Source organism: Passer montanus, unplaced genomic scaffold (genome assembly GCF_014805655.1).
Source record: "Passer montanus isolate IOZ18808 unplaced genomic scaffold, ASM1480565v1 scaffold28, whole genome shotgun sequence".
Taxonomy (NCBI): Eukaryota; Metazoa; Chordata; class Aves; order Passeriformes; family Passeridae; genus Passer; species Passer montanus.
In genome coordinates this window covers 3,820,052-4,108,409 of record NW_024367483.1, presented here as the reverse complement: position 1 = coordinate 4,108,409, position 288,358 = coordinate 3,820,052, and positions in this window count along the sequence as shown.

The following is a 288,358-nucleotide window of genomic DNA, read 5'->3' as shown; positions in this document are numbered from 1 at the left end:
GTTTATTTTTCAAGTTGAGCTCATAAACAGGCACAGCTGCACAGAAATGGGCACATACACAAGCACAACAGTTCCTATATTTTTCTATGCCTTTTTCTTGTCCTAGTAAACAATTTCTACATTCTCTGCTCCTCCAAGTTCATGATTTTGTAACTACCATAGTCTCTTAGGACACATCTTCCTCTTTTTCCTATTTGTTTTATACCTGCTTGGCTGCTAGTGATGCCTTGTGTGGTACAGGCAAACTAAGTTGATCAACAGGTTTGGCTGTAAGTTTTTCAGCAGGATGCATACTGAGCCTTTCTAAGGGAAGCCATAATATATGAAGAGAGGGTGATGATGATACTATTTGGATTTTGTGTTTTTTCTTTTGCATGTTCTCTGTATTCTTCACACATATATTTGTAACTCTGTCACCTATTGTGTTAGTAGCTAGTTTTCCCAGTAATTTTCCATGGCTTTTCCCTAGGCAGAAAGACAAGACAAATTCCAGAGCCCCAAACCCCAGGAGGTGCAAGGTTCCAATGTTATCTTGATTCTTCCTGGGAGACAAGGCTGAGAACAACTCTATGGGATACATTCTCATGGACAAAGCACAGCCAGTGCTGAAGGGGGTCTCCAGAAAAGGGGCTTCACCTGAGGGGGAATTTCATCACCACTTGTCCTCCTAATTGGTGCTTTTTATCAATTATGCTGATTTCCTAAAACCTATAAAAATGTCTTTACTAAAATTATCTCGAGTATCATTTCCAGGTTGGGAAAAAGGCAACAGTGGAAAATATTATGGATTTTCCCACTATACTCAGTACAGCTAGGCAGTATCCACTGAAGTGAGAGGGAGATTCAGCATCAGCTCTTGAAGGTGCTGGTAGCTAAACCAAGGATGGGAAGGAAGCTGGTGTGTGGCTGTTTTGGCTGTGCTGCAGTTTGGCAGAATGTGTGTGTCAGCAGAAGCACCAGATCAGGGCATTATATGACCACCAAATCACACATTTTTCTCTGCCAACACCACTCTCTATTTCCTTCAAAGTGGGAGGGAAATAGCAAAGCTTTTTTCAATGCCCCTGTGGCATTGAATCTACATTTTCATTCAGGAAAAAAAATCTTGATCATCGTGCCTTTTTGTAGGGCAAAACCAGACAAAGTGGTATTTCCCTTTAATGCTCAAAGATAACAAATATAGAACTTGTAAGGAACTAGGAACGGGGAAGAAAATTATATAGGTGTGGGGTGAAGAGAAATGAGAAATACAACTAAAGTGAGAAAAAGAAAGGTGTTGGCAGGAGGAAATGCTGCAATAGCTCTCCCAGCACTGAAAGTCTCACAGTTAAATTGTGAATGTGAGGTTCACAGTTAAAGGAGGGGGGCATAGCTAAAGATTCAGATACAACAGCAAAAACTGTTAAGGGTTCAGGGAAGGAATGAAGGAAATTTCAAAGTGAAGCCCAAGAGAGAAAAAGACCTCTGGAAAAGGACGATGGCAGACTGAGAGTGTCACTTTGACACTGCTGAGATGCCCTGAAGTCCCCAGAGCTGGGACTGAGGAGGCATCACATTCCCAACAGAAAGGACTTCCACTGTCACTCACAGGCAGCCTTGGAGCTGATCAAAGGGTACTGCTAAAAACCCACACTGAACTCAGGAGCCCAAGAGAGAGCAGATTGCCTACAGGCAACACCTTGAGAATAAAATCTGTTCGAGACAATAAGGTGAAAGGGAATAGCTTGAGGTTCCTGTAGCCACCAGAAGCCCTCTCCCCATAACTAATGGGAAATGATGATGTGGTCTAAAGCATTCCCTACTCTTTTGGGGTAAAAGTATACCAGCAGCTTCAACTGGAACAGGGTTATTTTATATAAATATTTACATCTTCATAACTTCTCTCTCAAAGCTCTACTGAAGACACAAGAAAGTCAGCAGCAACTGCTTCAGGCCAAAGCTCTGCTCCAGCTATCACAGGAAAATGGCAAGTGCAGTCACAGCCTTTGTCACCAGCTGCCACCCACTTACTCGGGTGCTTGCAAAAAAGAATGACAGACAGTTACTCCCTGACAATGGCAATGACATTCTCACTCCTCAGCAGCTAAAAGGAGCTCTAAAACCCCTCTGTTAAATTCATACTGAAAGAGGTTAAACCTTGATGCACTATTAATAAGCTCAAGAGGCAAAACTTGGAAATCTCTCACCTCCTTATATACCTCAGGCAGGAATTTCCTTCCCAGAAATAATCTCCTTTATAACCAGCCAATGAAATTTGTTACAATTAACCAAAAGAAAGGAGTGAAGACCATTGTCAAGGTTTCATGAGCTGCCGAGTTCATTGTACAAGCCATGAAATTCTCTTGCAAATGGAAATTAAGTACTCTGTAGAAGCAGGGATCATTATATAAGAATATAAAGGAAAGCCCTTGCTGCCCTATATCCCTAACGAGCCAGCTAATTTATGGGTTTAGTTTTTCTAATGACCAACAGTGATTTGGCAGACATCACCTATGTATGAAACAAGGTGAAACTGAGAACCATAGAAATAAGGCTGAGTTATACCAAAGCTATTTCAGTTTAAAATCAGCCTAACTCCCCCAGACCTCAGTGAAATTACTCCTGATTCATTTGGATGTACTTCAGCATAGAACCCAATTATTGTTTTTGCAAAGTGTTGAATGTAGTGTCATGCTGGGGCAAGGACTGAAGAAAGGCTTGTTTCAGCCTTTTTTAAAAATTTCTTTCCTAATTGTTTTTTTCTCTTTTTTCCCCCCCTTTGAATGACTTTTTATGCCAAAGTTCTCATTAGGCAGCATCAGAGATGTCAAAAAAAACTGCATGAAGTGTTACAGTACCGACTCAAACCTCGTCTAGCCTCTGTAAAAATGCATGCTAATGCACTGACCTCTCCCAAGAAGCAGGGACAAGTCTACAGCTTGTTTCTGAGCTAATGCATAGAAATTGGAGTGGGAGGATATTGGGAAGGATCAGTGTCTGGCACAGCCATATACTGGTAGTGAAATGCCCATGTATCAAGTTAGAAAATGCGCAATTACAGCTGGACAGAAAAAAAAATCTCAAAATAATGGAGGGACTCAGTATATCCTTTTTCTTTGTTTTCTCTGAAGGCCTATATATTTACTAGTAGTCATGGGAATGCAGGGTGCTTTTTGGGTTTTTTTTTTTTTGGTGAAAGGCTACAGGAGGATTTGTCAAACATGATAAGGGAAAACCATGAGCAGATATTCCTAAGAAGTTGTTATGTGAGTGAAATGTGGGCCTGCAGGGAAAGGCCTGGGAATTAAATGTCCTCATAAAATCCACTGGGCACAGCTGCTTTCAGTGGCTGTGCTAAGCTGCAAGAAATGCAAATGACTGATTTCTAAAGAATCAGAGCCCTTGGTAGAGTGTGACTAACCCACATCCCCTTGCTCCTTGCTGGCCAAACACTCACTCTAGTGCTCAGCTTGCTGTGAAAAACCAACCCCTCTGCTGGTACAGAGCTGGCACCAAGAACCAGCTAAAATTTTGTTTTGGTTTGGTTTGTTTTTTTTATGGGGCTGATCCAGCAGTTTCATCTGGCTGGTACAGGATTACAGCAGCATTTCCTCAGTGGAGAACTGGGCTTTAAACCAAAAGCAGAAGTGTCTCTGTAAGACAGCTGTGTGAAAAGTCCCTTTGCAAATAATTTCTCACCAGAAGATTTGCCTTTTCCCATGAATTGATAAAAACATACTAATAAAAATTTTCAAAACATTATTGAGGTGATGCCTTAGTTTCTTGAACTTGCCTATTGCTTCCTAAATTTATTTGTACCAGGTAACATTCTTTAGCAATGTTCTGATAATCAAAAGGGGGGAGGAAAAAGAAACTAAGAAAGAGTGGTAAGAAAGAAAGGTTTAAATAGTATTCAAAGTTCTGCTTTATTTGTTTGTTTTTTAAACACAGTCTGGAAGCACCTGGGTTTCTTCCTGCTTCCTACTGTAATGAATTAGAAAGTTGAAACACATCTTGCAAACCAGCATTTCAGATGGTACTTGATCTGTGATGAGTGAGGCCAAGGATTGCCTCTCTTACAGTGTGCCTGTGCCTCTTTTTAACCAAAAGTCTCATAAACAATGTGGCTAAAGAGTACAGATCTGCACCTGATCTGATCTCTAAATAGATTTGTGATATATATATGCTGATATCTCTATATTTATTCATATCCCTAGGCACCTTTGTCCCTGACTCTCTCCATGTCAGTACAAATCTATTATGTTGTCAACATGTTTGGGTCAGGAGGAGTTACTTTAAGGAGTTTTCTCTTCCCCAAATCTCTTTAGCTGATAGGAGCAAAATCAATATCAGGTTACCTAGGCTGTACTGCCTTTTGAGCAAGTTTCGTATCCATTGCATGTCTTCCATGTGTGAAATGATGTTAATATTTAAGGCACATTTTTAAAACCCTTTAAAGATTGTGATGTTAAAAATTAGCCTTTGCCTCTCACTAATATGTTAGTTTAACATGTATTAGAAATCCCATTAGATTAGCACTTAGGTGGTCTCAGGGGAGCAAATGTCTGTGCCAGCCACCGATGTAGAAAGAAACCGAATTCAGCAGCATCCACTGAATTTGCTAATAAACCCAGCTCAGATGCCTGTCAGAGCTGGAATGGCAGCCCCGAGTCTGGAAATGAGCAGGCATCCCTGAATGCTGACACTGGAGAAGAGTGTTCTCCCCAGGACAGCTTGGCTCCCGCTGCCGCGCCTTCCGCGTCTGCAGCAGCACGGAGCAAAACAACTTTGGAAACAGATGGGCTGTGTGACAGTCAGATGTGTCAGTAATCGACTCAAGAGAATAGGAGGTTGTAATTAAGGTTTTGCCTTAGTGCAGGAGTTTTAATAGCATAGATATTTTCCCTGGTATTTGTTTCAAACAGAAATCAGTAACTTACAGGGAACTGACAGTAGTGACAGGAATTGAAGAGACAAAACCTACTGGAGACCTCCCTCTGACTTTTGTTCCTTCTATAAAATGTTTGCATAGCCTGTGTATGGGGTAATGCAACCTCCTTTGTCCATTCAAGAAAGATAAATTATTGTTTGAGTTAATTGATAATAATAATATTAATTATTTAAAGATATTATCTAAGATAGAACCTGATTGTGTAAAGTTCCTGTACAGAATAATTTCTCTGGTTTTTGACTTTAGCTCTAGAGCATTGTTCTGTGCTTTATTTAAAAATCACAAAATCGTTGTTTTCTACTCTGCCTGTACTGTACTCTGTCAGTACTCTCACTGATATGGACTAAACAACTTATTAGAAAACATGGGATTATAACAATACATCCTTATTTGAGCTATTGCCAAGTTAGAAATCCTGCATCAACACTTCTATCACACTCTTAAAACTTGAAAAGTAGTGTTTCAGCCTGTGTGGTTAGTTCAAAAGATTGCAAATGCAAAGTTTACAGAAGTGTGTGACAATGATATATTTGCCAGCAGCAAATTAGTCCAAGTGAGTTGTAAAGCTTGCTCTGACATATATAATTCTTAGCAGGTTTCAAACTGTCTCCTCCAGGCTGTGATTAATTTCATTAGATATTCTTAAAGTTAAGAAAAAAAGGAAGAGTAATAAGGTAGTCTGTCAATCACAAGTTCTAAAACAAGAAAATATATCTCAGATTAAGTAATCTTTCCATTCTGCAGAATTGATTCTCATCTCACTGACATGTAAATGGTTCTGCTGCACTCATAACCCACACATTTAAGCAGATGAAGATTTAATTTTAGCACCAAGCACTGATGTCTGATGTGTTTATCTCAAAAGATCTCCTCCAAAATGGAGATTATGCAACAAAGTGTTTCAAATTTACCTGTCCCCAAATGAAATGCCATATAAGTGATGAAATTATGTGCCCGTAGAAAAAGCCATTACATAATCAATGTGGAAAATTATTTATATTGTGCATAAAGGGTATTTATGCCATAAGTGAGAGATGTAAACAGTAATTTAAAGCTAGAAATATGCTTTATTATGGTCAAGTTATGAAGCAAATTTTTACATTCATCACAAAGATATCACAATGACAGAAGTTATGTGGGAAGGCAATTTACAACCTGGGTACCTAACAATAGGAATTATCATTAAGGTGGCTCATGGCTAATGACAACATGGCTTTTGTTAATCCTTGATGATTAAATATTACTTTATTTTCCTCTGGTGATTCCACCACTGATTTGAATTCCCAAAAGAAGCTTGATCTTATGACAGCAGTGCTATTTTTTAAAGAAGAGAGACACGATTTCTATTCTCTGGTAAGGTCCAGCTCGCTGTCTCCTGCACACAAGTTTTGCTCATCACTTTCTGACAGGGCTGATTTTCCTCTCTGCTCAGGACACACAGTTTTGGTTTTGCCCTGGTGATGTCTGGCACCTGGCTATCATTGGCCTCAGCTGTGGCCATTTTACTAGATGTGGCCATTTAATGGGTATGGGAGGAGAAAGAAAATCAGATTGCCTATTTCTTACCTGTGCCTACATCCCACTCTTGCTCAAATGCTGTTCCCTACAGATTTCAGCTCTTCTTTCTGAAGGCAGACAACAACAGCATGGCAGTGAGTACCAATAACCTTTATTCCGTACAGCATCCAAATTTTCTTTGCAATTACTGCTTTTATTCTGCCAAGACGCCTGTGATAAAGGGTGGGTAGTGGTTTCATGTCACAGAGAGGAATCTGAGAACAAAGAGGTGGCTTGGTAAAGGGGTTTAAGATTGAAATAGTGTGTTTTGATATCTAACCTTTAGTGTCTCTCTGCCACAGCAGAGTCCAGAGCTCTGTTTTAAACCTGTGGGGATGCCTAGGGCATGGATCTGGGTGTCTAAGATGCAGTGCTTACCCCACTGAAAAGGGATGCATTTAAAATAGTTTTGGAGAGTTAGCTGGCATGAGATGCTTGCAAAAGGGATGTTTCTGAACTTTCACCTTTTTCTGAGGCTTTGCCAAGTTAGCTGAATGTATCATAAATCAGATATTCTTTTGGGCTCAGTGCTGGAAGCTGTTGCCTAAACTTCTTCCAGAAACCAGGTCGAACAGCAGACTTACCAGGAGGGGTAATGGGGCTGTTTGGTCCCTGGTGTCAATGTTTTCAGCTCTGGCATGAGTGCTCTTCTGTGAAGTGATAGGGCTGCAGAGATGCCCATGTTTGCTTCAGGGTTTGTTTGTCGCCACTCTCAGAAGAATTACATCTTTACTGGGTCAATGATGATGAGAATCACTCTTAAGGTTAACAGCTAGGGACCTAAACCATTCTTTTGCAGTCACATGACCCAAGAAATAAGGGGAAGATGACATTCCTACACTTTGTCAGCACAGCTTTGTTTCAGCTCTGTGGTAGTGGTGCAGGAGCTTGAAGATGCAGGCTGGAATTACCCCAGGCAGGGGGGCCTTCTCCCAAATCTTTTCTAAAGCAAAATGAGACCTTTTTCACAGCAGGTGACTTCTTTACACACTTAGACCTACGTAAGGTGTGAAGGCACTGTTGCTTTCTGTCTGATTTCTGAGACCTAATGAGACCTGACAATTTTTCTCCCCCACATTAAAATGTGCAAAGGACAAGGCCATCATTCTCTTGCCATCTGTCTCAATTGTGAATAGTTTAAGGATGACCAGAGTTTTTCTCATGTGGGAAACACATCAGCCAGCCCAGGAGGGAGGTTTATACACTCAGCTGAGGCAAGCTGCAATTTTCCACTTGGCACTGCCCTCTTGGGATTTGCCATGAGTGCCAGCATCAACGTGGGGACTGGCTCAGGAAAGGGGTTCTACTTTGTGCATCCCTTTGCACCCTCACTCAGGTCCTTCTCATCACAGCAGAGGCTTTTCAGTCACCCTTGGATGCTGTCACAGGGGTAACAGCACAAACTAATTCTTTTGATTTCTGTGTGGGCCTACAGTACAGTGGAAAAATAAGAGCTAATAGAAATGCTTGAGCAGACAAATGGGAGCTGGGCTTTTTGCCACTTTCTCACTCTAGCTCCTCCCATGCCTCTCACTCCTGCTTTGCAATAACCCCTGCTACTCCCATCACGTGTGTCTTGGTCAGACTCTGTCAGTCATGGTTTCAGGGTGCCAGATGTGATGTTATGTTATACCAAGTGTAGCCTGAACTGACTCACCATCAAACCATTTTCTCCTGTGAGACAAACAAGATTTAATAAATATGTAAAAAAACCCAAACAGACAAACAAAAAGAACCTCAAGAAAAATGCAAAGAGGGAGGGGAATGGTGGTTTTAGGCATGACATGTATGTTGGTTGGCTTAGTTCTTATGTAAGTTAAAAAGAAATATATTTACTAGCCTTTGTTTTTTACATAAGTTAACAATGAGAGGCCCAAAATAATATGGGAGGAATATAGCCTGAAATGATAAATTTTTTTAATTGTAAAAGCACATGGTTTTTTGGGGTTTTCTGGAGCAATTTCACAGAAACAAGAGCAGATTAAAGGAGGTAATGACATGTTTGTAATTTCATTCCTAAGGCTCATGGTGTCCTTCCCTCTGTCTAGTTTTCAGCCTGGAGATAAATAGTTTTATTTAGGGCTTCAATTTCCAAATCTGTCATAGAAGCTTCACAAATAAAAATGCTGACAAAAAATATCTGCTTTTAAATGGCTACTTGCAAGCACTGACAACTAGCACTTTATAGATCTTTCACCTTACAGGGAAGAGAAGCACTGTGCATTGCCAGGAAAAATGAAGAGCAGAAATGCACTGCTCCTAAAGTTAAAGTAATCTAAAAGTATGACAATAATAAACCATTTACAGTCATGTTTTGAATGCTAGATGAAAATAGATTTTAGGTGCTATATTAACAAAGTCTCACACTGCCTGGTGTGGAAAAAGAATGGATGTGGCATTGGAATAAGAAGTAGAGAGGCCATGTGCACAAGAAAAATTCCTTCCCATCTGCTATGGCTGTTCCACATGTGCTCCTCTGTACCCACAGAGTGACTGGGGAGGAGTTGGAAAGAGCATGAAAACCAGTGCAGATGATGCTGGTTAATGCTGAATAATTTGCTGTGTCTGTTAGCTGCAGGATCTAGCTTTTGCAGGATATGAATTCCAATTATAAGTGAGAGCTGGAGCAGTTGATAGTAAGAGGCAAACTAGGTTGTTTTGCTGAAACTCAGGGTGATGGAGCAGAGGAGTGCTTCTCCTGGAGCACTGCAGAGTCCCTGACCCCACAAAAAGTCCCCATACGGGGATTAGTGTTTGATGTTCACACCTATAGTCTCCTTGGTCTGTGGGACTCAATTCTGTAAACAACATTGCACAGCCATGTTGTGCTTTTGAATACCCCCCCAAACTCTTGCTGATTTTAGAGGCAGAATAGGATGAGTCAGCCCCTCCATGCTGTGGCTTCCTGATGTGTTGGACCAGAGAATAACTTGGCATGCAGACTGTGTGGGGCTCTGGTCTGGGTGCAAGATCTGAGCTCCTGTGGCAGAATAATTGCACCCACCTGCCCATCTAGGTGAGTGCTGATTCTTCACCCTCTGCCAACATGCACCAGTGTGTCTTTGCTGCCTTTCAGTCAACTCATCTCTTTAAGGCTTCAGCCTGGTAAATTCTGAAAAGAGATGTCCAGCAGTTCTCATATCCAGGGGATGGAATGAATGAAACATGCTTTAGGCAGTTGAAGCGCCTTATGTAAATTTATTTCATGCATAAGCATGCCATCCTTGTGCTGTGTGGCCCCCAGGATTTGCTGTGGGCAGCCTCTGTGGTAGCTGCACTCCCTGCTCCAGCAGGAGCAGTGCTTGTGTCTTGCCTAAGAGGCAAATGGCCACAGCTGGCCTGAAGGTGATTTGTAAGGCAGAAAAAGAGAACATGCCAAGGGAAACTTGTCTAGTGTAGCCCTACAAGTGAGAAAGGATAAGACATGAAAGATAGAGGATCATGTTGTCTAGCTAGAATATGGATTTTTTTGAAATGCATGAAACTGCCTGTGGGACATAATAGCTTTCTAGGGCAGGGAACTCTACACTTGCCTCTGCCATCCATCTGCTCAAGACAGTGATTATCTTCATCACTGCAGCCTTTGTCAGCTGGTTGGATTCAGAATGAGTCTGGAGAAGGTGCATGCTCTCATTTTGCTCTTCACAATTTATGCTTTGAGGTCAACTGAGCACTGTGAACCCAACTGCTCTAATTTTGCTTCTGGTTTTATCGCAGTTGTAACAGGAAGGGTTAGAAAAAGTTTTTACTTCAAGTGGAGGACTTGCCACCTCAGAGGCACAGAGAGACGAGGCTCAGTAAGCAGCTACCACTGAGGTTTTTATTTCAGGGAAAGTTTTGGAAAAGGAATACTTTAATCTGCTGGTCTGGAAAGTCATCTGTGAATAAGGGCAAAAAGGGTTAGTATTTTTAGGACATATTGTATGTTCAAAGAGCTGGGCACAGTGCTAATGCACAGCCATTAACAAATTGATCTTCAGCCCCTGTGCACAGTTAAGTAGGAATATTTTACAGCTGGGGAGACTGAGACAAAGCATCTTGCTTCAGGCTGCCCAGCAACAGAACTGGCTTTAGAAGTCAGCATCTCCTGTCTCCCTGTGTCATTCCCCCAGACAGCACTGCCAAGCAGCAAAAAGCTGAATCAGAGGCACCTTTCTGTGAGGCTTAAAGAGCATGACTGTGAAATAAATATTTAACAGTTAAAGCAGAAGGCAGCCCAAACATTGCTGCTGCATTTTGAGTGCTGGGGTCTGCAGAGCAAAGCCATTGATAGTTTGGTAAAACTGACACCAAAGACATTAAGTTTTATTATCAATATCAGATCATTGTCCATCTTGGTAATCACTGGACTATGTGTTTGATAAAAGAATGTTTGAGAACAGCTAGGGTGTTATTATATATAATTGCTCTTTACAATGACTGGATATCTCTGGTGAAAATGAATCGGTGATCTCCACTGTAGCAGAATCTATTAAATAATTGGAGAGCATGACTGGTATCTTTGATGTTGAAAGGAAGAAATTCAATAAGCAGTCTCATCAGGCTTTCTAACACAGCAGAAAAAAAGGGCTGCAGGCAGGAACATACTGACACTACAGGTCAGTGAAGGTTTATGGATTTGTGTGCCTTAGAAAGGAGGCAGAACCTACTGTACAGGACTGTTGAACCCTTAGATACCTCAGGGTGTCAGAGTATTTTTGTATAGCCTTCTAAAAATATAAATGGTAGGGCCAGACATCAAAAGTCTCTCCCCTGCCCACGTTTTATGGGAATATCATGTGTCCTGAGGAGATGTCGGAACAGAGCTTCAGCTGTTTTGCTATTTGACAGTGGCACATTATCCTTAGAGGATTCATTTTCACATTTATTAACCCATCTCTGCCTCACAGACTCACATCTCTCCATCAAAGAACTGCCTGTTTGTCTTTGAATTAATAGCTTACATGTATGTAATGGCCTTCATTGCAAAGGAAAAAAAAAAAAAGGCATTCAGCTCCCTCTGCCAAATGTAAAACAGCTGGCAGGTACTTAGTACATCACCCTGGGAGGAGAGCTGGCTGAAGAAAGCACAAAAAAGTCCTTATTCTTTTGTAACAAGAGGTACCCAGGGACATTTAATGTGACCATGGGACCAGCTTTTACTGCCTCCTCTGATAAAACTGCACACAATGCACCTCATGATGCACTCTTTATCTGCAAGGCTGAAGGAGGGAAAGGGATCAAGGGGCTTTGAGGATTAAATTATACCTCTGTAGTGTTCATAGCAGCATTTGTGCTGGCATTAGGCCATAGAAGGGATATTTGGTGAAACAGTTGACAAGATGGGGGTTGGTTGGTCATTTCCTCTGTACAGATGTGCAGTAAAAGAGAGCTGAGCACCCCAAGTGCAGTCAGTCAATGTTTCTCCCATGCCCTGAGGGTAGATGGTGCAGGATGCTGGGACAGTGTCGTGGCCTGCCCCACTGTGGGCAGCCCATTCCTCACCACACCTCAATGCCCCCACCTGAGAGAAATTTCTTTCAGCCAAGTTGAAGAAAGCTGGGCAGCAGGAAGCACCAACACTCAGTGGTGACTTCTCAGTCTCTAGAGCAGAAGGCCAACCTCCCTTGTGTTGCTGACTGTGTCCAGGGCCAGTGGTGACACAGAGAGGAATGTGGTGTTGTCAGGGTGTGTGAGAGAGCTGGAGGGACCTTATCACTTTTAAATCCCTTTATCAATCCCAAAGCTGTGTGGCACAGGCTTGGGTGCAGGTAATAAAATGGGGTCACCCCAGTGGCTTTCTAGGCAGACATCCACATCCTCTGACCTGCAGGCTGTTTGTGGAGCTGCTGTCTCAATGTGGCATTGAAAATCCTCTGGACAGCATTACGCACTGTCCAGACCTATTATACAGCATTTTTCAGTATCTCTCAAGGAGTCCTCATTATTATTGTTTCATATCTCGCGTCCATTGCCTGCTTGTTTCAAAAATCATGTAAACATAGAAAATGTTGAATGTAAATTTTTCAGTAATAAGGTCTAAATTTTTTATTCAAAAGGTTTCTGCCTTTAGTGAGACAATCTCCTGTACAATGTGATTATTTAAATTTAATTTTTAACTTTATGTTGAACGGTGGGAAAGGTCTGAAATATGGATTTATAATACATAAGTTAATGCATTTTCAGAAGTTTCAAATGAAGCTGGTTTGCTGTGAAACCGTTTTTCTCATAAAAAATTCTTCTCTTCCTTGTCCACCTTTTTCAAGCTTAAGCAAATTAAATGAAGAATTCATACACAGATCAAAGAGAATGTTAAAGAGTAACTCCTGGCTTACTTTCTCTTTTAGGAGAAACTAGTAACTTTTAGGAGAAAGCAGTAACTTTTCATCTCAGATGTTGTGTCTTGATTAGCTTTCTTTTTTGCATCTGTGCTGTGCTACAGTAATTCCTATTAAAATGTCTTAGCAGCTTCATAACTCCCCAATAATGCAAGTAGCTGAAGGCTCTGTGCTGTAGAAGTGAAGCTTTTCTTGGAATATGTGATTAAAAAGAGCAGATGAGTGCAGGAAAGCAAGATAATCACAAAGCCCTACCAAGCTTTAGACAATTCATGCTTTGGACACTTTATAAGGCATCCTTTACAGCTGCTGGATTCTTCAGGAAAAGTGTAGTAGGTTTGTATTTTTGGGCCAGCTTCCAAGATCCCCCAGTATTCTCACACTTGAGGTTTTCCAGCGCACGCTCAGCCACAACAGGGCTGATAATCTGTGTCAGAGTGTGGCTGTAGATAAATTTGGGATTCAGAGCTTGTACTTCTTGGAGGGTCAGGGCTTTAAATCTCCTGTGAGTCTGAGCTTAACACAGAGCCAGAACTGGCCTGTGCATGCTCAGCTTGTCCTGCAATGGGCTGCTGGGACTCTGTAGTGCCCAGTTGCTTTGAGACATCAGTGCTCACTGCACAGCATTCCAGGTATTCTGTCTCTCTCAAACAGCATGCTCCTGTTATATTGCTATTTTTTATCACCTCTGCTGTGTCTTTCAACTGAAAGAAATGGTGGCCTGCATTTTTTAATTTGTATTAGACATGTATTTTTCCTTTGATGCCAAACAATGGAGTCTTGCTGTCGGTTCAAATTTATGAAAACTAAAAACCCTATTTTGATTCCTGTTTGACCTGTGCCACCTCATTGTCCTGCCATCCTCACCTCTCTGGCCTGGGTTAGACACCAACCCCCAGCAGCACTGAGGAGGCTTTGGTCTCCTTTCTCTGTGGGAGGCACTGGGTTAGGAACAGGACAAAAGAAAGGAGCTCCATCCCTGCATCACAGGGCTCTGCCATTTCCCCAGCAGGATATTTTGGGAGCCACATTGCTCTTGCCACTTGCAATGAGCCTCAGTGTCCCACATTGTAATGATGATATGACTGCAGTGTTCAAAAGCTGCTTTGCTCCTGTGCCCCAGCTCCAAAAGCAGACCAAGGCCCTTGTGATACCTTGGCTGATGGAGGAAATAAGCTTGTGTAAAATGGCTTTTCTTTCCTTGGCTTAGAAAATCACTAAGCAAAAATTATTTTAATAATTTCTTAGAGGTACTTTTGTAAAAGCCTGTGCTTTCTGTAATTCAGATGTGCTTTTTATCTCATCAGCACTTCAGTACAAAGACCATCAATGTTTTAAGTTGGCTCATTTTATGTTTATGAAGGCTTTCTATATTTTAAAAAAAGTCAATTAGAAAGCTCACTGGTTTATGCTACTACTTCAAAAGGAGTAGAGAAAGATGTATGTTTTAGATGGTCAGGACTCCTGGGGTGAGTTTGGTTTAATATTTTGACAGGGAGAGTTTCCATTAAATCTATATAATTATTATGAAAAAAGGGTTTTCTCCTTTATTAAAAAGATTAACAATCTATCACCTGTAACAAGAAGGTGGATTTTTTTTTTCTGATGATATCCACATTATATTTAGACTATTGAATGTGTAGTCCTTGCAATACTCTGTTGCTGTAATATTAATGTGCACCTGCAGTTTGTCAGGGAATATCTTGTTTTCCACAATCTCTTGCCTCAGATTATTTGGGGATGGGATTTCATGATTACCATATATAGTTTTTACCTCATTGTATAATTTTAAGGACATAATAATGTGGAAAATCATAATTAAAAATAATCTGATTTTTAATGTTATCTTATAAAAATTGAAATGAATTAAAATAGATTCACAGCTCTGTCAAGACATTCCTGAAAATGAGCAGCACCAGCTGACCTCCATGTATATTCCAAATGCCTGTTTTTTATGTCAGTGATACTGTGCATTGATGTGGAAAACATGGAGCTGCAATAGTATGTGCTCAGCTGGTGCCTAGTTCATGGGCAGAGTAATGTTGGCTCTACTTCTGGCTGCCACAAAGCTCCTGCAAATTAACCAGTCAGGGTGGGAAGAGCTTGGCCCTTTGGAATGATTTAAGATAAAGAAAAGTAGAAAGGCGACTTTAAGCCCCAAGCAATTTAGAATCTGATTTTAGAAGAATATGATACACAGGATAAGAGTGAAATTGTAAGATAGGGTGTGATACTGACAGCATTTAGAGCACTACTGTCAATCTCAGTGAAATGTAGGTTATATGGAGGGATTTGAAAGAAGAAAATGAGTGTGCTTTGCTGGCAAGGGAGAAGGGTGTTTTTTTAAGTAAAAGAACTTTGCTTTGAAGAGGACAGCAAGTTTAGAAGAGGAATAGACAGAAAAAAGGAAGATGTATGAATGGTAGCATTATGATGATGTTAATATCTGTAATGTTTAAGAAATAATGAGCTTAATGGCATATTTGAAAATTCTTTTGAAAAGTATTGCAAGGAAACTTAAAAATATGTTTTTAATGGTTAGCACTTGCTAAATCCAACTCTCTGCCTCAGAGTTTCCTTTAATAGGTTACAGAATCAGCTATTGCCCTGAATGTATCAGGAGTTTAAATAGCATTTGTTCATTACTTTCCATTTTTTTAAGAAGGGAATGACAAAGGAAAAAGTCAAAGCATTTTGGAAATTATTTTAGATTTGTATTTCCAAAGTAGTTAAACACAGGACTGCATAAAACTGTCATGTGCTTACTCATCTACTTCATCAAGTCACTATATTTGCTTGGTTTTCTGCTTACATTTAAATTCTCTCAGGGTTGATCCCTATACTGAGTAATGAGAGAGAAAAATAGATTGTTTTTCTATCAGAACACTGAGCAATTCTTTGCTTCTTTACTTAAAAAGACCCTTCCTCAGCTGTACTCCTTGGCCACAATGATGCAGAAAAGAGAAATAGGTGAGCTAGAAGTGTTTTTAACCTGGTTACTCTGAAGAGTGAGAGAAGGGTGGGATTCTGGAGAGTCAGCTTTAGAAGCCACAGTCAGTCCTAGGCAACTGTGCAGACACTTTGTCTCATTCTGCCTTTGTAATATGTGATGCCTGGCCCTGCCTCCATTTGTTCAGAGAGGAACTTCTATTCTCTGATGCTTTGTCTCCTCCAGCTGAAGTTTTATGCATTTGGGTACAAATTCATGCTATAAAACCATAATGAAATGTTTTCAGCTGGGAGGCAGTTCAGAAAGCCAAAAGTGAGTCAGGCAGGAACAGCAGACACAGGTCACCTGTGGGAGTTTAGGATTCAAAATCATGTTAAGGATTTCTGATGGTGCACCAGATCTGTCCCTGAAAACCTGCTTGGCTCTTTCTGGTGTAGTGAAAAGAGCAGCAAAACTTTGGCTTCACCAGTTAAATGTGTGCTGGTGAGACAGGCATTATGTCTTAATGGCATAAACCAGCCAGAACTATTGTCACTTGTTCAGATGTTCCTGATCAGGGTTAAAGGACTGCAGAGTGAGCCCAGGCAGCAGGAAACCTCTTAGGAATACAAATAACTTAATCAAAGCTGCTTCCTGCCTGGCAAATGAAGTGGCCAGTGTGGAACAAATGGCTGGCACAAAAGCCCTCAATTCTGCCCAGGCAGTTGCCCTTTTAGGGGAAAATAGGATGTAAACATGGGACAAGGAGAGGATCCTGTTAATTCTGCAGGGAAAAGAAAGTTCCTCTCTCAAAATACTATCAAGCCAAAAAGCAGGAGCTCAGCTAGTTTTGAAGACATGCATTTCACAGAGTTGAAAGCAGAAAACACATTGCAGCTTTCTTAGTGATTTCTGTGAATGTGTCTCACTGATTACTCTGATTTAATAGCAGCCTGGTGCTCAGTGCTTCAATCCACCTGTGCACAGGTGTGCAAATGCTGAGCTTTTACTCAGTCTTCAGCTGTTTATTTCTTATTTATTTCTCCTCATGGTTTGACACTGAAAAGATCAATCTGCTTCATTCATTTCTGCATTTCAGAAGGTCTCCATTTCTGAGCAGAGCTGTTTCAGATATGGGTGAAGTTTTATGAAAGAATAAGCTTGAAGAGCAGTCAGAAGGTTTAAAGCAGGAGTGTTCTCTTGCCTCCTGGATTGAATGTAACAACACAGCAGAGGAAAAAAAATATGTGTAGAACTTCCCCCTTTTTTACATTTTAAAAGGGAGCAGGACAATTAATCTAGATCACCAGTTTTGTGGTGTGCATGTGTGGCAATTTAACTAGAATAAACATTTTGAAAACTTTTACTAGAAACACACAGATTTTTTAATAGTTAATATTTTGTTGATTTTGGTTGACAAGTTTCTAAGTGAGTTGATGTTAATGGCTTTAAACATGTCATCCTAGCTTTGCCTCTGAATGTGATGGAAAATCTACTCTGATCTTGAAACCAGCAAAAACATTGCCTTTAAAAGTTTATTTTTATTTCTATGTATCAGCTATTTATTTGTATATATATGCATATAATGCCTTCCTGTATGTTGCCATTCTAATCTGTAAATCTTCCCCTTTTCTTTTTCTTTTGATACAAATTAATTTTATTCTTCTGAGTTGTCCATGCCTTCCTGTATGTTGCCATTCTAATCTGTAAATCTTCCCCTTTTCTTTTGATACAAATTAATTTTATCCTTCTGAGTTGTCCTCTTGGAGAATGCTGACTGAGTTTGCAATTCCCTCCTAATGAATTTGCCTTGCTACCTAAGTTCTCTTCACTTTCTCTGCAATGGATGCTGTGTCCCAGCGATGACTCTAATTTTTAATATTCCTTTTTACTCAAAAGAAAATGAGGGCTAAACCAAACAAACAACTGATATACCTGAGAATTAAACATATTCTCTGCTCAGCTCTGAATTTATAATCCAGAATGTTGTGATGGCTGCACAGGCAGGGTTGCCTTCTTACAAGAAGGTGTGAAAGAGCAAGGTGTGCATTTTATAGCCACTTAAAATTGTCATGCTGGATATCCAGCTGCCTTGCTAGCAAATAGAAACCTCAGAAAGGATGTGATCAGCTCTCCTATGACACATGGAGCAAAAGTGATGATTTCAATGCAAACCACCAAGTCCCATTTCCTAAAACCTTTAGTTCACAGCTCTGGACTAAGGCTGCTCTTTAATGGGCATCTACTGGAAGAGGTGTGGAGGAAGGTGGAGGGTATCACTTCCTATTATCTAGTAATTTAGAATGTACTATCATCCTCTGCCTGAGGGAATGAAAATGGATGCTTACCTTTTACATGAATGCTGCTTTAGTAACTGCTCTCCTTTTCTAATTCATTTTCACACACCTCCAAAATCCTTAGGGACAGGGAAAGAAAAAGAAAAAAAACTTTGTCACTCTGTGTGAAAATGTTTCCTGGAAGTGGAAGAACTGAGGCTTGTGGTCAGCAGCTGCTTGCTCTTTGAGGTGTATTATGTGATGTATGGAACTCTTGTGAGAAATTATTGAAAGAGACAAATCATTCATCACCTTCCTCTCCCTCTGTTAAGGAGCACAGATGGGCTTCCCTTTGCTCACACGTGTGAGATCATCCTTGAACTTACAGAAGACTGGTCATTTGTAGCTTCTTCCCCTTGACTCCAAGTTTTGGGGGTTGTTTGGGTTTTGGAAAAGATGCGGGATCCTTTAAATGTTTTAACTGGCTTAATGTCTCTCTCCCTCCACCTCTTTTTTACTGAAGAAAATGAAGACTAATGCTTTAGATGATTTCTCAAAGCTGAATTTCATACCTACAGTTTGAGGTTGGGTTTTTTTTTTTAATGTTCAGTTGGTGCAGCGTCGGGGCTTTCTCTTTCCTAGTAATTACTTTACGTATGTGTTTATTTCGTACTTTGAAAGATATATCTGACCTCAAACTGGGGTTTTTTTCTGCCTTATAAAGATTGTTTCTCTGTGTAATACAACTTTTTTTAAAATTCTTGAACCTTCATATATTGATGATGTTTTGAGGATTGCATTTTAAGTGCACAAAAAATGTACAATAAGCCAAATGTGAAATCTTAATTAAAAAAATATTCCCTTTCAAACTTCTTTGTGAAGTTTAGATAGTTTTAGTTTATAGGAATGAAAGGAAGAGCAGGGATTTATTGAGTAAATGTGCTGTTAAGCTCCTACAGCTTAAGAATACATCTGATGTTTACTGTGTTGACCAATTTGTTCTGGCAGCTCTAATTCCCTGGTCATAAGGTATTTTGGCTTTACCCTTTGGAGAAAAAGCTAGGGCATAAAGGCTTACTTCTTGTGTATGGTCAGTAAATATCAATTAAAATTATTCTTGAAGATTTTTGACATTTGTTTTACACCCTTGGCAATCAGACTGACATGAAAGACTATAATAGCTCCTGAGCAGCTGTTAAATTCCATTGCACTGATGATCTGTGAACTAAACAGAAGCTGACTGATAGGCTGGGGCTGGATTTGAAGGAGATCATGGGCCATTGGGTCAAAAATGGTCTGTTAAGAAGGAACCTAAGTATAAATTCATAACTCCTTGAAAGGAAAATTAGGCTGCCTCAGGCCTATTTGGATTGTGTTTCAAAACTTTAAATGCTTTTCAGTGTGTAAAGCCTTAGAAATGGTATCTGTAAGGCACTGAGCACATCTGCAGTGAACAATTATCATCCACTCTGGTGGTGTATGAGCATCTACATCTCTGAGAGGGATTGGTCCCTTATCCCAGGGCTGTGTGGTATCCCTTTGTTCATGTCCAGACTGCATGAGCAGATTAGAAAAATCTGTACTTAGGCGGTCCATGGACCTGGGATCCCTTTGGGTCCCCAGGACTGCTTTGTTACAAAATAGTTTGTCTGGCTTTTTCAGTCTGAAACATTTCCTATCACATCCAATTGTAGCTGTCTGGAAAATTGGTCTTCTTTGTCATGAGCTTTCTCACTAATAAATAACTGTGTAAAGAATCCAAGTTCTGTGGAATGCCATCTTTGTCACCTCTGGAGTGAGCTCCCTCCCTGGATGTATTTGGGCAGTGTGGTGGATGTGTATAGTTGAAATACCCAAACCAGATAGAAAAGAGCCACTTTGCATGATCAGGATCCTGTGCCCAAACTGGTTTCCTTGTCCTTTTTTATGGAATGACAGCCACAGCTGTGTGTCTCTTTGTGCCACCCCCCTGCCTGTGCAGTAACAGCAATAAAGTTCTATTCAGAAGTCTGCATTATTGTAGGATTTTTATTTGTTTCTCTGCATTACTGAGTAAAGCACTTAGTGAGTGTCTGCTGTCATACTCTCTCCACACCTGGCCTATTGCATTTGGAGCCAGCTAATGAAATTCCCATTCAGGGCTGTCTTGGGAAGGTGTAGAAAGGAAACAGCTGGCTGTGACAGACAGTGCTTTGTGTGCTTCTGAAAGGTGCTAAGCATCACAGAAGAGCAAGGATTATATGGGGGAAAAAATATCACAAATATCTGATGTTTTGCTAAATGAAGATGGCAAAAATGAGTTTTGCATTTGGCTGTTGCAATATTCCTTTAGATACATAAACCAAGCCAGTGGTAAGCCTCTTGGAAAATTGGTAGCAGGGCTCTGTGGCAATCACTGCCATAACACCAGGAATCCCTGCCTGTGCAGCTGTTGCAGACCTAAAGGATAGAAAGATAGTATAGTGTGCTTATGTGCCAGATTATTCCCTACCCCAACAAAATTAGGGAATTCCTCTTTTTGCCCTGTTACCTGTCATTTTTGTCTAGCCTGGGATCAGAGAAATGTGTATGTGAGGGCAGTGAGGAGGTTCTGCTGACCTGTGGAAGGCGCAGTTAAATGAACTCAGCTTTCTTCGCAAATTTTCAAATTGGGCTTTGTTCTCCTCTGCTACTTGTGGTTTGTAGTGGTTGTAGAAAATGCACTTTCCATGCTTAGCTGTCCTTCTGAAAAGAATAATTTGTTTGAGGCTGGAAGAATTGTCCAAAAGATCAGTTATTTATTCCTAACTAAATTGCTGTGAATTAGAAAGAAAAAAGTCAGTAAGATTAATAGTCTTAATTACCCACTTTAATTAATAACCACAGGGAAGTTTTCCCTAGCTACTTGCACAAAAATTTATTTCAAAGTACAGATCTCCCCATAATGCTAATTGGTTATGAGTTTATGCATCTAGAGTTGCTCATCCTTGGACCTATAATGAGGTTGCATCTGTGTGTTGAAAAGTGGAGCAAGAACTTCCTTTTTTTAGTAGAACCACATAAAGCTGATGAATGGTGAGTGATTTGCTTATGAAAAATATCCTGAAGTATGACAACTGACAAACAAAACTCTCTTCTCGAGTCCTGTAGAGAAATCTGAGAAGCAATGAATGCATGCTTTTGTTCATGACAATGTATTAAAAAAGGAAGCTGCTGAATACAAAGAACGATTTTCTCCTGAAGATGTACAGCGAAAGCTGACAAATGCCAAATGGATTCTTCTGTTATAATGAGATGAGGAGAAAGCTAACAGCTACAGCTTAGATGGTTTGCCCTATGCTTATTAAAATTTATAGAGAAGAAACTAATTGTTCACTTGCAGAGGCTCAGTCAATGGGGCAAAAATATTTGCATTATTATGAATATTCTTGAGCACGTGATGTTAGTGTACACTCCTTGGTTAGGCTAAGGAGCTTGCCTGGTTGCTTGTTTGCCAAAAGGGATGAAACTGTTTTTGCTCTTGGTTATGCAGAGATGTTCCAGGAGCACCTCACAAATAAAGTCTTTTTACTAGCGGATACTACTTGCTGCTTGACTGAATTAGAGCAGTATGAAAGCACAATGATGTTAAAGAGTTACAGGCCTGAATTAGAGCAAACCAGCTGATTTATACTGGGTTTATGCAGCTTTACTTAACCAATACTGTTAAGATAGTTTGACAGGCGTGGAGGGGGAATGGAAAAAGGCTTTCCAGAAATGGTTAGAATTGTTCATTGCTGTGGGTTTGACAATGAAAAATCCTCCATGAATCTCTGGTATTAAAGTCACTGCAGTCTATAGCACAGATGTGTCAGATGAGAAACAAGGATTGCTGAAGATGAAAGGGCAGGATAGGAAGTTGAGTCCTGCCTGTAGTGCCCCTTCATCCCTTGGAGCAGACAAGATTTGACTTCTCTGGTCCACAGTAGATCTGTGACTTCAGGGAAGGCATTAAGTGGTTTAAGAGTTCAGACTTATCTCTTTCTGAGTAGCATTTACTTCTTTACTCTGGGGTTTCTGCTAGAAGTCTTTTATTTTTTGGATACTTGTGACTTATTTGGGACTGTGACGGAGGATATGGTTTTTACTTTGCTCACTCTATTTTTTTTTTGTTCTGGGAAAGGGCTCATTGTCAGCAGTGTGGGTTTTGGAGGGAGGGTGGGAGGCTGGTTTCACTGCAGTGAGCAGCAGATGGACCATGGAGGGGGCAGAGCAAGAGGTGGCCAGAGGAAGAAAGCAGAATAAAGACAAGGATATTAGTTAGGGAAGCAGAAACACAGTTGTGCCAGCAGCCTAGCCCAGGAGGATGTAGAGTGCAGGAGAAGTCAGAAATGAATTTTTTTTTGCTAAGCAGTCTCTCACTGGCAGATCTGAGCTGTTAGAGGTAGTTCTGGCTCTGATAAGACATTCTGTTAGCGCTTGCTGTTGAGGAGAATCTTTCATACCTCAAAACTCTTAACTGAGGATAGCAGCACTGTATCATTTAAGCTCCTTCAGGGAGAGAAAAGACTATTTTTTTTTCTTAATTTATCTCTTGACACATTTATGGTACTGTATTAATTTTTGTTTGAGTTAAAGCAAATAGAGAACACTGGGAGCACTCCATAGCTAAGGTACATTTTCCAGGTAATTTCCAAATTATTCAAGATATGCGTAAGACTTAAGGAGTGAAAAGGAGAGTGGGAAATGCTATAAAATTTTCTTCCAAAAGCAAAGGTAAATTTTACCTCTTGGTCCCCATTCTTGGCTTGTTAACTCAGAATTATAATATTCAAGAATAAAGGATCCTCACCATTATCTTTTATCCAGGACTTGTATGCTCCTTGTTTCAGATAGCCACTCATGCTGTGCAGCCAGGAAAGAGATGTGTCAGATGTCTAATGATACAGCAGTGTCTACTATTCAGATGTAAAATCTGCAAGAACAATAGCTATAACACTGTTTGATCACAATTTGGTCATAAAATATGGATTGCATAACTGAAACAAGTAGATCACAGCTCTGCTGTTCAGACTGAGACTCAGCTACTCTTAAATGCACAGTGGCTTGACATAAGCATCTGCATTTCCTTTTCTTTCTTGATAGAAATGAGATCACTTTTATAAGGCACAGCCCATCCCTTCCTCCACCATCTTAACGCCAACTTTTAAGTTCTCCCAATATGGATTCTGGGGAGGTCCCAAAATGTGACTGTGTCTTCTCCAGTCAGCAGTCTGCCCTCCTAATGACATCTTTTGGCTGTGCCATAGGGAAACTTGTGAAGGGGCTTGTTACTGGTGCCAGCTCCTTCTGATGAAGGGATGAGATCTTCTGATGAGAAGAGGGATCTGTGTCCTTCATGGGGGAGGAAGGTGGCCTGGTGTCCCTGCACTGCCCTGGCCTGTTTAAGGCAGCCTTTGGAGGCTCCAAAATCATGTTTGCCATGTGCAAGAGCCATATTCAAACAGACATTTCTCCTGGCATGTTCTGGACAGTTCTTTCAGCCTTTTCTGTCCTGCCACATTTTGGCTGCAGCATGACAGCCCTGAGTCACAAGCCTAAGAATGTACACTGGGGTGACTTCTTGTAAGAAGGAAATCAGCAGGCAGCCTCCCATCCTGCAAAATCATGTGCCTCCCTAACAGTCCCCAGGGGCATCATCTTTTCCTAAAAGCATCCTTTTGACTTCTTGTTTCACTTTCATAGATACTGAAAAGGGTATTTCTGTGCAGAGTTCTTATGCATAATTCAATTTACAGAGTTAGTTAAGAAGCTGCCTTTAAATCTGAAGGCAAAAGGATTGCTTTTTCTTTGCTCCACCTACAAGGAGAATTTAAATTTCCTCTAGAAAAAAACTGCATCCACTGGATTGGGGTCACTCCTGCCTTATTATTCTCCCATCCATGTCTCTGCAAAAGCATGTAAGGAGAGCTGCATTAGGAGAAGCCTGTAATCCAAGTCCCATCACGGAAATCTTCAGTGAGTCTGTCTCATTCTAGGCAGCTCCTGGTATTTGGCCATTTATTTCCTTTATTCTTCCTCCTGAAATAACACATAATGGATGCACCTGTCCAGTCATGCAGAGAAAATGAGGCCACTGCTTGTAAGTTAAGTAATGATTCTCTCACCCTAAATGCATCTCCCAGTGCTTTGGTCCCCCGCATGCAGTGGCTTTTTTTTGGTTTTTTTGTCTCTCTCTTTTAAAGCAAGACTCATTTTAATTCCCTCTGAAGTGTCAACTGCTGTGATTGCTTTATTACACAATCCTATGCCACTCATAGCTTATCAGATTTTAAATTACCATATAAATCTACATAGTTTGACAATACAAGAAACATCTAATCTCATTTTCAAAGTTAGATAAGAAACAATCAACACTTTAGAATGAAAGTGATACCCCTAAGCTAGAAAACAGTAACCTAACAAAATTATCTACACTAATCATCATTAACTATAATAATACTTGCAAAACAAAAAGCAGTGGTATAATTAATTGCAACACCTAGAGGGCAAAAAGGACCAGACAAAACCCAAAAAATCCTTAGTTTACATGTTGTTTGCTGATTCTACAACATGGTAATATGAGGGTTTCCTAATTATATATGTTAATGGTGCTGAAGTTTCAGCAGAATATTTGTAGTGTACTGCATGTATTATAATGTAGTAGGCACAGCACAACCTCTGTGAATTTGAACTCCCTAAGTGGAGGAAAAAAACTAAGCCAGCAACGAGGCTTGGCTGGAAATCTGTCTACAATTACCTTGTGGTCAGCGAAAAGCAAGCCTGCTGCAAGACCTGGGAGTAATGCTTAATTAATATGTGGGAGGAAGATGGTTTGGAAGAAACTTTTGCCTGCCTTGGGAGGGGAGCTTTGGCAGGAGCTGAACAGGGAATACTGTACCAAAGAAACAAATCAGGAAGCCTTGTTTTGAATTTTATTAGTTGTTTGAAAGCAAGCTCTCCAAAGTCCCATTACTGAGAAAAGGAATCTGAATGCTTCGGTGAGAAAAGGAGCAGAGATAAACAGGCCTGAGGCAAGAGCAGCCAAGGTGTCTTACAGTAAACATGACTTGGGCCATGTAGACCTGGGCCTTAGAAGCAGGGTCTCTTCTCAGGTTCCCTGCATTCAGGATGACCTCAAGAGTCTCTTTTTCTCAGTTTGATGGTCGAAGAAAGAGTTGGAATTCTTCGACTCTGGTTTACAAGGTGTATTGTTGATTATTTAAAACATTCTTTTTCAGACCCGCAGAGTTCTGTCTTGCAGGTCTGTCAAAGGCAGACTGCCTGCCCCTGGGCTGGTGTCTACATTTTATACTATGAATTATGTGTACTTTATCATTATTTTCCAATACCTATCACTTATGTTAGACTGCATTTCTGTTCTAAACCAGTCCAAATGTGCCAACATTACTAAGAAGGTGGAGGCTAGGATAAAGAAAGAAGAATAAGACAATGACCAAATCCCTCCATTGTCTTCTAGACTCTCATACTAAAAACCCCCAAAATTCCAGTTTTCACCCTGTGATTAATTTATTATCACTGTACTTAAACTTTTGTGACTTGTGATTCTTCATACAAGGTTGGTAATTTGTTCCATGGGTTAAGATAGAAATCCTAAGTGTCTTTGGCTTCCTGCCAGGACTCCCCAGCCCCCTGCCAGGGGCACCCAGAGGGGTGTCTTGGCTTCTGACAGTCTCTGAGGACTGGGAGGTACACAGACCAAAGAAGTGGTTGCCTAGTGAAGCTTGACCTCCTGTGGTCCCAGCAGGGCTGCACAGGTGGCATCAGTTCCCCGCTGCCTTAAATGCTCGCTCATGGCCGCGGTGCTTGGGGAGCACTTCTGGCTGCTGTTCTATAAAGTCCTGTTCTGGCCACACAGCGAGGGGATTGCTCTTCTCCCCCAAGTGCTTTCAGGGGTTTGCCCACCCCCGTTCTGATTCCTAAACATTCAGCGTGTGTCCAGGCATGCAAAGCTTTCTTTTGTTAAAAGGACTGTTCAGCTGTGAGAATAAGGATTGACACGGGTGATTGAAGCTTAAAGTAATGTGGCTTGGCCCAACACGTGTGAAATGAAATAGAAGTAAGCTGAAAGGGATGGGACTTCTGAGGAGAGCTGGTAGTGCTACCCATCAACATTGTGCTACAAAAGCCTGTCTTCACCTGCATATAACTTCTGTTTTTAGGAGTCATACAAAAGGTTTCTATAGACCTCTATCTGCTTTAGCATGATAAATGCGTATGACTGCATTTAAAAGTTTCAGATGGTCTCTGTTTTGCCAAAAAAGGAAAAACATATTGTTGTTCTCTACCTAAGCTAAAGACGAGAGCCTGACTGAGAAGCTGCAAAGCCCTATGATAAAAGGAATAAACCTGCTGGGTTTACTCAGGGGAAATTTCTGAATTCTGTGGCTGATGCTCCAGACAAGAGCAGCTTATGGTCAGATGTCTGCCTCTTGAGCCCTGGGAGCTGAATCTGCAGCAGGTTGCACTGGGGGCTGATTGCTCCCAGTTAACTGCATGGGAGGGGAACTGGAAATGGGAATGCCAGGTTCCCATTCTTCATGCTTGGTTGATTAGAGCAACTGTGCCACACAAAACCAACTTGTTCTTTCCCTCCTTTCCCACCTCTGCCTCCTGGAGCTGCACAAGGGGCATGAAAGGCCAGACAGCCCCTGCCCACAGGAGAGGGAGGGAAGGAAGGAAGGGAATGGCCAGTCATGCCTGACAGAAGCCGTCAGCTCTCGCTTCTCTGCTCTCCTCCACTGGCACCTGCAGAGCCTGTGGGCAAACAGAGCTCCCTGCCCTGCTGGCTGCTGTCAGGGAAGCTGGGAAACATCCCTCTGCCATCCCCACTGGCCAAAGCTTCTCTGGGGCCAGGGGTTTGCCAGGCCCTGTTGCAGCCTCTACCCGAACGAAAAAGGTCACCAAGCAGTTCTGGAAAAATATTCATAAGGGTGGTATGGTCAAGCCTCCAAAGGCAATTGGGGAAAAAACCACATTTTTCCCTGATTGTCACAGCATGAAGCAAAGTCCCCAGTGGCTCTAAACTGATTTGGCTCTACTACTTTATTAGAGCTGTGCTGGTTCATCCAGGCAGATGAACTCATTCAGATGTAGACAATGTCCAAGTTTCAAATTACTAGGCTTGGAAACAACTGGAAAGCACAGGTACTTACCATGGGGAACACCTAAAATGAGTTTTAATTGCAAGAACCTCTGCTCTGCGTTTTAGCCATTTGTTTTGTCTGTCGTTTCCCAGCACTTCCAAATCTGTTTATTTTTGATAGGATGTATTTTGTAAAGATAACCATAGTTACCCTAAAATCTCACAGAGATGCATTTTAAGAAGTCTTCTGCTGTGGTTTTTTTTGGTTTTTTTATATTTTTCAAAAATAAGGAGACCCTCTCCTTCCCCCCCCACCCAGCTTACTGTTCCCTTTTTCCCTCTCTCCTTATAGTGGAAATTCTGTGTGTAAATTGCTGTTTTACAAAAGTAATTCTGGCTGACTCCATCCATTTTTTCACTTCTGATTATGCACTGTGTTTGAAAATGCAAACCTACTACAAAGTGAACAGGAAACTGGGCACTTTTTACTTTGATGTTAGTTCTGCTTTTTGGAAAACTTGCAGAACATGAGCTCAATCTGTCTAGCATGCAAAATTGAGTGTGATATGTGTATAAATTTGTATAATGTTTCTACTGAAACCTAGTAGAACTTATGAGCTGCAAAGTGGTCAGCCCAGTCTTATCTACAAATATCAATGTTGATTAAATATTGAAATGAGAAGTAAAAGGCAAGTATAGAAGGATGTGTAATAAAAATAATAAGTTATTAGAGTGATGGTTTCAAGAGAATAAAGTGGGGTAAGGTGCTGTTTTGAAGTAAGTATATGGCATGTCTGCTACTTGGCATCTGATGAATGTTTCATTCGCATCTTGTTCACCATCTCTCTGGTCATCATGAATCATTGGATTTCTTTTTGGGTTGTTTTTCTTCTTGGGTTGTTGCTTTTTGTTCCCCTTTCTGACTAGCTCAGATGACCAGGCCTGGAATTCAAGAGACACAAAAAAAATCAAGGATACATATTGTTCTAGTTGCTGCTATTCTGTATTGTGACAGATTTTCTTTCTGATATTCATTTTCTTTCTGACACCTTATGAGATTACTGCAACTTATTTTTAGCCTGGGAAATTGAATGAAAAGTTGAGGCCACTGTGTGAAGTAGCCCTGCTTTTTAACTGATAGTAGGTGGAAGAGGCACTTGCTATGATGTAAATAATGTAAGTTACCTCTACTGCTCAACCACTTTTCACTTGTCGGTCCCCAGGCTTTGCTGCTGCCTGAAGTTATTTTCTTCCAGGAGCAGAAGTTTCCTTATGTCCTTGTTAAACTCCCTGAGTTTTCCTGTAGGTCAGTCCCCCTGTCATCCAGCTCAAGGGTGGGAATATTTAACACTGTCACCCCAGAAGTCAGCAAAGATCAAAGGATGACAGAAGGGTCCTTGCCAGCTGGCTCTGAAAGCAAGCCTGCGAAGAACTTCCTAGAAAAAAAACCAGCTATTCAGATTGGTAATACCTGAGCAAAGGACCTGTCCCATTACTTGGATCTATTTTACTGCTTAGGCAGGGAAACTTTGTGTCTTATACTTAAAACCCCAAAGCAATCAAGCCCCAATTTCAACAAGCATTTTTTTTTTTCTCCTCAAGTTCCTTCCTGGACTTCATGGGTCTGATTGAGTAATTCCTTAATTTTCTTTATTTTCTTTCCCCTCTTTCCCCATTATCCTTCTGTACTTTCTTTCCCTCCTAGTTTGTTTTTTTTTGTTTTGGTTTTTTGGGGTTTTTTTTGTATGTGGTTGTTTTGGGGTTTTTTGTTTGTTTGAGGGTTTTTTTGGGGTTTTTTTTATTGTTGTTTCTGCTTTTTGTTTGAGATCAATGCATGGAGTAAGTTGTTCTGTGCTGCTCAGGTGAAGTGGCACCAAAGTATTTTTATATCAGCATTCCTCTGCATACCCAGCAGGGAAGATGCCTGGTTTGCTCTGTTAATGTATTTTTGCTGTTCTCAGTTATCAAAGGATCTGTTTGGGGTCATTGACATTTTGGACACAAACCAGGACTGTTCCCACCACCCCTCAAAAAGGAAGGCAGAGCAAATGAAAGTAACATCTCAGGTTAGACTGATAAAGAGATGCTCATCACTCTCTTGTTGTTTTTTTCTCCCCTTAGCAGTAGTTCCTTCTGTTTTAGAAAGATCTCTTAAATACCTAAAATGACTGTAACTGTGATGTAATTCATACTCAGGCAGTTAGAGAAAAATATTACTTTAGGTAATAACAAATAGTGTGACTTTTGGTATTGTATGTTTCTCTGAGGATTCTTTTCTTTAGATTTTTTGCTGGATTTTCTGGTTTGCATTTCTTCATTTGCTGTGCTTTTGGAACTGCTTCCCACAACTTGTGCAGTGAAGGATCTCCACGCACCCAGCCCCTGCTCCCCCCCCCAAGTTCTAGAACTTGATTTCATCTCTTTTAAACCTAAAAAATTAACTTTTGGAATTGTAACAATACACTTAATTGCAGATTCTTTTTCACAAACTGAGGTTACCAACCTGAATCGTAATTACAAGAGTAGTGAACCTCCAGAATGTCTATGTAATCAAAAATAAATTTTAAACTACAGATGACTTTTATCCACCTTGCCAAAGAAATTTTTATTTGAGTTGGGTTTGGGTATTTTTCCTTTTAGTGTGTAACATAATATATAGGATGGAAAAATATATTTTGATATTTTGACAGGTTTATTTTTTTGGTGGAATTATGGGTTAGGGAACTTCTGCTTCTAGGCTTTTCATCCAACTGCAATTAGTACCATATTTTTTTTTTTTGGTACCATATATTTTTTTCCTGCAATATATATTGCTTTAACTATAATTCATTTCCAGATTGACTTTTATGCTACAGTTTTTTCTAATTGTGCAGAGGTGTTTCAGATTAGTGTGTGCATGCTCACATTTAACCAAGGTCTGACTATCTCCAATATGGTCAAAGCAGGTGGGATTTTGCTTGTTGAATTCTGTGCCCGATTTCATTAAAAGTTTCACAGAAAACAATGCAAATAACCCTTCTACTGTTGTTGCATAGGTTTACTTTTTTTCCTTTTTGCTTTCATAGGGTATTCTGATTATTGATATTTATACTGTTAAAAGAGATACAATTTCATTTCAATGTTTCAAAAAAAAAATTGGTCTCTTGTAGTCAGTTTATCTTTTTTTTTCTTTATCAACTCTTAGCAATATGGTCAGTCTTTCAGCACATCTCTTTTCTCTCTGACTTCATGGAATCATAGAAGGGCTTGGCTTGGAAGGGACCTCCAAGCAAAGTGCCAGCAATGGAGGTCTGACATTGACTTCAGCCAACTGTGACTTATTGATTGTTTTTAAAGATTATATGCCATGTCTGTGTAAAAAACAAGAGTGTTTTTGTTTCTACCCTAACCTCTCTTTCCAGAGGTTGAGGGACAAACCTTTTCTATCATTAGCCTGGCTGCAAGATCAGATTTAGCTTGTTGTTTTGGGGGCAGAATGCAACTGGCTAAGGGGGAATTATTCCTCTGCAAAAGAAAATGCCTGACTGATATTTTGTAGCTTGTAGGTCTTTCAGGTGAGATACTGCCAGGCTTTTCTGGCAGCATTAGTGTAACTGGAGCATTCTTTCCCAGCATGGAAAGATGAATAGAAACTCAAGCATGTATTTCTACTGATTAGGAAGGTATGCCAAACATACCAATTTTTCTCTTTTTTGCCTGGCGAGATGACATCTGCCATGTTTGCTCCTGGAGCTGATTTTGAATAATAAGACTTCATGCTTTTTTTTTTTTACCTGAAGGTTAAATGTTAACGTGCTCTGTATGGGACTGTACCTTGAAGTCATTTGTAAGCTGGATACAAGCTCCAAACCTGTTGCTTATTATGAATTGCTCTGCCCACATCTAAAGCCTTATCAAGAATTATGTCAGCTATTCTGATGTTAAGGTTTAGGCTAAGCCTCTAAGATTTGACTTAATGCAATGTTAGGCCTCCCTTTGTATTAAAAGTAACACAAAAGAGGAAGATCTCAGAGGAACCTGTGACATGACAAACAATATCAGTTTTTCCAAATCCATTATCATTTCTCATGTCACTGCAAACAAATAAGAAACCTTTAATCCAAGGGCAAACATCATGTAACGCTTTTATCTGTCATCTCAATATACATTTTCATATTTAAAAGTATCACTCAATGTTAGCAAGCTATTGTAGTGCATACTGAAAAGATTGTCAAAAAGTCATCAGGGCACGCATTAACTGTCTGTGAAGACTCATTGCTTTAAATTTAGTTAATATTTCTAATTGTAGTTGATTGTTGATTTCTCTTGTTTTGTTGTTTTAAAGGACATCTACCTGTAGAGGTGACTTACAATGGTATATGTTATGTAATACAACAGAAACTTATTCAAGACAAAATAGCAAGAATTTGAGACAGAATCACAGACAGAACAAATGAGGAAAAAAGTGATTTTTTTTTTTTTAGCAGGGATAAAACTTGCTATTATATTTGACATTTGTTTCCCCTTATTGTGCAAATAATTGTAAGAAAATTGTTTACTTTTTCAAAAATAAGGCAAAGATACATGTTCAATAATCTCTGAAATTCCTTTTGGCAGCTCAGTAATGACCTCAGATTCACAGCTTAGGGATATAGTGTTTCCTTATACAAAATAATAGCCCAGGTCAAGAAATGAAAGAAATTATTGTATTCCCTATAATAATAGCCTGGGTCAAGAAATCAAAGAACATATCTGTCCATCTCTGCTTGAGAGAGCAGCAATGGAATTGATCTTGATGCTGAGCAAAAAATAGCAGCATTTTAGGGGTAGCTTAAAATACTGTATGACTCAGAAAGTCCAGCAGTCACTGTGATCTAGACAACTCTCTGAATCATTGCTCATCCTGCTTGTTTGGAGAGGGTAAGAATTTACTTTTACCCTAGTGAGATAAATTGCAAACTTTTTTTCCAACTCTTCTTTGCTCAGCTGCTTTCATCAGCGAGTTGGAGGAGATGCAAGGGGGACAGTCAGCAAGTACTCTTTTTCTCTTCTAAAACATGCTGATAAGCCAGGTAGCTTGAGGTTGATTTCCCTTGTGTGACTGCACAACCTGAGACAGAATTGAATCTGACTAAAGCTGTTCTCAAGAACAGAAATTATTTACTCTGCTTTTTCCAAAAACAAGCAGAGCTGAAAATGCACAGTGGATTATCTTTTTCCTACTGATTTTGTTTGTTGGGTTCTGGGTTTTTTTTTCCTCAGTTAAAGAAAAAATTCCCTTCTGCATCTATACACTGCTGCTTAGCCTCTAGGAAATGGAGTATAAAGATATCCATCACAGTGCTTTCAACATTTTCAAGTCACTGCTTGAACCATGCAAATTCCTCTCCATTGCATGATTGCAGCTGGGAGCTGGTGTTGGTGTTCTTGGACCTGAGTGTGCAGATAGCATCTGCTGTCTCACAAACCACTTCATAGCAGTGAAGTCATTCTGAGCCTAAATGCTAATAGTTACTGAAAAGGAAGGTTACAAAGAGTCCTGGGCCACAAGTACACTCCACCAGTTTATTTTTCACTATCTGCTTTAAAAAAAGGTGTATTTTATCCCTTCCTATTTTTTTTTAATTTAACATGTCGTGTTGTTCAGTTTGCTCCCACTCAGTCTCCCAAATGTTGTCTTTTTCCTGCAGTAATAATTTTGTTAGAATGAGAAAAAAAGGGGGGAATAAGGAGCAATCCTTGACACTCTGAAACATTTTCATGATCTGTTGGCATTCTCCATTTTCTTCTTCCAAGTCTCCCCCTTTTTTCTTCAAAAGCTTTATTACCACACATATTTTCCTCTTATTCTTACTCAGTCTATCCTTTGCTCCTTATCTCACAAGTCTCAGTGTTCTTTCCACTCACAGTCCTTCCCCTGCCATCAATTTCTTTCACCTTTTCTTTCCCTTGGGGTTTTCCTCTTGCTCGTTGCAGATTGGCTCCCCCATTTCCCACGTGGATGATGGCCTGAGGTGTGGATCTGCAGGCCTCAGCCCCCACAAGGAGTTGTGTGAGAGCTCAGAGGTGAAGGGAGAGGGGGAGCAGGGACCTGCAGGGCTCTCTGTGACTCCCTCACATCTCTTGAGTCTAGCATCATTTCAGTAGCTCAAGAGGGAAGAGAGTTGCTTGATTCATCCCACAGCTTCTCTTTCCTTCCCACAGCCCTTCTTTTCTCTCCCCAGCCAGCAGGAGTAGGTATTCATGCCCCTGAAGCAGAAAAGGATGTGTGGGCAAAGGAAAGAATTTTTTTCCTCCGCTTGACTCCCTGTTGTAATATTTAGGTTCTTAATACATTTCTCTGTAATAATCAGTGTGCAATTCCTGGGGAGAGGGTGAAAAACAGTGAAAACATTTTTTTTTACTTCCCTGGGGTTTGGTTTGTCCTCTATTGGTCTTATACAGTAACATGAATATAAGATGCAACATGGGGAATAACACTTCAGACAAACACCAAAATTATTTCCCTTTGTTAGATTCTTGGCTGAGAACTGGCTGGCTGAGGGGAATGAGCCACTCTTTCACTTACAAGTGGGTGCCTCCAGCTGCACAGGAAAGGAACCTGTGCTATATTAATTCTGTGCAAAGACAAAGGACCTCACTGTTCAAGAGCCTTTATGATTGTTTTAAAGTGGTTTGGCATTTGGAAAAAAAAGAAAAAAAAGGCAACAAAAAACAAGCCCAACCCCCAAAGCAGCAAAAGATTAAATACATTTCAAAAGAATGATGGAATGTAAAATGAAGGAAAATAGGACTTGCTTGTTGCCAAACTGTGCAGTACGTAGATAGTGTAAGTATCTGTAACATGGAGTTTTATGCTCCCTAGTCTCCCTATCCCTGGAGAATTAGAGTGCTACTCTCCACTAAAAAAGTTAAACTAAGTGCCAATTCTAATTAACCACTGAGAGTTTTGCTGTTGACTTTCATGGTAGCAGAATGTCACTCCATGTGCTTCCTCACAGGAGCAGACCTTCCAGAGCTCTGGAGCGAAATAGGGGGGAGAGATTTTATGGAAGAGAGAAAAAGACCCCCTAGATTCTAGTTAAGGTCAGGAACCATTCTTAGGGGGCTCGCCCAGCGCAGAATGACACCCAGGTATTCCCAGCTCCATCACTTTGGGAAGTTCCCTGCTGGCAATAGGATCAGGAGGATTTAGTCTCTTCCAGGTGACTTTTTTCAGCTTCCTCATAGATAAAGTAACATCTTCCTCATAGATAGAGTAACATAGAGTAACATCCATATGCTGGGCAAGGCAGACACAGAGTTCTAACAAAAAACAAGTTTACCCTGGGAGTGGTTTGCCAAGGGAGGTGTTTTGCAGAAACAGTGATGAGTTGGGTCATGATGGTGGAGGATCAGGAATCTCACCTGTGGGACCAAGATCCTTGGTGTGAGACAGCGAGAGGTGATGGATCTGAATTCTGAGTGGGGTCGTTTAAACTGAAAACCCATTTTAAAAAAAAAGTGTAATTTGCCACAGCTGTATTCATTACTTCAAACACTGTGCAGTGAAAGAGAGACAACAGCAGAGCCAAGCAGCATATCTGTTAAAGTACAGCCTGCTGCAGAAATCTGTGCCCTGTGGTTGACTCAGGGTGCACTCCAATAAATCAAATCTGGCCCTTTTTTGTAAGGGCTGAATTTTGCTTTGGGAAGGATGAGTTTTTCACCTCTTTTAAAATATTCTGTAGTGTGTGATCCTTTCAGGGAAGGAGGAGGCGAGAGTAAGGGCATCATGCAAACCTCAGTCCTGAGGCTGAGAGTAATGACATTGAATAAATCCTGGGCTCCTTAAAACGATAAATGGATATAAGAAGGCTTGGAAATTACATGCCTAAATGTATGATCCCACCTCTGTGAAAATGGAGGTAGCTAGCTGAATGAAATGTTCTGTCTCATACCATTTATTTTTCCTGCCTCAAAAATATACTGAAATAGAACAACTGCACAGGTGGTGTCCGTTTCTTTTATTTCTGTAACAAAAGACCTGATGAAATACAGAAAGAAACAAGATGAAGCAAAGATGAGCATGGTCTTTGTGTTCCACAAATTGCATCTCTTCTGTTCAATAACTGGACCTAGAACCATCTGCCTTCTGTATTTGAGCAGTTTTAACACTTTTAGCCACACTCACTAACAAAAAGTGAAATAAAGAAACCCGTTGAAGGCTGAGTAAGCCAAACCCTGTTCTCACCACCTTAAAGCATTCACCAAGGTTTTTCTTGAATTATATTGGGAAAACTTCATGTACAACCTTGCCAATTTTCTATTTCCCGAGTTTCCATGTTGAAGTTCTCAAAATGGTTGTAAGAAAGGTTTGCCCTTGTATGAATTTAGCATAGAACACCTCTAAACTCTGGGGAAAAAATGCTGTCAGAAAGCACCCTCTTGCCTTTCATTTTTAGTTTTTCCTTTGTGTTTGTTCGGCATGGTTTGCAGCACTTGTTGAATGAAAAGGGGCTGCAATTTGAATTGTTCCCAGTAGCACCTGTGAAAGCTGCTGGCATCAGAAGTAAGAGCACAAAGCTTGAATGAAGTCTTCTCACTGTTAGATCCTGACTTGTCAATAACTGGTGAAGTGAGAGAGAAAATAACATTTACATTTTCTCTCTAATAAATGAAAAGACAAGATGAGGGAGAGTTTGGTTAATTTTCCATTCAGCATTGACTTCAATGCTTCTACAAGGACAAGCTAAGAAAGGCAGGAAGCTGTAAGAGGGTAATAAATTTAGAGCTGTTTGGGTAGCTGGGAGAGGATTCTGTGGTGCTGAGTTCTGGGGTATAATCCTGTAATTCAGTGGCTCCAGCCCAGTGTGTGCCACATTGCTTTCCAAGAAGCTAATTTATGATCCCAAACAGCTCTTTGCTGTCAGTTCCTATTTGCATCTTCTCCTCGCCTCTTTTTTTCCTTTTTCTGATATCTCCCCTGTCACATTTCATCTTAATTCTGGTTTCTTGTCATCTTTTCTTGACCTGTTTCAACTTTTTTTTTTTTTTTCCTGCTATCACCTACCATTTCCATCACAGAGGGACTAACAAAGCAAACCACCTTTATCACCAGCACAGGCACAGGTTCTTTGAGTACTTGTTATTTCTCATATGCCTGATTTTTTTTTCAGCTAAACCAGGACCTCTTCTTCCTTCTCACACCAAGCTTCCAACAGGAGATTCTCAGTGATGGAATCCTTACAGGAGTCAGTGGAGCCCCACAGCCAGTAAATGTTCTGGGACTGGCACAACTGGTAGTGGTTTGTGCTAAATATGGTTGTAGGCTATTTCAGTCTGATATTTCTTGATCTCCCTTTTCTGTTTAATACTTTTACTTTCTTGAAGCAGTCAGATTAATCTTCATCTCCTTGTCGTCTACAGTTTCTTGAGACTAGACACGCATTGCAAATTGATTTTAATCTGAGTGTCTCTGGGTTATTATTTGGCTTCATCTTCTAAATAAACAAGTAGCAAATGGTTGGTGTTTTTCTGAGCCTGCAACTTGAACAGGTGTGTGCCATTGCTGTTTTCCATAATTTCCTGCTAGTTCCTCTGGAGCAAATTCCATTCCTATCCCCACATTAGTCATGTGTAATCTTATCACCATGAAACTTTCCCTTGGCTTGGTCAGTGACCCAGCCATCTAATTCTGCTTGGCAATCCTGTCACTCACTGTTTCAACAAGCACACTCTTTCAGATAATATATTCTTCTGTCAGGATTTTCCAGTGTTTTTCCACCACATCTCACTCAGTGGTTTCACAAATTTTCACATTATCTCATTCCAGTCCAGCTGTCAGCACCTTTTTGCAGTCCTGCTGCTCTTCCTGGTCTTTGCATTCTGTGCCATAAGATACAATGAGGTACAGCAATAGCAGAAGAGTAGAGTTGGGTTTTTGTTTTTATTTTTATGGAGACATCCCCAGTGCAGTACTTCTGTGGGAGCTGATGGGCAGGAGGCACAGTCTCTGAATCCTGATGGTCCTTTTGCTCTGGTAGGCATGACCAGCTGAAGAGTAAGTTACAAAGAATGGAGATATTAGGAGTGCACCATTTTCAGGATTTCTTCCCCAAAATCATGTATTTTAGTAGTGGGAGTGTAAGAAATTTCCTAGTAGTTAGCACCATCATGGAGTCATCTTGTATAGCTGACGTGTAACTGGCAGCATCATCAGAATACATTTTATTTCCATTGGACAAAATATTTTGTTATAGTTAAATGGGATTTTTTTGTTTTGTTCAAGTACTTCTGAAGGGGTTTGGAATGATACTTTTTCAAGTAAATTATGTGCACAGATCAGTACAATGTGTTTTTAGGAATATTGTGTATTTGTAGGCAAACCGGAAGGATCATCTTTCTATAACATTTAGGGAAATAGGTACTTGAGAAGAGTTTCATGCTGATGTTACTGATTCTATATTTAAATGTGAGAAATTTGTCCCAAACCTTTAAATTCAGGAATTCTTTAAAAGCATGAACACGGGATGTGCTCTTGTATGGAAGTTACTCCTTGTGTAGAGAGCCAACTCTTTAGGTTATTTTTCTTTCAGGTAAAAATTATTTTGTATATATGTTTTAAGATGTTTACAAAGTGTGTAATGAGACAACCTCCAGGGGAGGGTGGAGGAAATTTAGAATATTTAGAAGCTATGAATGAAGCATTTCAAACAAGAAAATGTGGTGATTTAGTAAACTCTGACATGGTGCTTCTCTTTTTTTTTTTCCACTCCTTTTAAGTTTTATTTAGTTTTGTTTTCCAGATGTCTTGATAGCCAGTAGTGGTATGTTCTGTGTGGCCCTGTCTTAGAATTTTGTGTGTAAATGGCTTTAAAAAACCAACCAAACAAAATCAAAACCCAGCACTTTGGTATTGCTTTAACCTAAAGGACAGGAAAGAGAAAATATGTTCCCATTTAGGCAATATCTCTGCGACTGCATGAAATATTCAGGACTGTGTGGTGATTACCTCAAGGTAGGATACAGGCGATTTTAATCACCTAAATAATAAGAAAAATAAAGGATTTCATTGATTATAAGCTATTTCCTGCAACAGATGACTTTATCTTTTGCTTTTGCTAGAAACAGAAATCATTCAGAGGCCAATATTGTCAATGTTTGAAAAATGCTACTTTTTTAAGCTTTTCTTTCTATTAGTATTATTTTTATCAAGTTTTTTTTTCTCAGCTGGGAAATGTCACAGTAGAAGTGGAAACAGACCATGACCCAAATCACTTCAGCAAATCCTGTCTTACTCATATCTGACAATCATACTAATTGGAGCAGTTACCAAAAAATATAGCCTTTTAAAAAATATTTCTATGACATTTTTTTCAGGGTAGCAAAAGGAAATATTGTGACTTAGTAAATTCTTTGAATGGGCAGGGAACTGACTTCAAATAATAGATTATAGGTTTTAAAGGGATTTTAGAATGCCCTGAGGGAAGACAGTGCAGAAAATTACGAGACAGAGTTTGTCTGTACTTCCTGAAAAATGCTTCTCTTGCCTGTTCTTAAAAAATATGGTGATGGAAAGTGGATTTCAACCTGTTAGTTTCTGGTTTTTTCCTTGATGGACACAGAGGATAAATTTTTCTTTCTGTCTCTGCAACAGCCTGTAATTTACTTGAAGACTTTTTCAGTAGCAACCCCGATTTGTTTGGCCTTTCCTTGTAGGTTTTATGTCTTAGACCTCTGATCCTCAGGGATCTCTGCAAGCAACCCACACTTTTATGGTTGGGTGATACCTAAAGCTGAACCCACTGCTCCAGCAAAACTGTGAAAGCTGGGGAAGACAGGAGCAGTGCAGTTTATGCTGTTGTCCCTAATCCTGCTTCTATGTCCACTTTTTTTTTGCTAGTGAAGGCCATTGTTGACTCATGTTCCTTCTGTGATCCACTGTAATACCATGTATTTGTCAGGCTTTTAGCAGGTTGCTCTCCAGGCTGAGCTTGTGCAGTCTTTTTACTTTACTTTTTTTGAACTGTAGCTGTCTGTGTAAAAAGCCATTCTCTAGGGGGACAAAGCAGGCCCTCGTATATATGTGTGTATATATATATATATGCAAAATATCTTCTTGGGGTTTCCTGTGACTTCGCCATAAGCAGCACAGACTCAGTGCATGATTTACCAGTCTCTCTGTCACAGAAGTCTTAAGGTCAAAAGATCTTTTACATCACCAGATAAAGATACTGGATAGATTTTTATGAGAATTGTTCTTCCCAATTTCTCTTTTCCTTGTTTCCTTGCTAGATCTTAAAAGTTGTTTGACTGTACTGAAAGGTTTTCAGGTAGTAGGTTAAGGTGACTGATGTATAATTTCTACCATTTTTCTTTTCCATCTCAGAAATACGTTTTATATTTGATCTCCTCTAGCTTTCTAGAGTTGTGCCATTTCCCAGAGCTCCTGAAAGAACAGCTATTAATGGGAAAGTTCTTCCAAATTCAGATGTTTTAAATTCCCCAAAATGAAGTTTATTAGGCTTATGAAATCTGAAAACAAATCATAAGTCTCTCTGAGTTGTTTATTCCCTTTTCTAGCTTTTTGCTGCCTACTTCAATTGTGCATCATTTTTCTAGTGAAGATTGACAGCCAAGAAAGCAGGCAGTACTTCAGCTCTGTGGGCATTCTCTCACTATGAAAAGGGCAATATTTTTATTGTTTTTAACCTTACATTAGTGCATTCTAGGACGAATTCTTGTTATCTTTTACATTCTTTGCCTAGTAATCTCTGCTTCACATTCCCCCTATGTATTAAAACTCTTCTTTTACCACCATCTTTAGTAATCTTGTGTAGCTTCCTCTAAAATGAAGTCAGTGAAGAACTTTTGATTTACACAACAGGGGTCTAATTAAATTTTCCATCCTTCCTTTATACTGGGTTAGTTTGGTTTTGTGCTTTTGTTATTTCTTTTAGGAATTTTTAGCTCTCCAGAATTTCTTGAGGCTTATCTCATCCCTGTGAATGTATGATCTACTAGTTCTCTGAGTATTTTACCCTTCTTTATCAAATTTACAATGCTATTTTTTTTGTCCTTCTCAAAACCTATGATTCTAATAACAGTTAATTTTTCAATTTTCAATCCCAAATTATTTATCTGGGTTTCTTTTCTTGCTGGATAGAGTTGTATTTAAATCACTCAACTTTTCTGTAAAGAAAATCAAGAATTCTCAAAAGTAACTTTAAGGAGTGTACTGATCTCCCTTAATACTCAGCAGCTCACAGGATTCAGTGTCAAGCTGCTTATACAGTTTCTGCAGGCTTTGATAAATTCCCTGTGTCTGGAAGAATACCAAAGCAAAATATGGTCTGTGGCCTTAAGGGTTTGACATCATGTTGCCAAGCAGAGATCCTATGAGATACTTTAAACAATTATACTTTTTTTTTAATTTTTTTTTTTTTTCATTTTAGCACAGCCATGAAATATGCTGTTCTTGTTTCTCCTCTGTGTGTTTTGGTTTGGTTTTTTTTTTTTTTTCATATCATGAAATCCCGGAATGGTTTGGGTTTGAAAAGACCCTAAAGGTTATTTACTTCCAACTCTCCTGCTGTGGGCACAGGCAGCTCCCACTGGAGCAGTGTTTTCAAAGCTCCATCCAGCCTGGCCTAGAAACATTTCCAGGGATGGGGCATCCACAGCTTCTCTGGGCAAACTCCTTTGCCTCACCACCCTTATGGGAAAGAATTTTTTCCTATTATGTAATCTAAATCTACTCTCTTTTAGCTTAAGGCCATCCCTCCCTTGTCCAATCCCTACCTGCCCTTGGGAAAAGCTCCTCTCCAGCTTTGCTGTAAATCCTCGTTAGGCACTGAAAGGCTGCAGTGAAGTGTCCGTGGAGCCTTCTCTTCTCCAGGCTGAGCAGCCCCAACTCTCTCAGCCTGTTTTCAGAGCAGAGATGCTCCAGTCCTCAGATCACTTCTGTGTCCTCCGCAGCAGCTCCACTTTTCTGTGGTGAGGATCCCAGAGCTGGATGCAGCACTGCAGGGGTGGACTCATGGAAGAGCAGGAGGGCAGGATCCCCTCCCTCAAGTGCTGTCCATGCTGCTTTGGATGCAGCCCAGGATGTTTTTGGCTTTCTGAGCTGTGAGCACACACTGCCCATGTGAGGTCCTCACCAACCAACACCCCCAGTCAGGGCTGCTCTCAATCAGTTCTCCCTCAGCCTGTGGAAAAACTTTGTATTACTGATTAATTTTAAAAACAGTAAGTAACACAGTAGAATCTCTAAATCTAGGCAATCACAAAGACAATTTCCAAATGCATTTCCCACCTATATTTTTCTAAGACAAGATCTTTTTCTTTGTTCTCATGTACACATGTACCATCATAAGAGGTCTTCAGTAGAATCGGGTCAGTGATGAGGACAGAAGTAATAAATTCTTTATCTCGGAATTCATGGAAGCAACACCTTTTAAAATACGTTTTTTCTCTTGACTTCTTTCATGCCATGTTGCTGACTGATTTAGGCAATGGAGCACAGTGGTCAATTGAATTTCCTAAAATCTAATATTAAAAAATGGAAGGGAAGGACCTTTGTGTCAGCAGAATAAACTGATGAGTGTTCAGGAAGCACCAGTAATCCTCTCTGAGAAAAGCAGAAAAATTTATTTGTTATAAATTGTTTGTTTATTTATTTATTTTCTTCCAATGCTTGTTATTGACTTTGATTCATTAATGCTACAGCTTTTTTTTTTCCTAATGAAGATGGTGTCTGTTCTAGATACTTTTGTTTTGAATGGTAGAAATGTATAGTAGAGCCACATTTCTATATAGATAAAAATCTCCTATTAAATAATATTTTTTTGCCTTGTAAAAGAGAGAGAACCTAACATTTCTCAAGTAAAAATAAATTTGAGACAAGAATGAAAATGAGAAACAATTTTGTAGTAACTAGAAAAAGTTAATTTTTACTTTATTCACAGTTTCAATCTATTACTGACATTTTCCCACAATGCTTCACTTCTAAATGCACTGATAGTGTAATGCAGTTATAAGGGTCTGATGTGCTCCTCCCATTTTGTAGGCAGAATTTTTCTAGTTACACTTTTAAGATGAATCTGTTACAGCCAGCGGAGGTATTAGAACATATTATGAGAAATTGAGTTGGATGGGACCCATCAAGGTCATCAAGTCCAAGCCCTGGCCCCGCACAAGACACCCCAAGGGTCACACCATGTACCTGATAGCATTGTCCAAACATTTCTTGAACTCTGAGTCTTGGTGCTGTGACCACTTCCCTGGGGAGCCTCTTCCAGTGCCCAAACACCCTCTGGGTGCCAGTCTTGCTTGATACTTATTTTGGCAGTGAGGAAGCTTCTTATTTTAATATTGAATTACTAAAGGTGTTTCTATGCAGACAAAACAATTCCAGGAAACTCGACACAAAAAAGCCTCCAATTTCTCTGATTCGCCTCACATCAAAAGCAGTGTTTCATCTCCATTTATCCATTTCAGGCTGAAGAGTTTTCATATTCATTTCCTCGTGTGTCATTGTGCATAGATAAGTGCCTACATTTGTTTATTTGTTTTTACTGTAAAGATATTAGCAGAACAGCATGGTGCACTTTTGCATTTTTCACAGAATTTACTCAGAGGACTACTCTTTTTTGGTTGTTGTTGTTGGCCTTGTCTTCAGGGTTAGTTATGTCAGCATATAACTTGGTATTGTGGAATGAATGGCTTCATTTGTCCCTTACTGTCTTGAAAAGCAGAGACCAGGTTTGGTTCCTATTTAGTGTTGATGTTTAAAATGTGATGCTATTTTAAAATAATAGCAAAGATTGCTATAAGTGTTTCTTCTTTGATGAAAAGAGACATGTAATAGGCTAGGGCATGCATTTCCTGCAGGCACTGAAGCACATATTTTCTGACACATCAGGGCTGCAACATTAGAGAAGCTTCATACTAACAAAAAGCTTCCAGCAGATAATTTCTGCCTGTGACCCTGGTGCAGAGTGCAGGCACATTCTGTGTCACTTTTTCAAACCCATGTACAACAGCTGGGAATAAGGGAGCATTTGATGACTTTCCTGGAGACTCCATCCTGATGGAGTTCATCTTCCACTTTATAAGCCTGATATATTGGATGAGTTTTTAGACAGGCTTTCTAAGTCCTTTAAAACAGAGAGCTGTATTGGAAGGATGACATCTACATTCCTCCAATGCTAAAACCAAGAAAACATCATATTTGGTGTATGAGTACTCTTGGTCCCTGCAGTCAGTAACTGCATGAATGAGAAGTATCCCTTTCCAAACAAATATGAACAGAAGATTTGTTTTAATTCTTAATATGCACTTTGCTTATGCTAGTATTATTTTTGGTGCAAAGACATCCTATTTATACACATCTGTGCAGTGGCAACAAGGAATGCCTGGCAGTGGGATCCCTTGGAAAGGTTGTGCCTTGGGGAATACTAATTCATACCAAACCTCTCTGAGATGCCCCCTGGCAGGATGAGGCTCCACAGTGTCCCACAAACAATTAATTCTGGGTGACCCTGGGCTGTGGAAGGAAGGTTTCTTTTCCGTACATTCCTCAGCAGAGCCCTACTTCCCTTTTGGAAGTTGGCCTTGCTCTTGGAAGGGATAGGTGGCAGTTCCAAGGGCTTTGCTGCTATGTTTCTGTGAGTGCAGAGCCTGGCCTTGTGGCTCTTTTGCAGGAAGGGAATGCAGCAGGGTCTGGTGCCTTTCCCTGCTCCTTCCCCTGAGCCCCAGGACACTCCCTCGAGGGCCACTCCTGCTCTGGGCCCCCGGATTTGCTGGCAGCACTGTTCTCTGAGCACAGAGGTGCTGTATTTGTGCATGCCAAGGAATTATAGTTATGCATTGCAGCAGATGCTTTATGGTAGTTCTGTAATTAGCACTCTGCACTGTTATGCCAGAGGCACAGATTTGATCTCTTGCTCTCTGAGCTGGCAGGGGATGGGAGCACTGCTTAGGCAGTGTGCAAAACCCCAGATGGGCAGGGAAAAGGAATATTTTTCCATTGCTCTGCAGTGGCCCTTACAGCTAATGATGATGGTATTTTGTGCTCTTATGCCTTTCATTTAAGGATCTCCGAGCACTCTGCAGGCATTAAGCAAGACATTCTGTTCCCCAGTGGAACAGGCAGCATGGGGAACAGGGGCATCTCTCCACCAATTACCTCTGGGCCATAACACAGCAGCTGTCCAGCAAGGCACAGCAGAATCAGTCAATATTTTAGGATGGACAGTAAGCAATACAGCTTTCAATTAAAACCACAGGGAAAATCGAGGTAGGAAGAGCACAGTGGAACTTGCACTTAGCTGGAGCATTTGGGCCAACGTATCTATTTAGAGGGGAGATTGCTGGGTTTCTTTATCCAAATACATGTCTCCCATCAGCAGCAGCCCCTCCCAGCCCCTGACAGGAAGATGGGTCTTTGGCTTAGTGATTCAGTGAGAAAAATGCCATTCCCTGCCTGACCAGAGGCTCACAGACTGGCAGTGAGAATTTCAAAGGAGCGAGACAAGCAATCTGACACTCCACCACTCATTCAAGACTTGCATCAGCAAATATGGATTAAGGCCCTTGTGCTGCAGCCATCTCTTCAAGCTTCCAGCTCCATTTAGCAGCTCCTCAGTTTGCATTTTGTTGGATTTTTGTTGGCTTCCTGCACTATTTCCTTCAAACTCATTAGGCCTGTTATACTTCTTATGCTCAGCTTAGATTTTCCAACTCAGATGTTCAGCAGCACTTCTTTGGTAAATTCAGAAAACTCCAAGATATTCATTAAATTTGCTGAGCTAAATGTTTTGTGTGAGGGTTTTTGATTTACCCTTTCTTTCATTTATCACCCTCTTCTCTCATCTATTATGTGCTTGTCTTCATTTCCCTCCTTGGTTCTAGTTATTTTTCTTGCATAGATTATTTTGTTATGATTAGTTATACTCTTATGCTTTAGCCATAGGTCAAAAATTAATTATCTAATTCTTTGTTTTTATCTGGGATCAATGCAGAGACATACGTTTTATACCTGTCATGGTTTTTTTTTCTCCTATATAACAGATTTTGTGGCTGTGTTCATGTAGTCATTCATGTTGCACTGTTTTGTGATTCAGGATTTTTAGGCTTAAAGACTTTTTTTTTTTTAAGGAAACATTTGAATGTAGGTCTTCAATTTGTGTTGCTACTGTGTGGTTACAAGTGCCAGTGTTGATTCTTTGTTGATCTCTGCTGTTCAACAAGTGCAGCAGCTGCAAGCAGGTTGGTATTTCCATCTCAAATGCTTGAAATCCAGTACAAACTGTAGACTGAAAAGCCAATGTATTATGATTTGTTTAGCTAAGTTGTTGACTGCTTCTCCAGAAACAATCGTCAATCAGAGGACATTGCAGAATTTGAGTCTGGGAACTCTGAATGTGAAATGACAAATGTAGCCATTGAGCACAGCATATCAGAATCATATTACTACTGGCTACCACCAAATTTTCCTCCTGTGCGTCTAAAGCCTGGTGAGGTGATCCAAATTGTCCATGCTTGATTTGTTTTGATTGTAATATGAACTAATATCAGGCTTGCTGAAATGGCCTTGTTGTCTTCAATGCAGAGTGATGATGCTGTAGCATTTCCTTCCTTTGGTGTCTCACTTGCTAGCACTGTGGTCTGGTGGAAACAGAACACAGATGCTTTCTTCGCACATGGATGATTTGGGAATAACTCCATTGGAACCTCATGTCAGTTGTAGATCAGCAATTGTACCAACAGCAAAAGGTGCCTCTGCCAGGTTCCTATGCAGGGGAAAAAAATAAAAAAGAGCCATTGTGACATTTTAACCGTTGTTATCTGTAGTTTTTCAGTCACCTGGTGAAATCAGAGATATTACTGTGTCTCTTTTGCATGTAGTCATGAATGCATTTCTCAGTCAGGGAATATGACATTGTAAAATCATAATACTGAAATATTTTTACTCTGTAGCTCTGCTCTGAGCAATATTGGTACAATTGCCTGGCAAAGTTTTCTTCCTATACTTTCAAGAAAATGTCTACACACCCCTCTGAAGGCAGCCAGCTTTCATTCTCTTGTCTACTTTTTCATGTTATTTTTTCTGCAAAGCCGCAAAACAGCAGCGAGATCTGAAGGTGCTGCTTGAGATACTGTGGTACAAAGTATGCAGAAGACTGTGGCTATCCCATTATTTCTTCCTGCTATTTCCAACTGAGATGTGACAGTTTAATAAATACAAAATCTACTACAAGTTTATCCATCTCACACATTCAGTTTATGATATTCCCTGTGCAGAGGGAATGAAGCGACTGTACTTGGAGCACCTTTTCCCTTCCCTCATCACCACACATAGTGGTGAGCAGGCTGCACAGACCTGTACTTAAGTGCTGTATCTAATTGCTACGCATTGTTATGCACCACTCAAATGCCTCTGCACAGAATACACAGAGGCAAGTTCAAATGCTGTCTAGCTTCCATGGATGGTGGATCATTTCCAAGAGAACACTGTTCCTGCTGTTGAAGCTTTACCAATCCAGGAAAATTGCTGACATTTTCCATGGTTCCTGTTGTGGTTCTGTTGAAAGGGATAAGAACTGTAACTTTTGGGAGAAAGGTGTCCCCTGTTGTGCTGTGCTATAAGGTTCTGATCCAGCTTTGCAGGGTCCTGGCACAGAGGCACAACATTTGTTGGGCTGGGCTTGGTGAGCAGCAGCTCATCAGCCACCAACAGGGACCTGACCTGCAGGTGGGCTGGCACCTTGCTCTTGTCCTTATCCTAGAGATCAAGATGATATTTTGGGCTTCTGGATCCTATATATAGATATCAAAGGCTGCCATGGTCCCTTTGTCAATACTTTGATAATTTCAATATATTGATTTACATATTAATCAGGGCTCTTGTTGGTTCCCCTGTGTGAAAGTGGACCATGCTCCACAGGGAGAAACTGAGCTGTTTTGCTACAGTGTATGATTGCTATATAAATATATGAGTTTCATGTTCCATTGATTCTACCTTTGACATGCTGCAAAGAAGTCTATTGTAAATATTTCTGACTTGTCATGAAATAACTTCTTTCCCTAAGGCAGCATCATGAGCTAGATAAGTAAGGGTTAAACAGCATAAATACACTTTTATCCCTTCTTTCAAGTTGCCCATGTATTTGATTTCTTTCGTGTTATTCTTTCATTTCCTTCCATGATTATTTATATCTGGCTTCGAAGCCAGAGGTTCAGTGTTCTGGGCATTGCACAAACACAGAACAAAGGCAGAGCCCCCGTGACAGAGGCTTTGCTTTTATTTCATCTGTTTGTTGTAGCCTCTCATGGAAAGGCTGCCTTTTGACAGCTGAAGACAAAGTGTGTGTGCACCTGGAAATTAAATGGAAACTTGTGTTCCTCCCACCCCCCATTTCAGCCCTCACCAAAGTAATTTGTTTTAACTTTGGCTATAAAGAGAGCAAACTTTCTTGGCATTTTTCAAATTCAATTACACAAGATATGAAATTCTCTTGTTTGCTTTTAGAAGGAAATAATTAGGAGACATTCCTGTTTTTCACATGGATCTTAGTATTCTGCAAAGAAGATGACATTATACCTGGGTAAACAGCAAAGTGATTATCAAAACAAAGTCAAATAAAACAAAGGAGAATTTCCCTTGCTCTCAGAAACTCCTGGTACTCTGCAGCAGCATTTAATGTGTAACTGAATCTTTTCTTCTCAGATTAATTTCTGTTGTTGTACATGTGGTTAAATATAGAATAATTGAAGCAATTTTAAGAGTAGCAATTTATTTACAATAATTTTATTTTCCTTAATTCCCTTGTGATTACATTGCGTTGAATTTGTGCTACAGCAGCCTGCATGCAGAAAAATAGCTTTAATGATTTTTGTTTTGGAGCTTAATTTTGCATCGTGCTTTGTTATTTGGAATTTGGCAATGACCATTCCTCCTCTTCCTAAGGTCAGAGTGATTTGAGCTTCAACTAGTTATTTAGAGAGATCTGATAAAGAAATTTCATCTCTGTGGGTGCTGGCCAGTGATGAACAGAACCCTGGGTTTCAATAGAGACTAATCTCAACTCGGGAGGGGAAAAGCAATCTGCTCTTCAGTGACAGATCGCTGACAATTTGCTTCCACTAGCCACCTCTCTCTTCCTGCCTAAACTGTCAGAGTGCCATGGAAGAAAAAGCCCTTTGTGCCTGTCTGCAGAAAGTGACTGTCATCACCATTATGAATGGTATTTTACATAGGGCTTGTAAAGATCAGCAATTACTTCATCCTTCCTGCCTCTTCTTTGTGCTGGTTTCTCTTCGTGTTGCACCCAGCTGAGGTTCGGCCCAAAGCACATCTGCTTCCCTGCTGAGTGAGTCCCCCTCAGAATCTGCCTTGTACTCCAGCTCCTTCCTTCTGCTCATCTTCCCAAATCTGCAGGGGGGAACAGCTTTTCTGTCTCTCCCAGCAGGCTGGGGCCAAGATTTGTACCTCTGTTTTTGACTTAGAGTTCTAACTCAGGCTGAGGTGCAATTGTAATTGCTGACCATGGCTGCTTCAAGCCCCAGGAACTCCTGCTGGGATGGGAGAGATTATGGGATGATGGGAGAAGTGATCAATGGGTGCATTTGGGGAGTACCAAGGGATGGAAAAGAATGGGTGTATTTAGGATGGGTGACATTGTGAATGGTCATAGGGGCATAAAAGTTGGATGGTACCCAAAGTGATGTGAAGGAATTTGTAAACTATGATTTCAAAGTCTTGGTTTTTTCCTGGATTAAGAGGAGAATGACATTGACATTATTGTTACAGTGGAAACCCCCCAAAAATCCCTGAACTTTCAAAAGTTTTTAGTCTGGATGTTACACGGTGCTTGCCAGAGCGAGGTGAGCGCCTTATGAAAAGTAAAACTCAGCTCCTTGTCTACTTTGGCTCAGATTTGTGCTCAAACTACATCTTCTCTCAGGTACTAAAGACTTATGAGTCAGTGTGTTACAGAGTTTAATTGGAGGGGTTGCTGTGGTGTGTAAATGTAGCTGGAGCTCCGTAAAGCTACCTGCAGGGAAAAGATGTGTTCTAGAATGAGCTAATTTCTATGGTGAGGTGTCCTGGCAGCTCTGGGAAATCAAATATTGGTGAAACCAAAGTGAAGGGTCATGGTTTCGTTTAAAAACACAATGGTGTTTTGTTTCTGATCAAATTGTCTCCAAAGTCCTCCTTTATTCCTTCCATCCTGAAATAGAAAACATAAAACATTGACATAAGATTTTCCCATATAAAGCATCTGCACTAGGCAGGACACTTTGACTTCCCTTGAATAGATTTGTCACTGTAAAATTCCCAGTCCCTGCTAGTCAGTGAGTCAGACAAGTGTGGTGAAGAGGGGTGAGTTAGGGGTTTTATGACACAGCAGTGAGTGAAGATTGATGTGATGAAGGTGCCTCTGGTGTGGGTGAAATAGGTGTTGAAATGACTTTGTGTAGATAAATCTTGTTCTGAGAGGGATGTCTGTCCAAGCGATTCCAAGAACCTTTCTTTTACATGAGAAAGGACAGTCCTTGTGAACAGCTAGGACAGATTTTGACTGCTTACATTTTTCAGTAGCTCTTTCCCACTCTTACTTTGAACCTCGTGAATTTTAAGATAAATGTGTTTCTTGTTATCAAGAAATAATTTAATTTGTGGGCATTTTTTTGATTTTAAACAAAAGATAGCCAGTATATTTACAGATAGTTGATGGAGACCCTCTGAGTTACATGAACAAATTGTTTCCCAGGTTCTGTGTATTATAAAGAGAAAGTTTTAAAAGCTCAAATTATCATATGAATTTAATAAAAAATCTTACAAATTAGGAAGTAGCACATTATAAACCCAGAGGACAGGAAATCCTTTGATTGCACCTTTGGGTGCAATTCCTACAGTTAAGAAAAGCAGGATCTTATCAGTCAGGCTGTTTACCTATGAGAATCAGGGTTTCACCGGTGCTTCATGATTTTCTGCTATTATAGCAAATGGATTTTGCATTATTTTTCCCTTATTTAAATTTCATCTCTTTATTCTTTCTGCATTGTATTCATTTTGCGGTATTTATCTGATTTCCTTTTTAATTATTTGAACAATTGTCCTTCTAAATATTCTTCTTGTTGTTTTAATTTCTTTGGAATCGTTTAATGTTGGTCCATGTTCTTTACTGGTTGTTTCCAGGGAGATAATTAGTTTCAGTCTCCCGCAAATTTTCTGGATTTTTCTTACTAATTTGTAATACAAACATAATTATTTTTAAAGTGTTTTGTGAGACTACTTACTTTTTTTTTAATTTGCAAAATAAATTACTGTTCACATTTATAAGTGCCTTGACAACCTCTCTGATGTAAGGGTGAATATATTGAGGAATCTGGAGGAGAAAAGAGGTCATCTTAAACACTCTCAGAACTGGTAAATTTGTTTGCTAGAGCATGGCATCAAAACAAATTCCACTGTGTAGTGTTTTAAATAGAGAGAAGGATGTTAGAGCAGCAAAAAACATGATTTGCATGTACTGAGCATATGAGGAAATTGTGGTGATACTCTTCAGTCTAAACTAAGTTTTTGTTTTCTATTCAGTGGTGCGTAAGCCCTGGTTGTAATACAGGTGCTGCTGAGTTAAATGTTGGTGTCCTCTGAGACACGAGCCTGAGGACACACCTGCACTGTCACAAGTGGCTTCTGCACAAGTGAGCTCCAAAGTTCCAGGAGATGGGGAGTACTGTGTGTGCTGCCCAGAGCAGAGCAGCTCTGTCCCCTGGGCACAGTGCCTGGCTTGTGCCACTTGGGGTTACTGCCACAAGCAGGTGACACCTCCAAGGTCTTCACACTGCAACTTGCTGGGGGGTGTTCACAGGAGAAGGATGTGAAGGTCCTTCAGAACTCTGCAGAGGGGCAGGAACTCAGTCTCTGCTAGAAAGGATTCCTATTGCCATTTCCAGCACCTACAGTTGCCTCCTAAAGCAAGAAACACAGGGTTTCCTCAGGGAATATCCCCTGCAAGTCTAAAGAGAGGTGCAGTACTTTCACTCCCACGCAGCAGGTGATACACCAAAAGGTCTTTGATTCCACTGGGTTTTGTTTTTTCTATTTGTTTGTTGGGGTTTTTTAATTGACTCCATGATTTTGGGCAAAGCAGTGAGCTTGCTGCTGAGGTTTCAACCCTGCAAAATGTAGAGGACTAATAATATGCTTCCTGAAGCTTGGGGGATTCTTCTTTTTGAGGAAAGTATCACTACTTTATGTTGTATTATACCATCTTGTAAGTTCTTACTGTTTATTGCAGTAGCACCAGGTCTCATGATATTTCAAATTCCTTTTTCTCTTAACATCCCAGACACATGGCTGTATAAAAAATTCAGCTTTAGCTGAAATAAGTTTCTAGCTCTTCTGATTGTCAGGAAAGAGAATCCTCGATAAAGTCTCTCCCTGAAGACTAAAAAAACTAGACAGAAAGTAAAAGGACCCAAAGTCTGTTCCTGCTTGAAATGAGTAATACATTGGGAGTCTAAGCTGTGTGTGTGTGTGTGTGTGTCAGGTCTGGCAGCATTACAAACATGAACAGCAAGGTGGGACTGTAAATGTTAAGTATGTGCAGCCAGGCTGATAATTAGAGAGTCCTCAGCAATTTGTCTTCAATTCAGAGGGAACATTTCTTGATCAGAGAGTGTAAATGAACACAGATCCAGGAAAGGGAAGCAACAGAAAGGATGCTTTTTCACCCTCCTCTTCCTCTGCCTCTCTATCCCTTTGGCATATTATAGCAGAGACATTAAGTGTAATGTTTTCTCTCCTTTTTTAATACACCTTTTCATTCTTACTAGTAATTAGAAATTCATAGGCTTATTTTGCCTTCAGTATTTAATTTTTTTGATATGTTGAGCACTATTTTAAAACTGCGTCTATGTGACCTGGGTAACCTTTCAAATAGTTAACTATTTGCATCCTTACTATGGATAGAAGAAGTAACTGTAGTAACATTGGTTTCATAGTATTGCTTTTCCTTTTTTCTTTTTTTCCCCCCCAACCCTCTGTCTGGAGTAGATCTCGCATGTTTTTGATGATAACTCAGAAAAATACCTCTATCCTTGTATGTCCACTAGTATTTTCATGGTCATGCTGTCAACATAATTGAAAAAAATAGAGCAAATGGCATTCCGATTTTTAACAAAATAATGTTAAAAAAATAATGATCTCTTGCATACATCATTAAAAAGAAAAGGAGTATAAATGACTTCCAACATTGCCTTTAAAACATATTAAATTAAAGGGACAAATCCCTGTGTGGAATAAATTGAACATGTACCATTGAAATCAATGGAGCTACACAGATTTAAAGCAATTTGGTATCTGGCACTCTATTGGAAATGCTAGATTAAGTTGGAAAGACACGTACTTGAAAAAGCACACCTTTCACTTGGGAATCTATAATGATCCTAAAAAAGCTGAAATACTCCCCAAAATGTGATTTGCACAAACTCCAACCAACTCTGCTTTATATCTTTGCACTGCCTTTACCTGGAATGATATACTTCAAGTAGTTCTCAAAATGACTGAAGCAAATCTGACAATTTATCATAATTGAAAGTGTCTTAGGAAAATGTCTTGGAGGCTCAATTTCCTGCTGAGAAGGGGAATGTCACTGTTGTCACTGACCTGTGGCTGTAAGAGGCACATGATCAAGACTTATTAATTACAACATTAAATGCCAAATATATGAGACACCGCAGACATTTTATTGGATGTGGGAACTAATCAACTTGCTACAGAAGTAATTCAATTCCATGCAGGTTTATTATTCAAGCACTTTAAAGCTCAAGGAATGACAGCTGATATATATGGAGGAAAACTAAGAGAGACAGCAATAGTTCCTTTTAATTGTATTTATTGTATTGGATAAAAGTGATATACAGCTTTCCTTTCTGGTCTTGAAGTGATTTGTCTCATGCTTAATTATCACTAAACTATCAATGACCAGGATGGAGAAAGAACAGCCACGCTGAAAACCACAGATTTCTGGGTGGGTTGCACAGGTACCCTGCTGCCCTTAGGTTACCCAGCTCTGGCTCCTACAATTTTCCAGGGCTCAGCAGAGCAAAGAAGGAGGTGAGCTGAGGTGTGCCCTCAGTGCCATCACAGGCAGCAGCTGCCCATCCCCATCTTGGGCTCTCCAGGCAGGAGCTGAGCACTAAATATTTAATTTAGCTCCTGGCCCTCTGGAAAAAGCGGGTGCGTGCTTTTGCCTCCTCACACACTGAGAAATTTCTGCAGCCAAACTCATATTTAGTTATCTAGGGATCAGTGCTGTGTGCTGATGGGACCAGTCAGCCTGGTAAGCTGGAGCCCTCTTGTCAGCTGAAACAGTGTTTTCCACAGGCTCTGTTTGCTTGTGAAACATGTGGGATTTGGGTAGGTACACAAAAGAAAAACCTGCTGAATTATGTACCTCTGCAAGTACAAAGATCTCTTGTTTGTGGAGCACAGATGACCATCTCAGTAGGACAGGATTCTTGGTGGTAGACATCTATTTTTTTCCCCTCCATGGAAATGTATTACATGCCATATGTGAGAAACTCTGCAACTTAGTGAAAATGGAAAGATGCTCATGTTCTGGAAGGATGAACTAGATAGAGTCCTCACAGATGATGTGTCTCCTTCAAATGGGAATAATATGACTTTATAATAGACTAAAGCAGACAAAACTGATTCATCCCCAGTCCTCAGGGACTGGATGGTTATGATTTGAATTCATTAAAAACATTTCTTATTTGTACTTTAAGTTTGAAAGCAAGATATGTCTTTGGCTCAGGAATGAAATTTAGCAGGAGAACATGCATTTACTTAGCCTCTGAGGCTGAAATTTTATGCAAAATTTGTTTTGTGCTTTAGTTTGGATTTTGAAATGCAGACTTCATTTCTGTTTACCCTAAGTTCAGTCATTCATGATCATATTGATACAAGTACTAAAGCTACGGAAACAGAGAGAGTTTGGGGTATTTTTTAATGTAACATGAAAAATTCCCTGTTGTTTTTCTATCTAGTGTGGTAGTAGAGGGACTGAAGTTTTGTTTAAGGGTTTTCTTGGTTTGAAGATTTTTTTTGTTGTTGTTGTTGTTTTTGTGGGGTTCTTGGGTTGGGTTTTTTAGTTTGTATTTTTTTGTTGTTGGGAATATTGACTGGGACTATTTTTTTTGCTGGGTTTGTTTTTGCTTTTTAGTTTCGGCTTATTTTATTTATTTTGAATACAGTAGCAAGTCCAGAGAGACCAATTTAAAAAAATCCCTGTGGTTTTATTTTTCCTTATATTATGGCTGCTCATCTCTATAAATATAGTGTGTCCATTTATTTGCTGTCCAAAGATTTTTCTAAAACAAAACAATTGTGGTATTTGTAGATTTATTTTCATTCTTTTTATACTGATTTGAATATAGCACCTCTTTGCAAAATTTACAATCCTCTTTGTGTTTAAAATGGGTTACCAAATTATTCTTTGTGTTAGTACCTGAAGCTTTACCTGTAGATCAAGTTGGAGTTGGGAAAGAAGACAAATATTCATAGCAGCGTTTAGGGCTGCATAAAAATCCTTGTGGCAGTTAAGTCATATGCTTGCCCAGATTAGCAGTGTTAAAAATAAGCTAGAAAATGATAAGCAAATTATTTTTAACTACTTTTTACAGGTGATTAAACCACAGGAAATAAGGGAAAAGTGCTAGCATAATTAGATAAGCATTTCACTTGTAGTTAAGAGCGATAAACACAGTGATACCAGCTAAATTTTGAGTTGGAATTTTAGGCAGCAGGTTAGCAAGGGGAAATGTGCCCACAGGGATATTTCTGTTACTCATTCCTAATGGAGCTTGGCTAAGGCAAAGCAGTGGGTGTCATCTTCATGCAGTGCCTCCTGGCCAGAACCAGCAATAAAATACATAATAGATTTAACACAGTTTGGCTGTCCTCTGACCAGCAAGTTGGCCACTGGTAGGAGCAAAAAGTACACTGAAATTCTTCAGGCCTTGTATTTAGGCTTTTCTCACCACTGTCTTATGCAGTGGACAGAAGCTGGGCTGAAAAGTGACCCACTGAACACATGGAAATGCAGATTAGGATAAAGGTAAAAGCATGAACACTACCAGAAATGTAAGCAATCTTCCACTGAAAAATAAGTTAAAAATACACCTGTTAATTTAATACATTGTTTTAAAGGGTCTGACTATCTACTCAGAGTGTTTTTTATTTGAAAGTGTCACAATTTGGTGTTTTTGAAGAGAGTTGGAAAGCAAAAAGTTCTGGCCCCACTCTGAGGTACTTAACCAAGGCAGACATCTTGATGATGTTAGCATTGCACAGTGTTGCTGTAGTCCTGAATGGGTGAAGCTGATTACAGGAAAACTTAATAGTTAAAGAAATCTAGAAATAAATTCTTTAGATTCCAACCATCAGCATCTAATGGGTAAATTACAAATAAATTTGCATGAAAAAGGCAGGCCTTAGTCACCCATCCAAGGAGTCCAATCCAAAATCCCTCTCTAATACCAAAATCAGAACAACCATGCAGACTTCTCTTTCATACAGTGTTAGCTTCTTTTTAAATGGAAATGAGATTATTTCTGATTTATGCTGGTGATGTCTTGAGCAGGTTTGTGCCCATTTGCTTACCTGGTTTACAAGAGATGTATTTTTCTTCTGGGCCAAATGTTGTAGTCCCTGTAAAACAAAGGTTATGGCACTAACACAAGCTATTTCCTTGAGGCCAGATTCTACCCACAGCTTCTTGAATGCAAATCACTGGCATTACACACAGGTAACTGAAATCTGAATTTACCCTTGAGTGCTCAGTTCAATCAAAATTATTTTGCAGCTTCCCTGCTGATGGCTAAGAAATCATCCAACACCAGTAGTACAGCTAACTTTTATTCAGAATTCCCTTCAAAAACATAGCATAAGAGTTACTTATAAATATACATGCTTTTGTTGAAAATTGCTGTTGAAATTCACTGCTTTGCATACTACAGGTATAGTGAAAGAAATCTCTGAAAGCTCATAATTAAACATTCCTTTTGTTCAGAAAATGCCAAGTGAGAGAAGTTCTCAGACATTATATGCAAGATGCCGTGTCCAAACTGTTTTCAGCCATTCTTCACACAAATGTGATTGGTTTAGGGCAGAGCTGTGCTAGTTAACATTCCTGGTCATCCTCATCACTGCCAATGCGTTGTCGTGTGCTTCAGATCAAGTCCTGCCTCGCTCTGAGCACAAATAATTCAACTCCCCACTGTAAATCTTTTCTAATTAGGTTATTTTTGTCTTTTAATCTCTTACTCTGAGAGACATTAATGATTTTGAACTGAGACGTGTATAATCTGTAACAATTTAGCTTATCTGGCTTTTTAAGACCATTTATTTTGCTTTTAATCTTTAACAACCTTGTTTGGATTTAAGACTATGTGCACTAAATGATGAAAGTGGAAACAGTTTTGGCATCATTATGCAATTCTTAACCTGATGCTGAGGCCTGCAACTGCAAAGTTTATGATGCCATCCATGAGTTTAAAAAAAAAAAAAATCAACTTCAAGCCAAGAAAAAAGGTTGAAATCTTAGATGAAAAAGGTAGTACTGTGTCATATGTTCATTACTTGTTCTGCTGCTGTATCAAATATCAACTTTAGTGGTTTTCTCTTGTCTACTTGAACTAGTAGCTTTAGCCTAATTTTCCTTGATGAAATTATGTGGATTATTAGAATTTTTTTGAATCTAACCTTTCAGAGATCTTATGGACTTCAGGCTAACTCAAACAAACTGCTCTTAGTGTACTCTGTTTGATTAGCAATACAGAAATTTGTTTTAGTGGAAAAAAATAGTGAATTACCTCAGTCATATATGGGAATATAATCACTACAACAGACAGTAATTGGAAATCAGAGTAGAAAGACCAAGGATTTAATTAATTTTCATGATCCTACCACATTAGTTTGCTGGGTGCTCCTCTACAGTATGAAATATGGATCAGGCAGTAAAATAGAGTCAAAAAGCTCTGGATGTGTGTCATAGGCTTTAAAGGGATGGGTAGAATTATTTTGCAGTGTGTTATATGTTACCCTCTGGTGCCTGTCTGGGGTGTTACTGTGCTACAAACAGTTGTGATTAATCAACCACTGCTGTTAAGATGGGATGTTTAGCAAAGCTGGATAAACACCTCAGCTATGGAGGGCCCTTTACTAAAATGTACTGTAGAAGTATTTTCACAGATGCATCAGAATCAGTCAAACAGTGATTTTTTTTTCTTTTATGAAAGGCTTGGTTGCATCTAAGTGGAGGAATTTTTTGTTGCAGTGAAATGCAACAAGGGAAAAGTATCAGATCTGTTTGGTTTATTTAACCTTCCCACCACTTTTGCTCTGCACAGTCAGACAAATGCATGCTCATGAAACTTTAAGAGCCATGAAGGGTGCCAGTTCACGTGAAACAGCACTTAGACATGTGCTCAGTCCCACTGGATTTCAAGTCAAGCCTGGGAAGGATGACCAGTTTTCTCTTGCAGTTGCCTCCTGACTCCCTGGAAAGGATAATTTTACACACCAGTCAAATAGAATGGATGAATGTAGGGCAACTTGAGAAAAACAATATAAGATATGACATAATGAGTGACTCATGCCCATCTGTAGGGATTTCTATTGATTTCTGACTAATCTAGACATCTTTGAAAATCCCAAATTAGTAGGGAAAAACCCAATGCTTTGTAAGTAAACACATACAGGTTTAGATATTTACACTCTATGCAAAACCAGATTTAACAGTAAAAGGAAAGAGCTTTTTGTTAAAAAAGGTAATTTTTTTCCTTTGCTATGGCAAATCTGTTAAGTGTTGACATGTACTAAATTCCTGTTGTTGGGAATTTCACAATGGCCTTGAGTAGTGCAGAGAGTGTGACCATGCCAGGCACATGGCACTGTGATCCATCCTTTACCAGTCCTGTCCTACAGCTTCTGGCAAGGCAAGCTGAGTTGTCACTGACCAGGGAGTGGGAAATTATGTTAAAATAGCTTTCTGGGCTGGGGAAGACTTGGAAAAAATAAGTTGGTGGGAGGATAGATGGATTTGTCCATTATTCTGCTGCTTTTTTCTCAATGATTATCACAAAAGACAAATTGCCTTCCATCCTGAAGCCATGTTATTGCAGGCTTTCACTGGATTGATTCCTTCAAATGCCAAATCTTGCTGGAGCTGTAAGCCAAGAGAAATAGGGATAAACAAAAAAGGCAGAAAGTTGTTTGGGTTTGGCATTTTTTTAGGGTTTTTTTTTTTGTTGTTGTTTTTTCTTTATCATCAGGGAAGCCTGATGGTAATTCTGGTTCATTGGGGTGCAGAGTCAGAGCATATGTGGATGTAACCCCACCTGAGTACACCAGCACTGGAGAACTGTCTTGAACTTAGAAGAAGACAAGGATATGTTCTTCATGCTTGACAGTTCAGAGAAAATGAGCTGTGCTGGTGGCAACTCATTTTCTGCACCTCTACAGGCTCCAGCAGGGCATGATGCTTCCACTGGCACCACACAGGCTATGTTTTCTCTTTCCCTCTCCATCCAATTTTATTTGCCTGCATGGCAGAGACTTTTCTGAGGACTGAAGTCCTCTTATAAATGGCAGCTTTTCCCCTGCTTGAAATCTAAGAAGGAGCTTAACTGCTGCCTTCTGTGCCCAGTCTCTTAACAAAGAAAACAAGTTTTATTCTGAAAATCTCCTTTTCTTGCTGGAAGGTCCACACGTGTGAAAATCCTCTGGTTTAATAATATCTTTGGTCAGAGCTTAGTGTCTAAATTTGCTGGAAATAAGCAGAAAGACCCTTCTTTAAAATGGGAAGAATGTTGGCTTAAGAAGTAGACCTTAATATTCTAGAGTCCTTTTTTATTAACTTCACATTTGAGAAAAAAAAATCTTATGACTTATGTCAGGATCTTTTGTTCACTTAATGAATTTTTCAAGGTATTAAAAATAATTTGTGCAATGTGATGACTATTAAGCTAGTAGGTGAAGATGGGAGTTGAATATAATTTCAATTAATATCCCATCTGAAATAAAAAGAACATTCTTAAAGATTTAAGGAAAAAAAAGGAAATCCTTACTTATGCAGAACAGAGCTTCATCTTTGTTGGAAACTAAGCCACAGGACATGGCAATAACAGCTCCACAGGAAGAGTGGGAAGCATGTTCAAGATCAGTCTTTACATTTAACACTTTAAAAAAATGAACTTCAGTGAAGACAACAGGCAGCCATGCTTCTCATGCACACTTATATGTGTGAGGATATATATATATATATACACACACCTCCTCATCTTGCTGATTTCTGTGGGTGTTATAATTACAGACCAGGAAAAGATTAAACCCCAGAGCACAGCCACACAGTGGCTCTAAGCAGGTTTACTTTGGAAGTGTTAAATGGGTGAAGTGATCTCCAATATATGCAAATGAAAAGCTTCTGGGAGTACTGTGCATGCAATGAAAAGAAAATATAGCCTTCTGCAGATGGAAAAAGCTATCTTATTAGGAATTAATAACTGTCTCAGTCCTAGGGAAATAAGAGAAAATGGTGCATCTATTTCTCACTACAGCAAAATGTAATTAACATGAAGGTCAGAGGGCAAGGACATAGCATGCAATTAAGTCTTCCTCAATCTTCACTACACAGGTAAACACAATATAAGTTTAATAATGAACAAATCCTCTGGTATCTAGCACACATTTTTACAGCTCTCATTTACATGAACTCTGTGGGGAATCTTGTTTCTTGCTATAACATATTTTGCAGTTCTATATAGGAAATTTAGGAGGACTCTAAGGACATTTCCCTCACATCTTTCTTGAGGTTTCCTCTGATCCCCCTACCACTGAAGCATTGCTGTAGCTCATTTTTCTGCATGTTACCTGAGATTTTGTGTTACTGCAGATAAGGCAAAGCTGTAAGAAGGCTGCTGCTAACATGTGAAAGCTGTGCTTTGAAGTGATAGTATAATGAATACCTATGTTAGCTACTGCTGGATGCATCCTGTACCTTGCATATGTCAAGCTACTTTAGGATGTGATTTTTTTTTTTTTTTTTGGACCAGGACACTTGCTTGAGGATGTAGTATTCATTACATGCCTGTTCACAAATGCAGAGTGGGAATGGATTCAGCTCTGACTGTGCTTTGAGCCAGAGGTTGGAGCAGATGACCTCCCAAGGTCACTTCCAACCTGAATTAATCTATAAGCCTAAGATTTGCATGCAGGTCTCTGTTAGTTTTTTACAGTTCTTTTAGGAAAGAAAAATATTTCTGCTAAATATTGGATTTCACCTGCAGTATATCCAGGTTCTCAGAAGAGGTCTGTTTTTTATTCATGCCCTCTGCCCCCACTTCACTTTGTCTCCTCTCATTTTCTGCCAAGAGCTCCCAGACTTGCCCTTGATTTCTGCCTCACAGCAAACCTGACTAAGACTCACTTCCCTTCTGGTTTCTAAATTCTCTTTTCTCCATGGCTCTGAGCCCAGGGAGTAATGTATGAAATGCTGCAAACCATGACACAGAGACCCAGCCCCTCGCAGGATGCAGCACAAGGGAATAGCACCAGCAGAAGGGACTGCTCTGTTGTGGGCTTACCTTTCTGGGCAGCATCAGATAAGATTTATGCAGAGGGGCTCTCTGGACTTGGAGACATCAAGAAACAAATCAAAAGGGCAAATACATACACTAAATCATCCCCTAACCCCTCACATCAGACCTCCCAATCTTATGCTGTGTATAACTGTGAATGGCAAGATAGAAGCTAACCTGAAAACTCTGTACTCAGATTAAGGAGATTAAGGAGAAGTGCAAAACTGATTCACTTTTTCTGTTATCAGTGGAGAAGGCTCTTGCCATAAATGCCACAGGATTTTTTTGGTCTTGTTTTTTTCCTCATGGACAGGATTCTTGGGAGAAGATAGGAGACTACAGCAGGGTCAATGCCCTTCTCACAGACAATCTATGAAAATCACTACCTGAAAAAGAAATGGGGGGATAAAAAAATGAAATGGGGACACGTACATGGATTGATTATAAAATTAGTGCAGATGGTATGATTTTTCTCAAAATAGCTCTGGTTTTTGAGCTCTCAGCTTGTAACCTTGGAGTAACAGTAGGTGACCATTTTGAAAATTGGGGGAATTCCTGTTCAGTCTAAATCCTCCTGAGATGAGAATAAAAGCCTCTGCAGAAAACAATTTTGGTCTCAATTAAGATGGAAACACAGGGAGAAGAAGAAGAAAGACATTTTTGTCTCTTTTGTGAAAACAAGCCTGAAATTCGGGTAGTAGGTCCTATTCTGCCAGGTGTATGGGATGTGAGGCAGCAGAAGAATAAGTGCCAGTGTGTGACATGAGCTTACCGCCTCTGCACTCCCTTTTTCCAAATGATCTGATGTGAACTGAATTTCATGCACTCAGCTGCTAAAAAAAGGTGGGGTTTTCTTTCCCAGACATTCCTACCTTTCGCTGCTTCAAAGCAAGAAGAAATGAAGAGCCAATGTAGCAGCCAGCAAGGAGCAGTGCAGAGGGTGAACTGGGGTTACCTTTTGAGAAAAGGCCACAACAACCCTGTGCAGCACATTCACCTCTACCCTGGCCCCATCCTCGCTGCCTTGCACCTGCCTGTGCTGCCTTGGATCTTGGGGGGGGGGCTTTTCTTCTGCTTTTTTGGCTGCCAAAGGGGGCTGGTCCTGGAGGCCACCTCCCCTCCTGTGCAGGGGGTGCCCTGGCTGACTCCTTCCACTGGCAAGGCTGCAGGAGCTGCCAGAGGGGTACAGGAGCTTGAAGAATACAGCCCTAAATGAGGCAACAGCTCTGCAAAACCTCCCTTTCTACTTTAACTTTCAAGCTCATTTACTCTTTTCATACGTGTCAAAACATGTCAAATATTTTGAGCGTGATCTCTTGAGAACATGCTAATTCCTGACTCCCTTAATATTCCAGCTCTTTTTATTGAATGATTGTGGTATATTTTACCCTCATCTTTTGCTCACTTGCTTTCCCTGGTATAAGTTGAGGTTATGTTTGTTTTCAGGGGTATGACTATATTTTGTCTGACAGAAAATGGGTGGTTAGTTTGAAATATCTGTAATTCTGAACATCCCCCTTTTCTCCCTGAGAAAAATAGGGAGGTAGAAGATGATTGTACTGCAGTGCTTGCATTAGCAGGGGCAAGACTACATGTACTCTTGGTTTACTGAATACTGCATACAGGATGGATAAAAAACCCTCAAATGAATCATAAGTAATTTACAAACAGAATCGGAGTAAAATTATAATAAGCTTGAGCAATCCTAGAAAAGGTAGCACAGATGGATTCAGTATTTTAAAATTAATGTGAGAAAATGTTTTCTTGAACTTGTGGATTTGGTGAGGAGAAGGAGATGCTTTAATATTAATAATCTCCATATAGCTCCACAAAGCAAATGGTGATAGGGGAAATAACCTTACCAATACTCAGGAGTACATATAAAGAGACTGATATTTACAGTCCTTTAGACCTATATTAATTTTACAGAGGAAATCTCGTCCTTTTTTTTCCTTTTGTGTTGGTATTTGCAATTTATTACGATCACTAAGAGCAAAATTAGACTCCTGCACATATGCTTTTCTTGTGAATCTCCTAACTGAAGAAGGATGGAGATAACCCAACCAAGTTTTTAATTTTTGCATGTAATCAAAGCTCACTTTCAGTCATTTTACTTATAAAATGAATGCTGATATTAGGGAATTTATTCTCTTTATTATGGTACAGACTTCATTCTGAGATAGCTGTACAGACGTGTACTGCACTTCTTATCTGAATGTGGTGACTCAGAAAAGACATTAATAATAACTGAGAAGTTTTCTTCTTATACTGACTGAGGGACTTGTGCCTGCTTGTTTTATCAGAAAGGAAAAAAAAAACAACACCCTGCATCTGACTGGGAGGAATTTTGCCTGAGCAAAAACTACAGGTTGTAGTTCAAATGAGACTATTTCTTTCAGTGCACATTATTTCATTTTCTGAAGTATCTATGTTTTGATAGCATTTGTGGGAGTGGCTTTAATTTGAGGCTTAAAATTACTGCTTTAGGAGACCAAGGTGCTGCACTGGTTGTTGAGCTCTTCAGGTAGGTAACAGAGCAGAGCCTTAACAAAAGCTTAAATCTTGGAAGTTGCTAGTGTTTATTTGAAGTCCTGGTGAATAGCTGGGAGGATTTTTTGCAACGGAGAGGAGGAAAAAATAGCAGCTGCATCCACAGAAACTTTTACTTCACATAAGGGCATTCACCCATGACAGCCACCCTCCACCCTGACACGGGACAAAGGTCTTGCTAATGATGCTCCTACCCAGGGTACTGAAGGCTTTGGGCACGCTGCACGACTGCAGGTTGGCAAGGACATGACACTATTAACCAAAGCTGTCTCTCACATCTCAACTGACCTCAATACCAGAGTGGAACTTGCAGCGAGTCCTTGCTCCCTTCAGGTGCTTATCAGTTCTCTCTAAGTGTGTGGGAATGCAGAGTTTCTTGTAGCAGAATTCACAAAATGCATTACCTGGTACAGAGAAATTGAAGAAAACTGCACAGAATGCTAGATTTAAGACAAAGAAGTGCTTCATCGCTTAGGTATTTTCTTTTATGCTATATGTTTTTAAATATGTGCATGTAAGTAATATATTTATGTATAGATGTTTCTGGCAGATATATATATGTACAACCAGTTCATGCAAATCTCTGCAAAAGATATTAAAAATGGCTGTTTATAAATATAAATAGCCGAAGCAGATATTTGCTTTACCATTACTCCACCTACTGGTATTGTGTTAAACTGACTGAGGTCTCAGAACTTAATCAAATGCAAGAAATACATGTATCCCCAGAGCATGGGCACTGAGTGATTTAATTAAACAGCAGTTTTGGAGAATGATGGTTTTAAGGAACAAATCATGATTTATTTTGGATGGGTGGAGGTTGCTCTACACCTTTCTATCTATAAATATAAACTAGTAGTTTCCTTGCCATTAAAAATATCTAAAACTTAATTTGTGAAGAGTCAATATTATAACACATGTATCTGACAATACATTTATAACAGAAATGTGTGCGCATATATTATTTGAATAATGGTGTAGCATTACCTTAGAACAATCAAATATCAATTACAATTAAATCTTCCAAAAGCCACAGCAATGTGAGTAAATAGAGCATGACAGTGTCTGAAAAATTACAGCAGGGAAAACAAACACTGTCACAAACAGGCTATGAGCAGCTACTTGGGGCTGAAGTTTACAGGAGACGATTTCTTATCACAGTGTAATTGCTGGAGGAGCCTGAGCTCCAAGATGTGTTTCAGACAGCCCATGGAAGCTGTCAGTCCTGTGTGTCACATAGCCTCTCTTCGAGGGCAGTGGCTCCTTGTGACATCTAAATGAAGTCAGGTAATTTAAACACAACTTGAGATCCACCCTGGGCTCTGCAGCAGAAAAGAAAATGCAGCAGTTTTACTTTCAGAGCGTCTGTAGCTCCATGGTAGCCTTGTAGTTTCATAGTTTTTCATTCTTTCCACCTTCTCTGCGCTAAAGCAATGCATCCTTTTGCTGGAACTATCAAAAAGAGCCCACCATGCAGTGAGAGCTCTGGGAACCTCCTTCATCAGCAAATTTCCTGGACAAGCTTTTCTGGTTTTTAAGAAAAAAATGAATCCACGGTTATTTGGTAATTCTGCCTGTATTATATGTGCCCATCACAAAATGTACATCATAGATATGCTCATGGCCACTGCCCCTATTTGTTTTGTGTCAATTACCATTTTGATAGTCACATTTTCTTAATAGGTGCTAAGAAATGTGCTTATTTTAGCAAATTTTGTAGCAGTGTAAATATGCAAAACAAGTTCTTCATTTCTGTGGCATGGTTTCCTGCAAAGGCCTGGTAATGAAACTTTTCCTTGCTTTTGTAGCTGAAAGGGTGATGAGGCCACAGTCACCTTTTACTCCTGACAGCAACTATAAAAGAATGTTTTTAGAGCTGGTTTAAGGACTGTTTCGTTTCCTTTTCTGCAGAGGACTGCATGCATGCAAGAGCAAAGTAAACCCTGATCCTTCCTCCAAAGGGACTGGGAATCCATGCTGGATTTCCACTGTGAGGTGTAGCCAGGTAGTTGATTGAAACCAGACTTAAATGCTCAGCCTAAATCAAGGCTGAGGGGGAGAGGGCATTCTCCATTCTCCTTGTTGTGGCTCTGTGTGCAGTGGTCTTCTGAATACTGATTAACAGTAGAGAAATGTGGGTATCTGGAGCAAATGGCAGGCACACTGTGCTCTGCTCAGGTTCTCACCCATATGACAAATCCTCAGGACACACTGGAACATGTGGTGCTGGATGCTCCTCATCTTCCCGGCTTTTCAGGTGTTTCCTTTATTTAACTTGTCTGGAGCCTTGGAGCAGGAAGTGTCACTCAATTACCCTGGAAAGCTTCCCAGGGGGATCAGGAAGAGAGACACCCAAGGAGAGGAGGGTGCAATGACTCCTTTGGAATGGGAAAATGTCCCTCCTTTACCCCTGGGAGAAAGACTGGAGGCTGAGCCCCAAGGAGGGAACAGTGCTTTGGGAGGTGTCATTACAGCACGAGGGGCTAATTGGGTGAGTTTGTTCCTGCTCCGTGCTGCACGCAGCGCTGATTGTCAGCACTGTCCAGGTCTCTGAGTGCTCATCCAAGGGATGCACAATCAGCCAGAGCCAATGAGCTCACACCTGTGGATTCATGACGGAAGAAACCCTCTTGGCTGAGCTCAAGTCAGATCTTTTTCTGCGGAGCACAGATGGTGCCTCAGGTTTTAGTTTTCGGGTTTTTTTTTCAGATTCTGTACTGCTTTAATGTATACTTAACAAGCTTTATATCAGGGGATGGTAAGCTCTCTTCACAGAGTAGGTAGATAAAATTATTTCTCTAGCTGGGGATTAAAGTTAAATTATGTAAATTTCAGGCTTAGGAGCATAAACAATGGTGGACTGAAGAGAGAAAAACAAGAAGGATGAGATTTCATAAGTTAAAGCTATAATTGGCCCATTAACTCCAATACGCAAATGGACCAGAGCTTATAAATGTGTGAGACCCTGTGACTGGTCATCATGGACCAGTCATCATTTTGTGACTATTTTGGGTTCATCTTGGGTGTAGCCCTGGCTGGGCTCTTGTGCTGCCCAAGGTATATCCACTGAGGCTTTCTAATAAATACCTACTTTATTCTTTAGCTCTGTCCAGCCTCTGTTCTGGGTCAGCCTTCACAGGCATCACAGAAATGCTCTGCAAATACAAGAGGATCAATGCAGCTGGTTGCTAGCGTCTTGATAAGAGATGGATGAACTAGTTTGGATAAAACAGCAACTGGTCTGACTGCACACAGACCTCCAGCTGAGCCTGAATTCAGAAGGGTCAAAGCAATACAAAGCTTATATTATTGTTTTCATTATTACATGTTGTCGCTTGTCTGTAGTTCTTGGCTACAGCAAAACAGCTGAAAGACACTGGAAGGATGGCACATTTCTTGGCTGACTGGAAAGAAAGAGGTCACTTGGTCTCTCTGTCACCAGACATGTTTCTAGATAAGAAATGTTTTTCCTCTGAACCCAAGCACTCATCAAAAAATGTGAACATTTGCCCATTTCTATTGTATTCAACCTGTAGCAGTTAGAAAAGTCCCTACCCCGGATAGGTTTCCTTTTGAAGTGTCTGTGAATTTTCTGTACAGGAAAGTTGGTCATGGCTGGAGCACTGAAAATTTCCACGTGGGCCCTTGCCAGTGCTTTCTCAACGTGCTCAGGATGCACAAGGCCTTTTGCATGTCACCGCCAAGGGGAGGTGGAGCCTCTTGCTCAGTCATGTAAATGACATTTTGGCGATGCTCAGTGCTGTGGCTTTGTGGGAATGTTTGGATTCTGATTTAAAGTGAGCGGCCACCTGGCAGTTGTGCTGGAATGTGTGTTTTCTGAAAGTGCATGTCAGTCTTTTGCACAATAAAATATTGGTTTTGTCCAAAAGATCCCTTAAAATACATTAATAGATAAAGTTTTGTATTCTTATTGAATATATACATGTAGGCCTTTTTTCACAGTCTTTTTTAATTTCATGAAGATAGAATGTAGGAAATCCTGTTCTGTAGTCCTTCATTTAAACCATGGTTAATCTTTGGAGAGCTATATTTTACAGTGAAAGCTGCTATTTAACATACATAATAAGATTTTTTTCCCCTTTAATTGCACAGAAGGGATTGTTTCCAGTAAATTAAAATTTCTTTGACACCAATTATTTGGCAATATGAAGATGTAGTATTTTGCTTTCATTTAATTTCCTCTAAATTAATCTAATGATGATTAGATTTAAACAATAAAAATAATGGGTTGTTTCCCTCTCTAAATTACTTCTTTGTCATGTGTGTTTCCCTTTGTATTGAACTTGGTGACTTATTTGCTTTTAGTAGTTCTGAAATGTTCTGACACTAATTGCATTTTGAAATATAACCTTCCAACTATGTTGCTTCTGTTTTTCACTCTTTTCAGATTGGTTTATAGGCATTGACTTGTTATGTTATTGCTGAATATTGAAGCTGAGAGCCACATTCCATATATCAGTGTACTTTCTTTTCCATCTTTAGCTTTGTTAATTAAATTCTGTATTCTCTATATTGCTCATGATTTGTAATGTTTGTTGCCAAATCCCAGGCACTGCAATGTGAAATCTATTCAACGTAAATATTTTATTTGTCCAAATGTTTTTTAGAACTAGTTTGGCCATAATCTCTAGCATTTTCTTTCCTTGTAGTGTAGCAAACAACCATTGCACTATCTCAAAAATCAAAAGGAAATATTCTGACTACTCCATGCAAAAATAAAAGATTAAGTATATATTTCTCCTGCTGCTAGTAAAAATGGAGAGAGTTGTGTTATTAAGTTTTCTGAGCTATATGTGACAGAAATATAGAAGATTATACAGCATAAAGCAGATGAGATCAGTGTTCATTCAGAGCAGTGGACATGGGACAAACGCCCAGTATTGAGGGGTAGGGAGTTACAAATAACTTTTCATTCTTCACTTGTAATATATTTAATACACAGGGGAAAATATTGTGTTTCAGGTTCCATGCCTTGTACCCTAAAGCCATAAACACATAAAGACAAACACAGTAGATCAGACCAAAAATTCTGTAGTCTAATCCTGTAGGAGCCTATAGGTGAATGTTTAGGGAAGAGTAAAACCAGAGTAAAGATAGGGAATGTTTTCATTCGCTATTTCTGATTAAATTGTTTTCAGTCAGAAAACTCTGTATGCCAAGTCTATCTCCTTCTGCTTAGTAGCTGTCAGTGGATTTCTCTTTTAGGGTCTGTCTCCTCTTGAACCCAGATTTTGCATCCCATAGCATGTGTGAGGCATCTCCTGCTACCTTAATTTTGTGCCCCTAGTTCTAATTCTGTTGAGAAAAATTCAACAGTTTATTCCTGGCTGTTCTTTTCTTACCAGCAAGGGTAGTGTAAATTTTTCTCATATCACTCAGTCACTTAATTTCTATGGCAGAGATTCTTAGCTTAATTGTGCCCTATACAAAAGCTGACCTACACCTTTGATTTTCTGCAGTTTGGGTTTTTTCCCTCCACTTATTTTATATTACTGTAATTTTTTCTGAGGTTAAGGAACAGTCAACATTCAAAATATGGGGATACCATGGGTTTATACAATGAAATAATGGAGTTCTCAGTTTCTTTTTCTCTTCATTTTGAAATAGTTTGTAACTATGATTTGTCTTTTTCAACTACTATTGAACACTGAGCAGGCATTTTCAGGGCATTGTCTATCACAATTGAAAGATCACACTCTGAAGCTGCAATGCTCAGCTCAGCAGCCATCACTTTAAATGTGAAGTTGAGATTATTTTTCTCCTGTCTGACTAACTGTACTTTTACCTATATTGAACAGCATCTGACATTTTATTGCTCAGCCTCTTCTCAGCTCAGTCTCATAATATCCTCCTGCAATTTTTCATGAGTCTTGTCCTTCTTACTTTAATAACTCAGTATTGTCAGCAAACTTTGTCAGCTCACCACTGGCCCCCTTTGGGAGGCTATATTTATGGCCATATAGAACAGCAGGGGTCCCAGGGAAATTTCACTGATGATTTTCTTTCACTGCTTGAGACCGGGCCCTATTACATCTTATTCATCCCAAAATTATGCCTATTATTGAGCCAGGAATTCTTCCCTTGCATGTGTCCATATAGTTCTCAAAAAAAAATTTTTTAAAGACTTTGTTGAAAAATTTTTGAAAGGCTAAATAGGTCATATATGATCTTTATTATGATTTCTGCTGAAATCCAACAAAGAGAACCTAAAAAGATCTTTAAGGCACTGCCTCTTTGCAAAGACACATTGCCAAGTAGATCATGCTTGTTCAAGTTTCTATTAATCCTGTCTTTTATTAAGGCTTTTACTAATTGGCCATGTGCAGGCATCAGACTTCCATCTTATTCCTTTAACTTATTTTCTTTGCCTTAATTTTATTTTCTAATGACACCCTATTTTTATCTTCACATATTAGCACAGTTTTATAACAATTTATAACCTGCTGTTTGTCTGCTTCATCCTCAGGTTCCCTGGAAACTCCTGGGTGGACACCATCTGGTCCAGGTGAGCTCCTACTGCTCATGTTGTTCATTTGTGTCTTGACTTTTCCTACAATGATTTCAATTTCATATGGACCCTCTGACAAGTCTCACAGTCAAAAGGACTTGGCCATGGTGGTCTGGGGTGTTTTCCAGCTTAACAGTGGTGTTAAAAATTAATTTGGTTTCTCTGCTATGTTTGCACCTTAATTGAGTATACTTTTTGTTGCCTTATCATTAGTTGGTCATACAGTCATTTTGTTCATTTCATGTCCCTGCTGGAGGAAGGATTTATTATTAATTTTTGTTGCATGTTTATATTGAGTCTGTCACTTTGATTTGTGTGAGTATATGTGTTTTCATTAGCAGGGCTCAGCCTGTTCAGGGGAAGTCTTATCTCAAACCCTACTGCCTTCTTCCTGCTCTTTTAGACATGTTTTTTTAAAGGGTTTATGTGTGTTTCAGAAAACTTTATGTATTTGCTGTGGTGTTCAGTTTGTTTGAAATACAGTTGCCAAGACTGTTGAGTAATCTGTGACAAAATCTGCACAAGCAGTTAATTCTTTCATCAGATATATAGAGCAGCCTGTAAGTGGTGTTTATGTATTTTTTCAAATTAATCCAATTGTAGTAGAGCTAGTAAGAAGTATCTAGAATTCTAATCAGGTGATTTCTTGTTAATTTGAATCCATATATAAACAAGCTTTAAATGAAAAGGGATATGGAAATTATTCAGCAAGGGTGACCCACAGAGACTTCTATGATTGCTGTAAACATGAGGGATTCCAGATGGGGTCCCCCACAGGAGATAATGTATGGAAACCTGAACATTGTGCAGGTTCTGTAAGAATTCAGTAGAGTCAAGATGATATTTTTTTTTCCTCTGTTGCTTACCCATCTCATTGCAACTTTAAAAAAGAAAAGATGAAAAGATAAACATGGTCAAGGTTAAATTCCTGTCTTGTCACAACTGAAAAATTATTGAACAGCTCTGGCAGCTCCACACACTATTGTTTTTTGTAAGGTATGGTGTAATGAGGTCATAGCATGGGCAGCCTTTTCCTCTGCTTTGGGAGGCTATTTCCAATTGGAATTTCACATTATGTTGTCAGTTACAGAAATTATTCATGATTTCTCAGGAATGCAAATAGGATTGTATTTTGATTCCAAGAGAGGGGATGGGAAGCAGTCCTGGAATCCATGGCTATGGGAACAAAGGATTGGGAAAAGCTCTTGTGTAGGGGATGGGCTAAGAGAAAATTGAAACGGAAAGGAAAAGTTTCATATCCTCTCTGGGGAAAGAGAGACAGAGAACTGGGCCAAGAGTCCTGAAAGCAGAACTGCTAATGAGGAGAGGGATGAGAGTGGATGTGATAACAGCACCCACTCCATGTTATCTGCAGCCATCTCTCAGAAAAGCACTTCAAAGAGGAGCTGGTTGTTCAGACTTCTTAGCCCTCACATCAAATTAATGAGTCTTGTCTAATCTGAATGGATAAATCTGAAATCCAGAGAGTCTCTTTCAATCCAGATACAAATGCTTCTACAACCACAACCTGAGATTTGCTTAGTTTGTTCATTTACATGACTTGTTCTCTTAAACAGAATAAGGTACTTCACAAGCCTGTGAACAGGGACATTACTCAATGAGAAGTGAATGCCTAAACTTCTACAGAGTGAACAGTGGCATCAATTACTCATTTATGGATTAGCTTGATTATTGAGTACCCAAGTATAAAAAAATCTTGGCTGTGGCATGAGGATGAGCAGGTCTGCCCTTTTAATGAAATGTCACCTTTAAAAATAGACATAATTGTCTTATTTTTAGGCATACAGTAAGTTAGATTCTCATGTTGAATATTGTCAATGGTTGCTGTGTTCCTTCTGCAACATGGGAGAAGGCTAGAGGTCATTAATGCAGCTTCCAGCTGAAGAATATTTAAGTGCCATGATGCTTCATTTTTATCTCTGGTTTGATTTTGTGGGAGTACTTTTGTGTGTAGTAACACTCATAAGTGTTATGAGTTTGCCAAATGAAACTATAGAGGCTTTAATTAGTCCTAGCTACATCAACATTAATTCCTATCAGGGCATTTTTTCCCTTCTCTCTGAAGAAAAGCTAAGCAGTGTTAGTATCAAACTTGGAAATTAGCGTGATATTTGTTGCTTAAGGTCACAGGGTTATTAATTTCTCTCTCCCAAGTATCTGTGGGAAAGAGCATTCCTTGGTTTCTCCATTTGCAGTGTTATAATTTAGAAGCCTAAATAGTAGAAGTGTTAAAAAGTAACAAAGTTTTTTAGTAAAAAAATACCACAGAAACATGAGTGAGAAAACTGGGAATATACCTTGGGTAACAACAACCCCATGCATTTCTACAGGCTTGGGTTAGGGTGGCTGGAAAGCTGACCAGTTGAAAAAGGCCTTGGGGTGCTGAGTGACAGTGGTTGAACTGAGCCAGGTGTGCCTGAGGGGCCAAGGAGTCCAGTGGAATTCCAGTGGAATTCCGGCCTTGAGTGGGAATAGTGTGACCAGCCGGAGCAGGGCAGGGATTGTCCCTCTGCGCTCGGCATTGGTGAGGCCACACCTCAAATCCTGTGTTCAGTTTTGGGCTCCTCACTCTGAGAAAGGCATTGAGGGGCTGGAGTGAGTCCAGAGAAGGGAACAGAGCTGGAGCACAAGTCTGATGGGAGGCTGAAGGTTCTGGGGTGTTTAATATGGAAAAAAGTGTGCTCAGGGAGGATCTTATCACTCTCTACAACTCCCTGAAAGGAGGATGTGGTGTGGTGGGGATTGATCTCTCCTCCCAGGTAACAAGGAAGGATGAGAGGAAATGGCCTTAAATTTCCCTGGGGAAGATTTGTATTGGACATTGGGAAAAAGAAAATTCTTCACTAAAAGGGTAGTCAGGCATTGGAACAGGCTGCCCAAGGAAGTGGTTGAGTCACCAACGTGAAAGTGTTAAAGAAATGACTGGACATGGCACCTGGGGACATGGTTTAGTGGCAACTTGGCAGTGCAAGGTGAATAAGTTGACTTGATGATTTTAGAGTTTTTTTACAAGTGTAATGATTCTATGATTTCTGAAAACTCAAATGAGGTAAAATGAGGAAAGCAAGACAAGCAGAGACAAGCAAAATCATTCTCAAGGCAGTCAGTGAAGTGAACACTAGTTAAGTGCTAACATGGAAGAAGATACAGCATTTCATTGATTTTATTTTTTTGGTAAAAGGAAGCCTTGTGTATGTGTGTATACTACATTTTTGCAGGTTAATCTTGGGGACATATATTTTTAAGACATATGGGAGCATGTATGAACTGTAAAGTCAGAAGCAATATAGATATTTCATAGAGAATAATTCTCACTCCTCTGCTATTCAAGAGATAAGAGCTGAAATTTAGCTTGGAGAGAGACCCAGGGGAGTAACGTGCCTTGGAACTTTATGTACAGGAGCAAGAACAAGTCCCATTTCAATGGAAAGTCCTCTTGCAAGGTTATGTTAAAGAACGAGGTCATTCCACATTTATTCAAGTTAAGAGAGCAGTCCAAAAGCTCCTGAAGAATATGAAGCATAAGATTAATTAATATACCAGGGAGAGATGCTTCTGTCTGGAAGACAAATAGTGCAGATTCTGCAGGGGCAGCAGCAGGCAGGCTGTCAGTTTTCTATTCAGAAAAGGAGTTTCCTCTGAATTTTCCAACTTTTTTTAATAAAAGAACTAACTGCAAAAGAGGAATAAGAGTGTAATAGCACCAACAGATGCCTGCCTACAATTTTGTGTTTGCATACATTGAGGACACCTACTTACCCTGTTGCTGGTACTGTGTTGATTTGTGGTTTAAGCTGGCATTAGGCGCCCACTGGATTTCATGCGTAGATAATGAGGAATTCAGAGAATTGGCAGCTCGCAGAGATAACACCACAGCTCCTCTGCAAAGGGCTCTCTGCTGGCACTGCAGCTTGGCAGGCAGCACTGCTTTGGTGGAGAAGGGCTGCACAGCTGAAGCATGGCCCTGGGTCTCTTGCTCCCATGCCTGGCAGGATGCACATGCTTTTGGGATGACCTGCAGCAATGAAAATTAAGTTCTGAGGCTTCACTTGGTGCTCAAAAGTGGGCTCCTGCCCAGCCTCTTGATAGGCTTCAGAGGAAGCTGCTTACTGACTCCTCCAGCAAAAAAGGGAAATTTCATGTTCATGCTGATCTAAATTTTTGGAGATGTGGCAGAGGAAAAGGAGTGGGAGAAAGTTCTCCTGTCACCTTCACATGGACTGTTGATAAGGAAAAACTGATAGACTAATCATAGCCAAGAAGCCTCACTGGTCTCTTCTGGAGGATGAGCTGATTAAAATCTTGTGTAATTATATTTCACCTAAAATTCTCTCTCTCCCTCTAAATTTTACATCTTCAGTGTCAAATTCAAGTTAGAAAATTCTCGTTTTTATATAGGATCAAGAGAGTGGCTTGTCTTGTTTGAACTTTCCTGCATTTAATCTTACTAGGATTAGTGTACCTGCTATATGGGTCCTGTAAATACTGCTCTTCATAACATACTAGAATCCTCATAACAAACTAGAAAACTAAAGAGATTCACTTGCTTCCAAAAGTTGGGTTTCCATCGAATACAGGATTAAAAAGTTGCCTTGTAGGCTCTTTGACTTCCCTTTCCCTTTTCTTTGTTTTTCTCTGCTTCTTTAAGAGGACTTTAATTTGCCCTATTTACCTCAGTATATCATATTTTTTACTTGCTCTCCTCTTTCCCATTCTAAAAGAATCATTGGACATGGTTGGATTAGCCCCAAAATATTGCCATTCCTTTTCATGTGGAGATTGCACACACAATCATTGAGTAATGATCTTCTAGGCTTCCTCTAAGTGAGGTGTGGATGAGAATCACTGTGGTGATTGGAATATGATCAGAGAACTGTTTCTTATCAGTTGCAAAGAGAAGGATAAGAGATTGGAGTGCCTAGGCTTGAACTGAGGAAAAGACACTAAATTTCTACATGTCTAGAAAATCATCTTCAACCTAAAGGGCTCTTATAAAATGGAAGGAGAAGGGCCTTTTAAACAGACAGATAGTAGTTGTAATGGTTTTAAACTGACAGAGGGCAGTTTAGATTAGATGTTGGGAAGAAATTCTTTTCTCAGAGGTGGTGATGGCCTGGCACAGGTTGCAGAGAAAAGTTGTTGGCTGCTCCATCCCTGGAAGTGTTCAAGGCCAGGTTGGATGGGGCTCTGATCACCTGAGGGGAAGGTGATCCTGCCCGTGGCAAGGGGGTTGGAACTGTATGATCTTTGCTGTCCCAACCCAAACTGTTTTGTGATTCTGCAAGCGTAGATCTAAAAAAATAGATTGGGGTATAGCAGTGCTTTGGCTCAGCACTGATTTCAGCTCGTATCTCACACATTTGGCTGGAAAATGAATCCAAGAGATTTGTTTTGCTAATCTTAAAAACAGTATTTCAAACCACTGCTGTCATCTCTGAAAACAGGACATACATATTTATGACAGAAATAAGCACTGTCTGATTAATGGCATGCCTAATGCTAAAGGGGACTTGTCCATGACTTTGTATGGGCTCCTCCCTCCTAAAAAGCTCCTTCTCTTCATGAACAAATAAATAAATCCCCATCTGTGTAAACTGTATTATAAGGCAATTAATGGTGTTGTACCACTGAGGTCATTCATCAGCCTATGAGCATCTCAAAAATTTAACATATTGATCCTTCTTTGTTCCATTTTCCTCTACATCCAATATCTTCCGCACAGTTGCTAATTATTTATTTTGGTAAAAACACAAATGCTCCAGTGATCATTGCCAACAGTTCAGCACTAATGAGCAGCTCTCTTGTAACGAACAAACACTGTGTGCATCCAATATGAGAAGCCAAATTGGTAAGGAAAAAGCTTTAAGCGATGTTGTGTTGTTGTAGATAATAGTGAGGAGCAAAATCTTATCTTTGCAATTATTAAAAAGTATCTATCATCCTGAGAACTGAAACTTAATGGACTATAAATATTATCACTACTGGTACTATTATTATTGTTATTGGGGCAGCAATCTTTTGTTCATGGTGAAATAAAAAGGCAGTGGAGAAGCACTAACACTGCAGCAGGTACTTTCTGGCTGAATAGAGAATAAGGAAAGCTTTTATTTTATCTTTAATTGCAGTTCAAGACAGCCTATAGTTCCAAGACATTTTTATCTCTGTCAGATATATCAGTCATGTCAGAACTCTGTAGCAAATCTTTGAGGTGTGAGTAGAAAGTTGTAAATTTCCAGAAAGTTAATTAATTTAGCAGAGGAGAGATTCGGATAGCAAATGGATTATTCAGCTTCAGTGACACTTTCTTCTTCAGGGTCTGCACTGGAAGTCAAGACCCCTTTTTATCACCTGTTCTGACCACCCACATATCCTTTGACTTCACTCTTTTAACAACTTGTATAATAAGGGGGTCCTGAGATATGAGCTCTTGTAAGATGCTGTGGCTTGAACCCAGATTTCAGCCTTTCAGCAGGACCATCAGAAGGGTTGCATTCCTTGCTTCCTTGTTTTCATAGAAATTTCAAGAATTAATCTTTTTGAAGGACATTAGCCAAATTTGAAAGGTTGTCATGCAAGCCACACATCTTCATTTTGAGATCTCTGGCATTCCTGTATCTGCCATGAAGTATGCACTGGAGCTAGGTGCATGAATTCCAGCAGCTCTCTCATCCATGCTGGGACCACTCACCTTCTCCTGTCTCCAAGGACTTCATTAGGGCTTTTAACAGTAATATTGTGTTCACAGCTGATGAACAGGCATTCTCTGACCTCATCTTCAACTGAATCATTATTTTCATGGCTGTGATCCCCAAATGTTTAAACCTCATCCTGCAATACAGATATCTGGGTATTACTCTGAATTTTTGGCTGACTTAAATATACACTAATGGATGACTATTGTTTAACCAAGAGCTACATTTCACTCTTTGATACTCTGCTGCATCTCACTGTTACCCATTAATCCTTCTGTGCTCTGCAGATTCTAGTGTTTATGCCCTTATCCAATAATTAGCATGGATGCTTATAATATTTAAAAAGTGCAGCTATTTAATTTTTTATTGTAACTTAGGAATCCTGTATCCCAGTACACCATATTATTTCTTCCAACTGTTCAAATCTGGGTGTAACAGAGAGCTTCAAAACATAGATCTGAAGGTGCAGTAAGGTCCCTTTCCAAAAGAATTTCTATTTATTATTAATTTAAATATTCCCTATGTTTGTCTTCTACAAGAATGTGGCTACTGAGGTGCCTCTTCAGCCCAGTTCACTGATGAGTAATTCCTCAAATCCTAGTGAAAAGATAGATAGATAGAGATGATATAGATATAGATATTTTGGCAACTTCATCCAATATTAAGATTCTTTCTGGGTGTCTTTTTAATGTATTATACATTTCAAAAGTATTTGTCTAATTGGGTTTTCAATTATTTATTTTGCATCATTTTTGTTTCAAAATAACTGTTAATTACAGTTAAATTAGACTGAATCTTTCATGACTAGGCATTTCATTAGTACATAAGTCTTACAACATCCCAGCTTTGTTCAGATTATCTTTATTTCCTTCAAATGAATGGTGAATGGTAACTCTGAATTTAGTCCCACTTTTTATGAATATTATAATGTAAAAATCTTTTCCAGTTATGGTCTTTTCTTCATCCTGGATGCTAGTGGGTGTGTTTTGTAGTGATGAATGATGCTGTGGCTGCTCTGCAGAGAGCTTCTTTCTGGCCTGCTGCCCACCAGTGCCAGCAGCCACCTGTAGCCACTGGAAAGGTTGCACTGTACTCAGATAAGCTACATTTCAGCCCCTTTGTGGCCTGTGGCTGCTGTATTTGGATCTCCCCTGCTTTCTTTTATTAGCTGTGATGTAATGGATGTGTTCTCAGAGGCAACCCTCACCCCTCCTGCTCCCAAACCCACGGGAATAGCAACCGCCTGCTCAGAGTGACAATGCATTGCTGAAGGTGTTAGTGGAAAAATCAGAAAGTTTTAAACCTGAAAAATACAATGATTGTAGGAAAGAGCTTTGTAGATTTGTGCTGATAATGCACAGCTTCTTTGTTGCAAGCTAAAAATATTTCCAGAAATTATGCAGACAGGCCTTTTAAATGGACTGATTTCCTTCCCCACCCCATACCACCAAATGAACCATTCCCTAATCTCTGTGAAAGCAGTGGGTTTACAGAGTTTAGGATAAAGGATACTTGTTTATTCTGCTGATTTACTGTGTGGCAGAAGTGACTCTCAGCATGATCCAGCCCCTTCCTGAATATCATCACAGCTGCAGTACGTGCTTTACCCACATAATCTCTCTGGGTCTTGGGCATCGTTGTGGTTCAGCTGGCACTCAGCCATGCTCACACAGAGAATGAAGGCAGGGAAATCAGAATGTTCCTCGTAAACAATGAATTATAATGGTTTGGGGTGGGTGCTGACCTTGTGATTTCTGTCTGCTGTCATGAATGTCAAGGTGAGGAAATAAATTTACACAGTAGTGAATGGATTTGTAATTTGGATAGAAATGAAACTTAAGAATTATTTGGGAAAGGAGTGATGGTGCTTTTCCCATTTACATCCATTATTTTAGAGAGGTCACTGGGGAAGCCCTAACATAAAGAAGAACTCAGAGCAGATTTGGGTTTTCTTTGCAAGTTCTACAATGTCAGATAACATAAAAAACGTGTTTAGGTATAACAAATCATTTTTATGATGCAAGCAGCCTTTTGTCCACGTTCTCTTTAAACAACTTCTGAATTTTCTAAGAATGTTTAACAGACTCTGTTAGGTTTTGTTGAATTGGCATTTTAATAATTTAAATTGATTAGAGCTTAACATCAGCTTGTTGAAGTTGTTGCTGTGGAGCAATCGGTAAGAAGAGGAATTCTTGTTCACCTTAGGCAAGGAGAAGGAATATAGGTTTTGGACCCAGCCCAAACCCATCAACTATTAATAGCTCAGATACAGACATTGGTATCTAAAACATATATTGAAGGAAAAAAGCAGGCTTAAAAGTTTTTAGATGAAGCAAAGAGACAAAATCTTTCTCAGGTCCTTTGTCATGCTTTAAGTCCATTGAGGCTTTTTAACCAAAACAGCTTCTATATTCTGCTAAGCTTCAGATTAAAATAACCCTGAAGCGAAAGCATTGTAAGGAGATGATGTCCCTTTGTTAAAGACAGTTCCTGCTGAGGAGCAGTCTGGCTCTCTTCCTGCAGTAACTTCTGTGGGCACACAGAAATGGAAGCATTCCCTCGAGTTTGAATGGGGTGGAAGAAAGCACAGCAGGAGGACAGCAGCATTCACCTTCCCACCCTCGCCAGCCCCCCGCTCTCCACATCCTTACCCACCCCCACAGATGGAAGCTCTCTCAGGGCTCATTTAACTGAGCAGATCAGAGGGTTGATTCTCACTGATGAAGCCAAAACCTGGGTTTTGTAGGGCTTTCATTCTCAGCCTCCTACCTTTACTGTAATATTTTCTTTTCAGAGCTGTAGGCGTTATCGAGAAGCTTCTTTTTGTCTGTGCTGGGCTGGGGACTGTGGAAGCACCTGCCTAGATGCAGAAGCCTCCCTTGTGCCTGAAATATCCCAGTTGCATAGGCACATTGTGCAGCCTCTCCTCTGTGTTGTGGAGAGAAGGCTGCCCCAGAGAGCAGCTGAATCTGTGTGGAACTTTTCTTGTTTTCTGGTTGCCTGCTGCTGTGGGCTGCAGCATCACCTCACTCTGTGGCTTCTCCTATGATGGCTCACAATCACAGAATTGTGGAACATCCTGAGCTGGAAGGGACCCATGGGGATCATGGAAGTCCAGCTCCTGGGATCCCTCTCAGCAGGATAAAATTAAGTTGGGCTGCTGGAGGTAGTGTGAGCTTGGGGCCACAGCCTGGGGCATAATAGGAGGGACAGGGATATCCTAGCAGGAAGTGTAAAGAAATGAGGCAGGGAAAAGAGAAGGAGGCAACAAAGGTCTCCTCTTTGCCTTTTTGCACATCTACACAGAGTTGGGGGTGAGCACTGCCAGTGATGGTGTAACATGCTGCAGCCAGTGATACCCAAGCAAAGAAAGCTGGGAAACCTCTTTCCGGACTTTTTCATCTTTGTAGAAGAATTTCAATCCTGTTTCAGCCTGAACAAACTCAATTCTGTATTTCCCATCTCCTTGAGGAGAGTCAATTACAGGCTGTTCTGGGGAAAAAAAAAAAAAATCACACTACACTCTTCATGGTGAGGCTGTTCTAATTTTCAGAAAACACTGTAAGCTTTCTTAGACCACAGAGAAGGAGAGAATGACATGTACAGACTATTTGTTAGGCATTCCCTGATAGAAAATAGATAAAAGTTTTGGTCCTTGCTTCACAGAGTCTCTTGTATTTCCAAATACCATAAAATAGATTAAAAAACAAATCTTCAGGATGAGTCAGTTATTTCTAGTCAAGATAATTGATCTTGAAATTCTGAACCCAATAGCTTACAGGGTTAATTGTTGATGTGTCAAGAGCTGTGAGATTTCTTTTCATGCTGATATCTTATGCTTGTCTTTAAGTCAGTAACACTTTAAAAGATATGGGGCTAGGGCAAAGGCACAAGAATTCTTTGAGAAATGTTTTCTGGGGAACTTCCTAAGGCTCAGAACTAACAGTGCTCTGTTAGTTTTGCAGTATTTTTTTCTTTTTTTAATTCTTCTTTCTGTAGTACTATTTTCTGTTTTCCTTCCAAAAAGATTATTTTCACTTTTTTTTCCTTTGGCTTGGATTTCCTCCCATAGAAATATTTAGCTGTGCTTGGCAGTGTATGAGCCTAACTTAGAAAGTCTTTAAAGATGCATGACTTTTTCTACTGCCTTATGTAGGAAGCTTGGGAGGATTAAGGTTTCACCTCATCAAATTGCAGATTTCTACAGTATCTAGATCTGTACTAGTTTTCTAGACCCCACTTATCATCAGGGGAAAGAAATGTCAGTATAAGAAGTTATTTGACTCATTCTAAGTGACAGAAAGTGGATCAGAGGAGCCACTGCCTGGAAGTAAATGTTTCTCTGTATTGAGTGTGAATATTCCATGTCCACATAGACCTGTATCAGGGTGTACTCCATTGCCAAATATCTGTGCTTCCAGTCAGGGGGAAGGGGAAAGGGCATAATTACCAGTTTAACAAGAACCTCAGGAGCACAGGAGCACACGCCAGCTTTTATCAGGAAAGGCAACAGCTCCCAAGGTACAGGAACTCATCAGAAATTGGGAGCCAGGAGGGGCTGCCTCTTGCAGAGTAAAATGCTGTTAATCACCAGCTCTCTGAGCAGCCTCTTCGCTGTGCCCAGAGGAGCCCAGGAGGCCCCTAACTCTTATCTGCCTGTGTCTGTGTGAGACAGCAACTCTCTCTGAGTTTCTGCACATGTTCCTCTCCTCCTCAATGTGCAGCAGTTCTGGAAAACTTTAAACTTTTTGTTTGTTTTCTTTTTAAGTGCGTATCCAGTGCCCCTCTACTTGGTGTGTGTTGAACAAAGTGGAGATCTGCAGAGCTGAAGCTGCAGGTGTTGTAGGTCCTGATCTGATTTTAAGTCCTGCTGTGCTCTCAAGTGGAGACTGAGGTTTGGTTGCAAAAGGTTGAGTTCCTTCCGTGTCTAGGCTGAGGGCATACAGTGTGTGTGTTTGAGGTTCTTTGGACATCTCAACAGCCTTGCACTGCACATCCTGAGCAAGATTTAAGAAGCCATCATGTTGGCTGGTACCATGCAAAGGTATTAATTAGGATCCCAAAACCCAAGGGGCTATAACAGGAACTCTGACTAATAAATTTCTCCAGTTCCAATAGGGTTTGTCATTCTGTTTCCAGCTGCAGACCCTGCAGCAGTCAGTGCCAGCACAGCTGGGTGTGACCTTTCCACAGTAAATGGCAAAGGGGAACAAGCATTCAAATATTGCTTCCAGAGCTTCAGCAGACACAGAATGTCATGTAACCAGCCATGCAGTGTTGTGGCCAAAGTGGTGTTTGTGAAAATGATCTTAGTTGAAGTGTTGTGGTCAAAGTGGTGATTGTGAAAATGATCTTAGAAAAATCCAGACAGGAAAGGAAGATGTGCCACAGCCTAAACTGATCTTTGCTTGAGAATAGAATGAATGGTAGAGTAGACTAAAAATCTGCACTCCCACAGGGAAAGAGAGAAATGGAATCTTACTGAGTGTCAAATTTAAATGTATATCAAGAGGAGAAAAAAAAAAAAGGACTAAAACCTCCCTAGAGACACATGCTATAAATCATAGAGTCCTTTTGATAGCATCAGTTCAATAACTACAACAACAAAGAAGATTATTTTTTAATAACTTGGCCTCCAACTAGGCCAGTACCTTGTAAAATCAAGAGAACGACTGACAGACACAACTATCTAGAGCTGCTTTTTAATAATGCAAGTTTAAATTACAGATCATTTCATGGTCTTTGCCCAGAAAAATCCCATGTCACAGGCCTCTCTAAAAGTAGCCTGTGGCTCATCACCTATGCTGCCAACACAGCTGCTCAGATACGAGGTTTCCCTTTCTTGGTGTGTGCAATTTCCCCATCATTTATTCTCCTGTCAGTTAATTGTTTGGAGACCTGATTCCAGATCAGATTGCCCTCATGGAAAAATACAGAGAAGTGGTGCTATTACTGCAACGAAAGAAATCATGGAAGCTTCTTAGGAGGAGTTACTCTTCTTCTTTAGGATCCCTCTAAAAGTTTGTCAGACTGCCTTTGGGCATTATCTATGTCCTTTGAGGGAAGCAAACATGTGAAAGTAATGTTAACCTCATATGTTGTCCAGGTCAGGGCAGTCACAACCTCTGAGCTTAATAATTCCTTCATCCACCCTGTGTCCCACTGCCAAAGGACACTGGGATTGTTCATGCCCTTCATGCATTCTGGATCAGCAGGGTTTTCTCTCAGCCCACTGTCAATATTCTCCACTTGTTTATTGTCCATGCCAACACTACCCATAAAGGAACCCCCTGCATCCTCTCTTCTTTCAGGAGACCAGCTTCTGAGGAGCTCACATTTCCCTTTCTTCCTTTCAATTCCTCCTTAAAATGCTGTCTGAGGTGCTCAGTGTGGAAAAGCAAGACATGCAGAGGCAGTCCTTCCTGCAGTCCTGCTGCATGATTTGAGGAAAGCAAGGATGGGAGAGCATTTTCCTGTGTTCCATTGCTGGGAGGACAGCAGCACCTGCCAGCTGTGACATGCTTGAGCAAGGACATATGAGTCTTTCTTGGCACATGACTACCAGACTTGACAGTAAAAACAGCTGAAAATAGGACAAGGCAGATAACAAATGAGCAATTTTACACATCCCAAGCGTTAACAAATGTGGAGATACCATAGAGCGTGAGCGATACCTTAAAAATAATACATTGATGTTTGGTTTGGGTTTTTTTTGGTTTCCTGGGGTTTTTTCTCTTTATTTCTTTGTTGTTAGTTTGCATGGTAATTGTATTTTACTCTTGTTCTCAAAAATGTGTTGGCTGGAAATTTGTCGTAAAGAGAAAAGAAGATAGCTGACGTATTCACATATTCTGATAATGCTGGCACTGAGGACTAAAAGGAGTAATAAAAACAAAACCAACCAAAAGGAACAGAACTATCAGGACTCCATGAGACTACCAAGTCTCCAAGATTGTCAGTCTTGCCTGAGTTCCCTCAGTTTATATTTCTGGAACCTTTTGCTGTCTTAGTGAAAGTGTTGCCCAGCAGTAAAGGAAGAATGACATTTTTTTGTTTAGTTTTCAAACAATCAAGTGTTTGAAATAGCATGTCACTAACAAAATCTTTCTTACCACTCTCAGCCAGTCCCTTTTTCCTCACTCTACTTAATGAGCTTGAGGCTCACATAAGTATGTAGTCAGATCCCTTTCATAAGATGGGGATGCCATGATGAGCAGAAGCACATTTTCTGCAATGACAAACTTTGATCCAGATTTTGCTGCACTTCTGAGATTAAATTGTTTATTTTCTGTCCTTAGTTGAGGACTGCAGTAGTTTTTCCCAAGTGTTGGTTTATCCAGCAGTATTTAAAACCTCTTTGTGCATGTCTATGTGAAACTGAGGATATTGTGTTATGCAACTAAAGGCTTTAAAGAAATTCAAAACCAAGAAACACTGAATATACAAAATGCATGGTTTTTTTCTCCTGAGGGTGTCTTCAGCATTTCTGTTTCTGTAAAATATAATCCTCCCAGAAAACCGCAAAAAAATGGAACGCCACTTTGGAAATTTAGAGCTGTTGCCTGACTCGTATAGGAAAAAAAAAAAAAAGATATAGTGAGGTGCTGTATTCCCTCAGCCAGCACATGTTTCTGAGATGTTTCTAGTAGGTAATAGTTTGTTAGTGGGATGATGTATGTTCCCTTGTGGAGGCAACAGTGTACTGTCATTTCTGCAGTTTGTCCAGAGAATTTTTGCCAACCATACTATTTTTTCTGAACAGAGCATAACTACCCATTCCAGTCTGACAGGGCAGGATGTGCTGATACAAATCACAGTGTGCTTCCTGAGCTCCGATGAATCTCATAAAATGAGAGGATAGTCTGCTGTAATTAAATTTTGGAGCAGTCCCTATAGAAAAACATACTTCCCTTAAGGTATAATATGCTTTTAATAAAAAGGATAGATCTCAATGCATCCCATTCTCTCCCAGCTGCCTGGCAGTGTTTAGGTATTCAGGATGTTCAATCAAACCCTTGCAATAGCAAAATTGGAAGTCTGAGATGCTGTATTTCTTTTTGATGAGGAACTAATTGTACCGTATCACTGACATGCTGGAAAAATGTTGCTGAAAGATCAAGTTCCAACATCAGTAAGCACTTTTTGAAGTTACACACTTTCAACTGGGAGAAGAGGACCTGTTTGTGATCAGCCTGTTATGTTAGGTAGTGAGTTTCAAAATTACAGCCAGAAATCTATTGAGATAACAATTGGAAATATGCTGGTCTGATTGCTGTACTTATTATTTTTTTAATTTTAATATGTAATTTAGAGAATCATTGAAGACAATTGATATAAAATAGTTCCTATAAGGCAACCTGGCTAAAAGCTGTAAAAACCCTACAAACAACACAGCCCATATCTATCACTATCAGAGGCCTTAATTTCATGAAAAAGAAGCCCTCCAGTGAAATTTCAGTGGTGGCTGGCTAAGTGGACCCTTTAATTTACTTGTCTTCTTTGAGAGTTTTGATAATGAATGCCACTCTAGCACCTGGAAATGTTCATTTGTGCACATGTGGCTGCACATACACACTTGAAAAATCTCCATACAAGGAAAGACCTGGCCTTTGCCACCTGGAAACAACACATGGAATTATGCACTTGAACGTGGCCCTTCTTTCTTGTATAAAGGCCAAAACTAAAGTCATGTGTGCAGCTGGGAAGGAATTTTCCATTTTGACTCTTTGGTAGGCTGTTTTTTGGTTTTATTCTTTCCCAGCAGGGCAGAGTAAAAGGCTGAATCACTCTTATCAAAGTTGTCTGAATTTTAAACTGTATCAGGATGCTTCAGTCTGGCTTCCTACGAGGTCATGTTTAAGGAACAGCACTGACTCATCTTCAGCTGGCTGCCCAAAGTGCCAATTCATTATAAAATCACCAAGGGCAGGATGGGGACTGCCTATTTCTAGTTTTGTAGCCACTTTCTCTGTCTTTCTCATGGATTATACTTTTTGAGCATTACAAGTTGGAATAGGAAGGTGGACAGTTAAGAACAAAAAACAACCCTGTAGATCTCTCTATGTGCTATGGTGTCTGAGCAATTCCTATTCTCTACCACAGTTAACTTCACAAAGTTTTAGTGTGGAACATCCTTTCTGCCTGCATTTCACTGGCTGGAGCTGAGTACCAGGCAGTGTCTATGTGCAGATGGACAGATTTCTGTTAGGGCTGCCTTTTATGCAGAAATGTCATGTTCAGAGCTCCTCTATGGGAAATTCAGCCTGAAGAGACTGATCTTTCACCAAAAAATGTAGCTCTCCTGGGAGACAAAGGCAGCCCTTGGGTAGCTAGGCTGAGACAGGAGCTTGGACTTTGTTCTCCTGTGGCAGGGGACATAGAGTGCACCACAGAGTGAAAGAGTCAGGATTCTGGGGAAATTTATTGAAAAAACAGTGACCTGACATTACACCCTGGTGAAGACTGATCTCTCTCAGAAGCCTGTTGAGGGTGTGCTCTGTGCCCAGGAGACAGCACCAGAATTTCTAAAATTGAACATTTTTGAGTGAAATGCAGGAATTGGTCCAATTGCTGTGCTGAGAAGCAGGGATGGCTCTGCTTGAACCTATTTTAAATGAGGTTAAAAATAGGCTGACCAAAATCAAAACTGAAGTGGGGGTGTGTTATGATGGACTGCCTTCTCTTAGTTTCCCATCAGGGTTCCTTGAGGCAAGGGTTGAAGAAGTGGGTGCTTTTACCTCATCACTGCTCTTGGTTTGTTTTTTGTGGTTTTAAACAGGAATCCACATAGCCTTAAAGACAGAGCTGTAGTGTCAGTGAAGATCAAAAATACCTCAAACTGCAAAAGGAGAAACCAAATTAGATACTGAGCTAAATCCAAAACCATTCTGAGCAATAGTTTGTGAATTCATCCTGGCTTTGCCCTTTCTATCCCTGCTTTTCCAGCTGACTGTAAGGCTGTAAGGACTGTGCTCCAGCACTTCAGGGCCAGGGGGCCACTTAGCAATGCACCATTTATGCACTGTCATGCAAAGAACATTGTTCCATCAGGACTTGTGATCTAAAGAACCAATTTTTTTTTTTTTTTTGGTGTGGAAAAGAAGTTTGATTGATAAGCATAATTGTTTTGGGGGGTTATTATTTACTTTACACCATGACCAGAACCACAGAATATGTCTGTTACCAAGATGCTGTCTCTCAGCAGAGAGAAAAAGTTGTATTTCAATAAAGAAATATTGAGCTCAGTCTCAAAATACTCTTGTAGGCTAGCCACAATATTCTGTGTATTTGATTAGTTGTTTTCAATCTGCTTAATTTATTATGGATTTTATTTTCTTTAATTGTGTGGGGACCTAACTTTGCAGACATGCTGATATGAATTCATAAACCTTGAGGATTAAATCCCTACTGATGCTGACTCTCTGAAGTTGCAGCAGATTTATTCTTCTCCTGAATTGTTGTGCAGTGATCCCCTGTGCTGCTAAACCACTTCCAAAGCTCACTGCAGCCATGTCTGTGTTTTAATTGTAGGTGAAATGATCCTTGCCTGCAGTTTGTTAAACACTTTGACATGCTTTTGATTTAAAGGTGTTATAAAAATGTGAGATTGTTATGTGGCTTTAGATTCTGAAACATCTCCTATAAGTATTTCAATATTGATAAACTCCAGGCTTGGAAATGCTGAGATTGCAACTTCAGAAATTTCTTCTGTTCCAGTTTGTTTAAGCAAAGCTTGTTTAACATTAAATATTTAGCAAATTTCTTTCTTCAGATCAGCATACTCATTAATAACTTAAAGTATAAACTATCATACATTAAAGATGCAAATCAGATTTTTTATTCAAACTGGATCCTCAGTCTCCTACATAGTTATGATAAATAGCACCTTCTGCAGTGAGTCACAGCTTCTGTCAGAAATTACCCCTTGAGCAAGAAGCAAGGCAGAATAAGGCAGCAGTCTGGCTGTATCTGTGGCCAGTGCTGACTGCCTGTCACAACACACCTTCAAACTTTTGGCCTCTGTTTCCCAGTTACGAGGCTCCGGGAAAGTCCTATATTTAAATCACTTCAGAATATCTTTGTATGGGGAGAGTTATATATACACATATATACATATATATATTTTTTATTTTTTTTTTGTATTATGGAGCTTTTTTGGTAGCTTGAGCTGTGGCACATCCACGAAATTATTGCTACAAAATGCAGTGATATTTGAATGTTATTAATGAGTATGCTGTCCATTCTGGGAATAGTGGAAGCTGAGGGCCAGCCAGGCTGTTTCAAGCTATAGTTCTGTGAGAAAAAGGGACAGTGAAATTTGGGAAGGTCTGGGAGAAGAGGATTTCATGGTGCTGGCAGAGTGCCTCTGGGTACATATACAACAAACTGGCTGTCTAATCACTGACACAGTAAGAGATCCTTGGGTATTCAGAGAAGACACCAACCTCACACGAAAATTGTAAGGGTCACAGTGAAATAAAATCAAAACCAAACTACACAGTTTTTCCTCTGAGTGAAGCATTTGTAATAGGTTTTTGAAAAGGGTTCCCAAAGGATTGTGAAGGATTGGTAAAGACTACAGGAGCTATTCAACCCTTGGGGGACTTAGATATTGATGAAAATAGGGATAGAGACCAAATGGTGTTGACTTTGAAATAAGCTACTATTTTGTATAAACAAATTAGATCCTGGAAATAGTAAGTAATTCCATCCAAGCCTATTAAATAAAAATTGATTGATCTTTTTAGGGAAAAAGGCATTTCAAAGAGACATTTAATACAACCTGCCAATTCAACTTGTTTTGGCAAGGAGGAAAACTGAGGCAATGCTTTATTCCAGTTCTAAAATGAGCAAGCTCCTGGCTGAGAGCATTTGTTGTTTGTCTTACTAAGCCCTATCAAAATGCTGAGTTTTCTAATCACATCACTTCAGGATTTAACAAATATGCTGCTCTTCTGCCTTTAGCACAGCCTCTCTGCTTCTATGCATAGCTACCAGGCCAATGGTGAACGCACAACAGTTTCTTACATTATGTGACTTTAAAAAAAGAAAAAAAGTGGTTTCACACTGACACCTTTTTTGTTAACATGAAACAATTATTCCTAAGGATTTTTAGCAATAATTACCATAAAAGACTAGAGTTACTTAAATATGTGGTTATTCTATTCTGAAAATTATGTGGTTTTAATATTTGTTTTGGTTGAGGCCATGCTCTTTCACAGAAACCTTATTTGCAGAAAATAATTTCATCAGCTTTAGGCAATGCTGCATCATATTCCTATTATTGTGTTTAAGTTTGTATGGCCCAGGCAGTAAGACTAGCAGACAGAGGAAGACTCATACAAGGAAGGAAAATGTTAGAAGGATGTGGGTTGTATTAGATTCTATCCAGGATTTTCATTCAGATATATTTTCTGGTAATTGTCAATCTTAAATTGACTCCGGCATGACACTGGAAAATGGCACCCCCTAAATTCTGAAAACTCTACAGTCTGCAACATGGTGAGTTGATTTATATCTGAGCTCTTTGTTTTAAGTTATATGGGTCTCATCTGGTTATCTTCTTTGTCCTAGGTTTCATACCAGTGTTATTTATTAAAACAGAAAGGGTTTGAGCATTGCCCTTCAGCTTTCAGAACATTTGGCTAAATGGCTATCACACTACAGGTTGCCTTTTCTTTCAAGCTATTTGTATTGCATCTGAGTATAGAAATTGTTTAGTGCACTACAGCTGTGTGAAAACTGTTGTTTTCCTTAATTCTTTATTTTCCTTTCAGCCTAACTGATTACCACCTCTGTCAGAATTTATCAGCACTGCTCTGTGCACTGGACTGTGTGACCTAAATTTTATGACCTTGCGTCCAAATCTAATTCTCTGGTACACACTCATATTTCTTTGTTGATCTTTTAAAGACATTTTCCTCATTAGCATGGCAGGAAAGCATGTGGAAGCCAAGCAAAACAATATGCAATTTTGCATTGCACTCAAATTCCTTGCTGCAGTGCACTCAACTAACCTTCTATTAAAATTGTATTTTCCCTCCATATCCTTGCTTTCTCTTTAGCCAACAAATAATCTGTTCATGCTAAGGAGTTATTTATTTTGTTTGTCTTTGATTATTCCTGTGGTCTACCAGCCTTCAATTTGTCCATTTTTATATGGCTACTCAAGTAATCACAGTGCCATCAAAGCCTTTCCAGGAGTAGAAAAATCCCAGCAACTGTGTTTCTACTGTAAGGGTATCTTTATTTAAAATTACAATATTAACAAGAAATTATATACAATAAAAAAATAAATCTAATTCTCAGTTGTGCAGAAATCTGATAAGTGATTGTAAGTGGCAGCTTTTTTTGTGTGTGCTCCACAAGAATTCTTCAAGGATTTAGATTATTTTAATAAATATGAAACTAAGGATCTCTCCCAGGCATTTATATATCCATTCTTAGGCAAAAAAATGTGTCTGTATGTAGCTGTCAATGCAATTTTATCTGGCCATGTCATGTCCTGATAGACACACAAATGCTTATGGGTCACTTGCAAAGCTGTGTAACAAATATCCCTCCAGAAATAGCCGGGAACATCAGCTGAACAACTTAAGATAAAATGCAAGATGTTCTTTAACATCACAATATCTCATAAGCCACATCCAGTCACGAAAAACAGAGTTTGTACTTCAATTTATGTAGAAAAATCACCCCGGTAAAATTTGGAAATAAACCAAAAAGGAATGAAGGGCATCTAAAGGATTTTGCTGTGATGCATGGCATAAACTCAGGCTGATAGGATTTCATTTTTACTTCTTGGAGAATTTACTGTTGGTATTTAAATCTGATGTTAGTGTCGCACCACATTCAGAACCACTAAATTGGGGAAAAAATGTTGCTTCCCAGCCTTGTGTTCCTCTCTAAGGTATTGTCTGGCTCTGGAAAATAGCATGTAAGTGTTATGATCCAAGTTTTTTCCTAATCAATACAGCACAACTTACAGGAACAAAACACAGGTGAGGTTTATGCCCTCATTCATATATGGAGACCACTTGTTCTGTGGTGCACACCACATAGTAGGTATTGAGTAACTGGAAAAATTAATAGTATTAGAGCTGTTTGAGGGAGAGGAACGCACTGCTGGTAAAAAAACTTGATCTTTAGACATTTCCATGCTTTTGTTACAACGAATTGGGAGATCCTGAGGCTCCCTACAGGGTAATGTGGTAATTTTCTAGACAGTACAAGTTAGAAAGTTAGGGAAGCCTAAAGCACAGCCCCCTTTTTCCCCTTTTGTTTCCTGCCATTAAAATCTGTGCAGCTTTACGAGCATCAGATAAACTTTTCACTATTCACAGATTATTCAGCAGATAATAATGGACTTGATTATATGTGACCTCCTGTTAAATTTGTTGACTCTTGCTGAGTTAAGGTGGGTTGAGATGTGTGCACGCTGAACTGGGTACCTTCCTTTTGTGTCTTAGTCATTTTTACTAAGTTCTGTATCCCAAGGTTTCCTGCTGTCACTCAGAAGTGACAAAAGCTCCTTCCTTGGCAAGCTGCATAACCCTGCAGTGGTCAAATGCAAGCACTGATTTAGCTGACACACGCTGGGTTATGAATTCCAAGATCCACAGCATCGCTTCAATTTCAAGAATGCAAATACCTCTGTTTTGAAATAATTGCCTACAGAAGCCTTCAAAGCATAAATAATAACGAGACAATGCACAGTGTTTACTATGGCAACATGAGTTCAAAAGCCAGCAGTGCAGTAATGATGCCTCTGAAAAGAAAAATGTGGAATTGCTCTGGAAGGCAAGTGTCTCAGCACTGCTTGGAAGTTGATCCAGACCTCCCCTGGGTCCCACAGCTGCACCTTAAACAAGGTTATTTGTATGTGAGTGGCTTCTTGCCTAATTCAGAATGTCTGAAATATTGTTAAAGACTATAAATGAAGTTTGTTTGGCTTTTTCCTAGTGTGAGAGCCAAAAGTCTGCACTGCGTGCTTTGGAACACAGCAGGAAGGGCACATTTTAGGATGCAGTGGACACTGTGATATAGTATTGGAGGATTACACATAGTGAGGAGAACCAAAGCAGCACAGTCTTATCCACAAAAACAAAATGTAGGTTACTGTCCCTGGAGTCAAATATTTTAAACAACTCAGTTTTGTTTCGGTGGAAACTGGTTGGCTACTTCAAGAATCTAGAATTGAATTGATTTGTGTTCAGTTTGGACGAGCAGGGTACCAGAACTCAGGGCTGAACTCTGAAGTTTATCATAAAGATGACAAACCCTTGGTTGTGTTTTCTTCTCTGTTCATCTGTGGAAAGAAAGCATTTACATGTTTCTATATAAAATTCAGTCCAAGTACTGCATTCCCAAGAGGAACCATTTGCAAATGTTTTTATAAGGCTGGATAGAAATCAAAGGCCAAAAGCACATCAGAAGCTTCTGATGTATCTTTCATAACTTCTAGAGCCACAGTGTCTTGAGTGACAATAAAAATTATTTCAAACACAGCTAACATCAGACCAGGACTTTGTGCTGCAAAAGAGAGAGTTGAACGAGTCAGATTGTTCTGATAGCTGAATGATCACAACCTCACTCGTTGTTGACTAGCGTGGCACTTCAGCAAGATTTGAAAAATTATTGTCAGAACCCATCTGCTTCCACAGCTAGTGTGGTTCATGTGTTGACTGCAATTAAAGAAGCAGAGCTGTCCTCTCCTATTAGATGCTTTACAGATTCTCAGCTCAGTCACTGAAAAAGGCCTGAGTGTGCACCAGGTGAACAGTGTTTGCATCATTTCTCCGAAGCATCCACACAGCAAGAACTGCTGGAAAATAAACAAAGCAGCTCCTGCTGGCTCTTTAGCAATGTAAATTAATAACAGATGTTCTAACAGAGTTATGACATGTTATGTGCATAGTTAGAGCAACAATCAGCCATTAGTGCTGTCAAAACAGATCTGGAGAAATGGATAAAACCCCATGACTTCTGTGAAGGTGATTTGACAGGAGTTGAAAGTGCCACCTAGATCCTAAAGCCCATCATCACAGTTCTTTGGGACAAAGGAATGCCCAAAGTTCTGGGGATGTTATGGAACGATATTAATGTCACTGAAAGTCACCAGCCTGGACTTGGCAGCTCATTGGTAACAGCAGTGAATACTTGAGAGTGGCTAAACACCTAGATATTGTGAGCTTTGATTGTTTTGTTTCTCTGGGGGCACACACACGGAGGGCAGCAGTGGGAAGGAAAAGATGTTCATTTCTTGCAGGGAGCTGTGTGTTCAATTCCAGATGCAAGATCTGTTCCCATGAGGAAGCCCAGAAAATTAAGATTTATGGTGGATTCTGTAATTCTGGGTCTATAATATGGCAGGGACAGAGAGGCACACAGGTAGGAGGTAACAGCACTTCTGATAAACCTTTAGAAGGCAAATCCTTGCAATTTACCCCCCACCTGTGAAGTCCTCAAGTACAAGGATTTGAAAATATGTGCTTGAGAAGATATTAGTGGGTGTTCTGTTATAAATCAGAAGGGTATTAAATATGCTGGTGTATGAGATTACCAGCTGAAAATTGAAGACAGTAAAATGTGATTCCCCCATGTGGTTGAAGCTGTGCAAAACTAGGTATTCATTACTGTCAGCACTAGCAGAGGAATACCTTACAATACCCAGCAATTTCAAATGGTTAGTGAAAGAATCTGCTCAGCTGCTTGTGATATTATCAGTGTTCAGAAGTCTGCCCCTCTGGGGAGGATGTCAATCAACTCATTATCATTAAAGAAAGAAGTAGAGAGAAAAGTTTGAAACATGGATTCTGCCACTCTGAATTTACCATGTTTTTGACATTGGCTTTGTTCATTAAAAACAATGAATCTGTTTTTACTGGAGCAGATTTAGTTTTGAAACTGTTGCAAATATTTTGTTTTCTATAGAGGCACACATTTTATTGCAATATGTGTAATATTTTTGGGGATGTTTTATTATCTATTCCTATTAGATAATTACCTTAAATAGACTCCAAAATTCACAACAGTATAAGGAAACAGTGACTGTTTTTAAAATGGGCTCTCTGAAGCATGGTTAAGAGGTGTGACCTTTGCTCAAAAGTATCATGGAGAGCAGTAGGCTCATGATTACCAAAAGGAAGAAATCAAAATATGTGGTATACCTAAGAATATGTGTATGTTTCATGAAAGTTTTGTTTGATAAACTTTCAAAAGGAGCTATAAAAATCCAAGATTAGGATATTTCTGAATGTGGTAACTGAGATCAAAGAGAAAATCACAATGTTATATATACAAAAGCACTTATATCTCTGAAATACATTACTCAGTCATGGTAAGCAACCCACTTTAGATTCCATGATTACTTGAAAAACACTTTGTGGCTTACACGGAGCAGACATAGCACTTGAGATATTCTGTCATTTATATATTGTAGGAAACAAGCTTGGAATTGCATAAAAATCTTGCACATATTGCATGGGAAATCAGCTAGGAGGCTTAACAGTAGAGATTGCATTAAGATGTCAAAGGAAGCCCTGTTCAAGGATCTTTTAAGGGTTTTATTTTAAACTTCACAAAATAGAGTTCTGAGACACAGAAGATAATGTGTGTTCTGCTGGGTTAATGACCTTGGTCAGGGACAGGAGGCATTACCAAGTCTCTAATTTACATCCTCACAGCACTTGTTACAACAGCAGATAATAAAAAGTACAGAGAGAGTTCCCATTTGTATCTTTCTTCATACAAAGAAATACTTTGAGAATTAAAAGTAGTGACTAAAACAAACAAAAAAAAGATTTTTTTTTCCAGTGGCAATTGTGAGTGTTTAGTAATTTCAACATGCTAAATAGACATTTTGTAGGACCTGATGATGTTACTTTTGAAGACCATGTCTACATAATTACCTGTATAAGAGGAGAGAGTGGGAGAAAAAACCACCTCATTTTCTATAGTCAGTGTTTAAGCAAAGCTATGGATTGAGAAAAGAGTAGTGTCATAGAGAGAGCAACCAGCCATCTAGTCTTACCTTTTATCAAGTTCTTTACGTGCTTAAATCACTAAATACTAAACAATCTGTATTAATACAAGTGATTAAGACCCATGGACCTTATATATAGTGTTAATACATGTTATTGTTGTTGTGTTTTGTTTTGTTTGATGGTTTGATGGTTTTTTTCCCTTGCAATATTGCAATCTCTTAGCTTTGTATGATTATCTTGATACATTTTACCAGAAGATGTATTTTTATCACTCATGTCTGATTAGTCATTTATAAAAAACATGTTGACTAGTTCTTGTGAATGGAAAGTTCAGTTTGTCACTCTTTTCTTCTTTTCTCTCTTCTGGGTTCTACCAACAAACTTCTCTTATGGTTTCATGTTTTAGTGGTAACTTGTGATGGATTTGGAGCTGCCAAAGGATGTGGTAAGAAGGATGTGGTAGATTTGAAGCAAGATCTGGAGCTGTTCAGAAATAATGTATTAGTTCAGCGAGGAGAGTAGTACATTTTCTTCTTGATAAGAAAGTGTAACCTCAGCTTCTCCTCATAGAAGGCACTGTAATGGTCCATGACTGAAAATCTTTTCTGTATGGAACTGGCACATCCATTTTCAGTCTGGTGATTTCTTCTCTTGTCCTCAGCACTGAGAGGCTTTCTCAGTGGAGCACAGAACTGAGTCTGCTTTTTTACTGCATGTGCTATCTCTTACTACTTTCTAATTTATAAAATAATGAACATTCACTAGTATTTTTAGTACAAAAATCTGCATGAATAATGCTGTGTTTGCATTATGTGTCACTTTTAACCCCAGAGTTGCAAATTGTAAGCTGCTGCTCCCTTCATTTCTCTTGCTGGTGGAGGTACTAAGAGGTGTCCATAGTCATGCTACATGAGGCCATTCTTTATTTCTTTTCATTCTTTCCATAACCTTGATTATTGTTGTTTCTTTCACCATTTGCTGGACCTAGTTTTCTTTCTCCTTGTGTTTTTTTTTTTTTCCCTGCCCTTTTCCAGCTTCTCATCCTGAAAAATTGCATATGGAAATTCCTTTTCTCCTCTGCTTGCTCTCGTTCATCACTACCTGGCTGGCACTATTTCACATTCCTGTCCAGAAATGTGCCTTTTGCATCTTAGTTCAGAGGCAAACAGTGAATCATGCCAGAATCTCTGCCTATAAATCTTTGGTGCATTTGAGTACCAGTGACATGTCCAGACTTGGCAAATTCTATTCCATGAAGTACATTAAGGAAAAGTTCACAGAGGAGCAGGAGGTTTCTGGTTGTGTATTCTCTTGTGCTCCGGAGGATTGTGTTTCTGTGCTGAATCACAGACTTAAGAGCAGTGAACTCTTTTTTAGATGTGGTCAGAGAGTCAAGAAATCTAAGGCTATGTAATGTTTTTTCTTCACATACACTTCAACTGAATTAGAAATACTGTACAGCAGGTAGTGTAACCCCTGAGACTGCATCTCTAAGCAGTGCATGTGCGGATAGCTACAACTTGTTTTCTACAGAGGGATGCTTTTATATTGTTTAAATGTCTTGTGTATTTCCAAAAGGTGGTTTGTTGGTTTGGGTTTTTTTTCCCCAGTTTTAAATACCTTGGAAACTGCAAAGTAAACTACGTGACACAAAGCAGCCCATTATAGCGAAAAAGTTTTGTTTTAGATTGAAAACAACCTTGTGTTGTTTCCCCTGGCCAGGGGGAAAAAAAATCCTGGAGAGGGAGTTCTCCCCATTATGGAGTGGGTGTTGGGGCTTTATAGCTGTTTTCTCATATTGTAATCTGAAGCCAACTATCAGCTGGCCAACAAGCCACCTAGGGAATGGCATGATCCTTCAGTTTTGAACTATTTCCTCTGTTTGCAGTGCTGAGGTTACATAAGATGCTGAGTTTTCAACAGGTTTTGTATTTATTTGGCTAACCAGAGACAAAAAAGGATTCTTTGGCTGGTATGTCAGTAAAAACACAAGTGTTGCTGCAAACTGCACCAGTACTGAAACCCCAGCCCTGTGGATAGTGGAAGTTTATGTAATGAGTGTGTTGCAGGTTTGAAAGCTGCTGGGGTTTGCATGTTACACAGAGAACTTTTCAAAGTCACTGAGCACTGAACTAGCTCAGCTCCCTCAGCTGCTGAGAGCTCTTTTCCATTCACTTGAAGCAGTGCTCAGGCAATACAGTGCCTTTGAAAGCATCATCCATTCAAAATTTACCGCCCATTTCACAGCTCCAGAATATCTCCTTTTCCCTTTTTTTTTGTACATTTTGGTGTGTATTTTTCTTCTTTGTTGCCTTATTTAATAAAGATGTTCAGAGTCAGCACCTTATCTGATGATGACTAGAGTCAATTTCTCCACACCTGAGGAGTTCCTGCCCTGATTTGTTTTACTTCACTAGCTGCTTTGCATTTGCTGGTTTAGAGGTTCTGTTTTTGAGGCATTTTCTTTGGTTTTCTGTGGAGAACATTCAGTATTAATATATCATTGCTACTCTGTTTTATGTTTGTCTCTGACTTGCTGGGTTTTATTGAACAGCTATCTCTAAAGACATAAACTCTTTTAGGGTTTGTGCAGATACCTCAAGTGTCTCAGAATTTAAAATTCAACAAATTATTTCCTTTTTTTTTTTTGCATGCACAAAGATACAAAACCTTTTGTGGCAGATTGAGGATAACGAGATCTCATATAAATGTCTGCATATAATATGGCAGCAAATTACTTTGATTTATTGCAGCCTAATTGTATAGAAAGCCAATGAATTGATATGTCATACGCTCAAAGTAATGCAATTTAACTACAACAATTATGCAGCTAAGTAGAATTAGAACGTGATTGCTAGTCTATAATAACCTCTCATAACAGAAAAATCTCTTATTTATCCTTTTTTAAGCAATAATAAAAGTAAAGATGGTTTCTTCACACTTCAGGGAGGGAAAGCAGAACAGGAAAAATTAAAGGAAGATGGAGATTTGAACTCAAGAATTCTATTTTTATACAGTGCTGTTTACTTTCTCTGTTTACATGGACAGATAAAACCAAAACAAACAAAACCACAAAGCCATCCTGCAAAACCAACCATAAACCCTCAAAAAATAAAAAAAAAATTAAAAAAAATCCTTCCTAACAAACCCATAAATGAAAAATTGGGGTTTTTTCCCCCCAATATTCTAGTTTAAGCCCAAGGTGCACCCAAATTCAAAAACCTTAGCTGTAATCTGAGTGGATAATTCATGTTATGTGTCATTGTAATGCAAGGCTGTACTTAATAGGTACTGACAGCTCCCCTAACTCAGGCTGAAGAATCAAATGTGTGGTAGTGTGAAAAATGTATTGTGCAAAGGCTGTTGTCATCGTGCTTAAAACCACATGTTATTGTTGTACTTTGCACCAGAGGAAGGGAAAGGCTGCGAAAAACCAGGGACAGATTTTTTCAAGGTATATTTTCAAGTTTCAGCAGCAATCAAGCTTGCTCTTTATTGGCAAGTCTGTGTTTTATGTACTGACTTTTGGAGGAAGTGAATCTCAGGAAAAGCACCAGGGCTAAAGCAGGGGACTGATGGACATGAGGACCTTTACCTCACTGTAACATCAAATTCTTTGTGACTTCTGTGACTACACCTCCAAAGCTAATTTCTGATTTGTGGTGTGCTGCTGTGTCGAGGCAAAACAGGTTGCAATTATTCACAGCTACTCCACGAAATACTCATTTAACAGTTTTTGAAAGGTGTAGGGTCCCTGCTGATGTGTCACATACATCCTACAGCATCAATTTTTAGGCTGGTTCTGTGATTTATGCAGTCCCTCTGAGGGCCTTGATGGTGCAGGATCAAGGGCAGAAGGGGCTGGGTGTGATGCAGAGGAATGCAGTGTCCTTGATTACACATCTCCTGTTGCAGAGCAATGTGTTTCACCCTCTACCTCTGGGAGGAAGATTTTTCTTGAAGTGGAGGAACAGAGAAGCAGCCAGGTTACTGCATGGCACAGCCCACAAATGTGAGGGTCCAACATCTTCCTCAATATCAGTAAAATGAACACAAGAGGTGCCTCTTGCCAACAGATTCCCACTGAGCTAGTGGAGTAGGAAGAAACAATTAACTGACATGTACTGCCAGTAATAGCTGCTCTAGGCAGCACATTAAGCAGCGCATTAATTGATGTATTAATTGATTTATAAACACCAGCTTCCTGATTAGCTTGATTATTGCTATTGTACTGGGATGAGGAGGATGGTGGGGGTCTCGGTAAGCCTTAGTGGCAGTGTAATTAAACATTTCTTTTGTTACACTCTCTGTGACGTTCACTTGAACAGCACAGGAATGATGTGTTTTTCTCTGCTCAAATAATGCACTGGATTAATTTCAGCAAACTTTACTATGCTCAGAATTACATAAGGGTTTTCTGAACTGTGACTTATCTAAAAAAAGAAGTTGTTTTAGTGAAATGAACAATGAAAAGATGCAGGGGTCTAGGAGGTTGAGAAGGGCTAAGAACCAGATAATTAACAGTAATAAAATGTGTAAGGAAAGCTGTTCTGCTCACTGTCACACCTGGACCTTAGAATGTCCTGATGAGGAGCTTACCAGATCCCTTTATTGAGACGAACATCACGCTTCAGCTGGTCACAAGGAACTAAGTTATGGCTTTGTGCAGATGGATTCTGCTTTTGCTTGCAGTGCAGGTGCTGCCCTTCCATGCTCTGGGTATTACCACTGGCAGCAGGCAAAGGGAAAACCAAGAGAAACCGATATCCCTGATCAAACCCTGATGCAGGGCTCAGGGACAACTGCAAGTGTGTAAATTGCACCCTTCAAAGGCCTTAGAAGAGAGTGTGTGTAAGACAACACAGCTATATATTTCTTCTCAGCAGAGGTTGTGCCTCAAAGTTTGGGCTAAATTTCTGCCCTTTCTCTGCAGCATCCTTTGCTCATCTTCCTTCTGCATCCTCTTTCTCACTATCTGTCTCTGCAGCCTGCTCCTCCCTTCCCAGTGGATCAGCAGGAGCTGTGAGTCATTCCACATCTCATACTAAACTCAGAACAATATTTAATCCCTTGACATCCCCCTCAAGTTGTTAATGGACTCTGTTCCTTCTCCTTTTGCCCTCTCATCACGGCAGGGGCAGAGAAGCATCTCTGGGGTCTGTCAACACTTTGCTCAGGCAGTTGATTGGGCATTGCCTCGGTGTCAGCAGCAGGCATTAGCACAGAATCCTGAGTGTGGGGAGCATTCCATTCCAGCTTTGAAGGGATGCAGTGCTGCAGCTTGAAAAACAGATGCTGCCCAGTGTGTAGATGGGGTGTCATGGAATCACTGGTAAGTGGGTGACTAGGGAAATCAGAAAAAAAAGTTGTATATGTGCTTTCCTCTGCCCCCCCTACTACTTCAAACATCCCATTGATTGTTCCTGAGGTGAAAGGGTTTGTCGTTGCCTGAAACATGATGATGAAAAGACGCTGCAGTGGAAAAAGAATAATAATACTCACGTAAAAAATCTTTATTCCAAGATTTTTCTTTGCATATCTTTTCGATTAGGTGTCCTACACTAATTTTCAACAGTTCAAGGTATGGGTGAGCTTCATGGAAATGAGGTTCCAGTGGTCATGCTCTGTATTTTTATGAGCCAGGTGTATTGCCTGTCCCAGGGAGGTTTCATTCTCACAGACATTGACATATCCCTCCCCCATGGACAAATGCTTGAGGGCAGCTTAGTGTGCAGGGCATGGAACTGCTGCAGCTGGACTTAATCTTCCCAAGTTTCTAGATTTTATTAATATTTGGGCAGTGTAGGAAACTAGCAAGTCTAATTTAGGGAAATGCTGCAGATATTTGTAATCGAGGTACAGAAACAGTGAAAATAATATCTTAGACTTAATGAGGAGAGTAGAAAGCAACCAGGAGAAAAAATCCCATTCATTTCAGTAGAATTTGCGTTGCTGAAGTCTCTTAGAAATTCTTAAAAATCCATCTCTAGCTTAACTAAAAATATTGAAAGACGAACCATTAGGTATGTTTCTATGCAAAATAACTCTGCAGGGTCTACCTTTTCACACTTATTGCAACTGACAATGAGTAGTCTTTTGTTGCTTGGGTGGTTGGCACTGTCTGAATAATTTGGGGCAAGAAGCAGAATAACTTCAGTAATGTTTATTTTTCATTTACTTTCATAGGATCTGTCCCCATAGGACTGTAAATGATGTAAGAGTCTGTTTCTTGTGTTACAGCAACACCATTAGGAGCCCACTGGTGGAAGAGGGGTCCTGGGTACAGAGGGAATGTGGTTGGGAAGCAAGGTTCACAGGCTAATGCCAGGGTTCAGCTTGAAATGGAAGCACAGGGATGACTCTCTGCTCTGTTTGCCATTTTGCTCACCTCCAAACCTGGGCTATTTTTCCTGCCTGCTTCATATTTCTGTTTTCACATTAGTAAGAAAGAAATAGCTCGAGCAATAAAATCATCTGGGCCCTCAGTAAATGCACCATGACCCCTGATATTACAAATGAATAAGACACAGAACAAACTGTGTGTAGCTCAATACTTTACACGAGGCATCTTGTCTCTAGACAGTTCATTTCTATCTCTGTTATTGTTGAGACAGTTCTTCTGGCTCATTCTCTCTTTACAAGAGTCCTTCCCTGTAATAAATGGTAACTGTCCTCCAACTGCTCACAATGATTGTGGTGGAAAACAAGTTTATTCTTTAAAAATGCCCAGAAGATAATATTAAGTTTAATCCTCTCATATTGTACCACTTGATTTTTTTGCTTTGTCCAAAATGTTCCAGAGGTACTAAATTCTGGCTTTTCAATATTACTGGAATGGTTTATGTTGAATTAATAGCAATCATCTGTTAATGCATTGTTTCACTGACAGTGTCAATTAAGAGTGGCAGATTTCCTTACTGTGGACATGCATGGAAAACCTGATCTACACCTGGGTGCAGGTGTGTGGATTATTTTATGTGTGTTATTGTATGGACATCACATAAGTATTGCTGAGCATTGTTCATTTATGTCTCTTAAACTGAATGATTAATGTATCCAGTCTGTATTCCTGTATTCTGTTACCTTAGGACTAACATGCCTGAGGTGGTGCCCTTTAATAATTTGGTTGCTTTTGTGTTGCTGCTGCTCTGCACTTGCCATACAGGGAGCCAGCTCTGTCCAATCTAGAGAACTGCTGGAATAACTCAGGGTCCTCTGAATTTGATGCTACAGTAATCACAGCACCAGCTTTAACCTGCTTAGCAAGTGATCCCATCTGAGGCAACATGTGGATTTCTTACCTTCAGTGGACTGAGAATGAGCAGATTAAAGGTTGTCAGGGATTTAGGGATGATGGGGTGTCTCAGATGGTTCTGGAAAAATGTAATACATTTTTTTTCTGTGCTACTGGGAATTAGCATTAGTGGCATTCATTGGCATCCAGTCTGTCCAAGTCCACTTGAGCCACAGAGCAGTGATTGTGATTCTGACCAAAGGTGGGGATAGGGTTTGTTGTTGGGGTCCAGTTTCCACCAAGTGCTATGCTCCTGGTAGTGCTCCTTGTAGGTTTTCTGGAGTTCTGGACATTCTGGCATTCTTTCCTTGTGTGTGGTAGAAGAGTTGCTTACCTGAGCTGTCCTTAATAAGCAGCAATGCTGCTGGTATTTCAGGGGAATAAAATATAATGGTGATTCTTCAGCCCACCAGACACATTAATATGTTTTCTGGTTATTAATTCAGTTTGCTGTAATACCAGCAGTCTCCTCTTGTGACAGCAGTCAGAGGCAAAGGCTCTGACTGTAATTACAATTGAAATTGTAAATGAGCTCCTCTAGACTAAATGGGCATTAGATCAGGTACTCTTTGAGAGGTAAACAGCAAAGACTGAAGGGCCTGATTGATGTCTTATCTGGTTTTGTCTCATTTTGCTGTCTCTAAATCATTGCCATTGTTATGCTCCGATTTTCCCAGTCATGGGAAGATTTGAAAGCAGGAACATTCTTGAGGGTTCATTGGTATGATGAAAAGTGCAGAAGCATATGCTGGTGAGTTAAGTTTTCATTCTCTTGGCTAGTGATGCAGTATTGGAGATTGTAAAAATGTCAGTTTAGGACATATAGCTCCAAATAATTACTCTTCTGTAAGTCTGGATAAAGCAATATAATGAAATTACTGCTAATACAGTGAATTATGGTTTAGATAATGTTCACAGAAAATGTCTGTTGGGGTTTTTTTCTCCTTTTTTTTTCTTGTGTTTTCTCCTGTTTCCCCTGTAAGCAAGGCATTGTGATTTCAGGTTTAATAATCTCTAATAGCTTCCTTTTTAAGGTCTGCTAAGCTAACAGTATGAGGTAACTACCATTGATCTTAGCTTGATTTATGGTCTATAGATGACCGAGCAAAGACTTGAAAAACTACTTTGCACTAAAGAATAGCTATAAACCCCACTTTTCCATCAGAATGAATTTTGTTAGTCTGAAGATTCTGGTAGAAAAAACCTTGATATCATGCTCACAGATAATAAATTATCTGCAACCTTTCCCAGCCTGCAATCAATATGTTATTCGCTATTTATTTCCCAATTTTAATCAAATCCAGAGACAGAAAACTCAGAAAAGTCAACCCAGGACAAAACTGATGATAACAATGACATTTATTGACATTTCTGAGGCACAAGGAGATTTAAATGAAGTTAAAAAACCTCTCAGCAAATGACAAGGAGTCTAATGAAAACCCAGTGAACACAATAAAATATGCACCGTCAGCTGCATGCAGGTCAAAGATGGAATTTACATAAAAGTAAGATAACTTTGCTTTTGTGGCAGTTTATCCTGCTGCTAGACAGCTCCTTGGTTGATCCAAACCAATGTAATAACGTTGTGCTGCCCAGGCCACACAGCCTAACTTCGGATTATGTGAAAGGGAAGGACGCTTGGAAGGCAGGGTTGAGGGGCAGAGATGATCCAGCAGCTGAAACTCAAAGATCTTTAGGTACTCTTCTATTTGTTTATGACATATATTTAACTGGATTTCTATTTGCTAACAGATCCCTTTAATTACTTCTCTGATTCTGGTGGACATGTGCATTTCAACATCCTACATGCTTGGCCTTTATATTCGTGGTATTCCTTATATTTTATAATGTCCCACCAGATCTTCTGCATGTACAGCTGTTACCAAGCCCACTTTCAACACAAAAGTATTTTATTACCCCAATCTCACCAGAAACATTGCTTTTGACATTACTCTGCTCAGTATAAAACCCTCAAAATGTCTGAAAAGTTCCTTCCTGTGCTCCTGTGTCTGTTTTGGAGACACAGTCTTGGAGGCAAGGCTTGCAAACATCTGTAATTTAAATCACTTGCTGGACTGCTGTTTCAATTAATTTATTAGACAAATTTCATGCTGCTATTAAAAAAAAATCCTGTGGCTGAAGACAGAATCAGGCAATATGAGGAGAAAATGGTGAATATTTTTTATTTGTGTATCTGAAAGCAGACAAGGTAACAGTCGACTCATGGAGTTTCTGGGCTGATGAGGTGGAAGAGAATATGTGGGAGAGTAAGTCTGCATCACTTTCAGAGGTTTGACAGAACAAGGAACACACTCTACATTTGCACAACTTAGGTTTCAGTTCACAGACTCCTCAGAGCAGGTATTTGTTCTCCTGGTGCCTGAAGGTCTTAATTCTGGAACACCAGCAGTAATTTAGCAGTGTGGAGGAGTGGAGAGGTCTTCTTGATTACATCTTCTATGAGGGCCTTCCACACAAACCTGGGACATGCTTGAGGGAAGCAGCAGGAGAGTCAAGAACTTCAAGCAGCTTTTAAATGGAACCAGGTAGGGCTGAATTTGCAACTATATTCAAATACCTTCAGATTGTACATCATAAGGCTCTGTCAAACATTGCATTGCTATTGAAGTACACCACAATAAACTTTTCTGTTGCAATCCCTCCAAACTGCTCTGAAGCAGGACTTTAAGTCCAATAAGAAGATTTTTAACAAAAATTATGGGAGTACCTTCAATTTTCATGGCCCTATCATGGATGATCAGAGAATTCAGGTTTTATTTAGAAGTGCAGTGGTGTTTAGAAACGAGGTACTACAATTGCAGATCTAGATTTCATGCTGCTACACACTAAATAATAGCAACTAAAATAAAAAGAGGTCCTTGTCTCATCTTTAAATTCAAAATGACACAAAGAAATAGAGCAATACTATGATATTATATTGGTAGCTGATGCAAAAAGATGTTCAGTAGACTTTTTGAGCCTTGGATACACACAGCCACTCTATCTTGTTTATCAGTCTTTGTAGCTGCTATACTGAGTCTTATTCTGTTAGTATCCATTTTGTATGAATATGTAAAATGAAATATGCATAATTACTCCTTTGTAAACATAGCAGAAAAAATATACAATCAAGCAGAATTGTCATTTTACCTTTTTTTCCTAGGCTGGCATAAAATGCATAATTTTGTCATTTCAGAGGTATGGTTTTGATATTCTTCCATACAAATGAAACAAGCTGATGTAACTCAAATGACAGCTTCTGGAGGGATACCTCAATTTACTTAATTCTGTCTCTTTCTTTTATTCTTTCCTATTGTATATCTTGCTTTGATGACTTGCATTTAAACCTGCTAATTTGTATGAATTGTGTAAATACTTTTAGTGTTCCATGCATCTGCAGAAATATTTTTACAGTAAGGCAGCTGAGAGCATTAGCTTTCCTTTTATTATAGGTCAGGCTTTTGCATTTGTCTCTGCTACTTTGTGCTCTCCTTCGATCTCTTTCTGTCCTGATAAGGAGGAAATCACAATGAAATAAAATTTAGATTGATTTTATATTTATACTTCTCATCCTACATCATACAGCTTGTCAAGAGGGGAGCTGTAGTAAAGCTGCTGCTGTACCTACTAAAGTCATTACACCACAGATCTGTTGTGCTGTTTTACGAGCCCATAATCTGCTTCCATATGAGGCAACCAGATTAGTGCCCCATAAAAATGGCAGAAGCATCACTATTACTGTTCTACAAGTTTTTATGCTTTGCTGAATTTTATCATTATTATTGTTATTTTACTGTTAGTGTGGCTTAGTGAAGCTGTGGATTCAAGAGAGAATTCTTTGTCTAAAACAAAACTCCAGCCCAATAGCTTGAGAGAAGTGTGACCCCCTTTGACAGAAGCAGGAGTTTTATCTGTAGGTTTGGGTTGGGATACCTGACCAACCTGCAAGTCATGATTCTGTTAATTGGGCTAGGTGGTTTGTGAGGCCAAATAAATTTGCAAGTCTGGGTTTTGAAGTGGGGTGAAATAGTTGACATCAAAATTATTGAAGTGATAAAAGGGAGATAATGTATCACCTAGCTTAGTTATTCAAATATCCAGAGCAGCATTTGAATACTAAACTTCTATAGCTCTTACAAAGACCTTTTTGACACACACATTTATTGGCATTTACCAGTGGTTTTGAAACTGCAACTTGTTTTTCAGTATCTCTATTTCTAGATAACAGTCATGACAACAGAAGACTGAACTTGTGAAAAAAGCGGGGCAGGCAAGCAGAATTATACCCATTTGGCTGTGGAAATTCTCTAAGAAACTGAGGGACTTTTATCTGTTTATTTGCATATGTATTGTATTGCTCTGAGAAAGTCATGAACACTCTTGGTTTTCCCCTAAGTGTGCCCTCAATTTCAGAAAAAACAGGATAATCACAAGGACAGTACTCCAGAAGTTTTAATGAGAATTCCTGCAGACGCAGAATGATAGAAATTATGTTCTGTGTGCCAGGGGAGGAAGAGAAATCCTTGGAATGAGAGGCAAGGCAATTTATCTGTCCCTGCAGCTTTTGAGGCAGAAAGGACATCTTACAGGGTCAGAGAACTGTAGGTTCTGGTGGGCAGCCAGACAGGGGGAGAGCTGAAACAGAAGCATCTTGGGGGCAGGGGGTGATGCCCATGTCCCTCATCCATGTCCCTTGTCCCATGTCCCTTGCTCTGGGAACTTGGCCTTTGCCAGGACACCGAGCTGGGGCTGACCCCTGCAAAGGCTTTTAGATGCAAGGAGCTGGGATAGCCCCAGTAAATCCTCATTGCCACACAGCCGAGTCAAAATCCAAAAATGTCTTTCTTTGGAGCTGTTTGCTAACTGATGGGAACCTTTTAGTTATCCTCTGGTGCTGCTATTTCTGAACACCTCACGTTATAAAGGTCATTTTTCTTCTGTTCTATCTGGTGCTATATATTGACTATAAATTATAATTGCAAACACAAATAAGGATATTTATCTTGACATCACTTTAAGTGTATTTTAGCAGAGTGACTCCAGAGTGCCCATTCAGCAAAATACATTCTTTCAGGTGGGATCATTTGCTTTTCCTGAGCCTGTCAGACAGAAGACTATTTCAGCTTTTGTCTCAATAACTCAGGGCTCTCTTAATTTAAATTTATTAGAAGCCAGGGAAGGTGCCCTGCTGCAGTATAACCTTGGATGTCTTACAGGTTTTTCAGCTGCAGTATAAGGGCAATGCCCTGAGTAGATACAAATTTAACTAGACATGAGAAATTGCAAAATCCTTTTTTTTATCACCAGTTTTCAAGTCCCTTGATTCGACCATCAGAATAAATTTTCTATGATCTCATAACTTCAAAAGCTCTCCTCGCTCCCTTCTTCCCCCATCTGTTTAACTAATAACCTATTCTCACAAACACTGAAAATCACATTATGAGCAAAGTTGTCTTGATGGGTCTGGAATGTACTGTGGATCCATGCTGAATTAAGTTATATGTGTGCTGAGACTAGGGAGGATAGAGTAAAAGTGGCACCTTTTTTTCTTTTCTTAAAGGTAGACTTTTTCGAAAACTCTTTTTATCAACAAAGATAATAATAATGGATTTGGGGCTAACTAAAAAAATGAGATTATTTATACAGCTTAAATTGAGGGATTTTTTTATTAAAAATATTTTTAATCAAGGAATATAGATGCAAGATTTTTCCCACCATTTCCATTTCAGGTCAGAATTATAATTTTCACTTGTATATATTGTTTCCCTAAATAATTTTAGGTGATGTTGCCAGTAATCTCCCTCTTAGTGAATACACAGAGAGTATCCAAGATCTGAATGCACTTGTAGGAATGAGATCAGTGTGGTGTTGTCAGAGATGGTGGTTATCATGAAGGACACCAAGATGCCTATTTTGAGAAGTGAAGGAGCCAATGAAAAAAAAAAAATGTTGAAAGATGTTAGACCAAAGTTGCATTTAAAGAATGGATTTTTTTTGGGGGGGAAACAACTGTTTAATCCAACCTACTTTGCTTCTTCAGCATGCCAAGGAAGAAGCACTGAATCCCTTGTGTCTTGACTTTGGGAATTCTTCTGACCCTGTCTCTCCCAATATCCTCAAAAGTGAAGAAAGCACAGTCTGCAGAGATCTGTGACTGTGTGTGTGTAAAATTGTTTGAAACTTCTACACAGAAGGCAATTATCAGCTTTCCCATCACAAGAGTGGTGTTGGAAGTGCCCCGTGCTTCTGGTTGTTCATTAATGATCCCCACCCTCAAGGTGTGGGCAAGTTGGGAGGGAGGAAGCTGAGTGCACTGGGCAGCGAGAGCAGAATTCGAAATGATCCTTGCAACCTGGGGAATGTCAGCTGAAATGGAAGAGGGGGAAGTGCATGATCCTTCACGTAGGCAAGCTGAGTCAACTGCATAAATAAAGTATGAGGAGCAGCTGGCTGGGAAGCTGTTATACAGAAAAGGGTCAGGGGTTGTGCTGAACCACCAGCAAATACGTCTGAGTCATGAGTTAAAAATGTCACGCTGCTGTGGTGACTCCAAATACCATACTGGGAGGCAGCAGGGCACTTGAGGGGCTGTTTCCATTCTGCTCAACTTTGGTAAAGATTCCTGGGCCACAAGGCTAAAGGGTTACACTGAATTTGAGGCACTTGCTTAAATAAAGATCTGGATCAGATGGAGGCATTTTAACAGGAAGTTCCAAGAATGATTAGATACCTAGAAACTGCCATGTGAGATCGGAGACCAGACTGAAATTGCATAGCCAAAATAAAAAAAAATTAAGATGGAGGGAGCACATAGTATTTTTTAAAACTACAAAAATGTCTAGAATGAAGGAAAACTGGATCTCTTCTACATGCTTATGGGCTAAAACTCCCAGTCTGTAGTGAGCTACAGCCATAGCAGAGTAAGCACAATTTATTGGGAGATGCAAAAATATAAGGAGGACTCTGAGAAGGGGAAGTGTTCAGAAGTTTGACTGTGTAAATGAGGATTAGAAATTGTTTGTCTTATCAGGCAAAAGGTAGCATAATGCCACTGGCAATCAAGTAAAAAGGTGGGATGGTTAATCTCTATCCTTCCCAGGTGTATAAAAGTTCCAGATAAGTTCTGCTGATGTGTAGAATATGGGTATTGGCAATTGGAATGTGACAGAAAGGAAAATGTGACAAGGAACAACTTGTTAGGCTAAATTAACCAGAAAAATAGAAAAATAAAAGTGAGTTACAGCCATAGCAGAGTAAGCACAATTTATTGGGAGATGCAAAAATATAAGGAGGACTCTGAGAAGGGGAAGTGTTCAGAAGTTTGACTGTGTAAATGAGGATTAGAAATTGTTTGTCTTATCAGGCAAAAGGTAGCATAATGCCACTGGCAATCAAGTAAGAAGGTGGGATGGTTAATCTCCATCCTTCCCAGGTGTATAAAAGTTCCAGATAAGTTCTGCTGATGTGTAGAATATGGGTATTGGTAATTGGAATGTGACAGAAAGGAAAACGTGACAAGGAACAACCTGTTAGGCTAAATTAGCCAGAAAAATATAAAGGGCAGATTATTTATAGAGGAAGAAGAAACTCAGCTGAGGAAGGAATATTGTTACATTGCAAACATGAAAGGTTTATGTGGAGACTTGCTTTGAACATCTCCCTCTTTTAAAAGACAAGGAATTAATGTGCTGCTTTTGAAGTTTTAGGAGCTTGAAGACACTCAGCAGGGACTAGACCAGTCTCTGGCAACTTTTACTTCCTATTGAAAAAAGTAGTCACTGCACAAGGGTGCATGTATGTTAACATTTACTACAGTTGCACCTTTGTTCTGCATTGCAGACATACACTGAGAGAAAGGCCAGTCCCAGCGGGCAGAAATAGAGGACCAGGCAAATGTCATCTTTAGTTTATACCCTGCTCAAAAATCATGATCTGTGTCTTGGCTTGGATTAGAGCAAATACCAAAGTCAGGAGGTGAAAACAAAACCTCAGGTTACACTGTCAAAGCAAAACAGAAAAATATGAGAGATAAACAAAAACCAAAAAACTCAAAAAGTAAAATGGTATTTGACTGATGCAACAAAACATTTCTGACTCTTTGGTTGGCTGGAGAGAAGAGAGGTTAAAGATAAAGGTTGGGAGGAGAGATAGAAGAGGGAACAGGGGATGCACTTTCTATATCCGTCATGGACTTTGGGATGGTGAGTAAGAGAATTTGGATTGTGGCTGCAGCAAGGAGCTCTCTCTTTCTCTTGTGAGATTTCTTCATTACCATCTTTCTTTTGTAAGGGGAAGGCACTCTTTTTTACTATTCAGCTATTGAGCACCCAAGTATCAGTTTGGCAATGTGACACAGTTCTGTGTCCCATGCTGCTCTTTCCATGGCTCAAAGAAAAAAAAAAAATCACTGTCAAGCCAGGTAAGGATGGGTAAAAAACATAATAATAAAACATATGGAGCCATCAGCCCGTGCTTTTTATGGAGACCAGGTCTGACGCAAACAAAAACCTCAGTCCTGAATAAATTATAATTCAGCCCTCTAGCCATGTAGGTTTTGGGATGAGTTGTTCTTTCTTAGGTTTTTAAAAACAGTATTATCTTAAAGTGCCTGGACACTGCACATATCCATAAAGATTGTGTTCTTGCTGAGATCAAGAAGGCTCTACAGTTTCCTAAAACAATGACTGAATTCTAAGCAAGTAAGACAGAGAAAGGAAAAGGGGAAATAGAAAAGAGAACTGGTCATTTTCTTGAGATGAAGATGCCATTTGTCACAAAACTGTGAAATTGTAGAATGATGTGGGTGGAAGGGACCATAAACAACATCTATTTCCAAACCCTTCTGCCATGGGCAGGGGCACCTTTCACTAGACCAGGTTGCTCAGAAGTCCATCCAACCTGTCCTTGAACACTTCCAGGGATGGAGCATCCACAGGTTTTTTTGGCAACCTGTTCCATTGCCTCACCACCCTCACAGTAAAGAATTTCTTTCAAACAGCTAATCTAAATCTGCATGCTGGTGGAAAAAGTACCTCCCCATATTTCTTGTAGGCCTCCTTAAGGCACTGGAAGGCCACAGTGAGTTCTTCCCTCCAAAGAGGTTGAGCTGTTGACCACAATTTTAGGTGCAAACATCCAGCCAATTCCTTCTCCACTGGGTGGTCCATTCATCAAATCCAAGGCTCCACGGTTTATAGACAAACATGTCATGTAGGACACTGTCAAATGCTCTGCACAGCTCCAGGTAAATGACACATCTTGTTCTTCATTTATCTACCAATGCTGTTTTAGGCCACTAAATTTGGCAGGTATGATTTAGGCCTTTAGTGAAACCATGCTGGCAGTTACCAATCCCTTCCTTATTTTCCATGTCCCTTAGCATAGCTTCCAGAGTGATGTCAGTCTATCATTAATCTTCTCACACTGAGGAAAGGCTGTGTGAAAAGTGGTAGCTCTTCAGCTCTTTCATTATCTTTTTAGCCATGTGTCTTCAGAGAAACTTCAGTGTTTTTCTGACCCAAACATAGCGGTGAGATAACCTCACATCTTATTAGCACTGACAGAGGTACCTTGTCTCCACAGACCCCACAGTTGCCTCTTCTTTTAGCATTGTACATCACAGAGTCCTTGCATGAACATCTCAAGGATATGCAGCCGCCAGCTTTCAACTGTGTCCTTTAAGGCTTTTCAATCTTTCATATCGCTCCCCCAACCTCTGGAGGTGATGCATTATCCAATTCCTCACATTAAGAATTTACCATTCCTTGGGATGCCATGCTGGCATCCATCCCCTGTGATGCTTAAAAAGACAGCAGTATTTCCTAGCTTTAGTCACTGTAAGAGTAACCTACTTTCACACAATTTTAAATTGGAGTGAGCTTTAAAAATTATTTGAACTCACCCCCTGACCTGAATATTCACATTCGTGTCACATTAATCCATTTTGATATAATGATGTCGTAACAGATTTGGGGAAGACTCAGGCAAGTGTCTTTTCAATTTAAGTAAGTCTGGAGAATTCTTTCTTCATAAGACCTAAAGCACATTAAGTCACATAGTGCAGGAGTTGGGCAATGCAGCTCTGTGTGTTTAAAACAAAAGATTTAGCATTGAAAAAGCACTGGACACAGTGGAAAAGATGAGAATTGGAAACAGTCTGTGCCACCCACTGAAGACAAGAAAAGGGTATTCAGGTCTCTATTATTGTGATAATAGTGTCTCTAGTGATAAAATTGAGATTATTTATCTACACTTTCAACCAAAAATCCTAAGAAATAAAATGAGTGAGGGAGGTGCAGCAAAATAATGGAGTGCAAATAAAGGATAAATATAGTAAGCTAATATTGGCTTTTTTTTTTTTAAACCAATATCCTGCCATTTAATTACGCAGTGTCAGTGTTCTTCACTGCCGTACTAGTAATTTTGTTTTCTTTTGGGGTATTGTACTTTTTGTGGCTTATTGTAGACTGCATTCTGCCATCCATGTCACTACTGTATAACTCACATTCTGCCCTCCCAGTTACAGCAGGAATATAAAGGGAGTGAGAGACTAATCAGAGTGAGCACAAAAGGAGACAGAATGTGTCCCTGAACGCTTAAACTCATCAAGAGAAGGCCTGCTGCCTTTTCTATTTTGAATGCACAGTTGGTGCCCGATATCAAATACTTTTCCTTTGGTAGTGAGGTCTGTGGTTGCCTGCACAGAAAGCATTATGATCCAAGCACTAATTCCTGTTCCCTATTCTATTCTACTAAAAGTTGTCAGTGCTTGCATGTGCCCATTGAAGTGGTTTAATCCTACTGCCTTTCTGACACCTGAATGAAACCAGACTCCCTGCATGGCTTAAGGGGCTGAGCAGATGTTTCCACAAGGCAGAAATGAAAACAGGAATATTCAGGTCAATGGCATTGCAGAGACAGTAGTCAAGGGCCATGAGAGATGTGAGGTGTAGCAGCAAGTTAAAGTGAAAGGTGTCTGGCAATCCTACCAAATATATAAATATAAATAAAGAGGTGAAAAAGGGAGTTTCCATATGTTGCATATAACTCTCCATTTATTTGCACATGCAAAAGGAGGAGCATGCTTTCTCTTAGACATAGCTTGTAAAAGCACCAATGTACCACAAAAAGGTAACTTCACCAGAGACCAGGAAAATGGATATATGGAATGGATCTCTTGGGCACATGGAGTGCTCTGAAATTTAGCAGGATCAGGCATAGGAAAGCCAGAAAAAGGCCAATAAAGGAAGAAGGTAAAGTAGAGATAAAGCATTTGAGTATTTTTACAAGCAAAAAAAGATTGGAAACACTTTTCAAAAGATGGTATTCACTTTGTGAACAAAGGTATTGGGATAGATTTTGAAAATAACTTTTTCATTTAAAGGCCTAGCAATAAAGGAGGAGAATATTAGAGCCATTAGTTATTCACTACCTCTTAATATCAGTGATAGAATTTCAGCTGTCATAAAGCCACAACATCAGAAAATGAAGGTCATGGCAACAAAGACAAGTCTACAGATCTAGGTAATTAAAATAAAGCAGGCTGTATCAAGACATGCTTCACAAACAGCAGTGACAATTCAGTGAGTCCCAGCTTTTAAGAATAGTTCTCATAAACCAGTCAAACACAGAAATTGTAAAAGTGCAGAAAGGTGTAGTCCCATGTAAAAATGCAATTTTGCCAGTTTCAAATGTCTCCCACCTGCACTGTACTTTCACAGGAGTAAAGGAGCACTTGTAAAATCAGTATACCTGATACGTGCGTTCTGCTTTGTTGCCTTTTGGTGTTAAATGCCAAGGACAATGCATCTTTCTTTGGGAGATAGCTGTGTTCCTGTGTACAGAGATGTCATTTTTATGTTTCATGTTAAAAAAATCATCATTTTCCAGGAACAGCTCAAAAGCCCTTCCTGATGTTTCTGGGAAGAAAGGTTTTCTTCATCCTGATCAGATGCCTTCCTGCATCCTTTCCTTGGCTCCTATGGGCCTTCACAAAAATAACTGAGTCAAACTGGGGCCCTCGTGCCTTCCTCAGCCCCTTTTCATCCTCCAGGGCAATATGTCAGCCCCAGTCAGCAAATCTGGAGTGATTTAGTGACATCCTCTCTTCTGTCCCCCCATAACCTGAGTCCCCTTCAGAAGTTTCCTTTTTCTCTGCACGTTTGGCCTTCCTGTGGGATCACTCTGAAAGACTCCTGAGGTACATTCCATGAAAACCTTTCTCCTCAAATAATTTCTCAGAAAATGCTTTAGGACTTGTTTCCTTTCCACAGAAATCTAAAAAGTTTGTGTTTTCTCTACCAGGTTGGGCTGGCAGTGAATAACTCCCCTATTTTCTGGCTGGCTCACCAAGAGCCAGAGGACCTCTTCTGCCCACAGGCTGCTTAGGAAAAAGGCTTTTGCTGGCCTGAGAGGGAAGAATGACAAGGGACAAAAAATAATGTTGAATTCTTAAGTGCTGGATAAAAGTACTGCAGATTATTGTAGGCTAAAATCAGCTAAAGCCATTATCTCACCAATTTTTGGGGGATGTACTACCCCTACTATGACAGACATACACGTCCATCATCCTTCTTTATTTCTAATGGATGGCAGTGAAAAATCAGGAAACCTGTGACATTCCCTGTATCCCTAAATCGTGCTGGACAAGCACTGTGCTGTCCTCAGTGAGGTCATGAATGACTATCTGCAGAATATATTGCTTTCTTTCTCTTTGTTGTGGAGTGCTTGCACCACTTCCTCCTCTAATGCTTGCCTTCAATGAAATACCTAGATTTATTAAGAAACATATTAGCAGAATTGTAGGTGCTCAAACAGCACCCAAACTCTTGATATAATTTGTTTATATGGCAATTAATGGCAATATTCTGGCCAACACATTGTAAAAAAGTGGGCAATTCAGTACCAGATACACTGTTAAGATCTTGTAGGGCCTCTCTGATTTGAGCAGACTCTTGGTAAATTTTCATGAATGCCCTGGTATCTGGATGTTGAAAATTAACAAGAAAATTTTCTAATTTTAATGAACTTTTAACCTCTGCTGCTAATAGTCACCTCAACTTACAGAGATGATTCACTACACTGTACATAGCAATCAGAAACATTAACTTTGCTAATATCAGTCTGACTCAAGATACATTAAAATATCCATTCAGAAACCTAAAAATATATTAAAATTGATCTGTGCATCTTCCCAAATCTTTGATTCTTTGTGGTATTACGCAGATATCTCTTTTGTGGGCCCAAAATGAGAGAAGCAAAGACTAAAATTGCCCTTGATATTAAAATTCCGGAAATCTGGAGAGCTTAAAAAAAAAGGAAAAAAGATCTTCACTTGCATCTTCTGAAAATGACTTCTGTTTCTAAGGACGTAAAGGTGATGTTATGCACCACTTTTGGCCAGCCAGCACAGAGATTCAGTGAAATGTTCCCACTTGAGACAGGTGCTTACATAACTGAATAAAATTAACAGCTCTCCTGTTTATGTAGGCATAGGGGGAAAAAAAATCTCATTAGGATATGGGTCCTATCTCAGACTGCATTACACTTCAGGAAGCTGTTTCCTTCTGACTTTATACAGAAAAATGGAAATACTAGCCTTGCTTAGAGTGCATGCAGTGCACCCCAAGGTGGCACACTGAGGGTCTCTGCTACCTCATGATCAAAGAAATGAAAGGACAAATTCACACACAAATGCTGTGATAATGGTGTCATGAGGCAGTGGTGGTTTGCTTCTGAAGGGAAAGGAAACGAAAACAGTTCTTAACTGGTGAATGTGAACTTAGCTGAACTTTTTAAAAGTAGAAAAAACATAAATGATGTTTCAGGCTTTTTTTCTCTTTTCTTCCCCCCCTTTTTTTTAATGCTTTTGAAAGGAAAGCATGTACCAGTTATAATCCTTTAAGATAGCAAAATTCTTTAAAATAAATTGTCAGGAGAGATCAAAGAATGAGTCAGGGATGTAGGAAAGGCTATGTCATATCCAATAAATAATGAGTGTTTCTTTAGCATGTTGCCAAAGGCAGCCAGGATCTGGTCTTTTACAAAAACCACTGGAAGCCTTGGTGTGTGTGTTAGGCAAACAGGCTTGAAGAAATGAGGAGGGAAAAGAAAAACCAAGGCAATTTTTAGCATCTTCTTTTGGTTATAAATTATTTTTCATAATCTGTTATTTGATCAGCTGCTGGGACTGCTCAAACATGGTAGTATAATAGCATTATAATAGTAGATATTACCATGGATGGAAGAAATGCCCCAGATGGGGAAGGAAGGAGCTGAGAGCAGTGGCAGCACAAAGATGACTCATCTATAAACAAGAGAGGTAGTGGGAAAAACTGCTTGGCTGTACAGCTCAAATTAAAGACATAAAAGTATCAGGAGCCATCTCACCAGACCTCTCTCTCTTTTTTCTTTTTTCTTTTTTTTCCAGCTCAGGATTTCCTGGCGACCTCTCTCTCTTTTTTCTTTTTTTTTTTTTTTCCAGCTCAGGATTTCCTGGAGTTTTGGAGTTGTTTTTCTTCATCCTGTTACTCTCAGGTGTCCCACCTTTAGCAGGCCAGCTGCTTTTCTGTGTTACATCTGACAATGCAGAGCTCTGGTAGTTGTCTTGTGTAACAATGAGCAACCTGCTCTCTGCTTCTTCCAAAACAGAGACATGGTTTGAAACACAACATTTTCACACACTGCCCTCACCCCATCCTCTCCCTTGCAAAAGGACCCATCAAGTGGCAGCCGTGGAAGAACCTGAGGGCTGAAATCAGACTGAAACTAAGTTGGAAAAGCCCTTTGAGATCATCAGGTCCATTGCATCCTTGCAAATGTCTCTCTCTTTCCCCATCACACATGAGCTTGTGTCTGCTGTATTTGCCAGGCATCCTGAGGAGACCCTTTGGAGGCTGCAGGTGGGCTACAGCATCACCACTGTGCACAGCCAAGAGTTGGTAGAGATCCCGGTTAGTGCTGTCCCAAAAAAGCAAAGCTTAATGTCACCACTGGATGCCCTTCTGGCTGCCAAGATAAAACTGCTGATGTTAAGCCCAGCTTAAGCAGGGTAATATGAGGGTTGTATGCTACAAGTTGTTCAGTGCAGAAAGATAAACATGATTTAAATGACTGAATGCTCTTCTAAATGCAGCTGTGCACCAGAACCAAGACAAATCTAAAGCCTTGGCTTTTAATATTTCTGTGTGCTCACCTACCACAGGGTTAGAGAAGGTTTGGGATGGGTACCAGCAGAGTTTCTGTGGTTGCTGTGTTTCAGGAGAGTGGTGGGTCATTACAGAACAAGTCAGAAATTGTGATCTGTGTATTTGTAGCAGGCTGCAGGGCTGGCAGTCTGCTGGGTGGGTGGGTGAAGAGCCTGGCAAATATAAATCGTGAGGTGGGAGTGAATGTTCCCATCTGATGATAGACAGATCTAAATGGGGACTTTAATTAGCTAAAAATATTAGTTCTTTTACCATAATATAAAAATAAAAAGAGAAGAGAGGAGGATTAATGGAACACATTCCTATGAGTCAGGGGTGATATCCAGCTAGGTACAGAGGATTGGTTTTGGTTTGGTTATTTTTTCCTTGATGAGATATCAGAAAGCCTTTCCTCATTTGATTTTCTTGGAAAAAGCACACCTTCCCAGGGTGGGAAAACACATTATATATACATTGTTATAGTTAGAAAAAATAGAAAAATGAATGAAGACAACAATACAGTTATATTTAGCTAAATAGTTTCATCTCAGAATATATATTTTGCTTAGAGTCACATAATTCAGTGCTGATTTTCCAGGCAAGCAACAGTATATGATCCTGTTCTGTGTTGCTTCCACTTATTTCTGAAACTGCTACCCAGTTCAGCCAAGACTTAAATGGATTAGAGGATCTCAAAGATGAGAGTCCTATTTTGTGAAAACTCATTCAGGAGAAAAACTGGAGACGCTGCTTCTGTGGAGGAAAATTCACAGCACCAGGTCAATAGTTGATTGGCCTGGTGGCCTCTTCTCAGAGTAAATCCAGGGCTTAGGAGAACTGCTAAGGCTGACTTTGCAGGGAAGGAAAATAATAAGGCCCTGTTGACACAGGGAATAGGGGTTCAGGTCATATGCAGAATTAGGAGTATGCTGGTGACAGAGGGATACTGAAACCTGTCTCCAGAAGGATCTGCTCATCATGGAGCAAGTTGTGTCTTCCCTTTCTTTTCAGCCCAGATGGTAAAGCCAGTTCCCACATGGAGATAAAATTATATTTCTGTTTCTTTTTTTAATTGTTTTTTAAAATGGTGTTAGTCCTACTTTACCATGGATTCTGTGGTGGTGAATTAAGGTCTGCACTCCAGAAAAATTCCTTCAATTCCCTGTGGATTTATTTCCATCTCCAGTGTTTGTGCACCACACTGTGGTAGTGTCATACAAACAATACAACATTAAGCCTGTGAAGGAGTCTCAGTAGGAGATGATTAATTTATAAGCATGAAGATTTTATTAAATTTATTTCCTATCCACCAAAGACAAGTTCCCCTTTAATATCCCCTCTTAATTCTCTATGTCAATTTTCTGATATTGGACTGGACTTTTCTGATATTAGCTCTATTTTAAGTGGACAGAGGAATTTTTTGGTGCATCTCATTCATGTCTGGAGTGCCTGGAAGCAGGGAAAGTGGAAATCCTGAAGGCAGGTGAGTGCAGGGGGGTGGCAGGTTCTGTTTTCTCTCACCTGCTCTGCTCCATGAGCTGCTCTCACGTCTCTGTAGCTGCTGCTGAGCCCTGGCCCAGGGTAGGACCTGGTCTGCCAGAGCCTTGCAGGGACAGCTTGATGAGATGCTCCTGCAGCCATCACCTGCAGAGAGAAACAGGGAGAGGAGCATTAAAAAGCAAACAAACCTAGCAAACCCAGGGCTGGCTGCACCTGTGTACAAAAGAGGATGGCAGGAATTTCCCTGCCCTGTTAGATCACTGGTCCATTGCCTCCTGTGTCCAGCCTCAAATCCCAGCCAACACCAGATGCTCCAAAGTGTGGAACAAGGCACAGTGCAGCAGGCAGCCATGCTGGCAGGAGGTGTCACTATTAATACTCACCTGTTTAATCTTTCTTCTACTTCTCTTTTTTATATCTTCTCTCTAACTCAATAATTTAATTTCAGCACATTCTTTTTTCCTAACTTTGCCTCAAAAAAGGGTTTGATTCTCCTACTGTAACACCAGTTTCCCAGTCATCTTTGCTAAGCAGCTGAAGGACTTACTGTGTTCTCTTAATAGCAGATTAATTCTGTAGGTATTGATAGCTGGGGGAATTTATCTGCAGTTGGATCTGCTCTTTGGCTGTGTGTAGTAACTTCTCAGGCAGGTCATGTACTCTATTCCACTGCTATCTCCTGTTCCTCTGTATATTTTTCTGCATTTTGCATTATCATTTGTTAAATACATTCCAGCCTGCAATTTATCTTAGTCAGCAGTTTTAGGACCTTTGTGTCTCTCTGCACACACAGGGAATTTAGAAATAAATCACTGCTCTTACTGGTTGTTTTTAATGCAAAAAATGTTTTGGAGAAAGTCAAGAGGGGCTTGGTCAATATTGTCTGGACTCTCCTGTGCAATAAAACATTTTCCATATGTTTTCCCAAGTGATAGGAGAATCCTGATTCAATTCAATTTTCTGTACTTGCTATTTTAATTTTTAATATGTATGTTTTTCATTGAATTCAAGCTCTGCTGGTTAAATTTCATGTGTTGGAGGTAATGCAGGCACCAGTCAAAATTACTTTTCTACTACTTATGCATTGATTTTTGTTGCCAGGTTTTACATAAAAAGAATCTTTCTGAAATATTTGGTAGGTTAGATAATGCAGAATAAGCTAAGAAAACAAGAAAGTGCACATCTTTGTTAGGAAGGGTTTCTTAGATATTTAAAGACAGAACCTGTTTTTAATAAGACATTTCCTAAACTACATTGCTTTGCTGAGGTGGAAACTGCATTAATGTAAGAAAAAACATGTCTCTTCTTTAAACCCTGTCAAAAAATAGGGCTCTTTGAAATGAGCAGAAGGATTTGCATTAAGATCTAGGTCTCCCTCCTGCACCACTGAAACAAGTGAAAGTCTTTGTGCATCTGAGTCTGACTTTGTGCTGGTGTGGGGTGGAGATCCTGCTCCCAGTGCAGTGAATTACCCTTGCTAGGCTCGCCTGCCTTCTCTAATTATTAGTGGGAGGTGTAAAGGTGCTCCTTTGGTGCTCAGTGTAAGAATTTCTGCCTCTGTGCCACTCTGGACCAGCACCAGAGCACCTGACACTGTGCCACACCCATGGCCCTGGTGTCCCCTGGCTGCTGTGTGGGGTGGTGGAGCACCTCTCTCCTCACCACACACACTCCAGAGCCCCCACTGAGAATGTTTAGGGGCAGAGGCTGCTTGCCCATCAATTTGTCTGCTGCTCTCAGCAGGGAGAGTCCTCCACAGCGCTGGGAGTCACCGAGCACTCAGGTAATAATGCGTAATAAATGATTACGGAGTAAAACCGTGTTGTGAGGATTGTGTGAAATTGATTCAAATGGGAGGCAATTGTCACAACTCCTTTTGAAAACAAAAGCAGGGCTTTTAACAGACCTGTGGCTATAATGCTTCATTATCACAATCAAGTTTCTGTCAAGAACTAAGAAAGGCTGGGAGCTCATGGGGACCCCTCTTGATAAAGAAGTAACATTCAACTTTTTGTCTGTGATATTAGTCTACTGGTTTAACAAATTATAAATAATTGCTAAAATTAAAAATGACTGAATAATGCATTCAAGGGACAGTTTTCATATTAGCAAACATGTCCGGTGTACGTTCAGAGGAATTTTCTGCCGTGTTATTTAGCAGCAGGGATCAGAAATATTCATTTCCTCACAGTAAGATGCATCTAACAGTTTCCTTAATTTGGAGACAATAAAGACTGGAATGTGGAGGGACTATTGCAGTGAAGTGACTCATGCTACACTTATTAGGGAACAATAAGATTACTTTACCTTCTGAAGCAAAACTAAATCTCCAAACTACTTATTTTTAAATAACTGAAGACTATATATGAATAAGGATAATCGGATTCGGGAGATTTTTCTGTTACTGAACCAACAAAAAGCTGACACATCTATTTGCTGTGCCTGAACAAAAAATAAGAATAAGCCAAACAGTCTAGAGAAAATGACTTAAGTTTATAAGTACAACTGATCTTTACATGTTTGTGTTAATACTTTTAGTGTGCTTTTTCAAGTTCTCCAAGCATTGGTAAGATGAAGTTATTTCAGCTGAGGCAGTGGGCAGAACTTTGCAGCTTGTGCTTCCTTATCACTTAATCAAAAATACAGTCCTGATATGTACAGGCAAATTCTGAAAGAAGGCAGCTGTTATCCTGCCAATATGCCTACCCTTACCTATTTTTTATGTGGCAAGGCTGTTATATATATGAATTTATAGTACGCTGCTACCTCTGCCTCCAGCTGGATCGGCATCCTCTCCCCAAACATGTTCCCTCTTCAGACAGGCACAAGATTTTCACATGGTCATCTTTCTGCCTGATCAATCTAAAAGTCGTCATTATATATTTTGCCAGAATGTTCATTTGCTCAGAAATCTATCAAGAGGTACTTTTTGGGTTTTATGGATTTATTGGCGTAAACCAAATTTCAAATGCAATTGTTCATGAGGGCTTCCAAGATAAAAATTTTACTAATAAAACTTCTCATGACACAAACAAATTTTGGACAGAATAAGGGAGTCATTGAAACAGGAGATGCCAGCAAAAATAGGGTTGAAAATCAGTGTGGGACTGTCCCATGCAGCCTTTGTGGCTTTCTTTGTCCTTCACTGAACTTCAAGTGTAGTAAGAGACTAGAAGGAAAGAAGAGGTGAAGTCTGGACAGAGGAAGAGCTTTATATGTGAGGTCAGAGCTTATGAACTGGACAGGTGAGAGGGAGAGCATGGGAAAAGGGCTGTGACCTTGTTATAACCACAGCAAGAAAGGAAGATGAACTTGTCCTGGAGGCAGGGAGAGAGGAGGAGCAGGGAAAGTGGGATGAGAAGTTGCAGCCATTGCATAATGAAGAGCTGGCTTGCAATAGGAATAGTGATGAATAATCAGCTGTACAACCCAGAGCCAGACGGAGCTGCTGGGCAGAGGAGGCTGCAGAGATAACTACAGGGGGAGGAAGATGGAGAGATAATTACAGAGAAGTAACTCACAAAGCAATATGTCTGTATAAAGAATTTAGGGAGGAATTCAGTAAAGAATAAGGGGTTTTTTAAATGCATTTCCAGATATATTTCAGATCAGATAGAATTACTTTAGATATTTGCTTTATTTTAAGGATGTATGAGGAAGTTCTTTGCACCATTCTTCCAAGGGAGGAGTGTTGTGACATTTTCTAGGAAGTACAAGGATTTTTAGAAGATAGTTTTCCTGTTTACAGTCAAAGTCTCAAAAGAATCGGAAAGGTTTTAAGGCATCAATACAGTAGCCAGTAGCACGCTGTTTAAATTCTCTCAAGTTCATCAGTTTTTGCAGATGTAATGGTTGGACACAGAAGAGGTTTTGAAAGTGTTTCCTACAGTAGTCACACCATTTAGGTCCTAACCAAAAAAATCTCCTTTTCTCCTGAGATTTTTTGTCTTTTGTTTTCCCTTCATATTTATTAAAATAGAAGAACCTAAGGAAATATTTTTTCTTTTGGCCAGTGACTTCAGACAATAACACTATTGCTAAAGATTATTGTTTCATACCCCAAACCACATCCTACCAGAAATGGGATGGATACCTGGTAAAAAGTAAATTCAGCATGATCTCACAAAAGTCATCTGAACTGATAGGCTCTGACCACCACAACTGGATTTATTAGAACTGGGGATGTTTTGAATCACACAAGAGTTGTTCACTGCTTTTAAAAACCATATCAGCAAAAGAGCTTTATAGAACAACCAATAACAAAAAGCTATGAGTTGCAGAAGCTTTGCAATAACTTCACTTAAGATTCCTTTTTATTTGTCTAGCTGTGCTGATCACTGTGATCCTAAATGTAGAAGATTTTAGGAAAAGCAATTTTCTTATCCAATTTCTCAGGGGGAAAAAAGCACAAGAAAAATACTAACATTCAAAAACTAAAAATGTAGGGAGCTCATGACTCTGTTTGCATCCAGCTGTGAGCCATTACTCACATGAGTAGTCTCACTGATTGCAGAGGGTCTATTTGTGGATGCTGGAGCTTACACCTGGAAGCAGAGGCAGCAAAGGAACAGGAATCAGGCACCAGTTTGGGGAGGCAGGCTGGAGCAGGAAAAGGCTGTTCTGACTGTTCTGGAGGATGTGGAAGATGTGCTTCTACAGTCTCAGGCTCTGGTGGCACCAATTTCCACAAGGTTTGAGGGCAGTTTGTGCTTTACTACCCTTCAGCCTCTGCTCTGCACCTCCTCACTGGCCCAGAGGCAACCGGAGCAGTAAGCAAGGGATTGTGAGAGGGTTATTTGGATTTGGGGAAAAAACAACATAACTGAAGTTGAAGGTAAAATTCCCAAGCTGGTCTTTCTTCTCCTGTCTATTATTTGGTTTTTCTACTAACAAACCAGTGTCCCTTTCCTACTTTATTCACTCTTCTCCACACAGACCCCCAAATCTCCCTTTTCCACCTTTCCATACCTCTCCTTTATCCAATAACACTACAACACTCTCTCGCTCACCTGTAGTCTTTTCTGCCACATGGAGAGGCTCACATTTTATTGCATTCACAGATGTCATTTTCTCCCTCTTTTTGCCCTTCCTGGCCCTCCAAACACTGCCCTTCACCACAACACACACACCTGTCAGCAGGTGACTCCTTCAAATCCTGTCACTTCTGCTGCTGAATTGAATTTGCTTGAAGGATCTTTGGAAGGACAAAGCTGAATTTGTAGCTAAGAAGCCTTGAGCTTTCCCATCTGTAAAAGAGGCTGAGGGAAGAAAAAGATTCAAAATCCAGCTTTTAGTGATTCATATGTGAAATAAGTTTCACAGAGATGTCTTAAGTGGGGCATGGAATAAAATTCGGATATCAAAGCTAACAGCTCAAACCCAAAAGAATAAGACTAATGTGTTAAATCTCCTTGCTAAAATCTACTCACCTATTCTAATTACAGAGATATCTCATCAGGACACCGACATACGGCATAGAACCAACTCCTAATTTTTTTTTTTATCATGGAAGAAATTTTTTGTGAGTTCACCGGAGAAGAAATGTGACAGATGAAAGGGAATAAAAATGCCCTTTACCCTTGTTATATTTCTTTCCTTGGATTTAGGGCTTGGGGTGCGTCTGCTTTTGCTAAATATGCAGAGTATAGTGGGCAGCTACTATAAATGCCTGCTGTCACATCACTGTGAAAAACTGTAAGGATAACTGGCCTAAGGTTATTCTCTTTGATTTTCCTTTTTTTCGCATTACTACCCCTAATATTTCTTAAAAGAGCATCTTTTGCCCAGTATAGAGTACAACGGAAAAGCTCAAAAAGGTCTACACAGCCAAATACATTTGGGAGTTTTGGCTGGCTTCAAAGTGTCCCTGGGAAACCAATATCCTGTTCTAGGGAAATATATTCATTCAATTACAATTCAAAATACAATTACAAAGTAATTACAAAAATACTTAAGTCTATGATAAAATAAATACTTTCATGGATCAGAGATCAAGATCATCATAAGCACCTAATTCAAATTCTTTGGGTTTTTTTTCTTCAAATGTTCAAAGTATATCTGCAGGGAATATGTACATTTTAAGATAGCTGTCACTTTATGTAAATCATGTGATTTTAAAAGTATTTTTTCCATATAATCTGAATTGTTCTTGTTTGTTTCTGGAGTTTATTTCTCCATCTACAAAGCTAGAGATGATCCAGATGATTCAGTTCTCTTGTTTAATGGCTTTTTTGGCATTCAAGTCACTTGATCTCAGTGCTCTGTCCCAGCTGTAGAAATTTTCTCTTCTTTCAGGTGAATGAATACAGTCACCGGGATTTGTGCATCTCTGTATTCATATTTGTTTTTGTAAGAGCAAAGTGCATGGAGAGCCCTTCAGAAAGCATTATATAGCTCATTGAAGGTCTAGATTATTAAAGGTTTGCCTCACAGAGCCTAATCCTGATGAGGATTTAGCTCTGATCAGCTGTGTTGTGATCAACAAAGAAATGTTTCTTCACTCTCTTGCCTTAGTGGCCAAATCCACTGTGTGTCAAAGCAAATCTGCATGAAGCCTTCTTACACAAAAGATGGCAGATCATGGCAGACATACTATTCCTTTTTTATTTTCCCTTACTATCAGGCTATAAAGTAATATCCTCTCAGGCTTCTTCCCTCCCTCCCTTTTTCAGACCCAGTTACCAGTTATTTATTCAATACAAACTGAACTATTTCTAGTACTGAAAGTGAGCTCCTCTGATCACTCCTGAATACCTGTCACTCACTGCTAGAACACCTTCCCTGAAGCTAAAGAATACAGGTTGAAACAATCTTAAATAGCATTCCCCCTATTTCTGTTTATAAACTTGAAAATGTCTGCAGACCCACCAGGCTGTGCATCTGCTGAGCCCAGCAATCCCAGAATGTGTCAGATTTAATCTGTGTGGTATCCAGCATGTCTAAGACATGTTGAACTCAAAGCACATTTGCTCTGAGTTGATCCTGAATCTACAGTGGCATTTGTCTGGCACTTTGGGGCATCCAGACTTATTGCTCAGATGTCCAAAATCCTCATGTTCTGTTGGATGGAAAGATAATTTCTCTGAAAAAAAAAAAACCCAAAAAAAAAAAAAACCTCGAGTAGTTTGACTCAAAAGGAAAAATATTCTGGGCATGCCAAAAACCTCACTTTGCATATGCAAGGAGTTAAATATGTGTAAGACTCTGACAGATGATGTGGTGGACTTTGGCAGAGAAATGCAATCATTAAATACAGAGCAGCCATTACCACAGCCTCAGCCTTGTGACAAACAGCAGATCTTGACACCTGTAATTCCAAAATGGGGGAAAGAGCCTTAATCCCAGAGAGGTACCTCTCTGAAGCTCATTATAATGCACTTGCATGTCTTGGGAAAGCATAAATGTGTGTTTTGGGAGGCTTAGGTGGCTCCTTCAGCAAAATGAGGTTGGTGAAATCCATATATTTACACCAATTTCTTCCAACGTCCTGCATGTACTCCTCACCTTGGGCAGGGATTGCAGTACACAGCAAAGAATCCAAATTTGGGAATTTCAGCCTAAGGCTGGAACTTATGGTCTTACAGGTGGCTGAGTTGATCTTATGCTTTTCATCCAAAAGGAAGTGAGCTCACTTTTTCCTCCTTCATACAGAACTTGGATACCTCTCAGATGCTTTTGGAAGTAGTGTTCAACCTTTCATCTTCTGGTAGAAGAGGATTTTGAGAGCAGCTCACAAAATGTCTTGTACAGCTCTACTCTGAGCTTCAGAGTCTATGAACAGCAAGGAAAAATGACTTTTCTTTCTTAATGGATGTCCACACTAAAAGACAATGAGGAGCTCAGTTATTCCACTAATGGATATAAGTATTGCAGACAAAACTGGCTGGATTATTATCTAAGATAGATAAAATATTTCAGACAATGTTTTAGGATTCTGGAAGGCAACATCTTTAAATTTTATATTATGTGTTGATCACAGCTGATGGCAAATATATGTATTGGCTGAACTGGGTACCCTCAGAAAAGCTGAATATTTTTACACAATTATTGCATGTAATTTTGTACATCATGCAAAGATGAGTAATCCTATATGTGCCCTCACAGACCAGATGGGGCTTTCACGTCTAAAAAAGGGTTGTTTTCAAGTCAGATGTAAATAAGACTTTCTATTATTTTAGATTCTCTAATCTTACTAAGAATAATGAATATGGTGTTGGATATCATGCATTAAAATTTGTTATTTAAAAGATGATACATGATATACCCAGTGAAAATTAACCTGATGAGGGAAAAGAATTACCAAGAGATGATAAAAACTGTAAGTCACACATGAATTACCTGGAGAATGAAACTTCCTTCTATTGTATATAACTTTTATAAAGATAGTGGTCCCACTGAAGATTTCATATTGCTAGCTCTAAAATACAACTGCTCGCACGAGCTTATGATAATGTAAAAATGTTGGAAGGGGAGTTAATTCACTCCTTTATAATGGTGAAGTTACTGAGCTATGATAATAATTTCTGTGGATTATATATTTATTGGGGGGAAAAATGTGCTCTGGATGGTTGCTTATTGGGCTGAGAGGGATCTGGGTTTATTCATTCTGGCTGCTCTCCCAGAAATAGATGGTTGACCTAGAAGATATTCAAATCCAAGGTTTTTTGGACAGAAGCCCATTTCAAGCTGCAGACCTTGCTGGTGTCCTAGAGCTTGGTGACAGGGAAGCCTTGACCACTTGTCCAAATTGTGCCACTTCTTGCCATGGGTGTAGGCTGTGTCCTGACAGCACGTGGGGGACAGAGGAGCGCAGCCTGCCCAAGTCTGCTCTGCAGAACAGATTTGCTCTTGGACTCACAGCAACTAATTCTCCAATTCTTTGTCCGTTTTCTTCCTTTTTGATCATTCATCCCATTTCATTGGTGTTTATGTGACAGCGAGTACAAGAGCACTCGTAAAACCCCTACAGCAGATTCGATCTCATCGGAGGCTTCAAGGCATCACTTTTACACAGGTAAGTTAATAATGACATTAATAACCTCTGAGAACTTGTGACAAGGCCCTGCAAATTTGTAGCCAAAATATCTAACCCAAAGTGCCTTCTTGATTGTGGTTTAGTTTACCACAGCAATGTGAAAGCACTGTGTTTCTCAAACGCCCTTCAGCTGGAGGGCTCTCCTCATGTAAAATATAGTCAAAGCCATCACCATTCTGTGTAGCTTAAAAGCTCCTTTTCCTCTCAATTTTCTTGTTGAAATTTCCTTTGAGACAACACTTTACCCTCACTCCTATTAAATGATTTTACAGCAAGAGCTATTTCTTAAGTGGGATGAAGTTTGTGGATTTGTAGCACTATTTTTCTCAGGGTTGTTTTTTTTTTTTTTTTGGTGGGGTTTTTTTGTTTTGTTTTGGGGTGGTTTTTTTGGGTTTTTTGGGTTTGGTTTTTTTTAGTAAATATTTGGAGTCCATCAATTTGGTTCTTTGTCAGACATTATGACATTATGCTACACATGTGGACTCTGGCAAGTTGAGGGCTGTGGGAGCAATTCTGATCTGAAACAGCCTCTGGTAAACACAAAAATGAGTGTATACCAATTTCAGAACCTCTCTATCTCGAATTACCAAAACAAACAGCTTTGAAATTGGAAATGTGTTTACCCTGGCCCTTCAGTCTGGCAGAGCAACCTTGGCCCCATGGAATGGAAATGACGCATTTGAAACACCACAAGCACTGTAAAGGCTGTGAGCATTCTGGATTGAAATGCATTAGGAAGGGAGGAAAGAGCTGGCTGGATCCACAAGATAATGTGAGACCCTTCTGCTGTACAGGGTTAGCCTCAAACCTCTTCATTTTTAAATGCAAACAATCCCTGTTACTTCAACAGTCTGGAATTCCTTAAATTCTATGGTAACACTAATTATTTTTTAGAGGCATTGCAAGTGTAACAGGAACCACAGCATGATTTTGTCTGTACTCTCTTTTTGGTTGCAATATAATAAGTGACAGGATTGTTTTTAAGTCTACCATTATCAATCTTGGAACTTTTTGACAAAACCTAATCTGCCATGCTTTAGAATTTAAATTATTAAAATGTGAGTTAGAATTGCCAAGTTTGCAAATTAAGTGTACACAGGGAAAAAAAATCATGACCGCTGACTTTAATGACTAAGTAGTTTTATTAGATCCTCTGAAAAGATTATGGAAAATACTAATAATCTGAAAAAGGTTAAATTCAGAATTTTTGTGCATAGTTAAAACATATGCACTTAGCGTAAATTTTAAATGTTGTGTGGTTGTCAGAGCTGACAACTATTTTACACCCATAATGGGCCCGAACTGACTGAAAATAGTTTATCTTGATATTATCTATGGACTAAGTGCTTAAACATATTGTAGCTAAATTCAGTGTATTTATGGGGATCCTAAGAAGCAGGTAATTAGTGCATTGCAATTTTATTTCCAACATCAACCAGCAATATGAGTCTGTGAGCCAACTTCACAGATGGCATAGTCAACTTTAACTCCATTTATTTCATTGTGATGTCCTTATTTAATCCCCTGATTATTTCAGAATCAAACAATATTTCGGAATCAAGTCTATAATTTTATCTTTTTTCCTTGATGATCCTGAACCATTCTAACCAGTGCTGTCCCACTGATTTGTAGTCATAGTCTGGATTGCATTCAAGTTGCAGCTGGGAGCTAGCCCTATTTCTCTGTAGGTACATTTAGGCACAGCAGAAAATTACAGTCCTCCCCAAAGTTGTGTATATCTGATCAGGTTAATAAGAGATAATGGAGAAGCTCAGTGTGGAAAAGCAGATGTAGCTGAAGACTCAGCATTCTTGTGTTTGCCTTTGGTCTGGCTCCAGTCTGATCCCATGGACTGAACACTGTGGCTGAAGCATGTAAGGAGAGCTCACAATCCTTCAGTTAATTTGATCCAGAATGCAGAAATGTGTTCACTGAGTCTGCTTTGGTATGCAGACCAAGGCACAGTGAGTAGTGACTGCCAAGATTTAATTGCTGGCCTGAACCAAAATGCTATTGTAACACATTCTGTAAAATATATTCAAAATCACTCTGAGCCTGGAGAGCAGTTTGGACAATTTCACCTTTCAGCAGTCTGGTTTCAAGTCAGAATCTACAGTCCAACATCTATGTATGAGAGGTAACACATGACACAGTTCTGGAATTCCTTCCAAAATGCTCCAATTATCTTCCCTCTTTTTTTGTTTTACAATGTCCAGCCATGCCTCCCTTTATGGAAGGAAAGATGTACTGATTTGAGGTTTTTCTTTTCTTTAATACTGTCAAAAAAAAAAAAAAAAAAGACTAAGGTGTGAACATAATTTACTCCAAAAAATACAGTGAAGGAAAGAAAGGCAATGAATCTTCCAAAGACATGATAATGCTATGGAAGAAAAATTAGATAGAAGAAAAAGTAAGAACTATTCAGGGCTTTTTCACCTAAGATTTTACAGTATAGAGAAATCAATGGAGCAGAGATTTTTTGTGTTTGTGGTGATATCTGAGCTGCAATAACTGTGTAAGTCTGCTGGGATGAGTTGGTAAGAAAAGCTTAGGCAGTCCTTGTCTTTGAATTAATGGCAGTGTTAATGAACAAGTCTTCACAAATCTCATACAAACACTTCGGCCTGATACGTTCCAAATCTCTGAAAAGGCTTTACTCCATTGCAGCCAATGAGCACTTTAATAAAATATTGCCTCCTACTTCTTCATTGAAGCAGTTATGAGAGCTTTAGTAACTTAAGGAGCACCAACCTGGTTGAGACAGTGATGAGCTGAATTTTTATCATGGAAAAATGGTGTCAAGTCCTTGATTCAGGGTTTTTAGGTGAATAATATCTGAAAAACTTTCCCTGGCAGCTCCAATATTCGTCCTTGCATGGTATAGCATGACAGCACAACAGTGAAGGCAGGTGCCCCATTTGAACACACACTGACAAATCAAGCCTACCATGTCCAATAGCTGTTAGACTTCTAGGATATTTTTTCAACTCTTTGAAAAAACTCTGGCCAGTTCTTCAATTGAGGTAAAGTTCCCATACATGCAGCAAGCAAAACTACTCAGCTCTATGGTAAAAATAGATTTACAAATCTCATAATGTGTAAGGGAAAATGATTTATTTACAGTTGCTTGAAAAGTAATTTAGGTTGATATATTATTTGGCACCTCATGAAATTCTTTTCGCCATTATGTGAAAGTACAGTCCCATCAATTGTTATCTGCTTTTTTTGGTCACTGCAATGTGCATCATTCATGTCATCTTCATCATATATTGAATTTTATTTTCTTGTACTCAATATATTCAGGTATGTCTTTGTGTGTATGTATCCTATGCATTATATTTCTACATCCACATACATGTGTGTGTGTGTAAAAGTATCGATACAGAGAGAGGGAATCTGTGTGTGTGTCTGTGTGTACAGAAGTAATGAACCTGAAATTAATGTTTCATGGTGTGGTTGTTGTTCTTTCTTGCACGTGGGATGATCTCATAACACGTTTGTCAAGATGCTGTGGAATAATTTCTCTGTGGGTTCTATGAAAGGCTTTCCTGTATTTAACCTCTTTGTGAGTGTATTCTTAGAAGCCAAACAGGCTGAAAAACACTGTAAATAGGACATGGCTTTCACATCCTGTATTAATTTTACTCCTTGCTGTGACATCATTCTTTATTTTTTTAAAATTTGGTGACATTTTGGTTATTCTGTTCATGATTACAATACAGCCACTTCCAACAAAATTTCCAGTAATTTTTAGACTTATTTCATATACTTAGGAAGGTGAGACCCTTGCTGCATACTCCAAGGGCTTTTTGCCTTTTATAATTTTCTACAGCATCATCAGTCACAGATGAGGTGAACCTTGCACTCTGCAGTGCCAGGCCTGCAGGCAGCTGTTAAGGATTTCTGCTGCTGTGACCACATGCAGAACTTTTCATCACTGGGTGTCTTCCTGACTGCGAATTGGTAATTTTGGTTTCATTTCTCTACTTGAATTCTATTGTTTTACAGGTTTGTTTTCTGGGAGTGCCACATTGGTTTCTAATTCTGTCTTTGAGACATGAGCTCTGACACAGCTGAGCACATATAGCATCCCTTGTGGTGTGTGAGACATAGAATGGTCATTCCTGCCTTAAACTTAGAAAGCTCAAATAAATCCTCTGTCGCTATGTGCCTCTCTTTAGTTTCTTTGCAGAGAAACAGCATTGAGAGGAAAACTGCAGACCATGACTGCAAACTACCATAAAACCTGTAATAAAGCAAAATGAACTTAAATACTTCAGGCTTACATTTTACCAAGCTGCAGGAGTCTTCATCCATTATCTTTATAATTCTACCTACTAATGAGTTCTGTGGCTTGCTTCTGGACCAAAACGTGGCTTATCAACATTAGTGAACCTTTATCACTTTTCCCTTAAAAAGTTGGTGATCCGAGCCTTTGGGCTGCAGGAGTGTTGCTAAGACAGATGTTTTACAAAGAATTGTTAGTTTTGTGCAGCCAAAGGTATGACAACCTAAGGGGTTACTGAGACCATTTTCCAGTGTCATTTCACATTCCTTAGGCATCTCCTTCAGGGAAAAGGAAAGATATGATACCCAGACTAGTTTTCTCACTAACCTGAGATACATTATGGAAAAAATATTTATTTTATTACAGGTCAAAACAGGACATTTCATATAAGTGTTTTCTAGAAATTATTTTTACACTATTGCATTTCATGTTCTGCAAATATATCAGCATACAAACATGAATGGTAGTTGACATAAAAATGCCTGCATTTGTGTTTCTTAGACAAGCTACCTAATCAGTTTAAGGAGTTATTTATTCAAACACTTATTCAGAAGCTGAAAAAATTTCAGGCTTGGAGATGCATTATTTTATGGATTGAATTTAAAACTACAGCTGACTTCACACTGAGGTATAGGTCCCGGTATAAAGAATGAGAGGCAGACTATACTTTTTCCTGACATTTTTGATTGGATTAACATTGGATACAAATGCAACTGTTCTGTATCTCTGAACACAGACATTTTTCAGAAGGATAAAAATGCATGCTGTTTAAATATTAGTTATCCATGTCAAATGTTCCTTTTGTACATGTTCTCCCAGTATATTGGCATTATCCTGGTTTAACTTACTGCATTTCTACTCGAAGAATCCAAAAACCATTATTTGCCGGCTTCAGTTTTTTAACATTGATAGTTTTGTCACGTCATTCATTACACCCTTCTGCTTCTCTTTGGGAAACATTACTCCACTGGAAAGGAGCAATAGGATTTCATGACAGCAGCACGTTAGCCAAGACAATCGATTACAGCTGTAATTTCTCACAGATGTTTTAACCCGGCGGGTTTAAATTGATATCCGAGTAAGTTTTAAGAGACTTCAAGGAATGGAGGTGCATTGCCACTTTACATAGGCTTGTCTTCCTGACAGTACAACATATTATCTGTAAGGAAGCACCATATGGCTTCAACTCAAATGAGACAGCACCACTGTGTACTAGATGAATTTCTCTGAAGCTGAGCAGCAAAACTATAATGCACCATGCTAAAGTGCATATGTGAGGAAACCAAGAGTGTTATAAACACAGGTGACAGCCTGGCAGGCTTTTCTGGAAGTATCACCTGTCCTCTCAAGATGATGCATGATGAATAGATATTGGCTGTACTCATTCTTCATTACTTAGTGCTTGGTGGTGTTTATGCTGCTTATGCTTGGGTTATGCTACTTGTGCTAGGGTTCTTTGGTAATACAATTAATAATGTCAGTTTTGACCTCCAAAGATCTGTGCAGTAAATTATATTCCTTTATTTTAGCTGGTTAACTCCAATTTAGTGGGAAATGCATGTATTATAAAGAAGGTTTCTTAAAAGTTGTGTTTCCCACTGGGCTGTTGCAACAGTTGACATATGGCCTCATGTTATGTGTAAAAGTTAGCACTGCACAAAACCCACTCCAACTCACATGAAAACTATTAACAGTTGGCTTAAATGAGGAATCTTACAAAGGAATTCAAGTACAGGCATTTTTCCTGAGGTCATGGAGGGATTTGAGTTTTGCTAATGTTATTCAGTAAGTTGCTTGTGCCTTGGCTTTTGCAAACTGATGCATTACCACTTTTCACCAAAATATCCTAGCATTTGATATTTTGCTGAAATATCTGTGGAAAATTTTGTCAAAGTGGGTTATGGTGTAATGCTTCCACTGGGAAGTAAAGTTTAAGAGAAGGAACAAAATGGGTTTCTTATATGAGACAACTTTTCTTTTCAAAATGCAAATAGCAAGGTCACTAAGGGCAAGTTTAACACTTATTTCTTTTAGGCCTATCTGGTGACACTTTTGCAATGGGATGCGTTTCCAGGTAAGACATCCCTGCCTTTGCAAAAATAAGATTTTCTTGAGGTACTATTGAAATCATGCTGTTTCTTTAACCCAGCTGTTGGCTGCTGGTTGATTAATTTTGACTTCTGATGTCTTTTTTTCCCCTCATTTTTACTGTACACTAGAAGTGTTTGTTTTGTTGTTGTTGTTGGATTTTTTTTAAAGTCTATATCAACTGTGATATCTCAAGTGCTAGGGCAACATTTTCCAGTACACTGAACTTAAAATTTTACAACTGGAGGTGAAAGCTGATCCAGCACTCAGGCTGTCAGCTACCCAGTCCCAACACAACACACTGTCAAACAACTCTAATTTATGCAACCTTTGTGAGGTATGATAGGAAAATAGCTCCCTGACATATCTGTTACCATCATTCTCCTTCATCACTGATATCACCTGTGAAAACATAGTCCAGAACTTCAGTGCTCCCACCTTCTGCACAGAACTGATGCTAATTCCATTTGCAGAGCAGGGAGACGTGGAGGAAAAAAAATTCTAAAAGCAGTGAGTGTTCTCTCCTTTGCTGGAGTATTTATTGAGAAAATGGTGTAATTATCTAGTGTGTTAAAGCAGAAGTATAACTTCAAGTTGTTAACAATAAGAACTGAATATTAGGGTACTAAAGATCTGACTTTGACGGTTGTCCTACAGGTCTGGCCAAGTTCATCTGTTCTCTGCTGAACATCCTAATGTGGTCCAGAATCTTTTAAGCTTTCTTGTTCCCCTGCAGCCACTGGAGCAAAAGACCTCAGTGCTCTTCTGAACAGCTCAATCATAAGAAGGCTTAGGCAGTATGGAAAGGAAAACAGATCTGGTAAAGCAAAAAAAAGTGGTTTATGCCCTTAGTGAATGCTAGTGATTCACCTCAAACACTGTGTAGATTTCATGCTACCTGTAAAAAAACAGCTGTAAAATATACTAAGTTCATTGGTGAATAAACAAAAGTCACACAAAGTAGAATTACAAGATAAAATTTAATAAAAATTTATGCATGTTCACGGGGGTTTTTTATCATAGTGCCAAACTGACCTTGGTTTTCATTGCCACAGGTTGAATAAACAGATATTGATGTAGAAGCAAGTATAAAAAGATACAGGCAGTTTTCCATTTAGATGGTATATTGTTGTTTTCTGCTTATAGTAGCATAAATTCTTATGAAGACTCTTTGACTTCATTTCTCAAGAGAGGAAAAAAAATTATGCCTTTATTTAAAATACTTGATATACAGAAAACAAAACCAGATCGTTGACTCGGTCCATGATGTGATTATTATTTACTCTAGACATTATTTTACTAATAATTCTAAAATCTTTGAAGTGCCTTGTTCAGGTTAGATGTGTTTTAATTGCACAGAATAATCTTAATAAGAATGTGTTCATCATCTTTTAATGTCAAAAACTAAGTATAATTAATAATGACTTCAGGTATAGCAATGAAGCTTTGTGATATCAGAATGTATATTTTCCTTTTCTTCTACTTTGTTAGTTGGAGGTCAGCACTAACAGAGACTATACTTGAAATTGTGTCCTCAGTCCTGGAAAGAAATTCAACAATTTTTTTTTCCATAAAAATAAGAGCGCTAGTTCAACAGCACTGACTGCCTCAGTAGGTCAAGAAAAGAGCAGAACCATCTGTCACAATAATTCCCACACAAACAGTGAGGAGCCAGAACTCTTCCTGTAGGTCTATATTTTTGTTACCATCCTGTGTGAAATGCTTCATGCTCTAAGATAATATATCGGGCAAGCACAGTGACTAATAGCTGCAGTTTTGGGATATTTTTGGATTTATTTTGACTCATTTTGAAAGGTGTTATAAAGGTGCTCAATTTTAATGTTTTGGGTTGGAGTTTACTCATTTGGCTTCTCATTTTCTAATAAATTTCTTTTTCTTATGCAGCTTCTTTCAGTTGACTTCCAAAAAGATAAACATTTATGTTGGATATCTAAAGTGATGATAACATGTCTTCAGTACTAATGCATTGATTGCCATGACAATTGCAGAAATTGATCATGAGGTCTGTAAATTAAGATAATGTATTAGTGGTACTCATTTGCTTTGGCTTTTAGACTTGTGAAGATGAATAAATTTCTCCACTGAATTCCAAATAACAATATCTGTCTGCACTCTTGAGAAGTAACAGTTTCAGCAAGAAACAGTGGTCGTGTAGGCAGAGATCCCCTGGTCTTCCAAGCTGACAGAATTTTCTGCCTGATATTTGTTTATCCATACATTCATGGCTGAATGAAATATATTTTAAATTATGCCATTTTCCTGAGTATTGAAAACACATAGAGGTTGTCTCACACATTTACAGCTAACATGTCTGATGGTTATTAAAAAAAAAGTAATCTGTAATCTGCCCTATTAGGCCAAATATTGCCTAGGTTAATTTGCAGCTATCACTGTTAGCAAAGAAGAATCATTTAAAGAGAGTTTAGATGGGCTGATCAAATAAACAGTGTAAAATAAATAGTTGCACAGATTTCTTTAATCTGTTACCCCTTCCTACTGCCCCTCTCTTTCCAGTTCCTTGAGGTTCATTCCATCTTTTTTTTTTTTCCATTACATTTATTTATGGGGGCTGATCAAATAAACAGTGTAAAATAAATAGTTGCACAGATTTCTTTAATCTGTTACCCCTTCCTACTGCCCTCTCTTTCCAGTTCCTTGAGGTTCATTCCATCTTTTCTTTTTTTTCCCTTACATTTATTTATGGTTTTCTCCACCAGTCTCTCTTCTCCTTTGCATTGCTCAGGTTTCCTCCAAGGACAGCCTTCCTGTATTTAATCATATTTTCAGGGCACACGCTCTCAACATATACATTGAGAAACAGAAAAGCATAATTTACTGTCACTGTCTCTGCAGGCTGTATGAGTTGCATTTTCACATTGCCATTTATGTTTTTAAACCCCTCAGATTCATCTCCACTCCTTTTAGGATCCCTGGCACAGCAGAAGAATGGGATTATTCAAGGAACTTCAATCCATGTTAAAAGTGGAGATAAACACAAAACATTTCTGTTGAGGGCCAAGAAAGTATAGAGTAGAGAAATTCAAAGGAGGGAGTCAGGCTGAGGAGGCAAACACCAAGAACCAACCAAAACCCCATAAATGGTGTGATTGAGAGGCTTAAGAGTTCCCTGCATCATGCCTGTGGCTGCAGTTTCAGATAGTTCTCTAACACATACATTCCATCTGGAATGGGAGGTTGTTCTCACCAGTATCTTTATCTTTTTTCACACCAACTTTTCACAAGAAAAATACTTCTTGTGCTCCCTCATCTGTGAAGCAACTGGTAAATAGAGTGTGATACATAGTCCAAAATAGTTTCCAATGAAAAATGCTTACACTATGAAGGGTTAAAATATCTCATTTCTACACCTCTGTCCCAAACAGTACCATTATATGTCTTTCTCTTCTATATATTCCTTCTTTTTATTCCTCTGCTTTATTTAGGTTTCCAGTCCTATTCAAGGTGGAAAACACTCCTAACTGGGAAGCTGATGTGAACAGACATTTCACATGACTATACAGGAGGAAAGAGCTGTAGCAGGTAGGAAAAACAAAGTGTAATATAATGCTAAAAAATATCTTTTGTTCACACAGTTTAAAACACAATGAAATCAGTATATGGCAATTTTATAGAAAAATCACCTATAACTACCATTATGTTTTACAGTGTTTTTCAGTATTTTTATTTTTACTCTTCTGAGGGGGGATTGCAATCTTCTTCTGATCATTGAAAAGTATTTCCATTCTACTGTTGTTCACTTTAAATACATTTCACTGCTCAGGCCTTTAAGTAGCTCAGTAAAACGTTTCAGATCTGAACTCTGTCACTCCATTGACTGAACTTTGCAATTTAAAACTAATGTGCTGTTGCACTGTCTACAGGCACTCTTAATGGACAACTTTAACATTGTTTAGATGCTAGGTAATTTGTTACAACCTGAATTTCCTCTTCTACTTAATGGCTGAAAGTTAAATGTTTGCCATCCAAACCAGTGGTCTGTTGAACATTGATCCATGTGAGAACAGTGAACCTATGTCTCTGCAAATTTGTAAGTCATCTAAGAGGCAAAGCAAAGCTGACCTCGTAATGTCAAATCCCATTTAGAGCTGGCGAATAGGTTGGAAAGAAGGTACTTGATATCTTTTGAGCAGTATTAAAAATACACCACTGTGCAGAAGGATGAAAGCCTCAGTAAATTAATGTAGGGAGTCTGGCCTTTCCAAATAATTTATAGTTGAATTTTGTCTTTTAGGAGGAATGGGACGCAGTTAATAAGTGTTGTGACTTCAGTAAACAGTTTCTGAGCACACAGGCTTCCAGATAAGTGCTAGAAGCTGTAGCTTTGCCGTTCTGTATACAACCTTTTATTTTAAATTGTCTTTCCTTAAACCTCATTAGTAATTGCTTTCTAACTTCATTTAAAAGTGTTAACTCACACCACTTAGTTAAAGCATCCATTTGGAGTTGAAATAAAAATCTAACTGCATTTTACTAAAATAGGAAGTTTTCATTTAGTCTATATTTTACTTAAATTCTTCTTATTTACTGGTTCGAGGACACAGGAGTACCTAGGCATAGACTCATGAGGCTGGGGCTGATGTCCCACTCCTGACTAGTGTATCCATTTCTCTGCCAGCTGTCTGTATTGTCCCCACTCAATAAATTCACTCTCCTGGATGTCAGCTATGAAACTTTTAGGGCTTCCAGACTTGCCCCTTTAAGATCTTAACAGCTTGCAATTTGCTGCATAATTTACTGGATAGCTATCCACTTTATTTGGCTAAACCAGGAGGCATTGTTGCTGTTTAACATTCATTTTTGCATAATGGGAATTAAATTTTTAAGGACTTTTAAAAACGGAAAAGCTTAATAACTGAAAATGAAAATGTTTAGGTAATAAAGCTTTTGCTTATAGGGCTTGCAAAGGCTCTGAGCAAATGCAGGAAAAACCTGCATCAACTCTCTTTCCAGAGTGTCACTGCACTCTTTTAAACACATATATGCTGGTAACACCCAGGGCAGGATTTGAATTGGAAATCAAAAGTTCTTTTGAAGGGCAGTAGCAATTTATCAGAATTGTCAGAGACCAGTGAAGAGGATGCTTGCTGGATATAAAAACAAGATGTGACTCTGATGGTTGTGTGTGCTAATATATTTATGAATTTGGGCAGAAAGATGATCGGACACTTCATCTGTGCCTAATGCAATTTCATGCAGATTCTCACCAGTTGTGACCTCTTTGCATTGCTCCAGAATGTTATGCCTGAAATAGCTTGCCCTCTTCATCCCAGTATTTTTTATTAGGCTTCTGCTGTGGCCAAAACCTACAAAATCTAACTATGCAGCCTGTGGAGTGCAATGCTTTCTGAGGAATTTAAATGGAGCCAAAAACCAGGCTCCAATTAGACAGCTTGCTACATTCTCACCATGGAGAGGAGACAGCATGTAAACTACCCATATGCATTAATTATAATCTCCTCCCCTGCTTTCCATTTTTCAGCTTGCCAACTCTCTCTCCCCAAAATGAATTCTCTGCCCTTCCGTTGTGGCTAAGATTAGGAGGTTTTGCCCTCTGAAATTAAAAGGAGATGGGCACAGCCAAAAAAGGTGGGTCTGTGGGGATCCAATCAGGCTGGTGGGTGTGGGTTTTTTGGGTTTTTTGGGTTTTTTGTTCTGTTTTTTTTTTGTTTTGTTTTGGTTTTTTTTGTTTTGTTTTGTTTTTTGGTTTTTTTGTTGGTTTGGGTTTTTTTGTTGTTGTTGTTGTTTTGTTCTGTTTTGCTTTTTCACTGAGTCATAGGTGGTTAAGAGTGACAGTGGGGAACAATTAGTGTTTTCATAAAACTTAGACCTAGGGCTGAGGAGAGAGCAGGAAGCAATATATCTGTGGTGAGTAAGCCTCAAGAGCCATAATTTCCCTGTTTGTTTCAGTTCAGATGAGTGCCACCCTGTTGTTTGTTTTATAAACTGTTTAATAAACTGTAATGTTTATTAACAGTAATCCATTAAGATCATCTCCTTTGAGACCTTTTCTGTACAGTCAGTGCTCTGCACTTCAATAAGGAGCCCAGTTTTATTTTTCTCTTGTTTCTTGTTTTGCACCAATTCAGAAACTTTAATAATTTTATCTGAACTTTTATACCATGCTGTATAGAGAAAGAGATCTTAAAGCTGTTTAGGCAACCTCTGCCAGCTTCAGACGTGTCAAAGATAAAAATAATGAAGTCCAGAATATGTGAATGTGAGCCCCATCGTCTGAAATTGTAACAGCTCAATTTCCTTGCTAGGATATGGGAAAATTAGCTGTGCTATGTCATGTGGTGGATCAAGGTGGGAGGTAGCACAGGTGGTCATAACAACTGCAAAGGTTTTATTACAGAAGGCTCTGCTCATTTTTAATAAAATTGTCCTTGAAACCCAGCTAGCCAGAAATTAATAGGAAGCTTGCAATGACTTTTTTTTTTCTCCTCAGGATAGCAACTCTGAAATTTCACATAGTGAAAACCACTTATCAGTGCATCTAAACCGAGTTTTATTTTAAAATACAGTTTTTAATTAAAGTTTGCAATTCTGAGCCTGCTGCTAGTACCTGATATCTTGCTAAAGGTCACAGCAATGGTGGCATTAATGGCATGAGAGCTTGATATAGGAGATTATGGATGTTCAAATTGCCTTTCAGTGCAGGTTTATCATTAGGAGGGGCTGCAGCATTCCTGGCTGAGGACAGGTTTAGTGATGGAAGTGAGGCGCTTGTTCTTTGGGATGGCTGTTGTCACAGGAACCAGGTCTTTTCCCAGGATGGGTGTGAGCAGGGAAGGGGCAAATGCTCGCCCATGGTCTCAGCTCCCTCCTTTGAGGAGGGTGTTGCTCCAGCAGCCCCAGCAGAGGTGTGGTGGGCAGGCTGGGGATGGCGACTGGGGGGCAGTCATTCCCTAAGCCCTGGAGACAACAGGGGCACAAACACTCCCTCCCTGCCCAAGATTTATGAGTTGTCCTTACCAAGAGCAAGAGCTGCCTCATGCGCCTCGTGTCACTCACTCCTCAGGTGACAAAAGTGACTTTGCCTGTACTGCTGGAAAGCCTTGAACTGGATTGGTTCCAGTTGTATCTTGAGATGTAAACAGAAGATCCTTGAGCTGCTTTACTGCAGCTGACAGCAATACAGGGGGACTGTGGAGCTTTGGGCACTTGCCAGAGGAGAGAGGAGATGCAGCTATTCTCAGAGTAGCATTGCAGAGAGGTGAGGAGAAGCAAATTCAAAGTGGAAGCTATGACAGGACCTCACCAAGTGAGGCAGTAGATGTTTGTTTTTTTTGCTGGGGGAGGCTGGCATGGCTGTATTCTGAGTTCCTGAGGCAGCCTAGTGTCACACCTCCTGCCTCTGGAGCATATCTGAAGTAAAGCAGAGTGATGAACTTTGCTCAGCAACATGAGTAACTTTGGTGCTGCCTGAGCCAGCAACATGAAGCTGCTGCTGTGCAGGGCAGGCAAAGGACAAGACTTGAAAATCCTCCAGTTTGGCTTGAAGGAAGATGCTAAGGAGGCCTTAGAGCCAATGTTCTCCAGCAGTAAGCACTAGACTAAGCTGTCTGCAAACACCCCCAAGGATAGATTGGGCACAGACTTATTACTCTGGTCATAACTCTGAATTACTATTACTTTAAAAATATATTGGTCCAGTGAAAGCTGAAATTAAGTGGAACATATTGCCACTGGCCTCAGGGATCTGGCATGGAACCACCACTGAAAGCAGAAATGATCATTTGCAAACAGAACAGAAACCAGAGCTCTGAGAGTCAGAGGCACTCACTTCAGAACATCTGCCAGATGAGCCATGGCATAAGCTGCAGCCTCAGATTATATGTGTTGGGCTGTTGGGTTTTGTTGCTATTTTCTTTTAAAATTGCTGTTTCGTCTCATATAAAGCCGTGCTTTGCCAAAGAATGCTGAGGGTGAAGATCCAGATGAAGTAATTATGTCTAGCACAGGGTCTCTGAGAGAATATATTTCCAAACTTGTGTTATCAATACAAAAGCGAGTTAGCCATAGCAGATTTTTCTAAGTACAAAGGTGGGCAGGATGCTTCAGAAAATAAACAAATAAATAAAAGGACACATTTAAAAGGTTTTTGTTAAGGAATGCAAAATTTGAGCCATGGCTTCAGCCATATTGAGGAAACCACCATGCGAAAAAATACTACCTGCAATTGTTAAAAGTAGCTATAGAGTGAGATTTTTAAAATAGGCTCTCTGTTTGCTTTTCTTGCATGAAAAAAAAACTGTTTGTTATAAACAATTATTCTTATTTTTATGAAGTATTCTGTCTGTAAGAAGATAAACCAAGTAAACTTTCTAATTTGGAGCCTTGGAAACTACAGTATGTTCCAAAGAAGTCATCTATGGAAATTGGTGGTGACAAACAGAGGCCTTAGGTAGGTCACAAATGATACCAAAAAGGGACTTTTGTCATTGCAGAGAAATTCTTGCTCAGGCAGAAGAGGTTATGTCAGTGTAAGGCAAAATGGGAGGGAAGCAAAGGTCTTTGTACCCAAGACGGTTTTATATGGGCAATAACCTCCCCTTGATGAGCTGGCTAGCCTGGAGACATGATTTATCTGGTGCTAATGAGCTTTCTGCTGCCTCCAAACACCTGAGAGAACATAGGGTGTCTCAGAGATTAGCTGACTACAGTTAGGAACTTGCTTTCTTGTGCTGGAGACTTTTTATTATGCTGACTGCCATTAGGGCTGTGTTTGGTTGAGGAAGGTGGAGGAAGTGGAAAACTGTTATTCTAAGAAGATCTTTGTGCAGAGGTCTGTGTTAGAGGTTCAAGGCCAAGCAATAGATCTTAGAAACTGAATGAGTTTCTCAACACAGCTTTTGTGTTGCTCAGCAGCCAGGAAAACAACCTAAGGATAATGGCTTTTGAGAAAGGTAAAGACTAAATAACTTTCGGTTTTCTCATTAAAATCTTCTCATTATTTAGAAAGATATTCGCCCAAGACAGCAAAACACTGTTTTGTACTTCAGACTTCCTCTGAACTTGGGCCTCTGAAAAGTTTATACTGTTAAGCAGACAGAAAGAACAAAAAAATGGAAGGAACTGCTTGCTCCAGCTAACAAAGCAGGAATTAAATCCAGGCTGCATTATTCCCCCACCCTAAATGCAGCCTGAGGATGCTGATTTGGCCAGAACGAGGCTACTCTGTATTAGTGAGTGACACATAGTCTTTATACTTTTGAAAAAAAGTACAGCTACTGATAAGCCTCTCGATATGCCTTGTCCTTTCAACAACAAAGTTAACCAGTGGAGGAGGCTTTGCATGTAAATGAGGTTCTCTTCAGGTTTCAAATCTAATCAAAGTGGAATTCAACTTTCTTCTAAAGGATATGCAAAACCAGTTGGTCAAACATCCTTCAACCTCTTAAGTTTATCACCAGCCTGACCCTGACGTCAGTCTGGAAATCCCAACTTTCTTAAGAGATGATAAATGTTATCTGCCAATCTCTTCCACTGAATAAACTCTGTTTGATCTGCATTAATCACACTTGGCAGAAGCTGTTCAAGCCTGCTAGCAGCAATCCTGGTGAACAGCTTGGCATCATTGCTTAATAATGAAGTGGAACAGTATGAAAAAAACCATGAAGGAGCCTCCTTTTCATTGCCACCCCAAAGTTAATGAAACACACATTAAAATGTATGGTTTGAAATATTCAATAGATCTGAAACTGTCTTCTTGTAATCATATTATTGCTCTCAAGGGCAAAACATAACCCTTTCTTTTTCCCTTTTCTGGTATAATGCTATGTGTCAGAAGTGCACAGAAAGATAAATACCAGATACTTCTGTAATTTTTGATACTTTTTATCATTTTAATGAGTGTTCAATGTCCTGAATTAATCTTCACAAATTTTGCCCAAGAATGTTTGAGTCGCTTTCACTCCAACATGACCAAGCACAGTTCAGAGCTCCACAATTCCTGCCATTTTCCTTAGTAAGGAGAGAGGACCTGGGACAGGTCTGTGCATCACTTCAGCCCAGCAAACCCTATTTTAGGGTGGTCTCTGGATATTTAAGCAGTGACTGGAACACATGCTGAGTGTTTCCACAAAAATGCTCTGTCTGCTTGAAGGTTCTCATCCAGCAAATGCTTCAAAACCTCTTTTCAGTGACTTTGCTTGGGTGTGTGGCTGCACTAAACTCAGTGCTGACCTGGGGAAAGTCTAGCACAGAAATAAGGAATTGATAGAAACATCCATTAGAAATAGATGAATAGAGAAATGTGCTCCTGGGGGGGTCACATAGCCCCTGCCTTGGTTTGGAATAAATAGGAAGAGGGAGTAATAAAGAAAGTGAGTAGAGAGGGAAGTACAGAAAGTGGAGTCACAGCACTGAAAAATGAGATATAAAAATGGAAGAGAAAGGAACAGAGGAGACAAAGTGAAAACAGTGAAAGCATTTAGTTTGCTTGTGGCTAGATGGGGAAAATAATGTTTCTTAAGAAGGCAAAGATCTTCTCCAAAACCTTCCATACAGTTTCTGGGTGTGCCGGGCCTGCTCAGCAATTACTCACAATGTTCTACTGAGGAATCTATCTTGTAAAAAAGAACATGGGCAAAACTAGTGTGATTGACAAAGGAAAAAAACAATTAACTTTCCCTCCTAAAAAAGATAGTAAACTTCTCCAGAGACCTTAAAAATATTTGCATGTTAGGAGAGGGCAGGGATGTAAGGGTAACATGGCTGATCTTCTTTATAAGTGTTCATTCATCTCAGCTGAAGCCTTGAATTTTTGAGACTAAAAGACAATTTAAACACCGTTTTTTTCAAAATATCATCATCATCATTTTGTGATCCTCTGGGCTGTTTCCTAAACTTTTATTTCTGAAGGCCGAAGTTGCTTTAAAACATGTTAATAAGTTTTTAAAAAATGCATATTTCATCCCAGTATTCCAACAGATTTAGTGAATCCATCCTGGTAAAATATAAACTTATTCTTCTAGCCTATACCAGCTACTACTACTGGGATTTTTCTAATTAAAAACTGTGTAATTTGAATCTTGAGAGACACATGCCCTCTGAAATCATGTAACATTACAGTTAAAGTAACAATGAACCTTCTTTTTCACAGGAATTTATTGCCTTGCACAAAAGTTTATTACAGAAGGAAAAGGCATACAATGAATAAAAAATTAAGAAATAAGGGCATAAACATACATTAGGTAAGATATTAGCATGATGTATGACATTTTTTTCTGAAGTTTGTATATTCAGACAAAGAAATTAAGAAGGAATTAAGTTATCACATTTTGGAAGATATTTCTAAATACTTCAGTTTATTTGTGGCCACAGAAGCTACTTTCATTCTTAAAACAAACAAGTTAATTACTGAAATTTCACTTTGATGATTGAACTTTCACATTAGACACTTAGAAATTTATGAAAATATTTAATTAATTACTAGTGGGCCAAAATATTTCCTATTACTGGTAACATGTGTTTTCTTACTTGCAGACACCTGCACTAATGTCTCATAAATTTACAGGGATTTGCTACATATTCATCTCCCTGGAAATACACTTTTGGGTATGCCCACAAATAACTTACATTTTGAATTCTATTTCATTAAAGAATTGCAGTATCCATATGGCAATATATATGTAATGCATACTATATTAATTCAAATTACTCTCCCCTCTCTAAGAAACTGTCAGGTTAATGAGACATCACAAATAAAGTGCAATCTGAAAAAAAAAATATCTCACCTATAATTGCTCAAAGCATGCATTCTCTCTCCAAGCTTCATTTTCACTGCATGTGTAATGTTTTTAAAGTGGTGTTGAATGTAATGTCTTTTGCTCTGAACACTCTTCACTTCCTGGCTCAAGTTTCCTTCTTGATATAAGAGGGAAAAGTTGAAATTGCTTCTAGACATGTAGGGAGAGCACTAGAATACAGATTAAATTCTTTACAAGGTTTTGATAAGTCAGAGTCCACTATCTCACAAGCAGTTAGGCTAATCAGTAATGAGGAAATGTTAATTAATTCATGTACTTGTACTGGAGCATCCTTTTACAAACATATGTATAAATATACATTTATATATACATATATATTTATATAAATATATGAAGTGACTAAGGCCACATTCTTTTGTCTCCGTTACTCAAAGGAGTATTTTCTAAAGCCTCTACTGAAAACTGAATCTGACCACACAAAATAGGAAGAATATAATAAAAAGAAAGAATGTATATAACAAGAAAGAAATGTATGAAAGAAGACCTATGAAAAAACCATGGACCCAGAATAAGGGCCAGTGTGGGAACAAAAAATATGGATAAAAACATCAAAAGCATTTTATTACTTTTGAGGTTCCAGAATGGTAGACTACACTGAATTGAATTTTACATCCATCTGCTGGAATATCTGCTCTCAGATACATTTTAAACCCAGGAGTCTAAAAGCAACTATTGCCCAAATGCATTTTTGTTAGGAGCTTTTGTATCTAAATGTAGATGATGAAACAAAGAGTAATTTATAATGGCATGATATATACATATTGGTAACCACAGTGTCTCAAATTCTTTTTTCTTTTAATGTTTTTTGGGGGTTTGTGTAAATGGCAAGGTTCCTGCAATTTCAGTTCCCTTAAAAGAACTGTATGGTTGGAAAAGGATAATTTATGAGGAGCAGTGCTGTTTTGGAAACATGCAGCTTTTAGTATCAATCTGAATTTTTCAGATAAATGGCAAAAATTGTATTGAGTGATATAGAAAACAGAAGACCTTTTCAAAGGTTAATGTAAATAGCAGGAAACCACTTAGACCATTCTTTTTTATTATTATTTTGTTTATTAAGATTAAAGGACTTACTGCTGTTCTGAAGTGAAACTTCAGTACCCTGGGGAAGGAAAAAAACTTTGCTTAGGAATTCAGGTACTGCTTAAAGACACATGCTCCTTGGTGTAAAATATCTGAGGATACTGCTGCATGCAAGATGGTTGGCAAGTTGGAAATCTTTCCTTGCTTCAACATAGATTTTATTAGCCATGTATTTATACCTTAGACAAAATGGTTATTATTTATGGATAAATTCACTTAGCAAATCCAAATTAAAATGGTAAATACTCTGCTATCTTTCTTTCAAAAAAAAAAACATCTCATCATTGCAGGATAGACAGAACTGTGAAGGACCTGCAGATTAGAAGGTGATCTCAGGATAATGAACAATGAATGCATGTGCATGCTGACTAGATGGACTTGATCAAGATGTTACAAACTTCATTGTCAAGGAAGTGTAAAAGTGCTGAAAACACGCTTCTGAAGATGGCTCACCAGGATTTCTGGTAAGCACATTTTTTGGCTTCATTTTCTGCTGTAATCTTTGGCGTGGACAACCAAATCATTCCCCAGATTTTAACTTCACGACTACAGGCAGCTGGAATGCTGAGGAAAATGCATTTATCTTCCCAAGGGAAGAAACCAGGAATTGCCAATGGGAGCTCGAGGGCTAGCAGTCTGAATTTTTCTCCTGTATGGGTTTGACTCTCTGGGTAACCTGCCAGGTCTCTCTCCTCACCTCTTTTTCTCAAGTCTCAGGTTTGCTGTTGGTGCTCTCTTGTGCTTGTTAAAACCCTGTCACTCCTGGTGACCACGGTTGTGTTTTTACTGTAAACTTATCTAGAACTTTTGATGCAACTTGAAGTGTAAACAAGGAAACAAATAAACAAATAAGTCTGGTCAGAGTGATGGCAGATTTACTTGTCTTTCAGGTAGCTGACAGTGACTCATTTCTTTCCAAATAAATGCCAGCTTTCTTTGAGCAAACCCACATTAGAGTAGATGAAATGACATGAGAACCTTTAAAAAACCCAAGCATAGCATAAAAATGCATTGTCACTGAAAAATCCCAATTAAAAATGAAAAAGAAACAGACATAGTATACTTGAGGTATTGGATCACATATGCTGCAGATAAAACTAACAAAGCATCACCTGACTTGTAGAACAGAAAAAGAAACCTTGTTTGAACATAAACAAATGAATCTGACAGGTTTATTTTTGGCCTGTTTTTAGAGGAATAGAAAGGTAGACAGCTGACTACAGCAAATTAATTCAGAAGCAATGCTTAGAATCATTACTCTTGATAATTAGAAACAATTGCAATTTTTTTTTCAATATTGAGATATAATGACAAGCACCCAGGAGTAATATTTTTTCCTTTTCTTTGACACATGAGAAATTTTTAACTTTTATTTTAACAGTGAGAGTTACAATATGGAATCTTGAATTTGGAAGAACATGGATTTGAACATGTACAAGTGCAGTTTTAATATTTCTTTTAATACAAATAGCCGAGATTCCTTTACCTCTTGGTTCAACCCTTACATAAGGTCATGGGTCTTACTTGCAATTATTTTGTACCTATATTACTTAGGGAAAAAAACCATCAAAATGTGAATGTGTCAGAGTTCTGATGGTGAACACAGGGACCTGTCTTGGCAGTGTTATATCTTGGTAAAAATGCTTGCCAAAAAGATGTGGCAATACTTCCACATCAGATTTCTTAGTCAACACAGATTCCCTTTAAGAACTTTGACTACTATTTCTTCAGGGAGGTGATTTGATTGCTTATAGGAGCTCACACAGCAGATCTTCCTCTGTTTTTACTCAGATTTTCAAACACTCCCCAGTTTTCTGGAGATAAACTAGACAGATATATGTAAGCTAATTTGATTATTTGTTATGACAAGGTTAATTTGATTATTATGACTTTGAGGTTTTGAAATCCAACTCTGTCATCATTATCTTGCCAGGTGATGCTTTTTTCTGAAAATTTCAAAAATAGAACCAGGCCAGGGTTAACTGTATGTTTGACTTCCCACAGTGTTTATTCCAAGGTATCTCACTCAGGCATCTGACCACCAGCAATCTCCTTTATCCCTGTGGCCTTCATCCCTGGCTGTGAAAATGAGTTTATGCATTAAAACCCTCACCATAATCAGCTTAACAACTCTGAATTTAAGTTACTGTTTGCAGTTGCTGTTGTCTCTCGGGGCTGACAGAGTTAATGGCAGCCTTCATAAAACTCACCAGTGTTTCTCCTGTAAGGAAATAATAACTACAAAGAAAAAAACAGTGAAGCTAAGAACAAGATGATTAAACAAGCATCTTTAAACAAGGCATGATACATAGCAGGTAATAGCTGTGAAACAATTGAGATCTTGTTTCCTGCTTTGTCTTCAGATATGTGTCCTGCTGTGAGCTCATGGCTAATTGTTTAAAATATTTCTCTCTACCTTCTTCCTTTATTTTTTTTTAATTCCTTCTGTATTCATGACCAGTAACAGCTACTCCTTCACACTGGTACAAGCAGTCAAGTCTGAACAAATAGCAGACTGATCCATTCCTTGTAGTCCTTATCCTTAAAGTCCTTATAGCAATGGACATAGAGAAGTTTCATCTTTAACTGCATTTGTGGAAAAGAGAATCAAATTTTCCATGATGTAATTGCACCTGAGCTCTTTAATAGAGACAATGAAAGGAGCATACATTTGTTATTGACTGGGGAAGGAAAGCTAAATCCTCTGCCATCTGGGGATTTTATCGAGCAGCACTTTGAAATATTCTAAAATGAAAGTGAGCAGCCTGATCCCTGTGTTGGCAAAGGAGAGAATGATTTGAATTAAATTTGCTACTCTGGGTTCTAAGACAGTATTGGTCATCATAACCTTGGAGGTAAAAGAGGTGTAATTGCTTTCCTGCAATTATAGGTGGAGTTCATACAGAAATAGTTCCTAAAAAGACAAAGGAAGTCAACCAACAGCCAACTATTGCAAGCCAAATTATCTGCCCATAGAAATAGATACAACCCCATTGACACTAGAGGAGTTTTATCCACTTACAATAGCAAAGATCTGCCTCCTTACTGAGGTTTGTTGTTGTACACAGTCTGCCCCAGGGTCACTCTGTAATTACTATAGAAAATAGTGTACTCACTTGATAACTTCTTCGAGCAGAAAAGCAATTAGCCTGCCAAGTGACTTGATGTTCCTAAGAAGGTACTGGAGTTTTGGAGGCTGGAGGTTTTAGCAGAATTAAGTGGAAGAGGGAAAAATCTGGCTGGCAGAGTACAAAGGAGAGGTCTGGCTAGGGAGAGAGAGATGGCCACTTCAGGAATTACAGCTCCCAATGAAAACTCAAAGCTTTGATGCAACACCATACTCAGAAAAATACTTTGCTGACAGCTAATGGTACAGGGTGCTTGCAATAGTGGGAAAAACACCTGGAGATTCTGCCTGAACAATTTCTCCAGACTATTCTAGGCTGGTGAACAGTAGCCACATTCTACAAGATCAGTTGTCACATCTTTCTGACCTAAAATATTATTGGTGCAAAATGGAAAGAGATCTTTCTGTACAGAAGCATTATTATTTTATTAATATCATAGATAATGTGTAAAATGCTGCTTGACCAGTGCTTCAACCAAATCTGAGTTTGCTGGATTAGGATGGTGCTGGTGAAATCTCAGTTTATTTGGCACAAAGGCAGAGATGGAAATGTTAGTGGATATCTCAGATTGTTGCAGTATTGTTATCACAATAGCACAAAGTATTATTTTGTTATGGAAATCAAGACAATTTCTCTCAAACAGAAAATAGATGCAACACATGATGGACTGTGCAACGTCTGAAAAAACTGCTTAGGCAGTTGGGAATTGAAGAATAAATTAAAGTGCAGCAACCCTAAAGAATAATAACCATTTTTTGACTCTATTAGAGGGGAAAATGATTTTGCAAAGTGTGATTTACCTGGTTCCATAGAGCAGCCTGTATTGCAAGCCCCTGTTGCATTTTCTGTTCTCTTTATAACTCTCAAAAAACAATTTTGAATCAATATGATGTGGAATATTGGAATGTCAGTATCTATTGAAAATGAACTGGTTTATGCTGATCTGATCTAATTAAAATCAATGCAGATATCTTTAGAAAAATATTTTCTTTTGGGGATGAAGCCATATAGGGTTATTTGGTAAATAAAATGCTCCCAATTGTCTGCTTTTTTAGAGAAAATGTTTATGTGATTGAATCTCTGTTTATCTATAGCTAATGTTCTCTTTTATTCCATGCAGACTAGATTAAAAATGAAAATACTATTAATTCACAATAGAATTTATTTTAAGAGATGGAACTGTATGTATATAAATATGTAAAATTGTTTTTTTCAGACCTGCACATTACTGACATTAGGTGGAACAAATAGAAGGCTAAGTCCACGTATGCATCAAAGCAAGCCCAGTGATTTACAAGAGGGTGAGCTTGTCAAATTTACGTTTCTAGATGCAGGAGAAATAGTAAGATTGTATTTCCCCATCTACTTTCAAAAAATGAAAACAAAACACCAGCCACAAACTTATTTTAAAATCCCAGTCAAGTTCCTAGAAGGCTTCTACCACCCTGATTTGAGTTTTGTAAAAGTCATTGCAAATTCAAAAGAAAGTAAATCTGTGCAATGCAATGCCTTTGAGGAGACAAGGAATGCAGACTAGGTATGAGGAAAAGGAGGGTTATTTTTTTTCTTCAGATTACAATGCACGTTATCTAAGTTCATGAATTCTTCTTGAAACTTTCACTTTTTAAGGTAGAAAAAAGGGAGGGGTGGGAAACAGTTGGAAGTTGATATTTTTTGAGGGAAACTTTTAAAAATTGTTTTCACTTTCATTTTAAAAGAAGAAATATACTTTCTGTATTCTAGAAAGTAAATTCTGGTTTAATTTAAGTGGCCATCAAGCAGTTTCAAGACAGACTTCACTTCATGCATCATCTGAGAGGATGTTTGACATCAGGAGATCTCACTGCTCTTCAGAGACTGCAGCTGGTAGGAGGCTCCATGAGAGAGCAAGAGAAACAGGAGTTAAAAAATGTAGAATGTCTTATATGCACCAATTATTTTATCCTTTCCTATTTTCTAGCTTTTGTTGGGACAAAATCCTGCAGATTCATGTGCAGGGATCCTACAGATCTCACCTAAAAGAGTGAAATCTCCAAAGTAAGGAGAACACTTACAGGTAAAGTTTTATAATAGATGCATATTTTTGAGCATGTATCACTTTTCAGCGATATGAGATATAAGAACAAATGTAATGAACTAGTTAAGTTCAAGTGTAAGCCTGTCATTGCTGCAAGCTGGGAGTAAGAGTTGTAGCCAGCAGAGTTCAGTCTGCAAGTATTTGACATCCATATGCAATGTCAAATAATTTTCTAGGGCCAGATAGTCATGAATAAAAGTTCATAGATTAATTCCACAGTTTTCTCTGCTACAGTTTTTAATGAGTTCTCTCACTTAGAGATTTACATAAGGCAGCCTGTTAAAAATTAAATTGAGATGCTTCCACCATAAATCTGAACATGCTATAACATCAAACTCTACTTGGGCAAAGTAAACTTTTAGAGGGTTTTTTTTAGCAACATTTAGTTTTTTGCATTGTTTTTGGAATGCAATTTAATGAAAGTTTATGATCTTGTAAAGGTTCTTTAGATACCTTGAAGAAAATTTTGCTTTCAGTCTACACTCTGCTGTAATGACTGTAATGACATTGGATTTGTCCCTCAGCCCCTTTCACTGCAGTATAAAACATTTCGTGGTGAGGCTTGTACAAGGTAGGCTGTGCACATTCACAGGTGAAAACAGTTTTAGTGCAATTAAGTCAGCTAATTGTGAGAGCACAACTTGGAGTAATGCCTGTCCTGTCACTGTAGAAAACTGTACCCAAGGGGAAAAATGTCATGGGCTTATCAGAGGTGACTTCTGATACAAGGAGTCTTGTCTACTTTCTTTATTTCCACCTATGGAAGTTTGACAAGCTCACCCTCTTGTAAATCACTGGGCTTGTTTTGATGCATGCTCTGCTTTGGATTGCATTTACATCAGCTTTTCTTCTCTCATTCCTTCTCATTCTTCTCATTCCACATGCACTCCCAAATTACCCATCCTGACAGCTGTTTGCAGTGAGCCAGCATCACAGTTTTAATGAGCTGGTTTGTGAAATTTACTTTTTTTATTTTTCTCTGAAGACATATCAGGCATTGCAGACCTCTAATTAGTGGTACTTATAGTTAAAGTTCAATAGTCAAGTCTTTTGAGGCATTAAGAGATTATATTCTTTAATAGCTCTGAAATTAATGAAAAACATCCTTTTTGCTTCTAATTTCTCAGCTTTACTGATATCAGGATATAATTTTGTGTCATGGAATGTGTGCATTATGTCTTCAAGAGGCTGTACTGTGCATTGGCATGTCACCAGAACAGGGAAAAAGCTCTTGTCTATCAAAGAACAATGAAACCCAAAAAATTGAGTGAATCAAAATGAATGTGTGTGTGTGTTTGTTTCTATAAAGGAGAACTTCTACTTTTTTTATCCTTGGCTATGATCTTGCAATAGATCAAGTTGTCCCTTCTCTTTCATTTGACTGACAGCAGAGCCAACACTTGCTGAAACTTTTTTTTCATTCCTCACGTTTCCTTTCACCTTTTTTTTTAACTTCATTTTTCTCTCTTCCTCTCCAGAGATCCATCACAGCAGCATGGAGCTCCCAAGTGTAATCTTTGATTTGTTTGGCAGTGTATGTCTAAATCAAAGAGAAGGGGCAGAAAAGTATCCTGACTGATGTGCAACCTTATAATGATTTTCTTCCATAATCCCTCACAGAGTGTCATTCAAGGAAAAGCCAAATAATTACTTTAAAACAAGACCTCAGAGTTCTGCATGTCAAAAGCTCATTCCGTATCTCAGTTGCAAGAAATAGTCTATCTTGACAAACAGTCAATTAAAGAAAAAACAAACAACCAAACAATTCAAAATCCATAACGAGAAGAAGCCAAAAACTTGAAATATTCCTTAACAAGTCAGTGATCCCAGCTAGTTGGTGGAGTCATAAAAATTGATCCCAGACACCCCAAATATTCCTTTCTGTGATTAATGTGTTAGAGCAAAAGTCAATGAAGACTGCCTTGAGTTACTTTCCCACCAAATTAAGGGTATTGAGTTGTCAATACACCTCAGGCTTTACAGATCTTATCAGGTGTAGCTAAAATCTGCAGTGTAAGAGCTTTTTTTTCCTACTGTAGTGTTCAATTGAAGAGCGATTTCAAGTGTTTGTTGTCAACATCAAAAACATTCAGCAAATTTTAGGCTCTTTTCCTTCAATTGAGTTGTTTTGTAATTATGGAGTATATTCATTTATCTGTAAGGTTTGGAATTCTACTTCCAACACTCCTCTTTACTAGATAGATAACTTTGCTTACCCTATTGCAGCATATTTTGTCATATTTAAAGAACAATCTCTCAGTGCTTGAGTGCAGCTCTCCCAGGTTTTAAGCAAGTATAAAGGAAACATCCCGGTGCATCTGCATGGTCTGCACTCTTGTGATAAACTTGTGGCAGAAGAAAAGTTGTCAACATGTGCATTTCTTCAAAGGTGAGCTCATTTTTTCTCTATGAGTTCTTCACAATTTTTTTAATGTACTTTTGGCTTTGGCCATGTACCCTGCTGGACAGCCTCAAGTGCCACAGGAGAACACTTGTAAGCTGAGCCATAAATCCCCAAATGTCCATTTCAGTCTGAAGACACCCTTGACACCCAAACTTTTATCTTCTAAACTGTTTGAGTTCTGTGAATACCCAGCAGCACAGCCATCACACCTGAGCTAATGGCAACAGTTTCATGCCCTAGGACCAATTTCTATGCTTTGAGAAGTTTGTTCTGTTGGACAAATTCAGAGTATTGCCTTTGCAATTGCAGCAGTGACAGGCACTTCAAAACTGTAAGCAGAGGAAATTACAACAGTCTCTAATTTTTGAACAACTTAACACATCTCCCATCTAGGAAAGATTTCCTATCTTAAATATCATCTCATATTGCTTTCCTACCAGATAATCATCCTCATTAATAATTAGAATCACGGCTGTCTTAATTTCCCCTTTATTTTCTGTTTGGCTCTCTGGATCTTGGATATTTTGTACTATGGTGGCAACGAAATGTTTCTTTGCCTCAGACCAGTGAACATCTCTCTGCATAGAGCATAACACAGGAAGGGCAAAGCTATGGACTTACACTACTTGTGACCAAGGAAGATCAAGAATTGTACTTTTACTCTCAGGTAATTTTATCTTGGCATAACTGTAGGGTAGCAATAACAAGTTACATTGTTATTTTATTGTCCTAAAACTCAGTCATCCTCCTCAAAAATTCACTTTGTGAATGCAGGAATGCATTTCCTATACAGATTATAAGACTATAGCCCTGGATCAACATTTCAAATGCACATTTCTTCTGGGAGCACTTGTGCTGTTTGGGGTGTTGTGAATCTCCCTGTTAGTTGGAAGTCTCATTGTCTTTGTTCACTTAAGAGAGAATTCTGGCCCTAAGCTGAATGTATGAGCACAGAATTTGGCACTAGCTTGCTCTGGCCTTTTATTTGCACACATTCACTGTAAATGCAATCAGAAACCCAGATTGCTGAATTAAGGACATGGCCATAATTTCTGCCAGACTTGATTGAGCTGTATTAAATAATTATGCAAGCATGATAAAATAGCCATAGAGACAGTGGTGAAAGACCTCAAGGTACCAAAGGAATAAAAGTTAATTTCATTCTCTTTTCTATTAGAACATCCAGAAATATTCTGGAATTCTTTATGGAATCATTAAATACATGCTTATTTTATGTCCCTATACCATTTAAAATTATACAATAATATAATGAGCAGTTATTATTATTTTTTTCATGGTGTGTATATGTGAACTAGACTTTGCAGTTATTAGTAATTCAGCTGGTGTGTAAAATTATAGAAGACTGAATAAAAATAGAATCCAGCTTGTTTAATGCTTTTTGTATTCAAATCATCCCAAAGTATTATATAGAATATGTTGTGGTTAGGTATCATTAAAGACTTTCCATTAACTAGGAAAAACTTTTAGATGGCTTCAAAGATAATTGAGAAGAAGTTTCTTAACATAAGACTAAAAAGTAAAAGCACTCTCAAACAAATTTATCCTACAGAGAAAAAGCTTGAGGGAGAACTGACTTTTGTCCTCTCTTGGTCAATAGATGCTATTAAATCTCTAAAATCATATTAAGCAATATTTTAGGGAACTGACTTAAATCCACAAGGGGAATAAAAAAGAATGAAGGCAGATATTTATTCTGAAATTTCATACTGTTGCAACTGCATTTCAGAGGCTGATGATAGACCATGAGCATGTTATTATTCACTTTGGTCAGACAGCAAGGGTTAAGATAGGAATATCATCCCAGGCATTAGCCATTAATCTGGGTATCTCATTGCTTTACTAAGGTTTAGGTTATACAGATAATAACTCCAGGCCATATTCTGACACCTTTATTCATGCTGAATGGCATCTGAGGCAGCATCAGGTCCCACAAAAATCAGAGGGTTATTTACAGGGAAATGCATTAGTCAATGTAGCAGAATATTGTCCTTTGGCAACATCTGCAGATGGAATTGTGCTGTAAAACATTATTGCACCAGCCAGAGCAGGGTGTCATAATGGCTTTGTATACAAATTTGAAACAGATTCTGCGATAGTGGCTCCTGATAATGTCATTTTTCTCTCTTTTTCAACGTGTGATTCCTTGCCACAGAGGTGTAATGACAGTACAACACTAATATTTTATCAAAGAATGACAGTCAAACCATGGATAGGAGTTATCAAAGTTATAACACTGAGACATGTTTTGGACTCAAAGTCAGGAAGAAATTCACTGTGTTGTTCTTAGAAACTGTTTTAGTTTAACGTAGACTGCTTTGTGATTGTGTCTTCTTTTCATGGTTTTATTGCTTTATTCTGCAAACAAAATCACAGACTATTCTTTTAAAACATACTTTAAACTTTTTTTGGAAGTAAATTAGACTGTTCCAGAGCTATTTCGGTGTACTTGAATCTGTGTGATAGCCATAATATTGAAAAATATTATTGTAAGGCTTCTAACAGCAATATTTGCAAATGGTGAGTCCCACTTTAATAACCTGAAAGAACTACACTTAGAAGAAACTGGCTTTTGGGGAAATTAAAATAGCAGAGAAAATAAATGGCAAAAATTAGCAAGGGAAAACCTGCACTTCAAGAGACAACAGCAAGACCATTGTATTTGATTTAGTCAGATATCTAGTTTCAGCATGACTATAGTAGTTTGTGTAATCAAAATCCCTCACATCAACAGCTAATAGAAAATAACCAAATGTTATTGTGTACTTCCTGATAGTACAAAAACAAGTGCATACCAAGTGCTCTTGCCAGCAGATTATCAATTTTGACTTCAAGAGCAGGAGCACCAGGAGAACCTTGGGCCTGACTTCAGGCATCTCTGCCATTTGGATCTCATGATGTACATCTGTGTCTTCAGCAAGATTTCTGAGGGCGAGACAGGTACCTGTGCATGTGAGAACACCCCAGGATATCTTATAAGAAACTGAGGAAAATGAAGTAGAAAAAGCCCTACACTGCTGCCTGTGTCTTTCAGAGGTTTCCAGCACTGCAAACACCATGGGGAGGACCTGATCAGATGCTGATGGGAGTTGTTCTGTTCTCCCAGGCAACATTTGGTCCTGTAGTGCTGTACAGCACATTATCAAGCTGACAAGGTTAGTCCCTACATTGTCACTTTTGTTAACACAGGACAAATGGCTTACACTGCTTGTAGAAGCTGGGAAAACCTTTCTGGAACCTTTCCAATATTTTTGGCCCAGGAGGTCAGACCTCTTGCCTGAGAGTGTTGAACCCTGTTAAGATGTGTGGGATCCTGAAGGAGCTCTCTGGACAGAAGTTCACAGCCCAGAAAGTGAGGTATTTGAACAGTCCCTCTGCCTCGAGTGAAAATGGGTTCTTGCTTCAAAGAGAGGTACAGTGGGCATGGGGATTTATCAAGCATTCTGAGGAGAGTAGTCAGGCACTGAAACACTCCAATCTCCCTCCCACTCAGACAAGAAAATTTGGGTTTTGATAAGGTGTTTCAGGAGCATTGTTTTTTCCCATGCTGAGAACTTCTGCACCGCTTAGTTTATCAGTCATGGACAAAAGGGATGTGGCTGTAAAATGAGATCTCATCAATACCTTGTCTCATCAGACAGTTCACCCAGCAGAAATTCTCATGCTTCACCTCCCTGGTTTTCTCATTCTTTTAAAGGAAACTGTTAGAAGATCCTCAGAGTGTTTATGTGCTCCTTTGCTGTGCTGACATCATGCTGTCAGCCTCTGTCACTGTCTTCTGCTGTTAGCCAACAACTGCTGTCTCCTTTGAAGGTCTTTTCTGTTTTCTGTCTCTATTACTGCCTTCTTTTCCTTGTCTCCCCTCAAAAATTGCTCATCTAGCATATGAAAATGAGATTTTTCAGAAGTTCAAACTTGTCTAGTTGTGAATCTTTTCCATGGAATAACATTGAAGTGTCCATTACATGAAGGTTACTGCCTCTCTTGTCCCACTCTGTACCATCTGCTGCTGCTGTCACTTTGCCAAGTTTCTGCAGAGCAAATATAAGTTAGAGCTTTTCAACCCAACAATGAGAAAGCCTTATCCTCCCCCTCAAAACAGCTAAAACAATTTGTCTGAAAATCCCCTCTCCCTTATCCCAAAGATGCAAATCCACATGAAAAATTAGTCCAAAGGAGACACAAGCAGTTTGGAAAATTTCATTTTAAGTGGCAGGACAATGACAACATTCAAAAATAAGAAGTGTTGTGCAGCTTTAAGATTGGCTAAAACTAAAGGCACTCCTCTTAATTACAATCTAGATAATTAAAACAGCACAGCTACTGATACCAGGGCTGAAATCTGCTCTTGGATATCTATTTTGTAAGGAGTTCCTATCAAGTTTCAGCTGAAACATTTGCACAGATCCAGTCATGAATTTCAGCCTGGATTTGCACAAAGCCCTATTTGATTTTGATGCTGCCATCATTATCAGTTAAAGCTGAAATAATTTCTGCCATTCTATATTCCATGCTATGAGGAGAATAGATAGCAGCAGCACATCAGGATGGTAAAAAAGATTAAAAGTTTTAAGTGTAATTACTTTAAAATATAATCAGATTCCACTATTGGGCATTATAATACTTCATGACATGCACAGACAGAAATTTTAATTTTTACTATTGATAAATTATTACTTTATTACTTTGAAATTTTTGATTCTCCTTATGGGAGAATGGAAACAAATGTGACTTGAACAGAGTTGAAATTTGCAACGTGGGTGGTGAAATGGACAAGTTGATCACTTTGTTCTGGGTTTAATGATTGTGGTTCTCTTTGGTTTATTAAAGGTAAAGAATGTACATTAAAATAATTGAGACCCCAGTAAGTACAAGGAAGAAAAGACAGGACTTCCTTTGGTAGACACAGAGGTGCAAATACAATGTTAATGTTTAGTATAGGTAAAGTAATAAACTGTCTGCTAAACAAATCTGACTGCATTGGGAATCTGAACCTTTCCAGGAATTGATACTAAATCCAAATCAATTTGTGTTCTATACATAATATGAGTAATAGGAGAGAAAAGCAAATTCAACACTTCTATTGTGGCTTAGTAATTAAATTCTCTGTCTTAAAACATTGTCCCACCACAAAACTATTTTCAAATAAATGAGTGGCCTATAAGTGCAGCTTTAATAACATTGACTTAGCTACATTCCAGCCTACCACTATATACTTGTGCTTTTAAAATTTAAGGCAATGTTTCTAGTTAATCCTCTTTAACACAACTGGAATTTCTAAAACATTTGCTCTGAGATTCTGCATTAAAGTTTAGTCGTTGAACTTTTGTCTGGCAATCAAAGAACCACTGCATCATATTGATTGCTGTTGCCAAGTACCTCTCAGTCCTTAGGACTGAGCAATTTTCTTGGGGAATTGGAGCTAACTAGGGCTAGTACTAGCTCACCTCTGTCTCAGTCTCTGGCTGTTGGTAAAAGAAACTTCTCCAGTGACTTGAAGTCTTTGATCTGCAGACTGCTCCTCACAGCAAGCCATAATTTAAGGGTTAATCTGCCTTATCTATTGCCTCTCTTTAAGATGATCTCCAAATTCAGCTCACAGATTTAAGCCTAAGACTTCTCTGACTACAAGGCCATTCCACTACCCTAACCCTATTTTACCCCCTTTATTCTTCCAACAGCTCTGAAGTGATTTGATTATAGGACTTTTTAATAGGACCATCTCCATATAGGAGTGTAGTCCTATATGCTGTGATTTTGTAAATACCTGTGATCTTTGTCTAAGAAGATGAGAAGTGCCTGCTCTCATCAGAGCAGGAGAGCTTATGCACTTCAAAAAATCTGATCACTTTTTTGCTATAACACTTCTCCCAATAAAACACATCCCCTCTCTCATAAGATCCTGCAATCAGGATCTCATAAGATTCTGGGCAAAATAACTTCCTATAGTAGGAGAAGCTCCTCTGATGACTGACGTGAGAGACCAGAGTGGCTAGCAAGGAGAAGTTGCATTTTCTACACTGCAGGGGCAAATTTATTCTTATGAGGTGTAGGCATCAATCTTAAGATGCCATGCTGAAAGCAATAATAGCAATTTAGTCAACAGAAGAAACAAATATATTTATGCAGTCTTGGTCCCATTGAAGTCAATGGCAAAACTTCAAATTCTATGAATACAAAAAACTTCAAATACAAATACTGTGAAGTACAGAAAAATGGGGCCTGAGAAATATCTGCACCACCCAGGCACAAAAGGCCAGCTGTCCCATTCCCCTGTAAGGGCAGTTTCTTGCATCCACCAGCTCCTGCCATCAACCTTCCAATTTGGAAGCTGTGCCTAAGACCACAGGTAGCATTACAAATGATGTGATGTTTTCCTTCTGTTAAAACTGTTTTTGAACTGCCTGCCTGCACAGCCTGAACCAACCTAGGACAGAATAAAGGAAATGCTCCCAAAGGTACCCCCCAGTCTGCAGTGTTGATGTGAAATAGGGATTGATTCCTTTCATACACATCACCATCACTGCACATTATCATTCGCTGTCCTTTGCTCATGAGGTAAAGATGTTTGCAAGCAGCACAGGATCAGCCCAACTGAATCCCTGTTCTTTAGCAGTGCTCTAAATAGCACTTTTACTGGAGTTCTGTTTGGTTGGTTTATTTGTATGTTTTATTTTTCTTTGTGGCTTGTTATTTTTAAATATCCTATATGTGCTTGATCTCTTCCCCTTTTAAATAAATAGCAGTGGCACTTGGGAAGTCAAGAGGAAGAACAAACAAAGTTTGTTAGCACTAAAGCCTTTATTTTTGTCATCCTGTCAGCTCTACTACATGACAGGGGATAAGGTTTAGATGAAACAGCAGGACTGATCCTACATCAAAATAAGGAATGAGCCCTTCTGCTTAAAACTGCTTATATGAATGCAGCCATTGAATGGTAAGTGGATCTTTGAAGTTGAAAGCTTAAAAATAAGATTTCAGGCATTTAAAAATACACGCACACACACAAATCTTTCTGAGAATTTGACACTTTATTCCTACTGCATTGTTGGTGACAACTGGATGGCCAACCAAGCGCTCCAAGCACAAACATCCAAAACAGTAAATTCATAAATAACTGTGTCAAGCAGTGCAGAAAGGACTTGGGAGTTCTCTTCTCTGCAGACATCTTTAGTAGTTTAAAAACAAACAAACAGAAATCCAAAAAGACATCCCCTACCTGCTATTGAAAAGAAAAAAGAAGGATACATAAAGCAGTGAAAATTTGTTACAAGTATCTGAGTGAAATTTTGTAAGAACTTTTTGGCCATGGGTGCTGATTACTCAGTGCTGTGACTTTCCTTAGAAGCTTCTTGTTGCATTTGGATTGTTTATATATTTAGTGCAAGACATTTTCTTACAAAACTTCCTTTTTTTGGTTGGCTGAGTCCCTTTTTCAAAGAGTGTAGCATGGCAGTAAAGCAATATATGTGATGTTTATAATAAGCTCTGCAATGAGGCAAATATGTGTTTTGATCAAAGGCATGGCTGAAGTGATAAGAAGCCAATGTACCCATAATATCCAGTATAGGGTTTAATGTCTTTGTATCAGTTCTTAATCTCTGAGCACAAAAACAAAGAGGAACAAGGTGATCAACTCTGTTTTTTATATCACAGAAAAGAGACTGGTTTTATCTCTAGGAGTTCTGCGAGGTTTATTGCTGTTATCCCAAAAGCCAGCACTGGTGTCACTATTGCCATATCTGCTCTGTTAATATTCAGTCACACTCAGCCATGGCCACAGTGCTGCACGAAAGTGGGAATGGATTTGGTTTGGAGTTGTGCAGATAGGCTTCAGGCAGTGGATGGAGAACAGAGGGGTAGAAAAGCCATGTCACCTTTCAGCCAAAAATGCTTCAGATGGCATAAAGCCATGCATACAAACAAAAAACCACACCCCCAAAAAAGACAGACACTAGAAGGAGCAGAGCCAGGTGAAAACTGGATGAATTGAAAGGATCCAAAAAAATTAGAAGATATTGTGCCATTGTTAAAGTTTCCATTCTCATCTCTGCTTTTTTTTCCCCTGTTGCACTAGACTGGTTACTGACTGACAATGTGATTAGGATTTTGGTCTTTTGATTTCACAGCAGAAAATGCAAAGTTATTCAGTGCTTCTCATTTCCCACCTCAGTCACTTCATATCTTTACAAGTTTAGGATTGTTTTGCTTCCTTCCCTTCTTTATCATACCTTTCTCCATTAACAATACTTTGCATACTGCAGTTCTGGGCCCCACTGATGTGCAATCTGCAATAATATGCAATTAGGTGACCTTTTGCTCCCTTTTTTTGGTAGTAAGATATCTGTCTTATGATGATTTTTGTCTACTGACAATGTTTAAAAGCTATAACTTTTGTAACCATAAGAAGAAATAACTGAAATCAGATTCAAAATGAGGACATGTTAGATACAGCTGGGTTTCTTACATTCCTTACGAGTTTTATCCATCTTTACCGTGGCTCAAGAGATTTTGCTTCACTATGATTCTTCATTATGGTTCTGTAAATCAAAATTATTTAAACTTCCAGTTGGAAAAATAAATAAAGAAGGAAGAAATTACCTAAAATGAGAATTCATCTCTTTTTCCAGAAGATTGTTTTATATACAACTCCCAGCGATTCGTCACTGTGCCACATTGCACTTTCATGTCTTTATAGGATTATTACTTAACTATTTTATTGAAATTTTTGATACAGCATAAAGACAAGACAAGTAAAGCCCAAGGGACAAAGCTTTTGATTTATGTATGCTTCTCTTATGTGTGACAATAAACAAACACAAAAAAGCAAATATATTTCTCCACCAGATGTATGAAAGTAAACACGGAGGAAGAAGTTTCAAAGGAGAACAGCATTAATGGCAAGTTAAACATAACCAAACCATCAAAGGAATCTCTGGTGCAGTATTTCTTTAACAAGAATAGTGAAGAACTTGCTACAAGGAAAAAACCACCCAACTTCTTGTCACAGTGAAATGATGACAGAGCCTGCAGAGCATGCTAAAAGGAGCAAACTAAACATGGTAATTAGACTTTTTGCTTGTCAGTGCAGCCTCTGAAGACTTAAGCAGGCTGAGCTAAAATATCAAACAAGAGGAGAAATTGCCTGCAACAGCCATAATGGTGGAATGACTTTGGAATATGTTCAGGATTTAAGTTTTTGTGGATTTTTTTCCTGTTTTTTACCACAGTCCAAAGAGTTTACCTCTGACCCCCTGGTGCCATTGCCAGTATTTTGGGACTTTCTGGCTCTGTGAAGTGTCATTGTGAGGTTTGCTCTCCAAGAGTGGTGCACAGCTCCCCATGCTGGGGATTGCCATGTGAAAATGTCATCATGCCACTGCTGCTTCCAACTGGTGACCAGAGCAAACAGCTCATTGCACACCTTTAAACAAGAGGACTGTGTTTCACTACCAGCAGGCCAGCCATCTGGAATTCTGCTCAGCTTTGTGTTCCACTGGAACAATTCCCATGGCATGGTCAGAGAGGTGACACCAAGTTTCTCAGTCATTCCAGTTTAATGATCAAATCAAGGAGCCATTGTAACTTGCACCAACATACCCAAACTCGATCTTGAAAGTTCATTTATTCTGAGACTCACTTCCCACTTTCTGGTCATGGTGATTATGTCACAGAGGCAGCTGTCCTCTGGTTGGAGAGTGAATCCCAAAGTGTCCAGTGGCAGCATAGATGTTCACCCTGGGCCACACACAGGTGCCCTATGTACGGAGCCCTTCAGCTGCTTGGAATGAGCTCTGGTAGAAGTAATTTGTGCCACAAACTGCAAGAATGATGAAAACATCTCTTCAATTTACCAGGTTCCTTGCTGCCAAGAGGATTTATTATGTCAATGACTCACTCTGCACTCTGGCACATCACTGTGAGCAGCTGATGTTTCTACAGCAGCCTCAGAGCTATGACAGAGTGACTCCCACAGTGCTGAAACCTTGGGTCCAAGTGATTCGGCCACAGAGGGGTACTCGTGCTCCTCCTCTATATTTGCTGAGAATTTAGGTGATCAAGTACATTTTAAATATATTTCTTCCTCTGCTGTCCCTGATATTCTTTCTGATATATTAATAATGGAGTTTTTGTCCAGTTGAGGCAGCTTTTCTCTCAGTAGTTCTCTGGGATCCCCCATGATATCAGCAGCTTTTCACCATTTCACCATTAGCAGCCATTTCAGCCTTTTTCCTTGGAAATCCTGGGAATGCAGCCCTGTGTCCTCCTCTCATCCCTCCTGCCAAGCTACCTCAGCTCTCTCAGCCATCCTTCTTTGGATAGCAAAAATCATGTGGAATCCAAGATCTGTAGGAACAAATTGGACCTGTTTTATATTTCATTAGGTCCTTTTGTTCCTTCAAATGTATGTCTCTCTTCTGACTCCTCACCCAGCCACTTCAATTCTTTTTTTTTTATTCCTTTCTGTAATTGTATCACCCCACAGTACTCTTTTTCCTCAATATACATTTTTACACGTGTGTGCCACTTCATCCGACTCTCTTGGGTCATGTTGATTTCTGAAAACAGCTCTTCTTCCCTTTCCAACTCTCAGGCAGCAGAAGCTTCTAACAGAGAGATCTGAAGGACTTCCCCCCTTGATTTTAAATTGATTTTGCATGTCTTGTTTTCAGTGAAGAACTTGGACAAGCAGATGAAAATAAGAAGTGTTAACATTAAGAGGTTTTACTGCTGTGGTACTGGTCATAGAAATCCTGAGATTAGTTCTCAGACTACAGACTATTTTACTCTTTAGAAAATGAAAGTAAGTATGAATAAATGTAGCAATCCATCAAAGCATAGTTAAGTATAAACTAAAGGCCACAATTATAGCAGAGTGAATTGTTTTTTCTGTCTCATCACATCTGTCACACTCAAGAAGTTCACGAATTCTGAAAAAGTCTCCTCATTTAAAATAGACTATCTCCTATACACTGAGACATTGTTTTTAAGTACAGAGGTTACATGGGAACTGCTGTACATCTATAATGAAGAAAAATATATATCACATTTCAAAATAATGACTTTTGGAATTAGCCAAATCTGAAAATTTAAATAAAAGGTGTTTATACAAGATCAAGGTATGTGGTCATGCCCCCAGCTGCTTTTCTTGGGGATTACAGTAATACACCAGTCAGGTCTGTTTCTACAAATTTGCAACTGCTGCTTCTGATTTGTTCTGCCTTGATATAATCAATCTGAATTCATGGTCTCACCCTGTGCTGCCACCGAGATGACTCGTGGAAACAGAGCAAAATGCAACAGATCCTGCCCCAGTGCTAATGGCTGTGACATGGTGTCTCCACTACAAGGTCAGTCAGTTAAGAGCTGAGTGCCTCTAATCTTCCTCTTGCTTGCAAATTTAATTGCTTTGGTTGTTAGCTAATGTCCTGAAGAAAAAATAATGGAAAGGATGTAACCAGCTGATTTATATTTATTTATTCTGTATTTGAATGTTTTACCGATTAAGAAAGTCATTGCCTGAAATTGTGAGTGCTGCTCGAACAGGAATATTTGCAGTGCTGACACACCAGATTAGCTGAGTGCAATATTGCATTTTCAGTGGATTGTCTATGCATGTCCTAATTCAAGAATACACCAAACAATGCTGTTCGGACTGCCCATATGTTTGGATGCTACTTATGTTTACATTTAAGCATGCTGTCCAGTGATGGGATGAGTTCCCGAAAACCTCCCTCATAAACAAAGCAGAGACTGAGAGGCTTTAAAATTCAAATTGTGGGATTGACATGGATTCAGTTGCACTGGTGTGAAACTGTGTAGTTATGCATACTCAATCTATCCCATATGCAGGTGGGCAGGTGGGCAAGGGAAGCACTGAGACTGTGATTTTTAGACAGTTAGATTTAATCTTTGGGGTTTATCTGATTTCCTTAAAATTACAAAAGAAAAAAAGAAAAGAAAAAAAAAGAGTAGTGTATGCTATTCCCTTCCCAATTTACTTAGTCACTTGCAGTGAAACCAAGCACTAAGGTAAGTCTGGCCTGAAAATTGAACAATGAGATGATTTAAATGCAACAGGAGACGGTCCAGAACTGTGTACTGGCTTTGTTTGCAAAATTTTTTCTGTGGTGATGTTCATTTTGTTGAATAGTCTTGCACCTAGGCAGGAATGTTACCACCTTGAAAATCACTGAGGCCAAGTTCCCAGAAACCTCTTCCAGTCACTTTTTGCAAGTTTGACTAAATGAAAATGTCGGTCACTTTAGTGACACTGTAAGGGGAAAAAAAAGTCACCCCAGAGACACCCCAGTAGACAGGAACATTGTTAATTAGCAGTGGGAAATGGGAGTAAAAACAATTTTCTTTTCACAGGGAAGACATTAGGTTTTTGTTTTTTACTTGGATATTAGTGCCATAAAGCCTTAATATGTTAATTTGTTGGATGTGAATGTGTTTAGGCTCTGTGATGAAGCTGTTTTGACATTGGATGATGGGAATGTTTTGATAGTGCATTCCTGACGTTGTGCTGTTTTGACACAAAAGGCTTTGACAAGATATTTGTAAGGTCACTGTGACCTACCACTGCTGTTATGTGGAAGTGATGGAAATGTAAATGCTCTGATGTCTAATCAATGGAATGAAGCACTGTGGGATATATGTAAATTGAGATGCAAATCAGCTGGTTTGGGTTATAAATGAGCATGTTAGAAAAATGCTTGATGGGAGCTTTCTTGGCCATCTTGGTTTTCCAGTTCTGTTGGTAGAGGAGTATTTAACTTTAAAAACCCTGAGGCCTTGTGGTGGTCTTCCACTACTTAACAGGGGCTTACAGAAAAGATGGAGAAGGATGATTTATCAGGAAATCTGCTGATGGGAAAAGAGGTAGCAGGTTTAAATTGAAATAGGTAGAGTTAGATAAGATATTATAAAATTATTATTTTTTTTAACTGTCAGGATGATGAGACACTGGAACAGATTGACAAAAGAAGCTGGGGCTGCTCCATCCCTGGAAGTGTCCAAGGCCACATTGGATGGAGCTTTGATCAGCCTAGTCTAGTGGTCCCATGGCAGGGAGGTAAGAATTGAATACTCTCTAAGGCTCCCTCTAACCCCAAACTTTCTTTGATTCTATGATAGTAAGAAAGAAATGTTTGGCTTTTCCCACTGATTAAGACTGAAAAAAACCCAAAACCCTACATTTTTATTTCCATTAAAGGAAACTTGTGACTGTAATAACCTAATAACAAATTTGAATTGAAAAAAGCAACCAACTTTAACTGGGCCTTGCATAATCTCAGCCTAATTTCTGGTCAGCCCCCAGCAGGAAAGGCTGTGGAATGGATGCTTGTGGCTGTCTTTTCTTTTACTATTTTGTGCCAGGCCAGACAATTGTTGGAGAATTTACAAGGGGCTGCCTCACAAACACAGCAGCCCATTGTATTGTGTATTGAGGGATTTAATGCCCTAACAGGAGATGGATCAATATCATAACAGGAGAGGTAAGGAATCCAAGAATAGTCACAGAAGGTGAAAAGGGAGAAGAGGCTAGAAGAGGAATGAAGAAAGGTTCCTCCTTTCCTTCAGAAATAAGTTTATTCCTATTTTTTTTTCTTTTCGATTTGGCCTGTGTGCTTGTACATATTTGGGATTTGCTGGAGGGATTTTGCCAGTGTGTCTTTTTGTTTGTTTGGTTCTTTTTGTTTTTTGTTTTTGTTTTTTTTTTTTAATTTTTGTAATCGTGTGTCTGCTTTATTGCTCTAAAACCTGCCAGAACTTGATGTCAGAACATTGCTGCCCGAAGAGCTTGTACTGGCCTCTCTTTCCAATCCTGTACAATCTCAGTTTAATCACTATGGCAGTCAGCTCAGAAGTGCCTGTAGGTGGAAAACATCACTGTAACATGATGCAGTTGATTTTACTTCAGCATGGCCTTGAGACAAGCCACACTGGCACATGGAATGTGTGTAGTAACTCCTCTTTCTCTGCACCAATTCACACACATTTGGAGATATAAAATTGCCCTTTCTGAAAACAGGTTCAGAAAATGTACAATAAGCCACCATTTTTAGAAGATAAGAGCAAATATTAAACAGACTGCAAACAAGGCAGCCTAACAGAGAAACTTAGGATGGATATCCCATTAAGCAAACACATCATTCCTTGCTCCTTTCCTTGCCCTTTCACCAATCTTATCACTTCCATCAATCTTCAATCAGTCTAATCATCTCTTTCCAGCCTCTGCAACCTGCAAAGAGTTTAAAAAGCCCTGCACTGGCTTTGTGGTTTCATTTCTCTTCTCTTTGCTCCCAGCAGCATAAATAAGTGATTTCCCAACCATTGGGAAGAGAGAGCAGAGGGAAAAAAGATTTAACCTACCTCATCTAATCAGAAGCTCCTAACAGATGGAGGGAAACTGCTCCCTGAGCCCAAAAAGGAACTGAGCCAGGGCTCTTCCCTCATCACCAACTGCTGCCAGCTAAACATCTGAATTTCCTCTCTTCTGAAAGCTTATAAAAGCTCTAATCCAAGAAAAGGCACCTCATCCTCTCCTCTCCCCTCCCTCATGCCATCCCCTTCTCCCACAGCACATGGTGCTACACCCTTCCAGACAGATGAGTTTCAACATTGTGAAAATGTTTCAGTCACCATTTTCCACCCACTGTCAAATCCACTGAAAAAACAGCCAAAAAACAAACCAAAACAAGCTCCACAGGAAAAAAAAAAACAAAACAAACAAACAAAAAAAACCCCTAGAAAACCAGCAAACTTCCTGCTTCCACATGTCCTCTCAAGGTTTCTTTTGTCCAAAAGCTTCAGAGTACCACTGAGGACCATAGACTGAATTATGAAGAACCGCATTTTACAATGGGAGGGTAAAATTCAAGTGTCTGTCTGGCAAAAGGTAGCATCTATTAGCCAGCCTCTTGCATTTCTGTGGGCTTGCCTCTCCTTTTTGGAACACAAATTTCATCCTGCACCTGACTGACCTTCAAAAGTGAAGGTGGTACCTTGGTCCCTGTCAGAGCATCAACTTTGGTTGCCAAAATTAAATTGCCCATTACACCAATTACTCATTTCCAGCTATGTGCTGTGTCTGGGCTGAGGGGAAGGTGTACATGTTAGCAGATTTCAGATCCAGCTCCTGCCTGGTCATCCAGATGGGAAACCCAGCCAGTATTCCTTGGCTCTTTTCCTACAAAACATCACTGTGTGTAGAGGATGGGGCTGTTGGATTACCCAGATGAGGTGCTTGGAGCAGTCAGCCCCAAGGGCTGGAAAGGCTGCAGTGCTCCCCTGGATCTTTACAAGTCATAGTAAGGAAACTTTTGTAGACAATGGAAGCAAATTGTTCAGTGTTCAGTTCCAAGCAGGCCAGTGAGTCGTTAACTTGTCCACCTTAAACACAAAAAACAACTTCACCTTCTGACCAAGCCGGATCTCTGGGCCTTCATTGCAAAAGATCTGCCCAATGCAATCCACTTGATGAAGTAAAACAGAATGACCCTTGATAAAAATTCAGGTACAATTCGCTTCATTAGACAGGTGGTCAGTATTTTGTATTTCATCTTCATTAAAGGAAGGAGAATCCCTTTGAATACAAGTTAAAGGAAGAAGAACCCCTTGAATTCCAGGTAAATGGTCAGCTAGGCCCTAAGGACTTTCTGAGGAAGGGTGTGAAAACATGGAAGTTCACCAGTTTTAGTTTTGCAATTATTTGAGTGTGATAATCTTTTGGTAGTTGACACAATGCTTCTATTCAAATGCTGTACCAGAGACTCCTCCTGGGTTCTCCCATGTTCAGTTTTGAGACACAGACACAAAATTCATCTACGTTTCACCTGTGTTTTTTTCAGAGACCTAATGTGCATACAGCTATACACATATGCATCTGCACTTCTCACTGAAAAGGAATATAAGAGTAGGAAACAAACAAGTAAATTTTCCTAAAGTTTTAGAAGAAGGCACAAGAACAATACTGTAATTTCTCTCTTAATATTCACTATAAATTATTCTACGGCTTTTATTCCAACTTATGTGTATAGATGATGTATTTGTCATATACATTGAAGTGTATAAGACACTGTTTTTATTTCATAAGGATTTTGATATGTCCAGTAGTACGAATATCTAGGTTGATGTGACAAGTGCACTTTGCCACCTTCTGAGGAAAAACAGGTGCACTTTTTGTAGCTGCTTTATTTTTCCTGCAGAATATAGCTTGGCAAGAAATCTGTTTTGTGAGTGTAATGAGATGTGACTTTCAAAAGTAGTAAATGGGCACAAATTGAAATATAAAACATTCTTTTTGAACAAAAGAAAAAGAAAGTCAGTTCTGGGGAGTTTTTTTTCCCTCTGTGAGAGTGCTTGAACACTCACAGGCTGCCCAGATAAAACAGAGACAGAGGCTGTTCAGTCTCTGTCATTGGAGATATCCAAACCCCAAGTGGGCATGACCCCAAGAAATGTGTCTGTAGGTGACACTGCTTTGAGCACAGGGTTGGACTTGACAATTTCCAGAGACGCCTTCCAGCCTCAGCTACTCTGTACATCTTAATAGTTGTGTTTTCTGTACAGCCACAAAGGGGCAGTTTCTTTTTAAATTGTTGCATAAATTCCTCTTGTTGTCAGATTTAAGAGCATCAGTCATCTCTCTGTTGTTGTGATAGCTGAGCTTATCAGAAATAAGAGGGACAATTCAGAGGTGATTTCTACCTTTCCAGCAGAGAGGGCTGAAATAAAGATTAGCTGTGAAGCTGTTGCAAATTATGGATGCTGAGTTAGAGATAACAGAGTACACCTTCTTTAAGTGGGAGTTATTTACAATATTTCATATTAATAGCTCTTCTTAATGTTTAAAGACTCTCCATCCTTTGAATGCAAAAATCTTCCAGGTAAATTAGAACTAGGGAGAGTTAATGTGCTAAATGATTGAGACAAAACAGCCAAAAGGAAGAATTGTGTTCCTCAAACTGCATCCTAATCTGACATTCTTCAAAGGGATGAAACTAAAAAGAGAGGATAAAATGTGTTTGGATCAAAAGTATAACTCCTGTGTCAAATGTGTTCAATAAGCCATTGAAAGAGAATATGATATACTGTGAATGTTAATTACTAATGAAAAAAATAAGCACAAAAAAAGGAAAGAAATAGAAAGGGGAACTCTAGAGTTGTAACAACTGAATGCAGCTTGCTTAGGGGACTATTGCCACACATCTGCTTTGTGACAAGCACAGTAAAATTAGTTATGGATCATCAAAGTGATTCCTAACACTTAACAAAATGAGACCAAAAGTGTTTTTTTCCCAGGTTCAGACATCTGGGAAAACATTAATCAAACTCACAGATTCAGTAGGAGGAAAAATTTGGAAAACAGTGATGTTGAAAAAGACTGAGTAGATAACATTGGCAGAAATTAGATGTGAATCTGCAATGCAGCATCACAGAAAAACAGCCATTTTTGCATTTTATTTGATTTTTATTTTTACAGTCTGCCTGTGAAGAACCATCATACTCCTACTGAGGAAGGAACAATAATTCTGTTCTGTTCAAGAAATGGAAAATCTTGGTTGATTCTGCAAGATGTTTAATGCTTCCTACTAAATGCCCTTGGGTCCCTCTGATGCAGAAGGGAGCTGACCCTTAGAGCACAGAGTATGGGGCTGGACAACCCCTCACCTTGATGTTGTAGAGCAGTTGGGAAGGAAATAAAAAAAAAATTGCAATCCTGGTGATTGCTGAGGGGACTGGCTCACAAGAAGAGATTAAAACTTGTCTGATTACATCTGTGCCTGGTGGGATGCAGTGAGGATCTTCCTAAGAACTAAACAGAAAAAATAAAAAGTTCTGTGATATTGGCCACTGCATAAGAGCTGATTCCTCATTTGGGGAAGAGAGCTGGCTCTTGTTTCTCTGGTGTGTAGAAGCAATCTTTTGGGCAGAGATTTCATCTTGGTTTTTGTCTAATTTACTTTATCTTGAACACTTCTTAACCTAATTTAAATTGGCAAATTTTAGACTCTGGATTTTTTTTTAATTGATGCATTCAATTTATTGTTATTTCTAGTGAGTAGCAGATGATATCAAATAAACAGTTACAAGTACAAAAAAGGAAGAAGAGTCACTGTGCAAATGGGTATAAGGAAGAGCAAGGGAATAATGCTCAGGAAGGGACAGTTGGCTTTGAATATCAGCAGAAATAGCTTCTCTCAGGCCTGCCTACGTGACCTGCTTGGTTTGCACAAGAGTGTGACCCCTTTAGCAGTTGCATATTCAGTTCTCCACTATATCTGTCTCAGTGCACTTGCTTCCACCTCCCCACCCACTCAGATCTATTTTTTGTGTGTAGGCGATAAGCATTGTGATTTTTTGTTCTTTCTTTGGTGTGCTGTGAATCCTCCTCTCTGCAACTGCAATTTTGGGACCAAATTCACACATATCCATTCCTAGATCTGCCCATTTGACAATTTGGTGGCTTTGCAAGTTATTTTGAATAAAAAGCTGTCCAGTAAACAGCTAAGAAAGCAGAGAAATGAAGAGAAACTCCTTCCTCAAAATCACATTTTCCCTGGACACTTAATCAGAGAAGATTCTTGTGTTCTATATGAAGGATGATAAAAAATTCAGAGCTACATGATTTCCCCTCCTTTTTTTTTTTTTTTTGTGTGTGTAGCATTTTCTTGTGCATTTGATCAAACTTTAGTAGATTGTTTCTTAAGGAGTTCACGGGCTGTTTTGTGAAGGTGCAAGGGTATTGAAAAAAAGACCTTTTAAATTGGGGGAACACTGCTTTCATTGTGTGTGATGTGGCTATGTTCTCACTGTTAACCCATTTTGGTTTAATATTAGCCTATTGGACCATGAAAAAATTCAAAGTACAAGAAATGTACTTTTTCTTTTATGTAGCTACTATTATGAGCGTCATAAAAAACAAATCTCAGATAACTAAACAAAATATTTATTTTTGCAAAACACAATTAGGAAGACATAACTATTAAGAAGATATAACTGCTTCTAGAAACTGTGCAAATTACACAGGTTGCAACCACCATGTTGTTCCATATCCATGGGTAGAAATGAGGCTCAGTTTCCCAAAGATCTGTGCACAAAGGCTGTGGGCTGAGCCACCCTGTCCTTCAGTATGTTTCAGTCTTCCACCAGCTCTGCATTTTCCCAAAGTTTCTGCATTTTTGAAACCTCATGTTCATTGTCAGATTTGGCTGCAATGCTACTGTCAGTTCGAAGATTGTAGAAAGGGAAGGAGGAAAGACGGACATGAAGGTGGAAAGAAAATTTCCTCGTATGAGCCTCCTTTCCAAAGGAAACCACTGAAGGTAAGAAAGGAACACAGGGGGCCATAACAGCGCTACATTTCAAAATGATCAGTTCACAAAGAAAAGAGAAAAAAGGTGCAGCCTTTACGCCTCCTGTTGCATGAACTCTTCTCCTTCTCACCTTGGATTTGCTGTCCAGCACAGTTCGTGTCACACCTCTCAAGGACAGGCACAAAGGACAGAGAGCAACTGTGCTTTGGAATAACTATCAGAACACCAGGGGTTAATGATGCCCAGAGCCTCCTGCCTCGCTGCTCCCTAAGTCTGTGCATTTCTTATGCAGAGCTGATTTGCAGCTGCACTGCTAAGTTTTATCCTGGGAAAAAGCCTCAAAAATATGTTTCTGCTACAGCAATTCTGCCCTTTGTAATTGGGGAGGAAAATGCCTCTGATATATGCCATAGAGCTCTATGGTGCTGCATTCTGAAATGTACTTCATTGCATCCCATGAAAGCTGGAACTTCAAAACCCATTGATTAAAATGAGAGCATTACTGTACTCTGCTAATTAGGATATAGTACTTAACACTATTCTTAGTTTGAACTGTGCACAGTAAGTACACTTCTATTAATAGTTTTTTGGGGGTAGGGAGGCAGTGTTTATCTTCTTTTTTTTTTTTTTTTTTTTTTTTAATAGCATGAAAAAGCAGGAGCCAGCAGTCACATTTTAAAACTGCTCTGGTAAGAGAAGATTTCCTGCTGGGAGAAGCCAAATGAGTGGAAGGAGAAAATATATGTCAGATGGCAGAAGGGGGAAACAGACCAGTTGAGGGATGGATAGCTGAGATACAGCGAACTACTACATCCTCACAATCTTTTTTACCCAGTATTTCTGGGTTTGAGCAGGGAAAACATTTACCCTTTTGAACATTTTGGGGAAAGGGTTATCATCATGCATGAAATAAAAAATAGGGCTTGTGAAAACCCATACAAACACCTATTTGATAGTCAGAGTGGGAGCAGGAAATTTTAAATGCGCACAACCAGCAGCAAGTCTAAGTAGTGTTTTCTCTGCCACAGTCACTGAGGAAAGGTTAAAACTTCAAACAGCTACAAGTCTCCAGCAGATACATGGAAAAACAGGTCCTGGAGGTGTGTCAAAATATCTAATATTTGCTGCAACTAATGGAAGAATAAGAAAAGTTGAAAGTAAGAAAAATAAAGGAAAAAAATTGCCACAAGCCCAGCTCAGTTTCTTGGTACTAACAAGCTGCCTATGCAAAGTGATGACAGGTTTTATACCAGTGGTGTAAAAAGATTCATGCTGGGCTCTCACTTGAGTGCAGAAGAGCAGAAAAAGCCCTGCACTGACCCCTCAGCAAATCAGCCACCTGAAGAGAGAGCCTTGCAGCCACGTTTCCTCACCCTTCACCTTTTCTCCTCTGGGGTGGCTGTCCCACTGCAGGCAGGCCATGCCCTTGTGCCAAAGCAGTCATATGAACAGGAGGTGTCACCAAGGTGACCCCTGGGTTGTGTTTCCCCCAGCCAAGGGCTCTTTCCAGCATTCCAGAGGGAGCAGCTCCTGCTGGGAAGACACAGGCAGGAGCTGCCTGTGGCCCAGCTGCACCCAAGGAATATTAGCATGCTTTCACTTAATGCACTCTGAATCTGCCAGGGTTCCAAGAGCAGCACAGAATATATTTTCTCTCAGCAGTTAATGCACGCTGAGATTTGTGCTGTGTGAATGCAGGTCATCCGGACGTGCAGAAACTGAAATGGAAAAGAATGTGAAGGGAGTCCCTGCTCCCCTGTGTAAACAAGTTCTTAATCTTTCTAGGCTCTACCTGAGAAAGGATTTAGGATGCTGATCCTCAATTTTTTCAGTCTCCTCTCCATCATCTGTGGGTGTTTACCAAAGCACCAGGTTGGTTACATAATGTTTCACATTATTCTCACAGGCTGTCCAATGTATGAAGTCTGTCTTTAATTGAAGTTTCTATTTGCATGCTTCACAACCCTTAAAATATTCTGCTTGGAATGTCAGATGAGGTTAATTGAGGACCCTCTTGATGATGGTATTATTGTAATTTGAACTCGGAGAATCCAATATTAATTCTAGGAGGATTCTGTAAGATTTATTTTTCCTCTTTAGGTTTTATCTTTGTATTGAGAATTAGTTTGCAGTTTAAATTCAAAACGATTTTCAATATAGTGAAATTCATCATGTTCTAATGAACTCTAGAAATTATTCTGTTCCTAGAAATAGGATAATAACATTGCCTTTAAATATTACTATTTGGATTCTACCACATAGGAGACTGAATTATACACTTTTGTGGCTGGTATGATTTGAGGAATTTTTATTTCCTCTTGGCTATGTGCAAGAAACTATTTCTCAAATGTGGCTGAGATCAGCTGTAATTACTATTCTAAGCTGTTGCCTCCCTGTGTCTGGAGTTGTAGATTACTTTTGGAAAACTGACTGTAAAAGTTTTTTACCTAACAATAATGTTGTTTAAGAATAGCCTGGTTTTGATTTTCTTTGCCTTTTTTTTTAACAGACAGGACATTCCATGAGAAAAGGTGTTTACCCCAATTTAAAATACTGAGCAATATGATAACAACCTCAGTGGAAGGCACCTTTGTCAGAGAAGTGAGGTATCCAGTCAGATCTCTAAATGCAAATTTTATCACTCATAAGTTATGGAAACTTTTTTTTTTCCACTGAGCATATCTTGGCATCTATTTTTCTGTCATCATAGTAAGCCCATGTCATGTTGAATCATTTTTACCTTCTGTTGGCAATATTTCCCATGTTCACACTGGATACAGCTGTACAAATTCTGTAACACAGGGAAGCAATGGCACACCATATAAATCTAAATTCCTTATCCTATTTAAAACTGAAACTTACAATTACTTCAAAGAATATGTGTAACAGCTTCTAGTCCAGAGTTTTGTGAGATCATTTAAAGCCTAATATAAAGGATAGTTTAACAAATGCTTTTAAGTCACCACTAACTAAATATCAACATATTCACTTCAGAGTTTCAAAGTCCTGTGATATGATTCTCAATCAATTGATTTATTTTAGAAGGGAAACTTGAATATTTGTTTCCTAGCACATCATACTCTGCTTCCATAGAACTGAAATGTAATTTGGACGTAGCTGTGATATTCTTTCACTGAGTCATTAGTGTTTAAAAATTGGTATTTCAGGCAATACTTTTATACAGATTTCTTACTTCAATTTCTATGTCTGATCCCTCAGAAAGAGAAAGAGGCAGACTTTTACCTCCATATGGAGTCAATGGCTGTACTCTAAGGGTCATCTGCAGGGGATTGTTTCAAAACACCAATTTCATGCTCATGTTCATATCAGTTCTTGAACCGATGTTCACGTTCATATCAATTTTATACAGTATGGCTTTTCTTTGCTCTGCTGGACTGTTCAACAAACTATCTTTCTTTGGTTTTTAACTTAATATTCTGGCCTTTCAGTTTTACTCCTCTGCACACCTGGATTTGAGTCATGCACTGAGAAGAAATGAGACAATATTTTATTGTAGCAGCATCCAGAAAGAGTTTTCCTGCTGCCCAGCCATTCCTGTTGTTTCTGTGCAGAGGGTACTAATTATCCAGTATGTGAAATTACAATGGCAGAAAATAGTGAACATCTCAAACAGGGGAGTAATTGCAATGTAAGACAAATTATATGGTTCCATTTGTTTTTTTAAAAAATGTTGTGAAAAGTTTTCCTTTTTTTTATTTCTTTCTTTTTTCTCCTAAAAGCTCTGTGTTCACCTCTGTTTCATCACACTGGGAATAGCAAGCTTGGAATGCTCAGATCCCCATAGACCACAATCCTATTAGTATTAAGTGCAGATCATTCTGGAACATGTCTAGCCAGGAGCAAGAGGAGCTGTGGTGAGGGGCAAGTGTCCATATGGATCTCTCTGCTCTTTATGCATATGCAGGGCATTTCCCCTCAGATTTTCCAGCTGCCTCTTATCCTTTTCCCTTTAGATGGGATCTTACATTTGTCTTCCTCTGCTGGCCCTCTCCCTAAGGTGCTACAGCAGAGGGAGGTGATTTGTCCACAGGTTATTAGAGCAGACACCACATACACTAGGAATTCCCAGTGCATAAATAATGTCTTTGCTAATTAATTTATTTTTGTTTGAGCCTCTCGTCCTGTCCTGTTACTGGCACTTGTGATTATTAGAACAGAAAGCCCAAGTCCTTTCCCAGTCCTTTGTCAGATGGCTGCCTCTTGTGTTAACTAGTAGGCTGCTCTGTACACCATCCTTGGAATGAAAATTAGCTGCTCTGCAAAAAGGCAACAACAGGAGAAGAATAGAAATTATCGAGTCTGAAACTCCACAAAAATTAAAAATAAAAAAATACTGCTGTCTTGGTAAGCCTGGAGATAAACAAGGAAGTCATACAAAACCCCAAACAAAGGTGTCCCCTTGTCCTTGGCCAGCCCCTTTCCAGCCAGGCCTGAGCAATCAGGAGACAAAATCTTCCCTCTGAGATGGGATATTTAAACAGGACACTAAGGAATGGCAATGCTTGTCTGAGCACTGATACCACTGCTAGCTGCTGCCACTACATGGATTTCCAGTAGCTACAAGAAATGCAACTAGATCTGGTCTGGCAGGTATTCCAAGCACTGTAGCAGAGTCTTGTCCAGGTGAAAAAGACAAAAATAAATGTTTATCAAAGAGTTCTGATTGCTAGAGAATAGTCCCCCTGGCTCCTAATGGAAAGTTACATTTTGCAGAACAACCTATAGATGCTATCTCACAGCTGTCACAGTGAAATTACCTTCAGAGAAGTGAGCCAGAGTCTGCTAGGAGTCACAGAATGTGCAAATGTCCTGAGTCTGAGTGCCTCAGAGGTGCAGTTATGTCTCATCTTCATTAAAGAAAAAGTGCAGCGAGGAAAGATTTCATATCATTCTTTAAGATAACATGAAAACCACATCAATTCTGGACTGTAATATTCTTATTCTACCCAAAGGTCATTTGTTTTCTGTGCATAAGTAGAGCCGCTATTTCCTTTTGTGCATCCTCAGATGTGCGTATTTTGTTTCATGTTCAACAGAAAACTCTGAGTGAGAGCAAATATATTAATTACTTCTACCTCTGTACAGTAACTATGCAGAGTGCCTCACCTACAGTTCAGAAGGCTGAGGAAAAAATGCTCTTTGTTTTACATTTAGAGTTTGGGTTGGGTTTTGTTTGTTTGCTTGCTTTTTTCTGAACAGTGTCTATGCTGAGAGCTGTGGAAGGAATCAACAAACCGAAGAGCCAAGCAACAATAGCCACCACAGGGAAGTTCAGAAAAATCTAGTTGATGAAAATGTTTAGCAAACAGCCTGGAGAAAATACATGGGAAATGGTAAGTGGTTTTTCCCCACTTTATTTTCTGTGAGTGATAAGCAGAATGATGCAAAAATATGTGACTTGGGAGTTTTGTTTTCCCAGTGGCTGGACGTGTGCAAGAAGCAAAAATGGCCTAAAACAAGAGTGAAAATGTAGACTGTCTAGTGGACAGTTCCACAGGAAAGCATTTTGTAACTGAAAACTCTTAGGGAAGTAAAAACCCTGTCTATTGAATGTAAAAATGCACACAAAATAAAATTCCATACAAAGCCCTGAAGAATTCAGAAGCCACAAGTCTTGGCGTTAGATTTTTAATCTAAAACCAGAAATTTATTTTCCACTTATCAAGAAATACATGGGTTAAACTGGCATTCACTGTATCACATACTCTAAAAGACTTGCTCAAATGGGAAAGAGATATATGTGTGTGTGTATATATGTATATATAAAAGCTGTATATAATGTATGTTCCTGAAAAGTCCAAATCTGGAGAAGGATACTTTTATTTGCTTGTCAGATGTGAAAGAACAATTCTTCTCCTTGGTTTAAGACCAAACCTGCAACATTTAAAGTTGTTTTAGTAAGCTATGGAGACAGAGAGAAGACTGTGGACTAAGGCAATGGCTGAAGTTGTTGTACCTTAATGAAGAGCTGTCAGTACCAGGTTTTTACTCAATTTTTTTTGCTGCTTTGGGCAGAATATTCAAAAGATAGACAAGTTCTGACAGGCAGTAATCCTGTGTTTAGATGTATTTAGATGCTTCAGGACATTTAACACAGCTGCCAAAACGGGATTCACAATCAGTGGGTTTAAAAAAGAGAGTGAGATTTTGCCTGCTCTTGCTTTGGGAAAAGGGGAAAATATACTCATTCCTTCCTCCCTTTCTTTGCCTACATCTTTTTCACCTACTTCTGGCTGGACTCAGCTCAGTGATAAACCATCCACAGGAGCAGCCAGGGCTCCTTGTGGCCCTTTCCTAGTGAGGAAGCTGAGCTGAAGCCACACCTCCTGTAAAATGCACACAGCATCTGAGTTTTCCTATCAGGCATCTCAGCCATTCCGTGCTGGGAAATGACAGACAGGGCTGCAGAGTAACTGAGGGAGGAGGGAGAGGAGACAGTGCTTTGTTTAATTATCCCACTTCAGCCTGATTGCCGGTGTGTTATCTTGAAAGTGAAAAGATTTGGGAACTAGATTCCTGGTAATTAATGTTCAGAATATTGTAATGCCAGCGCCCAGCATCTTTCACTGAGGATTTACTCACTCTGGGATGAAATAGCCAGGCTCTCACATCCTCTGATCTCCTCACACGTGCTGGCAGACAGGACCTCTGGGCTCAGGATCAGTAGCAAAGAGAGCACCCTGTGTCTGCTGGGGTTGGGGGCAGACCCAGCTCCTGCTGCAGGAGGAAGCCCACGCTGTCTGGGCTGCGCCAGAGTGTTTGCAGGCACTGCTGCCACCACATCCTGATGAAACTCTGCTATCATTTACTGCTGAGGCTGGAGTCCAGCACACATAATAGGAAGGAGCTTTAAGCAAGTAGCCAAGAATGAAGGGAGTGTGAGTGTCAGATATTGATGACACAGGGTGCCCAGTCTGCAGCTGCACTGCAGGGGGAAACCAAAAGAAAGCATCACAAAAGCAACAGGCATCACAGATTGCCTTTCACAGTGGGAGGTGAGCTGCACTCTTACCTGGACAGAAGATATATTTAGATAATAATTCACAATGAATTAAACTGTATGAACTCTCTAGAGGGACGGTGCATGTAGCACAGCCAATGGTAAAATATCAGCACAAGCTGTGCAACTACCCCAGGCAGCACAAGCTGTCTGAGACAGAGCAGAACAAACCACTTGGATCCCCAAAATGACTGCTTACATGAGACCACAACCTTCTGACCACTCCCTGGGTTTGTACCCATTTCAGAGGATGTTCTGGAGTATATGTTGGATGCACAAACAAGCATATACATCAAAACCAAAGAGAAAGAGAGGAAACTTGCTACCCACCAGCTGTGATCCTGGCCAGGAGCTTGGGCAGTAGCACATGAACACCTGTTTTCATTTGCTGAGTGGTGCTGTGACACCGGGGTGAGCAGTGACATGAGGCTTTTCATATGGCCGTGATCTGCTTCCAAAGCTCTGCAAACAGCTCTCAGCTGAAAATATCATGTAGCATTTTTTTCCCCTTTGTTGCACGCAGTTCATCCTCAGAGGAAGAAGAGCCCCTGTGCTCATCTGGGCTTGGGGACAGCAGCTCCCTTGAACACAGCAGGCATTCAACCTGAGGCTGAGCAGGTTCAGGCACAGAGCCACGAAGCTTTAAGTGTGCAGGCTCGCCTTGCATAAAGAGGGAATTATGAGTTGTGAGCAGGGGGAGATAGCTGCTAGTTGGAAATAAGAGAAAATGCATTAATAGAAATTCAATTTAAGTTAAAAAAAAAGAGAGAGAGACCAACCTAGTTAATTTCATAAGGATTCATGAGTCAAAATGTAAGACCTTTAGTTAGGAAATAATTGCACACTTATGACCTGAGGCAACAGTCAGAATTTGCTGGGAAAAAAAACCTGGCACATGTCATTAAATTTAATAATTTTTAATTATAGAATCATAAATATTTGAGATTGGAAAGGCCCAGCAAGTCCCTTAAATCCCCCTCCTTACCAATGCAAGGTTGCTCCCTCTTGCATATTTGCTGGTATGTTTTCTGCAGACTATTATAACTCATTGTCAGGAGGATTTGCCTTAGATTTCTCAATTCTCTATTTCTTAATTTCACCCCATTACTCCCTGATATACCTTCTTGTTTCCTGCTAAGTAATTCCTTCCCTTCCCTAGTGTCTGTGTCAGTCAAATATTTGTAGATGGTTGGAATGCCTCTCCTTACTTATCGCTTAGCCAAACTAGACATATTTATTTAGTTCTTTTAATCTTCCTCATAGGTAAATCCCTCTAGTCCCTTAATTATTTTGTTGCTCTTTTTTGAACTCTCCCTTTCCAAACCTTTATTGTAGCCACATTAAATGCAGTATCCTGTTTTATGTCATCCACAGCCATGGAAAAATCAGGGGTGCTGTTGCATCTCTGTTACAATGTGATGTGTCTTTGTATCTGACCACTATAATATTTTTTTTCCCCTGATCTATCATGCTGAGCACCATGCAAGCTGGAGAGAGGTCAAGACAACCTCTGTTTTAAAAATTCTGCCCTGCAGCTATTCCTTACGGTGCTGTCAGCAGGGAAGACATTTCGTCTTCTAAAACCTTACTTCTGATAGTTTTTCCATCTGAAGATGTTGTAACTTGAGACTTCTTCTGCATTGGGCAATAACTTCACTTACACTTCTCTCTCTCTGTGCTTCTTTACTGTCCTCTGTCCCATGTGTTTCAGAGATCAGTAAGAATGGCAGAACAGACAGAGCAAGAACAAAAAAACCCAAAATGTAGCTTACTGCACAAAAAGCTTTGTCTCCTGGGTTTATCATCCCATAGATTAGTAGCCCAGGATGAGGAAAAGGCTCTAGGGAGACACTGTGATGAAAATTCAAGAATGAAGACTGAAGTAAGGAGACAGAGTAGTACAGAAATAACTTAGAGGGCCAAGCTGTCAGGGGAGATGAAAACAGGACAGACAGTGCATGTATTATCTCCCTGACCAGCACCCAGCAGCAGATTCTGTTCTTGAGTAATTGGTGCTACATTGATTTCTTTGGAGGGCTCTGTTTTGACTTTTCCTTGTCAGTTTTGATATTTCTATTTACACTGAAACACTTTCTTCTTCCTCAGACCTTGGTTCCATGGAGTAGAAAGGTGGGCCTTCTGTGCAGACTCTGCTGTCCTGGCAGGTCCTCTGTCCTTGCCACAAGGTCCCCAAATAGTGACATCCATCTCTTTAGTATGCACTCAACAGAGAGGGGTTTCTAGCAGCACACTGAAGAAAATTTGGGAGCTTTAGCATAACCTTGTTGATGCCCAGGGCTAGAAAGAGATTAGTCAGCATCCATTCTCTTGAGGCCTTACCTGGTTAAATGAAACCAAATATTAAATATTAAATAGAAAATATTAAATGGTAAGTAAATACTGTCCAAGAAGCACTAGATTAAAACAATAATCAGTTGTATCGGTGTTCAAGCCAAGGGATTTTGTAATGTTTGCTTTATCCTTATCTTTTACACTTTTCATTTTGCCTTGTAAAATTGTGGCAATTGGCAGAGCTGTGCAGGAATGCAAAAAGTAAATGTGAAAATCTGCAAATGTAAAGGTATATATGCAAATATTCCAACAAAGGAATGAATGTCTGCGAAAAAGACAACATGTTTCTTCTTTTCTTCTGGAAGTTCTCATATGGCTTGCTTTGTTTTGGTTTTTGTTTCCTTGAAAATAATGAAATTGTTGTGTCTCATACTTTTAAAACAAGTATTCATATGACAGTTGCCATGATATTTGTTACAATTAATAGGAAATACCTTTTTTTAAGTTATTTTTCATGTAGCTGCCAGTGATCTCTGTTGCATACGTACATCTGATAAATCATTATCAGAGTAACTGTCTAAAATCATTCCATGGGAGGAAACTGACCCTTGAGAGAAATTTATTTCAAACAATAGATGAAAAACATAAACAAGGGGTATTTTCATCTTTAATACAATTGTTTCCAACCCAGCCATCAATTTTTCATGCACCCAGCCCTACACAAAAGAGTGCCTGTGTGCATGTTCAGATGAATAATGAGAGCCTGAAGATGACAGGATTCATGGAAGCCATCACCTGCCTGTGGAAATCATGGTGCTTAAACAAGGGCTCCTGAAGAGCTCTCCTGATCAAAACGTTTTACATCTGCACAGGTACAAGCAGTAGCCACACTGCCACAGAGGCAAAGAGAGCAGGATATTGTGAGACCACGCTTTTCCAGCGTGGGCTTGGCTCTTGTTGTCCACAAGATTCCCCTCCCGTTCTTTCTGGGTGCTACAGGAACCTAAATAAAGCTGAAAACTGAATTCCTGAGGCAAATTCAGATGATGGATCCTGAAAGCTTTTGCCTTTCTCTGACTTATCCAATATGTCAGGCAGTCAGCATGACACAGAAAGAAAGGTGTTTATGCAGCATTTTTCCCAGCTTACATCATTTTCTCAGCCTATATCCAAAACATTCTGACACTTTAAGTTGTTTCTTCCCCCTTTAAAAAGGTTTTGAGACATTTTTGGGAAAAAAGAAAGTATGCAAAACATGCAGAGATTAAACTCCAGTCTCCAAATCTCCTTATTTTAGATCTTCATTTTTGTGGCTCAGAAAATGAAGGCTATGGGCTCTTGGATTATGTAAACTGACATGGTACATTTCGTTTCATTTTCTTCAGAGTGTATGCATCAACTTATCCATAAACTATTGATTGCAAGGGGCTGAAGCTGTCTGCAAGTGCTGGATGATTTTAGAAGAGATTTTATTTGCAATTCTGCCTCAAAAGCAAGGTGTTGTCGTTACTTATAATAGAAAGTACATGGTGTTGAAGACATGCAGGTGTCTGTGGGAGAGGGGCTTGCACTCCAATACCCAAGTTTGTGTCTTTATGCACAGTATCTGTGAAAACATGAGGAAGTCATCGCACTTGAATCATCCTTCTGGGGCAAACTGCCTTCAAAGCTTTGTTTTCCCTGCTACATCTGCTATCCTGCTTGCTCTCTCTGTTTTCCACACATCTATATCTGCAAGGGATTTCCCAGGCAGAAGCGTGTAGCTACGTGCCAAACTCTTGTTCTGTGCACAAACAGCAAAGATAATGTTCCAGGGATGGATCACACACTGAGCTCACTCTCAGCACATCCAGCAAACACGGCCTGGAAGGCTCAGCCCGGGCGAGCAGAGCTGCCTGGCACAACCACAGAAACCCTGAGCTGTGGCCACAGCACAGACCTGACACCTCTGAGAGGACCAGAGCTGTGGCAGAGCTCAAATTCTCAGAGTGCTGGGAAAATCTTCAAAGTCTTTGATAGAAGCTGCATGAAACTTCCTCAGACAAAAGGTTGTTCCTAAGAGATCCACAGCCACCACAAGGATTGTGATACAAGAGTCAGTGGAGGGATTGGTCCCATCCTATCATTTCCTTGAGGAGAGGACCAACAATGCTGCCTCCAACCCTTGGTTTAGGGTCGCAGGTGGTGAATACACAGGTACATTTTTATTTTTTTTTTTTATCTGCTCCAGTGCTCTCAAGCACCAGGTGGTCTGACAGCCGTGCCGGGATTGTGATACAAGAGTCAGTGGAGGGATTGGTCCCATCCTATCATTTCCTTGAGGAGAGGACCAACAATGCTGCCTCCAACCCTTGGTTTAGGGTCGCAGGTGGTGAATACACAGGTACTTTTTTTTTTTTTTTTGATCTGCTCCAGTGCTCTCAAGCACCAGGTGGCCTGACAGCCATGAGCTGGCAGAGTTGCTCCCTGCTCCCCTCCTCCTTTTAGAAATGTTTGCTTGCTGAGCTGGCCCTTGTGGCCTCCTCAACCCCAGCTTGAGAGGCAGGAGCACAAAGCATCTCCACGGCGGTTTCTGCAGCCAGGGCTGATGCTGGGGCTGCGGCCGGGCATGGGCGCTGCTGCCTCGCCAAAGGATGCTCGCAGATCTCAGACAGCTTCCCGATGCTTCAAGCAGGCTTTTAAATTATTTCCTACCTGCATTCAGGACAGGTCCGATTTTTCCCTAGCGAGTTAAACACGCTCTTGCCTGACTCCCAAAAGGCGCTAAGCTTTTCCGAAGTTTCCTAGCGCTCCCGGGGATTGTGTTAGAGGGGAAATGGCCGTGGCTGCGAGTTGGATTTTCCCCGTTCCGGCGGCGCTTTTGCTGCCTTGTGGCTCCTCGGAGCGGCGGGCGCCGGCAGTGCCGCCCGGCCGGGCCGGAGCGCTCGGCTGACCCACATTTCGGAGCTCCGTGCCGAAAAAAGGGACAGCGCCCATTAGTCCTGATGGCTGGGTTAGCAAAGTGCTTGTGTAGGGAAGGATCTGTGGGTTTTGCTGTGTCTCTGTGGTGTGGTTCTGTGCTTTATGTCTTGCACTTTCTCTATGCACAGCATACGACTTTATTTTATTCTATTTTATCTTATGCATCTTATTTGTCACACCCGTATCTCACTATTTAAAAAAAGATTTCTCAAAACCAGAGTGGTCTAGCTGATTAATGAATCTCACATATTCTTTCAAAAACACTCATTTCACGTTGCAGCAGCTTGTTGTGCTCCTATTTTAGGGAGTCAGCGTTCGCACCACCAAAGACAGCATCAGTCACTTTCTCAGATTTTGCAGCCCATCTGCCCTGCACTGGAGATCCCTGGAGGTGTCATTACTGAAGTGATGAGACATTCTGGTTTAAGTGCTCATGGTCTCTGCAGAGCATAGGCCTGGGAATTAAGCATGCATCTTACGCACACTAGTGCAGAACAGCATCAATAAATGACTATTCTCCACCTTAATGTTTACTTTTAGATTCAGAGGGACTACAAGCAACTACTGCTGGGCCACAAGTCCTGATTTTTAATTCCTGGATTGGTACTGCCGAACTCCATTGTGCCTCTGAGAAATGGACACAATACTTTCATTTATCAATAAGCTGTTGTGCTGCCCAGGTACTGCCCAGGAAGTTTTTTGTGAGTAGAAGTGCTAAATGGGAAGAAAGGTTTGTGGCTGTAATGTAACAGGGCTTCAATAATGATTCGTGGCTAAGGTGAGACTATCAGCCCTGTCCAGTGAAATCCTGGGTAGTTTGCCAGTTGTCTCAGTTGCATAATTATTCTATTTTTCATGTTATTTCTTCCACTGCAAATACCTCTGTTTTTTCTACCAATATATGCAACATGGCAAGTAAACATGTCTGTGTGTGCTCTGCAGAAGGTTCTATGATTTTTGGTTTTTTGCTTTGGATGACACATTAAAACACAGAGGAATAATCTGATGGCAAGGTAAGCTTTGTGTTGAGGCTAGCACTAATATATAGCAAGAACTCCTTGTGCTTAAAACACAGCTATGGCAGTTGAATTATTGTCCCTGTGCAGTTTTCACAGTTATTACTTGGTAGGTTGCCTCTTCAGTGTCAAATTAGAAGTCATTCGGCCAGAACCATTGCAGTGGTGCCTCTTGAGGTTTGTAGGTCCACACACTCGAAGTATATTACATATTTTTCTGAACAGTCGTGCTTTCACAGGGGTCTGTATTAGAACAGCATGAAATCTGCTGCTGTTTACATGGGTTTCATCTAAACCTCACTGGTGGGTTCCCTTTATGCAGTGTCAGCAGCACTGAGAGGCAAACTCTGTTTCAGACAAAGTTGAAACTTAAAAGAAAACTTGGACTCAGCTGCTTAAATCTCTTCCAGTATCTTTCTCCTTTCCATTCTTTTCTTCAAGGGCAAATTTGCTTTCAGCTTTCTGATACTGTGTGAACACCAAGCAGCTTCTTTTCCTCCTTTTCAAGAGTCGTTTCATTTTGCAGTTTTGCTTGCACGCACTCATCATGTCACACACTTGCTGGGATGTACAGAAAGCAGGATGGGAAGCAAATGTAGATTTAATTCACCCCTGTGTGAACACCAAGCAGCTTCTTTTCCTCCTTTTCAAGAGTCATTTTGCAGTTTTGCTTGCACACACTCATCCATGTCACACACTTGCTGGGGTGTACAGAAAGCAGGATGGGAAGCAAGTATAGATTTAATTCACCATATTTTTTTTACATATTTCTGGCCATGGAGGATGAATTTTCTATGTTCAAGTGTTTGTTAAAATGCTGGCTGTGGAGACCATAAAAAGAGGAAAGAATAGAAGGGTTGATGAAAACATTCAAGGAAGCTTACTCACCTTATTCAGGTGAAGAAGAATTTCAGGAAAGAAATGCTTACAAATTATAGTGGGCATAAAGCTAGAAAGTTTTTTTCTGTCCCTTAGTAATTAATAATGGATTGGTTGGTGAAGCAGAGAGGTGTTGTGGTTCGCATTTCACTGTTAAGGGATCTAAAGCTGTGAAAAATGAAGGCAGATATGAGAGAGATATCTTACCATTTTAAATTTGTGTAGAAGCATGATAAAAGGGTTAAATGTGGAATTAAGCAAAAGAGTGATGAATTTTCTTCATGTGCTTCTGCTATTTTTAATTGTATTTGGTCTTACCTGTTTTTTTAATATTTTTTAATAAATAATACAGGTGCTGTCTTATCCTTTAAACTTATTTGAAAACCAGACTTATTTTTCATGTAGTGCTTTTGCCTGAAAATTTTCACTTCAATGTCTTCTGGCAAATGAGAGAGCAATTACAGCATGGTAAAAGAAAAATCTGTGCATGGATTAAAACAGAGATTTCCATTCTCCCCATAGGATTCTTAATCTTAGAAAGTAAAACCCAGGTGAGATTAAAAGGAATTATATAGCAAATAGAGTTAATGCTGTTATCTAATACAAAAGGAAGGGAAAATTTTAGACACAGACAATTAGTTTTAGTTAAAATAATTAAAACTGATCATTTTATATATACATGTATATGTTTTATATTCTACAATGCACGTTAAAATGGGGCAGGGAACCTCTCCAGAGAACCTCTCCAGGGAACCTTTTAAAGTTCAAGACTCAAAGTAAAAAACTGACTGAAATTTCAGCCTTGATCACGGTTGTTAAAACAGATATCAGGAACCTGAAATGGTCCTTGTACAGTTTAATTCCTTTGTCTTTGTGTAAAAAGATGAACAGTCACAAACTTTGGTTTAATGCTCCTTTAACTTTTCTGGAGAAAAGATGATAAAGATTTCCCTCTACTGCAGCTTGTGTTTGCAAAGCATTATGGATAAGTGGGTTCAAAGTGACCAAGATCCACTAAAATACTTCAATTTATGTTAGGTATCTTTTTTTGTGTGAAATCATAACAGATTGTAACAATCTGAAGAGAATCCTTATAACCCCAGAATCTGCAACCATTGCTGAAGGCACCATTACCTTGTTCCCAGAGGCACAAATGTGACAGTTACTTTGTTTGTCAGAAACAATAGTTTATAAAAGCAGCATCTCCTCTAATTTCTTTCTCTATATAACCACAGCCATACACATGCAGGAGCACACATCACATTTTTCTTCAAAAGGCCTTTCTTCCATCCTGCCCAACATTTTACTTGTATATTTTTCAATGAATTTGTCTAATTTTTCTGCTGGGAACTAATATTACTTGTGATAATAAACAGATCTATCCAGAGTAGGGATGGAGTTGTATTGTCTAAGAGGGAGTTTTGATGGATAAGACTGATTAATATGGAATGAGACTCTTGGGACAATCCTTTCAGAGCTTCTCTTTGGGTACATCAAACAGAAAAAAGAGAGCACCATTCTGCTGCTGGAGCTTGAAGTGCTGGGCAGGGAAAGTCTGGAGTTTCCTCAAGCCCCTGTGCAGATCCAGCAGGGATTACAGGAGACTGGGCACTCTCTCCAAAAGGCTTTGCCATGCCCTCAGCGGGAGCGTGTGGCTGCAGCTACACCTCTGAAACCTGCCCAGAGACATTTTCATCCATAACACATGATGTGCTGACCCAAATCTTGGAAGTTTTACCAAGCATCTGCTCAGCCTTCCCAACAGGGAAACCGTGCTTACACGGGAAGGTGCTGGGCAGAGTCTGCTGTGAGATTAATGAGGGTAAGTGGAGGTTTAACAGAAATGACAAAAAGAAGTATCAAATGAAATCTTCTCCAGGACTCTCCTGTCTGCAGAGTGTAGCTCAAATCCCTCAGCCACATAAGAAACAAAAATAAATTCTTTCTAGGTCATTTTATTGTTGAAGATTAACTTGAGATCAGAGACTTGCATCACGCTGTGCCGATGCCTCTGTATTTTGCAATATAGTTATTGGTACAGCTTTTTGAGGACTAAATTGTCAAAATAGCTCAGTAGTTGTGTGAAATCTAATAATTTTGTACAGATTACAGTACCTCTGTGTTTGAAATGGATTTTTAAATTCCAATTGCTGAGACTGCATCTTTAGTTGTTCCCTGATTGTTTGTAGATATTGTGAATGCCTTTGGATCATGCCAGAGTGATAATAACTTTGAGCACAGAAATGGACTTGCAGCTGGATTCCCAGGAGAGCTTTCTACATGGGAATATAGCTCACATATGGAAATGTGCTCACCAAAGAGGTGTTAGGGAAGCAGCAAAGAGAACCCAGATCTGCCTGAAAATCAGGGATTAGACACAAGAACAGGTAAAATGAATTTAATTTCTCATAGAAGTTCTAGTAAAACTCAAACCCCATTATTTTCATCATTAATTATAGGCCAGGATCTGCAATCATTGCTGAAGGTACCCATTACCTTGTTCCCAGTGCAATTCCATATATTACAGTAAGTGTAAAAGAAAACACAGACAAAGAAACGTGGACAATTGTTCTTCCCAGGCTAAGCTGCTGCTTAACACAAGTGTCAGACGTGTTGAGCCTTTATTGATTAAGATTCTAAGTTCTTCATATGATATAACCAGCCTAAACAGAAATAGCCAATGTCAGTAGATTTTATTTTCAAAAAGAACAGCATGAAAGGATCTGTGCTGCACTGATGTCTTCTTTACTGTTGCTGTGGAGTTGAAAGCCCATCCATCTGTCCTTCTTATTATGTTAAATTCATTCTGGAGTCACTTAACTGAAGTATCCTTAACCCAGTGCTTCTGCAAACTAGTACATCCACATAGAAAATAGTTATTAAAATAAACATCTCATTATGAGCAGCCTAATGCAGTACCATTGTGAGTAATCAATGAGGTCTCTGGCAATCATGGGAATTAGACAATATAATTGAGTTATTTATAATAAAATTGCTGAAGATTTGCTGGCTTTCCCAGTTAAACATTTTTTTCTTTCTTTTATACATCTTGCTGATCTTGCTCTGAGTTTTCAATGCATTTTTTTTCTTTTTGTCCTGTCATAACTTTAGAATAGAAATCTATTAAGCTAAGCACAGGTTTATAAAAGATCATGAAGTCGCATAACAGAATCACATTGTGTTCCTTAAGATTTAAAAACATCACTTCAGGTAAGAATTTTATGTTATCTTCCAAAATGAAATAGAAGCTGAAAAGATACAGTACAAAATTTTTTTATGTGTTGCTTCCACCTCATGCTGACAGTTTATATTTTGCCCCTTTTGCTTTAGTCTCTTAGTCAGCCATGCAGTAAAATGGGTTTGAATCCCCAGCACACTCATTACAGAGAGCATGTAAGAGTCAGGGCAATGCTGAAGCCTCAGCTCTGAGTAAATAAATATAGGAATAAGAAGCCTTCAGCAGATACCATAAAGGCATACAAATGCCTTTGCTTTGCAAGCCTGTGCTCCCCTCCCCATTTTTCCCTTCTCTTCCACTGGTCATTACCCACAGACAGAAGTGCTGGTACAAAGTGGTTACTCCTCCTCTAGATATTTCTACCTAAGCTTAAACTGGTGATGAGGGTGATGTAAAATAACCTTGAAGATTTTATCCAAAAGTGAATGAAGGAACATTCATGTTCTTCAGTTTCAGGAGTGATCTGCTTCAGGTTGATGATGCTAATCATCTGGAAGTATTAAAGTTATATTGACCAGATCCAACATGGGTGTTTGCCCACTCCTGCCTGGAAAGGGAAGGGATACAGAGGCAGCTGTGACCTTGCCCTCTAGACTGGCTGACAATGTAGACCTCTACATTTATCGCAAATATTTTCTTCCCTCCATCAGATGCTCTGGCAAATATTTGGACCCTCAGAATAAGATGGTCATTGAGATTCATAGCTCAGGTTTTCATCAGCACAACTCAGTTGTGAGACCATTGATATCAGGGGTTTTTTAGGAGGCAATAGGCTTGTCCCCTTTCCTGTGGATACAAGGTTTACAATGCTGTGCTCTGGTTCAAGATTGAGAGGTTAGAAGACATGCAAGACACCAGTGTGAAAATTAAAGGAATAAAATTCAGAGGTCCAGTTCTGTGCCACGAAAAATATCCAGAGAGCAGCAGCTGAAGCTCGTGTGTTTATCAGAATTTGTAGCTGAGCTGACTCCAAGCTGCACAGAAGCTGGGGAGCTTTTCTGTTGAGTGACAGCAATGAGCTGGGGACACCTCAGAAGTCAGGTGGAAAAAACTGCTCTCTGCAGGCTCAGGAGTCCTTCCAAACAGAGGACACCATGTGTCTGTGGGAGGAGGATGGGAGGGTTACAACATGGTCACAACTGCTATGAAACACGTGCTAGACCTAGATTCCCCCAGGTCTCCAGCCAGCCTGAGAGACAGACAAGGACAAATCACATGGAGGCTTGCATGAGATGCTGCCTTGCACCCTTTTTAATATACAGGAGTGGTGATGGAGGAAGGCTCTCGCCAGCTTTTTTCCCCTCATTTGAGGGGAAAGCTGTGCTGCTGTGTTTCATTTTACTTAATGCAAAAGTGGCAGAAGGAGGGAGGCAGAAGAAAAGCATCTATATCAGACACAACAGAAGGAAATATGGGAGGAGGGTGGGGAGGTGGGTTGGTGGTGTCTGGTTTATGGCCCTTCTGTGCCATCTGAATGGTACAAAAGGCTAAAAAACAGCCTGAGCATCTGTGTTACTCTCTGCACCACTATGATAATGAAAATCCACAAATGCTTAGAGGAATAAACAACATTTCGAGTTTCCTGAGGTTATATAAAAGAAATATTTATTCTATCTGAAAAAGACTATGCAGAGAAGTATTGGAGTTTAAAAAAAAGAAGTCATAATGTGCTCACAATGTGAGAGAGAAGAGCAGCACAGCAAGCAACCTCAACCAGGCTGTTTCCAAACTTTTGACTGCCTAACCATGCAGCTTTAATGCTCTGTTACCATATTTGTCATGCACACAGTATTATATAGATATATATAATACCAACTGTCTGGCTAGATATAGATATCTTACTTTTATTGGAATTTTATCCTCAGTCTCCTCTCTGCTTCTCTTTTCACAGTTTTTTCTTAAGCAGAATGTGAAACTAATACTTTCAAATTTCAGCTGCACTTTTGAACTCGTGATATTTGAAAGCAATTTTTTTCTCATCACAACCTGAAACTGATATGTTGTTATACAGGAAATGTTGCACGTCTCAGAACTCTCCACTCACAGAAGAGGCTGAATGTATCCTTTTGAAGGTGTGGATGCACGTGAAAAAAGTATCAAGATTACTCTGCTCCTTAGAAATTATCACTGCAACTCTTCTCTCTGCCTCTCTTTTTCTTTACACAAGTGCCAAAATTGTCTCTTAAAAATGCTTAGAACTCATCTTCTGTCATGTAGATGCTGGAGTTTATTTTGAAATGCAAGCTTGTCTGAGAAAGCTGTATGATGCATGTGTTTATGCTACATAAAAATGTTAACATCAACTAAATCCAAACTCAGGTCCATGATTAGATCTAAGAAAGGAATTAGCCAAGCACTTAAGGGATTCCCAAGGTTAAATCCTTGAAATGTCCCATGAAAGCCATTGACACAGGAGCCCTCCAAGGTCTGTGATGATCAAAGGATCTTAGCACCCAAGTAGTCTCAAAGATTTAGGTACCTAAATCTGCCATCTATAGATGGACAATTTCTTCCTATTTTGTTACAAAGGCATTGGATTTTGGTGACAAAGAGAAGGGGCAGAAAATGGAGCACAGTCCTCCAGTGCAGCAAGGTCCATGTCTTGAATTTGTGGCATTTAAATGAAACTACAAAACAGTCTTCAAAGCAAGGAGAATCCTCATCCAGAAGGGAATATCAGGAGAGAGATTGTTTTTGTCACTTCTGAGCAGGAAGCTAGGAACACCAGGGAACTTTCTGGTGAACATCCAAGTATCTTTATCCTTTTGGATGCCAGCAAGGTTAAGAAAGGGTTTTGTGAATTGTGTTTTTGGATTCAATGTCTAAATCTCACATAAAACCTACCCAGGAAATCTAGCTGCCTCTGCTGAATTGATTTTCTTTCCTACTGCTTTTTCCTGATTACTTATATATATATATATTTATATTCCTTACATGTGTGCATTTTAACCCCATAACTGCTGATGTATTATGTGGCAAATCAAACATTGATAAAGGTGAGACGGAACTCCTAATTTCTCTTCACTCCTAGAGTTCAGTAACTCTGGATAGGAAGCATTTGTCATGCATAAAACTGTTGATTCCATCTCCAGTAATCACCCACCCAAATAATCCATCATCCTCAACCTGATTAAATGTAAATCTGATTAGCTCACATAAGAATGTAAAGGGGTCTCTTACTCCCTTTGGTAAACACATCAGTCCAATGACCTGGACATCAACAGAAAGAAGCTTTACATTTTACAGGGGAGAATCAATAATCCTAAGGATATGCTGATTATAAGTGCTCACAGCCACCAGGAAGGCTGGAGGCAGTTTATGAGAGAAATCCTTCATCTCTTAAACTGGTCAGACCCACAGATTTGCTTGGTTAGCTGATCATGCTGTCTTCAGAAGACCTAACTGCTTAATGCAACAGCTCAATAAAGCAGCATTAATTTTAATTAACAAATTGCTTGTACACCTACAGCTCTATCACATTGTCGTTGTAGCCAGGGTTAGGAAATTGTCCGAAGAAAATAAATTTGAAGCAACTCGGGCACAGGTAAATAGCCTGTTATTATCCACCAAGCATTGTCATTATGGTCATTTCTGAAAAATCATGTGTATCCCATGGTTCATTAAATCTGTTTTACTGCCTGGATAAATGAGCTACTTTGAGGTGTCAGCAACAACCCCAAGCAGGAGGTTTTATTCTGCTGAGAAAGATGGCAATCAGCAGCAAGAAAGGCAATTCAGAAAACATCTTATACAAAATTCATGGGTTTATTAATTCATAATGTTAAATGTTTTTGGCAGCTAACTAGTCACAGAATTTCATCAAGATGTGCATTTATAAACAAAGGGAAAGCAATAGCTGTTCTTTAGCAACTTTGCTCTGATACTTTTACTCCTTCAGGGGATAAAAAAAAAAAAAAGTTACATTCTCAATATGGAAATTTTCTATTTCAGCAAGCCTGTCTACCAGATTGTCAGAAAATCTCTTCAAAATGGACAGCATGAGGCTTCCACCAAGATTTATCAACAAATGAGTCAGAAAAAACCCACATTATGGAACCAGGAGAAGGTAAGAAAGGAGACGGGGAGGAGACAATGTGCCCATTTCAGCCAGGGATTTGTGCTGCCCTTGCCACAAAAACAGATTTTAGAGCAGGCCAGGCTGGTTAACATGGCTTTAGTTCCTCAGCAGGTGCTTACATGATGGCACGTGAAATTTATTTCATGTGATAGCATTACAGGAATGCTGTGACGAGGGAGAGAAGAGACAAAGGCTGGGGCTGGTGCCTGTGCTGTGGTTTGGAGAGGAACACCCTAGAAATAAGAGAGGAAGGGGAGCTACACCTTCTATTAGAGCATCCAAACAAGCCAGCCTCAATTCCTCTGGAGGGAAGGGCAGGACAAGTGGTGGGAGGAGTGGGTACTGGAGAATTTCTGAAGGGAGCAAGAGGCTACTGCAGAGGAGGGCAGATGTACAGGAAGCCTCAGAAATGGCAGAAATTTGCCTTTGAGGATTCCAAAGAGAAGTCATGGGAGAGGACACTTTATCTCAAACACAGAAACACTGAAAGTTGCTAAAAACTTGAAAGAAATCTGGATAAAAGGACCCATCCTTTTCAAGAGGCATATTTGTTTTCCACCTTTTCATACATTTTATTCCTATATTTTAGGTTCTGAGTTTTTCCTGCTTAGCCTGTTATCCTGCTTTGCTCTTTGTGATGTGTTTAGAATTTTTTCCCCCTAATTAATCCTAATTTAAAAGGTTACAAAACTATTAACTTCAGATTAGTGGGAAAGGTTTTCTTTTTATTTCAAGGCCCTAGTGATGCAGGTCATGTGAGCAGGTAACCCTACAGCACCAGTTGTAGCTCTCAGTACTGACAAACCCCACAAAAGCAGAGGACAAGTAAAGAATAATGTTGAATTACTTTAGGAGGGCTTCACAGGAACAAGGAGAGGAAATTCTTCCCCCCTTCCTCTTTCTAAAATCTGCAAGCAGATATGTCCTTATAAGCAGATGTGTATGTAAGTGACAATGCCTAGTCTCTTGCATTTTTCAAAGACAAAGACATCTTGGACATGTGCATGCAGTAGAAAACTGAGAATGAGGAGACGAGGAATCAGTTGCTAGAAATCAATGAATGACAGCCCTAAAAGCTGCCTGTGACTTACTTGAAGGTGTACAGTGAAAAGATTCCTGTTGATGTGTATCCATATTACATGGTGGCCTTTTGCAGCCTCCCCAGCAAAGCAGAAACCTGCTTGTGACCCAACACTGCCTGTGGGGCAGCCTGGCCTCCAAACCAGCCACACACAGGATATTGAACACACGTTTTTTTCCCCCGAGTGCAACAGGGTACATGTGGAATATTATATTGGTTTCAAGCCACCTGCCAGAGTCTGATGGCAGGAAATTTGCACGGCTCTTGTTGTAGCCAAGTGACAGATAATAAGTGAGAGGTGCCATTGTTGGGACTATCACTATCAGATTTTCTAATGCAGCCCTGGTGTAATGAGATCATACACATTGCTCAAGCTTCAATCAGAGCTTCCACTGAAGGAACAAGCCTGAATAATAATAAAAGCAGAAAGCATTTTAAGTAAATAGAATTTCCCAGATACTGCATAATGGTGTTTGTTATTGCTATCTTTTATGAGCCTCGAGAAATATTTTGTATAAGAATGATTTCCTTCAATATAAGCTGTTATCATGAAGGTCTCCTATGTCAATTCTTATTTAAAATATATTTCCTTACAGTCCCAACATTATGAAAGCACAAATTAATGCGACCTCTTTGCTTCCATTCCATGTTCTTATAAAACCTCGCCGCAGCTCTCCAAAGAACAGTTACGTGCTGCTTTGTACAAATGTAGCCTAAACCACTCCAAATAATAAGATCCATTTTGGCAGTAAAAATTTATTCTATGTACATCTTTCCAAGCCCCTGAAAAGCCAAGGTCTCTCAGTGAGGACTGCAAGGAGCTATCTTTTTTTTTTTCCCTAAGCTTGAGTGTTCAGAAGCGTGGAGCCGATATCCCGCTCCGCTCTTCTGATGGAAAACCTCCCCGAACCTGAGCAAGCCACACTTCTTCTGAAGAGCTCATGGGAGCACAAACAGGGATCCTGAGAGAGCAGGCAGCCAGTGCAGAAACACCCCAGCAACTGTACAAGGGAGGGCAGATTATTTTCATGAACTACAGTATTATTTCCTTCTTGCCTAAAGCTTGCCATTGGCAAAAGGACAAAGCCGAAACAGTGTGCACATTCCTATTTAACATTTCCCTACTGAGATCATTTTCCTGTTTTGCACAGTTAGCTTTTTGTTTTAGTATGTATTTATTATTGCTGGCATCAGATAAAAATTATTTCATTATATGAAATTCTGACCACTGGATCTCCATCCACCGTTTTCTACTAATGTAAAAGTGCTGCATGATTTCAAAATTTCTTCCCTAAGTAGTTAAAATCTTGTTTACAGGAAAAGATGAAACATACCTGATACATAAAGTCAAAATGTATCATTAGTACAATTGAAATCCTAAGAGTCTCATCCAAGAATTGTTATTATTCCTCATATAATTGTTATGGAAAAAGAAAGAATAAGTCTGTGCAGAAAATATTCACCAATGAAAATAATACTGCAGTTAAATTTTTGCACATGGGCTTAATTTCTACCTCTTTTCATTATGTTCTGCTCCTCTTTCTGGTGCTCCTCTTACCCCTTGGGTTGGGGGTTTCTTTCTCATGGTGTCTGTGTTCCCAGCGAGTTGTCAGCACCCAAAGTCCTTTGCCAGGAGCAATACAAAGTTCACTTTGAAGTTTATCTCTTTCTCTGCATTGGATTCCTTTGGGATCACTTTTATATGTCTGCTAACATGCTTTTACAGCCAGGATTTACTTCACTGATCTGCACCTCTGAGTTACAGCCATTTTTAAAGGTGGATTTACATGTGCTGAATACTAATTCTTTGTTTGCTTGCTTATCCTAAAAAGCAGAGTAGCCCAGCTCCAGGCCTGCATTTCTTTAGCTGTGGGGCCTTTTGTGTCAAGTTTGTGTTCCATACTCCATCATCCCAAGTCTCTGTCCCTCCACACTGAACTCTGTGTCTCTGTTATCCTGCCTGGCCCACATTTACCAGGACTGGTGAAACCATGGTGGCACCACAGAAAAATAAACAAAAGTAAATCGGTCAGAAAGTCCTGAACAGTTGGAGAAATTGCTGTCAAAACCAAACCAACAGAGAAAAGGCTGCAGGCAGGTCAAGAAAAGTTCAGACAGAGCAAGTCCTGACGCTTTGCAGACTCAGTGCAAAGTTTATGGCCACAGCAATGCAGTATTACAGATCAATATAATGACAGCAGTTCTTACATAATATCTTTTCACTTTTCTTAGAGGCATGAAGCAGGTTTATCTTCTTTATGCTTCAAATTGTAAAACATGAATTTCACCCCCCAAGTTATTCTACAATTCTCATAAATACTTTACTTTGGTTTGTGATCTTCAGTAAAATGATAGTGATAACAAAATAGTTATATAATGTAACATGCATAGCTTGGTGAAATGTATCATAAGGGACAAGGTGTTAAATTTCCTGGTTGTAACCTTTCTAGACAGTGTTTCTTGCTATTTTAGATTCTAGAATTTTTTATTCTGTTATCCAATATGTCTAAAAACAAACCTAGAAATTGTAACATATAAAGAAATTAAAAAAGCTGATAGGGGCTGAGCTTTGTATAAGCAAAGGCAACAACTGGTGAGATTATTCTGTGTGCTGTACTTTAAAAAGAAGCAAATGCCCAGAGCCCATCAATGGATTATCCAGCACGTGTCCACCACAATTAGATTTAATGAACATTCATGCTCTTATTTCCTAAATAATGGCATTTGAAATCATGGTATCTCTATGAATACATTGTTTTGGTCTGTTTCCTCTTTCTTCCACAAACTTTTTGGAGTATTCCCCATACTTCATCTATTTTAGAACATGGCAACTCATTCCAGAAACTACTGATTTCTTACTGACGAAACATGGGATTAATCCTTATAAAATACAAGATAATCCCATCAAATACAAGAAAAAAACAGACGCAAATCTGCCTTTGGTCTTTGCTGGGCTGCTTCTCAGGGAACATCTTGCTGGCCAGTTAATGGATGGCTGGGCAGTGTTCAGGGCTAACCATTGCAACAACCCTTATCCAGGTGGAAAAAAAATTACTAGGAAAGACAGTGCAAAGCCATGAAGTAGCTGGTGGATTTTTCAGTCATAACTATCCCTTCTGATTCCTTGGGGTTTTTGCTTCCACCTAATTTCCACTAATTATTTAATGATGAGATTTCATATTGGAAAACATTTATTTTCTCTGTGGCAGATGCACAGATATCTTACCATCAAATACTGCATTGGTGATCTGTTCTGAGTGAAGAAAACCAGTTCTTATTCTGTTGGTACTTCTCTACTTCAACAAGTTCTAGATATCCCAGGCAGACAGAAAGGACAATACTGCAAGATCCTGCCAACATACACAGTGAGCAGCAGCTTCTATTCTGATAAATCTATGGTTATCCACTCCATTTATCTCAATGAGAAGTGAACTTTTAAATTTGCATGGTCCATTAGGGCCTCAAGTGAGCAAGGCATCTAAGCATGTGCTTAAATCCATCTGTATTCAGGAAACCAATTAAGTACATGCTTAATTTTAATGATGGATCCTGTACTGAGGGCTATAAAGCTAAACTGCCTTTAAACTTGGACAAAGTCCCCTTTCTCTTAATTTCAAAAGAAAACAAAGGAGTTCAAAGAGGTGGTGTTAGTGCAAAACAAGGTTTTTCAATTTCAGCTATTAGGAATTGAAACAGTGAGGATGAGCTGTAATAACTTTAACCTAGAACAAGTAGGGTTAATTCACAAAACTGCCTAATGAGACAGGGCAGCTCTGAATGGCAACAGGAGGCTTCTGCCTCTTCTCTGACTACAGAGGCAGCCTAGGGAGACCAGCACAACCAGAGTGCAGCTAGCAGTCATTCTGGATTTGTGCAGCCAGGCCTAGAATTCCACACTCTCCCACAGGAGACACTATAAAAGTACAAAGCAAATTAGCTAATGGAACATTTCTTCTCCTGTGCATTTTAATCTGCAGCTTTAATCATTCCATTAACAGTGTCATAGATGCCTCTATTTTGTTTTCTAAGCGCTGCTATCATCAGGACTCACCTAAGCTATAAAGTTGTTATTTCACACTGAGATATGTATGATGCCTATTGATGTTGAAATTAAAGGTTTCTGAAGAAACAGTCCTGAAAAATTATTATTCATTCACTTAATTGCTCATCTGATTTGAATTGGCTATGACATTTCATAATATATTCTATTTCACCCTCTTCACCACACTGTGCAGGGCAGCTAAGTACTTTGAAAGCTTTGAGGAGGTATTTCTATTCATGAGGGCGAAGGAAATATGTAGGCATTCCTTAACAAAGTAGGTCTGAATCAGCATAAAAAGAGTTAGAAATTAAGTGGCAGCTTATTAAAAAGGAACTTTATTGACAGATGAGTTTAGCAAAGCCACCAATATTTGAAATTAGTGGGAAGGTACCCAGCAACACCAGAAAATTACATGAGGAGACAAACACAACAGCCAGTCTCTGCAGGTGAGAGAAGTAACAAGCCAAGGCTGGCCTGTTCCTGAAGGACTAATTTTGACCTGTATTAACTGCTTAAGCCAGGGAGTTCAGTTTAACACCATTAGAAAAAGCAGAGCACAAATTTAACAAGTGAACAGACAAAAAATACCTCAAAGCTGCAGCTCAGCTTGTACTACTCAATAGAGCTGTTAGGAGCAACACTGGCCTGGGGCACATGACAAGTGGTAGAACAAGAAGATAAAGAGGTCAGCAATACATTTACAGATACTAACATTATACTTCTGGAAAGTATTTTGTGTTCCTTTCTCAAATGTACACATTGGCAAAAAGGTAAAGATTAATTTCTCAGCAGTGCATTGATGGGCTGATTTTTTTTTCAGGAGACCTCTATAATAAGAAGGACATTTTTAGTAGCATTTGTGCCCAAAATTCTGCAGCATGTGGATGTGCAATGGCAGGAAAATTCATCCTTACTTTCCCCTTCCCCTGCCTCTTTGTTAACTTTTCCATTCTGTACCCAGATTCCCTCTTCTTTTCCAATCACCAAGTAAATTGATCCAGACCTACATGCATGCAGTGTTTCATGTCCTTGGCAGCAAGAACCTGTGATGGCAGCCAGCGAGAGCCCACGTAAGTACTGGAGTTTTCAATTATCCCCCAGGAGCCAGGAGAGCTCTCACAATTCCCTTTTTCTTCTTTGCAGTCTTCAGGATTTTGCTGGGTTTGCAATGTGGCAATTATTCCCAGAGAAATGGAAGAGACCTCATGTTTCCCTTGGTGAGAAATAGTTAAATATTTTCTGGGTCACAGACACAAAGCAAATGTGATGCATTTCTCTTAAATTAACCCATGGTGCAATGGGCCAGAAAAGAAAGAGAAGGTCCCTCATTTCCAAGGGTGTTTATCCAATGTTGGCTTATTCCAAAGCACAGAAAACACTGCTGCAATCCTGGGAGCAGCTCCCATTTTCTTGTCTGTTGGTTGTCAGCCCACACAACGAGGCTGCTGTGTGAAAAGGGGGCCCACCTCCTCCTTTGGCCATCTTTTAAAAGAAAACCACCTGTTGCCTCTGTATCCTCTACATGCCCTCCAAAAACCCACGGATCAGTCCTCATTTGGAGGGAGGCTTTGTTTCCAGGCCCCAGCTGACACCAGCTCTGCTTTGAGCCTTTGAGAAATGTAGCATTTCTTTATATACCTACAGAGATGTGAGAAAGTTGCCAGTGGTGTTTGGGCAGGGCCAGAATTAGGATGCTAATCAGTGGGTTTGCTCCAGAGGGCTTGGATGTGGGTTTGGATCATGTCCCTGCGCTTGCACGTAGGCAGGAGCTGAGTGGGAGCTCTTGTCAGCATTTCTCACTGCAGGAACCTTCAGTCTTTGCCACAGAATCTCAGCTTTTTTCTTTTTGCCTCTTATATGCGTCTGAAAGCGTCCTAAAAACATATGCTTTTAATCTCCTTTGAGTCATCAAAGAGTTTAAAACAGCACTCCTGAGAGCCTGGGGACAGAAGTGATGCTGTGCCACCATGAAATCTGACATTTTGCTAAGGTACCACATGAGTCAGTGTTTTACTGCAGATTTAATTATTTTGCTGCAATCAGAAGTCTGAACACATTAACTTTTCAGAGCCCATTCTTGAGTGAGACTGGATATGGCTGCATCTCGCTCGGCATTCTTCTCTGCAAAAGAGGAATACATTGATGATGGTGGGGAGGTGAAAACCAAAGATGTGTCACCGAGTCTAGGAAAAAAAAGCGAGAGCAAAGAAAGCAGAAATATCTTTCTACTAACCCTATTTAGGTTTTGGTGAGAGAGATGATGGCCTGACAAGGAGAGGATAAAATATTCCTTAGCATCTGCCGTGACTGTAGGATAGTGAGAACAAAGGAAAACCCTGTGTATCCTTTCCCATTGCCCTGTGTATCCTTTCCCATTGCCCTGTGTGTCCACAGCCATCCAGCACTTGGATTGCAGCTCTGTCTTCCCTGTGTGAAGGCTTTGTTTCTTTGATCTTGGTGGACTTTTGTTCTTTGAACTATTTTTTTCCTTGGGTAATAAACAGCCCACGTGTTTCTACGAGTAAGATTTTATGCACACCACTTCAGAACAGGTGCTAAATAATAATTACAACATGAAAAGGAAAGTTTGATCCTGATAAAGCCATCCAATGGACAAATGACCTCAGAGATGTGCCCAGGAACGTGTTGGATCTGCAGCCAGCTGAAAAGAGTGTGGGTGCCATGGGCTGCTATTAAATTGTGCTGCTGTGCTGAACTGCACTGGTGTTCACCACCTGTGGAGCTGCTCCAAGGTCAGGAAGGAAGAATCAGGGCAATAATTAGACATCCTGTTTTTCAATTAGAAACCACACAGTAATGAAAAGCTTTCCAGAAGATCACTTACTGTATTATTGGGTTGGGTTTTTTAATTGGCTCTTAAAATGAGTTCTGCTTAAGCGACTAACTGGGCAGTCACTATTCAGCTTGGGAAGTGCAAACAGGCTGGGGTAACCAAAGCAAAAAGCAATGAATTGATTTTCATATTAATAGGAGAGTTCATTCTAGAGAGAAAAGGTTAATTTGCTTTTCAGTGAGTTTATGGAGGAAGTGCTTGTGGTCAGGGTGATAATTTGTAGCTAAATCACATGTTTAAAGGCAAAAGTGATTGCAGAAAAGCTAGGGACAGCATTTTCAGTGTTATGCAATGGAACTGTCAACAGTGTTTTCTGTGCTTTCTTCTTCCCCAAGCACAAGGATTTGAGAAAGAAGCAGCACAATAGCACTGTCATCTATGGCCATTTTTTTCCTCTGCACATCAGATATCCTAACAAATGCAGAAACAGAGACAATGCTGTCTCACCCAGCTTTAATGCTGTTCATGCTTATGATCTGGGAGCTCTCCTCAAATACACATGGCTTTTGTTGGGTTTGGCTTCCCCACAAAGGTGTTGTCTGTAGGTATTGAATTTTTAATTTTCTTTTTGTTAGCATTATAATTCTTGAGATTTGTGAATTTTTAGAGATGCAAGTGAAACAATTTATGCTTAACGTGATGATTTGACATAGATAAAATTATTGTGAATATGGGTGGGGGTTTCTTTCTTTCATTTTAGCCAAGAAGAATCAGTCATATTTAAGCAACTGAGTATGAGATGGGCTAACTTGTTTCTTTGATATGTCTAGGTTTAGGAGTTGAAATTTTGGATAGGCACCTCCAAGGTAACAGTGGTAACTGTGCTGCCAATTTAAGAAGTCATGTAACAAATTTGACTTGAGGAGCAGTGACAGCAGCTTGCCCATCCTACATTTGATGCTTTATTAAAGGTTTAAGCAAACATGCAAACCTAGAGAAGCTCAGCAAACAAATGCCCAGCAATGTCTGCCCTTTGGAATTTTTAAAATAAGAACTGCTAACACAGCACCTTTAGAACTGTGAGGTTTGCTACACCTGATGTAGCTTGCATGGGGGTGGAATGAAAAGCCCAAGTCAGAGAAACATCCAAAAGGCCACACTTTATATTTCTGTCCCTTCTTGTGTGAGAGTTTGAATTTGCAGAGTTCAAACCACCTGGAAGTTTTTGTTGTAGCAATTCTGTGTTATCCTGGCCCATGACTGAGGTTCATGGGCTGCTTCTTTCTGTGTGGGGGAGGTCAGAGCATGGTTCCACTGGTCCATCTCCTTGGCTTAACCTTTCTCCCCCATCTCTCAGGTCTGCCACTGGGCTGGACAGATCATTCACCTGGTCACACCTTACACAGCTTTCATCTCTCCTGCTGTCCAATGCCACTGCCAGGTTCTGGCATTCCCTGCAGTCTGAGACTTTGGCATCTGCATGTTTTCCTGAGGGCTCCATCTGTGAGGTTATCTGAGCCTGGTTATATGGGGATAAATCAGATTAGAACCACTTTAAACACATTTTGTAATACAGAAACATCCCTGAAGAAATGAGGAAAAAAAAAAAAAGCAGACCTGCACTTTATAAACTACTCTTGGATGACATGTACAAAAGTGCAGGTATTTTCACAGACTATAAAAAAATAGAGTTCAAACTGACCAAGAAACAGATAAAACCAGTAATCTTCAGGATGCTATCTGCACTAAAGAGTATGTATTGCAGATTAAAATCTATGTTAAAAAGGGTATCTTATTCACTATGGCAAAAGAACGGTTGAACCTTCCACATTTCCAAGCTCACATGTGGGCATGATAAAATCTTAACAACATGCCATTAAATATGCCTTTACAACATCTATTCTGCCTTGGCTAGATATATCTGTGAATCCTCCCTTTGCACTGGAGATTAAATAAACTCCCTGGACAGCTGAGAAGAATTAAAGTATGACCTGATAGTTTCTCTGCCTGACAATAATATTGTCTGTCAGTTTGTGCTGTATCCAAGATACTGTTCTCTGGTTCACGCTCAGAAAACAGATATTGATGGGTTTAGCTGATTAGCATCTCTACATCATTTGTCCTTTCAGTTTCAAAATATATTTTACAAAATATTGCAGCAAGTGACTAGACTGCACAGTGGTGCTCAATGCAAGTATTTTCATGTATCCCCTAGCTAAACCCTTGAAAGTTTTTTTCTGCCTTAGACAAACAATAGTGCTGTCACATTTGGCCACTGGAGCCCAACGTTTTGACTGAGACAGGTTTTGCATCCTGTAAGAAGATATGGGAAGGTTGTCTGACCCCAAGCCTCTCTTATAGGACAGAATATCATCTTCTAGCTGGTCTAAATACAGATGTGAAGATACCCCAGTAATTTTGGATTAGGCACCTGGACAGGTGAAGACACAGGGAAGGAACTCTCTGCTACATGCTTTGAGGCATATTGATGCTTCTTAAAAATATCCATGGTCTTACCTGTCACAAAAGTGGAATATAGAATACCCAAATTTTAGTATAGTGTTCACCAAATTGTGAGAAGGGAGAGGCTGTGAGTGCTTTGAGGCATATTGATGCTTCTTAAAAATATCCATGGTCTTACCTGTCACAAAATTGGAATACCCAAATTTTAGTTTAGTGTTCATCAAGATGTGAAAAGGGAGAGGCTGTGAGGGTTCCTTTGGAAAAGGATAGAGGAAAGCTGGCCACACAGCTGCTCATGGGCAACTCCCTGCCATGAGGTGCCTATAAGAAAATGTTTGTTTATGTATTGTTTATTTAATAAAACCTTCAGGCCTTTCATTTATTTAGGCTTTACGTCAAAATCACTTGGAATTCCTTTAAACAATGGTATTTTTCCCATAAGTGAGAGGAGCAGGTAAATGTGATGTGCCCCACAGGAACCATCACTCACCTCCAAGGCTGGTGAGGAGAGGAGGAGAACTCAGATTTGGGGAAACCAAGAGAGCACAGATGGGTTTGTCATCCATTACCTTTCTTATCCTAAACAGATGGCCATATCCCAAAAATAAGGGCCTGTATCCATTTTCAGATTTTGAATCTGTGCCAAAATTAAAATTCACACATCCCATGAAAAGGAAAACAGTGACAGCATCCTCAGAGACTTTCCCTCCTCAATCAGTCTATGGAAAATGGATGGAAATTCTAGGAAATAGGAAGCAAGCAGCCAGAACAGTTCAACTCCCTCCAGGCCCCTGGACCTAGCAGAGCTGAAAGCCTGAGCATCACCCACTGATAACAACTCAGGCTGGCTCTGCAGGAGCTGAGAATGAAAGGCACAGCCATGAACTGTCCAGGTCCTGCACTAAACACAGCACAGCTGGGCAGGGATTTGGGCACTGCTGAGACCCCTCCCAACACCAGCACTTGGCCCCAGACCTTCAGAGAGACCCAGGGCAGAGGGTGAGGGAGGAGGCAGCTGTGGTGTTCTGGCTCCTGCTGGTTTTCAGTTTATGGCCAAGATGTGCTGTTCCAGCTGCCTGGAGCCAGGAAGCCATGCAGATGGAACCTGCATGGAAAGCAGTGAAAAGGGGATAAAGTAGCCACAAAGTGTGTGGTGGCATAACACAGATGATGAAATACAATCATGGCTGCATAATAATGGTATATGTTCTAGTAAGGAATAACAATGAATTAAGGCTGCAATGAAAATACATAAATTCTCCTCTTTTTAATTTTTTTTAAATTTTATTTTCATTAACTTCTGCTGGCTTGGGAGCCATTCTTGTACACACTTTCAAATGCCATAAAGTCATTTATGCACCACTGGAAATTACTGTAGATATTCAGGCCCATGTTACTACAAACTGCCAGTTGATGATCAAACTGAAGCTTTGGAAACCAATTTAAATTGGCTATTTTAGCACAAAACTACACACTTTTGTTGTTGCAAATGGATAGAGGAGTTATTCTCCATTGTAAAGGAAATTGTATTTTGTTTATCTAGCATTTAAATGTCCAGCATTAAAAGAATTTTTAAAAAACAAACCAGACCTGAAGTAACAAACTAAGGAACATCATAGATTGGCATTTTCCTCCAGCATGATGATTTTAAAGCACTTTTTCCCTCCACTTTTAGACACATTCTAACCTTTCATAGCAAACTGCTCATATTTGAATTCATCTTTCTTAGCTATGGCTGATTAAAACTGGAGACAGTAGTGCAGATGAGGTCTAAGCAGTACCCTGTAAAATGGCATGAACTCTCCCTCATCCTTGCTGAAAGGAACCTATCAGAGGCATTTTTGGATTGTCATTGCCTTTTCACAGCACTGGTGGCTCTCAGTTGTCCCATGGCCAATAACCCCAGATCCTTCTCAGCATCAGTCATCCCTAGCTAATGACCTCCCACTATAGAGCAAAAAAGTGATAATAGTCCCCAAAGCCAAGCCCATTTACCTTCTGCACTATAAAATTTAATTCCATTTCTATTACTTTTCCCCTGAGGTTGTGCAGTTCTCCCTCCCGTGACAGCCTGGTGCTCTTTACACTGGTGCCTCCTCATGGTGCCATCAGCCAGTTTCATTTGTGCCCTTTGTGGCCATGCCAGTGCCCCTGACAGAAATATTAAAATAAATATTAAAATAAGTATTTTTAAAAAAATATTAAATAAAACCAGACCTGCTCGCCATTGCACTTCTTTAATAATTTCATGGTTTGCTGTTAATAATATGAAACTAAAGTGAGTCCATTCCTTTAACAAGGATGTTGAACAAGAAAAGAGCTTAGCCAAGTACAGACATCCCAGACATCCCTACAAGAGCCCCTCTTGCCATCACAGATCCACCTGGGGTCCAGCCCTCACAGATCCAACAACATCAACCCTACCTGGCTGCCGGAGCAGGGCCAGCCCACAGCAGCCACGGAGCCCATGGGAGCAGCCAGAGGAGGAAGCAGAGGCAGGCCACAGGTCCTGCAGGGGATGAACACACCAAATGTCTCAGCTTTTCATTCTGATGATCTCCAGCTCATCTTGCCACTGGCTCGAAATGCCCACATGCAGGAGAAACATCTTCATCCTCCTCCAGCTTTCTCCCTGGCCATGTAATACACACACTTTAATCTGAAGGAAGCCCAAGTAAGTGAAACTCTTATGGCCTTGACTTTTATCCTGAGCACCCCATGCAGGTTTTCTGAAAAAGGACTGTTATAAAGATTTTTCAGAGAAATTGGGGTCACCTGCTGCAGTGAACTGAACATAATTGGGAAGTACTGTAGATATCCTCTGTTTGGAAATGCATTGCGTGTGGATGTGGCTAGTTCAGTTTTATATGTGTTTCTGGCTTCACATGCTATTTTTAAGAGCTGTAAATGGAGCAGGTCTTGCCCCCCTCCTTCCACCCTCTCCTCCTACTCACTGATTTCTCATCTTAAATTAAATTGGGTACAAACACTGCAACAAATAATTTTCTCCCTACATTATAAGAAGATAGGCATAGACAGAAGTTCAGAAACATACAACATGTAGCATCTTTACAAGATAAGATCAGCACTGTGGCTTTCTGTCACAGGGTTTGCCTTTAAAAATTGTAATCATCAGCTTAGAATGTTTATCATCCTGTGAGAGGGATACTCTTACCACTGCCTATTAAGAGAGATATTGGTGATAAAACATTGTCTTTATGTTTATCAAAACCTTTTAATTGCCCACAGCAGGCATCTTTGAGGATCTAAACTGTGGTCCTTACAAGCATTTACACCAAGAAAGAAAGTTGTCACTATCATTTGAGAAGATGTACATGTTAAAAAGGATGCATCTCCTCCAGCCTAAATTTAAACGTGGCACTAAGAGGTTGCTGGTTTCCCCAGCTTCCTTTTTCCTCACAGGAGAGAGGAGCTAGAAACCAAATATCCCTGTCCTGCTGGCTTTTGCTGCTTTCTTCTTTTTGCAGTACTGAGGCAAGTCCAGCAGTGCTGGTTTGTTGGATCAGGAGACTGATAACAGCAGAGCAGACACCCCTCTTGTGTCCCCCAGCCTTTCATGAGTGTCAGCCCCAAAACAATTTGCAGAAGCTGACAGTTCCACCTTTCTGATTTAGCTCAAACTCAAGTCTTCCTAACTTGTGCCAGCTAGTGCCCATTTTGATGAGCCAGATGCCAGCTGGAAATGGGATGTCCCAAACTCCTTGTGCCATTTCATGCAGAAAAAAGCACTGCACAGAACAGTCTCCTTTGAGAGAGTGCTCCAGGTGTCTTTAGAGCACAGGTTGAGATGATTGGGTATTATTGCTGTAAATCAGACCTTCCAAGCATCTGCCATTTCTTACAGCTCTCCTCTGAATTCTTGACACTTTTTCTTCCATTAATCACAGGTCTGAGGACCATTTCCATGCTTAGTCCAAGTGGTCAAGCAAAAGATTCAAGGACTTACAGTCTGTTTCATCCAGAAGAGGAAATTGATGAGGGCATCAGATAACTTATGCACCTTCTCAAGGAAAGGCAAATTCTCCTTTCCTACTATTTTAGGGGAATTGAAAAACAAATCTCAAATCTGAAAGGACCTCCCAGGGCCTTTCCTTGGGTCAGACTCACTTTGCACAGCTGGGCAGTGCTGGTACAACAATCACTGACTGCCTGTGATGTCTGTGTGTCACCTGAACACTCCAGCTCTTCACAGAATTGAAATGTAAGTCCTCTGTTCTGGCCAGTGGGGTTTCAGTTGCTCACATCTCTGGTTTGAACAGGGATGAAGCTCCTTCCTGCCTTTGGAGATGACCATTAACTCAGCTGCCTGCTTTAAGGTGCTCTAGAACTTCTTGCAGAAAAGGACAATGATCTTTCCCACCATTTTGACCCGATCTGCAGCAACATCTGTGGTGCATGTCCCCAGAGCCACATGGCAAGGGAATGGCAGTCCCTGGTTCTGTAACTTGCAGCCAGCGTGCAAGACAGAATTGAGCAGCTGGGCTCTCTACTTCTTAAAAAATGTCACCTGATTCTAGGTAACAGGGAGATCATTCTGGATCTAAACCACTTATTTGTTGTTTTCCTGAGGAGTAGCTGAACAATTTGAACTTGAGACAAAGGTTCTTGCTGAAATCCCATTTCAAAAGCTGCAAGAGTGTTCTTATTCCTTTGCTGCTCCTCACACAAACTGTACTTCCATCTACTTGCCCTTCAGTGCCTGGCAGCTTTTGCTGCATTTAGCCCAGCAAGACACAGGTGCAACTACAGCAGATGGTGGCAAACTTCATCTAACAGAGGCAACTTTCAGGGCACCTTCTTCAGGAAAAGCAGATTTTTGCTCAAGAAATAGAATATGAAAGGGTCCAGATACCAAGGGTTATGAATCTAGCAATAACATAGCTCTGCTGATAATGACAATGTTTTGAATAATTTTTATTTGAATAGATCTGACTGCATTACCAATATCTATGGTGTTGCTTGGTAACTATTTCCTGATACCCAGAGACTGAAAAACAGTTTTTCAAAACTAAATTACAATTCTGATATTAAATTTCACATTTTAGTGGTTTCAGTCTCTTCTGTATGGCTGTTTAGCCACAGCAATATTGCTGGTAATATTTTTTTTATATTATCCACTTTTTTTTCTTTTTTTTTTTTACTTTCTTTCCTTTCCCAAAGGTGCCAAGTGAGGTAACAAGTAAATATTTCATACTCCTTCCTTGGAAATATGTTGATATTTTAAGAAGAGTCAGTAAAACTGTAAAGTGAGAATACAGATCTCAGACTCAAGTTGCATAATTCAGGATGAGTTTCAAAATTCAAGTAGCAAGCAATTCTAAATTATCAGTGGGTGGGAATAAAATTACCACATAAAGCAGTAAAGCAAATGGTATTAAAGTGTTACATGGAAAATAGGTGAATATGTTTGAATATTAGTCACACTTCTCTGTATTTGTTTTGCTGTTGGTGCAGTTCCAGCATTCACTTATTTTCCAGAAGCTGCATTGTGTGGTCCTGAAGATAAAGGAAAATAATAATAATAATAATAACAACAACAATAACAAATGTAGTACTGTTGATGGGATCATAATTCAGTAATGAATAAAATGCCACAATGCTCTACTAAATTACTTGTCAAAATTTACCTCAGAAAATAAAAAGGCTGATTAAAAAGAGGAAGGAACAAACCCCCCTATGCTGCAGTTTCAAAAGTGTATCTGCTGATTTCCTCATGTTGCAAATTTTAGTTACAAAGCCATGCCTTGCCCATTTTTTGAGGATTAACAAATTCACTTCTGCCTTCTCTGCTAAGGAGGACAGCACTACAGAAGGTGGTAGGATGCTTGTAAATGCCAGGGTTCTGTTGCTTTGTGGATGCTTCTGTGACTAAAGGAATGTAGCAGTTGTGTGAGACGACCCCTAATATCTCTTTTGCTCCCTGACAATGCCAGATTGTGCAGGGAGCTGTGCTTGAAAATTAAATTCCCACCTCCCCAAATATATGCACAGTGACTTTCTGGAACATGATTTTAACAACAAGTACCCACACTTTGTTCATTTGCTTTCTCAGTGGCCTCTTTTGACTGAAGGCTTGAAGCTGGCAGCTCAGAACTGTAGAAGGTCAGAAGAAAGCAAATAACATTTGTTTTACAGCTATTGGTACTAGCAAAAGTTTAGCTGTGGGCAAGTGATTGCATCAATTCTACTCCATAGCTCTTACAAAAGAAAATAGATCTTGAGATCACTTTGGAACACCCTTTCTTTGACTTTGAGGAAACAGGAAAATCTCCATGGTAGATGACTGAGGAGGTTGATTCCTCCAAAAGTCCTCAGCCACTGAATGCACTTCCTAAGAAATCCTCAATTACAGCAAACTAGACAATTTGGAGAGGACTAGGCATTTCCATCAAGGCTGTAAAATGTAGAACACCTGTAGAAAAAGCTGCAACCTAAAACTCCCCCAGTTCATTGCCAGGTGAAACTGACTTCTGACATTTTAAAAAAAGAAACTGAAGGTTTGTTTGTCCCCAGGGCCCAACTGTGTCCTAAGTGCCACATTCCTATGGAGGCTATGGAACCTTCAGCACTGGAAATCTTGAAAAAAACAGATCAGACAGAGCTGTCTGGAGTGACATCTGCAGGCAAGCTTGCTGTAAGACAAAGGAACCAAAAGCCCTGGTCTCACTCCTGTCATTAGATTTCTAATATTATTAATATCACTTAGTAATACTTGCACTAAAAGATTTGTTCATTTTATTGCAATTATGGGAAGCACTTAAGCCAAGGCCAGCTACCTTCCTGAAGGAAAGTTATATTTCACATATTTTGGGCTCCAGAAGAGACTCATTAGGAGATTTTTTGGTCTACGCTACAGAAAAGGACAAGCCCCACAGCTGCAATGACACCAAGTAATTCCAGATTCACTGAATATATCACAGCAGTTGTTTATTCATTGTTTAAGTACAGATATACTTAATATTGCCCAAAACCAGACACCACGGGTGTGGCACATCCTCAGTCCATCCCCTCTCACCCAGGATTAAGGCATCTGTGGTTCCCTCAAAAGGCTGTGGTGTGGTTTGTTCAATCACACAGGAAATAACTGGGACAATAATATGTCTCAGGTCTAGTCTCCAGGGTACTACCATCCTAAAATACTACAAAAATGTATGAACTCCATGCCAAGAAACAACAGTTGAGAAATTGTGAGTTCTCTTCTTTGGCTTGGGGTGGTGGGGTGAAATTCCTAGGGGTCAAATCAACATTTTTTCTAAAAAACACAAAGTTATCCTGAGGTTATATAACTCTGTGGTGGAGCTTGTTAAACAGCTTTATCCTGGAGTGGGCCATGCTGCTGAAAACTTAAAAAATTATTCCCTTTTTGCTGAGAAAAAGAGCATACTGTGGGTGGCTTGGTGCTTCATAGGTGTGATAAGCTAAGAACTCAATACTCCTCCCAGGTTCTGGGAATTGAACATCTCAAGGCCTCAGTCCTTGCAGAACCAGAAATCACAGTTGTTGCTTTGGTGATCTTTTACAATTAGACATTTTCCTCGTGTGATTTTTATGCTTTTGATCACTAATATTGCACTGTTTATTTCTCTGCTTTTATTATTGTCAAGGCTAAAATAATGTGTGGGAGAGAAATGTGCTCAGAAAAGACAGACTCTAGTTTTATTCCTCTGTTCACACTGCAAAATACAGCACACAACAAATCTGCAAGCAAATCTGGATTTGTGACTTATGTGGGCCATTAATATTTAATGCATGCAGCATCTACTCTTTTGCAGGTTTGTCCATATTCTATTATAATGTCCTGTAAACAGTCTCCAGGTAATTTCTGACATCTCTGGAGCAAGAAACTGCTATGTATACAAAATTCAAACTGTGCTGGAGATGAGAAATGATGGCAGAAATAAGTGTTAGAGCCCTTTGATCCCCCTTCTTCTCTGCAGCAATAAATATATTCAGAAAGGCAGCGCTGTAGATTTATAAATGTTAGCACTCTGAGTGAAGTCAAACTAATTTACTCTATGAACTTCTCTGACATTATGAAAACTTTACAAAGAGATCATTGCATGTGAAGTATTAAAATACTATAATTTTAACTTAAAAACCCCACTCACCAGACATTCAAGTTCCCTTCTGTATATCTGCTGTGTTTTGAAGTGTTTTAAGAATAAGTGGGAACACCATAAAGATGGCAAAATAAATTATGCCTCTTGAAGTTTAGTAATAACACCAACATAAAATAAAATGGTATGAATCCATTTTTATGGATTGAGACTCTGGCAGTGAGGGAGAGGAAGAGTAGAATGGGATAGTTCTGAAGGAAGGGATGGTGGCAAGGAGAAGACAAGTAGCACTAGAAATGTCTAATATGGTGACAGAGGGGTTGAGCCTTGTCTCAGGCTCGTGCATCATTTGTCCTGGGGAAAATTAATTGATTGGGTAAATTCAGGTATGAAGTAGCTGCAGATTTGAGAGTGGTGAGTACATCTCACCATCAACACTGGGCCACTTTTGAGGTTTTTAGCTTGAAGCTGCAAGAGGCAGCACTTGGTTGCAGTGGGGAAGGAGGGCACTCAGCACCACTGCCCAGAGAGCCACAGTAGCCCAGGAAGGAGCACCAACTGCACCTGCAGCTTCAGACCTTCCCCTCTGCTGACAGATGGAACAAAGGGAAAATCTCCAAAGGGGACAAAGCCCAGGGGCTGGATCTGAGCAGGTGACCATGTCAGTCAGGAAGAAGGATAAATAATGGCTTGCAGAGTACTTTCCTTCCTGGTGTGAAGCTCTCTGGTGGCAACAATTGTAGGCACCACTTTCCTAGCTTCTTTAACAAATCATTGATGCCTTAATTAGTTCAGAATCATGCTCTGCATCTTTTGGCCTGCTACAGACCGGAGGAGCTTTGCTCCCCTCCCTACAGTGATGCCCCATCGATTTTAAAATCCTGTCCTACCTTTGGTTCTCATCTGAGAAGGTCTCAGCAGCCACCTGGGACTGAGCTAAAGGTCACACAAGACATCTCCATTTTCTGGTGTTTGCCTGGAGGACCTGACCTCTTCCATGTGCTGATCAGATGATGGCTCCCACCACTTTGCAATCCTAAGGGGAATAATCGAGTGCAATCCTAACCAGAGATGTAGCCCTGCTTTGTTCAGCTAACAAAGGTGGCTATCCAAATTTCAGCACCCAGGTTAGGCTGCTGAGACTTAGCTTGGATACTTTTCTTCACAGCACCATCTAGTGCTACTTATGCAACCCACAAGTTTCTTTGTCCTTCCCTTCTCTCACATAAATCCACGAAAACACATACATTTTTAAATAAATGCAGAATAGACTCCAGACCTTTAAAAAATATTATACTTTAATAAATACTGAGGAGTTCTTTTCCCCTGAGGAAATGAGAGAAAAAAAATCACACCAATAGAAGGGCAGGGACTTGTCTAGAAACAATGCTGGTGAAATTGTTACAAGAACCTCAGCAAAGCAGGAAGCTAAACTAAACTAAACTATAAAATGGAATAAAATTCTGCTTCTTTAACTATATCTTTTGTCTGGACTAAGAAACTATGTATGGTTAAGTGTGGGTTTACCTAGATGGACTCCCCTGCCTTTTATATGCCTTGCCCATATTTTGTAACCTCAGAAACATTTTCTAACCTCTAACCTTTTGCTTACTATTGTTAAAACATGTTTAACTTCACTAAATAATGAATGCCAAAGATTGTCTTGGCCAATACCTCAACAACCTTTATCAATTACAGTATAAGTCCTTGCAGGAAACTTTCCCTCCTTGATGGTCATTGCTACAAGAGACAAAGATCCTACAACCTCTGCCCCAAAATTTGATTTGTCCTTTGCTATGTAAAATTAAATGAAAAAAAAAAAAAAAGGGAAAAGAGTCAAAACTAAAAAAGAGAAAAGGGAAAAGACAAAATGGACAAAAGGGAAAGGGGAAAAGAATAAAGGAAAAGAGGAGGGAAAAGGGAAAAAGAGAAAAAGTAGAAGAAGACAAAGAAAGGGAAAGTGAGAAAAATAAACACAGCCAAGTAAAAAAAAATGTTTATTTTATTTTTAATTCTGATTATAACAATTTAACTGTTTCCACCATTTTGAAAATTGCCAAAATATGGAGGGGGAAAGCAGCCAGACATTTACCACGGGGCTTTTCCTATGATCACCTTGTACTGCTACAATAAATTCCTATGGAATCTTCTGGAGATCACAGTGGGAACCAGGTGGAGAAAGCTGCAGTGAATGCCAGAGCACTGCATATTGATGGGAGTTGGATGTGCAAATGTTCTCCCTCCACCAAACAGTGTCTAGTTGAGTCTCATATTCATTTATTGCAACTTTGTAATTTGACCTTGACAGCTTGTAAATTTTCAGGACACTATTCTTAAAAGCAATTCAGTCGTGTTAGGCTTTCAAATCACTGGTTTCATGGCTGGACTTTATGGGCAAAGGTACATGTTTTAAATAGCTTTTGTGTAAAATCCCTGCAGGCTATGCCAAAGGCAAACTAATGACCACTGGTGGAGCTGCAAATGGAATTGGATAATATATTGATACCAGCAGTAAACAGTATTCGATTTTAACAGCAACTAGTATAGAATAACATGTCTAATTTAATTTATGAACTTAATTTAAGCATTGGAGAGACTTGGCACAGAAAAACTAGTCACTGTGTTGTTCCTGCGCTCTTATTTTCTGCCCATCAGAAGAGGGGAAGGATGTTACAGCAGTTGATGTTAATTTGTTCATCTGCTTATGCTGTTGGTATTTCTTGCCTGCCCATGGTACTTTTGCAAGTAACTCTAGCTGCTCCTAATCCTGATTCAAAGAAACAATTGATTTTCTTGTTATGATTTATTATCATTGATCAGGGTGCAAATGACGCATTTTTCGCTTTTGGCACCTTGTACAGCCATAGCTAAAGTCACCAACCTTTTTCTATTTCTCTCTGCAGGGAAGAACTATGGCTCCAGAGGTGCAAATGCTCTTTCTTTGTGAGCAGCCTTGCCCACACAAGTAAATCAAATAAGTAAATTCACATGCACAAGACTTTGCCACCTGGGACCAGGATGATTGTGTACAGCTCAACTCGAAAGTTTCTAATTCTTCTTTTCTTTATGGCAAACACCTTTAAAGATTTTCAAACTATTTATATTAATAATTGAGAAAGCTGAGGATCTGAGCCTGCCTGAATTGCAGTTGTAGTATAATTTTGAAGGAGAGCTAGGGGTCTTTACTATGAACAAACAAAAATATCCAGCTTTGTTTTATTTAGGTATTTGAATGATGACCTTTTGAAGTATATTGAAATGAAAGAAAGAAGCATTCTCCAAAGATTTTGTACAGAATAAAACAAGCATTGCTAACTTCTGTCTCATTTTCAGGTTTTATAGGCCTGTCTTGTTTTACATGTACCTTTGCTAAATAAAAATGCTCACTATATTCTTGTAAAACATAGTTAAATGAGAAGATTTCACTCTAGTAACCACTGAAAGACCATCAAACCATACCATAAAACCATAAAGTACCATAAAACATAAATATATTAACTAGAAGATACCTTTTACTGACTAATAAGGAAAATATTTCTAACTTTCTTAGGGAGAATAATATTAATGCTTTTTAAAATTATCCTTTCTGCTGGTTGTGTGGTTTTTGCTCGGCTTTAAGTATCAAACTTCTCCAAGAACTCTCCATCCTGTACAAAATTAGAATCCCCTAGTTACTGAGAGTAAAAGGGAGGAGGTATTTGACCTTCTGTGGCCCCCAAACAAGGGATCTAAATTTATGGTTTTTACCTGGATTTTCTATGTACATTTTTTGCCTTTCAAGAGCAGCCTCTTCCTCCAGGTGATTTGTTGGAATTGTGGCTGAGAGTCATGATACTGATAAAGAAAACAGCACTGCAGAACAATCAAACCCTGCTCCAGCTGCCCCCATGGCGTTTTTGGTGGGCAGTGTTTTTCTCAGTGGGGCTCTACTGTGTGTGCATGGATACTTCCAAAGCTCAGCACAGCAATGCCAGGGGTTTTCTGAGCTTTAGAAAAGTAGCTTTTAACAAAGCATTTGCAGCTAAAGGTAGGTTACTGAAATCAGAAAAGGGTGGCCAACATCTTGATGACCATCTGGTTTTAATGATTGCAGGAACTGGCACAGCAACAGGAATTCTTCTGCAATGCTTCATTTATGGGATCAGACTTTTCTGACCAAAAAAAACCAACAAACTTAGTTTAGGGAAATTATTTTATAGCTCATCTACTTCTGTTTCCCAAACTGTGCCTAATGAAAAGGAAGATGACAATTATTCCTGTTCTGAAAACTGGAGTCTGTAACACTCAGAGTCTTTTTCCCTTCACAAATCTACACTGAGACATTGAGAACTGGGCTACTGATTCATGTACACTACTTGAGACAACACTTAAAACCATAGGTATTTCAGGCTTGGTAGCAGTAAAAAAAAAACTAACCTCTGATTCACCAATAGCTGAAAGTAGAAATTCTTTGTGTACATGCAGAGACAAAATAGATTTAGAGTGGAAACTTTTTTGACAAGTATGAGTCTAATGGTATTTGAAGTAGATGAGATATTGATTCCCAAAAATAAATAAATAAATTCAAATGCCCAACCATTTTAAACTTCAAAACTATCTGCAAAGTTAACAATGTCACACTTAGATAACAAAAGAAGTCCTTTCTATACAATTGCCATGAAAAAGGATTTCTGTCACTTTTCCTTTATGAGGACAGCAGCATGCACGGCTGGAGAAAAAGTACACAACCTCAGGAGTGGTTCCTGGACTTTGTGGTCCAGGTCAAGCCAATTTCATAAACAAAGATGTTAAAAAATCTGCAGTCAGTGTCCAGACTGGCTACTGAAATAGCAACAACAGCAAAAAAAACCCCAACCCTCCAGCAAATCTCACTCAGGTTGGAGTTTCAACCCTTTCTCTGGACTGTTCCTGGGAGCTGAATTCTGTTAATTTGGTAGCACACACGTGATGAGAGCAATGAGGAGACGTTTTCAGACTGACAGCAGGTCTGAGCGGTGCTGCACGCTCCGTGTTCTCCAGCTGGGAATCAGTTCCAGCCCACAAACCCCAAACCTGTGTTCAAGCCCCAAGCTGGTGTCCTTTCCCTTTCAGCTGCATTTTGTGCCTCACTCCAAGCTCCATGTTCTCAGGCTGTAAAGCTCAAGAGGAGCTGTTGGCACCTGGCTGCCCTGGCTCGTGGCAGCAGCACTTTTATTAGCATTTTTATTATTCCTCTGCAGGACCCCACTGCTCATGCAGAGTTTGTGTGCAATAACTCAGCTTGCAGCTAGGCAGTGATTTGGAATCAGCAGCAGCTCTGATTTGAAACCTGTGAGCCAACAGCCCTGTGGGTCACAGCTGCCCTCAGCTCTGCAAAGTTCAGGGCTGCTTCATTCCTGCCCCCAGGGCTCAGCAAACTCCAGGCACATCTCCAGGTGAGCAGAAATGTCTCCATATGCGTGGAGTTCTCAAAATCTTACTAAAAAATGTAGGTGGAAGTATAGACATAAATGAAGGCTTTGAATTAAGACCTTAGAACAGATGAGATTTATTAGAATAAATAGTAACTACTACCAAATTTGACTTACATCCTTTGAATAGACCAAATCTTTTACAACATTAAAATTGCTGTAGTGTAAAATAGCAAAACTTAAAGCAAGGAAGAGAAGTGCCTTAAACAAGCAAAAATAAACACATTGAGTAGTGAGAGACTTTAAATTTTGCTGATATGCCTTTGTGTAGAAAACTTGTAACATTGCTTTGCTAAATACAGAAATATGTACTATAGTAGAGCTATGTAACACAAATGACCAAGTTGAGAGAGTTTCTTTGTAGTTGTACCAAGAGGGGGAATTGTGGGAAACGCAGTAAAGGTAAGAAGACTTTCAGAAAGCTGTGAAAGCAAGCCTCACAAACAGAAAGAGCTGCAAAGTCTGAAAGTAGGAAAGATACAATAGTACAGCAAGCAAGGACATGAAACAATAGCTTGAGTTTTAGGCTTGGCTAAGATAGACTTTAAGACTGCAGAAAAATATGCCTAGCAAGATACTAGAAGGTTTTAAGCTTAATAATGGAGTATTGTGTATTGTTAATAGAAAGCAGAGAAGCAAGCATTGTGTGAAGCAGGTGTACATGTACTTTTAGTGATTAGCTAGAACAATTGTCTGTAAGCTTAACAATTTGTTATTGGCTAGAAAGTTTTTTAAATAATCTGTGACAAACAAATCTCTGGAAGGACATGAGCTGTTGCCGTCTTCCAGCTGTCTCAACCATGTAGTGAGACTTGTGCTGCAATCAAAGCTCAAGGAACTTATCCCAGCAGCCCTGTCCCATTTGTGCACCCTCCAACACATACATCTGTCAGTTTTCAGACCAGAGCTCAGGGCTGGGATGGAAAGAAGGGGGAAGGAGAGAGAGAGAGAATGGAGTTGCCAATAAAGCTGAGTAATCTGAGAGGGACACATCGTGTAGCAGAGCTGAAAGGCTCAATTAGTTCTCCCAGGTTTATTTCATTAAAAGACTGCAGAACCATTTCAGCTGTAGCAACACGAGGAACCAGAAGGCTTTGCAGGAGCAGTTTTTGGTAGCAGAGGGGCTGCAGGGGTGGCTCCTGTGAGAAACTGCCAAAATCTTCCTCCATGTCCAGCAGATCCAGTCCCTGGTGGCTCCAAAGACAGGCGTGCTGCTGCCCAAGGCTGAGCCCAGCAGGAATGGTGGGAATGCCTCTGTGATTACAGATTTAAGAAGAAGAAAAAAGTTGTTGCACAGATGTGATTGTGGCCAGAGAAGAGCAGGATGAGAGCATGTGAGGGGAGCGGCTCTGCAGACAGCCAGGTCAGTGCAGAAGGAGGGGCAGGAGGTGCTGTGGTCCAGCTGATAATGAGTCAAAGATGAGATTTGATGATCTTAGAGGATTTTTCCAAATTAAATTATTCTTTATTACTACATTTAGTCATTTAGTGAACTGAACATAATATACAATAAAAGAGAAAGCAGTTTTGAATCTTAAAAATGTCATTTCTTCAAAATTAAAAGCAGAGCCCTGGCCTACACAAAAATATAAGATGTCACAGAAAGACAAGCAGGTATTATGAAAAGATATATCTGTATGCAAATGTAATACAGGTTATGTGGAAAGACAAAAGTAAATCAAATAAAATCCATTTAAAAAATAAACTGACACTGCAATTCTTCTGGGGAGGGTGTGGATGAGGAGCAGAAGGAAGAGAATTAAAATGTGAACCACTTCTAAATCCTTCCTTGTGGCCTGGAGTTCACTCTTCCACTTGCTGTGGGTGTTTTGATATTGATTTCCCCACCCTAGCAGGCCATTATGGATGAAGCAGAGCTGCACTCTGACACACTCAGTGCTGGGAATTGTGAGCAGCCTTTTGAAATGTTGCTGCCAGGTGGCTGCAGCTTTGCAAAGCACCTGCTGCAAGGCTGAGCCCTTCTGCCTCTGCTTTGGGCAGACTTTTGGATTTAGCTTATCAATAGATTATCAGTGGGGTTTTTTGTACCCAGGGACTTGTTTAAATTGTGTCTGATAAAAATGAAAAAAAAAAAATAATTTGCATTTATGAACTTGGGAAACAAACTTAATAAGTAGGAGTTTAATAGTTCCTACAGAGCCCTGTGAAGGTTCAGTGGTCACAGTGAAAAATCCAGAGTTCACAATTACACACTTAAAGATCAATAACTTTGAGTGTACTGTCAGACACCTGATGAATCATGCCCTTGGAATATAAAAGCTTTCTGTTGACATTTTTTCCCTTCAGCTCCAAAAATTGAAGTCTCTGTATCTCAGTTTCTGAAATGTGGTCTTCTCAGAAATACATTTTCCCAAAAAGAGAGTTAAGGCAGGCAAGCATTTCAGGTATTCTTCTTCAATAATCTCTCATGAAAAACTACAATTTTTCTGTCATTGAATCACTATAAAGCAACTCTGGATTTATTGTGGCCAGTAAGCCTCAAGGATAAGTACATGTTCAACTGTGAAATATGAAACAGAAATGAAAAAGGAAAAATATCCATCCAAAACATATCAGAAGGCACTGGCCATCATACCAGGGCTACTGTGTGACAGATTGTGGTTTGCAGGGAGTGTGCTGGTAAATGGTCTCTGTATAGATATTTTATCAAGTACAACTCTTAGTAGGACAATGAGTAGGCAGTAGAATGAGGATTTTTTTTAATTTTTTTTAACATCAGAATTGGAGGAATATAAAAAAGAGAAATCTGGCTCTATTTGGTTTGTTAAGTTTCTGTATCCTTGAAGAGCTGGAATCTCTCCCTGGCTTATTACCTACATCTTGCTACAATGCACAACATTTTAATGATGTGGTCCCTTTGCAAGCACTTCAGCTCTGATGTATTTCAAAAGGTTTTGTGCTTTTGAAAAGCTGGTGTTCAGCATCTTCACATCCACTAGATGTCACTCAATAGTCATAATTTCCAGCACTGACATAAACACACACACACACACACACAAAAAAAAAAGGCAACAAATATATTTTTTTCTTCAGACTCAAAACAATGTTCTTTCTAAAAAAAAAATTATTCACTATTTAAAGTTAATACATGGTGTCTGAAAGGTTTTCATCATCACTTCAAAAATTAAAACTTTTAGATGATTCTGTTAGAAGCCCAGGATGCCACCTGGATGTTACATATTCCTTTAGCGTAGTTCTTTCAAAGAAAAAAAGATAAAAAAGGTAATTTGGAGGGTGGTGGACTTGATGTTAATGGATAATTGTGCCTCTGGACCATGATCACACTGTTCAACATTTTCATCTGTGTGATGCATAATGATATTTATCCTCAGTGATATTTTCTAGCTTTTGTGTCCATACCCTGTGGGGTTTTGTCTTTGGGAGTTGCTTTGAATCCATAACCCCCAAAACAGCCAGGATGGATGGAGTTTCTCTTACTCTGCTTGCAGTGGTGGATTCCTACCTGGGCATTCTCTAGCTCCCAATTCCAGACATTTGTTCTTGCATGCTGTCAGAACTGCATTAAATCACAATGCTTTTCTTCACAAACTAAACAAAGAAAATTTTTTCCATCCCTCAAACAATTTCCTTGTCTTTTTCCATGCTCCCTCAAGCTTCCTGGAGACAGATGGGAGGAGGACCAGGGGGCTCCCTGAGGAATCCACTGGACTTGGATGCCCAGAGGGGGAACTAAGGGAAAGTCAGGAAGGATCTCAGCAAAGTGAGTGCAACCCTGGGGAGTAAAACATGGCAGGATGCTCAGGGAGGGCAACAAAGGAAAACTGAAAGAGGGTCTTGGCTATAGGTATGACAATCCCAAAATACCTCTGATGGGTCCTTTGGGAGAATGCTGAGGTGTTTTGGACATTCTCCCAGAGGTAGCTGAGGACGTGGATGTCCAGAGGGGACAATATGGATCTGGTTTGGGAAAGGATTGATCAAAGAGGGATGTGGAGAAATATATTTAAGGCAAATAGGAGCAGGAGGCTGTCTGATAAGAAGTGTGAGGACTGGGAATTTCTCTTCCTTATCTTCAAACTCTGCAGTCTAACACAGAACCACTGCATGTCTTCTGTATTCCTGGCTTCCAGGAGAGAGAAAATAACCAGGGATGTACGGTCCCTACATCCCCAGCCCTCCCCGGGCCATTATGGAGGCAGGGTGGAGGATTTGGGTTTGTCTGCTTGCTATTCAGGACTTTAGGGGTTTCTCTATAGTGACCAGGCGTGAGAGCAGGGCTGGAGAGGTGGCAGAGTGGAATCTCTTCTAGGAATTGGTTGGAAAGGCATCTCAGGAATATAAAAATATATGAAAGAAGGGATAAGGAAAAGGCAAAGGTTCAGACAAGGAAAATGGCACAGTTTTCACAACCCCCAACAGGAAAAAGTGCAGGGAGCCCAAGACCAAAGGGAAGGGGGTGAACACCAGAACAATGACTGGGAAGGAATCCATGTGCCATTTGTAAAAAAGAATATTAAAAATGGATTGTACCAGGGGCTCGCCACACTGCAGCCCTTGCTGGACCAAGAAGGGTTTCCTGGTAGACACTGGAGCTTCTCTGTCTGATTTGAATTCTGTGCCACAGGGGGAACAATTGTTCAGAGGTTTTTTTGCTGAGTGGCAAAGATGAGCAGGTGCATTTTGTTCAAGCACTGTTGGTGAATGTGTGTGTGGATGGGAATGAGCACTGGGTGTGTTATATCCACAGCTGCCTTCAAACATGTTGCACAGGCTGGAGAGGCCAGGAAGAATGAGACATGAACAGTAAGTTGGCTTGTGAACACTGAATTTTTTCTCTAACAATATTCATCATTTTTTGGGTTTTTTTAAACCCAGTTTGAGACCCTGTACTGACTGTGTGCAGCAAAATTAAAGGGCTACCATGATCCAGGTGATGCTCTAGCTTGCTCAGATCCTGCTGCTGAGGAGCCAGCTCCTTGAGAAGAAGAGATGGATGGAGGAACCTGGCAGGGAAGGAAGCTGTGGGAGAGCCTGCCTCACATCCCTGCCCCTGACAGCCTAGCAATGATGGATGCAGAACCTCAGGGGTTGCCTGAGATCATGGGAGTTACTTGAGGCCATTTAAGGTCTCTTGAAGTCTTTGGAGACTCTGAGAATTGAGGGCATTTGGGTTTATTTGAGGTCATGGGAGTCCCTGGAGCACACGGCACTCCCTGAACTCAGGTAGTAATGCCCTCTTTTTCTCTCTGTCTCCCCCCACTCTGTCTCTTCCCTCATTCTCTTCCCATTTGTCTTCCTCTTGCTCTGTGTTTTCCAGCTTTCTTTAGTAAGGTAACTCCTTAGCATTTTGGTTTTTTGGCCACTAATAAACAGTTCTCAGTTACAGCATTTGTCTCAGCTGCCTTTATTTGGTTCCTGACCATCCATTGCTAGAAGAACTCCTCACAGTTCCCCACAGTGGAACCTGACACCTGAGGTCCCTGCAGCCCCTGGGAGGGGTTACTTGAGGTCATTAGATGAATTTTTTAATTGATCCAGGGGTTACTTGAAGTCATTTGGGGTTACTTGCGGTCATTTGGGGGTTACTTTAGGTCACAGGGGTTACTTGAGGTCATTTGAGACCCTGACTGGGGTTACTTGAGGTCATTTCTGGCCCAAATGAGGTTACTTTAGGTCATTGGGGTTACTTGAGGTCACGTAGAGGTTTTTTTGTTGATCCAGGGGTTACTTCAGGTCATTTGAGACCCTGACTGGGGTTACTTGAGGTCATTTCTGGCCCAAATGAGGTTACTTTAGGTCATTGGGGGTTACTTGAGGTCATTTCTGGCCCCGATGGGGTTACTTAAGGTCACAGGGGTTACTTGAGGTCATGCAGAGATTTTTTTGTTCATTCAGGGGTTACTTGAGGTCATTTGAGACCCTGACTGGGGTTACTTGAGGTCATTTCTGGCCCAAATGAGGTTACTTTAGGTCATTGGGGTTACTTAAGGTCATTTGTGTCTTTTTTTTTTTATTCAAATAAAGTTGCAGGACTCCTCTGTCTCCCTTTTTGGACATAAACCTCTGGTGTTTGTGGATTTTTCTAACAACTACATATTGACAGTTCACCTATTCCCCCAAATCTCAGAGGAAGCCATAAAACCTTGTCATTTCTTACCCTGATCACCAACAACAGTGACTTTTTGAAATATGTACTACAAAGACATGAAACAAATTCTGCCCAGTTCCATATTCAACCCCAGCACTCAGAACAAGGACCACTAAAAATATTTATTTATTTATTTATTATTCTGTGCAAATCACTCCTGGCACGCACATTAAACTCACCATGTGATGAAAGGAAAACACATGGGAGGTAGAGAATTAAATAACTTTCTTCAGCCTCCGTTTTTCCCTCTCTATTTTGTCACCAGAGTTTCAACACACAAAGGATGCTGTTTGGCAAATCTATCACAGGGTGCTAACAAGGGAAATAACTAATGGGCCTTTTGATGGCAAAGAAAAACAGATGCTGAAGTGAGCTGGATGCTTTGTTGCTGCTGCTGTTTCTGGTGCAGCTTGATCATCTTTCCTCAAAGACAAAACAAGCTCAAAAAAAGGGCAGAAAATAAAAAGAACTGTGGAGATTTTAAAAGTGGAGCTGCTGTTTCTGAGGCTGTGTCTCACCTGCTATCAGAGAGTGGCAAGTTCCCAGCACCAGGTCTTACCTTTTATGATCAGATCTGACAAACCCCCACAGATCAGACTATTTAAAACTGTGCTCAAGCAGCTTTTGTGATTCACAGGCTCCCTGACATGCTACAAAACAATCCTTGCTCCCAAGGCCCAAAAAACTTGGAAAAAAGGAAAAAGAGAGGGAGAAAAGGGAAGAAATACACAATACATTGGGAAATGGGAGGGGGGGAAATATGGGGGATAGGGATGGAAAGCAAGATAGCACCTCAGGTCTCATAGTTGGGCTCTGACTGGAATTTTTCTGAAGCCAGTGGAGATGCTGGTGGCATGTAGGTTCATTTTGGCTACCCAGAGCAGTAAGGACATCCAGAGAAGGATGCTGGCTCCAGTTGTGCTGTATTTTTGGTGTGAGATCTCACTGTCCTCTGGCACTGCTCCCTGGACACAAAGATGGAATGATGGATTAAACATCTCAAACTTTCCCCACCCTGGTTACTATTAAACTGAATTCTCAGCATTACAATATTGCTCCATTAATTTTATCCACATACCAGCTATTTACCCACCTTAATATAACCACAGCTGGTCAGCTTATTTTGACTGGAATAATTCACATTTGTCCACTTTGAGCCCATGGGCTGAAGTGAAGCATTTTTTGTTTTAGAAGACTTAAAGCAGTAACCCCCAAGGAAGCACAGCCTGAGGCCACAGGATACAACAACTGGTACTGCACATCATTTTAATCCAAACCACAAAACTGCACTTGCTATCAGACAAAACTATTTATTCCTGTGGAATTGGAAGGAAACGGGTGGGAGCTGCAATGTTTCACAGCTTTGTTTAAATGAGGCATATTTTAAGTTACCTGGAGACTCCAAGCAAAACAGAGTTTGCACAAACAAGTACAGAAATGGTTTCTCCTCCACAGAGTTATTACAGTACAGAAGTAGACACACAGTCAAGAAGCACAAGGAAAAACATTCTAAATTGGCCCAAGTCAATGAGGCATTTGATAGATTTCTGACTTCCACTTCAGTGCTTCATCTGTCCCACACTGATAGGAAATGAGTATTGAGGGCAATCTTACTGCTCTTTGAAATAATGGAGATTTGCTTTTTTAGTAGTTAAATCAATGCAGAATCTATTTTCTGAACAGCAGTAGATGTTTCATCTGGCTTACCTGGCTGATGGATTTGATCAGACACATCCATTGTCCTGGGAAAGATGCAGAACACATCTCAGCATGGTGAGGGGAATTACTGCACTCACAAAAAAGTAAGCATGTAGCAAGGAAAAAGTAAAAATCAACAGCTCAACTTTGCTATAATTCCTTTGTCACTGCAGTGCAAGGTTGGAAAGAACAGTCAATGATGTGAAAGTCAGCATGTAAAAATAATTATCAAATGAGCCCAAGTCTGAGATGAAGGAAATAACTGAGTGAAAACTCTTTCCACTGAAGCAGCTGTTAATTGCATTCACCAGTCCAGTGAATGTAAGGGAAAATTTAATGAACTCCTGACCAACAACTCTTTGATTAATTTCTTTCTTCCATTCTCATTCACTATGCCTGCTCCCAGTGCCCGAGCTAAAAAAGGCAAATTTGGTGCAGGCTCTGAGTCTTTAATATCTCTTGAAATTAATGCCTCATACCTGCCCTGAGAACAGAGAGAGTGCTCCAGGAGCTGAGCCTAACACAGCTCAGAGTCTCTGGGCTGGTGCTGAAGGAAATAACTCAACCTCTTACCTGTCTGTATTCAAAGTGGAGGCAGCTAATTTAACAAGTGTAGAGCGAGAGTAAGGTTTTGTGGCAAACCCCATTCCTCAGATGCCGTGCTCCTTTACTTCAAAAAACCATTTCCACTCAGCAAAATTCCTCTATTGTTGTTTCTGGTGTGTTGTTCCTTTTTAAATATTTTCCTTCCTTCCTTTTTTCCTTCCTTTCCTTCTTTCTTTCTCTCTCTCTCTCTTTCTGACTTTCTTTCTCTTTCTTTCTTTAATCTTCACAGCACAAGGACTTTATAATCTTATCATCAGCACAGATGTGAAGACATGCATATTGAGAATGGGAAAATGTGAAACCAAGTCTTCAGTGACTGCCACAAGGCTTCTCTCAAGACAAAACTTGGCTACCACCCCCTGGGAACCCTGAAAGCTGGCTCCTGAACTCCACCATGATGTTCCCTGTGCAAGGGATGAGACTCAGACATCCCAGCTCTCCTGGCCAGGTAACCACACCAAGCACACACAGGCAAGCTCTTCACAGCTCCAGACACCAGAGGGGGAAGACACTTCACAAAAGAATTGCAGATGTAATTTCTCAGGACACCCTTCCTTCCCACCTCCCACCTCCTTTGGAGCAGTGTGGCACAGCCACACTCTGTGAAATATTTGACAGTGGAAAATACCTCAGACCAGAGAGACCCCTTAATCTGTGCTTATCTTAGGTAGATGTTTCTAATCTTAATAATAGCAGAACATCAAATTTCCCATTGCTTTTAGAGGTCAGAGAGAAAAAAAAAATAAATCACAAGAATCAAACATATACCTGTTGCTAAAAGCTTTAAGAGCAAGGACATCAGCCTCTAAATTAACTCAAAACCTACAAAAATTTCACAAAAGGTATTAGAATATTCTGAAAACCTGAATTGTCTTAAGAACTGCAAAACATTATAAAGGAGATGCTGTCAAAAGGACTACTCTGTTAAAGGTAAGTCTTTCTTTTAAAAGGCAACAGGTTGGTAAGCACAAAATGAAAGCAGCTTTTAAGGAACACCCTGAAACTCTTACACTGCTGAGCTTTGTACAAGGGTAACAGAGATCCATGCAATAGGGAGTGCTTGGTGCTAGCTAAGGTATTCAAAGGACAGCTCTAAAATTTAGATTTATAGATGATTTCATTAGTTGCTCACTGAGCAAGGTATACAGCAGATATTAAAAGTCTATCTGTACTAGAACTACAAAAGAAAATCTCTTAATCCTTCTTTTGGTTAGGCAAATGTGTATTTTTCCATACTCTGCATCTTTGCAGCAGTAAGTGGCAAGGGTAATTAAGTAGTAGTTAGGAATCTGCTGAGTGTTGCATGTCCTTAATGTTCTTTAAGGAAATTCTAGCATTACAGATGCATGGCATTCCTATTACTTGATAATTGCATTTTAAAGTCTGGCATTTTAATTATGCTAATATGCATGGGGTTATATTTTAAATTTAGTACCTTATTTTATCTTCCAAGTGCTATAAGTTCTTGCCCCTAGACAAGCAAAATTTCATGGAAATCTGAACTGTAACATCCCATCATTTTATCCTCATAGCCTAATTAAATGCTGACATTGGTTAAATTAGTTAAATTGAGTATTTTGGTTTTGTGTGTGTTTTGCCAACTCAAAGCAAATTTAAATTAAGAACCTTTATGAGAGTTCTGTACTCCTTCTGGCACATGGCATTATCATATCATAATAGATGCAATTTAGAAGATTATATCACTCCCTAATTCATTCTCCCAGTTGTTTAAGTGACAAATTTGGGCCCATCAATTTGAGTTGAATGTTGTGTTTCCTGTCTCAGCTATGTAAGTAACCAAATAACTCTCAGTGATTCGCTTTTAAAATCTGAGCACAGGCAACTGCACGATGCTGTGGTGGGGCCTGTGTTTTCAAAATGGACAAGTGACCCAAATTACAATTCAGTTCTGAAACACCTGTCCTATGAAACAAGCAAAGAAGCCCCCTTTTTAGAATAGGGGTGCTTCACATTTTCTAGAAATTCACAGTACTCAGTTTTCTCAAGTCAGGCAGCCAAAATGATTAGCTGTTTCAAAAGCTTAGGCCAAAAAGTAATTAAAAGTGAATTTCTTAGAACTGGTTATCCTTCTTAAAATGGCTTACATGCTCACAAACACTGGCTCTAGGCTGTACTCTGCTATCTACTTTTAAAATCTGCCTACAACCTACAGCTGAAAAACAAATTGGGACAATTAGTTATGTCCTGTCTGTTTTAATTCTGCAATTGTATCAAAACAGATGGATGAATAAAGATGATTTGGAAACAAGAGTGTGGCACTGCTTCAGTGGATCAGGAACCTCCAAAGGTGAGAGGAAGGGCAAGAGAAGGGGAATTTACTCTTCTATATTAATGTAAGAAAAACAACATACCATAATTCTGTGGTAGTTTTAATCATACTAAAAAAAAAAAATTATTAGTCCCTCTGGGTAGGAAGAAATTGAAAGAAAGTAAATGAAAGCAGGGAAAAGAAAGGGAGGATAGTGAAAAACAAGAAAACACTCTGAACAGCAGAAACACCAGCCATCTAAGTGATTGATGGATTCAAATATGACACAAAGAAAAAATACAGCAAAACCAAATGAAGCCAAATCAACTTCTGCCATCCAGGTAATGCCTGCATTCAACTATCATCTCTTAATTTCTTTTCATTCCTACTGACCTGACCCATGTTACTGGAATAAAAAGAACTAAGAGGAAAAAAAAATGAAATTTACCTGAAATTCTTTGCATTTTTACAAATTTACCATTTCATTTAGATCATATTTCCCATTCTTCACACTAAGAAAAATCTTCAATGCCTCCAAATATGACCCTCTTATTAGCTTCCTCCTACCATCTAGCATTTAATTGCAGTGGGGAGAATGCAGAACTAGGAACAATTGTGCATCTTCATCACAAGGGTTTCTCACCAAAAAACCTGAAGGAGAAGACTGAGAACAAGAACCAGGAAGCTATATTACTTTTCCTTGCCACAATGAAAAAACTGAAACTAAAATTAAGATGCTTCTACAGAGACAGAGCTGTTTTTTGTCTTCCACCTGACATCCCAGAAAGAGAGGGAAGGTTTTTCCTAGCACAGAACAGAGACACTTTCCTTCTCCCTACTCACAATAAAGAAATACCAGCATTCTATTTCCTGAAAGAGCTTGCTCCTTGCTCCCAGTGCAATAAACCAGTCTGAACAGTCAAAGAAACTTGCACAAAATGGATTCCAAAGCAATTCATCCTAGTAATCATCTTTTACCTGTTAGCCTTTCCCCCCTGGCAGCAGCCAGTTCAAACCTAGACCAACCTAGACTGAGCAAACATTTATCATTCAATCATGCTAGGCAGGGACAAAGTGGAACAAATTAAAATGCCCAAAGCACACTTCATTTAATGTTTCCTGGCTTTTGATTACTTGATGAACCTCTTTAACTAGAATGCAATGGTGAGCACTGAAAATGGTGTGCTAAAAATACCTGCATCCTAAATTCCTGGGAGAATGCAGTCTGGACGCCCCTGATTGCCATTTGTGCAGCAGGTCTGAGCTTCCAGTCACTTTTTGGGTCACTTTACCCCTGTGATAAAGATACAAATACAGAGATACAGAGATCATCACTCCAGACTTAATGGCAGAGTTGCAATGCTTATCACAGGGCCTTGTTGGGGCTAGAAGAACTTTCTCTGCTTTCATTCTCTTACATGGCCACACCAGGACCATTCACTCTGTGGCCTTTCTGATTGAGCTGAAATTGCATTTTATTTCAGACTCCATAAGCAGTGAAATTGTCCAGTGTTCTATGTCTGTGTCTGAACCAACATTCATTCAATCTTCCCTAATGCAGCTATTAAATTAAAAGACTGGTTCTAATTGGACTTCCTGAGTCAAAGTGTTTCTCCATCCCACTTTAGGTAAAACTCCATAAAGGGTCTATTTATAAATGTTGCTAACGTGGTTAATGCTTTTGACCTTTGATGGGGAGCAGTTCTAATAATTGTGCAACGCAGCAGCAACGTTTTTTGTTACTGTTCTGAATGTTCTTGTTCAGGAACAGTCTGAGAGCCTCTATTTTCCTCTCTCTTTCTCTTTCTCTGTTTTTTAAAGTCTGCCAAATAAAAGGATTTATTTGCTAAGAGTGCAGACCAGCTGAGTTTAGCAGAAGCTCATGAGCAGTAATCCACAGAACAGTTCACATACCAGCTTCTGAGAATCTACCCCATCAAAACACACAGTCCTTGCGACAGGTATTTTTAACAATTAGAGCCAAAATGGACACAAGGGGAGGACAAGCACACGTGTCCATGGAATAAAGAATCTGCAGTTACATCTTTCTCACATGAGTGATGCAATTACCTCCTGGATTCTGACTTAGGACCGCTGAGGGGAAATTAAGGAGGCCCAACTTAAAATGCTTAAACAAGGCAATTGCTTAAATTGTAAACTAATTATAAACTGGTCTACATGAAGCAACAATAACTCAAATTTTGAAAAAAAATATTAAATTATTCCATTATGTTTTTATCAACTCTTGTATTTTTTTTTTCATTCACTGGTTTAGAAGTGCCCTACAGCTCTAACCTAGCTAGGTTTTTATAATGTGTGATGGACAGATTGGTGCATACATGAATTCAGAGGGGTAGGAAGCAATAGTGACACATCCTGATCAGAACAATGCTGGAGCTTTTTTGTCTGTCTGGGGAGTAGAGGGGAAGGGTTTGGCTGGGCAACATCACAGATTAAATCCCTCTCATGCAGGTGAGTGCAAAGGAGATGTGCTACAAAACAGATGGATGTGAGGGGATAGAGGCATTCCTCCTCATCATCAGCACAGCACAGAGCATTTGCTTTCAATGTTCTCTGCAGAAAACTGAGTTCCTGGTTTCCTACTTTCCTGAAATTTTGGTTCAATATTTTTTTCCTGTTTTAGCTGCATTGGAATTAGATTCAAACCCTTGGTTTGAATTGCAGAAGAGGGAATTGGTGATGAAAGAAATGTTGGCAATCATCCTTTTTTTGAGCTGTTGGAGTGAAGCATTTCTAATTGTTTGAGTTTGCAGAAAAAAAAGAAACAGGATTCCCAGTATACATTCAGGTCTGGGAAAAGGCCAGAGTCAGGAGCACCATGCCAACCCTATGTCATCACTTACTGGCAATCTGCCACAGCAGAAACTGCACAGTTTAAAACTCTTTGGTTACCCCAGCAGTTCATATTTTCTTGCTGGAAGGAAGATCATCTCCTGTACTGAACATTTAAAAAAATGTAACAACTCTAACCCTGATAATTTCCTAAGTGGAAGGATGGTGAACAAATAAAAATATTTTTTTCTATATAATATCCTTCCTGGATTGCCCCTGGAATCCTGAAGATAAGAATAAGAGAATAGTGTGTACCTTTTATAGACAAGTGAACCAAAGCCTGACCAAAGTAAGGACTACACCTCAGAGAAGCTCTGAAGATGCCACTTTTGCCAGGCAATCCCAGATGTGCAGTTTAAATGCTCAAGGAGCAGGACACCACAAGCATTTCCATGCTCTGTGGAGAGATGCAGCTATTTTCCCTCCTGCCTTGGGAATGCTGTCTCATGAGCACTTGGCTGCTGGCTGTGCTTCAGTCCAGGCCAGGAATGTCACAGCACACACACAGTGGCCTTCAGGTGACTCTGTCCCAAAGGAGGAGGACAAGGTGTGCACCTGATGCTCCCCAGTGCTAATGGGCTCTCTGCACACAGCCCAGAATTGGTGCTGGTCCAGGGGACACCCCTCCACCTCAGTGACTGCTGGCTCCTCTGCACCACAGCTTTGCTGTACAAACCCACCCCTCCAGGGCTGCAGTTTGCTGGGAGACCCTAAAAGACAACTGCACAGCACCCACAGGGTTTTCTCTGTTAAAAACAAGCCTTCAGAAAGGATTCAGGCCAATGAATCCCTGCAATCCTGAGCTGTCTGTGATGCCCAGCCATGCCCACAGCTGTCTCCCTAGAGAAGGGCTTAACCACAAGCACTCCTCTCCTCAAGTGCTGCTGCTTTGAGGAGCTGAAATCTTCCCTGAGTGGGTAGCCAGGAGAATTACATGGTAGCCAAAGACATTTCCCTGAGGAGAGACTCTGCTCACAGCCTGGGGGTGACTTGTGATGCACCACAGCAGGAGATATTGACCTCCTTGTCTTTAGGAGGAAAACTTGGGATTCCCCAGCCCTGGCATCCACAGACCAGCTGCCTGAGATGCTGTTGAGGTAACACAGCCTGGGACTCCCCTAAAAATAAATCCATGAGCACAGAATGCACTTGGGCCATGCTTCCTGCAGTCACAAAAGGCACAGATGGACTTTCCTGCCTGTTTCCAGCTCCTGCTGTCAGGAGCTGTGCCCCAGTTGTCCTTTGGGGCTTGGACCTTCCCTTGTGCACTGGGCAGGAACTTTGAGCACCTGCATGAAGTTGTTTCAAATTCCACTGCTGGAATTTTAGCTCCCTAAAATTTTAGCTCCAGAACTGTTCTCAAGCTCACTGGTAGATCTGGGCCAACACCACAGGTCCAGATACAGAACCAAAACTAGGATTGAACTCAAACAGTCAGAACAAGCAAAGCAAATGCCTAAATTGTAGTATCATATACACAGGTCACAGACCAAGGCAAGTGCAGTAGGAGCACACTGCCTTCCTTTCATTTGCACAGAACAAGCAGAAAGAAAAGGTATTTTTCAAATGCGGACTACAATATGGTTGTTGTTGCTGTTGCTGATCTCCACCACACAGACAGCCTTTAATTCAGAGTGAATTTGAGTCCATAAGAGGCTGAGTGTGGCAAGAAAGGAGCCCAGACTGGGATCCTGATTCCTGACACATTGCTTGCAATATTTGGCTCCAAGGACACTCCTACCTGATGTCTGGACCTTCTTCAGCTGGGATTTGCAGCCTGGGAATTTCAGTACCCCTTCATCTGTAAGGTTAGAGACAACAGAATGACTTAGTCCACATGGCCCAGTAATGAGACTAAGAGAATCATGGAAAAAGGAGTAATTGACAGCATTTCTTCACACTCCTAGCCAGGCAACATCTGTTCAAATTAGATTTTGTGAATTCGATGCTATCTGAACAGCAGGTCTGGTCCATAAGCCACCAATAACTCTTTTTTCTTCCCTCTCCCTTCTCTAATGAAACAATCAGCTGTAAAACAGATTCCTTGGAAAGAGATATGTGCAAATGGATTTTTTTTATGCCAAACAGAGCTTTACTAACACCAGTAAAATCAACACGGGTATAAGGGATTGCTCATTAAAAGATGGAGTCTCTATATTCTGCTCTTCTGAGAACTGAAATATGTTAAAGACAAACATATTTCTTATTCATCTTTTCTCCCTGGTGACAAGCTGCTATTGGACACCTTATTTAAGAGTTTCACAGACACTCCCTGCAAAGAAGAGTGAGAAAATTTATCTCATCTGAAAATGGATTTTCTTTGAGTGGGAAAATCCATGGATCCAGCTCACTTGGCATGAGGATTATAATTCTGAGACAAGCTTAAACTGTCACATCCATCCAAACAGGTTTGGGCTGGGGTCTTTTGGCCAGAATGCTTAGAAATAGAAAGGAAAAAGGTATCCCACAGTTTGAGCTTCCTTGAATTGTAATTCTTCCTCATTCTTTCTTTCTCACTGGAGAAAGGAAAATTAAAGCAAGATGAAACTCTTTATTTAATTTTACTACTAAAATTCACTATATGCAATTTTCTGTACCTCTTGCAGAATACTTCCTGCAGACAAAACAGGAAAATCTTATGAATGAATCAGAAACACTGGTAAATTTATCTAAGCACTGTAAAATACACTCTGTTCACAGGCATGTAAGAGTAAAAGAACAATTATACCAGGCCAGATCAAAGACCCATCTGCTCAGCCTGCAGTTTCTGAGAGCAACAAGTAGGGAATATCTACACATAATGCACAGAGTGACACTTCCCCTGCATTGTCTTTAGACAATGGGGCAATTAAAATCCTTCACCATCTCCATCAGATGCTGCTTACAAGATTGAACTAAACTCTGACCTGGCTATTTGCATCCCACAGACAGAAAAAATAAAAGCCAAAATGAGTCATTTATCACCCTGATTTATTTGGTCACATCTAAAACTATTGGAACAGATGAGATTAGCTACATATTTTTTTCTTAGCTAGTAATTACACTTCATGCAAAGTATTTTTTTATTTTTTTTTATGGTCAGCTACAAGTTAGAAAACTTCTGGGACATCTGTAATCTTAGATCAACTTCTGAGGACCAGGACAGTTTCTTTTAGCAGTTTAACAGGAATTATTTTTCCTTCTAGGCTAATCCAGACCAGCAAATCAATACCAGAATATGTGTATTATGTTATGCCTCTTTTTGCTGAAAAACAGCAAGCTGTTGATGTTTTGCTTTTTATAAATGGCTCATTCTATTAATAAAGAAGTCACATATTGTCTCTCTCTCCAATCACTGCGCCTTTAGGATTTTTCTCCCTTAATGCAGTATATTGGCTCTTGAAGCTATTGGTTGGAAGAAAGTTTGTTTTATGGAAAAAAAATCCAGAAATTTACAGATGATTTCATATATATGGCATCTTAGTCATGTTAGGATTGAAAACACTCCCCCACAGTTACTGATGAGGGTTCTCAGCTTTTGAAAATTCCATTCAGTTTTTCATTTTTTATGCTAAGCAAGGAATGTCATATAACAATAAAAATTAAGCTGCTTACAGGAAATGTGCAATAATCCACCCTCAGTCAAGACAGCTAACGAAAACTGGGATTCACTAAATCCTGCTGATATTAGAGACTAACTGCATCCAGAACATATTCATGTAGCAACATACAACTGCACAGTCTCTCTTTTGATTAGAAAATCTGTCTCTGCCTCTTTGATCCCATGAGGCATAAACATTAATAAAAACTAGCTGCATTCTGTATGTACTGACTTAGAAGTCCACTGAACAGGAGCGACGCTTCCAAGGGCCTTTTGGTTGGCAATCAAGGCTTCTGTGCTAAAACCCAAAAGGAGAATCTCTAAACAAGCTCATAATTAAGAGGACAATCTAATATTTAAAATTATTAGGCAAGAAGAATTAAAAGCAGCCTGACCTCTCCTTCTGCTGGAGAAGCAGCACGAGCAACACCTCAGAAGATGAGGTGTGTACTTTAAGGACACTCTGAAGTGTAGGCATGAAGTCCATCTGCTGCCAAAGAACAGCAAGGATAACAATGCAGTGGAGGTGAAAACTCAAAAGGGAGTGGCAGAGCCATCATTTGGAAACACACAGGGAGGGAGAAGCTTCCCTGCTGCCACAACCTGGGCTGGAGTCAGTGGTGGAAGTGAAAGCAGCAGCTGGATCACCCCAGAGCCAAAAAACAAAGCACAGGATCTGGGCAAAACCACTTGGCTGTTTCAGGTGCAGCTGCTTAGGGGGCAGAGGGCTGCTGCCCCTGCAGTTCTGCACTGCTTTAGCTGGCTATCAGGCAGAAACACAGGAGATGGATGTGGGTGGCTCTTGTTCTCTGTCCATTCTCTCCCCAGAAACACAGGAGATGGATGTGGGTGGCTCTTGCTCCCTCCATTCTCTCCCTTTTCCTCCTTCTCTGCATTTATCTGTCCTTCCCTCCCTCTCCTGCTCCTCTAAGTTTTATTTCTTGGTTCTACCCGTAATACACTGAGATTATTTTTCGTTCAGCTGCACTGGAAAGGCAAGATATTTGTAATTTCAGGCTCAGGTGGGGATGAAAGAGTAAATGAAGCTGGAGGCCATCCATGCAACAACTTGAGAATTTCTGTCATAGATCCTATTGTAAGGAACAATAAGAGAAACTCTTTTTGCCCTTAATGAAAGGGGGGGGGCAGGGAAGGAGGTATATTACACTTTAAATTTGCTGCAAGTAGGACAAAAAAAATATTATAAAGAATAAACAAAAATGGGGTTTGCTGCTCCATCACCCATGGCAAATCAAACCCCAGTCTTACTTATGTTAACATATACCCTACACAGGTGTGTATACATACACAGGGAGAGAGAGTATATTTTTGTATATATAGGGGCATTGCTTTGGAGCTACTGCACAGGGACATGGATTTGTTGAGAAGGAAGAAAAGGTGGAGCCTTGTCTTACATTCCTAGGTTGTGGCAAAGCCATTCCTGGAGCTGCAGCAGGGATCTGATATTGCCTCGTGCCCAGATAAATCAGATTTGGCAATGCCTGGTCTGACTGACTTCCAGAAAAGCAGCAGTAAAACACAGCCAGTATGTTAAGAACAATGAAATAAGCAATTGCTAGACTGCTTAATAAATACCCCCTGACACTTTGCATTGGTTTAGCTATATTAGCGAAAACCATAAAAATCAACACCTTTAACTGCATTAATCCAAGCTGCTTGGAAATTCCTCTAACCCAAGTTAGACTCTTGGTAAACAATCCATCTTATTATATTGGCCCAGGAAATGTGCCAATATTCTGGCTACCAGACTATGGAAAGATTTGCATGTATTTTCTTCCAGTGACACACACAGTACATTACAAATGCATTTGTAAAACATGAGAAGCAAGAAGATGCAGACAAGTACAAGTAATATATTAATTGGAAATCTGAGGGGATTTTCTTTTTTAATTGCTTGAACAAACTTTTAATAGCAACAACATATTCACTGTTAAGGCCTAACCTGGAATTCTGTCTGATTTTAAGACCAAGTGCTGTTATAAATTAATATCTCAGTGTTTTTAAGAAGTACATCTTGGTTTCTGTGCTTTCAATATAAAGGAGGAGCTGTAAATCTCAATTCTAATTTCAAGTGGCCCTTGCTGGGAGACAAGTCTTCTAAATCTGCCCAACTACATGTAACATTTCCCCAGTTTTCTTCTTTACTGACTCTGACAAATTTTATGTGGTGACAGGATAATGCCAGAGACACTGTGGCACTCTGCCACGTGCTAGAAGAGTGCACATGGTCTCTCACAACACTTGAGCACAACACCTGTAGGCTTTGGGGATGCAAATCTCCAAGGCAATACATTTCATTGAGGTGAGAAAATTTTAATTCTGGAAGGTGGAAGCCAGCAAGGATGCCAGCCTCAGCAGAAACTGAAATTTTGAATGCAGATTTTTTAAATGTGGCACAGTTAAATATGAACTATGCAGATACCCAAACTGCAGATTCAGACCCAAGGATGGTGGTGATTTGTACCATTTTTACATTATTTCACTGTAAATTAATGGGAAACCAGCAAAAAAAATGTTGTCTTCACAAAGAGAAAAGCAATTTTCACTTGATAAAAATTTTAAGAGCCTCCTGAGAATTTTCCTGTTTATTTCTTTCTTGCCCCACGTTTTGATCTCGTAAAAATATTCAGTAGTCTAGCATTTTTCAAATATTTTTTCTATTCATTTCTGTATTACCGCTACAAAAGATGCAACATAAACAGAACATAAACCAAAAGAACTCTGATGTACAATTTAATAGCAGTTTCTTACAGAAATGCAATTATTGTATTATGTAAAGGGGGGAAAATATTTTAAAAGAACTGCAAAGAATTCAGGGCATCTCTCAGTCCCTCAGGTTCAGTTCTGGCCCTGTAACCCCCAAGTGTGACTCCTTCCAAGGCACTGTGAAGTGCTCAGGTTCACCACCTTTACACTAGTTATTACACTATACAACCCTTATTGTCATTACAATAACTCTTAATCTCAGTGTATTCACAAAGAGAGAGTTGTAGATTTAATTTACAAATTAATTTTCTAATAACAGAATGGAAAGTCTCTCAGCAGTGTCCTTGCCGCTAAAAGCCAGAAAAGGAATTTCTCTCTCGTCTGTGCCAAGGCTTGGTTCACACAAATGTGAACATTAGGACAGAGAAAAGTTTATTAAAGAATGTTGTGGCAAGGTATAAAAAGCTACAAAGCTGTACTTGGGGTTTCTCATAACAGATACAAAGGTTCTGATGCTGAAGCACCAGAAATCAAGGTCTGAGATGGGTTTTAAGCTCACTCCAAGTCCTTTCTGATTTTGTGTCAGACAGTATTTTTTCTATTCCTTTTTTTCAGCCACACTGCCCCTCTCTGTCCCCTGATGAGGAAAACAGATTTGATACTTCCTTTTTGTGTCTCCAGATTGCTTTTCTTTTACAAGTGCTTCATAAAGAGGATCGCTTGTTAACCAACCTACTGAAGAATAAGAAGTGGAATGCTACCTAAAGTAGTATTTCTGAAGCTGCAGAATACCTCCCAGTTGACTGATTGTACAGGTGACTGTTGTTCTTTTACAAGTGCTTCATAAAGAGGATCGTTTCTGTTCAGCACATCTCCTCACATGTGTTTCACCAAGTGTATTTTCAGGATGTGAGCTATCAAACTATGGGCCAAACTCTCTTTTTAGAGAGTCCTTGACACCAAAGCTTGTTAACCAACCCACTGAAGAACAAGAAGAGGAATACTACCTAAAGTAGTGTTTCTGAAGCTGCAGAATACCTCCCAGACTGATTGTACAGGTGACTGTTGCTCCACATGTGAAATTGTTACATGCTACAGAAACAGGAAAAAATGTGAAGTCACATCCCTAAAGAAGAATGGAGGGAAAATAGGTTACTTCTCTCCTCTGCTTACTAAGAGAAAAACTAAAATTTTAGATTAGTTAAAAATCAGAGTTTTGTTCCAGCTCTTTAAAAAAACTTTGAGAGGAAGAATTGGAACTTTTCACTTCGGCAGTATCACATAAAGATAACTTCTAGCTTTTCTTTGCCATTGAACTATTTACCAAGTTTAATCTGAGTTGACATAGTACTTAGCTGCTCTGAGAGCAGCAATTTTAAGTGGTAAATCTACCATTTCTGTGTAATGCAGTTTCCACCATTCCATTTCCACATCAGCAGTAGATATATTGGCCTAAAAGTGAATTAAATTCTCTATCAATAATCCTGAGGCAAAGCTCATCAATCACTGGGACACAGGACAAAGGAAAGCTACACACTCATGTCTGGCTATTTTTCTCTGAGATAGAGTACAGTTCAAATATAGATTACAAGTTTGATGAAGGAATTACAAGGTGTTATGGTCTAAGTTAGACAGGAGATAAAATACAATTATGTTGGTTCATTTGGGGTTTCACTCTCAAAGCTTCTGTCAACCCAGTCTATCACAAAAGGCAACATCCTATCCATGCAAATTAAGAATATCCAAACCAGGGGAATATTGTAGAAAATAATGAAGCCACTGTTTGCATTTCCCTTGCTAGTGGAAGTTAAGCACTAGAAAGTACAATTTTTTTAATTACATAGCAACCCATTGATAAATAGGGAAATATTTTTGCAGAGATGAACAAATTAATTGTTTTTGTGGAATATAGCATTGGAGACACAGATCAAGGAGATTAAACAAAGCAAACCACCATGCTAAAGAATTTTAAATTTTAAAAGAAAATGTGAATAGTAATTAAGGTAGATAAATTCAGTAAAGTAGATTCAAACCAAGAAGATCAATGCATTCAGAAGGCACAGGACATAGTGTTTCTTTATTTACTGTTGTGACTTCAGAATGCAGAGCATCTCTGATGATGCCAGTTGCAAATAACATCAGCAGAACGATTTACAGCCACACAGAATGGTGATGTGTTTCAAAATCTGAGCATCCCCACATTTAAGATATTTATTACAAAGGCTATTCAAGGTCTATGTGGCTCTTCCCTTACCCTGGTATCAGTGAAAGGCAGCACTATCTCAGCTAGAAAATTTGCTAGCTAGGACTTGAAAGCCTTGTGCTGAGAGATTTTGTCTTCACAGGAGTTAAAACATTTCGTTTAACTTTTTGATATTCAGCTCAGGGGGTTGGGAGAAGTTTCCTGGAGAAGAAATATAATTTATGAGATGCTTCTTATTACTTTATGCTGAAAAGGTGCTAGCAGGGAGGCTAAGATAATTTCACAAGTGGATGGCTGTAAGTGTGAGGGCTGTGCTGCCGCAGGTTTTATAGCTGCAGGTCGGGAAAAGCTGTTTAGAGCCTTGTCCAGGAGGTGGCAGGAGAAGTTAACCAAAGTTTCGATGGTCCCTTCCTGCCCAGCCCGAATTCACAGAACCAGTATGAGCTAAGAGTTACCATAAGGAAAGGCGATAAAATCTGGTTACTGAAAAACAGACAAGCCTCTCGCTGAATATTTCTTCCTTGAAGCTGATATCTGGGCCTGTGTAATGTGTCCAGTTATAAACGCACTGCATTTTAAAGGAAATCCAATTTGCAGCAGAATTCCAGCACTGTAATTAATACCTGGAGTACAATTTCATTTTTATTCCAATTTCATTTCTGCTCCATTCTACAGAAAGAGATTTTGCAATACTCAATTTACCCGATAGGAAACAATTTAAAGGAATCCAGTGGCAAAACAAACAACAACAAAAAAGAGAATAAAAAGAAAAATCAGTGACCCAACTGAAAACCATCCATTACTGATGTTCACACTTTGTAACTGGAACATTGGAATACCAAGTGTTTTTATTGAGAAACCTCATTAGTACTTTTATATTTAGCCATATTGCAGCAACAAGGGAGCCCAAGCCACAACACTAGATTTGGTACAGAAAAAGTTATTCCCTAATTTGAGTTAAAAATAAAAAGAATGAGTAATGCAAAAATCAGCCTCTGCCCATATTTCCTAGAATCTGTGCCTTGTTCATCCTCTTTTAATTATTTCAAACCCTCTTTGTCACTCAGTACATTTTCCTTTTCTTTCACAACCACTGTGCACGAGAAAAAGGATCAGTCTCTTGGGAAGTCTATATTGGTTAGACACCAGCCATTAATTAAAATGAATCAAGTTTTCTGGCTTTGTAGCACTTTTTTTTTTGCTCCAGTAGAACAAAAAGTAAATTTAGAGAAATTATTCAAATTTAGGCAAAATACCAGCAAAATACACAGAAAAGTGTATTTTATAAGATGGTAACGCACACAAATGGACAGCCTGGCAGGAGAATGCTTAATATTATTATTTATTCAGATGCTTAAGTGATGATTTTTTTGTTTTTGTTTCTAGAAGCACAGCTACTGTGGCATGCAATTTGCAGCAGAAGAAGAAGTATGAAGCAAACAAGTTCTCTTTTGTTACATGCAGCACAGAAATGCTGTCCCCAAAGTACAGTGAGCAGTTTGGGAAGCCAAAAGCCTTAGGAAATATCAAGCCCCTATGATAGCAGATCAAAGCATGCCACAGGAAGCCTGTGACAGAGCTTCACTGCAGATTCCTGTGTGCCCTTGTAAGAGAAAACTTGTTAGATGGTGGTGCCTCAGCAATTAGAAACTCTCACCCAAGTTAAATGATGGAGAAGAGGTCTACATGGCATTTTCTCAAATATTCCCCTCACATTTTCAGTTTGGAAAAAAGGAATTAAAACAAAATAAAGGCATTTTCTTCAGAAACATGAGGTTTTGTAGGGAAGTTATCAGGATTTCTCTGGGTTCTCCCTCCAGTGTAGTTGACTGAACTTGCTGAGCTCTCCAGCAGCCTGTCAGATGGAGTGCTGGCACCTCTGTCACTCCAGGACAGACACAAGGTGGCACACAGAGTTAGAGACCTCACCAATTCACTGCAGGGCCAGTTTTCCTCACAAAACAACAGAAAGCTGGTAAACAAGATGCAGCTTGGAAACATCATGGCAGCAGTGGGAACAGCAGCCCTGAAATCAGATTTTATCTCCTTCAATGTTAACAATCCCTGCTGGGGAGCAGGAATAAAGTTCTTCTGGGTCAAGGTCGTTTTATGTGCGTCTGTGGGCAAAAGCACTGGGTGTAATGAGATCACAAGGGCAGGAGACACAGCTTTAAACAAAGCAGAGCATCCAGGAGTATTCCCAATTCCTCAACTCTGGAAGTTCTTCACAGTCAGAGAGAAAACTCAGTGCTGAGCACTTGTGAAAGGGGAAAAAGCAGAGGTAGGGAAGCCAGAGATGGTGGCAAGCCTGACATCCAGAGCAGAAGTTGTAACATTCTTTCCCTAGCCCAGCCCCATCTTCAGATCATCAGATGCTCCCCAGTATTTTATTGCATCATTGGTGCTTTGCTTCTAATCACATGGATTTGATTGTCTCATTACCACTACTCTGTCTGACGAGTGCTGCTCTGGAAGTGCCAGATCCGCAGCGCACGGAGATGTGTTTGCCATTTACTGCACGCTCACAGTGCAGCCCTTTGATCCCAACCAAAGGCAAAGCCATCACTTCTGTAATATTAAAGATCTTGGGTTTTTCCCTTTCATGAATTTACTTCTTCCTTAGGAAGAGAATAGCTCAGCCTCACACTATACTTCTTTGGTCTCCTAATGACACCAGTATGCTAAATTAAGTTCCAAATGGGAGGGAGGTCGTGAAGTATTCATTTCTTTTTTCCAAAATATAATAAATGTGTTGTCTTTGCAGTATTTTCTCCATTTGCATCAGAACTGAATGCACTAAAGGGTAAACTGCTTTGCTTTGCCATTAACTTTAAAAGCATGCAATTTCAGTACTCCACCAGAGCAGAGAGGCTATAAATTAATCTGTGTTCAGCAGAGGAGTGGTGGCCACATCTGAAGTTCCCCCAGCTCTTGTGTCCATGGGAGACCTCTCTGCAGCTGCTCCCTTGGCTGGCTACAGAACAAACCATATCGGCCCCACTAAATTCCCTCTCAGGGAAGGGAACTTTGTGTCCGGATGTTGGGAAGACACAATGGTGGCCTGGGTCACCTTCTTTTTGGGAATGAGAACTGAGTGGCAGGTCCAAAGTGGTGTATGCAAAAAAAAAACCTGACACCCAACCAAATCACCTAAAATAGTTATCAGTGATTTATTTTCTAAATGGAAGGGAAGGGACTGTGCAGGGAGCTGATTTGGATGTGTTGCAGGTAGTAGTTATCTACAGAAAGCTGAATAAGGTATGGGAGAGTGTCCTTAGTTTGGAACCACCCCAGCAAGGACTTCAAATGCAAGAAGATACAGGTGGCACTAAGAACTAGTGGGGTGGAAGAGGGGGAAAGCCTCAAAATACAGTGCAAAACTTCAAAATGCCTCCAAATGACCAGCACTGAACACTGTGTTTGGGCAAGGAGAAGCAAGTGCACAAAACAGGATGAGAGACTGGTCAGGAAACAACTTTGGTGAAGATGCCCTAAGATTAGAGCAGATTGCCTAATAAAATAATACAAGATAACTCCCCAAACCAAAAAAACAAACCCTGAGATATAGAAACAGAAAGTCTAATAGTCTCATACAGTAATTCTTCCATTTTATCCTGAACTGACAGAGCCTGTGTTGAAATATGTAGGTTTCAACATCTTGCTTAAAAAATAATGGAGATATATTAAAGAAGAGGTTTGACAATGATTACAGGCATAGAAAAAAATATTTATGAAGAAAGATCAACACTTTTCCTTACTTCTCCTCTTATGAGAAGTGTATTAAGCTTATTAAGTGTATTAACTCTTCAGATACAGAATGGTTTTAGCAATGTTATTTTGCCACATTGAGGCATTCAAGGAACCAAAAAAGTGTGGATCCCTTGTGCTAGATCAGAAATGTGTTAGACATCTAAGTTAATATAGGTAAGGGTCTGTTACAAACTTGCCTCATAACTTCAGAGACAATAGTTAAAATTCTATCATTAAAAGGCATTAGCTGCCTCTATGCAGAATGGAGAGCAAATGTAAGTAATAAAATGTTCAAAAACATTTGAGCACAATGAAAAGTGATCTTTGGGCATTCACTAAGGAAAAAACATTTTAGGTTAAGGTACTGCAGGTTTAGAAACATTTTTGAAAGGTAGCATAACATGGACCTCAGAGAAAACCTGGTTATAAAAATGGTCCTGAATAGGGCAACCACAAGTTTGTAACATAATAGACCACAGAATCAAGCTTATTATTTCAAAAAGGCAAATCTAAAAAGTCAGGGAATTCCCCTGGACTGAAAACTCAAACAGGTAACTGAGAAATTAACCAAGTGCACCCTGATGAAGGGGATCAATGATGTGGCCTCAACCTTGTGTAAACTCAATACAGGACCAAATGTAATTACCACCAAAATGTGAAAATGATTAGGATAGCAGAAATAAGGAAACAGCTACGAAGATCAGCAAAGAAACTAATCACTAGAGAGACCTTTAAGTGGGGGAACAACACAAGAATTTCTAGAAGTACAGTCAGAACTTATGAAGCAAATTACTAGTAAAAACAAATGGTTCAGTGGCTGTACACTAGGGAAAAAGTGCTAAAAAAAAGCTTGTTTATCATGTAGTAGAGGGGAAAGTTTAAAACAAAAATTAATCCACTCATATTCCAAGGCAAGATTAATATTCTGCCTCCATATTCAATGAAATTATTTTAATGCAGAATGAGAGATGAGGAGCTAGCAAGATGAGGAGTCATTCCGTGTAATAGAGAAGCACATTACCAAAGATTGCCATGCAATACATTCCCATCAGAAGGCTTGGATCCTTTCTTCTTAAAATGCTGATAGATTTTATGTTTGAAATCCCAGATCCTGTAGAAAGGGCTTGAGAGATGGGATTTTGTGCTTTAAAAGATGTCAGACTAAAGGCAGCTTAAGAAAAACAAGGGCAAATAATACCTGCCCATAAAAAGGACAGTAATATTCAAGAGCTATGAAAAAGTCTTGGAGGAGATAATTAGAAACAGGGATAAACAGGGAAAAGGGAGAAATTGCAGCATGTGTTCACTAAAGCTATTGTTGATAAGCAACATCTATTTTATTAAGATATCAGTTTGACCAGAAAAGGAGCTGTTTTAAGCCAAAATATGCTCAGCCTTTTGGATGTGGTCTAACATGCACAAAACGTATAAAATTAATTGTCAAATGCAAAAAGGTCTGGAACAGTCCAGGACTGAGGTAAGTGAAATGAAACAGAAAATTAAATCAAAGATCATTCACTTGGCATTTGATAAGAATGTTTCCTACAAGTCCACACTCACAAACCAAAATAGTTCAAGAAGGAGGAAACCCTAGAGAATGATGAATCCACCAGCGATGTATCACTGTGAAAGGACAAATATGACATATCAGACTACCTTTCCCACAGAAATAAGAAAGCACAAAACACTGTTAAGCTCTTTCTTACAGATATAAAAAGCCCAAACCATGAGCAAGGTAACCCAAAACAAAACAGGGCTGTAAACCTCTTGGACCACCAGCTCTATAATCAGAAAATCTGTAGGACAGAATGATTCACTAGGCTTGCTAAGATGAAATGGTTGCTGCCTATCCTGATGAAGTAGAACCATCAGGGAAGAAGGAAACTTATTTAAGCTAAGGAACAGCAACACCCAATAAGTTTAGGGGACCATAAATTGATTATAACAAACTTGAAAAAGGTCAAGACATAAGGAAAGTGATATTCTGAAGAAGGTATTTATCAAAAGCACTCAGGACAAGAAATCACAGTAGTATGGTTCATAAAAGCGATAAATTACATTAATACCCATGGCAGAAAAAAAAGGATTTGTCTAGGTGCTCTTTTAGAATGCACACTCCAAATTGGAATAAGAACCTGTGTCCTTTTGTATTAAGAACAGCCAGCATAGTTGTGAAAGGTTCTCTGAACGATTCCAAGCTTTATAGGTTAATTTTGATTTGGGAGCTGGGTCAATCTTCTGTTCAGAGTTGTTTTTCTTCTCTTCTCCATCTTAAATATGATTCACTTATTGCTAACATGTGCTGTGTCTGAGTAGCAGGAGGAAACAGTTCTGCCTCTGAAGCACAGGATAAAAAAAAAATACAGCTGGCTTGTGTATACACTTGAAACAAAAAATGCTCTTGCTGTTTTTACTCCTTTAGAAGTGTTGGGCAGCTTGTACTTTTAATGCCATATCATTCTTTGAAGGCAGATTCTGATATTTGTGCCAGGAGAAGAAATAACTTTCATCTTTTAAAAGAATTAGTTGCTGGTGTAAGAGGTCATTACAACATATTCCTGTGAATCATGAGCTGGATAATAAAGCCAATAATCTAACAAGACTTTGCATCCCACTATTGCCCTGGGACTCTGAAGAATGCACATTGAAAAACCCAAATGCAAATTATCTGTGACTGCACTCCACACAATTGCTATTGAGAAAAAAAATAGTAAAATTCTAGAGAGAGATAGAAATGCTTATCAGATTAGCAAGAGAGAAAAATAACGGATTGGGGAGCACGATTATTTTTTTCAATTTTGTTTTTGTAAATAACTGGATATGATCAGAGATATTTATATCACTTTATGTTCATAGCCTGCAAAGTCACAGTGGAGCTGTCTTGGGCCCTAGGAACTATTAGAAGGTTTGCCTATTCAGGCAAGCATCCAACTAAGACTGTCTTATTCACTGTACAATTTTCCCTCTAGTCAAAAATCATGAGGTACACCACATCATTCAAACAATAACCTACAGCAGAAGAAAAAGTCCAGCTCAGGACTGAAGCTGTGGCAAAATTTATTTATGAAGCACAAGGTCGATAAATTATTATTTCACATATGGGAGGAAACATAACTAAGATGTAGGAATCAAGGAACCATTAAAATAACAATAAATACCAAAGTTAATACACACCAAACCTGATTTTCTTTTCTTTTTAAAAATAAAATGTACAAACAACACAAATTCCATCACACGTCATGTTTTCTTTGTGTTCCCAACACACAGGCCCAAACACTGGCTGACTTCACCAGGAACTCTCACCCCTCTTTCCCTACACCCAGAGATTAACCTATATTTGGCACTTTATCACAGGGGCCTAGAATCCCTCAGTCCTAAATGTTGAGAATGTGACTAAAACCACCCAGTCTGCCTTGCAAAAAACTCAGAAATGTGACCATGGGTATGCTGTAGGAGAATCCTGGATGGGAGCTGGAGGTGAGGTTGGCCCATCCTTCTCTCTTCTGATAATGTGTAGCTGCATCAAGAGTCAAACTACACTAAATCACTATATTTTGTTCTTAGCAAAATGCTTTGCATGTCAGCCATTAGAAAGAAAATCACCACAGTGAAAAAGAGGAGTATCAGCTGATCTTCCTCTATGACTAAAAAAAACCTATTTTTGAATCTAAGTTTAACTTTGCCTTCTCTTTTCAAAATGACTTTTAAATGTTGACAATAATTCCATAATTTCAGGTGTTTTTTAAAGTCATTTTCTTTTCTTAAAGGCAAAATTATCAAATTACTAAATATCCTACCAGACCATGATGAACTTCTCTAAAAATTCTTAGCAATTAGTTGGCAGTATTTAAAATGCTGGAGCAGAATGTCACCCAGAAAAGACACTTCCCAGATTTGCAAGCTTTCTTTTTCTAATTTTTGCTCATAACAGTAAAGATTTTTTTTTTTAGGGTCTTTGATAAAATCTCCAAAGAAATAAGTTTTTGAAGGCTAATATGTAAGTTATGAAGCATTGATCTTTCTTCCCTTTTGTTTCTGCTCAGGTAGGCAAGTAGATGAGAAAACAGTGATTCTAACCCAGGGCACGCTTCATCTTGAGAGAAACAAAATCTGAAAAATTGAATTCTTCCTTATATGGAATTATGAATCCATGGCCAGCTCTCACAGTTTCACCCTCTTTGCAAGCACCATTCTCACAATGGTGTAAAGCACTGAGGCACAGCTACTCCTAGGCAGAACATCACAAGCTCTGCTGACTGATATTTCCATCAATTCTAGCTTTGATACAGATGCCTCACTGAATAAAATTTTCATTTTGTCTAGAACTATGGCAACCTGGGCAGCTGCCAGAAGGCAGCTTTGGTTGACAACTTGTAAGAGTGATTCTCAGGCAAAACAATTAGTGGTAACTGCTCTTTTCCAGGGAGGCAGACTTCTTGGCAAATTGCACAGCTAAGTCAGAGAATTCAGACGAGCAACAATCCAGCCTGCTTTGCCCAAAGGAAGGAATGCAGGTTTTTATAGCATGGAAGGAGGAATTCTTTTGGTTTCTCACTGTAGCTCCAAATAGCAAAGCTGCCTGTGGCAAGGGTCTGCCCTGGAGGGTGCTCCGTGGTGGCAGGGTAGGCACCAGCAGGGCTATCCAGGGTGCCATAATATCAGCCCTGAAGCTTTCCTGGGGATGAATCAGCCCTGCAGTGACAGACTTGCTCCTGCCAGGCCTGGAGCTGCCCATCCAGGCGCACCAGCTCTCAGCTGGGTGATGTATCCCTGCACTGTGCTGCTGGAAACAGCGCACATCATCCCCTGCCAGAAGGGTCAAGCCCATCCTTAGGGGGTGGTTTTGGGGTAAGAGCCCATCACAGTTCCAACCACAGTGAGATTTAGAGCTACAAGAAGCTCTAAACCACCTTAGAGTCCCACAAAGCCTTTCCAACATCCCCCTTTCTCCCCTCTGCCCTTTCTGGCTCTCGCTCCTCCAGTGCTGCCAGGCAGCGCCAGCCACAGCTAGGGAAACTGCTTTACTCATTACCAGCACAGTAGCAATTGCAGGTGAAACCCTTCCAAAGAATTTGCTTAAATCATGCTTGGAGAGTGGCTGAAATTGCTTGTGAATTGCTGAGCTTAGACCCAGGCTTTCCTTACTTCCCTGTGCTTGACTTGCAAATTGCTTTTTGGTCTGACTTTCCCCTCCTCTCGTGTCCCCTCCACGCACATCAGCAATTTCCAGCTTTTTCCATGAACAAGCACTGAGAGGCAGTGCCCATTTGTAAACACCTCCCTACTTGTGATTCAGTGGCCTTGCTGAAGATACCCATGTGTTACATTTCATTTATATGTTCGTTGCCTTTTTAAATATTTCAAACTTACAGCCTTTTTGTTGGTATCTTTTATGAGATACCTCTCCAGAAACAGTTTACAAGTGCAGCCCAAACTTACAGGCCAATTTAAACATGCTGTAAGAGAAAACAATTAAGAGGATTCTGTCCCCAGGGAGTTTGCAGTGTCATTCATACATAAACAGTGTTGGCTTATTTCAAGCTAGAAGTCAGAAATCTAATGCTCTTTAATAGGACCTGCATGCACAGAGAAACTTTTTGTCCATTCAAATTGCCTTTTTTAAACAAGAGGGATTTTTATTTCCCTTCCTATATATTTTAATTTAATAATTGGCATTATTTTGATTCCATAACACCCAATAACAGCTAATAATATTATTTACTCTCCATTTGTTTTTGCTTCCTGCTGTTGAATGAACAACCCATGTTTACAGATTAGCAGCAGTTGTAAAGTGCCCTGACTTTCTCTCCCATTTCAAAGTTATGAGTGAGAAGCACATTATATTGGTTGCTCTGGCATTTTTGGAGTAGCTCAGGCATTCACAGTGCAAACCACTGTTATTCATACTGTTATAATTCCTCTGCAGTTAAGTCATTACGAGCAATCAGAGCAGGCTTGTAGTACAATTCCTTATTTGGGAATGTCATGTGAGATGCCCAGAGCAATATGAAAAAAATAAAGGCCAACTTGTCTGGCTGTGGAGGGATTTATAGCAGGCCCACTGGCAGAGATCTGCTGGGAAGTATTAAGAGCTCCTGCTTAGCTGATCATATAAACACCCAAGCTAGCAGGTGCACTACATTTGTACACTATCTTTTTCCTTCAGGTGCAGTATTAAAAATCCTGTCATCACAGCATGTTTATAGAAACGTGAATTATAGTGGCCTTTTCCTGCAGATGGTTGGGCTGAAGTTTTTCTCTAGGTAAACGTGAAATTAATTTAAAATCACTTAAATATTTTTGTTCTGCTCTTTAACAAATGGCAATGTAGCTAAGAAGAATTTTTCTTTGGACAATATGTTTATTTTAGTAAGAAAGAAGCCTCTCTTGGAGCAGAAATATCTGATTAGTAGTTACTAAAGACAACATCTGAGGGTGTTTATTTCCAAACAGCTGCTCTCAAATCAGACTCCCTCCTTCCCAAAACATGGGCATCTCACCCAAATGTGAAAATTTGGATAAGTCACTTTAAATTTGACTCAAACCTATAACTGATATTGTAAGCAAATATCCATATTATTTTAATGTGCAGAACATTTGATGAGATTAAAACATTATATACTTCATAATAATCATACCCTAGGGAAAGCCAAGACTGAAGTTAATGAATGAAATTATTTGTGGTTAAGGATACAGTAATAATTAAATTATTAGGAACAACTTAAAACTTGCTATTTTGCATGAGAAAAACCCACCCACCCCACGTTAATGCAACCATCTGCTTGGACAGTCAAAGAATTATAGCCAGGAAATGGATAAATTAATGGTTTATATGTAATTTTAGCTTAGCTCCCCATCTCAAGTGCTCGAATACAGAGACTTTAATTGCACAATCACATTCTTTTCTGCTCTCCACAGCAGCCCTATGTAATACATAACTATTTTCTACTGTAATGCTTGATGAGTCACTACTGTAGAAGGAACTGAGTATGTTTGGGAGCATGTGTATTTAATGGAACTATAATCAAAAAATTCTCTCTTCCTGTAGTCTCCTTTTATGGAATTCAGAACAACAAAATAGAACAAAAGCTTAGGAGAGGGAGGAAGGATGATCCCAAATGTACGGTGTCATCCTCACCCTTCAAGGCTTGCACTCAATCTCAAACCCATTCTGTTCAGCCACTGCCCTCCTGCAACCTGAGCTAAGGCACTTCAGGAGAAGTTTTGCAGCATGGTTTCTTCCTTTTTGCTTTTGAACAAGTGGGAGTGTTGCTAAGAAAAGCCCCACTTCAGAAAATCATTACCCATTACCAAACGAAGATTCTCTTTCTGTAACAGAAATAGCCCCACTTCTTGCATATTTTTTTGCTTCAAGTTGCCATCACCTCTCTTGCCCTCACCCTAACTATTTCCTGAACCCCACTGACAGAAAATCAATCAGCAAGAGAGAGGAACACATTTCTTTCAGTTTAGAGAGTAGAATCACCTGAACTCTTCATGGGTGTGACCTGAATCCCAGTACCAGCCCAAGGGAAGTGGGGAGATGATTTTCACAAAGTAGCAAGTTACCAGGTGGCCAAATTTGATACCTTATTTGGACTCTCTAAGCCTCATATCACCCCCTGTGAGCATTCATTACTTTGTGGGCACTTTCTGAGGGTAAACATGCCGTGGGTTACAGTGCACTTCCTTCAAATACAGGAGCCCTACACAGCCACTGGATAAATTGTTTTGCTGCACTGGTATATCATGTTCTACAGAGGGAGAGTTTGAACTCATGAACTCATCTTCTTGGTTAGCTTGTTGTGACATTGCTGGTGTTCTACCTCCAAGCTGTTTTCCATGATGGTTCAGAAGATCTAGCATTTATTAGAAGCAAGAGGCTTGCACGTGGAGCACTGCTCAGGGTTTGATTTTCAGAGATAAGCACCTCTTTCCAAAGAACTTGGTACAAGGAAAGTCTGTGTCAAATCATATGTGTTGCTCTAGAGACCTCCTCACCCAGCACCACCTGAAGCATCTTTTCCCTCCTCCCCCAGAAAAAGTCATCCTGGCACTTAGCATTTGTGTTGCAGCAAAGCAGACACCCTCTTGTTCTCTAACCTCATCTGTTATGCTGATTCTCCCATCTGTGATCTGCTCACCAGCTGCTCCTGCTGCAGGAGGGCCCCAAGGAGGAGGCACAGGGCTCTGCAGCATGGCCATGGCAGGGGCTCATCACAGCCTGGACATCCAGCAATGTCCCCCACTGCAGCTGGGAGTGCCCCCAGCACATGGGGTATCAATTGCAGAGGGGAAAAACAGCTGAGGTCTCAGCAAAGACTACAGGAAAGCAGACTGAAATAGCCCAACACACTCCAGTGTGAGTCCCAGAGGCAGTGCCAGCTCAAGGAGTGAATTTGGTGACAGTGGAAGCCCTGCACATGGTGTTTACTCACTGCCCTGTGTCTGCAAATGCTCAAGGTCTCTAACCTAAGGGATTTAAAAGGCATGGAGGAATTGAGTGGGAGTACAGGGCAGGTGAGTGTTTGTGAGCTGGAGAAGCCTCTCTGCAAGGGGTGATCTTCCTTACCCAAGGCATTTTCTGGTGTGAGGACTGTGCTGGGTGTCCCCAGCCTGTTCCTCTCTCACAGACCTTGGATGACAAGCCAGACCATCAGGGTTTAGTGACCTTGTGGGCATGTTGGATCTTTAACCCTCTGTCTCTAGATCACATCAGCTAGAAATTGTCAGACCTGATCTTTCCCTGGCAGAAAAGGACCTGGGGGTGCTGGTCAGCAGTGCCACGAGCCAGAGTGTGCCCAGGTGACCAAGAAGGCCAATGGCACCTGGCCAAGTGATGAATGGAGTCACCAGCAGGAGCAGGGCAGGGATTGTCCCTCTGTGCTCAGCACTGGTGAGGCCACACCTCAAGCCCTGCATTCAATTTTGGGCTCTTCACTCTGAGAAAAGCATTGAGGGGCTGGGGTGAGTCCAGAGAAGGGAATAGAGCTGGGAGCACAAGTCTGATCAGGAGTGGCTGAGGGTGTTTAGCCTGGAGAAAAGGAGGCTCAGGCCTGGAAGTGTTCAAAACCCGCGTGGATGTGGCACTTGGGGACATGGCTTAGTGGTGGAGTTGGCTGTGTGAGGTTTACAATTGCACTCAGTGATCTTAAAGTTTTTTTCCAACCCAAACAACTCCATGATTCCATTATTGGCAAGAGAGTAGAAGATGAAGTATCTGTAAGAGGAGAAGGAGGATTTTAAGGGGTATAATGGCAGAATCTGCACAGAAAGGGTGCATTTTGCAAGGTTAGAAGGAACTGAATTTGTGTTGGCCTAGAAGATAAAGGAAGTATGGCTTTCCTCACAGCAGAGGGAATGCAGGATAAGACAGGAATGGTTTCCTTCAGGGTAAAAAAGACCAACATTTTTATCATCTCTGAGACAAAGTGATCACTGTTTGAGTCTGGCCAAAAGGAGTGATTCCTTGGCCTTCTTGTCAGGAAACAAGGACTAAGACTGGATGAATCAGGGACAGCACCTTTTCTACTAGTCAATGGCTAGAACTGCATTCCTTTGGTGGACTATTTTGTTCATTGTGCTAGTTCAGGTGAATTTTTCTCTAATTTTCCAATAACTTTCAATCATCATCACCTCACCCTGTGCCTGAAGCATGTACTATACAAGTCCTAAGTGATAGATTACAGAAATTTCTCTATTTGAAAGAGATTTTTTCCTTTAATTCAACATATCAAATTTATGTCATGAAGTGACAAGTGCTAACATTTTGCCCACATACAACTTTTAAGCATTAAGAAAGAATTTTTTACGCTTCAGCAAAATCTCCGATTTTACTGAGGTAAAGCAAAGTAATGACAATAAAATAAAATCAAAAGAAAGAAGGCCACAAAAACGAAAGAATAAGGACATGAACACTACTTCTAGTCTGAAAAACTTTGTTTTCTCTGCACAGATAAAATGTGCAAAATTGATTCTGTGAATTGGGACGCCAAGTGCTTTACCCCAGAGCGGCTTTACTGGCACTGGTGGAGAGCTTTACAAAAGCACAGCCTCTCTGCTCTGCTTGCTGTGCTATCATTACCAATTTGCACTTGTGAGGGGTCCAGCAACCTCCCAGGCACGGAGCAAATGGGTGGTGGGGGAACAGCTGTACCCTGGATGCTCCTCACAGTTCGCTGGGAGTTCAGCCTCCACAACTGCTGCAAGTTAAGCTCCCTCTCACTGGAGCTGAGCTGCAGGCTCCAGGCTTTCATTAGCTGTTTTCCAGTTTAATGGTGAAAATGTGAGGCTGATGGTGGTGGCTGAGTGAGGATGGAGTCTGTAAACTTCCCTTTGGAGCTCAGCTGAGCTTCCTCTCCCAACCCAAAGGAGCCGCAGCCTTGCACAACTTGGGGTCTCCTGAGGAGAAATCACAGCTCATGCCAAACTGCAGACAGTGTAATGGCAAGGTGGGGAAATACTAATTAGGTGTCAGATTGAGACCACCAGCCTTATTTAACTGTGAGGTCAAGCTGACTGAAACCTTGTCTCCAAATTAGATATAGACAAACTGTTTTGTGAGCAACATTTCTGATAAAGTCTCCTTTTCCTTCTGTTTACACACAGGAAGCAGACTAAAACTCTCAGAAATGTAGAAATGTGTTCTTAGTTGTTCCTTGAACTGATTTTTTTTGTGACTAGAGAGGAATGAGTAAGGGCTAGACTGTCTGGTTTTCTTTGTCCTGTCAGCCCCCCAAAACATGATCAGATCCAAAAGTTAATTCATGCCTTCTCTGTCTTTCTAGACTCAAATATATTAAAAAAAAACAAACAAACAAACAAAAAAAAAACAGTATTTGGAGAGCATTTATATCCATCCAGACAGTACAGGGCATTTTGATCTTAACCCCTTGGCAGGAATAGATTGCACTACAAGCAAGTTGGGCTTGGAGACGCACCCTGTACCAACTTTTATGGCCCAGGAAAAAGCCTCTCATGGCCTTTCTGTTACTGGTGGTGTCTTTGGCACAGCCCTGCAGGATCCAATGCTGTGCTCCTCCATACTGAGCCTTTGACCCTCCCCCCAAAAAAAAATTAAAAAACAATAATAATTTAAAAAATCTGTTCTGAGGGAGTTTTCTTCCACCAGCAACAGAACCTCTTGTGCAGATACCATGGGGATGAGTTTCCTGCTAAACACAACATAACACAACTACCTCATGTAAGGTAGCCACAAAGATCTCAACAGAGGCCACATCCAATTAGAAGCCCTGGATGCCCAAACAAAGAAATATGCTTCTTTGGATAATGGAAGTGACAAGGGGGCTGCACAGGGCCATAAAGCTGAAAAGTCTAACAAGAAGAATATTGTTTTCTTCTTTCCTCTCTTTTTTAAAGACTTTCTCTCCAGAGGACAGGAAACCAGTATAATTCCAATGATATAATACTGCCTAAACTGGCTGTGGTTCAGCTCCTTGTAGTGACAGCACTGTAAAGTTATGCCTTTTTTCTGAGCTAAGTTTGTCTGACTTAAGCTTTCACTTCAAAGATGTTGACTGCTTAAAAGGGAAACAAACGATGTAAATTCTATTTTACAAGTTCACTAATGATCTAGTTCTAAACTATGACAAATGAAAGAATCAGAAAAGGAACATTCATGTTAACCTCTGAGAACCAGGTAAAGGAAGATTTCTCTTTCATAATGTATAAAGCCTTCACACAAAAGAAAAAGAAAAAAAAATGCACCTATTAGTAAATTTTTACAGAACAGGAGCCTTAAAGTCCCTTCCTTCCAGAAGAATGAACACATCCTTAAACTATCTTTCTGTCATAAGTCCAAATGCTATTCAATTCAAAATTTTAAAAGTTACCAAATAGTCTGATTTAGAGTATGTGTGTCTGGTATTTGAGAAATGGGACAAATCTCATAACAGACACAAGTAATTGCTTTCCTCATGAAATTGCCACAGGAGGAAAACTTAAGGCTATTTTGCAGATCATTTGAACAAATGAATTTTCATTCAGACACAATTATTGCTTTCTCCCAGCACATCACAGGGAATAAACAGAGATTGTTTTCTTTGCTGTGCTGTGTGGAGGTATAAGGACACTCAGTTTTGATGTGTTTCCCTTGACTTAGCTTCTTTTCAATTTCAACCAGTCACTGTAAATTGCATCTTTGAAGGAGAACCGATTTTACAAGCACCAAATGGTAAGGAAACGGGGTTTGTCTTTTTCATATAGTTATAAGTTTCCCATATATTTGTCAGTATATGCTGGAAAACTTATATGAAAATGAGTAAAAGCTAATTGGATGACTCTCTCCTTAGATATACAGATAAACTGACAGAACTTTGAAGCAAAAAATTAATTAAAAAGTCAGTGTGCTTTGCACTCTGCTAAGATAATTCATGTCAGATTCAACACTGAAAAAAGAGATTCAACAGATTCAACATTAAAAAAAGAGAGATCTCTGATTTATTCTTGTATTTGCTGCCTGTAGAGGAGCAATATTATTCCCCAGACTATGTTGCTTGTTTTCTAGAACAGCTGTATTCATGAACACAAAACCGGAGGAACTAGTTGGAATTTCTTCCCCAGATAAAACACAAACCAGAGAAAAATCGTGTAAATTTCTCCCTTTTTATTTCTTTCACCTTTTGGTTGAAAAATGGAAAAAAGTTATGAACCTCTAGTTTTGTCACTAGTATTTTTCTATGGTGAGAAAGTGGAAGCTTTCTGTGAATGCTCATTGAACGAAAAACAGGAAAAAAATTGTCATTAGTCTTCCAAAGATTTATTGCCAGCTATTTAAGCAACTTTTGCCATGGCACATGCATCTTCTTTGATTTAGAAACCCCCTCCTGACAGAATGGAAACTCAGCATCTCTTTAGGTGACCTGAATCCTCCCAGCTACTGTACACCATATTTTACATGGCTTAGGTTCACCAGATCTCCATGCACCACTTCCCCGAGTCAATGCAGAAGGATTCTTGGGGCTGGTCTTAGGACAGTGGCATTTGGGGGAATCTCAGTTATGCAGGGCATTCACAAATGTATGTGGTGCCACTCACTGCCTGCCACAAAGGGCCTATTTTTTAAACTGTCAAAGAAACACTTGTGGCACGGCGGAAACCAGAGAAAAGCTGTCAATTCTATTATTAAATTGACATTCCACACATGCTACTTTGAGATGATAGGCCATAATAAAGTTGCCCTATTTCTTTGCCCTCTATTCATGTCACTACCTAAAGTTTTCTCTTGCATCTTCCTCAGACACTGAGTGATAGAGCATCAGACGTGTAAGCTCACCAAGAGGTCGTCATTGTGGAGCAGTGACAGATGTTTACAACACCTGAAAAAAAGGAGGGGACCACGGTCCTAAAGCACCCCTGGTACTCCAGGCTATTGCAATGCATGGAGCAAGGACAGTGACATCTCCCAGGGTATTGTCAATCAAGGAGTGCTGAAACAAAGGGAGACAACAGGGACCATTGTAATCCCATTGGAGGGAAGAGGGGGAAAAAACAGCATAACAAGGCTTTGTCCTGGTCTTCAGAACACAGACCCATCTGTGTGTCCCTCTAGCTGCTGCAAGCTAATGGGATAACATGAGCTGATCTGACCCTAATGGGAACTGATACAAATTGGATGCTAATTCCATTGTGTCCAGTCCTGCAGTGAGGCCTTCCCAAAGAGCAAGGAGCTCCTACTTTCCATGCTTGTTTGTTTTTAGACTTGTCTAAAAAGATATAGGTTGCAGGAGCCTGGGTGTCCCAGGTAAGCTGTCCTACCATGTTTCCTGCTGGGAAGCTTCTGTGAAAATAAGAAGACAACAGAGACTCTCGCCCTCAGGGGTGTCTGATTTAGTAAGGGCCTGTGATTGACAGCTGCTAAAGGGAATGACAAGATATTTTACATCTGTTTGGTGTCCTGACTGTCACCCATTCCTTCCCACACTGGCTATTGTCATTCTTCCTATATCCAGGAATCCTACTGCTGCCAATGCAAATGTCAGACCACTGTGGAGCTATAGTGCCACGCAGCATACATTTGACAAGAAATGAGAAGTGGATCAGGGTCATTGCATAGGGAATGCAATGAGTCCAAAGTATGTTCATTATCCCAGATCTAACATTTTGGACCAATAATTGGACCATTAGCTACTCAGTTGTGTATATCAGATCAGAGAATAAATCCAACACACAGAGTTTTCTCTCCATTTTTGTTCTTTTTCCTTGCAATTTATTTATTATAAATAAAACTATTTATTTATAAGGTAATTTAAAAATACCTTGAGCCTTCCTCCAGTGATGATAAATGAATAATGCAGCACATCCACGGTGCTTATTATGCATGGAAAACTCATATTTCTCCATTCCTATACCATTCATAGGGACTTTGGATTTCTATTCTATATTCACATCAAATTTGCAAAGTGTGAAGCAGTACTTTTGGTATTCTTTTGGACAGAAATAGCATATAAAGTATGCTATAAAGAAAACCATACACTCATTTTGGAGAAACCACTAATTTTATCATGGCTTGAAATACTACTGACAATGACAGACAAAACTGAAATATATTCTGCAAGGATGTTTTGTCCAGTTAATGAGGACAATGGTTTTTGCTCTAATTCTGCCCAACAAACATAAGTGAATAAAAGAATTAAGCTCACAATGCAAAACCACAAATGGCCTGCCCAATGAAGGCTATCCAAACTAGAAGAGATGGAGAACTGATTAAAATAAATTAAAATAAATTATTAAAATAAAGCCTGCCCAATGAAGGCTATCCAAACTAGAAGAGATGGAGAACTGATTAAAATAAATGGCTACACTGAATCCTTTCTATCTTCATCACTCTTCAACCCATTCCAAGACAAAATACTGTGTAAATTGTGAGCTCTGCAGCATGCCTGGCATGTTAGAAAACCTGGGCCCTGGAGCAGTGGTGGCAAGTGAACTACAGAGTGAAGGATCCTTCACAGGCTTTCAGTCAGCTTCAAAAGTATCATCACCCTTCAGCTAAAAATATCTTGAGCTATTTTAAGCAAATCTAAATTCAGCCCACCAAGTTTTGCCCCAGAAGGGTAAACTACAGAGCACCTGTATGCTACGTTCCTAGTGCAGAATTCTAAAGCATGAGGAACACTGCACTTCCAAATTGTCCTTGCACCATGGGCATCATCAAATCTGCAGCTGGAAGTGGTCTGGATAACACCTCCAAGATCTTGTTGGTGGCCTTTTCAAGCCAAGGAGCCATGTCAATATTGTTTATTTCAGGAGTTAACAACTGAATTGCTCAGAACAAAGCCTCTGGGATCCTGCATTCATGTTAGTCTGCTATGGACTAACATGGACTAATGAAATGAGATACAGCCTCATTTCTGAAAGGGTGTACCTGGTGATGAAAAGCCTTTTGAGTATAGCTGAAATACAGCATCTTCAGCTGAGAAACTCAGTTCAGATGATAAACCCTGTGGATCAGATGTTGTGTATCTACCAGTCAGCAGAAAAGGGGCTTTTCTACTCATTTCTATCTCTTTAATTCCTTCTCAGTTATATTCTTCATGACAGAAAGAAAAATATAGACATTTTTACCCCTTCCTATGGCTTGTATTTCTTTTTTTCTGACTTTTCTCTCTTTCCCTGTGCCACTGGGACAAAGGGTGAAAACAAAGCCCTCGAGCACAGGTGCAGTGGACACTCAACAGGTGACCTGACTCAACAGGTCACCTGGTCCACACATCATTGACAGAGCTGCTACTGAAGACCCGTTTCTTACACATTGCTATAAAACTGTTAGCCAAGCTTTAATTGCTGATAGGAACTCATTCAATTATTAAATCTGAAATAATCAAATATTTGGTACCAAAAGTTCAGTGTAACTTCTACCTGACCTGCAGCCTACTCAGAACTCAGCATAAACAATGCTACACAGCCTAACAATGTTTTCTCATTGCTGCACCTACTAAATAAACTAAAGAAGATGAGTTCTTCTGAATGCACTTACAAAACATTATGATACTGAGAGAAGGCAGTTTTGCTCTCCAAGCCTCGAGGTCCACAGGGAAAACTTTGGCTCTGGATTTATTTCTCCAGCAGGCAGCTTTGTTTTTCCCATAGAACATCGCTGTTGGCATAACAGAAGAACAGGAGGCTGGCAAAGTGGCATGAAACAAACAGCCCAGATCTTACCCAAGCTGTTCCTGCTCCCACTGCACAACCAAGAGTTTAATAAAATGTGCTACCAAGATGCAAACATCTTGCATGCATTCAAGCATTTTCTTTATTAACTTAAGTGATAAACCTGCCCATTCAATACACATGTTCAAATCTGAGCAAGCAATCTCTTCTGAGCCAGAATCTAATATAAAAAGACAAAGTGATTTTCAGACAATGGTAATAACATCCAACGTTCTCTTTCCCCAGTTCAAACATAAGAAGATGGAGCAAGATTCCTACAATCTGCTGGCTCACAAGAGAGAAGAAACTATTGTGTGGATTTGAACTCTAGTGTGTTGCCTTTAAGCATTTGGTGGTACTCACTACTGCTTAAGAAGATATTTAGAATTCCAACATGAAAGGTCTGTTTCATATTTTAAGCCCAATAAATCTCGATCACAGTTCTCAATTGAGACAGCAGTCTGGCAAAACTACATGGACAGCAGACACTTTACTGTGGCTCTTTCTCCCCACTCAGCCTCTCCCTCCCCCACCTCCCTCAAATTTAAGTTTATTGTTGCCAGAAAAAACAAGAAACAACATATCTGAAATTTAATCTTCCTTAAATTTGCAGAGCAAGCCTACAGAGAAGATTAACCATATAAGCAGGGCATACTTTCTTATTCCTCTTGGGATATGTGTCATGTTTTTCCCCCACCCAGCATTTTCTGTTGTTATTGATCATCAAGTTTCACCCCTCAGCCAGGCCAATCTTAGCAAAGTTAGTGCTCTTTTGGGGGGTGGGATTTTTTTTCTTCTTTTAAATACACCTTTGCTATGAAAATAAAACTTGTTTGATGCAGCTGATTCTGGGAATATAATGTTGAGAGACAAATATGCTGGTAGAAGACAGCAACTTATTTGATGCCTAATTAAAACACACTAATTACAGTGAAATCACCAAATATGTTACAGAGCACAACTTTTCAGTATAATTCAGAAAATTATCTAATTAAAGCTTTCATCTGGCCCAAGAAGCAGACAGCTTTTCTGTCCCTCTCCTTGCCCACCAAGGCTCCACTGACAGGGATACTGGATAGATACCTGAAGGGTAGCTGGGTAGCTGGGTGATACAGTGGTTTTGATTGGTATTATTCTTTTTTGAGACCAAAACCTGCTCAGGCAAGCTCTGGAGTCTGATGAAGCTTGTGAAAACCATCAGGAAGCCTCAGAGGGTTTTGGGAAATAGGTAGATTTATGCAGTTGAATCAAGGTTATTAATGGAGCACTTGATTATCTTCCTGGTGATTATCTCTTACAGTTTAAACAGAGAGAATACCTTGTGAGGTATTGAGGTTCCCTTGTTCTCATGGAGGGAACCTCAGAAGAGCTACCAGTGCAAGTACAGTCAAAATGTGGTAGCAGAGTTTGCCAGCAGATTGATGAAGTTTTTTCATTTCTAACAACAGAAAGTTAGAATTTAGTTAGGCAGGAAAGAATACAAAGACTGAGACACATAAAATGTAAGTGCAAGTGAGTTTACTTGCGTATATTCACTGCTGCTTATATGAGAAAACACAGCATTGAACATCTCACACCCATCACAGTCTAGCAGAGGATACAGGTTTGCATCACCTAATTCCTAAATCAACCCTTTAACTTTCCTCTGACTGAAACCATTTCTCTGTGAAAGTCCTGGTTTCAATACCCTCAGAAATGAATTATTATCAGAGATAAGTTATTACTACAATCAGAGGCTAAACTAAAAGCAGTAACATCTTGTGTAAGCATGTGTAGGGCCAAGCAATTTTAATTTGGCAGATAAAAAAAATGGCACACTAACTACCACTATAAATGTTGGCTCTGCTTTACCATACCCATATGGCACATGTGAGAACACGTGTGAGTCCAAAAGAACAGGAAGAAAAGAACCTAAATCCAAGCAAGTTTCACCCAATTTGTGCTTCAAACTTCCTGCAGATCTGGATGCAGAACTGCAGTTTTACTTGCATGACTGATTTAACAGTATGTGAGGAAAAATTCATGCTATCCATGATTTTGGCAATTTTATAAGGCGAGCTATTTGTGCTCAGAGCATAATCACAGGGGCCAGTTAGAAAGGCTGCTCTGAATGTTAAGGGAAGGCCCCTACTCTGGAAAAGGGCCCATTCATAGCAGCTCTTCACTTTGTGCTTTTTTCACACTGAAGTCAAGGTGCTGAAGAGCAGACCCCATAGCAAAGGAGATTTGAGCACGAGGCTTCATCCAAAAGTGATTCCTGGGACATTAACAGGCACAAAAGTGGGAATGCTCAGAAGTATTTTGAGGTAAAGAGGAAACAGGTGATATCAAGATCTTGGGCCTACATATCTGGACCATTGCAGTGTCATGAAGGGCTATGGAGAGAGTTCATCTCCCCATCTGAAGGTTAATTTTGAAACACACAAGGAAGTTACACATAAGAGTAACTCTCTGTGCAGAGTGTGAAGAAAGTGGTCTGCTTTCCACCTGGCCTGATTTGTCATGTTCTTCAAGTGTCCTGAAAAGAGAGACTTGCAAGGAGGTGCAGAGAGGATTAATTACATATCAACTGGGTAAAAACCCAAACCAGATTACAAAGACCATCTTTCTTCCAGCTGATGACTGAAAGAACCCTTCCAGCTTGTTTTGGGCTCTGGGTGTTGGTTCTGATTTGGTTTTTTTACTTGAATATGTCATCTTCAAGGTTTTGGTACCACAAGAACTTCCAGCCCTTTCATTTTATGGCAAATATCACTTCAGTTCAAGAAAAATGTGACATCTGCTGAACTCACTCTCTCTACTCAATCCCTGTCACAATTTGATGCAATTTTTATGTTAAAAGTAATGCAAGGCCACATTTAATAAACAATCAATATTTTTTCCCAGGAGAATTGTTTAAATCAGAGAATGTTAGTGTGATTTTCCTTTTCTCTTCAAGGCAGAAGAGAATGAAGGAAGAATATGGAAATTGTAGTTTTTTCCATGAATAGTTTTCATGGAAATATTCTATCGCCTACAGGCTGTGATTTGCAAAACAATTTTTCTTTAAAACCATCTAATAAAAAGAAGGGGGCACTCCTCATAGCAGAATTAAAGAACCCCAAAGAACTTTTTTTTCTGATTAGCAGCATTCAGAAGTCACTCAGATTATGTGCTCTATAAAGCTGTTAGAGTACCACAGGCCAGTTTAAAGGGAATTTTCTAAGTCCTAGTTCTCCTTAGATCTAAATCTGCCTTTAGATGACCTTCCTGATTTAATCCAGATCGTGAGCATGCTCAACACTCTTTTCTATATATTTGGTAGAAGCCTGTGAAATGGAATGCAGTATCAGAGCTGCCCTTATTTGTAATTTGTCTGGGAGGTGTTCTTATAGATGATAAGCACAGCTCTCTTTTTTTCGTTATGCTTTTATGAAAGGCTCATCTAACTTACTGATATCCTGAATAGGTGTTCCATTATAAAGGACATGGTGGTTTTGCTATTGTAATATTGTGGATGCTTTTTCTGCAAAAGGTATTAAGTTTTTGAACTTAAAACTACTAGGAGGGAAAAAAAGAGAAAACTCAAAGAATAAAAAATAAAGAGAAACAGTTCTTTCTCTGGAATATTTTTCTATTTTTTTACTAGAATCATTTTATCTTTAGATGCTATTGGTCCAAACACAGCCTTTATTTCTAGACCTTACATCACTTTAAGTGCCTTGTCCTCTATATCTGAGTCAAATAAGCAAGACTCAGAGAAATACAATATTTAGACACAACAAAATGTACTGTTATGCTAGCGTACTCTTTCCATGCAGAGATATTCTTCCAGAACCTAGATCTTGCAGGTTGAAAGTTCCTCAGAAAAAAAGAAATATTTCCTCATGTCCCTTAATTCAGCCTTGTGGCAACAAAGATTTCAAAAGGCATGGAAGAAACAGCACTATTTTAAAAAGCATGGATCAAATAAAAGGAGAATCCTGCATGTGATGCCCTTAAATTTCTGTCTTTTAGAAATACACTGTTTACAGATTAGTTACTGGTATTATTGTTTTTCCCACAACCTGACATTACAGAATTAAGCTTTACCAAAGGAAGACCAATGATGCTCCACAATGATCCACAAAACCCACAGATCCACAATAAGGTGCTGAAAAGTTTTGTACCAAGTACAACCCAAATTAGAAATGGCCATGGCAACAAGGAGAAGGAGAGGCAGAGAAGTTAAATGCTTAATGCTCACTAATGCACTCAAACATATGATCATAGCTATTTTCCCCAGACTGCACACCATTTTCTGTCATTATAATAATTACAATATTAAATGTCTTTGTGTTGGACTGAGGGAATGCCTCTGTTTAAGCTTTTGTTTGATTGTTGGAAGTGCAATTCTTAGCCAGCAGACCACAGCACTAAAGCTGAGCACTGCATTTGAACTCTTTTAGGAACTATTGGGGCAAGAGTTTTTAATACACATTTTAGACTGAGTAATTTTCAGAAAAGCAGTCCATGACCTCGTTGACTGTGAAAGGAAAATTTTCCTGTGAAGACAAATTTTGCAACCAGAGGATTGCAGCACCTTATTAATTCTGAGTGCCCAGGATCCCCTGTGTATGGCTTATAGGAAAAGATTGAAGGTGTACCTTGGGAAACCCAAGGAAAGAGATATTCCTAATATAATTTGCTATATTGTGTTCAGCTCAGATATGAAATATATCCATGACAGATGATCAAATATAAGAATTAATGTCACAACCCACAATGATATATATAATATTTCCACTTACATCCAATGCTGACGTAAATTGGAATAAGGGTATAACTTCAACCCATTGTTCATGAAGAAGAATAAGGTACACATCATACAAGAGAAAAACAAGTGTATTACTGATGGCAGGAGTTCTCTGACCCAACCTTCAGATTTGAACATCCAGCCTACCTTGACACTATAAACACACTTGGAGAAGGCAGCAGCTGTGTCTAAATAACTGCAATTTGCTACAACACTGGAAGATAGAAAATATGAAAAGCTCTTCAGAAAACATCCCTAGTATTATGTCATTAAAATGTTTTTCAGTTAGTGATTCAAGAAATTAAGGCTCTAAAAAAGATGGCTGTGGCAGAGGACTGGAGAACCTAAGCCTATTACTGACTTCTGGTTCCAGGAAGGAACCAGAAAATATACACTTGTTTTCTCTCTCTCCTTTCAACTTGCAATTTGCTTCCCAGCTGAAGAATCATCTTCTTTCTCAGCAGATCTATAACCTTGTCCCAGTGTCTGTCCTTATTCTTTGCCTCCTTACATACTTGTTCTATTTTTTTTCATCTTCAGCTTTTATCCACTACCGACTGTGCAACACACCAAAGGCTGAGTTCACTGGGTGGGTTTGGTCCAAAGTGAGGGATGGAGTGAGTCCTTTCACTAAGAGTGCTCATGGCAGAGCCAAGATGTCCTTTGTGAACTCACTATACTCAGTGCAATAATGCAGGCAGTCACACTTTTTCAACCAAAGCACTTTTCTGCAAAAGAAGGGAAAAGGCCTCTCCTGAAATGGATCCTTTTGGAGACGTGTTTTGTTCTGGTTTTTCTCTTTTGTATATAGGTAAAGGAGGCCAAAATATTTGAACTGGGCTCCTAAAAGACAGGATTTTATGGAAACACTTTAAATAATTAGAAAATAAATTTGGACTTCTCAGTGCTCAGCTGCTCTAGCTGAACCTTTCTGTTGATATTTGCAAAAAAAAAGAATTTCTGAAGTTTTTCTTTTGCATTTTCTTACATTTTTTCTAATCAATCCTAGTTCTAAGAGCTAGGCCTTTGGGCTGAGGAATCAAGGAACCTTCTGGAGACAGTGAGTCCAAAAAGACTGAATTGTCTCAGAGGCTGGCCAAAGACCTTTGCATCCCTCCTGGCCTCAGCTTGCTGCTCCTCCAAAGCCAGCTCTTACCAGTTCTGCTTCAGAGCAAGCATGCAGACAGCATATCAAAAGAAGCTTTCAGCAGCCTGCTCTTAAGCTTGGTTTCCACATAGATGGGCAGAAGACATTCAGCTCTTTATTTTACACAACCGAGGGACTCGGGCCACATTGTCTTGAAGAACCGCTTCAAGTACCGAGAGTTGTTGAAATTATCCGAGGCTTTCTGGTTGCTGAAATATTCCCTCCCATATGCTGAGTGTCCACTTTGAAAACCTTGCTCATTCTTTCCTGCATCTGGCATAGATTTCCAGGGGGGTGGGGAGGGCTCTGCGGTCGGCATGAGACGAGCCCGGCTTCACAGCTGCTCTTTGCTTCCTCTGACAATGCAAAAAATATCTTCAAGGAGGGAATCCCATTTAACATGCAAGTGGTGATACCAAAGATGCTTCAGCTTCTCATCCTCTCTGTAACAGGGTCCTGAAGCAAATAGTGCAGCTGATATTAACCCATAAGCTGCCCTCCCCCAGTTTGCACTCAATTTCTGTCATGACTTAGCTCAGGGTAAACACCATAAAATTAAAATATAGTTTAGTAATTCATAGTGAACAATTCTCTTTGATGAGCTTCATCCCCTTTCAGATTTTCTTTTTTTCCAGACAGCTTTTATTTTTACATTTCATTTACATTCAGTTGGTATGTGCCAAGTAGAATTCCAGTCATAGACTATTTTTCCCTACTTTTAATAGCATTTCTGCATCCTGGCAAAACTGGCTCCATAGAATGTTTTGCAGTCGGGTAAAGAAATCATACAAGGTTCAGGGTATTGTCCATATATATAATGAAAACACTGAGTGTTATTATCTAAACAGAAGGGACAGAGGCAGCAACAGATGTTAAAGTTTAATCAGAGTCTCTTAGAGAGTTTATGCAGCTAAAACTTAAACCAAAATGAGGACACTTAGGTGTAGCAGACCTCAGCCTTGTTATGTTCTGTATGGAAAGGGATTTGCTTATTAAATTAGAATATAAACAAGACACAGATTTAGCCTCAAGGATTATCAAGTCCAACTCACAAGTGAGTAGCCCATGCAGAGATTGAGCCCCCAGTCCTGGTGCTATTGACACCATGCTCTAACCAGCTAAGCCCATCTCAGGGTGACAATTTCACCTCCCAGAGCAGGGTACAGACAACTGATTTTTGATCCTCCTAAAAATTTCACTGAGATGCTGCTGACCTTACCCAAAATATACTAATGAGATTAAAAAGAAGAGAAAATGAAGTGTATTCCATGCATTGGCTAAGAGATGGCAATGTAGTTTCTCCAGTCCATCCAGAGCGAGGTTTATCCTGAGCTTAAAGGAGAAAACTGATAGAATGGGTCAGGTTTAGCTGGGGGGTGTGGTCTTTGCTCAGCCAAACTTAAGCTACATCTGCCTGTCAAGATTAGACCCACAGTCAGGACACTTCTCTGGGCATGTCAACACAGCCACAGAGCAGCATTGATCTGGGCATTTCAGGAAGGGGCTTAGGGCACTCTCAGGGAGAAGCAGTGAGCACTAGGGCTCAGGGGGGGAGTAGGGATTGCAGAGCAGTGTCTTTGGCTCCTATTTAACCCAATTTCTTCCCAGCCTATTCTTCTGCACAGCCCTGGGCAGTGGGGAAAGCATCAGCACCATCAGGCAGGTCTGACATCTGTCCCAGGACTCAGCAGGGAGCAGTAGAGGTTTTCCTTGCTCGTGCTCCCACAGCCCAGCTGGGCCCAGCTGGCCCTGCACGCTCACAGGACTGGGAAAACAGATGAATTACAGTCACTTAGACTACCTGAATTAAGCACTGAGGGTCTAAGTGCTTCAGAGGAGTTTTGCCTTTAGAATAGTTTTCTCTGCCTGTTATTTCTCAGCAAGAACATTTTTGATTCAACTGCTAGTCCAGCTTATTTTCCATGGGGCTATAATTTTCAGTGCCTTTCTACCACTGCTTGTTATCTACTTAGATAGGAATGCCTGTTCATCTTTTCCAAACAATGTAAAAACTATACAAGCAAGTGGATTTTAGTCCAAGTCCAAAAAGATGGTACAAAAGATGCATAAATCTTAAGTTACCCCTATGCACCGAGCAGTCAGACTTCATTACATCTATTTGGTTTTGTGTTATTTGCCACTGAATTTAAGCCAGGAGAAGTGTTACCATGGTTGACCAATTTTTAAGTGAGGAGAGACCATCTCCAGGAAAAAAAACTTATTACAAAAAATCTTAATATAAAAATGATCAAATGCATTCAGTGCAAGGAATTACTATCTGCCTATGACTTGCTCAGCCTGGAGGGATCTCAATGAGCCCCGGGTGACTGAAGATAAATGTATTAATTTCTCTGTTTGCTTCTACTGGAGAGATTATCTGTGGATAAATTCCTGTAAAGGTTTTCCCTCTTTGGCCCTTTTAGTTGTATGGAATCTGCCTCCTGCTATTGTGAACCTGGAGCAGTTTGATTCAACATCTGCTAATTACTGAATGTGGTTTCCTTACACCTAAGCAAAACTAAAATGCTACATCTCCCTTATTCTCAGTGACAGAGTGGTCAGCTCTCATTCAATAGCAGAGTTTAACACACATAAGAACACACAGCTGAAGCAAAAATGAAGCTTCACAGAGTGAAATAAATGCATTAAGAAGAAGATTAAGGATGACTGAGTGCTTGTGGATTTAGTTTGGTTTCCTGTGTTTGTTGGGTGTTTTTTGATGGTGATTGTTTATTTGGCTGGGGTGTTTTCAAGATATTCAGGTATTGAAATCAAAAGTGAAAAACATATTCCTCCCTTTTACACTCTTCTTCCTAACAAAAGTCAGACCATTTCAAGGGGGAGAAGAAGTAGTAAACAAAGAATATTTCTTGCTGATGGGTCAGCCACAGTTTTATGTAGGCTGAAAAGTAGATTGTAATCCTGTGAAACAGCAGCATACTTTTGTTTCTCCCTCCCTGCCCCCATCCTGAAAACACACATGGCTTGACAACATGCCACTAGAACGTGCTTGAAAACAGTGATCTCATTGTGAAGGCTGAAAACTTAGGGCTCAGTATAGCTGGATGATTGAGAAGCACAACATGCTCAACAGATGTAAAAACTGTATAATTCATGACTTTCTCAAGTGGGGAATGAGCTTCCACAGCCAGTTACTAAACCGCTGCAAGAGGTGTAAAATATCCAGTGATTTCCTACGTGAGTGCACCAACTATTTCAGATATGCACATACTACTTGTGAGTTTTGGCCAGTGGTCACTGGGGTTATTTCTCTCTGCTCTGTTCTGTGCTTGTTTTGGGGTATTTTAATAAGAGAGGAAAGACTCAGCATTTTATCCTTCGTTTTCCTATTAAATGGCAGGAAGGTGGGGGGAAGGGAACAAGCAAACAAACTCCAAGCAACTTAAGTCCAGAGAAAACTTAAAAGGAGATTATAAACCTCGGACTTCCCACTTGTCTTAGTGAGCTGGCAGGAAAGCCAGTTTAATCCAACTGGGTTTGTTGCTCCCTTGGGTCTGCAATCCTGCATAGACCTCCCTGGCAGGCTCTGTAACTTTGGAAAGTTAACTGAGGCTCGCACGATCCCTTTTCATTTTTTTTCCAAAGAGTTTCCATCCCTTGCTTTCTTCTGAACCTCAGAACCCAAAGCAACTCATTTCTGAAACTTTTTTTTTTTAATTTCCATATTTTCTTCCTTTAAGCAGCTCTCTCTGCTACTGCACATAGTTTCTGCAGGGCCTCACAGGGGAAGGCTGCTGAAATTTCTTGCTTCCAGATCCAGCAGGCAGCTGGAAGACATTTTACCTTTCCATGCTACAGGTTAGAACCATGTCAAGGCTGCTCTGAATCGTGCCCAGAGGACTTCTCGCTCACGAAGGACTGTCATTCCCATCCTGGCTGCACTTTCTCCAGCTCCAGACATATTCCCCCAAACAGGAACAGCCATCCCCACCTTTCTAAAACTACTTTGTTTCAATGCTCTCAATAGAACTATCTGCCAGAAAAATATAGAAAAAAATAATTAGTGCATTAGTACAATCCTGGGTGCCAGATTGCCAGCATCTGGTCAGAAAATAGGGAATCAGCCTGGGAAACAGGAGAAGAAAAAAAAATATATCAACCTTGGCCCACCAGCTGTGCCCCAATATATATAAGTTTTGAAAGAGGATCTCTTTACAAGAAGAACATGAATGAGACAGAATTATGGCATGTCCAGTCCACCACCTCCCAGAGTTTTGAAGAAGTCTTCCCAAATCAATATTCCTCTTTAATTTAGACTGCAAAGAGCCTTCTAGGCAGCTCCCCAGCCCTCACAGCTGTTGGCAGGCAGAAGATGATGGAGATAAGAGTGGAAGAGTGAATATTCCTTTTGGGAATATGCAGCCTCTGAAAGCAGAGGCTGATTTAGAGATTTCATTTGGCACCTGACAGAGGTTATTGTGATGCTCCCAGTGGCTGTCCCCTAGCATTAGTTTATCACTGCTGCCATGCAGTAGCTATTTGGGACAGTATTTTCATGCAAAACCTCACTTAAAACCTTGTAGCTTCCCCTCCCTCTTTACTGTTTTGGGCAAAAATTTCTCATACTCACTGAATGCCCAAAGTTCTTTATTATTTCTGGCCACGTTTGAACACATCCACGTGTAAAAAATCATAGGTAGTCCAGCTGTTACATATGGTTAAATTCTTTGAGATGGAATAAATCATCTTCCCTTCTCTCCTCTCTCTCTTTTTCTAAGGTTTCAGATTTGGCAGGTACCTACTAATGAATGCTGAACTCTTGCCTTGTCCCAGTCAAAGAATTTTCATTTCACATAACACAGGACTAGCATGTCAGGTGTAGTGAAATTTAACTATGCAATTAGTTTTCCTTTTTTCACTTGGACCTCATGGAAACAGAGCAAGATGCGTGACTCCAAGGAGGTACTGAATCACCATAGACAAACAGTCTCACTGGCTGGAAAAAGCAAAGCTTTCTGTCCCTGTCCCAGGAGAATGAGGGGTTTCCCCCCTCTACAAATAATCTTCCTGCTGCAGTTTAAAACACCTTTGTCTTTCTCATTTTGATCTCCTTACTCCAATTTAAGAAACAGTCACACAAATTCATGCACAATACAAACAACTACCAAAAAAAAACCTAAAAAAAAATCAGTGAAGATTCTCATCTTTAAGTCAATATTACAGAACTGTAAGTATAGACAACCTCCCTGCCAATTTTGCAGGCATGAATATGCCACATTACTGTAGGTGATAGTTTGGTGAGGCTGAAGTAGCAGGTAAAATGGTTGCAGAGCTTTGGCTTTCCTGCAGATTTCACATGTTAAGCTGCCTAATTTGTCATTTGGAGACATTGCCAAAAACTAAATACACATTTTATCCCAAGTTTGCATTAGTATTTTAGATAATAAATGAAAAAGTAAATTTAAAATATTTCTTCTTCATAAGATTCCTGCCTGAATTCAGCATGTCAATCCATATTCTCCATGCCTAATTCTTGTATTCCATGACCAGGGACACTCATCAGAAAACTGCCAATTTTAACAAAGCTTCTCAACTTTGTCAGACAAACAACTCAATGACATACATCTTAAAACCTCTGATCTTTATAAACACACTTTTATTGTCACAAGTGGCATAAAAGACTAAGACTGCAAGACACTATTACTTCGTGATAATTGTATGAGAAAATATGTACTATGCAGACATTGCTATCCAAAATTATAAAAACCCTTCATGACTTTCCTGGTTCAGAAAGGACAAGAAACCCAGAAAGAAAAGACTTTAAAGCACAACTTCATTTAGCTGGCAACCAAAGTGTATTTTTGCTGTGCCTTATTACTGAATAATGACAACACGTGCACTAATATGTGGCAAGTCTACTGCTGAGGAAGTCATTGTAATTTTTTTTCTCATTTCAGTGCTTCTACAGTTGAGGTGGCTTACACAGCCCAGTCACAGCTGATCCACCTCAAAGAGGTTTGTTTGAAGTATAAACACCAGGGAGATATTTATTTTCATCCTCAGGTTCACTGTGAGAAATCCCTTGAGCTGCAGTTTGGGCAAAACCCAACTGCTCTGATGTCAGTGGGGTTTGTCCATTCCATTGTGGGCAATGCCATTGACTCCAGTGGAGCCAAACAAAATTTATGACTATTTCATTAAAGGAAAGAGACACAAAGTTAGCCCTTCCCTGCATGTGCAGAATTAAGAAAACAACCATTACTGGAATTTGCTTCTCATCTGTCTGATCTCTTGAGTTTGTCTTAAGAACAGGGCATATCTCCTTAATTAAAAAAAAAAAAATCATTGTTATTGTGCACTTTTGTTCATGTTTCCCCCCTTCAGAAGAGTTACAGTTAAAAATAAGAAGATAGATCATCCATCTCCATGGAAACCAGGAGGAAAAGCCAGTGCTGAAGGACATATTCCACATGGATTGAATCAAGTAGCTCACACTGGTGCTTCACTGTGAAGCTGTTGCATTTTCTGACTGTATTATCTGGACACTGGTCAGAAGAGTTACAGATAAAAATAAGAAGATAGATCATCCATCTCCATGGAAACCAGGAGGAAAAACCAGTGCTGAAGGATATATTTCACATGGATTGAATCAAGCTTCACCCTGAAGCTGTTGCATTTTCTGACTGTATTATCTGGACACTGGGTCTCCCCATGACAACAGCAAGAGTTAAATCTCCCAGCACAGATGCTTCAAGTCACATCTGGAGGACTGTCTTCTCTCCCAGAGGTAGGTTTGACACAGGAAGGAATTCTAGGGGACAAAATCATACTCTGAAGATGTGATTTGACAGTTTTGCTGTGGTCTGAAGCTTGGCAGCCTGTGAAATTATCTTGGAGTTACTGCTACAGTCCAAACAGGAGGGACTACCAATGTTATTGGAGTCCCTGCTGCAGAGAGGACAGTGGTAGGGGTGATGCTTCCATCCAGGGTCACTCATCCCCTCCCCAGACATCTCAGGTCCTCACCAAAATCCATTCACTTTCAAGAGACCCTGCCAAACAAATTTACCTGTTAAACTCTTGGTAAGAGGAAAACTGTGGGGAAACAAAGTAAATCATAAAACTGCTAGAAGAGATTTTTCTTCTTGCCAGTTACTTATGTTTGAGAATCTGGCGTAATCAGAAAGGCCTTGCCATTATTTATATTTTTCCTGTATTTATAATCATTTGTATAAGTATCTGGTGTTTGAGGACAGGCACTTTAAAAGCAAAATTAAACATTGGCTCAGACCCTATTCCCAAATATTCTAAATAACAAAGTCCTTCTGAAAGCATATGGTGACCTTGCTTGGCACTGCTGCAGCATGATTACCCTCCATTCTCTCACAAGGAGAGGTGAAAGTTGGATACTTCAGTCAAAATAAGCAGCCTGGCTTGCTTGAAGACCTACTAAAAGTAAAGGCTACTTAAAGACTTACTAAAGCAAACCCAAAATAATGAACTAACTTTGATTGTTAAATAAACATCTTTGAGATTGTTATTTTAACACATCTGGTAACATGAAATGACCTATTCTGAGTCGGTCGAGCATCCATGTATGCAAGTCCCAAGTCCTCATAAGCACAAAAAGAAGCCACTCCACATTCTTATTTTCCTATTTGTCTTCTGGTTGGGATAATTTTAACCAAAAAGTGTCACTGAGCCTACAGCACTTGTTTAAGTAGGTGATTGAAGAGGAAATAAGCATAAAGGACAAATGATGAGTAAATCCCAGCAGATTAAGAATGAGGGAGTAATTGCTGTGGTCTGCAAAATACTTCCATCATGTGAGCAAACCCCAAAACATATCAATAATCTTTATTCCTAGAACCATTCAAATTCACAGCAGCCATTCACTGCAGTGCACTTCTAGGGAATTTCACTGTTGATGTCCAGGTCTGGCAGGAAGGTAAGAGCTGCTCCAAAGGATCTCCTGCACTCAGGGGAACTCTTCTGCTGAAAAAGTCATCCAAGACCATCACTGCATGGTGTTGACCTACTGTTTGAAGAAGAAAGTAAAAATTCTCAAACCCTCCGAGGGTACCTAACGAAAAAGTCATCCAAGACCATCACTGCATGGTGTTGGCCTACTGTTTGAAGAAAAAAAGTAAAAATTCTCAAATCCTCTGAGGGTACCTAACAGAAATTTCCTAAAGTGCTTAAATTGACTGAATATATATTAATAACTCCTCTGAACTGAGAGCAATTCAGATATATGACTGTTTAAGTTCATCTTAAAATATTCCAGAGGAAAAATTTCTTGAAAGACAATTAAAGAAATGTGTGGGTAAAGTTTGGGTGAATAAAAACTACAGGGTTCCCATTTGCAAGAAACAATATATCAAATTATGGCAAGTCAGATTATTGTAAGGTCTTTGTATACAGTAATACAACATATTACACTATTGGTCTCACATTCAGCTTCCTGTATTTATAATTTGGAGGCATTATAGAGCTATGAATTCCTCATATTATTTTTAGCTGTCCACAGCTTCTGGCTTCTGTAACTCTCAGCAATCAAAACTAATCCTGAAGTCAGAAAATCAGTTGGTAGTATATTAACATGATTCAAAACTGCTTTTGGGGATAATATTTTTTAAAAATATGTATCAAAATACATAGGCACACAATGTATACCCATCCCACACTACTCTTTAAACACACATGCATTGATTAAAAAACTCCAATTTCCAAACTCAGTTTCTCCATTTCCTTTGCATATATATTTTATAAACAAAAGCAATAGTTAACTTTCATTCTGCTGTAAATCTTGAGGTTACTTTTACAGAATATTAAAGTGACAGTAAATTTTTTACTTTATAATACCATAAAGTAAGCCTTTCTTCCCTGAAAACCCTAAATTTCATGTGACCTTGTAAATCCTATATTAATTTGTTAGATTTGTGGCCTGGAATAATATGAATGGTTTCCAGAAAAACTCATTTTTCTCTTGAATTGGTGTAACGAACTTTACTAGCCTCAAACTCAGACCCACCCTTTTCAGTGAATACTATTTCAGTGCAGCTAAGGAAGAATCTGTTACCAAAATGCAAGTGGATACTATATCCTGAAGACTTCCAGACACTCTTTCCAATATTAATAAATATTCCCCCAAAAGTATTTAACTTAGCTATCCTACCTCATTGGAAAAAAAATAAATAAAAAATTGCAAAATCTTTTCCACTTATGCAGTGGAGCTGATACACAGAAAAATTCTGCAGTTCTTTCAGACAGATGTCTGGTTTGCCAAAAAAGCATCAAATTTTAGATCTAGACAAAGCAGTTTTTTGTCACTAATACCAGTGTGGTCTCTACTGACAGGCCAGGGAAATATTGCTAATTTGTAAGATGGCACTATCAGTCCCCTGAACCATCTTTCTGCCTGTGTAGTGACAGTGAATCAGGGAAGAAAAGGGAAGTAATTCTTTGATGGACCTACCAAGGACTGGCTGCTAGTAAAAAAAAAAAAATTAAAAAAAAAAAAGATGGCTCTATGAAACAAGTCTTGTGAGTTGTACCGGATGCTTCAGCCCAGAAACCTCACCACTTACAAGGGAAACATTATCATTGAAATATGAATATTTTACTTTTATTAATATTTCACACATCCCTACATAACATGCAATGTCACTCAAGGATATCAACAATAAACCAGCAACCAGGAGCTAACCCAGTAAAGGCAGAACCACCTCCTGCCTTTTGCTTCCTGCTCTGCAGCTACAATTTTCAGAATTCCCATGAAATCAGCCTAAAATAAGCAGCTGGTCCTCTGTGATCCCAGGGAAAGTTAATGACTCGCTTTAAACTGTGGTAATTGATAAACATGCTTTTCATTTAAAGGAAAACAAGTATCTTCTTCACATTTCCAGGACACAGGGAATGCCTAAAGCTAAATCTCCTCCATAAATTACTGTGGCTGGATAGCTAGACCTGTTTCTATTGAATTTCCTCATCCTGAGTATCTCCCATATATTACAAAATATGAGTCAACACGAGCAAAGGTGGCAAAGACTGGCTCCTAGGACTGGGTTAATCCCTGCAGTAGCAGGGTTGAAATGCAAATTTATACTAGAATTTGGGTGGCCAACAGAGTAATTCAGGGCTGCTCTGGTATCCCTACACAACACCTGCACCACAGAGGATGGCTGAGCATTTCACAGGCCAAGTTGCTCCCTCAGCAGGAGAAGGAGCAGATTGTTGCATGTTCAGTTTACTCTGGTTCAGGATCACAAGAGTCATGGAACGAGATCTCAAAGCCCTTCCTGATTTCCTCAATGACTTTACTGCTCTGTTTCAGGGGAATTGGGAGGAGAACAGTGATTCAAGGATGTTACTGGAATTCTGCAGTGACTTGGCTCAGAGTTTAATCTCCATTAGCCCACAGGTGCCAGGCTGAGATCATCACACTGAACAGAAATAATTGGCCAGAATCAAACCCAAGCAGAAGTAAAGAAATTATGTTTTGTTTGCATGAGAAAGCAAATATCCTTTCTGGGGAGCAGTTGCTGCAGAGCTGTATCCAGGGGTTGAGGGTGTGCACCAAAAGATCCTGAAGGACAGACCACAAGTTCAGGACCTGCATTCCTGTCTGACAGGCTGCACCTCCTGTAAGAGACCATGGAAGGTCAGAGAGCCCATCAGCTCCTCACCAGCAAAGATCTGACTCTAATTACACCAGTTCTTGTCTTTCAATTCAAGATTACAGATGTGGAATTTAACAGAGAAATCATTAACCTAAAAACAAACCTCAAAACCTGAGAATTTCTCCGTTGCTTCTCCAATAATCCTGAAGTTTAAGTCTTCCCTTTCCTGACAGCCTTCAAGGTTAGGCCTGGGTCCACCTATGCACTCAAGTTTTTCACTGTGTTCTCATTTGCTATGAGAAGCTCAATTTGGCACTGACAGCACTTGAAGAGAGGTGCTTCATCTTTGCCAGGCTCAGGACAAAATTCCCTGGAATTCAGCTGAATCCCTGCTGGCTTCAGCCCTAAGGCACTGACACTTTGGTGGGTCTGTACAGACACTGCCAGATCTTAAACAAGCAATCAGGTAAGCAAATACCTCAGCAACTTTTCTAAGGAAAGAGATGGTGACAGAACTTGATCAACTGGGTTGACTTTAAATTGATCAGCCGAGGTCATCTGGTTCATTTCTAGAAGGGAAGGGCACTCAGATGCTTCCAAGCTAAAGACAAGACATTGTATAGAGCAGGATTTTTAACTACAGGTGCTTGGCTGTCAGGCTGAATTACATTTTTTTTGTTAAACACCAAGTAGTTCTTCTGAGGAATGTCAAGTCCATAACAGGTGGCAGCAGGAACCCAGGACTCCAGTGTTTAATTTGTTGCATACTCACTTTCTGAGATTTAAGAGCACAAAGGAACCACAAACGAAAGTCAGACTTGCCTGACAAAGCTGTCAATGCTATATGCAGTAAAGGTGCATACACGACTCTAAAACATGTGTGAAATAATAAAATCATATATAGTCTTTACACAGGTTTTTCACCCACCCTAAAGCACAGGCCTTCAGAAGACAAGAATGCACATTAACCACATATTCCAGGAAATACCTTCCTTGGGATCCAAGTGGGGTTTTTTGTAAATTTGGAAGATGAATATCCAATTCCCAAGGGACTGCTTAAAAAATTTGAGCTGCTAAGAAATAATAACAAAAAGCAGCAAATAACAAAACAAACCTGCACTTAAAGGACCTTAACTGTCAACTGACAAAATCAATATGAAAATCGTATCCAAAATGAATTAGAAACAATCTACTATGCACTAACTGTTTGGGGTTTTCTTCCCCATAAAATCAAGCTAATGCGAAGGCACATAGATAGAACAAGTGAGAGACTGACTGATGTAAAAATAAACCACTCCTGCTATAACCAAACACCATTTTAAGGTGCCTGTGCAGTTGCTTTATAATACAGCTCAATTCTGATCTGTCACTTCAGAGGGGCATTTTTTATGTGTTTTTCTCCATATTGCTTTCTGGAAATCTCACTGTGTCACCTTTCCTCAACACATGACCCCTCAGAGGAAGAAACACTGTAGGTTCCTAACACTTAGTGATAATCCTCATTTCAAATGGGATTTTACAGTGCATGGGAAAGGCTGTGGTTACACCTAAACCCTTTTCCTGGCCAAAGGACACTACCACCATGTGTGCACCTCCCCAGCAGGCTGTGTGTGGAGTCATATTAAATTAGCAATAAATTCACCTTCTTCGCTCATTTTTGAGCTTCATCCTACTCCTCAAGAAGAGCTGTGCAGGAAAAAACAGCCTGGAGGCAGATCCAGAGTCAAACCAGAAATGCTGGTGCTCAGACATCATGCAGGAGCTGAGGCCACAACCCAGGACAGCTCTGGTTTTTGCTATAATCTACAATTCCTCAGCAGGAATCTGTGTGCTGGCTGTAGCTTTACCACGGGACATTACGTGGATTTTGTAGGTGGGTCTCACAACGTTTCAGCACAGCCTTCTCCACCAGGCAAGATGCTACAGCAGTTTCTGTAGGACAGCCTGAACCAACACCTTTTCAGGATCATGCTCATCCTTGAGTTCACCTGTGCTCCAGGGTGGAAGGAGCACCTTTTCTAAGTGTTCTTTACCAAAGTTTCTGCAGCCATACATTGTCATGGCAGCACGTGCATGTGGAGGCACCATTTGTTGTGTTCTGCAGGATCCCAGCCAGGCTGTTGCCTCAGTAAATCACCATGGCACCAGACAAATGGCTTTCAGGGAAAAGCACCTAAAGCTGGCATGCATGTCAGCTCAACCGTTTTGACATTGGCCATTAGTGTGGGCTCAGACTGAAAGAAATCCAATTTTTTCACAGAAAGGAAATCCTGAAAATAATTACTCTGTCCCTGAATTAAATATTCATTTGGTTCAAACAAGGCTCACTTATGCTGAGTGGTGACTACTTTTCCAATTAGAGACAGGTTAACAAAGGGAAGAAGGAAAGAAGAAATTTGGGATGTGTATTTGGGACAAAGTATTTTAGTCAAAAAATGCTATACAACCCACCCACCCCCAACAAGGTCTGAAACTTATATCTGCTAAATGCTTTTATTTTGACAAATTACCATTTTCTAGGAGAGGGTCAACCACCAGCTGTGCAGAACTCTATTCACAGGACCCACTGCCCAGAAATAATTGCTACATTGGTACCCAGCACTGAAATAATCAAAAAAACCCACCAGAAAATCAGAGGTGAAAAATAGCAAAAGAGGAAACACTAGGTCAAGTAAATCTGCTGCAAACACTCAGATTCAAGTAGTCTGTGTCTTGGGTCAGGCAAATAATAGTTTAAGCTTCTAGCACAAAAGGACTCAGGGTGTTGGCTAATTAAGCCTTTATGCAAAAACATATTGATTTCTGACCTGGGCAGTGATTTCTTTTGCAGTGGAAGGGGTTGAAACAGCAAACTAGATTATGGAGAGAAAATAATTGCAGATAAATAGTGTTGCACCAGATGCATTATCAGATACTCGTGTCCCCGGGACACAACAAGGACAGCTATTTCTAAAGCCCTACACAGGTAGCAGAAAACACTGCACACAAGCAATTTGCACAGAAGTCTTAAAAAAAAAAATCTATCAGGCTGTGAGGGAAAAGGATGGCTTTACTTCTCAAGGTGTTACTTCTCTGTCTTCATTAATCAGCCTGCCAGAATTGCTGCCATCCCACAGGCTGCACATCCAACAGCTCCCCATCCCTGGGCATAGACCCACTGGCTCTAGAATTTAATGCAAAGCATGCTTTCAGCATATTTTTTGGGACCCTGAAGAAAAGTTGCAAAGTTGCCTGCCTTCTGTTCTTAAAACAAATGGGATTGTTCCATATTTCCAGAATATGGGGCATTTATCTCATAACAGTGGCGTATTACAGTGATGTATGTTCACAATAAAAAAATGCTGAAGTGATGTATTTCCTAATTACATTCTCAAAGAATTCACATCCAATGCTAGCATCTGAGCCATCTCCCAGAAGTAATAACAGGGGTCCTCTCCACTGGCCTGAGAGGGAAAATAAGCCCACAAGTCATAGAAAATTATATTTAAAATTCTTTCTAGAGGGTAAAGTGCCCTCTTAGGTGGCTCTTGAATAAATGGAAAGGAGCCCACAGGATTCCTGTCGTTAATTTTGAGAGGGTTTGGATCTGTCCCTATTGTTTCATTAAAAACTGGAAATAAGTCTTGTCTACTCAGATAATTTGAACCATAATGTAGCTATGCAAGTATAATTCACTGCAGTCCGAGCCTCCTGTGGGGATAGAGGCATAAATTCATATTATGTGAAAGGGACATAATCCATAACTGCATCCACAAGATGGCTCTGGCCAGAAGAGCATTTATTGATCAGAAAACCACCTGCCTTCCCCTTTCCCAACCCATCATGCACATGGCACAGCAGCTGTTCGTCGGGGCCCTTCTTTCCCACACTCCTCCTAATTTGTGCCTATCACCCATGAGCATGCACACAGAGCCCTTCAGCTCCCATTTGCAAGGGCTCTCTGCTAATCCAGAAAGTCAGGACATAAAATCAAGGAAAAAAAAAAAGTGGCTATTAAATACATAAGAAAAAAAAAAAAAGGGCAAGCAGCCAAAATATTTCACATAGACTTGAACTGCTGATGCTACTTCTGGATACGGCCTGTGTGCCTCACAATGGGCATCTCTGACACATTCCTTAAAAGTAAGGAAGTGCTCGAGTGCCTAACAGGACACATTTTAAAATAAATTAAAAAAACACCAAACATTGGAAAAACACAAAAGACCCCGGCTAGTTGCCTTCTGATCTCAGAAACCCAGAGAGGCTGTAGAGGTTTTCACCTTGGAGATATTCCAAAGTTGTCTGGACAGAGTCCTGAGCAGTCAAGTCCAGGTGATGCTGTTTGAACAGGAAGTCTGAACAAGGTGACACACAGGGGTCCTTTCTAATGTCATGCACTCTGTGAAAAAGTGACTTAGCCCAAGTCCATATGGGTCTTTGGAGCCACCCCTAATACTCTGAACAAAAGCAGTAACAGGGTATGTACTGTGATTATTTCCAAATCACTGTCTCTTTTTCTCTCCCCCACTAAAATTCAAAGTTGCCTCCTATAAGCTTTAAAGATTGTTTTGAAATAACTGTCCAAAAATATACACATGTTGTGCACAGCCCTACAGAGCTTGCAGCAAAGCAAATTATAGTCTGGGGTGGATGAAGGCAGCTGAATCAAAACATATCTCTGTACAAAATGCTTGTGGCTTAGCAAAAGTGGTCTTTTTCTTTCCTCTCGTGGTTAAAATATATTGTGTTATGAGCCAGTGTCATGCTATGAAGCACAGAGAAGAAGCCATACTGGGTCTTTTAAACAGAGAGTTTTGGAACCAAAGCTAATCCACAGAAAATTCCAAATACCTTTGAAATGGAAGAGCCACACTGCTGTCTCCCTTCAGATGTCTGACAGCCTCATACTAAATGTTATCATCATGCTCATAACATTATATTATGCACAACATTATGCATTTTAACAGCATTCAGAGACAGGGAGAGGGGAAAACATCTCTGAATTCTGACCAGAGTCCTTTCCAAGCTAATTTAAAAGGTCAAGTTTTACTCTCAAACCAACCAACAAACAGGTGCAGCTGCAGGTTGTGCTGGTTCAGAACACAACCAGATTCTCTCAGGCACAGATATTTGAATATCACAGAGTTCAGTGCAGGCCAAAACTCACTGGTACTTTGACCTGACCCCACCAAAACCAGTCTGTGGGGCTTCCAGTGCCCTGGGTCCCCCAGTGCCCTGACTACATTATGACCAGAGAGGGTTTTTTAATCCCTTAGGCTCATATTTCAGATCTAAACTTGATGTCTCTGGTTCATCACCCAGACATGAAAGCATCTGTCTTTCAGTAACAGAAAGGCTGAGAAATTCATACTCAATTAGCAATTTCTGCTATGAAAATGGCCTGGATAGTATTAAGTTTCCAGGTATCTTCCATAAGATAATCTATAGCATCAAATGCAGCTGGGTGCTCAAGCAAGCAGCAATAATTTTGTGCACTAAACTAGAAATAATTTGTTGCCCCTGAGAATCAGGTGTGCCACAAGCCACTTGGCTGATCCCCCTCATACAGACAGGTCACATTTTGAAAGGTTCCTCACAAGGAGTGGTTGGACAACTTAATTAAAAGTATTTGCACCAATCACGTGGCCTTAACTTCTGTTTTGGCACCTCACCTCTCTGCATTCCTAGTGTTGAATAGCTGGCTGTGATTTTCACTCCATTCCATATTAAAAGGTGCCAGAATACAGCTCCAGAAGGAGAGAATATACAGTCTGCTTATTTTCATAGGCAGATATTACTCCAAGTACAGTCCTTCATGGATTTGTGCAGTACTGCATTTCCAGATCCTCAAAACAAGGAATTTTTCTAAAGTAAATAAATAAATATCAAATCTTGTACTTCTGTGGTACAGTCACCATTCTAGTCCACTTGCACTAAAATCCATCCAGTCTCAGCAATCTGTGTTTTGCTCTAGATTTTTAAGCCTTAGTAGCAAAAAAAAGAATCTTTTATCACAATTCAAAGAAGCCAAACCAAAATGACCACAGCTCAGCTTTAAGGCCAATATCTAAAAAATTCAAGAGTTTCAATATTCAGCATGGCTTTCTCTAGGTAATCATGTCTGGGGAGGGGGAACTGCAGTTTTTTTGGTTTATTGCTTTTTAATTGGTGCAATAGTAGAGCAGATAGATGAGCAAAGCATCTCATGTCTTGTGCTACACTATATAGTATGCCCACTTCAGAGGCAGCCAACTGGTTTTAATCATCCCAGTAGGAGACCATCTTATTCCTAGCAGAAAAGCTTCAGGGGAAGAAAAAATAAAAGGCAAAAAATAATTTTAAAAATGAGAAAAAACTCCGAGCTGGCAAAGGCACTGTTATCCAGATAAAGTTTTACACTGTGGTCCATCTATTCATCCAGTGATGAAGTGTCAGCTCAGGGTCCTCCCCAGCATCCCCAGAGCTTGGCTTTGCTTGCTTTGGGCTGTGCATGAGCAACTGCCCAGCACAAAGGGACAGATGGATTTGTCTGAAAGGTGTCTCTGCACTAGCACCATGAAAGAGGCTGCTCTGGGCCAAACTACAAGTTGAAGACATTTAGCTCACAGTTAAATCCAAGAATGCATCTTTAAAAATAAGTGTATTTATGAAATTATTATCCATAAATATATAATCTCTCAATATCTCCCTGCCTCCCCTCATTTCTGTCTCTGTGGAGCAAGAATTTGGATTTTGCATCCTGAAATGATGCTTAGGATGCATCCTGGAGGCAAGGAAGGGCCAGAGCAGAGGAATGTCACTGGGACACTGGTGACCCTCAACAGCAACTGTAGCACTTTTTAAGCTCCTCTGATTTATGCGAGAGGCTTGGTTTGCCTTTGAAGAGGGTGGTTTTAAAGTTCCACTCAGTCTTCCATTAAGCAATTAAACCACATCTTCTGTTCTCTAAATCTGTTGGATGTTTTAAAAATATTTATTTCTCAAAAAAAGTCACTGAGTCACTGAAGGTGAAATGATTTCTCACTCTGGAAAGTATTATCTCCCTAGAGTACCTACTCAAGCTCCAGTGTAATTTTCTACACCCTGTGCCTGCAGTACTCTTGTTGAAACATCTGAGGCCCAAATTTATGCTGGAACATGTGCAATAGGAGACAAAATTTGGCTCCCCAAGTGTGAAATAGCTCAGTTGTCTACTGACTCTACATCAAAAAAAACAAAAACATCAGCTTCTTGGAAAGGATTAATTTTAAAAACCCAAAGTAATAAGGAGGTGAGGAGAGAGAAAAAAGAAAAGAAAAAACCACTTAATTTTTCACAGCCAATATCCATTTATAATGCTCTGTTGAAAACACTGACATGTGATAAACTTCTTTTCCCCCAAAATAAAGAAAAATATTTTCCTGCTATCTTGAATTTCTCTTTCATCTTCCTAGCTAATGTTTATAAAGCAGTTGTTGATACAATCAGGCTTAATTACAATTTACAGGAGCAATGCTTATCACACCATCTGCATTCAGGTACCTCTGAGAGCCAGCAGGAGCCAAGTTCTGCATTTGACTGGAGCAGCAGCAGCTTTTATGCTTATTTTCAGTTTATATTTAAAAAGAAACCAGACTTAGCTTCCCAATACTCTGATAGAAATGAAAACAGAGATGATTCAATGAGATTTGAATCCAGTTCAAGCAAAACCAGAATCCTTTTTGGGGACCCTGCAGGACTCTGGGCTAGCCTGGAGTGGCTGCTCCTCCTGCACATTCCCAGCCAGGCAGCCTGTGCTGTCACCCAAGCCTGGGGAAAGGCAGCTTTCCTAAAGGTGCAGCCAAACCTGCACCGCAAAACCCCTGCTGACAACCCCAGGAACTGGGTTCCAAGTGCTGTGACATTTTCCTGGCTCGTGTGTGAGCATAGATGGTGTTTAAAGAGAGTAAATCACCCGCGGTCTGCGCACGCAGCAGAAAGTGAATTCTTGTGGGAGATGGGAGCAGTGGGACTCACTCCTGAGCACATCCTTCTGTTCCACCACAGAGACACCTCGGTGTCCCAGTGAATGTGGCTCCCAAGCCAGCTCTTAGCCCTGGCTTTGCTCATCCCTGGAGCCTCCCGCCTCGCATTCCTGCCTCCCGTCATAAACACGGAGAGCAAAGCCCGGGGATTGCTCTGAGCAGAGCTCTGAGTGCAGGGGATAAAGCTGTAGGACCCGATACCCCTTACATGAAAGCAAGAGATGCCAAAGTCTTAAAGTGCTTTGGCAGAAAGCTAGCTCTGTATAACTAAGAATGCAAGCTCTGTGGTTACTTTAATCCCTGGAATAGCTCTGCAGATTTCTGAGTAATATTGCACAGGGCAAGTTGGCTGTAATTTTTTTTTATGTATCTTTAAATTACTTACTGGTGCATGGCCCTTTCTTTCCTTTATATGAGATTTCTTCTAGAACATACGTGAGAGGTGAGGAAAAAAGAAAGTATCTGTCTGAAAACAACTTCTACTATAGAAAATTTGAATCCTGGGAGGGAAATTAGTTCCAGTAGCTGCCCAAGCAGCCATGCAGCCCCATCTAGAAAGGATACATCTGCTGTCTCAAGGAATTTTTCAAGGAAAAGAGCCTAAAAATATTTTTATTCATTTTATTGCTATTTTTATTGTCATTAACTGATTCTGAAGCTGTCAGAGCTGCACCAACCTGTTCCTGTATTATTGTCACTCTTCTGTGTCCAGAGAAATAATGTCAGGACAAAGATGGAATAGAAAGGGGAATTGGAGTTGCACAAATGGTACAGATGAGTTGGAGTTATTACAGGGTATTTCAGAAATATTCTCTCTTCCTCCCCCTCCCTTCTTCAAATATAGGCTTAGCATCCAAATACAAAACTTTAGTTTAACAGAGAAAAGAGAGAGAAATGTTTTATGATTTCCATATGTTTTTGGTACCTTTAAAATAAAGGCATGGTAATACTTAAATAGTATTAAGCTTCAAACAGCTGGTACTGTGTTTGTTACTGTAATCATCTCTCTAATTATAGTGGAATGTGACCAAAAAAAAGTAAAAAAGGGGGTTGCTTTGACAGCTCTGCACTCAGGGCTCCCAACAGGCCACCAATTAGAACCTGGAAAAGGAAGGAACTTATAAAAACTAATGACTGCTCAGCAATGGGATATAGGTCTATTTTTGTTATAAAAGTTCTTTTCCCCCCCTACAATAAATCTAGCCTCCTTTAGCTACAGCAACCTTATTTAGGTCACGTTCATGATATATAAACAAAATTAAAGATCTTTTTGTCAGTCAACACTTCTCTTCTGTTTTTTCAGTTATATCCCCTGGTTTCTACAAACACGCAAAACCTGTCACGAACCCAAAAGTGAGTTCCTGATGATGAATGAAGAATATTCTGATTTCCAGGAGTTCATGATCAGTCTGAAGGGCTTTAGTCAGTGATTCTGTGTAAATTTGAACAAAATGATCCACATCCCACAGCATTCAGAGAACAGGTTTACAATGCACTTATCCAACCTCTAACCATCAGTGAAGATTTATTTCCTCTCAGGCTCAGTGTCATCTCTCATGCTTAAGGAAAAAAAGCCCAAATATATACACTATATAACATATATAGCAATGCTGAGCACTACCAATGTGTCATCTCTCATGCTTAAGGAAAAAAAGCCCAATTATATACACTATATCATATATAGCAATGCTGAGCACTACCAACGTTACTTAAGGCAGCATGAAAGAGCTTAACACACAGAATGAGATGTAGAATATGGTCCAGTAAGGAAGTCAGTTATCCCAGTGCAAGCTTTAATCCAGCTGCACAGAGGTTAATGGGTATCTTTTCCCTTACTCCAGTGCAGTTAGATTTGGCCTAAAGTACTTTCTCTGTAATGAAAAGGGCTTTTTGCCTCTGCTGCATTTCTGATTCTGCTGCTCTGTAGCTTCCATATCTTGTCTTTTCCACCACTCTATTGCTGACATTTTAAAATAAAATTACATTTCCAATGTACAAGCATAATAGTATGTGAATTCAAAACTCATTTAAGTGAAGGTAAATAAAGCTTTTCAAATGTTTTCAGATCTTGGTTTTGGTGCTTGTCTGAGTCTATTCCACAATACTTGGCAATTCAATTTTCTGTTTTGAAATTGCACAGAATGTTATTCCACAGACAAGACTTGCTTAGGAAGTTCAAAGAAAGCCAAGATTGAACAGGCATTTTTTTTATTTTTAAACCCCTGCATTGAGGTTATTTGTACCCAGGAGCTCTGCTCAATGACAGCAGCACAATGAGAGCCTCAGCTGGAGGAAGGGTTTTGCTGGTATTGTCTGTCATTTCAATGTGAGATGGTTCTAGCAAGAACCACTTATCTATAAACACACACGGCATACAAGTAGTTTTGACCTCATAGCCAAAAGACTCATTTTAATTTAGCATTTAGAGACTCAGCTGTTCATGGGAGAGGCTCCTCATTTTTGGTTGGGGGTTCATTGGTTGCTCAGGGGCTTAATCCAACTTAAGAGCAAAGGCCCTGATTCAGCCAAGGACCTTTGCCTAAATACAATCACTTATATAAGCTGCAAAGTTGTCCCAAGTTTAGATGATGGGCTGAAAAGCTGTGAATTTGTAGAAGAAAAATACAGTTTATACTCAGATACACGTGAAAAAATGTATAGGGAATAATCAAATTGACCTTTCAATAAGATTTTTCAAGTACCATTTTCTTCAGTTCTTTAAGGCTCCTATTTTCCACTGAACTTCC